Genomic DNA, 288,358 nt, shown 5'->3' on the forward strand with positions numbered 1-288,358 from the left:
AAAAAAAAAAAGAAAGAGAAAAAAACACTCTCCATATGTGTTTTTAAAACATCTCAACCTTGTATTGATAACTTGTATTTATCACCTTACTTAAAATACCCAGATGCCTTAATCAGTCAGGTCTATATTGTACAAGCTACTGTAAAAACATAGAGACTACAAATGCCTTTATTGCAGAGACCAGACAATTTAGAAAATCAGAGTATTGATCAGCCTAGAGGTTGATTCTTCACATTATAAAATATTACAGGATTTACATAAATTAACAGAGTACTTAGCTTAAAACCAAGTGGTAATAAGGAATGCATCAATGTAACTTTTCCCCATCATTAATTTACTTGACAATTTTCTTTTTTCCTTTAGAAATAAGTATCATTTTTCTTTCTGAGACTTCATGTGTTTTTTCTTTATGCATCTATCATTTCCACAAACCACTTGAGACTTTGGGGTTTTTTTCATAAAATATCAAATCTTGCTTGGTCTTGTTCATTGACCTTTAGTTCTAATTTATATTCCTTACCATAGTAAAGTTCATGTGAAAATTGGTTTTTGACTCTGTGATAGATAAACTTTGCTTCATATCTTTTCAAAATGGTAATGACTCCATGGAGTTTTAGTGTTAAAAGAAAATAAAATTGTGGAAAAGAAGCAGAGAAAAAAGTTGTTTGTCTTTTGGAGATTTATTCCAAATTAAACTTTCTTAGAAGGATTTTTAGCTTCTCATATGTTGTATGACTTTTGGATACTGGCACCTAGTGAAGTATTTGGAGGTGAGAAGAAAATAACCTTGTCTGCCTAGAATTTCAAAATTATCAAATTTGGGCTGATTGGCAGCTTCCTTGCATTTCTCTCTTTCACAAGAAAGGTTATATGGTGAGAAAAATAATTTTAACAAAAATCTATCCAAAGGAAATGTGAGGATTCTCACCAAACATGATTCATCTTACCACATCAATATTTTGGTTTAGAGATAATAATTTTGCCAATGATTTTTTTAAATACTAAAGCTAGAATTTGAGTACAAATTTTCCTGGGAAAATGCATTTTGTCATCATTTCCAGCTCACATTTTGTGCTGTTACTAATAACAATCCACAAATTTGCATTTCCATTGGAAATGAGTAACTCATGCACAGCAGCAAGAACTTCCAGGCTGAATAGATTATCTGTGAAATTTTAGTTTTACCTTGGCCTCAGTTGTGTATGGTATCCTGCCAATCCTGCAGAGAATATTTGAGATTTAAATGAGTCATGTGGTTGATCTACAAGGCAAGGCAAAGCCAAGTATGTCTCCAGAAGCATGTTATTTCCTTTTGTTCTGGTATGGTACCTACACATTTGTCAAATCCAAGAGCAAGCTCTTTTGCTGTTCATAGACTTGGAAATGTCTCTTCTAAGCTCCATAAATAGCAACACTGGATCTATTTAGCACAGGAGAAAGTGGGAGTGTAATTAAGAGTATATGATAGCATTAAAGAAAGAAAAATATAGGCTAAGCATTAGGAAACTATTTCTCATGTCATATTCAGTAGACAGGTAGCAATCTAGGATAAAGAGGTAGAAATGCCTTTATCTTTTCTTTTCTTTCTGAGAAAAGATGAGATACATGGTAAGGAGGAACCTGAATCAGAACAGAAATGCTGAGCGTAGGACACAGCCAACAGAATGTTTAAAAATGTCAGGTGCCTTGTCTGAGAACATCACTAGTCTTGCTTTGTGATCAAGGAATGGTCACAGTTTGGAAAGCAATTCCATGTCTCAGCTAACTGTCTTAGAAAGGAGTAAACACTCCTTGGAGGAGCTGCACCCTGTCAGTAGGCTCTTACAGACCTGTCTTTTTTTTTTTCCCTGCATTTGCAAAGCAGAAAATTAACAGAAATACCTGCATTACCTGCAAAAGTAAATATGCAACAATGTCACTGAAAAAGGATTGGTTAGCACTTGCATGATTTCCCAGTGTCAGCATCTTAGATTAATTTTGTGGTTGGGCTGGGACAGTTTTTTGAGATGTTTGATTAAGCAACTCTCCAGAGCAGTCATGCTGTATAAACTACTGAGCTCTTTGTTAAGCATCTCCTGCTGCTTGTTTTACAGCCCAGAATCAATTTTTGTTTGCCTGAAAGCAGCCTGAGGCTGTTAACTGTGATGGTTTCAGGATATGCTTCATGTGTGGTTTGCCCATCCATGCAGTGGGAATGGCAATGAGGAGAAGTAGAGCAAACAGCTGAGGATGGTAACTGTTCTCTGCCACCCAAGTTTAATTCACCTGCACTACTGAGACAATACTAAAGGCTTTTAAATTAATTGCATCCTTTTCCAACATCTAGCATAGTAAAGCACCCTCACTGAAGAGATGCAAAGCTGAAGACTGAGGTGATTTTGTGAACTTTGGTTTAGGTTTTATACAAGCAGATGGAAAATCTTTAGGACCGATCTGGTTCTGGGAACCCAGTGCACGTGCTGGTCCTGCTACAAACACTTTAATCCTCTCATAGGCTTTTAATTTCAGTTTGAGGCTGTCAGCAAAAAGCAGGGATGTCTTATTCCAGACAAGTAACACAGTAAGTTTAATGTTGGAGAGTGAGAAAAGGAGAGAATGAGAAAGGCAAGTTATGCTTGATTTTCCTGCCCCCTAATCTGGGAATACAAATGAATTTCAATTCACTGCTACAGAATCCGTGTTTTCCCACATCTTGACTGATTTTGCATTTGCTTTGGGCTGTATGTCTTCCTGACAAAAGTAAAGCACAGAAGTTTGAAGTGAGTCAGTTTGAGTGTTCTAAACAAGGAGGGAAAAGCTAACTGTCCCTAAACCCTGAGGAGAGAAGCATTTCAGACCAAGTTCTGCATTTTTAGGTTATGTAAGATGAAAGAGACATACAATTACTTTGTAGAAATAATGAAGCTATCCATCTAAAGTCAATTTTCTACTTCTTGTCTCGTTATTTAGTCTTCTGTGAAAGAAACAGTTGATTTAAATTAATTGACTGTCTATGCTGAAAACTTTTGATTACAGTTTGCAAATTTCTATTGTTACTGTTGAATTTTTGAATACTTTCTTTTTTAATGTTTTGCAGATTTTTAGCTTTAGCATGTCTCTTTGGGCATGGATATGTCTCCTCTGTGCACAGACAACAAAGTTTAAGCTAAAAATGCATTTGGCTGTGCCCGGACTCCTGACCCACAGTTGAATTGGGTTTCATAAACATGAATATTTATAATGCCCTCTGTAGATTTTCAAAATGTATGGTCCTTTTCCCTTTCCTGAAAAGTTTCTTATTTCCTTATGCTGTCTTCTGTTACAATTCTCTTTGCAGTTGGGTCTAACCCCATCACAAGAAGACATACCTCAAATAGGTGATCTTTACATACTCAAATCCTGCCCCAGCTGTACTTGTGCCTCTTACATCCCTTAAAGAATTTGCCTGTTTGGCAAGTGGTGTTGTCATTAGAGCAAGAAGGAGATTGCTGGTCAGGTGAAAGCTTGATCCAGAAAGATATGGTTTAGGAGAATTTGATCACTTCTTGTTACAGGGGGCCTTCTTGAGGGCTCTTGGGAAGAAGAGGCAATTCCTGTGCTTAAAAACTAAGTGTTCATTCTCCATGTGCAATATGAATAATTTTTGCAAAAATATGTGACTTCTGTTTGAATCATGAGTATTAGCAAGAATGAGGGACATACTAGGTGAATGATGCAGTTTATTTTCCTAATGAACAGATGGCATCTGCATTTTTTAATAACAAATTTTGCCCTCTGCCTCCTTTGTAAAACAGTTGAGGTTTTGTGCAAAGCTTTTCAATTTCTGACTATTCATTGTTTTGAGATAAAATCTTTTTAGCACTGAGGTATATTCACTCTTTTGCAAATACAGAGGAAAGCAGAATGTAAGGAGCATGTTGCAAGGCACCTTCCTTAAAGTGGCAGCACAGATTACAGCAGAAGTTGTTTGTCCATTTGTCATTCCTCTTCATAGGCTTCAAACCTCCAGAAGTCATTTACATCTCACAAAAGTACAGAATAGCAACTATGAACCTAAAATTCTGTGGCCTAAAAAGCCATAGACTACATTTGAAATAGAAATCAGCAGGATCTGTGGACACAGATTTCCAGCCTATGTGTTTGGGGTGGGGATTTTTTATTTTAGTTTTGCCAGGTTTACTGGAGAGATCTCACAGGACTGTGGGACTGAATAAGTGGATGAATCATTGTAAAATTGTTAAAATATTAAGAAATTAGGTATACTTAATTGTTTGTCACTTTAGGCCCCCAATTTTCATGCACTAATAAGAAAATGAAAAAAACCCAGTAACATAAGTTCATTTGGAATAAGACATCAGATTCTGATACACAGAGTACCTCTAGCTCCTGGGGCTTTTTCATTATCAATATGAATGTAGGATTTAAAAAGATTTGGAGGGTTATTGAGTAAATTCTTTTACTTCTGCAAATAATTATATCTCACACAATTCAATTTTAAATGCACACCATTTCAGAAATTATTTTGACATTTTAAGCAAAGTGGAGAATACTGGACTTCTGCAACTGTTCATTGAGTACTCATAGTTTCTATCTTTATTGAATGTTTCTGAAATAAAATAGAATTATGGCAAATATTGTAAAACAAATTAATTTTTAAAGCCCCTCATAGTGGCTATTGTGTCAGTGATTCTTTTTATGGTTATCTTTCACTGGAGGTCACTGTTGTAATGATATTGAGGACCTGACTAATTGTTTAAGCATTCCTTTCAGTTTTAATGAACAGAGAACAAGAAGGAAAGTGTGCCTTTTCTTTCTAGTGAAAACCAAAATGTGTCCAACAAAACAATAGCCCTCTCTCAAAGGTATGTCAGTTTTTTGTGAAAAACAGAGTTTCTCAGGAAGAAATAATTACCTGAGTATTTTTCCTTGTTTGGTATGTTTGTTCGTTTTGTTGATTGTTAGAGTTGGGTGGGGGTTTTTTTGTTGGGTTTTTTTTTGTTTGTTTGTTTGTTTTTTTGCATCAGGTTTCATCTGAATTGAGAATTTAATGATAAACTTCAGTAAGGATTTCAAAAATTGGTTTCTTGGATCCTATGGCTTTGATTTTCTCAGCTCTTGTGTCAACTGACTGCTGAAAGATTCAAATGGATGATGAAATCTCTTTAAATTCTGTCCCAACGTAGCTTTATAAAAGCATGCCCTAAGTTTAGTGGCCTTCAAAGGACCTTTGTTCTGTTAGTTATGATCAGATGCTTTGTTCTCAATATGCACAGGAAGTTGTTTCAGCCACTTGAGTTTAATTTGAGAACTGTGGATTTGTGCTGGTGTTTTATTGTATTTCAGACTAAAAGAATTTCTGTTTCAGAAGGCAGGATATGAGGCTCAAAGGGAAGTCTTGGCTCACACAATTATTTATTTTGCCAACAATTATGCTCATAAGGGAAAAAAAAATCAAAATTGGACAATGGGTGAGAATGGTCAAGACAAAAAGGTGCTTTGGTTTGCTTTGGTTTGGTTTCTTCCAGGACGGCATGCTGCTCCATCTTTTGTCTAGATTTGATTATCTTTTTTATATCACTGTAGAACAGAAGAGTTTTCCATGAACATGAACAGCCACCCCTACTGTTGCCTATCAATCTGGCTCTTCAGATATTATCACTGTTCAGCAGTTCCATGAGAAAAAGCAAAGCTAGCATTATTAAATTGGCAGAAAATAGTGGTGGTCTAAGAGCCGTATCATTTCTTGTATTTAACCAAGGCTCTGTAATGTCTGCCTGGTTTTCTATATTCAGACCTACAATCTACTGCAAATGATCATTATGTCTCTCAGTCCATAGATACAGAATAAGGAAATGACCTCTGTTTGCTGACACGGAAATAACAAATTTCTGCCATTTCATCATTTTAGTAAAGTTCCTGCACTTCATTCTTGTGCCTGTTGCAGTGTGTTCATTTAACTGTATTATTTAAAATGGAGAGCATTTGGCTAATTAGCAGGCAGCTGTTCACTTAAGTAAATGACTCATAGAGTGATATTTATGGTGCATAACTATTTTTCAAGCCTGGAGAAACTTGGAGAAAAAAAGACACAAAAGCAGATGTTTATGCTTCTACATCCATGAAAAATGCAGTGAAAACCAACTGCTGCTTTCATTTAATGGCATTTTTCTCAATATTTAGTGATAAACTGATAACCCCAGATTTTAACTACCATCTTTCAAAATTAGTAACACTGTAAAGCAAAGATTCAAAATACTTAATTTCCAGTATTCGTGTGACTCAAAATGAATGATCAGACATCATATGTAGAGGCCTCAAAGGTTATGGTATGTATTAGCTCAGTCAACACTTATATTACAGGAACTTGCAATTTGACTGAAGCCTTTTTTGCTTTCCAAAATTATTACGTAGAACAGAATTCAACTACATATTGGAAAATTTCAGTCCCCATAAAAATTACACAGATTCCATTTTAAAACAGCAAAATTATTTATTATTTATTATATATATAAAACAGCAAAATTATTTATTTTAGATTATCTTTATTCCAGCAAAATTCCTACAGTGTTCCCTTTGCTCTGCTTTGGGAGTTTATAACATCACAGACTTCAGCATTTGGAATTGGGACATTCCAACATTCCCCATTAAGACTACCTTGTGTCCACGCTTCTTCCCATGACCTGGTTGTCTCGGAACCAAAGACTACCTTGGTATTTTGGGAATGGCTTGTGAGTTTCTTCCCTTTTTCCCCTGCTGTAATTTGCCTGGCATCTGTCCAGTGTGCCTCTCCTGCTGTTGAGTTTTCTTCCACAGCTCCTCTCATCTTTCTTCTGCCTGTTTTAATGTGTGCGCTTCTGGGTGCTCAGGTCACTCAGCTGTAGCACAGGTACAGTATAAAGTCTGTTTTGAATAAAAAAGAGAAATATAAAAGAAAACATTTTCTGTGTACTTCCCCACTCTTTTTTCTTTTTTCTGAGACTGTACCAAGTTCTGAGTATGACGTTCTGCATCATTGCTGGGTTGTTTAGGGAAGTGGAAAGTTTTTTTCTCTCTTACTTTGTTGTATTTCTCCACCCTGCTTTCTTCTCCACCCTCAAATTCTTCTGAGACTCTGTTATAAAAGTTGCTCATCAAAATACAAACGTTTGATTTCTTTTTAGAGGACTTGATCTTCTTTCTCATATAGACGCAAGGAAACTTTAAAAATGGCATATGTACCTTCCATCACAAAATCTGTTTTAGAATTGAGTGATTTTTGCTTGTTTTTCACCAGGACAAAGAGAAAAGACACTTCCTTCATGTAACTGATAAAATTTTATAAATATTCTTTTAGAAGAAGAATAGAATCATTGTGGGATATGCACCTATTAAATAATTGTTACATCTTTAAAGAGGAACCTGAGGTGCATCAGTATTTTGTGACTATGACTAATGGACTCAGCAGGGTCCATCTGTAGTTTGTTGTGTTCAACAAAATTTTTTTAAGCTAGACTTGCTGCTGATACTCAGTAGCAACCATCAAGGAATTGTAACCAGACAGTCCTCTGTAAATTGGAACTGCTTTACCATGCTTTGTCATTGTATTCTCTGTGTCTAGTTTGGAAAAATATCTTTCAGTTCAATTTGGAAATGAGGTGTACCAGAATGGAATGTAAAAGCATGTGAAGCCTAGATTTATGCAACAGAATTGGAGGTGTGTTACTCTTTTATCACCTGATTTATTACCTATTTTATAAATTCACAATCATAGCCCACAGTTACATTTAATTACTTTGGCATATAAAATTGCTGTCCTAATTTTCTAAATATAAAGGGAAAAGACAGCAAAAGACTGTTATTTTAAAGATAAAACTCTGAGCTAAACTACCAGCCTTCAGCAGCAGAATGACCTCCCCAGCTTGAGAGTATTTTAAGATTTCTCTTTTCATCTCTCAACAGCTTTGGAACAATTCCCTAAGTGAGACTTTACAGATGTTGTAATGGCTATTCTGTGATTTATTTGAAATAAAAAAATGTGTTCTATACTGCTGAAAGATTTCAGCAACCTTAAAAAGATAATAAAAATTATCAGTTTAACACCATAGAAACCTCTTGTAAAGTGCAAGACTGAGCTTATGTAGTACATAGTAGCTTTCTCATCCCTCTGAATGTTATTTGACTTGGAAGCTTATCACAAATCAGGCAACAGTTTAACTGAAAAATACTAAATAAATTTTATTAGAAATATGGTTAGGTGAGTTATCCTTAGAAGGTAGCAGAATTACCTGCTGGGTGGCTTGTCTATACTGCTGTCCAGAATGAGAGAGTATTCAAAAATTGTGTGAAAAATGTATCCATGTAGTATGGATTTAAATGGAGAACAGAAAAGGCTTCATGATAGCACTGGAACCATGGTGTAAATAACAAGGCACCTCCACTGTGCAATAGTACCACATGATCATATAAACTTCTCTATTTATACCCATTAGATGAATATTTAATAGCTCACGATGATTTCTATTATTTTTGTCATATTTAATGTTGTAAAGGTCGTGACTCAGTCCATCAGTGTTGCTGTAGTAGTGAAGAGTTTGTAACAGGGGCTACAGAAAATTCCTGTTGTATTTCTACCTGAGGGAGCTGGCAGAAGAGCCTTCCTTCATCTATCATAAGTTGTGCTTCATGTGGGAGATCCCCAACCACTGGAGGTCAGCCACTGCCATGTCTATCCACAGGAAGGGTTTGAGGGAGTACTCAGGGAACTACAGGCCTGTCAGCCTGACCTTGGTGCCAGGGAAGGTTATGGAACAGATCATCCTGAGTGCCATCATGCAGAATGCACAAGACAACCAGGGGATCAAGCCCAGTCATCATGGCTTTAGGAAAGGCAGGTCCTTCTTGGTCAATCTGCTCTCCTTTTATGACCAGGTGACCCACCTAGTGGATAAGGGAAAGGCTGCAGTGTCGATGATCTCCACCTGGACTTCAGCAAAGCCTTGGACATTGTTTCCCACAGCATACTGCTGGAAAGGTTGGACAGCTGCACTCTTCACTGGGTTAAGAACTTGCTGGACAGCCAGCCCAGAGGGTAGTGTTGAATAGAGTTACAGCCACCTATCTCCAGTCACTAGTGGTCTTCCCCAGGGCTCAGTATTGGGACCAGTCCTGTTTAATATCTCCACTAATGACCTGGATGAGGGAATTGAGGGCACCCTCAGTAAGTTTGTACATGACACTAAGATGGGTGGGAATGTCAATCTGTGAAGGGGCAGGAGGGCTCTACATAAGGATCAGGACAGGCTGGATCAATGGGCCAAGGCCAGTTGTGTGAGATTCAATAAGGCCAAGGGCTAAATCCTTCTCATACACCACAACAACCCTATGCACCATTACAGGCTTGGGGCAGAGTAGGTGGAAATCTGCTTGGCAAAAAAGGACTTGGATGCTGTGCTTGGCAGCTGACTGAAGATGAGGCATCTGTGCCCAGCTAGCCAAAAAGGCCAATGGCATCCTGGCCTGTATCAGAAATAGTGCGACCAGCAGGACCAGGGAAGTGATTGTGTTTCAGTATTCAGCACTGCTCAGGTCGCAGCACTCCTCTAGTGCTGTGTTCAGTGTTGCTCCCTCACTACAAGAGTTGCCCTGCTCTTCTAAGTTCTTCTAAGCCTTCTGATGTTTACATTTTTGTAATGGAGTTTCTCACGCACATTTATGTAAATAATGATTATTTTTGCATTCTTTTCTGGAGGAGGAGAAAATTGATGGACTGTTGGTTTGACCAGTGTCATTGGAGAGATGACAATTTCATCCTCCAATCCAGGGTCACTTTTTGAATTCTATGTATATCAAGGTTGAGAATTAACTGCCCTTCTTTTTTCCTTGGAGGTTCCAGTATGCGTGTCATTTTATTTCGTGTCCTATTGCAACAAGTAAGACTTACAAGTAAGACACTGAGGTGCTGGAGAATATCCAGAGAAGGGCAATAGAGCTGGTGAAGGGTATAGAGAGGTGAGTCATATGAGGAAGCAGCTCTGTGAGCTGAGGTTGTTTAGCCTGGAGAAGAGGAAGCTCTTTACATACCACTCTCTACTACCACCTGAAAGGAACGTGTAGCCAGGTGAGAATCGGCCTCTTCTCCCAGGCAGCAAGTGACAGGATTAGAGAACATAGTTTCAGGTGGCACAAAGGGAGGTTCAGATTAGACATCAGGAAGAATTTCTAACCTGAAGATTGTTAAGCATTGGAACAGGCTGCCCAGGGAGGTGGTGGAGTCACCATCCCTCAAGATATTCAAGAAATGACTGCATGTAGCACTTAGTACTGAGGTTTAATTGCCATGGTGGTGGACTCGATGATCTTGGATGTCTTTTTCAACCTTAATGATTCTGTGATTCACCAGTTATGTCTTCTGACTTCACTTCTATATTTTCAATAGCAAAACATTACATCACTAAGAAATACCACATCTCCATTGGAATACAAAGGTATAATCTTTGCTGAACAATTGCTAGTAAATCTTATGTGTTCATTTTTTGTTAGAGGGATAAATTCTAAAGTTTCCAAAAAAAGAAGCAATATTTTTTCCATCTAATTTGAAATTTACTGCTTTATTCAGCCCAGATATGCATTCAGTGAGCTGGAAGCATGTAGAGTATTTGGGAACAGCTTCCTCAGATAAACTTGCATGATTAATGACACTACATTGAGTTTTGGTAGGAGTTCACTTTCAGCTGCTGACACCTGTTGCTCCTTTAGTACATATCTAAGTAATTCAAGATTGGAGTTTGTTTAGCGTGAAAAAAAAAAAAAAAGGATTTATAAAGGAGGAAAACTAATCTGATATTTGTCCTTTTGTCACAAATATAATGATCAGTTCTGCAGCACACTTCATTGCAGGATTTTTTTAGTAGAAAACATATTACTTCTTATCCAAGAAAAATAAAAAGCTCAGTAAGGTACATTTGAGATGGTGAATTTAAGCTCACAAATCCTTTAAAATAAAACACTGCATTTGTCAAAGTGGATTTGAATTCCAGTAGACCATGTACAAAACATGACATACAAGAGTAGAAAACTACAAATACAGTAAGTTGGAAAAGGAAAAAAATGAGAATTAAACTGTTCATGTACTGAAGAGACCAAATTAAAGCATCTACTCAACAAGTATATTGACTCTGATGTTTTATGCATACAGAGATGATGTGAATGAGATGGAGAAGAAGGCAGTCCTGGTATTCAGTATTGGAATACTATCTGAGGTAAATAAATAGCACCAAAAATCTGAAGAGGATCCAAGGTAAAAAGGGGACAGTTTCCACACTGAGTGTACGGAGACCACATGAGAAGCCTACAAACTTGCTCACATCTTTCTCAGTCTTCAGTATTTCTTATAAAATCTTAAAAATAAGCTGAATACTACATTTGTTTTTTAATCTGCAGTTTCATAATTCTTACTCTTTGTAGAAATGTTCTGTGAATTTACCAATTTCCAGTGAAGTTGCTCCAGTGAGAACCAGTACAGAGACAACTGAGTGCTTCCCTGTCAGATTAAGCATAACATCCTTGCTTTCAAAAAGTAGTCTTCCATCTCTAGATTAGGCCAGTAGCTCTTCTAGGTACAGTGACACTGAGGGCTTTGTTTATTTATTTATTTATAGACTAAGATTAATTAAATATTAATCACTTGAGCAGCAATTTAGGAAATACTAGGTTTGCTAAATACACCATTGCTGTATAAGAGAGGCAGAAGGCCACCACTTCCAAAGTAATAAAGGATAAACAACAATACACAAACCACAGGGTTTTTCAGTGCACAGATATCCTTGGCCCTGACTGCCAATAGAATGGATTGAAAGCCTTTCTTCATATATATGCATTTAGTCTAGACCAGACACTTCAAAATAGTGAGATGGTGCTGGCAGGCAGAGCTGTAGCACCTCAGGGAGTCTCTGGACGGGCATTTCAAGTTTCTGCTCATGGGCAGGAGGATTTCTCCTAGGAAAACAAAGCTTTCTAAAAACAAACTTGAACAGAACTAATTACCCACAGGAATTGCTCATGTTACATAGACCATTTGGTGCCACACTGATCTAGAGAACAAAAGCACAGGTTTAAGAGTTTGGCAACAGGGAGGCTTTGCTCTTGTGGTTATTTGCAATGGAAAGCAGGTGCAGTTCCACTTGGCTGAGAAAGGCTTTGGAGAGCCACCAGCTAAAAGCTGCAGAGTGAATTCTGTGTTGCCAGAAACCAGTGGGGCTTGGGCTGCTTCTCTGTGTTTCCTTTCAGTACCTCTGCCATAGCCTAAAATGTCTCTTCCCCAAAGAAGTCTTCCCCCAAGGAAAGCTTTAGGACAAATGGCAATGTTGCCTCTTACTGTCTGCTTGGAGAAATTGAGGGAAATGCATGATAAGTAGAGTTTCATTTGCTTTTCCCTGGTGGACCCATGAAGTAATTCTAGGGAATAAGTAATTTAATACAATTTCAAGCTATTGCTAGAAGTTCCAGCAAAATTGCATGATTACTTTAGCCTAAGTACATGATTGATAGCTTTATTTGGTAAATCTCCATGAACATATTTTTGGGGAGTTATTAAAGTGGTGCAGGGATGCACGTGTCTCGTCCCTCTAGCTCAAATGGTGAGTTATTTTTATCTCTTTGATTCTGCTCCATGTTCTTCAAATGGAAAATTGGCTCCCATCCTTCTTTACATTTGTGATAGGAGAAGCATGTAAGTTCTGTGAAAATAAGCTGTAGGTGGTCACTGTGTGCCTCTGCACGTCTTTTTCAGCCCAAATGGTTCTATGATGCTATGAATAGACCTATTTTCCTGCTTTTAAAATAGCCACGGTTTTGTAATCCCTTGCCAAATAAACCTCAGTTTTATCTAGTTTTAAGTAATTTATCTTATTCTTCCCTTTGTACATTGTCAGCCTCAGAAAAAGAATTATTTTGCAGGCTGTCAGCAGTAGGCAATACCTCTCCCAGGTATGTACACAGGACTGTAGAGCAGAATTGTTGCAACAGCCAGTAGACCTTATGAAGTAATTCCTTTTTGCTCAAGAGCAAGCAGTGAGCAGTGAGGACTTAAAGAGTTTTGAACCCAGGGTTTGGTGAGCATGAGAAATGAGTTGCTGACCTTTCTGCTGAATATGTTGGACTCAATAGTTTGATCCAGGATCTGCTAGCCTAAAGAATCACTAGTACTTCAGCTCAACATGGACTTTAGGACATAATTACACTTGAATTTTGTGTTTGTCACATTCTGGAATTGTAAGTTACTAAATGTTTAATCATTACCAGAACTGCTTTGCAAAAGCAAAAATATACTTTATGTGGGAGAGTGTATAAGCTGGTGAGTATCATGAAAGGACTGTGTACAGGAAGGTGTTTCTTTTGGTGGCTGAACCGTCAGTTAACTGTAATAACAACAAATGGATGCATTGAAGATGTCATGCTGCAGGCCAAGAGGCTGTTTTGTTTTGTGAATTCAGGATCTCCAGAATTTTGCAAATGTAGTCTGTTTTAATCATTCCAAATCTATAGCTCTAGGCTTTAGATGAGACCCTCAAAAGTTTTTATATCTGTAAAGTCTCTATTTTAGAAATTAAATTCCCTTAGGAAAAAAAAATCTAAACCCCATATTTTTTCAGTGCAAGGTAAGTGCCTCATTATGTTTGTAATTTTGAAGCTTCATTTTAAGACAGAGGAGAAATGACAAGAGGTGCACTAGTCCCTGCACCTTCACCAAAAATTAATGTCATTCCCAAGTTTCTCTTCCACAGGCAGAAGATTAGGTTTCAGGCATGTATCACATACTGACTGTGAGTCTATATGGATAACATCTGTTTGTGTTTTGTGGTTTTGTGTATCTACAGTGTGTGTGTGTGTGTATATATATATATATATATATATATATATATATATATATATATATATATATATATAATGTGTGTGTGTGTACATAACCCTTTTGTCCATTTGGCAACAGTCAGATGGATTTCTGAAGGTACCAGGTCCCCTGCATGTGAACAGAACACATTGCTTTTTCACCTTCTTAAGCAGTATCTGCTTGTGTAGCACATCACATGACTTTATTCTTGTGTAGCATATTGACTGACAGAAATGAGAACCAATGAGAACCAATGAGAACCCATTCAAATTTACTTTTGGGCAAGTTGAGCCTGTTGGTGATTTTCATCCAGAATTTTGAAATTATGTCTTTTCACCTCAGTAAGTGGGATATTCAAGCAGCTAATACAATGGTATTTCAAAATAAGTCAGAAATCTTATCACTAAATTCAATGGTTTTTAAGCCAGGCCTTTCAAAATAGAGATGTTGTCATAAATATTATTTTTTCATATAGTAAATAGAGCAAACTTACAAATTAAGTTAGGACACATCTACCTCTGCATATCATGCTGAGAACCCTTGATTTCTTGAGAATTTAGATAGGAAATTTATATAGTAAGTATTATATTTCTAGAATATAGATAGGAAATTTATAGTTATATAAAAATTTATTTATATATTTACAATGTTTATATCTAGGAATTTATATAGGAAAACAATTTGTGCACTTATTCAACCATCATATTTCATTTTAACTATGCTATTAGTTTTTAGTTTTATCACTGTACTGACCATTTGTGAAATGCTAGAGATACATCTTGCAAACATTCAAATTACCCCACATTCTTCTCAGAAAATCTGAATTAATAAACAAGCTAAGAATCTAAAACTGTCGTCCATCAGAAATTTAGTCTTATCAAATTAACAACTATTACCTCTGGGAGATATTTTGCCCAGTGAGTCTCACCAGAAGCCTTGGTTAAAGTCACAAGCTTCCTTAAAAAATCATAAAAGTAACCTTATTTATCACTGAAATAAATGCAGTAGTATACCCTGTTTATTTTTATCCATGCTGGCAGACAGCAAGTGGCATAATGTCAGGTGACATCACTGTAGGAAAAACTCCAAGAATGCATCCTTAATGTCTATTTTAAATATGACTTCTTTCAGCTCCTTGGCCATGACTCTGTTGTTGAATTATTCAGGTACTGCTCTTGCTGTCAATACTTTTGTCACCATATGTCAACATTTAATATATGTCAGAAAAGTTAGAACTTATTTCCAAAGGAAGAATGTCAGCTTTGCATATGGCTTGGATGCTGAGTGGTCTAGAGCATGGTGGCTGCAAATATTTTTTAACATCCTTGGGTTTTCCATAGTAACATTAATATTACCTGAGCATTTCTGTTTTCTTTTTAGGAAAAAGTTTGGGTGGGGATTTTTTCTGTGTGAAAGTAGCAGAAATCACTTTTTGTGAGAGCTCCCATAGGAGTGAACACTGGAAATAGCCCAAGTGCTACTGAGGATAAAATTTAGCTTAAACAACTGGAGCAAAACACAATTTGTATGAATCTGTAATGCAAGCAGAGTTTAAGAGGTCCTGCAAGGTGACTCCCCATACTCTAAACTCAGAAGAGCAGGTTCACTGCAAATCCTAGTCAAGAACAGTATAATCACTTTACAGCTGCCATTCATGGCAGGACAAAGGGAAATGGCTTCAAACTGAAAAGGGTAAATTAGACTGGGTATAAGGAAGACATTTTTCACAGTGAGGGTGAGGAGGCACTGGAACAGGTTGTCCTGGGAAGGTGTGGGTGCCTCACCCAACCTGGAAGTGTTCAAGGGCAGTTGGATGGGGCTTTGGGCAACCTTGGCTAGTGGAACATGTCCCTGTCTATGGCAGGGGTGTTGGGACTGGATGAGCTTTCAAAGGTCCTTCTGAAGAAAATCATTCTCTGATTCTACTATTCTGTGATCTTACAGAATTTTGAAAGGGTATTAATAATAGTTTTGCCAGTGAACCTGACAAATTCAGATGCTCAAATAACAGATACCTAGTTTTAGAATTGTTATCTTTTACTGGGTGTAAAAACAGGGAAGAAAGCCAAGTATTTTGATTTTTAAAGTTTATCTCTTTTAATTTTTGTGATTTTTTAAAATATATTTCTCATTCTTCCCTACCAGCTCATCTTTCTCTTGTAAAGTTTATACATTTTTAACTTAGTCTCACTGTTATTGAGCCTTATCTTTGTGCATGTATCTACCATATAGGTCGCAGAGAGCAAATACATAGTTTCAAGCTACAGCTGGTTGCAAAATTAGCTTGTAAATACATTATCTATGAATTTCATGGCCCAGGATGCCAATGGAAATATTACAAGAGTGTAATGAGACCCAGTCTCCAGTCATTCTTAGACAACATGCATTTTGTGCAAAAGCATAGGAAAGACCCTGATATCCAGTTTTGCTATTCATAACAGAACAACTGGGCACAGCCTGATATTGAAAAGGATTTAACTTTATTCCCTGTCTCTATCCTGAAAAATAATTTGGGGGAAAAAATCGTCCTTCTGCTCTGAAATATACTGTTACTATGTTTCTGAATGTGAGTCAAATCAACCAATCCCTCATCTTAGGGAAAACAGCTAGGTCTTATATCTCCTTTTGGCTGTGCACAAAATTCCAGATTATATACTCAGATGTTCATGCCGTGGGAGAAAACAATTTTTATCCAAATAAAATGCATCTTTGGTAAAAATCTATCCCTTACAATGCAGAGAAGATTGAATGCTTTAGCCCAAGCATCTTGATTTTTCCCCAGATCTTTAACAACAATTACAAATATGTAAAGGATACTTTTTTCCTTTTTTCCCAGTGCACTGACAGTTTCAAAAGCATCACTCAAATTCATATGTGGCATTTTTCTAAGTGGTCAGTTGTTATGCAAAGAACTATGAATTTAGATTATGAAATACTTATCTTCTTGCACATATTTTTGCTTACATTATTTATGAAATCTCTTCTGCCAAGACAGGAAAGAAAATTGCAGTTTTGGAATCAATGTGGTGTTATTTTGTTATTCCTTAAGGTGTTTTGAATACTGTAACTATTAATGATGTGTCTTTCCTACTCCACGCAAAAGTTTTTCAAAGTCCGTTTTAACCATGAAATATATTATCACACAAAATATTTGATAGAATGTCTGGCCCCACTGAGGTTTATGGCAAAGTAACCTTTGACTTCAAGAGGCAAAAGAGTTAAATGAATTTTGTGGGTTTTCAAGGATAACTTGAGTTACATCCACAAAACTTTGCAGATCCAAGCTGTCACATTTCTCCTGTTATGATGACTGCTTCAGCTGTCAATTCCTCAGCTTTATATGGAGCTGACCAAAAGGCCAGGTTTTGATTCCATACACCATCAGGAAAGGCTACTTTCAAATGCAAAGTTAATGACATTTCCACCTAGATTCAATATAGACTGGTTTTAACCTTTTCTTCGTGCAGTAGATATAGAGGTAAAATAGAATATGGGATTTCTCAAAGCCTTAATATAAGATACTTGTCAATTTAAGTTTTACATTCTATAAATAAATAATTTCTTTTGCCTCATGGAACGCAGAAAACTAACATCTGTTGGGTTCATAACAGCGACTGACTTCTCAGGATGCTTCTCCATTAGCATTTTTCACCCTTCTTATCAAAACTGCATGTCCTGCAGGAGTACCACGAATAGCTGCAAAAAGCAGCAGTACAGAGGAATAATGAGGGTTCATACCAGCCATGAAATTATTTTTTCCTTGGGTGTATTTTATTCCACATTCAATTGAAGAGCCCCTTTCTTGCAAAACTTTAATATTCATCATTTGGAAACAACAGTCTTCCCTTGAGCAAATCTGTAAGTAGGAACAGGAGAGGAGGAAGCAGAGAAATCTGTACAGCAGGTAGGTGGCCTTACTGAGATTGCAAAAGAAGCAGAGTGAATCAGGCCACTTTTACAATTATGTTCTTAACTGAAATAGTGAAGCAGCTCAATTTGGAGCTGTTTGCTTCCTTGAAGCACGAAGACAGTGTAGCTGAAGGCTCACCCCACTGGCTGCAGGCAGTCTCAATGGAGACCCAAGACCTTAAGTCATTGTTGACATCACTATGACATACATAATGTCATTCAAGGTTCTTCAATATACCAGTGCCTTAAATTCTAGACCTTAACTGATTACAATATTTTATTTTGAATATCTTACTAGAGTACAGTGAAAGCTCATTTGTGGACTAATTCAGCAGCAAGCATTGAGCCAAAAATACTAATTGTATTCTCTGCACAGTTAATATGTAATTATTTGCCATTTCCTTTCAAACAAATGGCTTGGTCTGTAACATCTCTAATTTAAAGAGATTAAGACACTTTAACATGTGATAGGAAACTACAAATTGATGGCAAGATTTCCCTCTGCACAAAGTATTTCAGCATTGAAGTAGGCTGAAGCAGTAACTTACCTGGCCCAGGAGGTGCATGCATACTAAAACTTGCAGTATTTTGGTGTGGTTGTTCTGGTACTTCAAAGATCTGTTCTCTCTGTCCTGTGCATTTTTGTACATTCAAAACAATACTGTTTACTGTTTCTCCTGTTATGATGACTGGGTGAGGATTAGATCAGCCTTTAGAAAAAAGTAAAACCTTCTAAATTCGCAAAAAAAAAAAAAAAGAAACAAAAAAAAAAAAACCAACACAACAAAAAAACCCCACAATATCCATGCCATCTGAACTTTAAAATCACACTTCTTGTCAGTTTAGTGGACAACATAATCTGGTCTTTAAGTAGGCAGTTAAGCAACCTATGATTTTTCAAGTGCCACTGGACATTAGACAGGTGGCAAGATAGGAATTTCACTATGAAATAGCAATTTTTAATCTTTCCAAGTCAAATTATTTCCCTGATTACACTTTACAGTCTATGATTCACTTGCGCATAGATTATATTTTTTAATTCTTCTTCTTTTTAATTCATATTATTTTTAATTCTTTGATGAGGATAGAAAGTTGTCATACTTTGTTAGGAACAGTTTTTGTAATGCAGAATCCTGTTGCAGCAGTATATCAGCATGAAATTATTTGAGGATTGGCCAAGATACTTTTTCCCTAAAAAGTCTGTGGTTTTTAGAAATTGTTGCAGCAGGGTGGGGGGAGACTCATTTCTTAGTAGCAAGTTTGCACTTCTTAGTTCAGTATTCAGGCACAAGGTGTTATTTTGCAGTTTGGTAGAATACTGTAGGTACCTGATGTAAAATAAGATGCATGAAATCTAAGGTTTATAGGTGTACCATGTACTGTGTACTATGCCTTGTTACTGCAACTTTCTTATTAATTACATTTCGATATGTAGGTAAACTTATCATTTTTCCCAGTTTCTGATTAATTCATATACTGGATTAATGTTACCCATTTCCAATGATGCATGCACTCAGCTCCATGTGAAAATAGGAACAAATATCTAGAACTCGCTTAAAGTGAGATGAATGTGAGATACAAAGTTATTATGTGACAACTGCTGTTTATTGAGATGAAAATAAGTAATGTTCATGAATTTTAGTACTTGTTTCATGGTAGGACAGTTTCTTGGTATTCTATAACCCATTATATTTGTTGAGAACAGGGAATGCAGATCTGTGGTGTGTGTCCCAATTTTTTTTTTTTGGTGACTACAATGAAAGAATTCTCTTTAAATAGTTGGAAATACAGTTTAGGTTTGATTAGATTGGACAGTTACCTTAATACCTCTAGATGCCAAAATAGTCTCTGAGGAGTATCATAATTAATTGTTAAAGGTGACATGAGCAAGCATATGCTAAGGACAAAAATACTGGCCCAGGTGAGAACTGTCAGCAGTGAAATTATTATGTTGAGCTGCACAAATTCAATGCTGTTGCTACGTGGAGAATTGTGCCTGTAGTTTATTGTGCCAACAGTGCAAGTGGACTGATATGCTTGAACTTTTAAGCTTATTCAAATACACCAAATTATGTACCTTCTGGTAAAGACAACAAAAGGCTTTGTAGTAGAAACTGGAACAAGATTTATAAATGCCTAGATTAAGGCTCAGGACATTGCTTCTAATTCCTATTGTTTTCTTATGCACACACATCTTCATTCACATGGTGGGTGAGGAGGAGAGAAAGAAAGAGGCTGTGTGTATTCTCTTAAGTCTCCATTACATATGTCTCAATTTTCCTAGAAGATTTTCCTAGAAAACTTCTCGATAGCTGTCAGATACAGATCCAGCCTTTGGAAGCATACAGCAGACTGTCTGTTCAGGAACTGTCTGAAGAGGAATTGGAAAAGATCTGCCCTCAGAGAGATCTCCTTTGCTGTGAGAGTAGAGCATTTCTTACAAAATGTTCCTCTCCCACTTACAAGGTTTTTCAGCCAGTTTCTGACTTGGGCTTTTCACAACAGTGTTGTGACAGAAACCAAAGCAATTTCCTGGCTTTTGCTCCAGGAGGTGCTAAGTAACTGGAATCCTTTGTTTGTCATTCCTTGCTTGACTAATGCCTGTGTTTCTTAGCTTTTCACTCTTGAATGCAAAAATATGTTTAATTACTCTTATTCATGAAATTCCTAAGTTTCAGTACCTCATTCATAGCTAGAGTGAATACAATAGAGATTTCTTTCTCTCATGCTTGGAAAGGAAATCTTTGGTCTCAGGAGAGTGGATTGCATTTTGTGACTTTATTTAAAAATTATCCACGAAATAAAATGTTTTCACCTGTAATGGAGTAAAGTCTAACCTGTTCATATTAAGTTACCATGTCTTTTACAACTTCATATGTGCAGAGATATTTGCTTAATGTAGCATTAGAGAAAAGGATTAGTTTGTGCTCTTCTTTTTCATTGAAAGCTCTCTTTCATTTTCCTGTATTGTCTTTGAAGTAGTGTGAATAACACTTTAAAAATGTGTCAAAAGTTACTCTGAATCTGGAATGGACACTGACCCAGATATGTAGTGATAATTTATAAATTTAAACACAATAGCACTTTCCTTCATGTGAAATCCTAGCTCTTTACAACTTCTTAGCACAGATTTTCTTTATTTTGATGTATTTCTACAGCACTTATTGTTTTTCCATTGGGAAGGGCATAATCTATTATTTATTTGTAGCTTCAAGAAACTTCTTTGCATGTTTCCTTCAAATATGAAGCAGCCAGCAGTATTTCAGCAGGAGAGTAAGTTTTATAGAACATAAGACTTCATTAAAAAGTTTCAAAGTTAAATGTATGTATTTTTACTGACTTATTTGTAATGCTGGATTTTCATTTTGTTTTGCATAAGCAAAGCCTCTGTGCAGTATTTTAAGAAGGTACACATGCAAATCCTTTTTGTGTTTGGATGAAATTACCTGTTCCCTTCCCTGTAGTAGTGGAAAGATGTGTGTGCTGTCTTGTGACTTGAAACATAAGGAATTCCTTCTTTCTCATAGGTCATTAAAAATTGAAAACAAAGGGGAATGCTGTAGTGTATCTGTAACAGTGTGGCAGAATCTCATTTAACATTTCAGCCTGTTATCAGTTCTTGATTGTCAGAGGATAATCTAGACTGATGCCATTGAAATGATAGGGCAGGGATTTCTTATGTCACCCAGGCAGAAAGGAGGTGTGGTTGGCCACCAGGAAAGAATGCAGGCAATGACTGAAGTGATGCATTTTTAGGTCTGATTGGGAAAAAAAAATGGAAAAGGACAAACTGAAGTGCTGAGTACCTCAGTCAGCTTGACTCATCTACATTACTCAAGTGAAAGGCCTATCCTTCATAAAACCCATTACACCCATTGCAACAATATGCAAAGAAATGAAAGTGTTTCCCTGTGCTGTGGCTTTACTCCAGCTGTTTACATGTTTTCAAGTTTCTGAGCATGGTCAGGTAGGAGCTGTCTGTATTTTCAGTGCCAAGAGTCCTGACTTTGCTTGATTTTGCTCCCTGTATTTGCTATAACTCAAGACCTAAAATGGTCAATATTGAGTCTCATTCCAGTGGATAATATCTTGCAGTTTATGAGTCTTATTTATTACTGGAAGGTTGATAAATACAGTCTCGGAAGCATTTCCATAGCCACACAGAAGTGCCTGAGATATCACTTCAGATTATGATGGGTTTAGGCTGTTCCGTAAATTATGTATTCATAGTTCTTTCGCTGCCTCAATCCTCCAGTATTAAGTTTACAACAAGATAGAGAGCCTAAAATGTGCATAGAGGAATAGCACAGTGAGGATTTTTCACAGTTAGAAAATGCCATTAATGTTTCAAAATTTTTCTCCTTTCACAATAAATATGACACCAAACTTGTGCATTTAAGATATGATTTAGAGACCTTGTCTACATTTGTTTGGAATACAGCATATCTCAGACGTGGCTTGGTTGCCCATGAATAAATTCAAATAAACTTTTCATACATATTGAAAAATCCATCATAACCGTTGTACATTGGAAATCCTTGTGGCACTCTATGGAATCATTCACTCACATATGTAATCACAGAAAGGTCAAGGTTAGGAGCAGCTTCTGATGACCATCTGGATCAACCTGCCAGGTTTTGCCCAGAGCAAGGCTTGGCTTAGGCTACCCAAGGACCTGTGAAACTGTTTTGAGTGTCCCCAGTGGAGGAGATTCCACTGCTTCTCTGGGCAAAAAGTTCCAGTGTTTGTTTTCCCAGTGTAGAAATTCTTTTCTTATGAAATTTACACTGAAGCAACTACACCACTTGTACCTTCACCTCTTCTCTTATCAGTGGACATCCTTGTGAAGAGAATGACTTAGTCTGCTCTATAACTATCTTTTAGATATTGCAAGGCTGTGGTTATATCCTCCTGAGCCTTCTCTTTTCCAGGCTGAATACAACCAATCCCAGCAACCTTTCTTCCTATGTCAACTTCTCCAACCCTCTGATCATCTTGGCAACTCTCCACTGAATTCCCTCAAATTTTCCATGCCGTTCATGACCTCAGGAGACCAGGACTTGGTACAGCAGAGCAGGATAAACAGTGTTTCAACTTTGACCTAACAAGTGCAGGGCAGATCGGACATTCCCATATCTCCTCCCCTTGATGCAGCATAGGACGTATTTGCCTGCAGGTTCATATTCAGCTTGAATGCAAACAAGTCCATGTGCACCAGGACCTGCAGGGCTTTTTCCACAGAGCTGTTCACCGCATAGCTGGACCCCAGCCCATACTGCTAGGTGAGTTACTCTGGACACAGGAGTTCACATTTATCTTTGTTAAACCTTACACAAATCTGCTTGTCCCCATCTGCCATCTGGTTGATGTGTTTGAGTGGTGGCTATTCTTTCTGGCTGAACTCCTTCCATTTTGGTACCACCTACAAGCTTGGTGAGGGTGCAGTCACTCCAGTCATCCAGATCATTCCTAAGACATTGAATTGTACTGGACCCATATCCACCCTGACAAACCATCCAGTGGTAACTTGAACTTGAACTTCAAGCCCCTGCTCACCACCCTTTGGGTCAAGTGGGTTAGCTCATTTTCCATCCATCTTCTGATCTTTCTAGTTCATTTCTTAGCTGCTTGCCCACAACAACTTGTGCATGAGACATCATGTTGGAGACGCTCCATATATACAGGTGCATACATACATATGTATATAAAAAAGAAGAATATATATCCCAGTTTTTATATATATATATATAAGAATATATATATGCAGATTTATCAGGTCTGTGTTACCATTGTGGGTCTTTGGCAGAGGTGATAAGCTCATGAATAATCTTTGTCAGCGAAAATTGTCATGCTAGCCAGAAAATTCTGAAGATGCTTCAATCTTGTTACCTTAAAACTCCCGTAAAGACTCTTAATAGAAGTAATATATTAGTAATTTTACTCCCTTGGTAGTTTGAGAATTGTGCCTCCTTCATTTTAGGAGTCTAGTGTTACAATTTTCTTTTTAAAACAGTCGAATTGCAATAAGTTTAAGCAGCTAAATCTTCTTTCTGAAATGCTTCTATCTGTTGTACTGATGCCTTAATTAGCATCCACGCTACTGAAATACTAAATCTAGAAATGTCTTTGTGGCAGAGCCTTGTGGATTCATTGGACAAAGGATCAATTGTTACAGCAGAGTAATGCCAAAACAAGTTTTTTTCTGTGCAATGTCATTCTACCTCAATGACAACCTACCTACCAAAAACTTTCCTTTTATGAAATGGCATTCAGGCCATTACATTACTTTGTTTGAAGTGCAAGCAGACTGCTTCTTAAAGACATAGAGTAAAATAAATCAGTAATTTTTCTGATTGTGAACTTCAGGCTATGCCCAGTCAAATGGTATTTTTCTTTGCCAAGACAACAATTAAGTACAACACAAGGGACCAGCATGCTGTGTTATCAGAGATGCTCAGCAATAAAAATCTCTCACCAAAGATGTTGTCAAACAAAAAAATACCTGCTGCTATTACTTCAAAGGAGGTAATATTTTCTCACACAGATGCTGCTAATGATGGCATTGCTGTGTTCAGATTTTCTTCAATCTTTGGAGTGCTAGCAGGAAAGGAAGCTGTAACTTCAGAACCCTGAAGCTGGAGAGAATTGGACCTGTGGGTTCTTGCAGGTAAGACAGGTCTGGTATGAACATAACACCCACCACTCCTGATTTAGTAGACTCAGTTGTACTCAGTCTTAACAACACAAGGCAATGTAGCAACTCAAAAGGATTTTTAACAGGGTATATTATGGAGAAATTTCCTCAAACAGGGAAGTTACTTTCAACTCTGTTTTTTGATTGACTCGGAGATTTAAAGTGCCTAATATTAAGGTAGTCATTGTAGACATTGGCAGTTCACATGCTCTAGAAGCTGCAAGTGAATTCCTCAAAAGAAACTTTGATATTAATTGTCTCCTAGCTATAACAAAAACTCACAGCTCAAATAATTAGTCAAAGTCCACTCCTGCTTTTCAGTAAATTATTTTGAAGGAGTATAAATCCATCATTTAATACCTTGCTGAGCTTTCATCAAGATTTCATTGGAGGTTGTTTTCAAATTTGGGCTTGATTGTTGAGATTCGGCATTAATGAAAGTAAGGCAAAATGCATTTTGTCATGTGTCTGCTAGAATTTCAGTATAGATAAGATATCCCAGTGAATTACTAACTTCTAGAACCTGTTTTCCTTCTCTGAGAACAAACTGGTGAGGCCCTCAGTGCATGCAATAGATCTGGTCTGAGCATACTTTGGCAATGGTATCTGGCAATCCTGTCCTCCCTGAGGCTACATTCTCATGTTTCCACAGTGGGTCTGGGGCCAGAGCAGTAAAAGCTTTCAAACAGATGAGAATTGAGCTTTGTATGATGCATGTCCATTTATTTTAAATTAAAAGTTGCTTACTAACTGCCCTGATTTACTCCTATTAAGCAGTGGCTTACAATCCAATTATTCTGATTTATGAGAAAAATTACGTTGATTTGTATAATTTCAGTGGGGAAATTCCATCATGTTCCCTGTGTATTTTCCACCTTTTTTTTTTAATTCCAAGTGATGTTTTATTGTTGTGACCAGCCTTTAGAATAATTATTGCCAATTGCCTTCGAACAAGTTAACTAAGCACTTAGCATATTTGCAACTTATATGACATTTTCATTTTGCTAATTTGGTAAGAAACTCTTGGGATTTTTTACTGGGAAAGGTCTTTTAAGAGGATTTTTTTAACTTATATATGTAATAAGTGAGCAAATAGACAATTTTCTAATTTCCAAGAGCAGGTTGAATGGGGCTTTAAACAGCTGGGTCCAGTGGAAGGTGTCCCTGCCCATGGCAGGGGTTTAAACTAAATTATCTTTACAATCTCTTCTAACCAAACCATTCTATCATTCTGTGATCACTAACTGAATTCTCTGATAAGGAACTGAATTTTATGATAATCCAATCCTATGTTAATCATCTGATTCTGTGATGATCTCTCTGGATCTTTCAGACCAACCATTTTCATAATCTGTATTGGCACTGCCCTTTCTGATGCTCAACCAGAATCCATCTGCCAGACACTGCTCTTCTCCCAAGACTGGCTCCAGAAAAGTGAATCTTTTTGGAGACTGTTTTACTGTTATTCTATTGCTGAAGAACTTCACTGTGAGAGACAGATGTCTGCACTAGTTTTTGTGCTGTTTGCTCCCTCTGGATGGGAATCTGTTTTCTAGGGGAATAGCAGTGCTGAAAGCATCTGCCCTCCTCACTGAGGACAGGTAAGATTCCCATGGAACAGTTTCCCTTTCCAAGGGAAAATGATCAAGTAGGCTCCCAATGTTACTAAAGTTTTCATTCCTTGAAATATAGTCATGTTTGGAAAATATTATTTTTCCATCTAAACCATAAAATTCATTGTCTGTTCACAGTCCTTGTTTTATCCCCCCCAATTAAGTTGCCTCTTAAACTTTGTTTGAAGGACTTAGGCCAGATTTAAATAATCCTGAGGTGCCTCCTGTGCTTCTGACCTGTCATCTAGAAATGTCCTCAATCAAGCCTCTGTCTTCTTAAACTCGCTAGTAATACCAGACTGAATAAATAACAAGTCTGTTTTTCTTGCTCTGTGGACTTTGCCAAGAGAGACCTAAAATATGTAAAATTATATCATTTTAGTCATTCACTGAGTAACTCTTGCTCTTACTATTATTTGTAGATAGCTCACGATATGTTTTCAGCCAAACAGGATATCAACATTTGATGTGAATCTGTGAATTTAATCTGACATACCGACTTAATCTAATAAAGGACAATACTGTCTTTTTAAAAAAAAAACAAACCAAACAAACCAAAACCAAAAAAACCCCACCACGTTATCTTTCTTAAATTTAGGTGATTTTGCATTGAAATATGCATTTGAATCTGTAAGAGGAATGGAGACCTAAAAATTTTCTCCTAATACATTTTAAACAAACCTGAACAAGTACTATGTAGAGTCAAGCATTATTTTTCAAATATTTTTCAATAAAATAATGAAGATGCATGAAAAGAAATATCTAAGGAGTAGCTCAGAGTGAAGTGAAAGAAAGCCATGTTTCTAACAGTCTGGATTAGAATTTCTGCCCTAACTAAATCCCAGACTGCACGAGAGAGAGCTCTTGGAAAAGAGCACCGTTGATGGCAGAGACGGAAGTTTTCATTCCTCCATTCAGAGCTCAGATCACTTCTATATCCTTTGCAACAAAATCTTGTATGGGTTTTTCCTAGCAGCTGCCATCTGTGTTTTGGATTTTATTAAGTGAATTTGTTTCCCTGAACAAAACAAAACATCATTCAGGCTACAAAAATAAGTAGACAGGTGGTCTACATAAAAGATATTTTTCCCATTGTGTTGTATGCCACGATTTAGTCTAATTATCCCTATCATCTCACCCCTTATAGTGTGATTTTCTTTCCCCCAGAGGAAAGAAATAATGGCACTACTTTTTGGGAACAAAGAATTAACTTGGAAATCATGCAAAAAAGGAACACTGCCCATTGGTAGCCTTGCAGAAGTGCTTTGGCAACAAAATAAAGAACATAAAAGGATATCTAAAATCTAGTAATCTGGGGGGGAAAAAGTAAATTATTTTCAGGTTCTATGCCTGTCCTTGAGTTTCTCTACTAGTTCATATTAGCTTTTTATGACCATTTGTGTTGAAGTCTGAATAGAAGATAAAGGCTCATTCAGTTATGGGGAATACTGCTCTTTGTGAGGCTGTGGTACAGTGCTATAAGTTAGGAAACAAGAAACAAAAAGTGGATTTCCAACTTCTTTGAAAGGAGAGAGATTACTCTGTTGTTATATCTTTGCTTAGCTTTTAATACTTCTTTAATTTTCACTACTTTCCTCCCCACCCCAAGACTACCACAATAATGCATTTAGTACTATCAATGCCTGGCCAAACTAGAAGTAATCAGCTCCAGAAGCGTAATTCTATTAAACATATCCATTACCATGCATCCCCAAAGAAAATTTTACAGCTCATTACAGCCCACTCCCTTGTATGAAATGGTGAGAATCCCAAGAGCAACCACTGAGATGAATTCTTGTCAAGTGTTTAATTTGGCTTTTAAAGTAGAAGTTAAAGAAAGCTTGGGCCAATTTCTTAGACATCTGATAGCTTTCATGCATTTAGGTAAAAAATAAGGGTGAGGAGTCAGGTGTTCTGTCCTCAAATACTAAACAAAATACAACACTCAATGCATGTTCCCACATTCTAAAAATCTACATTTTTCAAGTATTGATGTTTATATTGGTTTTGTGACTGTTAACAAAAGAAATAAAATTCTGTCAATTAAATATGCACAAAAACTCCAATCTTAGAGCACCTAAGCATTGTTAGAATGAACCAGAATAAATAAATGTGTAAATGTATTGCCTGTATCCAAGTCCTCTTGGACGTTTTCACCACTAGTAATTAGAACAATCTCTCAACTCAGTGTCTCAGTGGAGTGGCTAAGAAATGAGAACGACATTTCTAACAGAGCTTGGGGTGTTATTATGTGGGAGACGCTGAGAAACAAGCCGGGATTAAAACCAGAACAATTGCAGTGGGAGCTCAATTCCCTCTTTAGTGAATTGATCAGCTTTGCAATCTGCTTAGGTATACCAGTGAAGGAGGAGAGCACTGCACAGCCCTTTTGGTCACAGGACAGCATCCTTGCTCTATTAGAAGACTGGCAATTATCAGTGCCTTTGGTAAAAAATGTGATCCTATTGCAAAGAAGGGGAGGGGCAGACTGAAATCCTGCTATGAAGTAATTTCAGGGAGTTGGGATAAATAACTAGAAAACCTACAGGTAACGTATTGACACCTTAAAGATGTAGAAATAACACACTTTGAGACAACATTAGTATAGGAGGTAATAAAAAGGGTGGTCTTTATTGGAGGGCTTCAAGGGGCAGATGTGGAAAAATGCCCACCCCATGTGGGGTGAATATAGTTTTATAAATTTAGAAAATTAGCATAATTGATAAAAATCCCCAATTAGAAGCACAGGTGATGAAGTAATTCCCCCTTTTAGGTCCCACCTCTTCTGTATCCCCCCTTTAGATAGAACTAAACTTTGTTTATGAAAATGTGTCTCAGAGTGCTGCTTCCAACTTCTGCTCCCAGAAACAACAAGATAGGAGAGGGGCCTTGGACCCCCTTGGGCTTGAAGCCTCTGGAATGTATTTTGGCTTTCTACCTATCATGGCAAGGAAAAGGTAGAGAAAAGTACTGGAGCTAGCTAGGAACTATATAACTGTACAACTGTAGTCTACAGAGCTATGAATATATATGAAGGAAATGTAAAAGCAGAAATCATTCTGGCATTATATAAACCTTTCCTCTTCAAAGGGCGTTACAGAGGTGGATACAATAAAGTTCTGCTTCCAGCATAGCCTGAACTCCACAGTTCAGGTACAGTTGCCAGTACAACTGAATTTGATCTCAAATTCAATTGAATCTACACAATGGATCAGAGAAACTGGCTGCAAGTGTTGATGTGTTAGACCCTGATAAAATGGGGCAGGGGGTTCTCAATACACATCATGAAAAATTTATTAGGTCACAGCGGGGTTTTGCCTAATTATTTCATTTAGTCCTTGTTTCTCAAAAAATGGCAAATATGGGAGTATCTAGATATTCATGGTATTGAAAGCTGTTTTCTGAGAAACATGTAGGGGTAAATTAATGAAAGAAGAGAGGCAAAGCTAAAGAGAAGCCAGAGCCAGATCTTGCTTGTGGCCTTCCTGTCAGTGACTGAGAGAATGTACTGCATTGCCCTCTAGAAAGATCTCCCAAGTACATCATAGCTGAGACCATATTGACTAAGATGAAGATCATGCAAAAGCAGAAGTTATTTTCTGTTCCTATTTCCACCAAAATTTAGAATTTTGATTGTAACAAGTGAGAAAAACGTGAGAGAAACAGCCCTACAGACACCAATGTCAGCAAGGGAGGAGAGGAGGAGCTGCTCCAGGCACTGTAGCTAGTGGTGCAGACCATGGTGAGGCAGCTGCGCCCCTACAGCCCATGGAGATCCACAGGGATGCAAAGGATCCATCTGCAGCCCATGGCACACTGCAGGAGACAGATATGCCCAGGGAAAGCTGCAGCCCACAGAGAGAAGCCCATGCAGGATCATGTTTCCTGGAGCAGTCTGTGCCTGAAGGACTGTACCCTATGGAAAGGACACAGTTGGAGCTTCAGTTCTTGTACAATTGCAGCCTTTGAGAAGGACCCAGAGAGGAAGAGTGTGAGGAGGCAGAGGAAACCAATACAAACTGACCACAGGCCCCACTCCCCTTCCCCCTGAGCAAGTGGGGAGCAAGTAGGAGAGTTGGGACTGAAGGACTGAAGCTAAGACCACATTTTTTCTCCTTTTTTAAACAAGCAAAGAAGAATATTTTTACTTGTTTTATTTATAGTGGGATTCTTTTGGCTGAAATTTTTTAATAATATTTCAAAGGAAAGCTCCCAGTAACAGAAAATGTCAGCCCATATGCACAGAGGTGTGTTAAGGTTGTAAGGAAGATTTATAATGTATTTGGCAGTCTTCAGAGTAAGTGGTGCTATATGCCCATGTATAAAACATGCCACAGTGATGCATAGAGCTTTAGTACCACCATTTGGTATGATAGCAAACTTAATGGAGTCAGCTGTAGCTCATACTGCCTTCTTGCCACTATTTCTGAGCAAGTTCTTGAGCTGTGTGAAAGCCAGGGCAAGTTGTGCCCATGTCTAATTCCCTCAAGTTCAACAGGAGTCACTGTGGAAATGTGGCACAGCTGAGAGCACACTGCTGCAACCTCTTCCCACAAGCAGTCTGAAAGTAACTGAAAAATTCAGCAACCTGCTGTTATCATCTGTCACAGTTCACTTCTCCTTCCTTTCCATTTATTCCTCAGTTGCAGCTGATAACATATCAAGATCTTTTATTTTTTTTCTCTCAAAACACCAGCCTGGTTTTAGGCAGTATAAATATGCTCATGGAAGTCTGGCATTTTTTCTGTAGGGTGAAAACGCAAGTCATTGTGGGTGTTGCAGTAATTTACATGCAAACATAGTTTTCCACAGCATTAAAATATGATTAATAGATTCGCTTTTAGCCTAATCTCATAACATTGATACAAATATTTTAGTGATATAAAGGTACTGCGGTTTTTGGGGTTTTTTTGTCTCACTTGATAAGGATGTTCTTTTTTCTTTTTCTTTTTCTTTTACACAAAGAAGTTTTTCAAATATTTTTCCCAAAAGCACCTTAAATGTAGTCTCCAGAAGTTTTAAAATAAAACTTTTCTCTTTTTTTCCTTCAGTTTTACTTGAGAGTTACAATATTGCAGATTCATTGTATTGTACATTCCAACTGTTGAAACACAACAGTAGGTTACAGGCAATGGCACATTTCACTGCACAAGCAGTCGTAATCCAACAATATATAACTCTTAAGCAGTGAGATTTTCTTCCTTGCAGTGCAAGAATGGGAATTTTGAAGCAGCCTTCCAAAATATTAGCTGCCAGTTCTTATCAGACTTCTTCTTTGGGGGACGTTCCCTTGTGTCACGATGTGCCCCACAGGAGGCCATAGGGAGTCCCTCACGATGGCATTGCACCACTGCTGTTTGAAAGGTGCCTTGTCAAGGTTATCAGGAGAACAGATGGGCAGCACAGAGTGCAATGAACAGTGTGTAAGAAACTGTGAATCCCGTTCTTGGTCTGTGTCCCATCTTGTCAATAACGAGGAGCCCCTTTGATATATGTTAAGCTGGTGGAGGGATGTGGTATTCTATCAACAATTTTGGATTCAGGACAGAAATTAGTTGAACAATAAGTCCTTACTTAGGAAAATCTTCCATAAACGTAGAATAACATACTTTATTGAATAATGAATAGCTGTAAGAGAATGCTGAGCTCACATTTCATTTCATCCAGAGATTATGGTGGTCTTGAATGAAGGATGAAGTTGATCACTGATCACTGACTACTGTCTAAGGAAAAAGACTATTTCCATTTCAGAATGCAAAATTGTCTAAAGGATTATCTAATGCTTAGAAAAACAGTACTGTGGGATCTCAGCACCTCAGGATGGAGGTGCAGAGTGGCCGAGAACACCCTTGGGGGGGCTCGGGAGTCCTGGAATGTTGCCAGAAGTGTCTGGTGGCTGGACTTTGATCCTACACAGGAGACGACACCTGTATGAGGACTGGGAAGGTTTCACTGGGTGAATGGTGAAGGGATAAGTTAATTAGAGTGTAAGACACAGGGTTTAGGATTTCTGTACAGGGGGGTCTAAAGAAGTAAGATGGAGGAATTGGGGCGTGTCCTATTCTTCTTCTTCTTCTTCTTGGCCTCCATCTTCTGTGGTGATGGTGGCACTTTGGGATTGGTTATTACTAAAAGTGCACCGGTTAATAAGGGTAGAAGGTATTGGGGAAAAATTATAAATATCGTATACGTAACTTCAGGTATAAAGATAAGTGACCGCCCCGGGGGCTCGCAGTGTGCTCATGGCTGGCTGCTGTGCAGACCTCTGTCGGGCCGAAAGAAAATCTTTTAGATAAACAATTAATAAACACCGAGACCGAGAAAAGATCAGAAGTCTCTTCTCGTCCTTTGAAGCGTCGGCTCTCCAAGGCCATCCCTGGGCCTTTCCAGGCCACCTAAACAGCCGAGAAACCGTCACAGTACTTCCACAACAGTTGGGTAAATTAATATTTATGAAAGGGATGAGTAAGAACACATGTGAATGTGTTTGCATTGTCATGAATACGGCAAGCAGAGTTTTTCAAAATAATGTAATGCATAAACCACAATTATCTCTGCCTCATGTGAATCCAGTATATGTGTACATTCTTAGGTTAATAATTGGTAATGAGTTAAATCCATGTCCAGAGGGTTGGAAAAAGATAATTTTAGGCCCCTTCCAACCCAAACCATTGTATGAATTTTGTAGTTCGTAGAAATTGCTGTATCTGTAATTCTTCCAGTGTCTTGCAATTTATCATGCCTGGTCATAACACCTTCAACCCTCAAGAAATTCCCAGTGGCGTCAATGACATGTTCTTTTATAGCTTACAACTTCATCCAGCACATCAAAAGATTAGTGTAAATGAACCATAAAGAAGCTGGCAGTATAATTAATTTCATTCCACCGTCTGGTTTCAGCAGTGGACCTGCATGGAAGTACCTTTATTGTAAATTATAAAATTATGCTTGAGAACACAATATCCAGCATGGCAAGGAGCTGCTAGGAAAATTTGTGTGTACAAAGTCAGAGTTTATAAAAGTGGTTACTCAGTCCCTACCAACAACATCCTGCTATGACCTATTTAAACATACCTATTTTTGTGCACCCAATCTGGAGTGATCTTCATTCCAATATTTCCTTGTGCAAGCAGTGACTAAGTTTTATGTGTAGGAACAAACAAGAGGGATGTGAAGGAGTGCCAGAACAGTTAGATTCCTGTAATTAATATGTTAAATCATGTATTTTCATATTTGTAGATTATAAAGAGAATGCTTCCAGAGGATATTTTAAAGGTATTTTACTTGGAATAATTTTTGTTATGTAAAATTGCTAGTAGTTGACAACATTGAATAATAACTTTAGAGAGGAATGTGATCAGTTTTGTAGGATGCTGTACATGGCATTTTTTTGCTTAAGAGCAAGCCTACATAGAGATGTGTAGTTTCTTTTTTTAACTCTGGCCTGAGAGTTTATAAGGGAGATAATTAGAAATACTCTTTTACTGAAATTCTACATAGGTAATTGTTATTTTCGGTTTTACAATATATTCAAGTATTAAGAAAAACATACATTGGTACCTGACATGAAGATTACCTAGCCTTAAAAAGACATTTTTTGTATTAATTGAAAAGACATCTAATTATACTCTTTTGGGTAATAATGGTTTTGGTCTACAGGAGAGGGGCCACAATAGTATTATGCCAGAAATAAACATTGCATGTGTTTGCATTTACATTACAACTAACAAGATTCCTTCCTCTGAGGATGCTCTGGCTCATTGCTAATATTTAAAGAGTTCTTGATCAAATCATTCCTGTATGGTGCCAGTACAAAAGAAAATTTAATTAATATGCCAAAAAATGGAAGGCAAACACGAAAAGAATGTTTTAAGCCCTATATTCAACTGCGTGTTTGGCATGAATGTCCTCTATTTCACAAATATTTAGTATTATGAATTTCTATTTGCAAATAGATTAATGTGCATAGGATTATTCAAGCTAGTATAATTGATGTGTGTTTGCAGAATGACAGATGTGTATATTAACCAATATTGAACTTACTATTTAACTGGTTTCCAGTTTTTTATTTTGCTTTTTGTCTGAAATGAAATGAATGTACAGGTATATTGTGTTATCTCCGTAGCATATTAGTTGGAACCTTCCTAGATCTCAGATTTGTAGTATGAGTTATGAACAGGGATATAAATAACATGTCAGCTTCAAAAGGAAGAATATTTTATCTAACCCTATTTCTAGCTCATTCAGGACTGGTGAAAGTTAGCTGCTTAGCCAACTTCAACACAGGATAGTATATTCTGATTTTCTTTATTTTGTCAGTATACTGCAAATTTGAGCACTAAATTTTTGCTGGAATAATCTTCCATAAGGAAATGTAGTGATGTTCTATGTCCCATACATGAAAATGTAGTAAACGACTCGGTCATTTGCAAATAGAGACTACAGCCCTGCCAACTGTACCAGAATCTGCTACTGAAGAGACCAAAATTTGGTAATCCACGCTGTTATTCACACAGTGTATTTTCTGTGGCTTGAGTTTAATGTTTTTCTAAAGAAAATGCCTGAAATATCCAATTCCATCAGACTTGAAGTTTTCTCTTTCAAATTATACAGGACATTTTTTCACTGAAGGTTCTGGGGGTATCTTTCACTGAGCGTGTCTTTCACTAAAGCCCTCTTGCCTGGAGAGGCTGTTGAGAGCAGGCTTTGCACAAATTGCTGCCGTGCAGCCTGCGTGAGTTGTAACAGAATGAAAATCCCTGGTAGTGTCATCTGCTGGAGGGATTTTGCAGAGCTGTCAGTCATGCTTGCTCTACAGAAAGGAAGGGTATTCTTGTTTCACACCTCAGTTCATGGTCTCAGGGGTGTAATCGCACAAAGGGTTTCTCCAGGGAGGTACCACAGAACCTGAGGAATGCTGCAGGCTTTTTCCATGGAAGTTTCCCAAGAACTAGCCCTTGTTCTTAGGTCCGGTGGGCTGTGTGTAGTGCAAATCTTTTTTTCCACTGACACAAAGCTAGACTAGATATGCATGAAGCATGTGCTTCACTAATCCAGTCTAATGGCAGGAAGCCTAAATTATCCATATGCTCGCTGTGGTCTGGCATTGCAGAGGCACGCTGACAATTTGGCGATGGTGACTGTTCCTGTGGGCGTCACTGAGACATTCCTGTTTCACTTCTTCTCTTCAGTATCATATGATGTTCTGGGAAGCTGTGTACATTCTGTTTCTTCATGCTTCAAGGAGAATGATATTACATACCCCAAAGTCCAAGACGTTACCACAAGCTGTAACAGACCAGGAGGTGAAACAGGAAAGGTCTTCAGGCAGTGGTTTAATACCACCAGCCAGTTTCTTTGCTTATGATTGTCTTCTTTGTCTCTAAAACAGCCAAGCTCTGTTAGCCATAGAGCATTTCATATTCCTCTCACTCCTCTTCATGTTTCTTATCATATTTGGTTATATCTTCTCTTTCAACCAGAACATTACTCTTTAGAAACACAGTGCTGCTTACGTGTCCCTGAGGGTGTACTTCTGAGGCCAAATCATCTTAAAGCCAGGGAAGATTATCTGTGAAGTTATCCTTTGAAGAAAATGGAAGAATAATATCCATTGTGTCATTCAAACAAACAAACAAGCAAGCAAATAATTTTAAAAATACATGTGGAGTTCATTTAGGAATGTAACTAGCTTGAAAAAAAGTCCTATCATTAAATATTCAAAAAATATTTAGTTACTGACAATTTGCCAATTATTCTAGCTTTGCAAAGGGCATCTAGTTGGTCATTAGAAAAGATTTGAAACATTTGTGTTAAGTTCATTGTTGAATAATCTTCCAAAGTGATTGTATTCCAGGTAAATTTCATCCATGACTTCTTGCTTTCAGCCATACTGTTGATGACCAATGGCATGAAAATTGCCATCTTAGGAGAATAAATGTAACTTTGTTTCTCAATGCATTTTTAAGAAAACTTCTTTCTTTGCATTCTTGCTCTCAACCTGTTTTGTAATCACAACTAGTGCTAAGGAAAACTGACATGAACAATTGCTGGAACTTCAGGCCATGGGAGAGTGGCAACCACAAAGTCTGGTAACAATAGTTTTATGTGCCATGTGAGAAGGAGTAGGCAGGAGCCTGTGACTATCTTGTCTAAGATTCCACAGTTTGCCTATTAAAAGAGAGTACAACCCCACCAATTAACCAGAGCAGGATGCTACAGCAAACCTGTCACTTTGAGAAAGGGGGTGTCATAACCTCCAGGAGGAGGTCAGAGGTTTTGCTGAGGAACACAGGCATCACCCAGAAAAGAATCACTCCAGTCTGAACAAGACAATACTACAGCCTTCAGAATTTCTCCCTTTGGATGAGATTCAGAATGTATGAAACAAGGACTGATAAATTTTGACAGCTTGCATTTCCAGATGTCAGGTATTGGTTTTGCTACTTATAAGAATATGGGTGAACTGGAATTGAAAGTACAAAAGATTTTTTTTTTATTACCTGCATGACTGTGAGATATTCAGACTCGCTATAATAACATGCTCTTTAAGTAGAAGATTAACAGATATGTTAACAGAAGTGTTTCTATTAGTAGAATTTTGAATTAAGAATATTCATTTAAAAATTTACTGTAGAATTCTAATCCAAAAAACTTTCTACTACAACACATTCCAATTTCTTGAGCTTCTGTCTATGAAAAGAAACAGGAGTATTAATGAAAAGGAGATAGACATAATGTTTTTTACAATTGTCATAATTCATAGAATCATAGAATGATTTCAGTTAGGAGGAACCTTAAAAATCACTTACTTCCAACCCTTTGCCTCAGTCAGGGACATCTTCCATTAGACAAGGTTGCTCAGGGGCCCATCCAGGCTGGCCTCCAATACCTCCAAGGATGGGATATCCACAACCTCTCTGGACAACCTGTTCCAGTGCCTCCCCATCCTCACAGTAAAGAATGTCTTCCTAATCTAAACCTACCCTCTTTGAATTTTCACCTTTGTTCTGTCACTCCATGCCCTTGTAAAAGGTCACACTTCAGCTTCCTTGTTGATCTTTTTTACGTACTGTGATTTTCTCCAGGCTGAACAACCCCAACTCTCAGCATGTCTTCATAGGAGAGGTGTTTCAGCCCTCTGTCAATCTACATTGCCCACCTTTGGACTCGCTCCAACAGGTCTATGTCCTTCTTACTTTGGGGTACCCAGAGCTGGCTGCAGCACTGCAGGTGGGGTCTCACCAGAGCAGAGCAGAAGGGGAGAATCATCTCCCTCACCCTGCTGCTCCTGATGCTTTGGATGCAGCCCAGGATGTGGGTTGGCCTCCTGGTCTGCAAATGCACACCGTTGAGTCATGTTGAGCTTCTCATCAACCAACACTTTATGATCCCCTCAGGGCTGCTCACAATCAATTCTTCACCCAGCCTGTATTTGTTCTTGGAATTGCCCTGACACATATGCAGGATCTTGCCCTGAGCAAGACAGGACGCAGGAATAAAAAGGACACAGGAATAAAGTTATGAGAAGTGAACTTCTGTTCACTTGTTCAGCTCTGGTGTGACTTCCTTTTTTTTTTTATGAGACCTGTAAGAATGTAATAATCTTTACAGATACTATGGTTGTCTCAATCATATTTGAGTTCAAAGTTTTATGAGAAAATGGCAGAAAATATAGCTGTGTGCTCAGTCCAAATAATCACACACTCTTCAAAACTAAAGAGAAAAAATATTCTTTTTCACACTTCCTAGTAAGGTGAGAATTAACTGAGGTCACATCAACCTGAGCACATGGAGGAACTTTCCCAGGTCTGCTGCAAGAGTAAAGGTGCTCAGGCAGCTGAAAGGATTCAAACTGCAGGATCAATGGGAGAAAATCAGGTCTCCACATCTGAGCCTGACAGCAGTTCCTGCACCAGGCAGACTTTGAGGGCTGATTGCAGGAAAACCGAGATGGGATCAATCCACTGAGCTCCTTGGCTTTCCCAGGTTCCCAAGCAGTGTACTTGGGAGGCCAGTGGATACTGAAAGAGAAATGGAGAGCTTGGAGGATGCATGGTGCTCTCTGTGTCTTTCGCTCTTACTCTTTATCTTCACATGCCGCTATTTCCAACACTGTGTGGCTTGACAAGGTCCTGTCAATGGATTGTGTCCATGGTACCTTGTGCCATTGGAGTCAGAAAAGGTCCAGGTATAATTCATTTCTGGAGAAAATTCAGCTTCTTTTATGGTTTTTCCCACTGTCAGGAAACGGGATTTGCTTCCCTTCCCAAAACTTCCAGGGGTCATACAAATCTTGTATTTCAACCCCTGCCAGTTTAAATTGGAGGCAGGGCAGGAGGTGGGGTGGTGGGTGGAAAATGGGCATGCACAGATGGGGGATTGTATAAACCTTATTACTGAGGAAGCCTGGCAAATAATGCTTAGCAGATCATTATTGTTGCTGTGCGCCATCTCTTCTGTAGCCTTCAAAGTTGCACTTTGTAACTGTCTGCGATCATATTCTTAACTGCTCTATAAAAACCATAAAAACTTCCTTTTAAATCACAGTCTTATGGAACTAAAGCAATGTTAACAGACTTAAGCTTGGCAGATTTCTTCCTATTCACTTAGGGTAGAAGAGATCACAGGCCTCTTCATCCTGCTTCCAGAGTTTTATTCTGAACTTTCTCTACGTATGAACTTGACCTGCAAGTCTCTTTTCACTTAGGAAAAGAGAGAAATGACTTTTTCAAAGTATGCAAGGCTCTTCTAAACACAGCTTTTTCGTCAGCCAATAAAGTACTTATCCTAATAATGAAAAAAAAAAATAGTAGGATCATTCCTTTTGAACTTTCAGCATATTCACTGTATTTGGTCTGACTGAAATGGAGTTAATTCTTCCATAGCAGATCTAAAAGTCCTGTGCTTTGCATTGCTAATTAGAAAGGTGTTGGTAACACCATTACATTTTCTCTCCCCTGTCCAGCTGCAAAGGGGAGCAATAGAGAGGCTTTGGAGGTGTCTGGCATCAAGACAGGGTCAACCCACTCTACAGGGGTTTTGGTGCCAAATCATGGGGTTATGAGGATTTTGAGATAAAGATAGTAATTGGGAGAAGTAATGGGCAAAACAAATCATGAACAACATCAAAGAGTGAATTGATCACGAGGAATTTTTGTCATAATTGTGATGCATGGACAAGGGTTGAATTTTACGTAAATTGTCCTTTTTTTTCCCCCTGTGTTGTGATGATGTTATTCTGGGGCTTGTGTGGGGAATTTTGTTTTGTTGATTTGGTTGTGTTTGTTGATGCAAGGGCAGGTTGTGTGGTGAATATGAATTTTAGCGATAATTCTGAAATACATGATTTTCGGAGATGAGGGGTGGAATGTATTGGGTTTGCATGGCCAGGTAAGCGGGGTGAGGGGCTACAGAGGTGGCTTCTGTGAAAAGCTGCTGGAACTTTCCTCCATGTCCAGCAGAGTCAGTCCCTGGCATCTCCAAAACTAGGCATGCTACTGGTCAAGGCTAAGCCAATCAGAAATGGTGATAACACCTCTGTGATATCATATTTAAGAAGGAGAAGTTATTGCACAGCTTTAATTGCAACCAGAGAAGATCAAGGTGAGAATTTGTGAGAGGAACAACGCTGTAGACACCAAGGGCAGTGGAGAAGGAGGGGAAGGATGAGCCAGAGCAGAGATTCCCCTGCAGCGTGGTGCAGACCATGGAGAGGCAGCTGTGTCCCCACAGCCCGTGGAGGAGCTCTGGGATGCTGAGATCCACCTGCAGCCCATGGAGAAGCTCAATGCTGGAACAGGTGGATGCCCGAGAGGAGGCTGAGAACCCATGGGAGGCCTGTGCTGGAGCAGAGTCCTGGCCAGGGCCTGCAGAGCCATGGAGAGAGGAGCTCATGCTAAAACAGGTCTCTTGGCAGGATTTCTGACCCAGTACCCACACTGGAACAGTCTGTGCCTGAGGAATAGCAGAACTGCACCCTGTGGAAAAGTGACTCATGTGGCAGCAGTTTGTGAAGAACTGTTTCCCGTGGGACAGGCTCATGTTGGAGAGGATCATGGAGAACTTTGTCCCATGAGAGGGATTCCACACTGGAGCAGGGGAAGGACTCCTCTCCCTAAGCAGCATCAGGAACAATGTGTGAAGAACTGACCATAAGCCCCATTCCCCATCTCCCTGCAACACTGAGGGGATGAGGTAGAGCTGGGAAGGAAAGAGGAGTAGAGGGAAGGTGTTTTTAAGATCTTATTTTACTTCTTATTTTCCTGCTCTGATTTCATTAGTGATAAATTCAGTTATCCCCAATTCAAGTCTGTTTTGTCCATGACAGTATTTGATGAGTGATCTCTCTTGGTCCTTACCTCGACCCATGAAATCTTCATTCTATTTTCTCCCCCCTGTCCAGTTCTAGAGGGGAATGTTAATGAGGCTTTGGGCATTCAGACAGGGTCAAGCTATTACATTCACTCATGTAAATTAACTGTGTTTGTTGGATCTAAACATGTTCTTATCTGGTGTAATTTCAGTGAGTTTGTAGAGTATACAAGTTTTGTTCCATCTTCTGTTTACTAATTAGTTTACTAATATCCTTCAAGCAGTTGTCGTCTACAAGCTAAAAGAAGTTTTTTAAAATAAGCTAAAATATTTTAATTTTATTTTTTAAATAAAATTCATGCTCAAATAGTTTCAAAATGGATATTACTGAAACCAGTGTTCTTTATTCATGCTGGAAAGTAGCACTACCAAAATCATACATTTCTGAAAGCAGCCATCCATGTTATCTTACAATACTCCTTCTTTGGTGCCTTAAAGTGTACATTCTGAAAGTACACTGAATATTTCAGTTGCAGCATTACAGTTTTTCTGAGCAATGTGTCCTGTTTCTTTGCCAGTGCTCACATGCATTGCTGTTTCGGCAGCGGTCAGCCTGACTGTCAGAGCAGATAACCATCAACGAGTCTGGCTTTACGGTGAACTTCCCCAGAGAGAGGGTAGACATGCAATTTCAGATTCAGCTACTGTTTTATGGGGATAGTGTAATTTTGTTTCTGCAGTACAGATTTAACATTGCTAAAAAGTAGTGGCTGAAAATATGAAAGGAAAATAAAATTAGTTTACTCGAAACATTGGGCGTGATTCTGAGTTACATTTGTGAAAACACAGGTTAATGTGTCTAATCTCAGTTAAACTCTTTGTAAACTGAGGAATTCACCAGAACAAATCTGCAGTTACTGATACAGCCTAACAATTTAATTGCATACCTGATAAGAACTGTATCTGATACGAAATGTATAAAGCAGCCAAAGGCTAGATGGGAGAAAGCTTCTGGAGTTACTAAAGGCCAGAAAATCTACCTTCAGATGTGATTGAGAAACACAGTCACTTTAGGTTAAGACATATAAGGGTGTAAAATAGTTCTGTCTCACAGCAGCAGGAGGGATGTGGCTCATGGTAAGGGCTTCTGAGAAGTTTTCTTGAAAAATCTCCAGAGCTATTAGCTGGATGCAGGACACATTTAGCTGCAGCTATGTATCAGTGGCTAATTACCAGAACAATTTTCTTGGAAATGAGGCAGATTCTGTTATTTCATAGCTATAAAATCAGACTTGCCATCTTTCTACAAGGTGTACTCTATGTCAGCAATAAATTGTAGCTCCACAGTAGCAGTTCTGGATGGTTTTTATAAGCCTCATGAGGAAAAACATGAGAACATGTATGAGGATAAACAGCATAGCCCACTGTGGCTCCTCCTAAACTTACACAATAATGCTGACTTTTAACATATGATGAACCTCATGTTTTGAGGGGAAAGATGAGATTTCAGTTGAATGGCTGAAAGACGTAATAAAGTGAAAAGGCTGTGTGCTTTTTATTCAGGTTTAAGGGAGTATGTCTTTTTAGTACACAAATTAAAGTAGATTTTAGAAAGCACTTACCCTTCACCTTGAAATTAAATTAGAATGAATTAGGAGGAGTAAGCAACAAGTAACTACCAAGATGTTCTGTATATATTACCAGTTTGATATATATGGTAGCCTGCTTATGGTAGCTTATGGTGTTACTCTTCTAAAGAAACATTTTTCTAAGTATTTCCAATGCTATAGAAATATTTATTGCACATTTGGATATTACTCTGCAGGTACTTTTAACAGAATATTAGAACTTCTTTTAATTAAAAATAACTTCAAATGCACCACTTCTGTGGTTTTTTTTTAAATACTCAGGGAAAATGCTTTACAGTAGAACCTAGAGATAAAGCTCTTCACTTTAAAGGGTTTGGTATTCCAGTATATGAACACTCTATCATTTGCAATTGCATGTAAAATAGATTTCAGGAGTTCCTTAAAGTGTATTTCATTTATGGTAGTTTTGTGTGATAAAGCAATGAGTTACCAATAACATTCTCTTTTAAAGTGCATTATTAATAGTTTTAAAATTCCACCTACTTAATATTATGGAGAATACTTACTCTGTCCTATTACTTTAAACCATCAAATATTAAAAGCAGAAATTAAGTTAATTTCATTATATTCGTGTTGGTCTCAGGAGCAATTCCATTGAGATCTTTGAAGTTACATCAATTGGGGCATTGCTGGAAATAGTAACATGCAAAAAAAAGGAATTAAGCTTATACTTCCTACTTTTCCTTTTGTGCTTTTTCTTTCATTCCCTCCTTCACTTCAGTTTTTCTGTATCAATGAAGGCATCTAAATACAGCAAAGTTCAAGTGAAATGAAAATATTCTTGAGTATATTTTCCTTGATTTTGACTTCTTTATTCTCTATATATAAAGTTTTAATTCCATTCTTTATTACTGTGTTTCATGTCAGCAATGTGTGCAGTTGAGACAAGGCTAGTATAAAATAACAGAGTCCAGTGCTTTGGTATTCCCCAAGAGTGAAATATGCACTGTATAAATGCCTAATGTCCTGATGAAGTCCAACATCCTTCAGGAGTAAGATGTTCATTCACCATTTTGTGTATGTCAGCACAGTGATTTGTGGTGAGCTTCTGTATGGCATGCACATAGTGAAGAGAAATTGTCCTCAGATCTGCTTTTCTTACACACATGGATGTGAAGTTCATGCGCAGGCATTTTAGGTGGCACCTACTATGGGGGTACCACCCCCATAGTCCTCACTGTGGAAGTAAAGAGGTCACAGTTCAATTCTGTGGCATTGCAAAGCTGACCTGTGCAATTCAAAATTATAAGCATGGTTTATTCATTTTTCTGTTTGTTCATTCAACATCAGATTATTATTCATCATAATTCATTTCATAAAATAATTTTTTTCAGTTATTTTTGCCTCTTCCTGATTTAAAAGCTCTTCTGAAAGACTTTTCTGAAATGTTTAAGCCATGTTCACTGTTTAGAAAATATTATTTCTCTGAATAGTTTTTAGCCTGCTTGCAGGGGTTCATTAGCTTGTATGCAGTAATTAGGTTTTGTTTTGATTTTACTTGTATATTAATAGAATCCTTTTCTGATGCTTTATTGGATAAACATAGTTCCTACAATCAAATTCTTATCATGTGCCATTTGTATGCATAACAAAACATAAACAAAAGAAGTTCAAGATAAACTTCTCCAAAGTATTCTCTAATCTTTAAATCTACTTGTTTCTAGGTATGTGCAGACCATTGGTTCTATTTATTGGAAAATGCACCAAAAAAAAAAGAGACATGAATACAATAGTAGCAAATTCCATGAGCATAAATAATAGCAGAAAAGTCTGAGATGTTATTTTTTACTTTTTTATGTTTACAATCAGAATCATATCCAAAAATAAAATTTACTGTTACAGGAGTTTTGTAAAACTTCTAAATTATTGCTGTTGTAAATAAATAGATTAAATGTAGCTGGTGGTTTGGTGTTTTAGGTGGAACTGAATGGAGGCTTAAAGCAGAAGAGGAGAAGTTGTATCCTCTGTTCAAGGGCAGAATTGTCTCTCAGAGGGGATGCAGATGCAGCCACTATCTTGGGCCATGCCTGCAGAAGAACATTTTGCCCACAGACTTTCTCTTCCTTTTGCTGTCACATGTTACTCTATGACATACTTGATAAGCAGCTTTTTGAAAGTACCAGTAATTGTTTTCAGTTTTCATACATTATTTCCCAGTTTCTCATAGCTCAGAATCATTTTGTGGAATTCTGTGAAAAAAAGTTCTCCTTAAAAATATTTGCTATTTCAATTTCTTCATAACTAAAATTGCTTGAGAAAATATTTGTGGTAAATATTTCCCTCTGAAAAGAAGATTTTAAGGTTTCTTACTATTTTTTATGCCACTAGAGGTGAAGTGAGACAAGTTGATTTGAGCAAGCAGCTTAAGAGTTCTGCCAAATCTAACTATATTTCATAGCATTGCTATAAAACTATAAAACTATTTCCATTTCATTTACTGTGTAATAAGAAATATTGATCAGTTACTGTAGCCATCAAAGACAAGGCAGTTAACACAGTTACATTTCTATACCACAGCTAATGTGAGGATTTGGTTCAGTTTTTCATTGTTTGTGGGCCTTTTTAAACCTTAAATTCATGAAGTTCAGTACTATAGCCATGTTTTAGGGAATAAAGAATCCTGTTACTGTCTGCCTTTTAATCAGGTGTTTCATATTCAGTGCCTAACTGAGCTCACAATTACTGGTTTTTACTTTTAGATTGAGCTGAGAGGAACAGGTTGAAATGAAAAAGATTAAGTTTTGATCTAAGAATGACTGTTATCTACAACCCAGTGAGTTTTCTGCCCTGCTGGCTGAGCTCTTTTATCTCACACCTTCAGAGAGGGCTTTTTCTTGTTCCTCCCAGGAGTCAGTTTTCTTCCATGTAAGGTCTTGCATATGAGCAGAACGTTCTTGGCATTGTGTGCCTCTCCTCTTTTCCTACTGCCTCACTGGAGAAACCTGGCTTGGGCACACAGAGCTTGGAACATATCCATGACCAAGCAGGGTGATCATAGTGGTGACATTTGTTGTTACAGTCAAAGCTCCATAATACCAAAATGACCATGAAGTGAACTTTCCAGGGTGTTCTTACTCATAGTTAGGATGTGGGACAGTTTCTCTGAGGCTTTGCAGGTTCTTTCTGGTGGGCAGGTGGGGGTCACCAGTGGGCTGGTGTGGTGATTAATATGGCTTGTATTGTCATTCTGTGAAAAGCAGTGTCTTCACAACTCTTACCCCTGGTCTTCACAGAGCTTCTGTAGCAAATCCATGGAGTTTCTCCACTAAGATGTTTTTTCATTAGTTTCTGGACTGGCAGATGTTCAGGGAAGGCACTGTTCAAACAGAGCTATAGATTGAAAGCCAAGATAGGAGACCATCTGCAAGCATAGGGATTCTGGTGCTTGTATGTTTTTGTAGCCTCCACTTTTGCTTGGACTTAAAATATTATAGTGTACTTGGAAGAATATTTTCTCAAAGAAATCATCACTATTTCTGCTAAATGAGGTCTGGGTGTGTAAGTCCAAAGCTGTAGACAGAGTCTTGTGAAACTATGTTTCATTAAATTGAGTTGAGTGATTTTTCATGGAGCAAAAAATACTCTAAATAGCAATAAAGGAATAAAAAGGAATAAAAGCTTAGAGACAGTTTGAATCATGAGATTTGCTGGTCAAGACCAGCAAAGTCATGTAATTATGCAATCACACTGTCACTGCCATCATAGAAGTCAAAGTATGGATTCTCAGGTGTCTTGAATGGAGTCTAGTGCATAGGAGTAATGTCAGTTCCCTGGCTTTACAGTGAATATTGTTCTTTCAATGTATGTGTAGAAAAGCTCTGGAGAGTATGAAAACCTGTAGCTCAGGCAGTAATTTAACTGTGATTCCTATTGCATTGCCATGCTACAGAATTGCAAAACACTTAAAAACTGGTAGAAGATGAGTTAATGACCTGTGCAGATGGGATTTGTGTAATGTTGTTGCAAGCTTGTGTAATGTTGATTAGCAGCTTCCAGTAGATCCCTGTCAGTCACTAGTAGCTGTAGTGGCTCCTAGACTTAGACATGCTGGTTTCCTTGCAATGAGGATCAAGAGCTTGTTTTAGTACAAAAATGTCCATTTTCACTATGTGAAAGACGCATTGAAGGCCATGAATTTATCTGCCTTTGACAGGAAAAGTACACATTTAATTTTTAGGTTTTATCTGCTGATCACCTCATTCCTACTAGAAAAATAAACCTTTGACATTCATAACTTACTGGCTTGCAGGAATCTAGATACATACCTGATATCTCTATATCTGTATTAGTCATTTAATGGTGTCTGCTTTATGCCACTGTGATACCCACTCTATCAGATGCCAGTGGTGGAGGAATGTCTGACCTGTCCCTCATTCCTGCTTCCTTTTGTTATCCAGAGGCAGTAGAAGACACCCATATCATATTGATTATTTGCAATTGATAGAAAGTAGTGGCTGTAATCCTTTCATTTTAAGAATTCTTCTGAAGAAAGTAAGCAAAATAGTGTTGCAAACTTAAGTGCAATAATAGGGTACCTAAAAGAGAGCAGCCCAGGTAAGTACATGTTAACCTGATTCCCAATTTTGGTGTATCTTCCTTTTAATTCCCTTTTGCTCTTTCCCCAGACAAAGCATTCTGGAAATGCATTGCAAATTCTCCTTTTAAAAAAAATATTAAGGTCATAAAGCTCATAATCCCCAGACTGAGGAGGTTAAAATGCAACATCTAAATTTGGGTATGAGGTATATGCTTCAACACTGCCTATATGACATTTATTAAATGATTCAATTTAATGTATTTTACTTGCACATTATACAGACGTAATATCCTGTTTGTTTTCTTTCTGGGAGAAGAAAATGTCCATTGGCAGTTCTGAATTCACAACAGGCTCTCCAGCTGATGTGCTGTACCTTATCGAGTCAGACTCTGTCCTACACCACAGGAAAGTAATGAGTAGTCTAATTGCACTATATATTATTACTCACTGAAGCAGATCAGAATTTTTTAGAAGTTGACTCTTAATTTGTGTGCAAATCAGGAGAGTGGAAGAGCAGACAATCACAGTTTAGTACTTATTTTTGTAGAGTCAAGATCTTTCCGTGCAATCCTGCGTATTGCCAGCCACGCTCCTGAGAGGATTGAAAAAGTCAGTCTCTTTGTGTCAAAATTTTGCTGACAGATACTGTTAGAATCTTGCAGACTTTGTAGTGTATTTAGATATGACTCAGAGGTTAATTATGTGTTAGGTTACCTTAGTGACTACAGACTTTATGACACTCCAAGTGGCGAATGAGCTTGCTTTTAGCCACAGAGATGAAGAAAGTAAAGACAAGCCCAAAATTTTTAGGCACATACTGTCCTGGTACTGACCAGCACAGTTTTTCACCAAAAGCACATGGATGGAAACAGTAGTCAAATTTAAATATGATACCACAAATATATGCAAGCTAAAAATTGTTGGATGCAGACAGAAAAAAAAAACCACCAATTTTTATGATGCCATTGGTGGGATGCCTCTCTTCTTGTTTTTTTTCTGATATGCATACCATTCACAAGGGCCTCCTCAAGATCTGCTAATCTGCTGAAGCTTAATTACGCTTTTCTTTCCTCAGTTACTCCCACTTATTGATCTCCCCGTGCACTTGGAATGGGTTGACTGGCCAATATATTTCTCTTTATGACTCCCTGTCCACTGTTCAAGATTAAATTATATTGTAAATATCACTTGCCTGGTGTGATTGCTGACACAGACAAAAAAATTAGATGTTCTCTTGAGAGTTTTACCCAAGGCATTGAATTGTTCATATTACATGCCAAAATGTATTAGGGAGATAATTTGAGACCTCATTTTCTTTTGAACACCTTTAATAAAATACGTGGATAGATGAATTTTAGAATATGTATCCTTTTATTGATGTCTAGATTTTCATTAAGGTGATGCAATGTGACAAAAAGGCCCCACATAATGGCTGCAAAATATCAAGACCTTTGCAAAAAAGCAATGTTCTGCATGAAGAGCATGTGGAAGTTTCTTACCGTAATCATATTTTCTATTTGTTCATAAATTTTGAGAACTGAGGAAAGGAATTTCACTGACAACATTCCATAGTGTGGGATTAAATAAATAAGCAAATTCTGAGAACCTTGGGAGTTTCGTATGGAAATCAGAAGCTATCTTTGTTTACCACAGAGCATAAAATGAGAGCACAACTATAAACAGTACTGCTAAGAAGCATCATTGCTTCAATTTGTGCACATGATTAAATGCCCTCCTCACTCAGAGCTGAACATGCACATAAACACATTAAGTGTTTACATTGCCTTCCATCTCTGTCCCAGCGCTTCAATTTCTGGACCTGGCAGACACCTGAATATTCAGAAGTGTCATCTGACTTTTGGAATGGTGTCTTAGAAGAACCACACTCACCAAACAATAAAATAAATCAACGTACCTCACTCCTTGGTCTCTGAACAGACAAAGATATTAGACCCAAGGTGCTGTGGCCCTGATTATGCCTAATTAGGGTGTCTCTGTTGGTGATTTCTCTGTTGGAGAAAAGAAGATTTCCCCGTGGTTGAGGAGGATTGGGTTTGAGACCATGGAGTCAAACTTGACATCCAGAAGCCCATGGGCCCTGATGGGGAGCGATGCACCCACGAGCATTGAAGGAACCAGTGGACATCATTGTTAGACCACTCTCAATCATCTTACAAAGGTCATGGCAGTCAGGAGAGGTACCTAAGGACTGGAGAAAAGCAAATGTTATCCCTGCCTTCAAAAAGGGGCAAGAAGGAGGACCCAGGCAAGCACAGATCCATCAGCCTGTGGGATGTTGACCCTGGCAGGATGTCAGGCACCCACCAGAGTTGTTCTATCACTCCCCTGCATGCCTGGACTGGGGAGAGAAAAACAAAAGCCCCAGGAGCTGAGATAAGGACAGAGTGAGCTCACAAACCAATTACCATCATGGATAACAGTGAAAACAGATTCAACTCCGGGAACCTAATTGAATTTGTTACCAGTCAAATTCAGAACAGGATAATGAGAAATAAAACACCATCCTCCCACCCCTTCCTCCTTCCTGAGCTCTACCTCTTCCCCCACTTAAGTGGCACAGGGGGACAGGGAATGCTGCTGCTCAAGAAGAGGAGTCCTTCTCTGCCCCAGCATATTCTGCATTCTGCAGTCATGTTGGATGAAGCCAGAGGGGCTCAGGGGCATTTCAGTAAATCTTTTCTAAGACAGAACATTGAACATATATCTAAAGGAAAGAATATGTTTCTCAAAGATGTGTTTTATGAGTAAATTTGGAACACATGAGTAGACAATATAGTTAAATGAAATTTGTAAAAAACTAAGGTGATTTCTGTTCAGATTTTGTTATTTTGCATTCATTTTCATTTTAATTACATAGATTGAAATAGGCATTTTTCTAGCTACTAGATTATTCCAGGAATTGTTATGCATTAGGGACATCACATTGGGGACAAGGATGAATATATTTGTATTGTTCTTACCAAGGGCATCCTCAAGAAAACAAAAGCAAATGTAACATGAATGTTGAAAGTAGTAAGCATTCTTCATCCTTACAATGCTGTACCTCTTTAACATCTCCTTTATTCCTATGCCATCAAGTAGTTTTGGTCTGCTGTCTATAGAATTGCTATTTGCACTGTTTATTAATGTGTTCATCAATTGTCTTGCCCTATTTCATGAATAATTAAGTGTTCCTGTTTTGGCCAAAAAATACCAATAAAATGAAAGACTTAATTGGTTTCCTATCAGCTACTCATGGCATGAACAGATAGCCCTGTCTCCAGCTGCTAATTGCACTAAACATTGATGTATAGGTTCAGACAACACAATTATGGAATATGATGCATATTCTTTGAAAAATACTGATGAAATCAGAGACTGTAGGATAGAAATTTTTTCTAGACATATATTAACATATTAAAATGGGATTGAGGTGTGAGAGGGATTTTGTGTTTGGAGTGATTTTGTGCAGAAGAATTGTCCACTGAATATTTAAGAAAAGCAACACTTCTTTCTTCAGTGTTGGGCATAGTATACTTATTCTTCCCTTCCTGGAAGGTGCAGTATGGTACATAATTGGGTTTTTTCCTAATTCATTGCCCTTTCAATGCTGTGGCAGCAATAATAGAGTTAAGGTAAAATGAAGCTATATTCTAGTAAATGCTTATGTGGGACTTTTTAATCACAATTTTCATGATAAAATAAATATTTCAGTGCTGATTCACCAGAAAATAAAAACCTTTCTTAATGCATTCAGTAGTCTAGGAGTTGGGAATAAATTACTACCACTTCTTTTTGTTGCACTCCTTCTGTTAGGTTGGTTTTTCTCTTTTGGTTTTGGCTTGATTTTTCTGTCACTCTCTGGTTTTTGCTTCTTTGTTTGTTTCTTCTTTTTTTCCTCCTCTTTTAAATCTGATTTTTCATAACTCTATGATCTTCTGCTTTCACAAGCATTTTCTCTGTTATTCTCCTTATCTGTTCATCTGATTCCTTCTGGGCAGATCATCCTATCTATCTTCTGCTCTTTTCTCCAGTACTTCCTCATAAAAGATCCATTGACAGCTCAGACTCAAAATACATGCATTTTTTCCTCCTAAACATTTCCATCCTACTTGCCATCCAAGCTCATATAGCAGTGCTTAGCCAATCTTCCTCCACAATTTTTTTTGAAAGCCTGTCGTTTTCTCTTTATACAGACAAATGTCACTTTTCAGAAGCTTTTTCACTTTTTACCACTTTTTGCACATCCTCCTTAGCATCCATATTGCCAGTCCATCCAAAACACAGCTGGTAACATGGCTGTTCTCATTGGTCAAACCATGGCTTAATCTTTTAAGCTTGTTTTTAGTTTCAAGGTTCTCCACAATATTCTGTCCCAGTCTGTAAGCCTGATCAAGGGTTTCCTGACCCCAACCATTTTCTGTATCAGTATATTAAGGCTACATTTTCTTGATAATTTCATTACATGTCCTGTGCCTGTCATGACTTCACTATGCTGTAAATTATTGGTCCTTTTGGTTCTTTGCCTACATATACTCTTTTTTCTACAGTATATGAAAATTTCATAGCCATTCAGATAGAGAAAAAATGAAAATAAATTGCTGGTTTACAGCATGTCCCAGTTAGTTGTACTCTTTCATATCTTTCTCCTATCTTTGAGGCAAGGTGTAATTTTTTTTATCTTATATAGCACACTAGTCTTTTTTTAGCCTTAAGAGAATTTATCCATCATTGTAAGGACTGTTGCATGATTGGAAATGGATTTATGGAATTAAGTAAAAAAAAAAAAAAAACTGGCTGAAATTTTGTTTTCATAAGCCTTGATGTGTAAAAGATATTCATAGATAGCAAAGATTGAACTATTTTTTATTTTGTCTCTGTGTCCTTTAGAAGTACTCTGCTTGATGGGGTATCTTTGTTCAAGTCACATGTTCAGTTACCTAACTAATTAATCTACTACTACATCCCTTTGGATGTTTCTCAATTACACAGACTAGTAGATCATATTTTTAAAACTATGGGAGGAATGTAAAATTCTCCTTAGAAGTGCTTAGGATTGTCACTACAGTATAATTGACAAGTAATTGACAAGTACAGCTCCCTAAATATATTATTTTCATGCTTTTAAAGGTGCCTTTAGCCATTCTCCCCTTTAGGTAAATCAGTCAGCTTACCCATTTGGAATATTTCAAGAGCCTTTTGTGGTGTTTTGAAAACTTTTTTTTTAATTCAAGGTCTCCTGAGAAGGACCATTTTCTGCATTGCAGGGATCCAGTGAGGGGGAATAAAATGCAGGACATCCAGATTAGCTTTGAAGCATACTGGAAAAAAAAAAAAAAAAAAACTCTTCTTTGGCTTGCTGCAGGTTCAGAAGAAAATGTAAAATAAGTTCTGATGAAGTGTGGAGCATGCTTTTCTAGACTGACATTAACTTAATGCTATTTTAGAAAACTTCATTGTCACCAATTTGCCAGTGGGCACAATGTCTACAACCTGTTAAAACATGAACTTTAGCTGAGAGAGTGCTGGAGGAGCAGACTGGAAACCTGTTTGCTATACGTGTTTGTCCTTACTCCAAGAAAGATCTCAAGAGCTACATTTACAGAAGTATTTATGTGATTAGCCATGCCAGAAATTAGTAAAGTAGCTGAGTGACTCCTATTTCAGTGCAGTATAAGAAAGCATCCTCTAGGGAGTCCTCTGCCCTTCAGCTTCTCAGATGGCACCATGAGACTGCTTTGCCACACCTGAAACCTCATAATTTACACACTGGTAGCTCATAGGTTTCATCCAGACTTTTGCTAGAGTTGAGGGCTGAAATGAGGGCATCTGACCTCAAACAGAGTGGTCATTACATCACTTGGGATGAAGATTTCCATTTTCAATTTGTTGTAAGCCATATTCTACAGCATTGAGAGTCACTTCAGGGACAAATAACTGCAATCAAGAATTAAGTGTTATTGTTATTAACTGTTATTGTTGTGTGCAAGGTTTGGCTATCCCAGTTGTTTTAGTGGTAGGAATATGTAGGGATATATGAATGCTGTTTAGAATAATGAAAAATTATTGAGAAATAAATCAAGCCATGCATCAGCAGAATAAGATGGGGTTTTTTTTAGTGAGTAGGAGCCAGAAAATAGTAAATACAAACCCTACAGATATATAGGATGTTAAATAGTTGGTTTGGCTTTGTTTTGACAGTTAGTGTAATTTATTGTTATTTTGCTCTTAATTTGAAAAGAACTTATGGAAATAATGTCTTGCTGTTGCCATGAGGTGATTACAGTCCACGCAGATGACATGGAGATTGAGTAAAAATAGGAGATTGAGTAAAAGGAGATTGATTAAAAATATTCATTGAAGCGAAAGGTTTCCCATTAATTGTGCCATGATTTGAGTTTGGCCCAAAGAAGCCCAGAAAGTGTGAAATTAAAGAAAATATCTTTTTTAATGTGTCCATTTGGCCTTGAGAACATGCAGATGGGCATTTAAGGAATCCTGGGAGGTCCCTGTCCATTAATATTTTCAGGACTGAGGTTTTAGAGTAGAGGTGGCAATACCTTTCTTGCTTTTCATATTGGAAAGGCATATTGTGTCTGTTTGCAGCTAATGGAACAAGATAACTTTTCTTGTGTACTACTTAGGTATCCTTATCACCATGCTGGATGTGGGAAAGATCAAAGGATAAAAAGAGTCTGAGAATGTTTAGTTTTTTCCAGTTACTTTTGCAATAAGAAACCAAGAATGTTAAGTGTGCACACGCTGTTTATTCTCTCAGCTTGAATATCTTACGTGTTCTGTTGTATTTCTTTCTTTTAGGCCTTTCTCTGAGTTCTGCCTGTCGCACAGCCATATGTATTAGATGACTTTGGGACTCATTTTCCACCAAGGATGAAGGGATTATCCGGCAGCCGCAGTCACCACCACGGGGTTGCCTGTGACCCTGCGTGTGACAGCCTGCCACACCACCAGGACAGGAAGCCATACTTGTTAAACCCGGTGGAGCCCCACCCCGCAGACCACCCTTACTACACTCAAAGGAACTCCTTCCAGGCTGAGTGCATGGTGCCCTACAACGATCAGATTGCCAGCAGCACGTTTCCCCGGAGGCATTACAGCTCCCACCACGAACTCAAGGACGAGTGTGCTCTGGTTCCCCACGGAACTGCCAACAAGACCAACCGCATTCCTGCCAACCTCTTGGACCAGTTTGAGCGGCAGCTGCCCCTGAATCGGGATGGCTACCACACTCTGCAGTACAAGCGAACTGCCATGGAGCACCGCAGCGACAGCCCGGGCAGGATCCGGCACCTGGTTCACTCTGTCCAAAAGCTCTTCACCAAGTCCCACTCGCTGGAAGGACCATCCAAGGGGAGCGTCAATGGGGGGAAAGCGAGCCCGGAGGAGTCACAGACGATGAGGTATGGGAAGCGCAGCAAGAGTAAGGAAAGGCGATCAGAAGGTAAGCCCAGATCCAATGCATCAGGATGGTGGAGTTCAGATGACAACTTGGACAATGATGTTTGCATTTATCATGGTCCCAGTGGGGTCATGACCATGGGAAGATGCCCCGATCGCTCTTCTTCCCAATACTTTATGGAAGCCTATAACACTATTAGCGAGCATACTGTGAAGTCCTCCAGAAGCAATAATGATGTCAAATGCTCTACCTGTGCAAACCTGCCTGTGAATTTGGACTCCCAGTTAATGAAGAAAAGCTCTTGGTCCTCTACATTAACCGTGAGCAGAGCCCGTGAAGTTTACCAGAAAGCATCAGTTAACATGGACCAGACAGTGGTGAAGGCAGAGACGTGCCAGCAGGAACGGTCATGTCAGTACCTCCAGGTACAGTGTGGAGAACTGGTTGCTGTTAACTGTACTCTGCCTTGTCTCAGGTGTTTGTGGGGGATGGAGGTTTGCTCTGATGTCCCAACTTTCCCCAGAGGTCACTGATCACCAAACAAGGGGTTCTACTACTAAAATTAAAAATATATCAGCTTTTGGGTTTTTTTTTTTTTGTTTTCTGGTCCAGAATTCAGTATTTCAAAGTAATGGTTCATGTTAGAACAGGATTAATTTTTTTTTTTCATGTGGGAAAAATAAGACCTTTCTGTGTACCTTTTGAATTTATAAGGCTGTCACAGTAGGGGTATGGGGAATTTGATGTTTTAGTGCTTTCATTTAGCATTGCAATGTCAATTAACTGAATGTTACCAGGATACAAATTCTTTGATTTCTGTAATTTCAATTTTGCTTTCATTTAGTGCTCATTTTTTAAGAAAGCTTTTGAGACCCTTTTGAGAAACTATGGGGTACCTTAATACTTTCTCCAGCAGGAAAACAGCCTACTTTTCTTTTTGCCATAGAATATAAATTCTCTTAAAACAGTTATTGTAACGTGTCCAGATTTGTTTATCAGGCTATTCCTCTTTTTTATGGCTCTGAGTCAAAAATAAAAAAATCAAAAGGTTGAAATTATTGCTTGTTCTGATTATACATTTTAGGAGTACATCACCTACTCCCTCACAAGCTGTTTGCAGTTAATACAGCGTCACTATTTTTCACCAGTATTGTATCTTTAAATGTCAAGAATCAGATGTCTCCTCTTGGAGCTATCATACTGCCGGTGAATGTTTGTGGCAGGAACATGGATCAGAAAATATTAAAACTGTTTCATTCTTAGGAGAGCTGTGGATAGCTTTTATGCACTTTAAAAGAAGCACTTATGGCACATCTAAGTGTGTGTGTAAGATGGAACAACGTTGCACAGAGAAGAGAGAAGACCATGAGGAAAAAAGAGGTTTGCTAAGATGATTCGGTTTCATTTTAATGTAGTGGGCTCTTTTCTATTTGTATAGAACTATAGCAGGTTCTCTCATATGGGTGCTTTAATGAGACAGTCAGCTTCCACATTCTGTTGTTTAAGTCAGTATGCAGATAAAGCGTAGGACTGAGGCATCAGCATTTAAAAATTGATCTTAAAACGTTTTATGGAGTGTTGTGCAAAATAATTTTGATTACCAGACTCTGGAATGCTAAGTCTTAAATGTAAAGGAATGGAAATGTATATTTTCTATCAGTTGTTTAGGAGAGTGGGGTGGGGGAGAGGGGGCAATACAAATGCTCAGTGTGTTTACAGCTCTGCGTATGGGCTGGGGAGGGAGAGAGGTTTTAAAATAGCCTCAGGTTGCAACCTTTTGAGCTTTTGTGGGTTTTTTATTAAGTATATTTTATGTGAATTTTGTGAGTAAGAAGAAATCATAACTTTAGGCTTGAGTGTTGTGGTTACTTTGAACTCTGAGATTTTTCTTGTTGGTATTTTTGTTTATTCCTTCAGCCTTCTCTTGGGTTTAGATTAAATAGCTGACAGTTCAGTATGTGACCAGATGGCTAGAAAAGAGTGAAAAACTGTGCCAGCATCAGCTTTAAACGAACACCTCCATAGGGACCTTTAGATAATGTTTAACTGACAGGAATAGACTCCTCAAGTGGAATTAGAGGACATTATCTGTGTCTGTATGAAAATATGTCCAACAATTGTCAAGGGCAAGAATAACTAAATTCTCACTTAGAATCACTACTTCTCACTGTGTTTCCCATTCTGTATCAGTTTTCACTTAATTTTGTTTTATTCTTTCTAATTGCATGCCATTGTAAAATCAAGGGAAATATCATTAGTTTAAAACTCTTTTTTTTTTTTTTAAATGAGAATCTTAACCAGGCTTCAGTTAACATTGGAAGTAATATTCAAGCAGAGTACAGTAGATTTGAGGAAGCAGGTCAGGATTATTCTTCTCTCTTGGCAGCTTGAAGGGATGACAAATGCATGTAGGTATTTAAAAAGTCAGTCTATTTTGAATGCATCCCCTTGCTTTTCTCTTCACTATATCACTTATCTTTTTACACTGCGAGCCCTTTGGGGCTTGGACTTTGTTCCCTTTTGTGTTTCCACAATGCACAGCACAATGGGACACAGAACCCAATTGAAGCCCTTTGTCTGTCCTGCAATATAAATATATATTAACAGCAGCAGAGTTCCACTCTGTTAGTGAGTTGTAGAGTTACTCTGTGCATCTGCTATCTCCAGGTGCACTTCTCATTATTGCACCAAAAGGCTGGTGTCCTGTGTTAGAACAATTGGAAAGGCACAAAATAAGATGAAAGCTGCAAATTCACAACAACATTGGACAACCCTGATCCTTTAATTTCATTGTCATGATGCTTCTTTCTTGCTTTCTATAACTCACTAAATGTTAAATAGATTTATCAACTTGCTTGTAATTTAATTTGTCTGTGGTCCAGGACATAAACTCTCAGAACATAAACTCTGATCATTCAAAGAGCAGCTACTTGTTCATGCAATCTCTTCCTGTCACAGTATCTGAATTCAATGAAGGAGTGACTTTTTTCCAACTCAGGGTACTCAGGATAATTTTCTTTATCCTGATAGATCTGAGTATATCAGAGATCACATGTGACATTGACTTCACATTTGTTTGTAAGGGCTTTTATCACAAAAGTATCTGCATGAATTCTCAGTGTAAAGACATAGAAATAACAAACAATTATTTCACTTGCTGTGATATTTTCCACTTAACTGTTCTGTGGAAGGTGTTGGCAGTAATTACTATTACAGATGGGCTTATTTCTCATAATTTGGAATTTGGATCAAGTGCAGAGTCCTCTGCATTGTATTGTCTTTCTTTACCCCACCAGGCTCCACTTCCAGCCCTGCTGCTGAGGCACAGTGTCCATCATTGGAGTTCCAGGGGAGGCTGGGGTCTACACTGTGCATCTTCAGAAACAGATATTGTCCTAGAATAGTCTATAGACTGTCAAGCTAATCTTTTCCTCTTACCTACATTTTGGAAATGGAATTGCATTTTTAGCTTCTATTTCTCTTTTCAAGAGTGAGCAGCTGGATAGTAGAAAGATAAGGTTCTTTTTATGAGCTGATTTTTATTTCAGGAAAGTGGTATTTGATCCAACTTTACAGTTGGATTACTGCGAAGGATGGTGAGAAGGAATTGTTCATGTTTTATCAAAATGCTTCTTCAAGATGGTTTCCCTCCCTCGAAAGAAAAAAAAAAATTAAGGCAGTGGACAGCCTCTACTTCTCTGCTAGCTTCTGCTCTGGAAAAAAAATTAAATTAACCAAACTGTCAAAGACAACATGTAAGCAGCAGTCCTTTGCTGCAAACAATAGGGTCTAAATACACAGGGAGATATTTCTGACTCTCTTGTTTTCTATGAATTCATGAATTTTGGAGCTGGTAGTGTATCAAATACACTGTAGAGTTTGTCTCTGATTATAGTTTTGCCATTTAATGTTCCCTGTAATTACCATTCCTGTTGACCTTGGTCCATTTGTTAAGAATGAGGCTTTTCAGATTAATTTTATTTTCTCATATGGGTCAGTCATAAGTTTTCTTTTCGTTGCAGCTGATGAGACTCATATCAGTTGTGTCAGACGCTTGAGGCTAAGGATGGAAATTTTACTTCTGAAAACTGAAGCACAGAAGGTGGAGGCAACAGTGCAGTCATTCAGCCTCCACATTTGCTTTGCTTGTCCTTTGGTGGGATACTGTGAGAAATACTATTAAAAATGCAAACCAAGTTTCTGGGTGCAATAAGAATTTTCTGGTGACCAAGGGTTCTGGTTAGTACTGCACTCAGTTTCCAGGGTGAAGGTTGCCTGTAATGTGCATTGGTACACAGTGTGTAGTGCTGAGAAACTCATTATCCAGATGACTTGTTCTCCAGTCTCAGGACAAGGCGCAGTTTCTTAGGAAAGCTGAGTTCCCGCCACAGCCAGCCTCTTTTTGTTGCCTGTGTCCATGGATGACCAAATAGACCTAAAGGTCAGGGTGCTAATAAGGACCAGTAAGTGCAATGTGATTTGTTAACATGGTGCAATTTATGCTAGATCTGTTATACTAAGTTTATCTATGCACGTTTTCTTCATTTTCAGTTTGTGTTTTCCTCGTTTATGGTGTTTGCATTTCAGATGCAACTACCATATTCAAATTAATCTTCCAGAATATCTTTACATATATATATGGAAGTTGTATTAACATCCATTAATATAGATCTTCTATTTTTCATGTATCTGATTACTTTTTTGGCTCATATTCCATTATAAATTGAAAATTAATGAAGCACATGTTATTTCTCTTTCAATTTTTCAGTCAGAACTACAAAGTATATGAGGTATAAGTTTCAAGGGGTTTTTTAATAGATTAGGCACAAAACAGCTTATTTACAATTTGTATATTACTAACAGAAAACTCCATTAAACTGGCATCTTGGTTGTTTAGCCTACCAAAGGCAAACCCACCCAAGATGTGATTGCTATACTGAGAGAAATATGTTGGAGAGTATTTCAATGTACTCATCTTCCTCATCTTTGCAGTCCTTCAATTTAGCTAAAAAACAAAACAAAAACAACAAAAGAAAACAACCAAAATTGTTAGCTGTGTTGGTGATCATGATCCTGCCACTTATTTCACCTTAACAACCGGTGTTTTCTTATTTGCTTAATTGAAAGCTGTGCTGACCTTTGGTGTCTTGAATCATGGGGGCCTCCTAAGTACAAAGAGAGGTCTTCAACAGCAATTTCAGCTGCAACTTTATCTGCCAATGTTCTGTAATTTTCTGTCCTTTTGTTTTATTGCCATCCTGTAACTTTTAAGTATTGAATGTACTGGCATTGACCTTACTTTTTCCAGATTAACTTGAATTACTGTCAGTTCATTCTGTTAGCATCCTTCCTTTCTAACAGTACATCCATTAATGAACACAATTCTGGCAACTGGAACCTGTTGCTGGCATACCATTTATAGGATTTAGCAACCTACTTAGGTGACACTACATTGCATATACTGTTAGGTCAGAAATGTTCACTAAAATTATGGCTGCACATAACAGCTGGCATTTGGTATCTATTTCAGTTCCTTCATGGAAAAGGTTTGCTTCAATCATGAATCTGATTCCTTCCTGTAGCCTTAAATATTTGGAGTATTCCAATCTTAGTCTTTTCAGTAATTTCACTGTAAAAAAAAACCCCAAGAATAAAACAAGAAATCTTCAAGACAAGTCAAGTCCAGCAAAGAGGATCATTTCAATCTGCCTCTGAGTTTGAAACCTTAACTTTTATTGAGGAAACATATGAAAAATGTGGGGAAGAAAACACTGGGCAATGATACATTTTCCTCAGTCAGTGCAAAGTAATAAAGAGTATTTCCCTTCATCCAGTTATTGGGTTGGGGTTTTGTGCTTGTTTCAAGAATGGAATTCACAGGATAGATCTTGAGTGAGGAAATACTACAGTGCCAGAATAGTGGTTTGAGCTGGGTTATCTGGCCAAGTTTTTGTTCTGCTTTACAAATGCTCTGCACAGGTGAGCTTCTGTCACTAGTGAATTAAGCAATGAGAACATCAATATTTTGTGTGTGTTTGTCCTTTTATCCTCTTACCCTGAAACTGTGCAATGAGCTGTCTTCTTTGGGCTTCTGATACATATGTATTTCTCTCACCAAAGACTAAACAATGTGTCAAACAGTTGGATAAGGCATTGTGACAGTTCTGAAGGGCCAGGGCTTCCAAATAGTCTCTGAATTGTGTCCAGGAGTCTTTTATGCAAATAAGTTTGTGTCTAATTTTGCTTTGCTGACATAACCCCAGCCTGCTAACTAGTTTGTCAAGAAATCTTTGAGGTTTCCTGGTCTCTAGCAATTCAGTTTCCAGCAGATGAGAGTCAGGACTATGACCTTGATTTCATACCCTATGGGACACTACTGTAGAGCACAGGTCACCATTTGGTGACCATTTGGAGTTGCTTAGAAGACACACTATGATGTTCTGGTACCAGGACAGTTTCCTTACAGCCAAATCAAAGCTTATTTCACAGGTATATAGCATTGCTGTAATCTTGAAGAAATCATTGTAAAAGTGTCAGTGAAGTGTCCGCTGGCCACTAAAATGTGACAGAAGCCAAGAGCCAGCAGGAGATGGCAGTTTAAGGGCATCACTTAGAGCTGCTGCCTGTGAGAGCACATTAGCAAAGCACCAGAGATTACTGAGTTACAGTCAGCCAAAAGAAACAGCATAAGGGCTGCTTCTCAAAATGCTCTCCCCAACACATCTGTTTTCTTCCAAGGATACGGATTCAGCTACATGTTCTCCACCCACTAGCCAGTTTCCTGCTGTCTGCTTGATGGCAGGCTTGTGCCTGTGTGCAGTGAAAGAAGGGTAAAATGGCATCTCATCTAACAGTATTGCTTTGGATGCCGACCAGTCACTGTGTGCAGCTGCTGAAGTGACTCACCACAAAAGGAGATACAAAGAAGAAATGAACATTTCTCTGCTGCTGGTCATTGAAAGTGTCCTTTCAAGGATTAATATTTGTGTTAGCAGTCGTCCTGTCTCCTTAATTGGCCAAAAAAGCATATATCATCATAACCAATGGCACTGAATGCTTCAAGGGTACCGCGAAAGATGAGAACGAATGTCTGCCCTCTGCCACTGGAGGATATCATCCATGAGTATCACTGAAGCAGCTCTAGTTTGAGGTCCTGGCCAAGGTCCTGCTCTGTGACCTTCAGTGATGTTCACCTCGGCTAATGGACGTGCTGGTTGCTGTTTGACTTCGTTTCTGCAGAAGGTGTTTATGGGTGGCAAACATGCGAGGCAGTGGATGGAATCATTGTATCTTCATGGTTGGTTGGACTTTTACACATAAAGCAGAAGGAGAAATATTTGTCTGGAATCAAGACATGGTAATTTCATTTAGAAGACACTCATTCCTCATCATGGAAGAGAATGTGAATCAGATTGACGAGCCAACGGTCCAGACCCCTTTTGGTGAATGGGCATCGTAAACTTGAAGAATTTTGTCTATTGGCTGACTCTCTCAGGATTCATACTGGTTTAGAAGACTTTCCAAACTACTGTTTTGTCAAAGAAGATTTCAGTTCTTCACCCTGTTTGTTCAGGTTTGATGCAAGGGGTGGGCACAGGATAGAGGAAGTAATGCTCTGTCTTGGACAGGTCTTTGTTCTGGTGTTAATTCCTTTCTTGTAAAAAAATGGAGATAAGTCAGCTAAATTAAACTAATTTATTAGTAGAACATGATTGCTCCAACAGTACAAGCTAAAGCAAATGTTGCTGCAGATACTGAGCATATTAAATTTATCCTAAATAAAGGAAACCCTCCTAACTGCCTTTTTGAAAATACTTAAGGCTCATTAAACATATATTTTTCTTTCTGCTTTCTAAGGCTTCCTTTTTTTTTTCCATACTTCAGTGATTCTTAACATATGCACACTGACAGAAAGAAATGTTACTCATCCTTATTGGTCTGATTAATTCAATATTCATGACTGCTGGGAATAGGCTCAGTAAGTGGAAGATGGCAATTGAAACTTCCTTTACAGCATGCAGAAGAGGCATAATAATGGCTAAGGAGACCAAATTGCATGGATTTGAAAAATCTGCACTGAGCAGTCATTAGGCATTGTTCTTCAGTTGTGTGATTTCATTTCATTAAGTATTTGCATACTAATAGAAAGCTAAAGTTACAAGTCTACTGCTGTGAGTGATGGTTAGCCACTCCTTCCAGTCCTTTTGTTTACTTCTATAGTCATCCACATTGCTTTGGCAAAGCACAGGGAGAAGCTTTAATGATTTCAGCTGCAATAAACCAAAGCAAACTAGAGATCAATAATGAACTTAATTTGCTATAGAGACAGTCTGTTTGCTATTTCATCCAGCAAGGTAAGTTAATAACTATTGGTGGGGGGGAGGAGATTTAAAAATTTTAAAAATAAAGGAAATTAGATATTCTAATTTAATTGGTTAGAAACTGGATTTTTAAAAAATGTTTTCTTACCCTTGCAATGACAATATGGGCTTATTTCACATATTATTACATGTGAGCTTATCAAGTGAATATTTGAAAACTGTGAGGCCAGTATACCTGTTTGTTTTGTTTCTTTATTAGGGGTCCTAGGCTATTTATTAAAAAATCCAGTTCCTTTATATCAAAAAATGCATTAAAGGAAGTGACAAGTCAGTACAACCTGGCTAATGACAAAGTGTGAACACCTGCACAGCAGCATAAATTTAGTTAAAGATTGGAACAGGTAATCAATACACTAAATAATGCTAAATCCAGGTAAGATGTTGGCCAGTAGCAGTACTTCATCGTTACAGTCTGCTCTGTTTACAAAAGAATATATCAGCCATTGAATCAAAGGAAAGAAATTGCTGTCAGGCTTAGTGTTCATACATGTAGCAATTTATTGCCAGGGGTTTGCTGAAGTTTTAAGTTTCAGTAAGCTGCATGGGCTCAGAGGCCTTTGCTGAATATTTTCTATCTCTATACAATTAGTAATGCTGTTCTGTTTCACTATGCCTTTTTTATAAGTGATGTACATTCTTGATTTCTAGGCTTGTACATGAGCTAAGATTTGTACATTTGATTTGATTGATTTCATGAGATAAGCTTGTATATTTCTAAGATTTGTACATGAGCTTAAAAATTTAGAGAATGAAATGTTTCCAGGATCATTATTACTTTGATAGTGTGAATAATAATAGTTCAATTTTAATAAAAACAATGTTCATTGTTAGATCTGAATTTAGCTCTTTCCCCTTTTTCATAAGAGTTAAAACAACCATGCAAGTGATTATCTCTCTTGATATTCTGATACTGGAAAAATTGTATTGCCAAGGTAATTGGATAATATGATTTTCTTAAAAGCATGAAACAGCTTTATCTCAAGTATGTCAATCTTAATCCCATTAATCCTCTAAGGCAGAAGATACAGTGCATTTGCACTTGTGTGACCTTGCAAGGCATAATATTGGTCATTCAAATAAAGTCAGAGCCTGTGGGAACATTTGTGCAGACCCCCTGCCTTGAAAAAAATAAGAGAGCTGGAGATTCACATAGACATTTCTCCCAGCATTTTTTCCAGATCAATAGGAGAAATTACAGTGCAGGATGTGTAGTACCATATGTGTAGAAACAGAATGTATGAAATAATCTGATTGATTTTATTCTTGCAGTTTGCATTTTGGAGAGGGCTTTATGTTGTACTTTTTTTCTCATAATATGAAACACTTTGTTGCGACAGTGAGCTGCACTGTCTGCATGAGCTGTTGCAGCCACATCTGTTGCAGCCAATACTTTTTAGGGACCAAAAAAGCACTCTGAAAATCAGGTCACTTCTTTTAGTAGGTATTGCTTGAGGTATTTGACTACAGGCACAGCAGTACTAAAATGTTGACATTATTTTATCTGCCTGAAATGAAAGAAAATGCTGAGCTTTAAGGGTTGCTTGTCCTACTCAAGTAAGACACAGACAGACACCCTTTCATAAAAAGTATTGCAATTGTTAATAGCTGAGACAGAACTTCTAAAATGTTTCTTTACCCTACAAATGCTCTTTATCAGTTATATGATGCCTAAACCAAATTTCAAAATCAGGGTTTCTTGCTCTTGTGAATGTAATATAAGAAATAAGAAAAAAGAATATAAAGGGGAGCTGGACCCAAATTTTCATCTACAAAATCAATTATATACTGAAATTTTACTCTAAACAAACAAGCAATAAAAAGAGTAAAAATAATATTTAGAAAAAAACAAACTAGACTTAAATACCTGCAAAAAAAACCCCACGGTCAAACTTCAACTAAAATAGCTTTTTAATAAAATTTCCATTACATTCTTGTATTGCAGCTTTGTCTAGGCAGGCAAGATAGTTTGTACAAACACTCTGTATTCCTCAGTGAGTACTGTGAAATTAGAAGCATATCTGGGTTGGTATTTTAGTCCGTTCTCTGAATCTGGACGGCTTTTTAACCACAGCCATCCTTTTCTCTTTGGTACATACAGGGTTTACCCTTGAACCCATAATATGGAAATGGAAGTTGGGTCACTTTTGTGTTATTTCCTTTGGTATTGCAAGTGCAGGTGACTTCCAATACCCAAACCAGCCAGTGGGTTTGTGGGCACTCACTGAGACTGCTTTGTCCTGATCTCTGTGTCATCAGCTCAGCTTTCTTTCTCTGCAGCTAGTGTTTTATAAAAAGTGGAAAAGCTCCTAAAAACATTGCTGTTGTTTTTCAGTGATTGCTCCCCTCACTGACAGGAGCAGAACTCAAACTGAGAACCTCCAATCACATCATACAAATTGAGGGACTAGAGCAATGCACTCGGACCTCATCATGGTACACAGTGTTTGCATGTGTAAATAGAAAGTTTTGGGGTAAATCCATTGCAACCAGCATTCAAAACTTGGCCTATTGCATCTGAATAATTTTGAGAAGCTTTGGGATAAAAGGTCTTGTACTTATACATGGGGTTATTGATAACAGAACTCAATAATTCCAAAGTAAGAGTTTCCACGTACCTGTATCTCCTCACTTGTATTGCACCTATGAACTATGGCATTAAATTTAATAGTGGATCTATTATTTTAGTAAAACTACAAGTGTTCAGCTTACCTGAATTATGGGTGCTGTATGAACATTGCAACTTTATCTCCCCTTAGTTTTTCTCCATTGAAGGCACCAACCTTAACAATACACTAACATAGTTTGTTTAATGCATTAAAGAATAATTTACAGACTTATCTCAATGAGAAAAAGCAAAGATCTTCAATTAAAGCAAAATTAATAAAATAATTAACAAATCAAAGTTCATATCCTCTGAGAATTCACAGATTCTCTACAAACTCTGACTTTGATATCTAGTAGCTACCTAAAAACTGATTGGGAATACACCAATAGGGGTTTTAAACTGCTGACTGAAGTCTGAGCATGGCATCAAAAAATGTCAGCAGAGCTTGATTTTACTAAACTTGTCCTAAATTCTTTTTTGCGTGAGTGATTTGAAAAGTCAAGGTTTTACACTGGCAAGCAGAAGCTGTAGATTCCAAAATGTGGGGGAGAAGTGGTATGAATATAGATTGTATACTCACTGTGCAATGATGGAACTAGGAACTCTTCTAGGCCTGGAACTAATGCAAGAGTAAGACCTGAAAAAAAATGTTATACTCTGTCTGTCATAAGTGGCTAAGGGAGGAATGTAAATACTCTGTACTCTTCTATATCAAAAATCAAAATTGCTACTGAGTGTTACCTTCATTTTGAACGCATCAGCTGTCCAGACATGTTGTCTAGGCATAAACTTAGAAGCTGCAGAATGGAAATATTTCTTCTTCTTTTTATTTTTTTTTAATGTGGGAAAATATTAGAGCTGTTCATTCAATCCTGTTCTTCCAGTAGATTTCATTAGTACTTGGTACTCTTAGTCTTAGTTAAAGCTTTACCCTTTCCCAGAAGAATATTTCAAGTGTTGTTATGAGTATTTTTTCTGTAATATTCTATAGATGCACAACTCTGCATATCATCATTCAGTAAGAAAACTAGACTTAGAACTATATTCCTGCCCAAAGGAACTTAGATTCTTGTAGCCCACAAAAATAAATTTTAAAATAAGCCAAAAACCACACACATAGAGAGCAAAAAATTGCCAAACCCACAATAGCAAACTTTGCATGCTGATGGAAGATAAGAATTGTACAGCCATTTACTGAAGGATATTTAAAGACAACACGGAAATTTACTTTTAAAAGGCACAAGGATAGAATTAGTTAAATAAAACATGGAGCATTTTCGAACAACTAAATCCTGAAAAGGAAGAGTGGGTCTTAAGAAAGAATATTGATAATGGTGCAATCTAGAGTAGATCTGCAGGGTTAAATCTTCAGTCTTTTAAGGAAAATACTGAACATCTAAGTGAATTTCATGGCTGGACTTGACCAAGAGAGAATGGGGATAGGAGAACACAAGAGGAAAGAAGGACTGTTTGAGCCTGGCAGCTTAAGGAAGGCCCTAAATCATTATGTCAGAAGCAGGAAAAGAAAAATCAGTGAAGGAAGAAGGTTGGCGTGGTCTTGGGTTTTGAAATCATCAGGAAACAAATCAAAGACATAGGCTATGAAGAGTTTAATTAATAAAATAATATAATTAATTATAACTAGTAATAAGCCTATATGTGCTTAGGACCATTAAATAACTTTGTTCCTTTATATAGCACAGTGGCTTAAGGGTTGTAGTTTATAGCATTATAGATTGATAAAAGGCCATAAAAAGGCCATAAAAATTTATTTGCATTAACAGTAACATTTGAAAGGCCTTACAGCCTCTGGACTTACACTTATGTTTGTAGTGGGAATCAACAGCAAAGCTGTTAGCAAGTGTTCCAATGTTTTAGTTTTGGTTGTCTAAACAAACTGGCATGTACATGCCCTAGCTGAAATCTGCAGTGGGATTCACAAGATCCTCAGGTGAAGGTAAATGCTGATGAAAAACAAACTTCTCATAGAAAAGATTATTCTGGCAGGTGAGAGTATTTGTAAGTTGCAAGACAAATTTAGTAACCCAGATTCATGCCTCCTTATTTAATGTGGCTTGTAAGGTTTTCTGAGCATTATAGCTATGGCTGTTTTATAGAGTTGATTCACTGAGAAGAATCAGAGAAGCAGAAAACTAAAAATTCACAATAGCTTGTATTTAACACAATATTTGTTTAACTAAAAACCCTTTTGAAGATTCACCTTTAGATAAAAATGATGTTTCTGCAAAGCAGCTTCAAAGACCCTGCTCTGCTGCATGTTGTTTCTGCAGTTACAGGAAAGAGGAGGATGCTGGTTCATGTGGTCAGAAGCCCCAGGAGCAAAGGAAAGGAGACAATGGGAGGGCAAGAGCACTCTGCTCTTGGACTGTCCTTTGTTATGTCTTAAAATCTCATGAATGCACATTCCCACTGCTCCAGATTTCCAATACAAAGAAGGGAAAGCACTGACTTCAGATCAAGAGAAATAATGCACATCATTAAGAAAAAGAAAAAGAAAGGAATAAAGGGTTGCAGGACTCAGACAGAATTCAAAAGGAGGCTCACTGCAAGCTGCGGGTGTGTGGTTGCCCTAATTAAGCTATAAAAGCAATACTAGTAAAATTTCACACTTGCAAACTTACTTTTGTGGTAATTAGTGCATAGCTCCACTAATTTGAAATATATCTTGAGCCAAAATAATCCTGATGAGTCTTCCTGTGTACATTCTGTCAGAAAAGATTGTCATATATGGATTTGTATTTCAGCTTTTGTGCCTCCCCAAAGACATTCAATATGTTGAGCTGAACTAAAAATACTTTGGTCTGGGTTATAAAGACTTTGAATGAAAATAGCTGAAAACACTCAAGATTTTACCAGTCCAGTATTAAACCTAACCAAGCCTTCTATGTCAGCATGTTTGTTTGAAGCTTCCCAGATAAGGAATGGAAAATAGCAGAGAACTCTGGAGGTTCTTGTGCCTCTGCAGGGTGGGAAGTGGGCCTCCATTGCAACAGCAACTCATGGTCAAATGAGATAAGAAAAGGCCTTTGGCCATCAGAGTTTTTGTTATGGCTCTGTTGTGGCTTACCAATGACATCAGGGAGGAGTGTGCTAACAAGAGAACTGTGTTCCTCATTTCAGGTTCCTCAAGATGAATGGAGTGGCTACACTCCACGAGGAAAAGATGACGAGATCCCCTGCCGCCGGATGCGCAGCGGCAGTTACATCAAAGCCATGGGCGACGATGACAGCGGAGACTCGGACACAAGCCCCAAGCCATCTCCAAAGATTGCTGCACGGAGAGAGAGTTATCTCAAGGCCACCCAGCCATCCCTTACCGAGCTCACCACCCTCAAGTAAGTCCAGGTTCTGCTCTATCACCTACAGCTCTCCATTAAGACATACATTTTCTATGTTTGCTTCTTCTCTTTACATTTTCTGTGTTTCCTGTTTGTTTCTTCTCTTATTTCTAACTACCAGTTCAGGAACGTATTTGAACCAGTGCGTTCCATCATGCTTATTTTTGCATGTTTTTTTTCCTAAACAAGAGTAAATCTGAGAGTGTATTTCAATGTTATTCTGAAAAGGAACCAGCGCTATGAATTTGCAAAGTATTTTAAGCTGTTAGTGTTAAGTGAGCATCCAAGTATGTACAGTAGGTGCATTCTTTGAATGCTTTGTTAAAGTACAGCTTGGGTCTGCAAAAGCTTTGTGTAACTGTGTATTTATATATACTCAACATTTGAAATTAGACCTTAGATAGTCTTTGCAACTCCAAAGAGAACCTGACATTTAATTAAAAAGAGCAAGGACTATCTGAAAGTAGACAAACCCATGTTTTCCACTCAGAATTGCACTGTATTTTGTAGAGAACCAAAATCGGATTTTTAAAATTGTTTGTGAAAACTTTAGCCAAAAGGAATAATGAGTTTTTGGAGATTTTTAAATGTCACTATTTATTTTTCCTTTATTTGGGCCTTTTAAAAAAGTCACCCAAATTGTCAGGAAAATTGCACAAAAGGACAATTTTGTATTACCATTTTATTTTAATTGATTCTAAAATAGAAAGGTCCCTTAAAGCAAGAAAATTAATTATATCCATAAAAGAAAACAGTGTGAATTTAAAATCAACAATTGTTTCTGTCTTTTTTAAAATTCTTAGCTATAATAGTGAATCATAGTTCACTGGACCAAAAATAACCCAATCTTAGTATAACTTGCCTAAGGCTGTGGGTTTAAAATGGGGGGGAAAAATAAAAGGATCTCTATCTCTTCTAGTATCCATGATCAGTGACAAAAGACTCCTTCTGCATTTCCCTGATTAATTTCTTCTCCTTCCTTGTCCTCCTTTACCCCATTTTTTTCCAGAGACCTTATCTGAGAAGCAGATTTTAGAGAAAACTGTTTGATCCTTGTTAAGAATGTCATGCTTTGACATCAGTGATGAATAGGCCAGCAGAAAAAAGCAAGCTTACTGCAGCTCCCCATAGCAGCCTGCCTGAATTTGTCTCAAGGGAAGCCTGGGATTGCTTCTTCTCTGTCTTTCTATTAGTGACCAAAGGAGAAAGCAATCTCATTTTCTGCAGGGATTTTCATAATCTGGCTGGTTTTGCTCAAGGGATCCAGTGATTCCTTTCATCATCCAGAGGACTTTACCGCATCCCTTCCTGAGCCAAAACTCCTCCTGTGAAATCAGTTCCTGCAACCTCTGCAAGGTGAACATGAATGTTATTTACCACCACAAACTCCAGCCAGCCAGGCTTCATGCATGGACACACTTTCAGGCACAGAGCTTATTCTTTTTGAGTTTTTAGAAGCATGCTTTCCAGAGTTCCATAGTATATGTGAAGCTCAATGCATCACATTAAGTATATTTGCTCTTGGTCATTTCTGTTCTCTGTAGATACAAGATTTGCAAAAAAAAAGATAGATTTAGGAAAAATCGGAAGTCCTGCATGTCACTGTTCACCCATGGGAGATGTCAGACCAGAGGCGCCAGGCAGCAGAAGCTTTTAGCTTTCAAGTCATTGTAATTCAGCAAAATCGTTGTATAAATACTTAATTTCCCATGTTTTTTAATTGCTTCCTATTTGGGAAAGCTTTTAGGAATGTGCCAAATTTTAAGCTGCTCTCTGTAAAATTCACATAAGTTTAGGAGCTGTGCAGGAATATGACGTAAATCATGGAGTAGAGGAAGGAAGGGAAAATGGTAAATGGCAGTAAAACAAAAAGGAGGAGAAAGTATGAAATAACTTTTCTTTTTCAATGGCTTTTCAGCATAAATTGGGCTGAAATAGAATTCTTTCTTTTAATCTATGCTGATATTTTAAAGAAATATATCTTCCTGAGAAACCTTTCACTTTCAGAGACAATTTGTATAATACATAATTATGCAGAGCTTTCATTGCTTTCTGCTGAACATGATAATTTCTGGGGGTTTTATGAGAAACAGCTGAGTGCTTGCTCTGGGAATTGAAGTCTTCTGTTAAGCTAGGTCTTTGTTTGCAGACGTCTTCATACTTTCTTAATAGTGTGACTTGACCTTCACAATGACATTAGTTTTTCATCCCATGGCTACCCTGATTACCCCGAGAGTTGTGTCAGAATTTGCAGGTGTGTTAGACAGAGACTAAACTAGGGCCCCTAACTCACTGAATATAGGTCATCAAGCAATTGTGTGATGTGTGATAACAAGTTATTTCCTTGGCTTGCTGTTGACTTGAGTTCAATTTGCACCTGAATAAGAGCTTTGTGGAAATGAGCCAAAGCCTGCTCTAGGCAGCAGGCAGCCTTTTACTGTCACTAGTGGACCTTCTAGTTGACCTCAAAGGGTATTATTAACACCCTAAAGCTGAGTGGTATTTCACTCCTTTAATTATGGGTTTTTTCTGTCCATGAAGAACAAAGCACACTGTGAAATCAGTGTCCCTACAGCAGTAATTGTCAGGGATCTCCCTGATGCATTTCTTTCTGCTGCTCCCTTTCTCAGTTTGCTGTATTCAGTCTCTAGTTGGCTGCACTTTCATCTCTGGCAGAGCAAACAACTTAAAAACATGTTCCCTTTTGCTTTCCCTGTTCTTTCTGAAGTGATTTTTTCATCTTTTGGGACTTTTCCTCTCTGACTCCTTTAAGTCTAATATTGGTCTCACAACCCACGCTGTTCCTCCCACCTACCTACCTACCATTGCTCATGCGCCTACTCTTCTAAGAAAGCATTTTCATTATTACCAGTGTTGCTTTTTATATAAGGAATAACCTTTGAACAGCACAACTGTGTCATATCTCCTTTACATAATACAAATTTATTTTCCTGGTTTTGCTGAGGATTTTTCCCTGCCATACTGTACAATCTCCCTCCTACCATTTTCCTCCATTGCCATGGTTTCCGTGTGGTTACAGCACATGTGTCAAATGCTGTGGTACCATTCTGGATAAAGCACAGCTTGCTGTGATTTTGAAATACACACCTCCGCTGCTGCATTCTCATTATCCTATCAGGAAGAAAGCTGATTTTTTTTTCTCTGTCTTTGCTGACAGTATGCTCTTGGTGTTTTAAGATTTCACAGTCTAGATAAACTGATTCAGCTGGAAGAAAAGGTGGTATTTTCTTGCCATTCCTAACAAGTGGCAAAAGTTTATCTTTCACTTGTAGGCAGATTGAAAATGGACTGGTTAGCAAACTTCCAAAGAAGGTGCAGGTGGCAGATAACTGACAATTCTCTTACAGCTGAGCTTGATTCAGGACATAATCCCTCACTACTTATATGTACCTTGCTTATGTTTAGCATGTTTTTTTGTTGGGATAAAAAGTACACAATTACATTGCTGTCTTTATGCCAACCTGTCACCTCCAGCTTCCAGTAACTCTTAAATCCATTGGGCAACTGTAACCAAGTTTGCTAGAGAGACTGAAATCCGAAAGATATGAAGTTCCAGAAAGCTTTATCAAGATCTGTAGCTGGATAAGGCAAAGAAGGACCTGCAGCCATCACTTGTGTTCTTTTGAAGGGCTATGGGCAAGGTAGCTGGTGGATCAGCCCAAGGAATAATATGGCAGCATTTTCCCAGCCTAAAAAAATTAGGAATGTGAAAGGGACTGCAAAACTCTGTTGAGGACAAGAGAGCTGAGAGATGGATCCTGTCACCACAGATTTTCTACTTCATTTTCCCCCCTTCCTCTTCTCCACTGCAGGCATACTCACTGCTTAGAACACAGATTCAAATTATGCTTCTTAACTCATTATTGCTGCTATTGTGGGGACTCCATCCATTTGAATCTTTTATTTGAGGGTTTTGTTTGTTTGTTTGTTTGGAGGGGGGTTTTGTAACATATTTACCAAACTTAACAGTAATTTATTTGTAGACATGGATTTTGGGTTAAATACCGTTGCAGAATTTTTCTTTTGAACTCATATTTGATCACATAAATTTTTTTCTGAGACAAGTTGTACTCTGTGATCACTAGTGAATTGAAAATTTTAATGATCTTGATATTTTGTAGATGCATTTGTAGAACTTATGTAAAAAGGATAGAAGGAAGAACAGAAATGAGGTTTTTTTTCTTAGCAAATCTATATTTTCAAGGCATTTTACTAGGCATGTGATGTTTTTCAAGTCAGCTGTGATTAAGAGAAACTTATGAACACCAAAACCCCTTTTTAATGCACACTAAGTTTCACTACTGATGATGAACAGAGTATGTGAGCATACAATCATCAGACTCTTCTCCTTTTTATCCCATGGTAAAGAATTTTTCTATATAAAATCCATCATAGCTGCATCTGTTCCTAGAATTTACTTCACAGATTACTTAAAATACAATTCTTACCTTTAAAGTTTATCAGAGACATTCCAAAAAAATCTCAAAATAGGGGCATGTTATTTGTTTACACCTACATTTTTATTTTTATGTGTTAATACAGATAGTGTAAGTACTTTCTACTTGTATGTTTATGGGTGGGAATCTGGAGACAAAATTGTTTTGAAAACCAAATCACAATGAATTATCAAACTCAATTAAGTGGTATAATCTGTTAGCAAGCTTAGTAGCAGTGACAAGAGCAAGGAGAGAGATCTGATTTATACATCCTGAACTCAAACTTTCACATCACCTCCTTGAGAATTGATCAAGTGAGTTCCTGCAGGACAAACCACCAAGCTGGAATCCACCTGCATTACTAACCAAATCTTGACAGAGTTGCAGCACTAGCTCTGCTAGGATGACTTAGAAGGAAAATCAAACAACTCCATTGTTACTTAGTATAAGGCATACTTCAAGACAGGAAATCCCCTGGTCCTCCTAAAAGTGATCATTGGGAAGTGTCTGCACTGAGGGAAATTACAAGGGATGCATGGATAATTTTAGCCTGAAACAGTGCCCAGGCTGTTCTGTCATTTGAGCTGATGTCCTTACACTACACTTCACCATACGGCACATCATAAATCCCTTGGTATGAAAACCGTCCCAGCCCTGGGAAGGAGTGCCTATTTACTTTGAGGTGTTTGTATAATACTATAATATACTCCAGAATATCCAGGGGGGGAGAAAGTGTCATAAAATCAAAAGCACACTTACTTTTTCTTTTTCTTTTTTTTTCTTTTTCTTTTTCTTTTTCTTTTTCTTTTTCTTTTTCTTTTTCTTTTTCTTTTTCTTTTTCTTTTTCTTTTTCTTTTTCTTTTTCTTTTTCTTTTTCTCTTTTTCTTTTTCTTTTTCTTTTTCTCTTTTTCTTTTTCTTTTTCTTTTTCTTTTTCTTTTTCTTTTTCTTTTTCTTTTTCTTCTTTTGTTTTTCTTTTTCTTTTTTTTTTTTCTTTTCCTTTTTTTTTAACATAAGGTGATGTCCTCATTCTGCTAAAGTGATCTGATCCAGATCTCAGGCAGGGGGAAGGGAGAGGTGGTGCAATACCACATTTTCATTATGGTGAATATTTTTAGACACATGCAGGGAAGCTTGTTAATTTTCTTTCTTGCTGAGTGACTTCCAATTAGGGAACAATGACTTTGCTAATTAGTACAAAAGGAATAAGTCTGATTAATCTTTTACTAGTGTTTTACAGTATGTTTTCAGTACAGTTGGTGTAATTGTTTCATGTTGCAGTCTCTTTCATTTTTATCAAACCTGTAGCTAGTAAAGGAATTGTTTCCATGTTCCTTGAGGCGTGTTTTGTTTCTTTTTCTTGAATAGGGATTTTCTTTTAATTTTGCATTAAAGAGACAGAAGCATCTCCATGTGCTTTGGACATGCAGCCTAAGGAACATAAGTATTCTGGAAGTATTACTGGCCTAGGTAGTAACTTTCCCAGCACACATTCACTGATGCGTGATTGTGGATTATATTAATTTGATAATATTATTCACTGATGCATGATTATTGATTACTGATGTTATTAACTTTTTATTCATACTATTGCAATCCCTTCTCCCTCCAACTAGGCAGAAGCTGTTGGACATATTGCTCACTTCAAGCTTGTGTGTCAAGTATGATTAAGTTCAGTGAATAATTTATAAATCAGAAAAAAAATTTTAAAGGCAAGACAATGAAAAATATATTTATTTTGAGGCAGTAGGTGGACATACTTCAGGAGCCAATGGTTTTCTTATGGCAGCTGACATCTGTTTTGTGTATAGGATATTTAAGGAGGAGAGGATATTGATTTATTGGAGGAACTTGGAGCTTGGAGCTTTTAATGAACAGTTGGTAGTGATGGATTTATAAAACACATTCAGTCAGTTATGGGCATGAGAGATATCTTGTGCTCCATGGCAGCTTGCCTTCAGGATTTTGTGTCCCCTATACACAGAGGTATGGATGCCTTTACATGGCTACATTTCACTGCCCAGGACATGCGTAGGATGAACACTCTTCCTTCTCTACTTCTGTGGTGATCCCCACCAGTTTATCTTGCAATGAAACAGATTCCCTAGATATCACAGTCTCACTGGGAGCAGTCATTGCTTATCACATCATAAAGCCTAACTTTCTATTAGTCCACACCTAGCTACATACAATCTGTTAGGTCAGTATTACCATAGTTGCATAAATAATGTTTCTTGTTTCTCTGAGATGAGAAGTGAAAATTTTGTTGTAATCTGTGGTGTATTCTATTGTTATTGTCCCACTTGTACTTTTATCTTTACTTGCTGAAATTTGAGGCAATCATACTGGTACAATAAACTTGCAAAAGAGTATCCATAGAATCATAGAATGGTTTGGGTTAGATGGGACTTTAAAGATCATCTATTTCCAACCCCCCCATACCATGTACAGGGACACCTTTCACTAGACCAGGCTGCTCAAGGCCCTGTTCAACCAGGCCTTAAACACTTCCAGGAATGTGGCTTCCACAACCTCTTCCCATGTCTCACCACAGGCACAGTTAAGAATTTCTTCCTAATATCCAGTCTCATCTCTAAACTTGCTTTTCTTTTTTCAATTTGATGCCATTCCCCTTTGTCCTACCACTACATGCTCTGGTAAAAAGTCCCTCTCCAGCTCTCTTGTAGGCCCCTTTAGGTACTGAAAGGCTGCAATAAGGTCGCCCCAGAGCACTCTCTTCTCCAGGCATAAACATTCGCTAAAAAAAGGAAGAGCCTATAATTTTCTAGCCAAAATGTGATTTTTTGGCAATATTATAGAAAAAAATTTGGAAGTCAGTAATCTGTTAAAGAAAAGCAGCAACCTCATTTAGATGATTGTCTTGCAGACATGAAAATCCTTGTCCTGTGTGTAGTCATCTGTTTCAGTTTTACACAGGATTTAGCTTTATATGGAACATAGCCACAGATGAAAGTTAGGAATTCCAACATCCTAGCTTCACAATTAAATCCTAGAAACATTTATGCATTTTACAGCAAATGGTGTTGATGAATGCAAAGTAACACTGTTGTCTCTTAAGAAGCAAAGCCTATCATTGCACTTTATATATCAAATGGGCACTTCTAGGGCTTGTGTTAAGAAAAACAATTATAATTAGTGAACCAAAATGTGTTTTTCAGCCATCTCTTTCGGTGTATAGTCTTTACAGAGCCAACATGCATGTTTGTCTGCAAATGTGTTTGGTCTTCTTTATTTTTAGCCCTACTTCTTCCCACATACTTAAAATTCTACCTCAGAAAGGGAGTTAATAATGTCCAGTGGAGGCAGGGAAAAAAAAAGACTGTGTATGCCAAGGCTTACACAGCCTATATGTTATGAACATTTTCCTAGCAATAATGATAGTTAAGCGTGGGAGTTGATTGCCAAAAGAAATCACTTCACTGGGCATTTTCAAGAAAAGGGTAAAAAATGTCTGTCAGAACAAATTTAGGTATTGCTGATCCTGCTTTAGGGTGGAAGGAGGGACCAAATGACCTCTTGAAGACCCCTCCAGACCTATCTTTTTTGATTCTCTGTCTGTATGTCTCAGGCTGTTGAATATACCCGCTGTCACTGTTCTTACTTCTTTTCCTTAACTTATTTTTTCAATGTAAAAATAAAACTCTCATCAGAACCAAATTATTCCTGAAGGCCTGCTGCTGAAAAGCAAATATAGCTATCCCACCCACAGCAGGGCTGTGCAATTCTTTCATGTTCTTTAAATGTTATTTCATTGCTAGCGTTTTGAAATCATGTTCCCACCGCTGCCAGCCATACCATGCTTGACCCTTGGTATGTGATCTTGTACTCTCTGCTTTAGTTTGCTGAGGGGAGCTTGGCTGATGTATTGAACCTGCCATGCAGAAAATGCACAGGCATAAAAAGAGATGTGCTTTTGCAAACAAAAAAATCAGTCTGGAGTCCTTAATGTTCTACATAGCAAGACAAGCAAACAGGCAACAATAATTAAGTTAATTATTCATAATAATTTTCTATTCTGATCAGCCAGAAGTGCAATCATTTTTCACTGTGAAATGGTGGAGCTCTTTCAGATTAAAAATAGAAAAAGTTAAAATAGTGTTGCTTTAGTTTTAATGTGAAAGTACAAGACAGTGTTTTTGCTGACATGCTTTGGGACCTTCTGCTAATCTGCATCATATTAGGGTGAGAGAAAGAGAGATTAAGATGAAAACTTGTTCTGCTCTTACAAATAAAAGATACTATTGCCATCTAAGTCATGTTGATACCCAGTAATTTGTTTCTTTGATTTTCCTGTGCTTGCATTGCTATTAAGATAGAGCAACTTTTAGCTTAATTTAGTCATTCTCTGCTGGCTTGGGTGCAGGGAAGAGTGGAAGCATGGGGCAGCAAAGAAAGTGTATGGCCCCTGTAATAGGTGCAGCATCAAATACCACTCTTCTCCCTGTGACATATGTGAATGAAAGTTCATCTGAAGAGACCTGACTTTTTAAAATCTCCTCTCCTCCTAAAGAAGGTATAAATCTTTTTAGAAGTGTGGAAATGAGAGAAAATCCTTAAAGGCTTTTTTACATTGTGCTGGCTTTCTTACTCATTGTACACCACAAGGGCAGAGAACCACCATACAATCCCTGTTTAATTTGCTGGTGTGGGAAAAAAAATTGTTGAAAGCACCTTTGAAGGAGCTGCTGAGTCCTTGTGAGAGATTTCTGTGGTTCCATCTGCAGCTGAGCTGCACAGCAATTTCCCATTCCCCTCCAGAAGAGCTGTATACCAAGCAGCCTGCACCCCAGCTGCCCAGCAGCTTCGCCTCCAGCAAGCCCAGAGCCTGCAGAAAGCACTAACTGGTTTTGTCATCCCCAAATGCCAGCAGCCACATCCACAGCACCCAAATCCCCCTCTTTCTTCAAGTGGTTTTGGGCTGGCAGACATATTTGAGCTGTGTCTGTGCAGCTCTGCACTGTGACAGTGATGTATCGTGCTGAAGGCAATCTCAGGAAATTTCAGGACTAGTATGTAAATTTTTCTTGTGTTACATATGACAATTGCAATAGCAAATCTGTGCTAAGCCTTTATTACTCCATGCTTGAAAGGAAACCTTGAGAAGCTACTTTTGGGAGGTAGTCCTCCTTCAGTTAGCCCTAAAAATGCTCACAGTTATTTATTACTTTAAAAGAAATAACTTGGTTTTGAACTTTGCATAAATCTCAAAACTAAGTATAAGTACATAATGCAGAAGACTTGGAAGCACTCTGGGTGAAATGCTGTCTGTCATCAACTGAGTTGTAGCTTCATCACATAATAGTTATGTTTGTAGAAGTGATAAATTTATATTGATAAAAGACAAGATTTTAAGGGAAGACAGTTTCTATTTTGAATAGGTATTTTCTTCTCTATTCTAGTGGGTGTAACCAACATGTCATTAAACCATCTTCATGAAGTTGAAATCAAAAAATGTTAGAAATCTGAGAAATGCTGGCAATGCCTTGTCAATAAGGTCCAATCTAAATCTCTAGCCAAGGATTCCAGCCTTGTGCAGGATCTGTTGGACTCATGACAGCCATGTGGCTGCAGGAGCTGTGAGACAACAGGGCTTTGGCAGAGATGTGTTGCTGAGACTTGTTTGAAATTCTGGTGAGTCAGGCTGTTCCACTGCAGTTGTTCAGTCACTTGCTGTTGGGTAGGATGTCATTTCTGGCAGAGGTAACTCTCTGCCTATTGCTTCCTGTTCTCTACCACTTCCCTGCCCCCTACAAAAAGATCATTTGACTTAGGGCACAAATTAATTGTTGTTTACTGGTGATGAACAAGTTTTAATTGAGAGGGAGTGGATGATGCCTTATTCATAAATAAGATGTTAGACTGGCTGGAATGAATGTCAGCACTCTGTCACTATTTCTATTGTCCCTTTTCTTTTCTCTCTCTATTTTTTTTTTTTTTTTAGTAAGTGATTCCTTAATATTCTTATAAACCTCAGTACTCAGCTAAGTGTCCTTTCTCCATTAAAAGAGACAACATTTGCATGAAGAATAGCACAATAACAGTCACTGTCCCTTCACTCAGTGAACTAATGTACTATCAACTATTTCTATATTTCCACCTCCCCACTGCTTATTTTATTTCCTTTTATTATGAGTTTCACACTTTGAAAATAAACAGTACATAGCAGCTTCTTCTGCTTTCATTTATTATAACCCTGATCCTTACACATCTTTCTGCTAGAATTTCATCAGTGGTCATTTCATTATTTTTTTTTTCATTAGTGCAATTAACATAATTCTTATCAGTCTTTCACAGTTCTTATCCAGTCCTTTCTAGTCTTGACTAGAGCCAGTCTGTTGTTAGCACTCCTGGATCCCTCTCTTTGCATCCCTTCTCCCTGGGGAGGTGTGCAGCTTGGGTTGAAAACAGCTCTGTCTTCCTTCAGTTTTGGTGCTCCATTGCTGCCACCATACACATGATGGGCAGCTGCACTCAGTCACGCTTCAAGCTGTCTGTCCAGGTTTAGAGCAAATTTGGGGAAGAATCCCCCAAAGGATCTCCGGTGGGAAAAGCAGATCCAATCGGCCCCTCCCCACAACTGGTACGGGAGGAAAAAATACCTCCTTGGAGAAAGGTGGAAAAAACTGTTTATTAAACAATAAAACCAAAACAATATCAAACAATGAGACCCCTTGCCGCTCTAAAAGAGATGACAAACTGAGAAAACCCCGGGTTGCAGTTCAGCTCACTCAGTCTCTGATCAGTCCCAGTGCTGGAATTGTCGCAGGCCAGGCCCGGCCTGGTAGGCCACAGCTGCAGCTGCCGGTGCTCTCCTGGGTGTTCAGTCCAGAGCAGGTTTCAAGGGGTCCAAAGAAAAAGGAAAAAACACAGTCCAGGGAACTTCTTTGCCTCAGCTAGCTAAACTAACTAAAAAGCAAAGAAGAGCTCTGTCCCGCTGTCTGTCCGCAGACAACAACAGTCCAGGAGCAGGAATGTGGAGGAGGAGTGCAGTGTCTGAAAACAAACTGCGCGCTTCTTCTCTCCCCCCCTTCACTCTCTGGAACACTCTTAAAGGTACAAAACTTATTATTCAACATAAACAAAATGAGACGATTGGGGATAAAAGCATCATATAGTCAGCCCAGAACACTGTCTTTGGAGTGATTTCCTCAGCAACTGGGTTTGCTCCCTGCTCCATTTCTCCAGCCGGAAGTGGCTGCAGTGGCTCAGGATCCCAGCAGCTGAGGTGCCCTTGTCGCTGGCCAGCAGTCAGGTGGTGCTTGCACACTGATCCCTGTGCAAACACACGTGAGCACCGAGGAGCCTTTATCCTATCATCTCTAATTGTTCCTTCTCCAGAGAAGCTAATCAGATTCCTTATATCTCTGTGATGATGTGGTATCTGTCTGAGTGCTTTGCCTCTGGCACAATATGGACAAACCCTCATTTGCTACTGAAATTGCCTGTTATGACTATATTTCTTCCCCTATTCTCGGAATTAGTATGTCCATATAATGGTAGTTTGTTATTTAATGTAACTAGTTTCCCCAAGGGCAACAGCCCAAAGAATAATAAAATAATCCATTTGAAGTTCATGCAAACAATGAATCACCTGAACAGCTGTCTCTTTAAAAACAGGGCTGTAGTTTGATGCTGATGTTGTAGAGATTCTTCTTCTTTTGAATATGTTCCCAGATTATGTATTTTATTTTATGTAAGTAAACCAGGTACAAAATAGAGAATAGTAAATAATACATAGAGGAAGATTCTTTACTTTTAAGGAGTATGTTTAAAGAAGAGGATGAAATAAAATTGACTTGTAAAGTAAAACTTAGAACTCTGAATTAAATTTTTTGAGATTTATTTGCAAGCCCTTTTGCAACATTTTCAACCATCAATTTTTTTAAAAATCTAAAGCCTTGTCATAATATTTCTATTTCCAGACATGAAAAGTAAAATTAATCTTGTTTAGTAGCCAGACAGAGGTAAAAGTTTACTTCTGGCTTGAATCCTACAGTTTCTATTGTGCTGTCCTATATATCATAGTTACTCCCTTGATGCTTCTATGATGGGCAGCACTGCAGCCAGCCAGTGTGGGAAGGTTAGATGTGATCCAGGTTAGATCTGAGATGAATGTAAATCTCTTGCCCTTCTCCTGGGGCTACCCACTGCCCCCAGTAAAGGCCTGAGATATCCATTGGGATGGCTTCGTGCTCCATGGGGAGCTATGCACCATTCATGAAATAAACACTAGTTTTTCTCCCCAAGGCATGAGACTTTATAGGAATAAGTCACATTAAAATGCTTGTTGACTCTCTCTGACAGCCCATGGGAATTCTATGCAATTGGGATCTGGGTCCTCAATGCTGGATTCTGCAGTGGGTTGTTTACAAGTCTCAAGTGTAGCATTTAAAATCTGATCTATGGAGGATTTTTTCTCCCCTGGACAAAGTTGATAAGAGGCTTTAAATGTCTCCCTCCTACCCAACACAATGGGATGGTAACTTCTGCCATGAATTAATCAAGCTGCTTGTTAAAAAAACATTATCTTGCCACTCTTCTTCCAAGTCCTTTTGAATTCAGACAAATTTAACTGCTTTCTCTTCCACAAAAATGATACACTAAGGTTAATTACAGTTCAGGAGCACTCTAAGGTATGATTTTGCTGCATGGTGTTTCTCAGGTCAAAAAGGAGCCGGAGGGGTGCACCTGGAACGAGAGCTTGAATTGTTCCCCTCGGGAAGGGGCGGATCAGCTGAGCAATTAAAATGAAGGACAGAAATTGCAAGGCTCTCAGGTGTCGTGCCCCTTTCTGTGCCAGAGGGAGCAGAGAGGTGGGAGCGTGTGGTCCCCACACGGCATGCTGTGCCTCCATGGCGGGAGGCTGTGCCCTCGGGAGCAGGGCCAAGGACATCCCACTGCTGCTGCTGTTCCCTGCCTGGCCCCTTTCCAGGCACAGCCATCCGTGTGCCTCCAGCTCTGGGCAAAAGGGGGTGATGGCACTCCCCTCCTGTATGTGGGGTTGTCACGAGGATTGATTCAGCACAGTGAGTGCAACAATTGCAGAACCTGCTAATGAGGCTGGAGAGATGGTAGGCAGTCAATGTTGGTCATTGTCCCCTTGCTCTTGGCTCCTGTTTGTTTTGTGCTCCTGTAGAGAGGCTTGTGGCAGCATTTCCTAGGGCTCACTGAGATGTCTGGGAAGAGCCCCACCATACTGTGTGAAGCCTGAGGCACAGCGTGGGGAGAAGGACTGAAATCATCCTCATGCTTCCCTGCCAGAGGGAAAACTGCTGGCAAGACCCCACCAAGGAGTAAAAGGGTCAGTTCTTGTAGTTCCTCCTCAGCTGTGCTTCCCTTCTCTCCTTCCACCTGCTGCACATCTTGAGGAATTATTCCCTTAGTTTAGCTGCTGTGAACTTATGTTTTCAGGCTAGCATCCTCCAGCTCCCCGCCTGCTGGGTAATCCATGGTGCCTCTGTGTACACACCCTTTGCCATGAGAAAGCCCAGAGGGGAGCAAGCTACTCCCAGCAGTGACAATAAGTAATGTTGCTTTTTGCTGTGTCTGTTGAACTTCATAGGTCTGATCTTTTCCTGACTTGACAGACCTCCCATCTCTTACCACCATGCAGCCCACAGCCACTGCTGACATGTCCTAGAGGTGGCTTGGGTACTCTCACAGGGGGCATGCTGCCCTTCAGCTGCCTGTACATCTCCTTTTCCCTCCATGACCTGCCCACACACACTAACACACAGCTTCCCACTCACTTCTCTATAAATTTTCTTTGTATTTGTTACACTTCACACTATAGCAGAAGGGAATCTTAAAATGCCTTTTTTCTTTTTCTTTTCTTTTTTTTTTTCCATAGGGAAGGCCTTTAAAGCTAGGAAAAGATATTTTAGTACTTTTCAGAGCCTGAGCTGCCATGGTGTGTGCTGCAAGAAAAGCAAGCACATCACACACTGAAAATCACAGTCTGGTTGAGTGGAGAGGGTTCCCACTGTATGTTCTGTGCACGACTATTCCTGGAAAACCTGTGAATTTTCTGAGGAAAAACCATTTGGAAGGCTGTGGGAAAGATTTGTCTCTGACATATTGTCTCCTGACTTCCCTTCTTTGAAGAGGGTAGACAGAAGCACCAATGGTTCTACACTGATGACAGCCTAATTATCTAACAAGAGGCAGGCACAGTAAAACCCAAAGGGCTAGGGTAGGAGTGGTTTTCTACTTACATCCCAAACTCTTAGTGTACTCAAAACTAGATTGTCCATTAGCTTTCCGCACTCTTTTCATGAAAAAGCTTTTTCTGCTTAGTTTAAGCTTGGCTTTTTCCTCTTCGGAAAGACAGAACTGGGCCTGCTAACTTAGCAGAATTTGTCTAAATTGAGGAAAAAATGTGACTCAGACTTTTCCATTGACAGCCCTCTAGCAAAACTCTTAAGATTTGACCTGCTAAACATCTAGCAATTGCCTATCTCATTAACTACTTTCTTTTCAGATAAAAGCAACTTTTTAATTTTACTTAGCATTTTCCTGTTGCTGAATATCTTCTTATCAGTGAATAGTGAATAGCTCTACACACAAAACCCTGCTTCACACATCCAAATTGCTTCCTTCCTGCTATAAATGGATGTTTAGCATAGTAATCTGGAGTGAAAGGCACAAGATTAGCAATGCAGCCACTGAGAGTGCGTTATTGTGTTGGGCTTTTCTTTGGTTTCTACTTTCAAATAGCTTTATTCCTAAAGAATATGGAAGTTACATTTTTAGCAAGTTGCTGGTTTCTGTACAGAAGGAAAATACCTTTTTCACCCCAGTACTGACCTGCCCTTTCCAGTCACCAAGAAAAATACTTTGAATCACAAAAGGCACATAAAAAATCTTTCAATCCTACAATTTTTGTCAATGATATGCTGAATGCTATGAAATTAAGTTGCCCTATGAATCCTAATTAATTGAAAATCAGGTCGACAATTCATTCAAGCTATGAAAATCAGACTATATTCCTAAGGAGACATGCAGATTCTTTTTCTGTTTCTTGAGCCCTTGAACTGTGTGTTTTTGTGCTTTCTTTTCAACTGTGAAAGCTCGATATTTTTCTTCTTTAACTGGAAAGGTTTTGCAAGCCTCATGAGATGAGCTTTAAGAAAAACATAACGAATTGCAGAAGCATAATAAATAGCAGTCATTGGCAGCTCTAGATCATTCCTCCCTCTAGTGGCTGGCTGGCTCCAGTGACAGTAAATGGAGCTCTATTAACATCTCAGGGAATTATTCCCTTAGTTTAGCTGCTGTGAACTTATTTTTTCAGGCTAGCATCCTCCAGCTCCCCTCCTGCTGGGTAATCCATGGTGCCTCTGTGTACACATCCATGACTGTGTTATTTGACCAGACTTTCAGTTTTTCAAGGTCACCTCTACAGTGTTTTCAAGCTTTTCCAATCCCTTCTGTACATTTTATTATATTATTCCCAGTAGCAGTCAGGTAAAAAAGGTTGACCCAGTTCTGTTGCATTTCTGTGGTCCAACACGATGATTTATCACAGCCAATCTCTGATGTATACTAAATTGAAAAAGTGATGAATTTGAAGCAGCTTAGCTTGATGCAACACTGTGTTTAGACAGTAAGCGGGAGACCAGCACTTCTTCCATCTCCTTGGATGTGTCAGTGCATGCCCAGAACAACAGCAGGCAGCTCAGGTGTGCTCATGTCATTAACAACCGACCCATCTCTTCCTGGATAATTCCACAAAATATAAAGCTGCTGCAGAGTTGAAATGCTCAACCTAATTTTGCTTAGCTTCAAGCCCCAGATATATGTTTAGTTGGAGGGACAGAATTCAATGTGTTGACAAATTGGCCCTTACCTGACACATCACAAGAGAAACCAGAGTCCCGGGACACTGAGCAGCCTTTCGAAGGTCCCATCCCACCTGCACACGAAGACATGCATCAAAAGTATGATTTTGAATATCATATTTTGATGACGTTCAAACATCATCACACAGATCTCTGCCCTAGTGATCCTGACAATATGAAATGGATTCATGTTATCATAATGTTGTTGTTTTCCAAATCAAGGTGACAGAGCAGTAAAAATACCTGCTGGATATACAACAGCCATTTGAGGAATAGGTCATCTGAGGGAGAGGGTACTTACTCATGTAACAAAATTAAATTATGTAAGTTCAGTGCAAAATTCTGTCTCTCCTCATAAGAGTTGTGAGGCTTTAGGAAGTAATACAGGTTTCATTACAATTTACTTTAAATTGACATTTTAGGTATTAAACTTTTAGGTTACTGAATAGGTTACTGAAGCTTTATTAGGCTGGAGAGCTTTTCAAGCAGTTGTGTCGTACCTCAGAAAAACCATTGACTTGAAATGATATCATATCCATATCAATCACCATCCATAGTCTATAATGGTTTAAAATAAAAATAAAAAAGAAAATAAACTAATTCTCAAGCATCTTTTGACCATCACTCCAAACATTCTTCAGTGTTGATTAACCAGGTATTCTGCTTTATATACAATATCAGTCTCTGACGCTGAAGTTGTTCAATATATCAGTCTCTGGGGCTATTTCAGTTGTTCTGTGACCTTAGCTTCCAGTAATACAATAAAAATTTGGTGCTGCAATTCATTTCCATCAAAGAAGCTCAGTTATGTTTGCTGACTTTAGTTCATCATCACAAAGCCACCTACAGCCACAGAGGTGCTGTAGGGAAGTACTAACACATGCAGTATATTTTCTGAGACTAAGGGGTTTATATGACTTCTCCTCCAGGTCACACAGCAAATTTCAGTCCACACTGAAATCTGAACCCATGAACAACCATCAATTGCCTGTAGTTTTAAATGTCAGCAGATGATATTTATCCAGAAAAATTTAGAGGAGTTTTTGGAGGCTGTTTTTTTTTTTTTTTGTTGTTGTGTTGGGGGCTTTTTCTATAATGGTGTTTTAATCAAAAGCATAGATATCCAAGTATTTTCATCTTCTGAGCAGGACCAAAGGCCATCTGCAGCTTCACCATGTATATTATGTTCTATTATGTTATATTATGAAAAGAAGAGGGGTTGTTCTCTTAACTCCTTCACCAAGTGTTTGTTTGTTTTGTGGTTTAGATGGGATACAGAGAACACTAGAAATCAGTAAGGAACTGGCTTTATCCCCTTTGATGCAAGCACAGACATTTGCGCTTTTTTTTTTTTCCATTGGAAAAGAGTAGTGTACCCAATTCAGCAAACCAAATATTTTCATTCCAAGTATGGAAATAAAATTAAAAAAAATATTTGTAAATACTTAAGAATGCCTACTGTTACAGGTCAAGAAGCTATCTGAATCCCTCAGGAGTTGAGGCTTCCTTCCTTTAAAATGAGCTGCACAACCCTTCTGGAGTTCCACAGCCCTGAAGGGCATCCACTCTTTGGAATTACTTTTTACATTCTCATTGCCTCCATCTGAATCATTGTGCTTGACACTGACAGTGTGATGAATGACATGACAACTGGTTGTCTGTTTCTTTACTAACAGACCCAAATAAAGATTTCAGAGTATTTCTGGTTCAGGGGAATAAAAAAATACCTATTTTAAAGAACTGCAACAAAAAAAAAAAAAAAGATCCCCTTCAGTGCCAAGCAGGATTTTGCATTATTATGAAGATTTCTTAAGTAATTTTTTTCTTTGGTTCTCTCATGCTCAAAAATTAAATTAGTTCTATTTATCGGGGTTTATTCTGTACAAGTTTGGCTCAACAACAGCCTATAACACAGAAAGTATATGTTGGGTTTTTTTATAAGGAGGCAAAAAAGTCTAAAATGTGAAATGTGTGTTAAGCATTATTTCACATTTTTTCAATAAACTTCCATTCATCAGAAGATTTTTATAATGGATATTGACTTCAGACTTTGACCTTGAGATATTGAGTGCTTTGGCCATGTTTATAAGAGCACTGGCACAATTTGCCCAGACCACTGTATATATATATATATATAAAATAACAGGTTGTCACCTCATGTTGTATCTCAGTACAGCAAACAGGTCATTTTTTAATTACTACAGAACAAAACTGGAAAGACTTTGTAATAGAAAGAGATAAGATTAAAATATATGTGGATAACTGGGGGTTTGGAATTAGCTGGGCTTGTTTTGAGGAATTTCTTTTGATGTAAAAGCATCTGAAGGGAAAGTGATTGCTTCTTCTTCTCCTCTGAGGAATAGCTCTCATAAAGTTACATGGAGAGAAATTGTCCCTCCTCCTGGGGTATTGCTTTTGCTTTGTAAGCTCAGTGAGAAAAGCGAAAATCCCCCAGAGCAGCAAACTGCTGCCCAAATTATCAGTGAAGAATTTTCCAGAAACCCTACTGCATACCATCATTTTCTTCTCTTACTTGCAATCCAGACATTACTTTAAATAAAAACATGGGTTAAAAGTTACTATTCCTAGCTTCTTTTGTATGACAGGAGAAATTGCAGGGTTTTATCTTAGTCAGTTTCCCCAAAAATCTTTGCTTTTTTTTTTATCAGGAAGAGACAGCTGCAAGTCACATCTGAGCTCCAACCTGTACTTATCCAGACAAACCTCGAGAAAATGCTGTAGGGTTTTCCAGGAGCTCATTGCTCTGTCTCATCACACCCCCAACCCCTGTGCCTCAGGAGTAGCTGGATCCTATTTCAAGTCACCATCTTCCAGGTGTCTGCAGGGAAACAAAATGTACCAAGCAAGAAGCATTTGCTTATAAAAGAAGAAAATGCAAGCTTCTCTTCAGGTATTTTAAACTGCTTGGTGTTCTTCAAACACTAAACAGCTGAAATGGAGAATACTGAAGTAGCCACTTAGTAAGAGGGCACACATGATCTTTCAAAATGACTCGATCAGGAGGGAATAGGAGAGAAAATCCACGGTCACCACCAGTACATATTAAACTCACAGCATTTGGTGGGTAGCATGCTTTGCCTTGTGTTGAATCTTGCTGCCTCAACTTTTCATGTGGACAAAGGGCTGTTACTCAGAGAAGTAAGAAGGTGAGCTCACCCCCTTAGCTGAGTTGGAATTAGGATTATTCCCTTCTCCCTGGCAGAGCTACTAGCCTGCTCTCCTCATTGCTTTAAAATGTGCTTGCTTTTCAGTTTCTCTAGTAGCTTGGCTTGTGTTGCACATCTGTACAGATGATATTGAATCTGCTGCTTTTGCTTTTTTTTGTTTCTCTTTACTAGGTGGCCAAAAGTTTTGAAATGGCAGAATACTGAATAGGAAGTGAAAAATTGCTGCATATGTAAAGCACATTTTTTTGGAAAATGCAGGTGGCTGTTTATGTATGTGAAGGTTTTGGAGTAATGTTGTTGACTTGCAAAACTAAGATATTTCCCTAATCTCACTGGGAGCTGTTTATGCAGATCTAATCTGGATGTTTGAGAATATCTTTCTGAAGGAGGTGACTCAAATACAGATACATGACAGGGCTTGCAGGCACATGGCCATGCAGTGTGTGGGTGATCACTGCCTGGTTTCAAGGCCAGGAGGACCTGTGGAATTGAAGACACTGAAAGCTCAAAATGCATTGCAAGTTTTCAGAAAAAATTAGCTCTTTAAATAAATACTGCAGTGACATTCAACAGAGTAAATACTTTCTTACTATTTACCTAGAAAAAAAATTATTTGTAGATAAATACTGCCCAATATTGTAACATGGAGTAGCACAGGAGGGCCTCTCAGTTACAGGAAGTCTGCCCAGAAGATGCTTTTTAGTGAGCTGGAGCTTCATCCTCCCACTCCCAGGAGCAAGCCAGAGCTCCTGCATGAATCCTGGTGCTAAGCAGGCAGAGCTGGTTGTGCTGCCAGCTCAGCACACAGCCAGGTGACATTCCTGAAAAGTAGCTGCTTTCCCCTTGTGGTTTGGCAGAGAGCTGTAACTCTTTGGTGTTTCCACTGGCAGAATTAATCAAACTCTTAACATGTGAATGGGGGAGACCTGAACATTTAGCTAAGCAGGTGAGGTCTGAGCTTGTGGAGACAGTGGTTTTATGAGGACTGCAACAGGGAATATCTTCTTTATATTCTGTAGGCCTTCAGTACCTAAAGGGAGGCTACAAGAGAGATGGAGAGGAACTTTGTACCAGGGCACATAGTGATAGGACAAGGGGGAATGCTCAAATTCCTAAAAGAAGAATTTATCTGAGCAGACTGAAGATGACTTTTAAATTTCATTAGTGAGGAGAGGTGGCACTGAAGTAACCAAGAATGGAAAGTGATGTGGAATCAGATAGATAAGCCCGGCCTTGATGAGGAGAACTGAAGGAGTGGCTTCTGCAGTAAGGAGGGTATAACTTTAGTGCTGGCAAAGAGTTTATCAAAGCAGTGTTGGAGCTTCATTCTCACCCCAGCAAGGTCCAAAGGGCTCCAGGCAAGGCTGTGAGTATGGCTGACCTGCTCAGGCCCTCAGGCAGTCTATGTTCAGTCCTTTATATCTGAAGCAAGGCAAGATCTTTTTCAGCTTGGGTAAATATATTTCTCACTAGTGCCCATTCTAAAGAGAGTTGAGCTGAAAAAGGCAAGAGCTTTTGTCATGCATTTGGTCTAGACTCAGACCTAGATCAAATTGCCTCCTGCAAGGACCTCCAAAAACCCCTTTGGACATATACCCAGTAAGATTGGCAGTGGGGGACATTAAGGCCTACAGCTTTCCTCAAAGGGTCTTCTGAGAGAAGTATTCTTAAACTGTCTGCTCTTGACAGTGTTACATCTTACCCTACTTCTGGTGACAAGATATGGTGGATTTGTTTTCTAGTGTAAATAAAAAATAGTTTTGCACAGAAGCAGCTTACCCTGGCATCACTGGATTGAGCTGGTTCATCTGGGTGGAACTATTTCTACCTTTCAGAATCTTTTTTCACTCTCTGGGATGGAAAAGTGCTCACAACATTCCCACGCACACACACGCACATGGCAATCAGAACCAGCATGCAGACCAGATTTCTGATTAAAGAGAATTGTATAATGTCTGTCTTCATCATCTTCCATCTGCTTTTCTTGCCAATTCAGTTGCATATGTGCCACTTTCGTGCTGTGCTCTATTCTTTCACTATGTCTAGAAAGCAAGGAGAAAATACAGTATGTCAAAGACAAGGGAAATGTTCCTTATATACATTAGCCTGTGGTATTTTTTGATTGTACAAAATACCTGAAAAGATCTTTGAGATAAAATGGAAGATTTGTTTTAATGTATACATGAATTTTTATTCAATAGTCATCTTTGTTTGCTAATATTTTAATAACTAAAGATTGCTCATTAAATAAATTCATACAAACTCAATACCTCCACATCCCAAAAAGAGAAAAAGAACACCAAAGCTTCTGTGTCCTTTGAGAGGAAAGCAGGATTGTAACAAAATCACAGAGTGGTCCCATGATTGATTCTGAAGCTGGCAGTAGTCAGACATGGAGGGTTTTAAAAGGGACTGGGCTTTTTAGAAACATTTTCTACCATAAAACGTTGATCCAGTTCCTGCTGCCCTCAAACAAACAAACAGACAGGACACCATGTGCTCGCTCAAAAACTGCACAGCAGCTGGAGATGGAGATGCATAACACCAAACTCTGGGGGCTTTTGGATTGGTTTGTTGTTTTTTTTTTTTTTTTTCCTTTTTAAGTGCTTTCTTCTATTTCCCAAGAGAATCTGAAAAATCAGACAGAGACAAATACACCATACTGTAATTTCTGCCTCTACTCAGCCTGGGTAAAACTCTATGTCTCAGGCATGTCCATGCAGTTTTGTGGTATGTGTTGCCTGGTCCAAGCAGCAAGGACAATTTCTGGTCTGGTAGTAGAAGCAAAGGAAGAAATGCCATTTTTCTGTTGATGGCATTGTTTTGCTCTTCAGAAGATAAGCTTTTTCTGAATATCTCCAAGATTTAGAATTTTCTTTCTCACACTTGACCCTTTAGCAGGGTCTGAACTTAAAGAGAGGTTTTATTGGGATTTTTGTTTTTAGCTTCAAGGCAAGAACTCCCCATGAAGGGGTTCATTTGTTTATAAACAAGAAAGCAAAAGGAGAGCTTCAAACCCAGAAAAATCTGGAGTGGGGAGGGCAAATGCTAAGAACTGTTTATGTGCTGCCCTTGTCTCCATCGGTGACATGACAGTCCCCTGTTCACCGCACCAAAAAGCAGCAGAACATGGATACCAACACAGAAAAATTACCCCAGCCTAGTTGACCCGTGTCATGACCAGGATCAGACAGATGCACATCAGTAAATTGTTCTCTAAATCTTCCTCTCTGTCCTTCAGTGTTCACCTTGTGTCAGGCTGCACTGAATTATTCTATCTTCTAGCAACACTGAAATGCAAATAAAAATAAGCAGAGAAATGTATGTTGGATGTGCCCACCAGCCACACCAGGGATGGGGCATTCAGGAGAGGATAATTTATCCCCATGGAACCAAGCTGTCAGCTGTATGCAGCAAAATGGAGAGCTGGGACACTTAACAGTAGTGGTGGCTTTGAGATTTATTTTTTTCTTGGTTTCATGTTGCATGTGGTGTATTTTTTGAGGTCTTCTTCTTTGTTTGAAGGCAAATTTTAGCACTGCTGGCTTACAGAAGCATTTGGGACACATTCCTGGACTTTTACTTTACTCTGCTTTGTCATTTTCTGTTGGCAGAACACGATACCCATCTGGTACAACACTGTACTTTGTGCTATGATTCTGACTGCTGAACTTGGAGAAGACAATACAGTCTCAGGACTACATTTTATTATATTGTGTCTGGCCTAAGGGGAAAAAATAGAAGTCATCACCAGGCTTGGTTTTCCCTTTCTTCATTCAGAAATGAAATGTGATAAGTGAAAGTGCTTTTCATAACGAGCACGTATATGACAGAGTGCATTGTGCATTCCTAAATTAAAAGGAAATATTTGAAACTAAAATTGTCTGCTTATGTAAATCCCTGTTGTCTGTCTTCTCTCTGTCATTTGAAAAACATTTTCAAGGCATAGGAACTCTTCCAAGAATATATTCAAAGTTATTTCATGGTTAATTGCTAACACTGCATTTTGAACCATTTGATATAGAATCACAGAATCATAGAGTGTCAAGGGCTTGGAATGGACCTTAAAGATCATCTAGCCCCCTCCCCCACTGGGACACCTCTAGTGGCACGGACACCTCCCACTACACCAGGTTGTTCAAGGCCTTACCCAAATTGGTTTTGAAGACTGCCAGGGTTGGGGCATTCACAACCTCCCTGGGCAACCTGTTCCGATGTCTAACCATCCTCGCAATAAATAATTTCTTCCCAATATCTAATTTTTCCTTTGTTCAGTTTGTAGCTTTTACTCCTTGTCCTTTCACTACAATTCCTGATGAAGGGTCCCTCTCCAGCTTCCCTGTGGCCTCCAGAGCAAAGCAACTGAGTCTAGCTGCTCTCACAAATGCCTACACCAACCAACTCCTTACTCTGTAAATAATCAATGAGGGACCAGAATGTGTTTTCATCTGGATTAAGTCATGCAAATCATGCTAATATTGTGTAAATACAAACACATCTGTAACAGTGAGTTAAAAGTGTTTCTTACCATGCATGTTGCAACACTGGTAGGGTGATTAGATGTGTGTGTTTTAAATACTTTCTTTTCTCTATTTGAATGAAAACAGGAGAATAGGCTTCAGTGTGTTTGAAATGTACAGAGCAGAAATCTCAGTGCAGTATGCAAAGGTTTCCTTTATACACCTACATGATCTTCTGGTTCAGATGCTTCACTAGAACATGAAATGAGCATTCTCCTCCTCCCAGAGCTTCTCATGGAATTTCTGTATCATTTTGGCCTCATTGCTGGGGTACCTTGATCTTCTGTGATGCACAGTGTGGATCAGAGGCACTTGCCTTCCTCTACCCAGGGGAGTATTTATTTATCTGCTGGGACTCGGCAGGCTCCATTTCCACCCACTTCAGCTCCAGGGCTGGTTCCTTCTCTTGCAAATCCCCTCAGGAAACCCAAAATGGCAATCTGCAGAGCAGCGGCAACTCAGAGCCCTCATATCTCCTCCTGGTGCCTCTTGCTGTGGTTTTTGGGAAGCAGATCCAGTAGTACTGTGCCTCCCATCCTGTGTGATATCAGTGTGATGCTGTTGTGGCTGTGCTCCCATCCTCTGGGGTGAGGCCTGGGGCAAGGGCAGCAGTGTGGGGAAAAAACATGGTGCAGCCAGTGTGAGGAACTGGCCACTTGTGGGTGCAGCACAGAAATGATGGAACATGCTTGAGGAGCTTGTTTAAGAACCTAAATAATTCACAACCCACTTCTGCCAATTAATACATCCAGTGCAGTGAGTGGAGCCAAAAGACCATTTTGTACTGGCCAAAGAGCTGCCCCAAAGTCTCAGTCCTTGGCATGTTGTACTTATTGTAGAAATTACAATGGCAAAAAGAGAAATGTAGGTAATGCAGGATAAATAAGAGATGGACTTGAACCCTCAAGGAAGAAAAAGGTATTTTCATTTACACATTACTGGTAATAGTAACTCCAAGAAAATTAATTATACATTCAGATCTTGCACATCATACATAGTCAGATTTATTCCTAAGTGGCATATTATCAAAATTTCCAGTGGCATTTCAGCTGTTCATTAAACTTTACTGTAGGACATAGTGACGATTTATTACACAGCTATAAAAGCAGCAGTAATCATTATAAATGCAAGCTTTCAATATTTCTTTCTCTAGGTTTAAATCCCTTTTATACTCTTTTTTTCCCCCACCACTACATCTAATGAAACAGAGATTGTAGCAATCAGTAAGCAAGGAGCCACCTCCTTCAACAGTAGCCAATTACCTCCTCTGGTCTATACAGGAGAGGGAAGTGTTCACGGATTGAGATAAGTAGCCCCCTGTAAAATACAGTTCTGGATTTGTGTCAAACTAGCCAGTTGCATGGTGAGAAACAAAAACAGAAATAAAAAAAAGGCAGCTGTGCTGAGGACCCACATCTGAAAAAAAAAGGGGAACATCTACTTTTAGGAGGAATTCCTTTGTTTTAAACAGAGTTGCGAAAATACTATGCAACACTAATGCACACAGAAAATTCATTTCTATACTCTTTGTGGTGGCTTTCCATGCCACTTCCATAAGTATCTTACATGATCTTTACTCGGGCTGCCACAGCAAAATCTTTGTGCTATGGATACTTGCTTTATTGGTTCCACTCTTTAAAGGGCATGTGCCTCAGCAACTGCAGATTTCTGTCTGGCAATATCTGTGCACTGAATCTTGTGATGTGCTGCAGTCTTCTTGCAAACTCAGCTAATCAGTGGGCAGCAACAAGCCCCAGGTGACGTATTTGACTAACTGGCAGCTAATCAACCTGATTTGAATTTTGCATGTCACATATTGGCAGCAAACTGTTCACATCATAATCATAAAATACGTTTTGAACCAATCTAGGAAATGCATTTCAGGCAACGCTGATCAGTTTGCAAATCTGCAGCATGGTGAAGTAGCTCACATGCATCAGAAAAATTATGTCTCCTGAATTATTAATTCATTTTTTTTTAATTCAATAACAGGCAATAATTTTTATTCCAAGAGTTACATGGTTAGTGTTAGTTACCAAAATGCAGTAAACAAACGTAACCATTAGTAACAGTTGACTTTTCACCACTTTTTCTGCCTTTTTTTGAGTTGTTTGGAGCACCACTTACTCTGATGTCTAAAGAGGTTTTGTCATGTGGAATCAAGTGGTATAAGGAGTCAAAGAGCATGGAAATGGCTGTTGTATTATACTGTATGCACAGTGAAAATGGCAAGCAAAGGCTTTCTCTTCATCCTGTGACAGGAATATCGGGTAATTAGCAGAAGTTTATGTATTTTTATTAGGAAGTAATTAGCAGCCAGAGAATATGGTATTGTAGAGATGGCTTAGGTTTTATTACAGTATTGGATGATTCAGAATTAGACCCAGTTTCTGAACTACTTAGGTGAGTGATTACACAATGGAATTGTCCTCCCAAAATGCATTGACAATTACCAGAATTGTGCATGCCACTGGGAAATTGCTGATACTAATTACCATCATTAGATACTTGAATACAAAATATCTGCAAATGCTTCAGGAATTAGACATAAAATGGATTCTCTTCTTTCAGGTCAGCTGTGCATGTATTTCTAAAGACTAGGAGACAAAGATTAAGCCTGTAATTAGGTTACAGATTTTTCTTTTATATACCTGTGAACATCTCTATGAGATTTACATTCTAAAATGGAAAATTTAGTTAATATTTTACTTAGTTTGCTTTGTGATACATGAAGAATATTTAAAACTCAAAAAATACATTGACGCCTCACCCTTTTGATACTTTATTAATTGATGAGTTCTTTCAAAAGACATATCCCCCAAATTAATTGTATTTCATACAAGTGTATTCCACTCACTTTTTGGGACTCACATCTTTGTAGAATGCCTCAGGTTGGGAAGACATCACTTAGCCAGTACATTCAGAGGATAAAGCATCTCACAGGTGGAGGATTGTTCTAGCTGACTCTTAGCACATAGGACAAGAAAATAGCAGAAGCACAAATTCCCTGGGGAACTCAGGGGGAGGGTTTTTTGTTTGGTTTTGATTTCTTGTACATCTCACCTGTCACTTGTATTGAAAAACTAGGCAAAGGTATCACTTCAGAAATACAACTGTGACCTTTAAACTTCTAATTTGACATAGTTATGTAAAGCTACTTCCTTAGCATGCATTTTGTGTTGTGGCATGTTGTGTCTTAAGCCAAGTCTAAAATAAAATTTAAAGCATATCAAACCTTATCAGGTGGCCTATGCTGTTGGAGTGATTTCCCAAGTTAAGACATAATATGAGTGTGTTTTGCATGGTTTATATGATCTGTCTGCCCTGTTGGCCCATACACCCTTGAAAGCCCCATGAGAAACAGTCCTGTTTCATGAGTGCATACTTGAGAACATGTCAGATCACATCACCAGCAACATTTTGAGATGTGGATGTTAATTTAATAAATTTAGAATCATCCAGCTGATCGAAGTATCAGGCCTGTTCTTTCTTTACACGCCTCCCCAGCAGGTTTTGATGGTTGTTGCATTCATCTCTGGTAAGGCCACAGGGCTTTCTCTGCTGCTCATCTCTGTGGCTTCTCTTACTCTTTTAAAATCAGTTTGTGAAGTCACTTCAGTGTTGTCACTTCAAAAGTCCCACTTGGGGGGGGGGGGTGCTGGAGCTGTATTTTTACACTGTACATTGTCAGTACAGTGTAAAATTTTTCTGTTCTGCTGTCAGTAAAGAAAATGAATGTGATTTTGCCATTATGCTTAGATGTGGTTTACGGAAAATGAAAAGGAAATCCTTTCCATCCTTTTCTCTTCCTACCACCAAATAGAAGGGTGGCAAAATCCAAATAAAAGTACTGACATTGCCTTTATTTTATAAATATACAAGAACTGTGTCATGACTTGTTCAAGTCATGCTGTTCCAGTGAAAAACATCTGGTTATTGTCACTCCTGGTGAGGTCACTTGGATTTGATGGAATCTCTTTTTTCTTCCCTTCTTTTTCTTTTTTCCCCACCCAAAACTCCCAGGATATCCAGTGAACACTCTCCAAAGCTCCAGATTCGGAGCCACAGTTACCTGAGGGCAGTGAGCGAAGTCTCCATCAACAGGAGCCTGGACAGCCTGGACCCCGCAGGGCTGCTGACCTCCCCCAAGTTCCGCTCCCGCAACGAGAGCTACATGAGAGCCATGAGCACCATCAGCCAGGTGGGTGACCTGCACCTGGAGAGCCACTGTCACACTGGACACTCCTTCCAATAAGAGAAACTGGATTTGGCTCACCAGCACTATCATTGAACAGGGTTCTTAAGGATCTTGTGCTTAGTACTGCCAATCAAAAATTTTTTAATACCTCAAAAAAAAGTTTGTATGCTGACTGAGGTGCTAATTTAAAATTAGGCTGTTAATAGTTGTATTCCACAATTTTAATAGAGATTTTATTTTATGCATTCTTTACTTTGTGTACCTCCAAATTTTTCACCTAAATAGTAGGAATATTACAGGATATGTATTAAGTGAAAAGATCTGTCTGTATTTTTGCCCTGAAATCCTGTAAGAGATCTTCATGCTCCTAAACAAGAAGAAAAATTAAGTTCACTGTGACAGATTCAGTTTTTGTGTTTTAATGTTATAAAATAGTCTGTCCTTGCATTCAACACGCTTGTACAGCTGAGTTCATAGGGGGCAGATCTGAAAGAAGTGCAAAAGGGCCAGCACACCACAGGGCAGAGGGCCAGTAGTTCATCTGCTACATCCTCTAGTTCCTTGGTATGATTTTTGGCTTGCTAGCTTAAGTGGATCATTTGGGTAAATCACTTGGATGAAAGAACTTCCTTACACTAGTCCAGAAGTGCAGCAGGCAGGATTTGTGGTGCCAGATACTGATCCTGGAGGATGACTGGCATACCAAGTCATCGCCATGTCAAAAAAAGTGTGCAACATCAGTGACACCAGGACTTCAGCTATGGCCATAACAAACACATCTGCTATTCAATATGGAGCTGTAGTTCCCTTTCTGCAGTCTACTATATTTAGACACTTCCGAGTATTTACCTGTGTATTTGCATAGTGCATGGGCTGATGCTCTAAAAGGAGAGTCAAGATGTATCTGGGAAGAAACAGCACAGAAATTCATGTCTCAGAGGCAACTACATGAACATTAGGTCAGGTTACTTGTTTAGCTGCACACTTAACACACAAAGCTGTCGGCCAAGGAGTGGTTATCATTTGCCAAGGTGAACAAGTATTTTAGTTTAAAATGCATTAATTCAGAGATATTTGCTTGAGGATTGGGTATGCTCTGCTAGAGTAAGATTATTCTTTTTGTTGTACTACCTACTACTCTTCCGTGCTTTTTAAAATATTTTTCTTTGAAAAAAATATTTTTTGCTCTCTGAGATTTTTCAGTTATATATACAAAGACTCCACAAAAAATTTTTCTTGGTAACATTAATGTGGAAGAGAATTTCTATCGGGGGTTTTTTCACCTTCCTAACATAGTCATATCTTCTCCTGCTAACTTGTTCTTGTACATGCTTGAAAACTAACAAAATCCTCAAGTGATGGTTTCCATCTGCATGTTTCATACAGTGATAATTATTGGGCTTTAATGCCAAGCTCAGGGCTCAATGCTCAGTTTAGAAACATGAGCATCCATTAATAATTAAGCCAAGGTAAATGGTTTCCAGATTCTTAAGACCTGTAGGAAGTTTTTGAATGCTCTTTAACCACCATGAGCACAAGTCTTTGTCACCACCTAGTGTCTGCTGCACAAAGGGTCTAAGGATTCCTTTGCATCTGCTCTCAGCCAGAAATTTAGTTCTACAGACATTTTTTCCCAGCAGCAAAGCTGGTTCCCTTACCAACCTCCCCTTCCTGTGTTTGTTACCCTGCAGCTTTCCGGGCACTCAGGTTTTGTCAGTGTGATTGCCTGTGGGTTGCATTGATAATGTACAGGGGTTAAGCTGACCCTTCTTGTTTTTTCCTCACCACACAATGAAAGTGTGAATTTTGTTTTACATGTAATGATCACAATGGCCAAACATTCAACCTCTGCCGTGGGCTCTTGGTCACATAAAACAGACACTGCTATGAGGCCTCCAGGCTTCCCACCAGTTTCAGAAGAGCCAAGAGCCCAAACTCTGCTGAATCTTTGCCAACACCTCTGTCTCCCTTTTTTATACATTATTTTTCCCCCTCACCATTGCTGCTATGGGATGTCCCATTTATCTTTCTTCACGTGCAAAGGGATCCTCTAACAGGTGCTGGCCATTGTGTCACCATAGCTTGAGAGTGTTCTAATGACTCCACATGACATTTGCTGCTAATTTTTCTTTATCAGAAAGAATTCCTGGGTTAGGCTGCCCTGCTCTCTGTCTGTGCCACCTTATCTCTGTCCTTTGGCTGAAACAGTTTCTCCAAGCACAGGCTTTTTACGAGAACAGGCAGTCAGAGTAAATAGCTATGTTTGCAAGCTACAGACAACTATGTGCATTTCACCTAAATCAAAATGGATTTCTGCTCTGGAAAATTTCCACTCTGTCTCATTTCTCCCCCCTTTCCTAAAAATAAGTAAATTCGTTTACTTAATGCAAATCCCTACGACAATAGGTGTCTCTTAATGCTCTACCATGTACGTTTGATAAGGAGGTTAACACAGCTACTCGCTGTAGTATTCTCCAATTCCAAATTAGCAATACAAAGGATAACCCTAAACTTACTCCAACTAATATTAATAAAATTACAATGGGATGACACAACTTATTAAAGATCCCATTTGCATTTGGTGACCACCCAAAGATCACATCCCACCAGTGATGATCCACATTTTGTTTTATTCTTTGCAGAACTCTGGTTATTTCTCTTGTATCCTGTTGCACAGTAATTAGGGTTTGTGTGGAACATCCACGCACGGGCTGCACTGACGCTGCCGGGTGTCTGTCTGCAGGTGAGTGAGATGGAGGTGAACGGGCAGTTCGAGTCGGTCTGTGAGTCGGTGTTCAGCGAGCTGGAGTCCCAGGCCGTGGAGGCGCTGGACCTGCCCATGCCGGGCTGCTTCCGCATGCGGAGCCACAGCTACGTGCGGGCCATCGAGAAGGGCTGCTCGCAGGACGACGAGTGCATATCGCTGCGCTCCTCGTCTCCCCCGCGCACCACCACCACCGTGAGGACCATCCAGAGCAGTACTGGTGAGTAACACAGGGAAATCCAGAGGGGGTGGCAAGGGAAGATACTTCCAGTGCATTTCCATCAGATCAAGCTTTTCTCTGCCAGATGCCAAGCCCTTAACAGAGCCTTGTGTTTCACCAGGGAGCTGGACAGACTAATCAGCCTCAAACCACACACAGACCAAGGCTGATGCCTTTGATATGGTTCCTTCTGTGTCCAAGCAAATTTATTCTGAGCTAAAAGCAGAGAGAAGGGAATTCCAAGGTCATTTCTCATCTTACTGTCCTCCCCAAAAGAGCAATCACAATTTGGCAAGGCTGAGCAAAGAATGCTCTGGGTTGGCAGTTCTGCTGGCTGTGACCAGCAGAGAAGGGTCCCTCTGATGAGATCTACAAAGCTGAAATGAGTGTATAAATTACTGGATGTGGTTTTTACTGGCTTGAAAAGACTGTTCCAGCTCTCTAGGCTCCATCTAAGATGTGAGAATGAAGAAAAGAAAGAAGAAGCAGTCTGCAGGTCAAAACATGCATGTTCACATTTTGCTGTTACATTCTTTCTGCAGTTCAAACTATTCAAGCCTTGCTAGAGGAAGAGGTTTCAGTGTAAACATGAGACTTCTAACCTTCCTTTTAATGTTTGAGGTTGCTTTTCTTTTGGAAATAACCATGATGAATGTCAGATTTTGTCACCAAAATTGTGCTTAAGGGGAAGAAAAACCAAGTAAAACCAAATTCCAAATCTGCCTCTCTCATTCAGGAAAGCAAGAGGCAGGAGCCATTACATGTGTGTGCTCTTCCCTGTGGCAGGATGAGAGAGAGCCTCTTTCTTTTGACCTCTGTGCAACCATTCCACTGTTTTACACAAGCTTCATTTACTATTCATATACTGTTCATATACTAATCATGTTCTTGACTAATATTGACTATTATACGTATTTCACTGTACCTGCTCTTTTGCTGTATTTTTTCATTTATGTTTTCTGTAAACTTTTGTCCTTCTGTGTGTTATCTCACAGGTGCAGTTGTTTATGCCTTGTAAGTCTTTTTTAAAGCTGCTTGTCAATTGTTCTATGTCATCAAAGAACACTTTAAATCCTTTTACCAAAAATGTTCAGCTAAATTAAAGATTTTTCTAAAAGTAGCCAGTTTAAGTACTGTTGGAAATATATTGGCAGTACATCACAAACATCAAAGCATTTTTAACAAATGCTGCAGAGAAGTTCTCATCTAAATCACTAAAGAAATAGTATTCACATGACAGCATTTCTGCTATAGAAATAGCCCTTGTGAGCACACGGGGTTTGCATCAAACCACAAAGACAGGATTTGCATAAGGTGTGTGCTACTTCATTGTGTGGTATTAGTTTGTGTCAAACATATTCTGAGGCAAAAGCTGAAGGATGGGAGTTTTCAGGGATTTTTCAGTGTGCACTCATCTTTGTTAAATCGTCTTGGGTTGATCCCAAAGAGGGTTTTCTATTCTGTGAGAATGGCTTTGGTAACACTTTTGCTTTATAAAAATATTAATACAGAAGAGAATAACTATTTTTCATTATCTCTATGTAAGAGGTTGTTTCTGTTGCTTAGGAAAATGATGCCCGTGTTTGGGGATGGTGGTGGATAAATGGAAAAGGTTGGCTGTGTGTGCCAGCCAAAAATGCTGGAAAACATGAAAGAGGAAAATCTGTACTGTAAACTATGTCTTGTTTATGGTCCCTTTTTTGTAGTGAAACCATAGAGGCCTGATCTTTTCTCTGGGTAGCTGGCTTTATTTAAAAAATCATATGAACAAAACTGTGATATTGAAAAACATAATCCAGTGAGTATGTCTTGAGTTATTGCTTCTGTAGTCAGGGTGTTAAAAGCAGAGAGGAATAATTTGCAGTGCTCTCTTTGGACGTACATACAAGCATTTAAAGATTGCTGTGGATGCCTGTTTTCTGCTGTGGGAATTTTACTGAGTTATCTTTTTCATTTTCTAATTCTTGGGCTCCAAGGGCCCATCCCTTCAACTGGTAGCCTTTCAGATAACTTGTCTCTTTTAGTACCTGACTTACATACCACTATCTGCTTGATTGGTATTAGAATTGAATTAATTATATTCAAAATCATCTATATTGACTACCTTGGTGTTGCCTGTGCCTGGCTCACAGAAGAGAAACGTGAAAGGCAATGTTGATGGTTTCTATTTATGTCTACTTCAATAAAATGGGAAATGGAACAACAACTAGGCAGACATGAAGAAAGGAGTACAGTATCTCAGGTTTATCTCTACTGAGGTGATGTTGCATATGTTTTTGTGGAGACATGGGAGCAGTTACGATCTAAAAATGGTTTTAACATCCCCAAATAACAGTCCTACTGCCCCTAAAGCATCCCTGCCTGTTCAACCAAGAAAGATTCCTTTCATCAACATTAGTGATACCCTCAAGAACATGGCTTTTAATTCACTAATACCAAAGCTGTGATCATACACTGATATCGAGAATCTCTTTGCCAGCTGAAAGTCCAGGGAAATGCCAGCTTGATGGTGGAAAAGACAGGAGAGCTGTCGGTTTACTGGATTCAAAATTGTTCCTCTAGAGCAATGATCCACAGCTTTCCAGGGCATCTGGATAAAGCAAGAACTATGGACAAAAATCACACTTTGCCTGTTAGCCTTTGCTGTTGGGGTGGCAGCCTCAGGTTTTCATTTCCTTTCACCACACAGCGTTGGCAGTTTAGTTCTGCAATCAGGAACTGCAGTTGTAACTCAGTTCCTGAGGATGTGCCCAGTCTGACTACAAATCTGTGCACTGACTGTGGCACAGAGCTCAGCTGAGGGTGGCTGCCCACCTGGTGGCCTCTGCAGCCTGCACTGACCTTATGCTGCTGTGGGGACACTGAGGGGTGGCTGCAGCTCGATGAAACTAAGCCCAAGTGTAAAAATGGAGGTGGAGGCACAGACCTGATGTCACCAAAGGGGTGAAATGTTACACTATGAGTGGGGAGGAAAATCTTAACCTCACCAAAGTCTGCTACCAAATTTCCTCCTAATGTCCAACCTAAACCTTCTTGGGCACAGTTTAGGACTTAGTCCTCTCATGCTGTCACAGTTTGCCTGGGAGAAGGAGTCAATCCCCACGTGTGAGTCAGCACATACAGGTAATGATGGCAACCACCCAACCACAGCTGAAATGCAAAGAGTAGGGTTATTTCATTACCTCACCCACATGGCTGGGCAGCAGAGACACACTGGGACACACTCTCTTGGGCTTAGTTCATCCTAGTGAAAAGGCACAAGGCTCCATTAGGTTCAGTTCATCCTAGCACACAGTGGGGGGGAACCGCTGCCTGCCCCAGGCATCAAGGGCCTTGCACATGTGCAATTTATCACAAGGCTGTGCTTTTGTGATATTTCACTTCCAGCAGAAGGCTCAAGCATATCTGTGTGTGTTGTCTCTACATGGGAATTCTACTTCTCAAAACCAGCAGAGGATGAACAACACTGGGCATAATAAATGGACACTCATTCCCACTCTGACATTCTTAGCATTCCCAGCTGCAAGGTCACTTTGAGAAAAACTATTCCCTCCTTGCCAAATCTTCCAGTTTTAACCCTTTCCTCCTGTCCTGGTTTAGGACAAATTAGGGGAAATCTCCAAAAGGGAGCCCCCCAAAAACAAAACAAACCTCCAACCACCCCTCCCCCAACACCGGGTTCGGGAAGGAATTTCTCGGAGGAGCAAAGTGGAAAACAAAACCTATTTATTTACAAGTAACAAAAGAACACTCCCCAACACAAGAAAAGAAAAGAAAACAGAAAAAACAGACTGTGTGTTGAGAGGGCGCGGCGCTTCTCTGCAAGCTTCGGATGTCCTGGACGTCTTCAGGTCACGTCCGGAGCCGGTCCAGTATCTTCAGGAGAGGGTAAGAAAGAGGGAGCAAGAGAAAAGGAAAAAAACAGCACAAAAAAGCAGAAAGCAAGCAAGCAAAGCGGCTAGCCAAGCCAAGCAGCAAAAGCCAAAAGCAAAAAGGCCTGGTCAAACACTCCCCCCTCTCTTCCCCGCCCCGCCGCAGCAAGACGGCCGGGGGGGGGGGGAAGAGAGAAAAGGCACAGCTGCCAGACACAACACACGATATTGGGATAAAGGCTGTCAACCCACGACACTCCACCCCTTATCCCATATCGTGAATATACAATAAAAACTTTCATTTCACTTACTCACACCTTTGACACTTACGCATTCCTCTCATCTTACTTGCTCAGACCTTTGACACTTACAGTTTCCTTCTGTCTCACATTCAACAAACAATGACATTCATATATGAATCTCATCCCACAATCAGGTCTCCCTGAGGTACACACCGTGTTGTTCCATCTTTCTGCATTATCCACCATGTATAACCTGGTCCTTGAGCAAAGACAATCCCATGGATGGGTTTGTCTGTACTCGAGGCAGGGTTGATCCATACTGTCTTTCCCAACAAACCTCTGACATGGGCCACTGGGGCTTTATCCCCATCTACTATATTAAGGAGCTCAGACTGAGCAGGACCCGCTCGGTTGGTGGAACCTCGAGTGTTAACTAACCAGGTAGCCTTTGCCAAATGCTGCTCCCAGTTTTTAAAAGACCCCCCACCCAATGCTTTTAAGGTGGTTTTTAACAATCCATTATACCTTTCCACTTTCCCTGCAGCTGGTGCATGATAGGGGATATGGTATATCCACTCGATGCCATGTTCCCTAGCCCAAGTATTAATAAGATTGTTTTTAAAATGAGTTCCATTATCCGACTCAATTCTCTCGGGAGTACCGTGCCTCCAAAGGACCTGCTTTTCAAGGCCCAAGATAGTGTTACGGGCTGTGGCATGAGACACAGGGTAGGTTTCCAACCATCCCGTGGTGGCTTCTACCATGGTTAGTACATAGCGCTTGCCCTGGCGGGTTTGAGGCAGTGTGATGTAATCAATCTGCCAGGCCTCCCCGTATTTGTACTTAGACCACCGCCCCCCATACCAGAGGGGCTTCACCCGCTTGGCCTGCTTGATGGCAGCGCACGTCTCACAGTCACGAATAACCTGAGAGATACTGTCCATGGTTAGATCCACCCCTCGGTCTCGTGCCCACTTATAGGTGGCATCTCTACCCTGGTGGCCTGAGGCATCATGGGCCCATCGTGCTAAGAATAACTCTCCCTTATGCTCCCAGTCGAGATCTATCTTCAACTCCCCTATCTTTGCAGCCTGATGTACTTGCTGGTTGTTTTGCTGCTCTTCATTAGCTCTACTTCTGGGGACATGGGCATCTACATGGCGAATCTTCACAGGTAACTTCTCTACCCGAGTAGCGATATCTTTCCACTCTTCCGCAGCCCAAATTGGTTTTCCTCTTCGCTGCCAGTTCGCCTCTTTCCATCTCTTCAGCCATCCCCATAGAGCATTGGCTGCCATCCAGGAATCGGTATACAAATAGAGCCTTGGCCACCTCTCTCTCTCTGCAATACCTAGGGCCAGTTGAATAGCTTTGATTTCAGCAAATTGACTGGATTCACCCTCTCCTTCAGTAGCCTCTGCAACCCGTCGAGTGGGACTCCACACAGCTGCTTTCCACCTCCGTTTCATCCCTATGACACGACAAGAACCATCGGTGAATAGAGCATAGCGTGTTTCTTCTACTGGTAACTGATTGTATGGCGGAGCTTCCTCAACCCGGGTCACTGGCTCTTGTTCCTCATCTGCGACACTAAAGCTTTCACCTTCAGGCCAATTTGTAATTATCTCCAGGATCCCAGGGCGATTTAACTTCCCAATTCGAGCGCGCTGCGTAATGAGGGCAATCCACTTACTCCAAGTAGCACTGGTGGCATGGTGGGTAGAGGGAACCTTTCCTCTGAACATCCATCCCAACACCGGTAGTCGGGGTGCCAAAAAGAGTTGTGCCTCTGTACCAATCACCTCCGAGGCGGCTTGGACTCCTTCATAGGCGGCCAAGATTTTCTTTTCTGTTGGAGTATAGTTATCTTCAGACCCCCTGTAGCTCCGACTCCAAAATCCCAATGGTCGGCCTCGGGTCTCGCCAGGTACCTTCTGCCAAAGGCTCCAGGACAGACCATGGCTCCCGGCTGCAGAGTAGAGCACGTTCTTCACATCTGGTCCCGTCCTGACTGGACCAAGGGCTACAGCATGAGCGATCTCCTGCTTGATTTGGACAAAAGCTTGCTGCTGCTCAGGGCCCCAATGGAAGTCGTTCTTCTTGCGGGTAACCAGATAAAGGGGTCTCACAATCTGACTATACTCAGGGATGTGCATCCTCCAGAAACCTATAGCGCCTAAGAAAGCTTGTGTTTCCTTTTTATCAGTTGGTGGGGACATGGCAGTGATTTTATTAATAACATCCACAGGAATCTGACGCCGTCCATCTTGCCACTTCACCCCCAAGAACTGAATTTCTCGGGCAGGTCCCTTGACTTTGCTCTTCTTAATGGCAAATCCAGCTTCCAAGAGAATATGAATTATCTTCTCTCCTTTCTCGAACACTTCTATTGCCGTGCTCCCCCAAACAATGATATCATCAATATATTGCAGATGTTCTGGAGCCTCACCCTCTTCTAGTGCAGCCTGGATCAGTCCATGACAGATGGTAGGACTGTGTTTCCACCCTTGGGGCAGTCGGTTCCAGGTATACTGCACTCCCCTCCATGTAAAAGCAAACTGAGGCCTGCATTCTGCTGCCAGAGGGATGGAGAAAAACGCGTTAGCAATATCGATGGTCGCATACCACTTTGCTGCCTTAGACTCCAGCTCGTACTGCAGTTCCAGTATGTCCGGTACAGCCGCACTCAGTGGTGGAGTCACTTCATTCAAGGCACAATAGTCCACAGTCAGTCTCCATTCTCCGTCAGATTTTCGCACAGGCCAGATAGGGCTGTTAAAGGGTGAGTGGGTTTTACTGACCACCCCTTGGCTCTCCAGCTCTCGGATCATTTTGTGGATGGGGATCACGGCATCTCGATTCGTCCGGTACTGCCTGCGGTGCACTGTTGAGGTGGCAATTGGCACTCGCTGCTCCTCTACCTTCAAGAGTCCTACTGCAGATGGGTTCTCTGATAGTCCAGACAAGGTGTTCAATTGTTTAATACCCTCTATCTCCACTGCAGCTATTCCAAAAGCCCACCTGAATCCCTTAGGATCTTTGTAATAGCCATTCCGGAGGAAGTCTATGCCCAAAATACACGGAGCCTCTGGACCAGTCACAATCGGGTGTTCCTGCCATTCCTTCCCAGTCAAGCTCACCTCAGCTTCCAACAAAGTCAACTGTTGTGATCCTCCCGTCACTCCAGCAATGGAAACAGGTTCTGTCCCCACGTGTTCCGATGGCATTAAGGTACACTGTGATCCAGTGTCAACCAACGCTTCATAGTCTTGTGGCTCTGATGTGCCAGGCCATCTGATCCACACCTTCCAAAAAACCCGGTTCTCCCGTGCCTCTTCCTGGCTGGAGGCAGGGCCCCTCTAAGCCAGATTGTCCTTCTTTCCTTGGGCATATGCCTTAGAAGTTCCTTCAAGGGGATCGGACATGTCATCGTCATCATTATACTTAACATCTCGGCTACGAGCGACCGGAGCTGCTATCCTTTTGGTGATACTTTCTCTTTTCTTCAAATCACGCACCCGTTGTGCCAAAGCAGCGGTGGGTTTTCCATCCCATCTCCTCATGTCTTCTCCAGACTCACGCAGAAAAGCCCATAACTCAGTCCGTGGGGTGTACCTTCTCTCCCCATCAAAGGAGCGCCAGCGTTGGACACCAGGACCTCTAATTTGTACAGCTGAGATTTGAATAAGGTCCTCCTTAATCTCTTCCCGGAGTTTCTTATGATTCTCCTCAATTTTATCCTCTAGTTTCTGCAGTCGGGTTTCCACTGCTGCAATTCTGGCATGAGTTGGGCCATGCACAGCATCTGCATACGCTCGAAGCTTCTTTGCCATATCGAGCACAGTCTCATATGTATCATCCCGCTTCATTATTGCTAGGGCAGAAGCGTATTCAGGTGGCCCAAGTCGCACGAGTTTCCTCCACATTACAGGTGTGCATGGTACCAGGTCCAGATTTCTAGTTGTTGTGTCATCTGAGAAAATGAGCTCTGCCACCGCCATCTCTCTCAGGCGTTGGATCCCCTGTTCTATGGTCTTCCACCGTGTCTGCTGCATATAGAGATCATCCGTACACAGGTATCGTTCTGCTACGCTTCTTAGGACCCGTTCCCAGAGGCTGTGAGGGTTAGCCCCCCTCATCATACCTTGATCGATGACAGGATCATGTGACAGGGATCCCAAATGCCTCGCTTCAGTACCATCCAAAATTGTAACCTCCCCTGCAGCATCCCAAAGGCGGACTAACCAACTAATTATAGATTCGTCAGGTTGTCGTCTGTAATCCTTTCTTAGGCCTCTGAGGTCCTTCAGAGAAAAGGAGTCAATATTAGCTCCAGATTCTGTGCCCCTTGATGTGGCCTCTGATTTTGGTGAGGGTCCTTCTCCTGCATCATCATCCTCATCATCCTCCACCTTTCGATCGGTCTTGCCTTTACACTTTCCACCTCTTGTATTAGCTGCAACAGCCATGGCTTGGGGCCTACTGTCTGATGCAGCTGCTAGCCTGGAGCCTGGGAGGTTAGCTGCAGCCTGGGTCACTGGGGTAGTAACTAACTTATCACCCTGTTCCCTTTCTGCTATCTGCTGCTCCACAGTATCTAGCAGAGTACGGTAAACAAATGCCAAGGCCCAGCTCACTGCAGTAATCCTTTCTTCCTTAGTGTTACCATGGCACTTCTCCCTCAAATACTTTGCCACCTCGACTGGATTCTGAATTTGATCAGATGGAAAGTCCCAGTCCATAGGATCAGAAAATTCCTTTAAAGTCTGGCCCATGTCCTCCCATTTCCCACTCCAGTCAAGATTTTTCCTGCTTTGTTTTACTCCTAAGTCAGGAGTGTCTCTAACCCCTCTAGAAATCTCAGTCTTCATTTTATACACACTCCAGACAGTATAGAAAAGGCTTAATAAATTAAATGCCAGAAAGATGGTTTCTTTCAAACTCAGGGGAAATTCAGTATTTTCTAATAGAGATGTCAACAATTTGGAGGACAAGAAGGAAGACAAAGGCTGAAAAGCCCCTTCCCCTTCTTCTCCCCAAACAAACTGAGTAAACAACCATAATAACAGTCCATACATTCCTGAAATAAAGTCCAGCATTTTTATCCGACACATCATCATACATAAGACCAGCACAATGACTATTCTGGTTAGTGCCCCCCGCTTACAAAAGCTACTTATTAGGGCCAACATCAGAGCTATTTTTGGGTAAGGAAATAACCCCAGGGACCACAAAAGTATTAAAACTTCAAAAACCCCTAGGGACCAGAACGACCGGCAAGCTTCCACTCCAAATGACATTATGAATCACCGATATGCCCACAAAATAGCCAAAACCAAAATATTATTGTTATAGGTTTTTTTCCCACTGTTTTTTGGCCTCCTTTTTCCCGGCCAATGCACCAAAAAGTATATTGTCCTGGTTTAGGACAAATTAGGGGAAATCTCCAAAAGGGAGCCCCCCAAAAACAAAACAAACCTCCAACCACCCCTCCCCCAACACCGGGTTCGGGAAGGAATTTCTCGGAGGAGCAAAGTGGAAAACAAAACCTATTTATTTACAAGTAACAAAAGAACACTCCCCAACACAAGAAAAGAAAAGAAAACAGAAAAAACAGACTGTGTGTTGAGAGGGCGCGGCGCTTCTCTGCAAGCTTCGGATGTCCTGGACGTCTTCAGGTCACGTCCGGAGCCGGTCCAGTATCTTCAGGGGAGGGTAAGAAAGAGGGAGCAAGAGAAAAGGAAAAAAACAGCACAAAAAAGCAGAAAGCAAGCAAGCAAAGCGGCTAGCCAAGCCAAGCAGCAAAAGCCAAAAGCAAAAAGGCCTGGTCAAACACTCCCCCCTCTCTTCCCCGCCCCGCCGCAGCAAGACGGCCGGGGGGGGGGGAAAGAGAGAAAAGGCACAGCTGCCAGACACAACACACGATATTGGGATAAAGGCTGTCAACCCACGACACCTCCCAACACCTCACCTGGCTACAAACTCCCCTTATCCTTGGTTTTAAATGAAGGGTTTTGGAATGAGGAAGAGAAAATGCAATCTTGACATTTTATATGGAGTTATAAATCACACACAGAATCACTGGGTTGGAAGAGATCTTTAGGATCATCAAGTCCAACCCAGCCCTAAAACCTCAATTAGACCATGGCACAGAGTGCCACATCCAGTCATAAACATATCCAGGGATGGTGACTCCACCACCTCCCTAGGCAGACCATTCCAGCATTTTTTTTTATCGCCTTTTCTGTAAAATATTTTTTCCTAATATCCAACCTATAATTCCTTTGGCACAGCCTTGAGACTGCATCCTCTGGTTCTGTCAGTTGCTGCCTGGAGAAAGAGACCAACCCCACCTGGCTACAGCCACCTTTCAGGGAGTTGTGTAGAGAGCAATAAGGTCATCCCTGAGTCTCCTTTTCTCCAGGCTGAACACCCCCAGCTCCCTCAGTCGTTCCTCATAGGGCTTGTGTCCCAAGCCCCTCACCAGCCTCATTGCCCTCCTCTGGACACACTCAGGAGTTCTGTGTAGTAAGCTCTATATCTCAACTGTGTCGTGCCTTGAAAGCTAATCAGCTGAAAAGCTCTGTTCACCCTCATATTTGCTCTCTCAGCATCAGTGGTACCCATGGAAGCATCCTGACTGGGGCCATCCTTGGGAGCAGGGCTGTGCAGGCTGGGAGGCAGAGCAGCCCTGAAGTGCTGACATATGTTATACACCATAGGCTGCACTAAAAATTAACACCCAGGTCATTTGAGCTCTTCAAAGGAGTTTAATGAGCTGTGAGTTATTACATAATTTGATCCCAGGTTATTTGCAGATGCAACTATTGTAGCTGAAGCACTTCAGCCAACAAATCCAGTCACTAAATAAGTAGCCTTTTAACACTTTTAAGTCTGTGAATCATTTCAATGAGCTGAGCTTGAAGAATGCAGTAATTAAGAAACAATTAAATGTTAAAGTAGTCTAAAGAACATCTTTCTCCCACATTTATTGTGTCTATGTTTCTAAACTTTCCCAACGTAGCCGTGCATGATGCTTTGCTGTAAACAAACCTTATGACATTGCGAGGGCTCAGGCATGGGCACACATGCATACAAATATATAATATAGTATAATGTGCAAATATGTAATGACATCTCTCTAGCAGAGCCCAAGTTGTAACATCAGGAAAAACTCTGCCCTAGATTGCAATTCAGTTCCTATCCCCCGTAGAGTTAGGGGAAGAGAAATATCAGAGTTATCTGCAGCAATGCCATCTGGTGATTCTCCGTAATATTACACTTCTGCTTAAAAGCAAAATAAATAAAAATCCCAAGGAAATCATGCTGTGTAGCCAGCAGTTAGAGAAGGACAGACAGTTACCACAGGATATGCTAATTGCAGTCTTTCAGCTGAGCAAACCATTTTCCTTCCATTCATTGGAACGTCTGATCAAGACAAGTCAGGTATTTTGTGAAAAATCTCTAAGGGGCTGCCTAGCCAATTAAAAAAAATAAGCATATAAAATGCAAACAAGTCTAAAACCTGGCTTGTGCCAGAATTCAAAAATAAAATCAAATCCTGTGGATAAGGAAGCTGTAACTGAGTGTATGCCAGATGCAAGTACTTTGGATTCTTCAGAGCTGTCCTTTCAGAGACTGCTCTGTTCAAAAGGAAACAAAAAATTAGGATTTCACATGTGATTTCCAGTTGAAGCTAAGGTTGGTTTCTGGATCTGTACCAAAATTAGGATATTTCCCCAGAAGGTCTGAAGAAATGTAACTACATTGAGGCCTTCAAGCAGATGTTGAAACTTAAAATAAATCTGAGGATTATAGAAAACTGTTTGACAAAGAATTTACATGGTTCATTTCCTCTCTTTCCTTGAGTAATCCTAAAATGTGTTCTGCCTTTGGATCTGCGATCAAATTGCTTAAATCAGCACTTTAAAATGTTTTCCTTTGCTAATGAGGATCTGACCTTGGAGGAGAACATTATTTCCAATTTCAGAGATGTCTGACTGTAGCTAGTACGAGTTTCATATCTTCTCTCCTAGTAGTCAACTTGATGAATGTTAAGCTCCACATCACACCAAAACCCACCATTTTTATGAAGGTTTTTAATGAGAAATTCAGAAAGGGTGAGAAATGGACTTTATTTTGTAGGGCATGGCCTAATTATTTTTTTCTGCATTTGAAAACTTAGTTTGGAGGAATTTACAGCAGTCTCCAAAGTTATAAATGTGTTTCAAATACAGGGAATGAAAAACCCATATTACCCTTTGGTATTCCATCTCTTCTTAGTATTCTTATTCTTCATTTGCTTGGTATGCTTCTAAACATTTGGGCTAAGGTTCATAGTGAGGTAAGAATGTGAGAGAGACCTTAATTATTCGAAACCGCGAGCTTAAAATGTCTTGAAGGAATATGTTGTCTTACTTTGTGAACACTTCCAGAAACACGGAACAACTCTGCTATTTTGTTGAGACAGCACTTGTTTGGTTGACTTCTCCAGCTGTCCAAACAACTTGGACATCTCCAAGGTTGAAAATGGGTAAATCATACTCCTGCCCCACCAACTCTGCCAGTGTCTGTATTTCTCTCATGCTGGGGAGTGCCATGCTGGGCACACACGTGAGATGTGGCCTCACCAGGACTACACCTCCCTCAATCCTCCAGCTGTGCTTTGGCAAAGCCTGGCTTACTGACAGCATCCTCAGTGCAGGGATACACTGCTGTGTGCTGCTCAGCCTGCTGCTCTGTAAGACCCTGGTGGCCTTTTGAGATGCTGGGAGTAAGATGGCCATCAGACCTGAGAGCTGATAGTCTCAAATGAAATGGGAAAAGGCATGATTTTAGAGGAGAACTTTAACAGAAATCCCTATTGTTCTATGCAAAGAACTATTAAGTGTATTTCTTATCAAGTGGAGCACAAATAAAGAGGACACAGGGATTAGCTGCTTAAAATGTAATGTTTCATTATGTGTTAATTTTGCATTAATTTTGATTCAGATATAAAAATTTTTGTGGAAGCCCTTTGCATATATTTGTATGGAATATGCTTAAATTCATTTTTCCATTAATCCATTTCTTTTAATACTGCACACACAAGAAGTGATAACCTTTTCAGGTGTTCAGATTTACACAGCTCTCCCTGAAGGTGTACAGAGCATGTTTGGATTTGAACTCTGCTTTAGTTTCAGACTAGGTAGGTGTGTTACCAAATGCACCACTACTGGAGATTTTTGTAGGGATGTTCAGGACCCCAGTTTCATGGAGACCTCCCAGTGTGCTAATGCAGTAAGAGAGTCCTCATCCCATGATTTTGTACCCCACTCCTGATGTGCACGTTCTTGTGGAAGTGCCCTGATGGAGTCTGCAGTCATGCCTGTGTATTACAGCACCTGAATGCCCAGCACCTATCTGGGAAAAAATGCCACTTGATGTACCATAACAAATGCACAGGAAGTCATTACAAGCAAAAGAGTAATTTAAAAGTTGTTCTGCTGACTGAGCACTGCATGTCTCATGTCTCATTAGCTGAGAATTAACATTTTTCTAAGCCCATAAACAAGCGTGAAACCTCAGTAATTTTGCCACAATCCAAGACGTGATGGTTTATGGCACACAGTCTCTCCTGCTCGCTGCTACAAGGCAAGTCTGCCCTTTGCCAGCAGCTTGGGCTGGCTGACAGGTCTGCCTCAGACAGGGGCAGCAGTTTAGCTCAGGGCTGGTGTCCCAAGAGCAAACTCAGGACAAGGCTGGTGTGATTGCAGCAGCTCTGACTCAGCAGCCTTGTGTATCTGTGATTTTGGGGACAGTTACCTGACTTGAACACAAGAATAGGAACCAACCTTCTTTGAAATATGCCTGGAATCACATCACAAGGAAGCAGGTTTCCCATAGCAGCACCAGCTTGTGATTGCAAACTAATGGGTGGAATATGCAGCAGGATAAAAAACCACAGTCATTTTTCATTTGTAAATTGTGAGAGGGCAATATAACTTTTATCCCAAAATGTTGTTCTCAGGAACTGGTCATTGCTCTTATTCTCAGAACTCTGAGGACTAGAGATACATCATTCCTTAGCTCAAGAGTAAATAATTAAATTTTCCCTTTATGGAAAAGTACAACAAAGACTGGAATCTTTCTTTGTTCCAGCTTATTTCCATTGCAATGTTTTTGTGATGGCAGTGACAGAAATGAGCTGAATCGGTAACTGAAGACATGCCCCAATTTATATAATGGGATCACATTTTGAGTAATAATTCCTGCCATTTTCCTAAAATAGATTCATGTGCTTTTAACTACAGTTTTCTTTTGGAAAGAGGACTTAGGCCTCTTTCCTGAAGAGGCTGTGCTTAATTAATATAGGCAGTGTGTAAAAATAACTCAGGTTTTTCTTTTTAGTTTGTGCTACTGTCCAATCTCCTGCCATTTGCTGCCACTCACCTTCACTAAGTTCCACATCATTCCTTTCAGACAAACCTCAGTATTTTGGTTTTCCCCAGATATAATACTTGCAAAGCTCTCTTGAGCCATAGGATTTTGCAAAAAGTTACAGATGAAATACTTGGTGATGATGAGCTTTTTAAAGTGACTGAGTGATTTTTGATTTCAAAAAACTAAGAATTTTTAATAAGTGTGTTTAATGAGTACAGCTCTACAGGGCTCCTCTTGTAGTACAGCAATTTGTTTGGAGCCATTATATTTCATCATGTCAGTAATTCCCATTTTGGAGCTCAAATATGATGTATTAGGTACTGAATAGTGTAAATAATTGCACATTTTCATGCTTCCTAAATATGTGTTTATGCAACAGTCTAACAGTAATTGGCTCTTTGAAGCTATGGAAGACTATGGGGTGCGTACATTATTAACCACTTTTTGAAACAAACACTGCTTTGTTTCCTTAACAATATGACAGACAAACCCAAAAGAAATGTGGCAGCAAAGAAAACTGCACATTAAAAAAATTGCAGAACCTCTGAAGTATACACAGAGATATGATTTACTCTCTTTATTTCTTGCTATTACACCGGTCTCACTGCACTGCTTCTTACAATGCTCAATAAAAAGCACAATGCAACCAAAATACTGGGATCTGGAAAACACCTAATGCTATTTTGCAAAGAGGAACTGTCTCACTGCCATCAGAGTCTAACAGTTCCCTTTATCAAAACCACACTGTAGGCAGATGTTGGTAATCTGTTCTAATGCCACAACCTTTGTCTGGCCTCTCGAGGGACAAATGGATGTGTTGGTCTTTGGAAATTGTTTTCCCTTGCTGAATTTAGCTTTGGTCAGATGGGAGAGGGCTGAATTGCATCCCACTTAAAATGCAGTAAGCCATCTGAGCTGAACAATTCCTAGTTGCTTTGATCAAGGATTTGAGCTAAGCTATCAGAGAAGGGAAAAAAATCCTAAAACACAATAAATAACACCACAAAACCCTCTACTGTGACAGATGTCTTGCCTGTTCTGTTGAGGAAAATGCCTACCTTTTGTCTCTGTATAGTCAGGATGATGGTGTCTTGATAACCATTCTCTTTCTTGCAACAATTTTCAAATTAATTCTGTCTTTAGCTAAAGTAAAATGTAGATATGTATCCCACTGGGAAGGTTTAGATGAAAGTCAGAATATTGTAATAGAATAGCAAAACAAATGCTGGCAGTCTATTTCTGTTTTGAAATTTTTTTCTCTCAATTTCTTTTAACTTCCTTGTGAACTTCACGAAGAATCAAATAAAATTATGAATATTTGTGGCAGAAAAAATCAGGGTCTACTAGACCAAAATAACCAAGCTATGAATAAAACCCAACTCCTCCATAAGCCTCAATCTGACTGCCTGACACAAGTCCTAAGAAAACCTGCTGCTTTCCATTTTTCATGATGGGTAATTTGCACCCAGGTGACAGAACGAGTTGTTACCTGGTGCCATGTCCTTACACTGTCTTACCTCACACAGCCCCCTGAACGCTCATGTGACATTTTACCATTTGCCTCCTTTATTTAAAAAGGGGGAAGCAAAGGTAGCAGGGTTCCAGAGATATGGAGAAGGGGTGAAGGGAGGTATTGCATCCGTGTTGGAAGCTCTGACAGTGGGGTTGGTAGGGCTGCATGCTCTGTTGTAGGTGAAGTCAGTTCCCATTTTGTTACATACTTCCAAGGAAGCTTGTCTTGCCCTATTTGGGACATGGCTGTGAGGGAGTTGGATCATGTTAGAAGTTAGATTAATGCACAGCTAAGACCAAAATACTTATTCTCCTTTCAGGAAGAAGAAAAAAGGAAATATGTAAGGACAAGGACATCTTTAGTTAAGATTTCCAATACCAACACCATCATTCAGTCTTCCTAGATCTTCCTCTAGGATTTTGCCCACAGCCAAAAAGCTGCATCACGTTCACCAAGATGCATACAGTGTCATTTTTCATAATTAGGCAGCTGTGTTTAACCTCACATGAGCTACCTGCAGGGTTAATCCTTAAACAGGCACTTCTGGTCCACACAGACTCTGCAGCCTGCAGCACACCAACATCTGTTCCGGTGTCTACTTCCACAGATTGCACATGGCATTAGGAGTAAGAGCTCCCTCCCATAATCCAATCTATATTGCCAGTTGTCCCCTTTTCTGGGCTTCAGATATGTGCTGCAGTCCTGAGAGCCTTTCTCTATTTCTGTCAGTGCTTCCTGAGAGCAGAGGAGTGTATCTCCCTTCTGGAGGGTGCTCACTGCTACTTTAGCCAAGGAGACTCTCACTGAGTGCAAAGGTTGCTCTCATGTCCTGTGAGTTTGGGTGGCATAGTCAAGGAATACCTGTAGGGTGAACTGAACCTGAAAACATGTGGGTGGTCTTTTTTTTTTTATTTAATAGAGTACAATAGCCCACCCTATAGGTGACAAGCACCACTGGAGAAAATGTGTACCTCTAAATAAGTAGCAATTAAAGCAGTTTTTACTCTTAACAATTTTTTTTCCTGATTGAACATATCTGCTTTCATTGAAGGGCAAAGAGTTTGATGGTTAAGTAAAAAAAGATGAGAAGAATTGACAAAAGGGGAAGGAGAAGGACAAAGGAAAAATACAGATTTTGAGTAGCAAAGTTGAGTTTCATAAAACAAAATTGTGGCCTGCACTTCAAAAATCATTTGGTATGTAGACTTTCTCTGTGTGAATAGTTGATGGTGAGAAACAGATGCATGGAGCTTTGAACTTGAATTTTTCCAAAATACTTTTTCTTGTTCCTTCATCATGTATGAATTGGTGTGTAGACTAGGTGGAGATGATGTGCTATCTAGCATATTTTATTGACGCTGTTTGAGCTCCCAGTATAGACGGTTTTTGACATTTATTTTGGAACATATTTTCTGGTTGTGATGAGATTCCAGTTTTCCTGCAGGCAGGAGATATAGAGGGATATGAAATGGTCGTCAAGTTAATGGTGTCCAGAATCCCTTTATTGCCTTCAAAGGGCTGGCAAAACTAGTGAATGGAAAATAATGAACATGACAGATAAGTAGGCACTGGATAGAAAGCTTGAATAGCTGTGGGAATTTTCAGGACCACAGCAGCAGTGTTGGAATTTCATCAAATGAAGGGGAAAGCTTTCCCCCATTTGTTCTGCAGATACATGTCCTAAAATATTAAGTACAATATTGCAGACCAGGGCAGTCTGTTAAGTTACAAAGCTGAGACATGTCTTTCTTTTCTTGCAAAATTTGCCCACTGAGGGTCCAGTTGTGTAAGGTGCTGAGTGTCCTCAGCTGCCACCATCATAGCATCAATTCGTGATTTCTGTATGCCTGGTGTCACAGAAACATCTGGCTCCTCTATTTCATTGCCAGTACCTTTACAACCAGAGGAGTCTGGGCAAGAGCATGATCCTGTTGGAATCCAGTTTAGGATATTTATTTTAGAAGAAACAAATGTAAGCTTTTCCAGTCCTTTTGCTGTTGAAATCTTAAATTGGGCAATGAGATTCTAGGGCATAATACAGACATGGCTTGCAAAACAATTTCCAGGGAATCTTTTCACATTTTGGGGTTGGGGTGTTTTTTCATTTTGCTACTAAAAAAAACTAGATCCTGAGAAGTGACAATGGGATAAATTTACACTTCCCCTATCCTGCAGTAGCAGGCAAATTTGAGGCAGAATAAAAACTGCTTTTATTACCCAATGTCAGGATGATTTCTGTCACATCCATAAATGGAAGAGATTGAATGGGCAACTGTATCTTTCCTTCTTCATGGTTAACAAGGAAATCATGCTCAGCAGAATAAGATGGAGGGATACTGGCTGCCCTGTTGTCCATTATACCATGTTGAGAATTGACCACTACCACAATATTTCATATATGTGTGCTAAACAATGATAAAAAAGACCACCCATTGCAAACTAGCATGACTCCATTAAAGGGGTTGTTTCTATTTGCACTGCAATCATGTGCACTTCTCCCAGACCCTTTGTTATTTCCTCCTCTGCACATTAAGTTTGGTGCATACTTGTCTTTTGAAGAACTGGCAAACAATGAACTTTGCCAGCTATTGCTGATGTGGAGAGGAATCTTCACTCCATCTCCACACAACTGCCTCTCCAGCAGGCATGGAAAAGTGTCAGGAACTCTCTTAGGGTGGCATTCTGGCCAATGCCTATGCAGATGTACAAGAACAAAATAGTTTTTACCAAAGCCAAAATGTATGTAATTGAAATTGTCAATTACCACCACTAATTTCCAAAAAACCCCCAGTGTGTTTATTGAACAACATAAGTGTGGTAATTGGGAACATGTGACATTAATTATGGGTGCAGGATTAGGCATACCCACCTGGTCTAGGCTTCCTTTTTCTCACTTTCAGCATGACATTAACTTAATTAATGTGGGGCCTGAGGCACAGTCAGCTTCTGACACTGAAGTGTACTGGCTGTATCAGCATAATCTGGCATCATCTTTTACATCTAATTTTATTCTCCTGAAAAGTCTATTATTATTATTATTGGAGCATGACAATATGCTTCTTAGGAGAGAGAAAAAAGCCCAGGGAAATTATTAATTCAAACTGTCAGCAATATCTAGCTCATTCATATTGTTATGAAAAACATTTCACTTGTGAAATAAAACTGGTGCATGTTTGCTTTTTGATAAAGTATCAGGAAGAAGTGGGTATCTTTCTGCTGGGGCAGTTTGTAGAAATTTTGCAAAATCCAAATTAGTATACATCTTCCTAAAATTGCAGTAAGTTATAAAATTATGGCTTTTCATCAAAAAAAGGAAAGTGTTGTATTTCTGAAATTGGATTAAGTTCATGTTGCAAAAGTGGTAATGTCATTAAATATTTTATAGGACAAGGCCTGTTAATGCCTTTTGTGCTGCTGATGCACGTCCTCTGCCAGTCAGCTTTCCACTTATCCTTTAGCTGCTTTGCTGATTCCTATCAGTTTGTCTGCTTAAAATGTGTTTTATCAAAGACTTTTTATTTCATACACTTTGAGTCATCTCTACTCTCAATGAAGATTTCCTATTTAACTCCATTGAATTAATATTTTAATACTTGTTGAAGTTGAAGGCGACTGGCATGTCTTCTCCTGGAGCTGTATTTCTCTGGTGCAGTCCCTGATGACTTCCCACAATAATCGACTGAGCTGTTTGCCATGCTTCACAGAAGTGGTTAGTTAATGAAGATTTGTTTGGGGACAGGCAGAAGCTAATGGCATGTCTCATTTCCTCAATAAAAACTGCTGTTTAGTAAACTGTATCTGATGACCTCATCACACTAAAGTCAGTCACCATTTTTCCTAGGTCACTTATTCTGATTTTTACAGATAATGGTTCTCCAACCATTCTTTAATACTGTTTTAGAGAAAACTAATGATGTGTCCATAATTAATCTAGTCTCATAGATTTTTATCTTTCATATTTTGCTGCCTATGAAAAATGCAGATATCTTTTAGTTTGTCAGCCAGCAACACCCCTCCAGAAGTCAGACTACACACCCTTCAGACAGTATTCAGATGCCCATCATTTATATAGTCATATTTTATATCTGCTAAAAGCATTATGGCATAATCTTACTGCTGTGCAACATTCCCCAGTGTGCATATGCATATTAATCACCCATGGCTGTAACAGTCATTTCCTCTAAATTTTGCCCATATTTTAATTTTTTTGTTTCCCCCAGTTGGACCCTTCTGGTTAGCTTGAAAAAGAATTCTCTTTCAATTCCCAGTCCAATCTGTTGTTGGACAAACAGGGCAGCTCCAGCAGACAAGTGTCATTCCTGTCTGAAGAAAGGGAATGGGTTACAAGCAGGAAGTGAAGAGGAGATGACAGTGTTCAGCTCTGGCAATCTGAGAGATTTCTCTGGGTCCCTACTAGGAAATCAAATTTCTTTTTCCTTTTTTTTCCTTTTGGTGTTTTAATTAGTAGAATTATAGTGAGGCCATCTCAGCTGACCAGATATGGTAGCTTGTAGAAATACAGCCAGTTAGTCTATATATACAGCCATATATAGAAATAGAGCCAGTTACCCACCCAGTCATGAACTATGAAACCATCATGTTTGTAGCTTCTGAAGTGGAAGAAATGGGGATAACTAGCTGTCAAGGTTTGACACTGGCACAAGGCCAAATGCCCCCATGAAAATACACCTTCTCTGGTGTCTGCTGTGAGATTTTGACCAGGAATAAACAAAGCAGGCTCTCACTTGAAAAAAAGAAAAGTTTATTAACTAAACTACAAAAACAATTACTAAACTACACACAAAAGAAAAAAAGAAAACACAAGGAAAATGAAAACCTCACAAAAACACTCTCCTCCTCCTCCCCCCCGCTAAATTCCCAATACAATACATCTTCCAAAATCACCAGTTCTGGGTCCAGCACCACCCTTTAGAATGCTCAACTTTCAGTTTCTCAAGAGGAGAGGGAGTCCTTCCATGTGTCGTGGTGGCCTTTTCCATCCTTGTTCTGGTGCTCTCACCACCAAACCACAATCAGGGCTGCTTCCAGGGTTGTCTTTTTAAGGATGCTTTGTCCAGTTCCAGAAAAGCACAGTATCTCACCTTTGGGACATCTGTCCCCCCCATATTTTATATACACCCTGGGGCTGAGGGGTACCCACACTGAATCTTCTTTGACTCTGGGACATTTCTCCCCCTGGACTCAGTCCCTGTATCACACGGAAACATGGCTCTGTCCATGGCTACACAAAAGAGTCCAGCATAAAATGCCACTCCATCTTCTCCATTCTTCCAACATCTCTCACTCTCTCTCTCTCTGGTCCAGACCTTCATCACTCGTCTAGGAAGGGTTAATGTTCTGTAAGGTTTTCATTGTCCAAGAAGGGTTAAAAACTCCTCCAAGCGGCTGGACTCCTGGCTGCACCCCCCCCCCCCCCATCTCCTCAGCCGGGCTGCCTGCTGCCAGCACATGTTTACTAAATTTCAAGGTAACGGCCACAAACACAGGCTGCACTCTCTCTCTCTGTCTGTCTCCAAGGGAGGGGAACAGGCTGCCCATTGCTTCCCGGCATTTCTTTACTTCTTCCTTCCACCCTTGGGGGGCCAGGCCTACCTCTCCCGGGCCGGGCCGCATGGCTTTTCCCTCCCCCCGCCCAGCCAGCAACTGGGCCGGGGGAGAGACCCAACTCCTTCCCGCCGGAAACCCAAAGAGAAACTGCCAGGGGGAGAGCCCTGCTCTTACCCTGTGTTCTCAGAGGTGGATCCAGTGCCCAGTGGTTGGGCCAGATGGAAATATTCAAATCTGAGCACTCATTGGCCCCATCCACAGCATCCCAGAAATCCTGTTTCCGTGTCAAACCGTGACACTAGCACAGACTGCATTTAAAGAAAGAACATTGCTAATCTGTAAGCATACAATACCAGTGCTTTTTTCCTAGTTCTTTTAAACTGCATATAATTATCCTTCAGACAAGCTGTCCTTTTTCACAGCTTCTTTCTTTTGTTCCTTTTTCCTCTGATTCTGTTCCATGTTGCTAGTTTGAATAATTATGTAACTGTTTCTGATTTTTGGAAAGGATGAACACTGAGGTGGATTCCAGTTGTGTAGCTGGGCTCACAATCCCTTGGGCACCAAACTCAGCTGTTGGCCCATGGGCCAGCAGTGCCCACCTCTCACCATTCTGTTGGTGCTGTTTCACTGCACTCAAGGGCACTCAAGTAGCATCAAGGGCAATCCCCTCCTCCTTGCTAAGCTGTATATCCTATTCCCTGTTGTGTTAATGACTCTTACGTATCTATTCTGAATTCTTATTTCTTCCTATTAGCACCATTTCCACTTGCATAAGGCAGCAATGAGAAAGCTCCAAGCCATGTGTTCCTTGCAAAAACAGAAATTTGCAATCACAGAAGTCCTGTTGTGTTAGTAAAAACGTGAGAATTTGAGTCACAACAATGTCAGGAAGCAGAGTTCAGGTCAGGCTGGCAATGAACCATCACAAAGATGTGTCCTTTCCAGAACAGCATTTGAGGTGACGCTATCCTGCATTGCATGTGTGAAATGCATGATTTTACTTCTTAAAGTGAAAATTTCTGTTAAACAGAAGTTAGCTGGCTATTGGAGAAGTGCTGGTAAGGCAATCCCAATACCCCTTTCCACTGTCTAACCTTTAGGGGAAAAAATTACCAGTTTTATAGAACTTTGTCAGCCGCATCTCCATTTTTCTTAACTTGATCTTCATTTAACATGGACTAGATGGAAAAAGCAGATTATGCAAGAATGTTTCTTCTGGCCACTTGAGGGTTTTAACAGCAGAATAATAACTAATTCCCCATCCTGCATGTAATTATGGCAAATTCTGCTGAGAGGATCAATTTTCTCCAGTCTCCATTCTCCCTTTATCTAATCATATTCAGTAGGAAGCTTTGCCAGTAATCTGGCTGGCTCAGTTCCACTTCAGGATAGTTCTTTTACAAAAATCTCTTCTTGAACAAGTTGTTACAAATACACTACCATTACAGTATATTGTGTTCTTCCAACTTACAGATTTTAAAATGTAACATTTACGGTGAGAGCAAGGCCTATGGTTCATTCAGATGCATGAACTGTGTGGCATCAAGATTTTTATTAACTGCATTTGCACATGGTGATTTATCTCATTTGATGCTTTCAGGGAACCCTCTTCTTGCTAATGGGTCAGAATTGGTCATAAGGATCTGCTCCAGCCCAAGATACAAAACTCTTAATTAGATGTGACACAAATACAGTTCCTTTTACAAGAATTAGGTTGATAATAACAGCAGTAGTTTGAATTAAGTGTAGTTCTGATATCCAGAAAGTTATGGGCTAATTCCTTTTCCTTTCAGTGTGCCCTAACTGAAATGTTAGAAACTCTAACTGCACACTGAAGGCAAAACTATTTCCATGGCCAAAATGAGTTTTGCCATAAAAAAAATACATTCTACATAATTCTCTTTGTATATTGGAAGTAAGCCCATTAATCTCATGTCTTTTGAAGCTGAGCAGCTGAGGGTACCTGTGAAATCACGAGACAATGGTGCAGGTGTGCTTAGTGCTTAGTGCTTAGCGCTAGTTCCTCCATGGCCTGAGTGCCTGGCAGGCTGCCATGTGTGACCCTGCCCTGCTGGAGCTCGCAGCAGCCAAGGCACAGCTCTGGGTTCCACAGCTGCAGACAGAGCTGAGGACAGACAGACAGTTCTGAGCAGTGCAGCTCAGCTGAGTGTGAGCTGCAGCACAGCCTGAACTGCACCAGGGTCCCCTTTGTCTTTCACTTTTCTGGAAGTCGTGCAGCTGCCTTGATACCATCACCCCCCTCATGTGTGAAAATGGAAACTGTTCTCCCAATGTTTAGAAAAACAGGAATGCTTGGAAAGTCACAATGAGCCAGAGCTGTTGAAAGTGAAACAGTGGATGATATCAGCTGCACCTCCTGCTTCCAAGGAGACTGACATCTGATCCTGGAAACAAGGAATGTGGAATGATGTTTTTGATTTGGAAGGCTATTAAAATACTTCAACAGGTGCTCTACCTGATATGTGCCTGTTCTAGTGCAGAGCTTTGCAAATTTGGTATTAACAATGCTTATTTTCTTGAAAGCTGTTGTGCCTCAGTTTTGTGAATTTTTAATTTGTCATCTTTATTCAGTCTTGAAAGATTTCTAAATGGATTTTCCTTTCTATGTTCCTTGCATCAACAACTTGCATTACTTTCACCCCCAATTTAGTGAACAAATTGGTCCCAGGCAGAAAGCTGCAGTATGAATCCACATTTCCCTGAAGGATACCTGCTTATGCTTTTGACAAAGGATCATCTCAAACTGGAAATGGATAAAATGAGAACTTTCTTGGAAGTAGCTTCAAATGTGGGTCACAGCTTTCCAGCAGACCAGTGATGAAAATAAGATGTGGCTGCTTCCTCCTCTGACCCAATTGTTCTTCATTAGCATCAGCAATAAGCCCTTCTAAGCAGTACTGCAGTTCTCTGGCCTTTTAAATTCACACAGAGAAAGATCATTTTTGTGAGGCCTGAGAACAGCTGGTTTTACTTATGCATATATGATCATGTGGGAACAAAGGGAATCACTTAAAGCAAAGAGCCAATAATTTCTTCCAGAGATATTCACTTAATGTATGGATGCCTGATTTCCTTAAAGTCCTGCTTGTAGCAAGCATTGCTTCCTAATAAAGACTAGAACAGAATGTAAGCACTTGCTGTCTTTCATGGTCATCTTTAAAAGAGAAAGATAATGCATAACATGTTCAACAAGATATTTTTCTTCCCAAAACGAAAGCTTTCTCACTTGCTGAGGGGCAAAAACCCTCTCAAGTACCAGGCCACGGTGATGTACTTTGTTTTTTAAAAAAAAAAATTTGGGAAACAGATGTTTAACACCAGGGCCAAGTGTTTGCCTAAGCCAACTCTCTTGGGGAGCTGCAAGAGCAAATATCAGGAAGACAAAGTGGTCGCTCCATAGGATACCTATAAACTGCATGTTAACTCTTGAGATAGACAAGGAGACAGAATGTCATTTTTGTAAGCCTGGGACTAAAAATTGGGATGGTAGTGACAGACAAGGCAAGAAGACAGATGGCAAGCCACAGCAGGAAGAGTGTTAAACTGTGTTCTCTAAGAGGGCCCACCATGATCACAGGGAGATTCAGATGGGACCAGCTGGGAGAGAACCTCAAGTCTGTTACGTTTTGAGGTAGATAATTTTCATCCTATTCTTTATAGTGAGTTTCCCAAAAAGACCCAGAAGAGCTTTTAAACTTGAAAAGATAAATTTTACTAGACTTTGACCTGGAGTGGTTGGCTTTTGAAATAAAATACAAAAGAAATTCAAAGTGACTCAACAAGATGGGATAGAAATTAATAAGACTGGAGAACATTTTGATGGAGAAGCTGTGAGTGAAAATTGCTCAGGAAGGCAGGCAAAAGCTGCCCTGTGGAGCTGGATTGTTCCCTGCGTTTGACATAAAGCTCCTGTGTGGTGTTAAACAGGCAATTTCCTGCAAGTATCAGAGAGACACAGAATCACAGATTGGGCTGGAGGGGAGGTTTAAAGATCAGTTAGTTCCAACTCCCTGCCATGGGCAGGAGCATGTCTGCCTGCTTTGAACTTGTTTCATAGGTCTCTGGCTGGAGATGCCTACTTGCTTGGTTAATTGCTGGGATAGAAGTGAAGTCACAGGGAGCTCTCCTTGGCATGTAGGAGATGATCACCTCCTCCTGCACCCAATCTCTATGAAATTAGTAGCCATTTTGTGAAGAAGTAGCCAAATGAGCTGAGTTAAGGCTTATAAAGGCTGTGGGGTTTTTTTACAGGTTGAGTACAGGGCATATTTAGAGAGCATCCTCAAGGAAAACTTATGTATGATGTGCACATAGATGGCTATATGGATTATACAGAAAAAATATATACTATAGACTTCATAACTAGACTTCTGTCCTCTGATTTCTCCCCAGCTTCAATTTAGTTTAAATTGTAGCTTATGCCTCTGTGTGTGTGGTTTTCTTTGGGATCTTCAGTGTTTGGATTTTGTAACAATTTGTGTTAATAATGAGACACTAAGTCATTTCCACTGTCATATGGAGTTTGTTTATAGGCAGAAAATGCAAATGCAGCCATGCGCTGTTGGGAATCCTATAGTACCTGACTAGCTCCAAGAGAGGTCCCCCAGTTTTTCCAGTATCCAATGTTGGTACAGGTAGAGCACTTTTTATGCTCTTTGTGCAGTATTTAATGGTCTGCAGATTTAACCAATCATCCTAATAAAATCTCAAATATAGAAAATCTATTCTTTAAAAGAAATGCAGAGGCTGAAAAAGGCTGGAATAAAGTTAATCCCATAAGCTGTTACCATTTTTGCATTGAGTTGCAAGCCTTATCACACACAAATTCACTAGAACACAGTGTAAAAAGGTTAAAAATCAAGTATTTTTGGAAAGGTAGTAGTGATAAGTAATGTTTAAAAGAAAGGCTTAAACTTTGCTGTTTCAAACATGTTTGCCGGTTCAAAGAGCTTCCAGCTTTAGCTTTAATACCCTCCCAAAATGTTTCCTCTTTAAATTTGGCTCTACCCCCAGAAATAATTTCCTTCTTGAAACTGAAAACAGCAGTGACAGCTCTTCTGCATGTTAAGACGTCACTGCTTAAAATCTGATATCGCATATCCCTGCAGGCTCAGAAACTGGAGCTTTATATTGCTGCAGAAGGTTGATCTCCAGCTGCCTAATTATTCTGTGCAGCTGCTTCTTTCAAATCCTGTAAGAGCCTGGTGTATCAAAGTTGAAATTATCAATTTCTGCCATGAAAAGCTTTCATAAGTCTTATTATATATATATTTGGTTTTATGATTTCAAATGGATCCATAGAGAGTTGAGTATGTAGCAACTGTATAAGAAATTCTTTGAAAACTGAAATTCAGGTTTTTTTGTTTCATTTTTCATGTAATATGTCTTCATTCAGGAAAGATGCATTTTCAGAAGACTTGAGCCAGTGAAAACTTACACACCCTGACATTCGCTGAGTGCCTTTTGATAGTATAGTGTAATACAATACAGTGTTGGCTACAAAATATGTTTCTTGCACAGCTGTCCTTTGCATTCAGTTACTTGATTTCAGTAATAATGAAAAATAGCCTGTCCAAAGTAGTGTTTCATAACACACTGTAAACAATATAATTTGATCTCAACAGCATTAGGATGGTCAATTAAACAGAAAGTCGAGCCACCAGCCACCTGTTAAATCCCTTCACTGGTGCTCCATCACCAAGAAAGCTTGCCCTGTGCTCAAGCTCTCCCAGGGTGTTTTAGAGAAGATGGAAAGCCCAGAAGGTCACCCCAAGGGATTTCTGGGGGCAGAAGGAGACAGGGAGGCTCAGTCCTGTGACAAGTCCTGCTAGAGCCACCCAGCTGTGACAACAGAGTCAGTGCTACTGCATTTAATATCTGCTGAAGTTGAATTTTGACAGATCTGACAACACTAATCATGTGTTTGGTCTTAGAAGCTTAGGATTTGACATAGTGGTAGACCTGCATATCTTAACTGAAGGTTTTAACACTGCTTTGAAATGGAAAGGAAAACCTCCTCATGGATGAGGAAAAGGCCAAGCTACCTAATACCTTCTTTGCCTGTAAGATCAGGTGTTCTCCAGGTATCCAGCCCCTGAGCTGGAAGATAGGAATAGAGAGCAGAGTGAACTCCCCTAATCCAAGGGGAAATGGTCAGTGACCTCCTGCATCACTTACACACACACAGGTCCACGGGGCTGGCTGGGATCACCCAGGTGTACTGAGGGAGCTGGTGGAGCCATTTTCCATCTTTTATCAGCAATCATGGCTGGTACACAAGCATTTGTGGGATTATGGACTTCATACTTTTCATGTCCAGTTGGTTCACTTTAACATTCTTCCATATTTTAATCAGGACAAAAAGGTGTAGCAACATGCAGGTAAGCATGTCAGCATGCAAAAGCTAATCATTTTAGAGTCACTTTTAAAATTCTGTCATTTTGTTTTTATTCTCTTACATAATATACAGAGGGATCCTCAGCTCACAACAAACATTGACACATCCATTGCAAATAGTGTATGCAGTTCATACACTTTGCTGCAGGTTACCCTGCTACCAGATTCACTTAATTGCTTCTAAAGTTGGGGTGCTTTTTTTAAGCACACAGTTTAGGATGATGGTGAGTTTATTTTTGAAAGAATAACTACATCAGTGCCTGTTTCTGCAACCTAAACATAAAAATCACATGGGAGTTTAAGCCTTCATATTGATTTAGAAATACCTACAACATGAGTTGAGTTGGAATTTCTGTTTTTCAGCCATAAATGGAAATGTAAGATTAATTTTGACTGAAAGGAAACTTGCCAAAGGCCACTAAGTAACATTGTTTTGAATAAGCAAGTGCTTGCTGCTGTGAAGTTTTGCTGAGATTAGGAGTGAAAAAGTTAAAGGGACAGAGTTTCCAAAGCATTTCACTCCCATGTTTGTCAGTGGAGTGAATCCTAAAAATCCACTCAGAGCTAAACAGCTGATGTCTATGATTCAAAAAACAGTGTCACACCTTTTCTGATATATAAACATACACTTTTATAGGGCAATATGGCTAAACTATTTTATAAGCAACTGATAAATTGCTGTAACTTGTAGGGTTTGTCATCCATCTTGTTCTACTGACTGCCTGGACAAATAATAAACCAACTATGCTTGTCATATGTTATCTTAAACTGATGACTTTTGCTTACATTGATTTTAATATTTTAAGGAGATTTTTTTCTTCTTCTGTGGTTAGTTCTACTATTACACTGTGTCCTCTGTGAATTCCCCAGTTGAGAACAGTTAATTTTTTTTAATACAGAGAGATAATTAAAACTCTACCCATACACCCATACATGCATCAAAAGATACTTGCACTTATGATAGTATTAATTTTCAAAAATTGTTCCATAAGCATTTTCAGAATTGACCTCTTTAGTAGGAAATATGTGGGAAAAAAAAACATATGGTCATTTGTGAAATTTTGCTTCATTACCAGGAAAAAAAAAAGATTCGTTTCTATACCTCACAAGACTATTTCCTGATGTGTTCAACGTTGTGCATTTATGGTTTCAAATACCCCATTTCTTTACTTTTATGATACATTTTCATGATTCCATTCCCACTTATAAAACTAATTATGATAGTACTCAACATTGGCATTGTATTTTTCATCCTTGCAACAATTCACAAATGAGAAAAGTAAGGATTATTGGCCCTGTATCACTGATGAAAAAAACTGAAATAAGAAGGGAATTGGAGCTTGAATTTTACTGTAGACCTTCTGATTCTAGTCTTTTGAGTACTGATAACACTAAGCTTCCCATCTGAATAATAAAGTTTTCTTCTTCTCATAGTATTAGCATATATGCCATGCTTTTAAATTTGCTTCTATTTTAATTTCTTTTCCTTTAAACTCATTTCAATTAAGATTTTTATTTTTTTTTAATACATAGTTACCTCAATAAATTGTTTTTCAATCAACATTAATAGTGCTTTAGGAGTGAACTCAGGGATTTTAAAAGTTCAGAAACTGAACAAAGCAACATATTTCAAAATTTAATAGTTATGCTTGTCTAATCAATACACTGCTAACTAAGATTGAGAAAGTGATTTCTTAATTAAGGTTTGGCAGACTAGAGTTGTTTGTTGTCACCTCGATGAGGACTAAAGAACGCAAAGATGCTCCCTGATAGCTGAACTTTTGATCCTCCTTAGAGAGAGAAATGGAAGAGATGAGGTTCCTTTTTTTATATGCATTGGTATATCTGCATGAAAAATGTTGTTCAGCATCTTCCTGTGGATCTTGTTTGTAACCTTGGTGTTATACCTCACTTTTTTTCCTGCTCACCAAATTAAAACTGGTTCCTTTTGACAAGTGTTTGCCATCAGTGTTTAGAATCTAAATCTTTGTGCAAACATTGAAGTTACCCAAGTGTTTTATATCTATCTGAAGTTTCTGGATTTCATGTGAGATGGGAAGATAAGCACTTATAGTTGATAAGTTAACTTTATTTCCTAAAAATGGATTAAATTCTCAAATTTCTTATTTTTTGCAACAGAAATGTTTGCACTCATGAGAAAATTCAGCTGACATAGTTTTGGGAAATCAAGGAAATAAATGGCAAAAACAGCTGTAAGGAAATTAATATTTGGCTACTTTGCTTGGAGTACAGTGAATTTCTCAGTCAGAGCAGAGTTTCTATCTGCTACAACCATTAATTTTGCTGATTTACTGTAAACATTTGAAATGGCATAAGAGAGCCTAATTTCCTGCCTTTCTTTTAGAAATAGTACTGCCTGATTCCCACATGCAGCCCACTTCAGCTTGGAGTGCTTCTTGGTACTATTTATTGTTCTTGTTAAGCCTGGTAGCGTTCTTTGAGCTCCCACAGTTCACTGCAGAGAGGGACCTGCAGGTCTGTGAGGCATCCCTGAACATTGAAAGTTCAAAGCTGCTTGGGTTGAGAAACCATCAAGATCCCATTCCGCAGAATCTCGAAATTGCGAAGTTTGTGTGTTCTGGTTTGTGACTCGTGAGGTGTAGGTTATAATCTATAGGAAGGAAGCGCAAAATTGCCTTGATTTTGTCCAAGAATGAGAGTTTCACAGAACTTCAGGAGCCACTTTAAACCTCTTGTAGTGACAAGATCAGATAAGAAGCACAGTGAAACACTAACTGCAGTCAGTGACGCCAGAGAGCTGTGCTGTTCAGCTGCAGTCTGTGTATCCATCATCCCGGGGGCAGCTGCTGTGAGTCAGCAGCTGACCCAGAGCCCGGGACTGATCCTCCCTCTGATGGCTCAGGAGAGGGGGGGTAACATGTCTGTGTAGGACAGATCAACACGGAGGGGTTATGGATGAGTAATTCCCATGCCCAGGGATGGGGGGAAGCACCTTCCAACAAGGGCAAAAAAGTAAAACGCTCCTAGACATCAGGAGTAGAGCCAGATCTGTCCTGCTGACAGAACAGCAGACCCTGCTCTCCGTAAAAAGCAAACCTGGAGACATTTCTGTACTTGGTCTTTTGGGGAGTGAGTGAGGCAAACTGGCTGGGCTTGGACAGACAAGATGAGGTGGTCTGATCAGCAGGTTGTGCTGTTGTATCTTTGGAAGCTGTGCCTCAGAACTCCTCCTAACTTGTCACAAATTCCTCATGGCAATGTACACATTTGTCAACAAATTAATAAGATCTTCTAAGACCTTTTAAAAGATCTCTCTTTTTGAACTCTCAGGCTCATTTTCATCATGTCCTGCAATTAATGCAGTTTATGTAATTTAGAATATTACATCTGATCTGATGAGACTTCCATTCTAATCATCACCTTTTGTCATTATTAGATCATTTAAATCTACATGCTGATCTGATTAAGTAATTCTAGTCTCAACCTCTACCTCTGATTTAAGGTGGCAATATCTAAAAATATTTAGCCTTACATGAATGAAACCTTGAGTAGCCAGCAGCATGTTTGTAAGTGTCCAGGAGCCAGTGCTAGGGGGCTTGATTATTACTGCTGAGGAGGTGAGAATTTTTCTTTTACTAGCTTATTTGAACAGTTCAGGAGAACATGTTCTTCAATCATTCTAGACAACTAAACTTCATTTTCTGTTTTATAACCCAAATAAAAATGTCATTTTACTTGTTTCCTGTTAACTCTCTGAAACATCTTGTGCCTCTGCCTTGGCCAAACAAACAGTCCGCACACTGTGGTTCTGTTGGACAGCTAGAAACTGTTTGCTCATTTTGTTGACCCAGTTCCAGCCAAGCAGTAAATGTGGAATACAAAAAATTCCAATTGTCTTGGTCAAAGTCAGAAGAATCAGGTTGTCTGTAATATTTAGTTGCCAGTGCCCAGAAAAATGGGTGTGAATACTTTCCAAAAGAAAAGCTTTAAAGAGCATATGTGATTTTAAGGATTACCATGAGCAAGAGGATTATTATTTGAGAGACAAAGGGAATAAGAGAGTACAGCACATTAAAAGAGAGTTGTTTTACATCAAAGGTGTAGGATGGTTACACACTTTGTATAATACCAGGCATTGGCCAGAGAGCCAGACAGTTGGGATTTAGATTGAGCTCTCAAGCTCTTTCAGCTTTTCTGATTTCAGCTCTATATAGCAGTGTCTGAAATATGCAAAGATGTTTGCATTCAGAAGAGAATTAAGCAACAATAATCAGCTTACAGATTTCTGTTCTGTGATATGCTGAAGAAAAGAGAAAAAATCCAGACATTTAGGTCAAATATAAAAAGCCTCTGGGCTGTTTGGAGTGAGCAGCCAGTTGAATGATTCCAGGAAGAAATTTCTATTAAACATCCCATCAAAATAGCCTCTTCTCTTTGGCAAAATGCATAACTCAAACATTTAGTGTCCTTCATCTTGTCTTGAGATTTGTTTCCATCATCTGATCGCAGCTGAAATCTGAAAAAAAAAAAAAAAAAGAGTGTGTACTTTAAAATTATTGTGCAATGTATATTTAAGACTAAAAGTTTTGATTCTATCATAAATTTCAGATTAAGAAAATTTACAATCAGCATTATTATGGCAATACATCGATATTGTCTAGCCCAAAGGGCAGGAGCTTAATTCTCTTGCATCTCATTTTTCTTCCTCTGCCTGCAGATGTAGCTTGTAACTTACTTGTAGGTCAGATTTGAGCCTCAAAGCTGTGACAGCATTCCTGTAAATATGTTTGCAGCTGAATGACAGTTCCACATTGTCTGTCCCAAGAGCTGAGCACAGCAATTCATTAACTCTGAACTATCATCCAGCCATTTGACATATCCCTATGTGTATCCCAACCCTCTCGGGACTGGATTGGTAAGTTCCAGCATTCATCAAATAAAGCATCCAGACTCGTTGCAATAAGCCTACTGTTCATGTAATGAAATAAATGCAGGGAGCATGTAAATGAGTCTTTGGCAGCATGAGCCCTCGGCAGCAGCGGAGTTCGGCATTCCACTTTCCCGATGTTCCCGGACCTGAGTGCCCCTGGGGCCGGCCCGCTGGAAGCAATGGCCTTTCTGCCCAAAGTGTAAAATGCCATCGGTTAAGGAAAGAATGTTCATAGCTCATACATCATCTGGCAGGCTTTCCTTCCTCTGGCAGGGCTTCCCAGGGCTGCGGCGGAGGCAGTAACAACAGCAGGCAAACACCAGAGGGAGTTATTGTTCTACTGGAGAAAGGAGTGCCTCAGGACACAGGGTTTTAAATAGCGTGAGGCTTCTACCCAACGAAAAATGTTCAGGTGACACGACTCCACAAAATGTAAATGGTGAAACCATTAATTCTAATCATGTTTGAAAGAGTTGGTGTTCTTCACCAGTTTTCAGTGCTGATTCCAATGTACTGCTTCTTTGTACCAAGCAGTTGCTGCATAATGCCCACTCACCCTCCAGAAAATTTTTTACATCTCTTCTCAATACTAGAGCCTTACAGTTCAGTGTTAAGAGCCAGATGAGCAGGCAATGAGAAGTAACTTTTTTCACTTGTTTATTACAGGAGTCTTTTCTCCTGGTCCATCCACACAGGCTGATACTCAGTCAGAGTCCCTGTGTCTTGACTGGTAAAGTCCATGTACCCTCAGAGTCCTGGTTCCTCAGAGTCCTGCTTGTGGAAAATGGCCAGGCTGCAACCATCTCCCCAGCTGACCTAGACTTCCCTGGAAGCAAATCTGGATACACAGATAGGAAAGAAGCGAGTGGGTTATCTACATACTGGAAATGGGCTGCCCTTTCAGCATCTATACCTGCATTTTATGCCTGCTGAAAGTCTGGCTGCCCTATGCTCATGAAGTTTCAGCTGGCCACGACCAGGAAAAGTGCATCCCCTGGGCTCTCCATAGAGAGGCTCTTGCAACTGCTGAATTTGCACTAACTGATTGAAAGAAAACACAATCAGCCCCAAGGTGAATCTGTGCCAGTATCTTTTAGAGGAGCATTTCAGTGAGCAAACTGACCCAATTCTATTACACTTCACACAATGCTGGGGCAGGTGGAAAGCTTCTCCAATTCACTGCTGAACTTCCAAGACAAAGGACTAAAGTGGAGAGTCACTGTCTGCTTTTTCCGTGCATGTAATGAATGCTTCTGCTCTGACTGCTTTTAGTTTCTGTTGTTGAAATGGTGCTTAACTTTCCACAGCCATCACACTGACTGTCACCTGTGGAATAAAGCAAAGATCAGCTCACCTGTCTTTTCAGCAGAAGACTTCAAAGCTCTATTTTCTATTCTCAAAAGGGTATTCTGTAAAAATCACCCTTTCATTGATGAATACCAAAGTAAATCCCAGCTGAGCCCAATGTTAAATTGTATAACCCTGGCTTTCACAATGCTGCCAAGGTGAAGGATTCTGCAACAAAACTATTTTTCCTAACAGTTCTATTGCAGGTGTGTAAGATCTAATGGAGATGAGCCTATTCTCTTCTTAGGTGTGTCAGCTTTACAGAGTTCACCAGCACAAAAAGAGGATCTTGGCATTCTTACACTGGCGAACCTAGAAGACGCTTCATACATCCGGGTGGATGACTTGCATTGTCAAGATCTTTTAAAAGATCTGGGCGTTATTAGAGGTGGGTGCTTAACTGTTGATTCATTAAAACAGAACCATACATGAATTATCCAGGCAGTCAACTTTTTTCTTCTGGTGGGTAAAAACGAACTCTAACCGAACTGGGATCACACTCTTGCCTCAACTACACCAGTGTGAATGCAGAGGAGGAGAACTGTATTTAGGTATTTGATGATGCAGATAGGCAAAATTCTCAGAAACTTCTATGCAGACCAGATGTTCAAGTAGTTTTGATTTTACAAAGCTGTTTAAATATCAGTATCTCTGTGAAGTCAGGTATGATTCCTTGATTGCAAAGTAATTAATTGCTCCTCATTATGAAAGTAAAAATCAATATAAATCAGTATAAATTTGATACTTCTTACAATATTAAATAAAAGTTCTTATAAAACTTTTTAATAAGACTTCAGATTAGGAAAATAAAACTCCCTGGTCAAAACTCTCATAGTCAGTGTAAAGTCAGAGGTTCTCTGCACACCTTAATTTAGACTTTAGTGGTAGTGTGCTGTCTTCAGAAATGATATTGTCATACAGTATCCCTGGTCCTGTTTCAGTTTCTTTCTCCCTCCAACTCTGCTAATACAGCTGTTTTCAAGACCCATGCTGTGAATATGGACTTAAATTAAAAAAAAAAAAAAAAAAAAAAAAGAAAGAGAAAGGGTGGGGAACAGGGGAAACTGCTACCAGTAAAGACAACTGTCATCAGATCTTGTCCTTAATACATGCTCTGGAAGGAGCTGAAGTGATCCTTTGTGAACAGCCCATTGACTGGGGACATTTCCATTACAGACTTTCAAACACGTCCGTGTGTCATTTCTCTGTGACTTGCTCACAGCTCCTGAGCAGTTCAAGTGTTTCTTCTGCAGTAGCACACAGCACTGAAGTGATGGGAAATAACCTTTTTTCTACAGCAGCTTTTATGATGAACACTGATGTTTGGCCCGGAGAACACTGGCTTGTTGGGGAATGGATAGAAGCTGCACAGGAGCTTGTGGCTGTAGCAATTGTCCTGTATTAAGTACAGATAGCCAAAACAAAGTGTTTTATAGACCTGAAACAGCATGTTGTCACCACCCAAAACATAAAATCATGGTGAATAGCTCTTAAGACAAAAATGCCCCAGCAAACATTGGAACTGTCATATTTCTGTAAACCCAAGAGAACTATAAACAGTTAAAATCTGAAATGCCAAGCGTGACTTACATTCAAAACTATTCACTGTGATATTACCTTAAAGCTCAAAAGGCTCTGCCAGGCAGGTTGCAGGGACAGCAGAGGAGGCATTTTTAACATGACAAGTCATTTCTCACTAAGATCTTTCAGGATCTGGGTCTGTGAAAAGAAATCTTCAATTGTGAGAACAAGGGAAAAAAAGATCAAGTTGGCCTTGGGAAAATATGGCTTGTAAAGCTCATAGAGCTCTCCTTTAATAACACATTTTTAGATACCTGTGCTTTTGAATGCCTACTGTAAAGAACACCCACCCTTTGGAGACCTTTCATGAAGACATATATCTATGATAAAAATTTATTTTAGTCACGTCAGTGTGTGTGTCCATATGTCAGACTTCTCTTCCTTAACAGGGAAGAGAAGCACTGGACAGTAGTGCCAGTGGCAGCACAGAGACTGATTCCCAAGAGTAAAACTCTGAATGACTCTTACAGCCATCTTTTATGTTTTCTTCATTTCTATCAGAAGTTGTTACATCAAGGTATTAAGTCACTTTATTTGATGTTTGTGGTCTTCTGAAACTGAAGCCCTTCCACCTCATCTGAAATACAATGTCTACATTTCTTCCTTATCTCAGCTGTGTCAAAACCCATTTACCAAGATGATTTACGTATTAAAAACTCATCACTCCTTTGAATCCCCTGAACAGTTTATTCCTCTCATTTCAGTAAAGAATATTTCTTTAGCAAGTTTACTGGATGCCTTCAGAACTTGATGGAAATTTATCACTCTTAGCCTGTCATCAGTCATCGAAGTGTTTAATCAGTGTCTGCCAATGCTGAGCTGTTAGCATCCACTTGTCCCCTTTACTACAACACCTTAGTTTGATTTATGCAGCTGAATTTGCCTCAGGAAAGTTTCATAGGCCTCAGCCTGGGATTTGCATGAGGTTACAAACTCAAACCATGTTCAGGTTCGTCAGGAGCAGTCCCAGAGCCAGTTCTGTTTTTCCTATGCTGTGTCCAGTCTAATCAGTGTTTCTCACTGGAGCCTGGATCCATGAGGAGTCCTTTGGGAACCCAAGCTCTGTCTAGCTTCTTTTGCTAAATTGGAGAAGCAAAGGTTGAAGTGGTCCATCCTGAATCCTGTCTTACTTCCACTTTCCGGGATCCTTTGGGAGTAGATTTCTCACCCTAGTTCTGGTTTGGCAGAAAAGACAAAATGTAAGCAGGACACATTTTTGTATATAAGTTTAAGGACCTCTTTATAATAATGTGATGGCACTGTGATGGCAGTTACAATGTCCATTTCCATCATTCTGTTTTCCTTCATCTCTAAAATGGCACACAAAACACACCCAGTCCAGAATGTCCTGTGATTCATGTGAAAGCCTTGGCCAAGCCTGTACTTGACAGCTCTTGTGCTTTGCTGAGGATTATTTCAGGGGGCAGTCAAGGAGAGAACAACTGAAGACCGAAGCTGTTTGTATACACACAGATGTGTACTCCTGGGCTAACATTTCCCTGCCTGACCTCAGGAAGACTAGATGAAACACAGCACTAACTGCTGAGTCAGTGAGGCTCTTTGAACTGATAACTGTGGCATGTTCTGTGATGTGGTTTGCCTGGAAACATATTTGTTTCTTTTGAAAATAGAAAATGACATCAGTTGTAGTGTGCATTGAAAAACCTAGGCTGAGATGGCAAGCTGTTTCAGTCCATAAATGATTGCAGATGTTTGGGTGAGGCTGCAAAACACAAGGCTTTTCAAGCGTGTACATTTGGGGAAGGAAGCTAGGGACACATATAAACATGAACATAATTGTTATATATTGCAGCCTGTCAGCTGCTCCCTTTTTGGAATGGCTATTATTAAAGATGTGCAAAAGTAAGTGGAAACTATGATAGCTGCAATGCATCTGATTTTGTGAGTGTTTTCTATTTCTGACCCTATAGGCTTTCTTCCCTTTGTCTGATGCCAGTTACATACTAAACACATAGAACTATCAACAGGCTGAAAAAGAGGCCTAGGAGGTATACTGCTGGTTCTTATTATCACCAGATTGCAAAAGCATATAGCCTGAGCTGGCTTTCAAGCAAGCTAAGTTGCAGCTCTATGTCCCAGGAGCCTGCCTTGCAGAGCAGGATCTGGATGGTACCAATTTAGAAAGCTCTCTAAGTTTGTGATGCCCTTTAAGAGAATGAGTCATTTGCCAGAGTCACAGGCCTGGGATCAGGATAGAAAGAAGAGCTACTAGATAAAGAACTATTGGCATTAGGTCTTCCTCCTGATCTTTGAATTTGGGCTATTTGGCCCTGAGTCCCAGAAGGAAGGTCCAAGTGGTTCTTGCTGACACAGACAGCATCAAGAAGGTGAGTGACAAGGGCTGTTGGAGGACACGGACATCTTCTTCCCAGCCACAAGAAAATACAAGTCATTGTGTGCCTTCACCTTCAAAAAGCCAATGGCCGGCAAAATCTGTCATCACAATAATTTTTTTTTTTTTTTGTGTCACCTCTTTGGGCCAAATTGCAGCCTTTTAATAGCTTGCCATGTGATAATTCTAACAAATCCTTTATCTGACTTGTTCAGCCTTACCCTCTATGCAGCGGTGGGCAGAGTGAGGAGGGCCTTGCTGCAGTGTGTTTGCAGTTGTTCTGCAGCATTATCTCTAGCTATGTGTTGAGTTCCTGTAAACCCAGCTACTGACATCTTTGCACTCCTGTGTTTATTACTGATGAGAAATTAAAAATAAAGCTTCAAGTATGAACATAGCAGAAAATCTCATCCTTCAGTTCTCTTAAAAATTAAACTGCCAACTACTTTTTCAAAGTTGTCCTTTTAGGAAACTGCAACTTTTGCCATGTGCAGTTGGAAGATGGATAACATAATTTCTTTCCTGATCGGTGTTGTTCTTTTCTATTTGACAGACATTTTATTTTAAAGTGTGGGTATGATATAAGTGTGCCAAAAATGCTAAAATTGAAGTGCAGAAGGCTAGGAAAGAAAAACTGGTTTTTTTATGAAATGTCAAAAACTATTTAGATGTTTTGTTTTTACTCCATGGATTCAAGAAGCAGTGATGCAAATAAATCAGAATCTTTTTTTTTCATTAAAATAAATTAAAATCTCCTAAGGAATATCACATCAGACTAGTAAGTAATTGCACATAATTGAGACTCACAAGTGAAAAAAATGGGTTTCAGGTACATATATTCCAAAAAAGTCTGTAAATATTGATTGAGTGTGCTAGAAGGCAAAATTTAGCCAGTGATTTCAAAATTCATCGGTGATATTCTGTTGTTTGTTCTTTTCTTGGTACCCCCAACTTCATAAATATGTTTCTGTTTAAAATGTCTTCTCAACGTCTGAAAGTAAAACTTAGCAGCTGGGAGGAGAAAAATGCACAAAGTCTTTGTAGGTTCTGTCCACACAAACAGCAGCAGACAGCAACTTAGATTGAAACTGGTGTCCCAAGTGGCACCAGGGACTAAGGGTTTCATCAAGAGCAGAGTTATTCATAGGAACAACTGAAAAATGTTGGGACAGCCCACATGACTGGAGGACTGTGATGGATGGCTACAGGCTGTTTCAAAAAGACAGGCAGGACAAAACTGGAGGAGTCTCGCTCTTTATCAAGGGGAATTTCTGATGCATAGAAGTCAACCACAGCAACTGTGCAGCCCTACAGAATGCCCTTAAGATCAGAGAAGGCATCTTCAAGGGGAATGTTTCAGTAGGCAACTTCTACTGACCTCCAAACCAAGACAATAAGACCAACAAAGCCATATTTGGGGCACTTAAGCAAGCTGTGGCAAGTTCACAGAACCTGCCTCATGTGGGTGACTTCAGCTGTCCAGACATTTGTTGGAAGAACAGTACAGCAACTCATGTTATCCATCAAGTTCCAGGAGTGCCTAGGAGGACTGCTTCCTCATACAAATATTAGAGATGTGCCAAGCAGGAATGAGGCACTGCTGGACTCCCAAACCGAGGAAATCTGCTTAGAAATACCTTGGTCAGTGATAGCCTTGGCTGTAGTGATCACAGTATTGTGGAGTGTGGGATCAGCTGGGCATACTGAAGGTTAGTACTAAACCAAAAGTTTTAGACTTTAGAAGAGCAAACTTCAGCTCAGTCACAGCTCAGGTGGCAGGAGGAGCAGGTGGAAAGGGAGGGTGGTAGTGTCCTCTGGAACCTTCCATGGAGTATAAACATGGAAACAGGCTGGAAAGCTTCCACAGAAGGGAAACAAGGACAATCAAAGGACTTGAAAGTCTGCCATATGGAAAGGACTGGGTTTGTTTGCCCTTGAGAAAAGAAGGCTTAGGGGAGACCTAATCTTGCAGGGGACCCTGTCTGAGAGAAGCTGCCACTGCCATGCTAATAACACTAACACAAAGCAACAAGTACCTGATAGCAAGATGGAAGCATTACTGAGACAACAGAAGTGCTTGGTTGCATTAATTTTATGGCACCATCCAAACTCCTGAGTCAGAACTTCAGTGTGTAGCAAGGCTGTACTCTCAGCAGTGATGGTGAGCATCAAAAGAAAGGGGAGACAACACTGCAAAAACTGTTGTGCTGCAAAGAATGTGAAGTGAATTTTTGGTTACATCATGCAAAAGCATACCATTCTGCTTCATAGAACGTAGAATATTTCTGTGCCTCAAGTGATGAGAGTTTCTCTTGGCTGGTTCTGGGGTACGATGTAAGCCTAGGTCATGTCCAAGCAGAATTTACCTGCAGTGATGGCAATAGCATGTTACACCAGCAAGGACTAAAGACACTGTGGTGCTGGAGAAAATTCTCTATACTCTGGATGTTTTAGTCTGAGGGCTGAGGAGCACAGCTGCCTTCATATTCTCCTTTATTGGGCAGCAGCACATACCAAGCAGGCTGATCTCCACATCACTCTAAACTCAACATTGCTGGCAATTACAGCTCATTCTTTAGGAAATGCCATCTTGAGAACATGATTTGAGGTATTGGTCTAAAAGCTGTGTTCCTATTTAAATCTCCCAGCCACAAGAGTTAATGGCACATAGACAGTTGGAGAAGGGTTTGCTTGGCCAAGGTGCTATGCAGCAGAGGTAGTTCCTCTGTAAAACCAGTGGCTTTGCTTAGTCCCCCGGTATGCCAGAAGGGGTTTTATTAGGCTTTGCAAGATGTAATCCAGAGGACCTCACGGGTTTTTTCTCCTTTTTGTTCTGCCTTGGACAAGAAGATAATTTCAGATTGAGGCATCTGTAGCATATGTTTTCTGCAGAGCTGGTAATAATAGAAACATTGCAGTGAGGTCCCTGCATGAGTTACGTCACTTGTTTTTTGACTGGGCAATCAGAGAGGAGCTAGCAAGGAAGCCTGCTGTCAGTGCTGGAGAAAGGATGTAGGTCCTGGCAGCAAGCCCAGGCCTGCTCAGCAGATCAAAGGCTCTTCCCTTGGCTCCCATAGCAGCCGGAAAAGCAGCTGCCCAGTACACTTTCAGCATCCTTCGTTCCTTTCTCCTCTGCCAGCAAATAACTTCTTTTTGCTCCCCACCTCAGCAATAGTCCCTTTTTTTCCCCCTCGGTATCTGCCAAGCAAGGTCCTTTTATGGAAAGTGCTTGTGTTTACTACCTGCAGATCTCAGGGCTAGCCAGTGGGAATGCACTGGGAATACTCTGGTTCTCACATGCTCCTCCCTTCCCCCAGATATGCTCCCAGCTGAGACTTTAACCTGAAGATGAGGCAAAGCTGAAAGGAGCAAGCCATGGTTCTAAACCACATGCCGTTTTCCAAGCCAGCCTGATGGAAGATTTGAATTTGGAAAAGTACTTTTTGTGCCAAAATAGCATAACAGCCATGCTTTGAAACCCTTCCCACTCACCTCCCAGAAAAATAAATAATGTGGGCTTTTTGTGGGCTTCTTCGTGGTGGTTTTTCCTTTTTAAATACACGACTGCCTTCCTCCAAAGCTGCTGCTTGTCAGTGCTGCTCCTGGCTGTCCCTGTTAACTGGTTCCTGACGGGAAGTTTGTCTGCCATGAAAGGAGAGTCAAGCAGACGTGTCAGAGAACTGCAGACTCTGCAAGAAGAACACTGTGTCTGCTATTGCACTGCTGTTTCTGCTTCAGTTACACTATGGGCTGGCTGATGGGAGCCTTTAAAAACAGCAGCGCTGAGCTTCAAAGGCTCATGCAGCCTTACATACCAAATTACTGCTAAATAGGGGATGAAAGCCTGACCCTTGAGTGCCCCGCTGGCAGGGTCTGCATCACCAGCACCTTTTCTCCTCCCCGGTTTGGAGAGTTGATCAGCCCAGTAGTGTTAGGTGAATAAGCTGTCCTGCACGAGTCTGCTAAAGGTCTTGAAAATATTTTTGTAGTTGCTTTTGTAAGCACTGTGAGGCACTCCAGCCTGCAGTCACAGCTGCACTGTGGATATGAGGTTTGCCTTGCTCAGTTAGCAGTCCCCGAGCTTGGGTTTGCTGATTAATTATCTGCCGTCATCACGATTAGTATGGGAGCAATGTCTTAAAAGATTTTTGTTCCAAATGTGAGCTTCTAATGGCTATTAAAACTGTGAGTGTTTGGAAGCTCCTCTGGGGAGCTCTTCTCCCTGTGTTCACACACTGCTAATAGCACCTTCATAAGGGTTTGCCTGCTACAAATTGCCAGTAATTAATAATATTCTATATAGAAGCATCAGACACAGTTAATGCGTGTGAATACAGGCTGGCCCAGTGCCTAGCCCAGATGCTTTGTAGACAAGTTTTTCTCTGCCTCAGTTTCTCTTTCAGTGAAATCAAGAGAAAATGAGACAGTAATGTTTGTGGGTGGGTGGGGGAAACCATTGGAAGGGACAGGTGCAGAAGCGTAACAGGTTATTTTCCATAGCTTTCCTTATTATACCTGATGCTTTTTTAATGGAATCTAATTTTCTAACTCATCTTTTGCATAAATATGCCATATTAGACATCAGTGGCACGGTGGGGAGAGTTGGAATAAATAGAGAGTGAACTTCAGGATCATTATCACCAGAAATACAGATAATTGTTTATTATCATAACTCTAATGAGGCACAATTATTCCTGCAAATTTTTTTCTCATTGTTGTCCTTAATTGTTCTTCTCCATGTGTCTCCTACCACCATTTCTTTATTATGTATATTGCAAAAATGCCTCATGGGTCCAGTGAGGCACCAGTATCACAGGAAAGCAGTGGAGCTCCTTGAGTATGTGCAGACTTTTCTTTCTATCTCCATTTTCTGTCTTCTCTGCCTTTATTGGCATCTTCTTGCTTGCCTCTTCTTTCCTCCCTGTGAGTCTGGTTTCCTCTTTACTACAACTGAAACAAATAATTTTGATGAAACAAATATAAAAAAGGAGGGCAAAACACTCTCTTGTGTTTTGTTTAGTAGTGAGACACGCAGCATTATAAAATACCAAAACCCCAATGACTCTGTAGGGAAATTCAGATAACAAGTAAAACATATGGACACCCAGAGTAAATACGTGGATGCACGAGGCAGGATTCAATTCAAGATCATGATGTGTCTGTATCCCAGGAGGGATATGAGATAGTCATAGGCCCTGGACTTCAACACTTTTCAGAATTCTGGAAAATTAATCATTACAGTAAGTTTTTAAAGGTTTTCAAGGAGTGGGTGAAGAAAGCAATTTGTCTTGAAAGGACAGCTCAGCGCTTTCTTGATCTCTTACTGTCCCGGTAAATCATTTATCAGAGAAAACTTTCAGAGAACTCCCACACAAACTATGCTAGACAGAGCCTCCCAAAAGTAATATTACTCCTCCTTTATGCTTTCCAGGCCTAAAAAAAGAGAGGCTGTAATACCAGGGTGGTACAGGCTCCTGCTTGATATTGCGAGAGTTTCAAAGCTTCCCTTTTCTGAAATATTAAGTGAATTGTTCGGGACTATTTCAGGATGTGCATTTCTCATTTAACCTTGCTTTTATGTATTTTGTTTCTCTGATACCTGACACAAAATTCAAAATAGTACCAGAGTGTGAGATCTTTTCTCTTTTGAATTATTATAATGGAATATGAGCTTTGTGGTTTTTTTCCCCCCCATTAATTGTTCTGGTTGATTTCCCTAGCTTAGAGCAGAGGTGTGGTTTGGAAGGCTCAGATTTTAAAATATTAAGAGAAAGGGGGAAAAAAAGCAAAAAGGAGGAATTTCTTGCTTCACATTAGAGGCTCCCAAAAAATCTAGGATCACATACATGACTTCTGGAGCAATACATTTTAACTTGTGTTCATCAGTTATGAGGTTTTGTCTGGTCTAAAATATCCCAAACTGTACAAATTCACTGTAATTTGTATGCAGCATCAGTTCCAATCTGCAGTAACAATAAGGAGGTATTAAAAAGGAATTTCTCTCTATACTTTGAGTTTCAAATTATTCAGTTGCAATTGGTTTATTACAGGAATATTAATTTAATTCAAGGACCAGAGCTTTGAGAGCATTCTAACAAATTGTTAAGACTGGCAATAACAAATGGGACTATGAGGAATAATGGATAATTTCTATTATTGTTTTCTCCATGGCTGTAACCTTTTCCTTATTATAGATATTAGCACATTGTGAAAGGGAAGAGTGTAGGAGGCACAAGGAATAACTTTGTGTTAATTTTCAGCAAGAAAAACAAAAGCAGGAGTTGAAAAAGTTTTGTGTCAAAACAAAGTGTATGCGCAGAGAAAGTAGCTATACATGCAAGAGAAATGTATTTTTATCATTATTGTTCTTATCATTATTATTTGCACCTAGCATGAACTGATAGATTTTAATAAAGCTCCTTCATCCTAATTATGTAATTAGCCACATTTCCCGTGGGCTGTGAGAAACCTGGAGAAACTGAAAAGGGGTGAAACAAGTGGGTAGGTGGAGATTATAGAGAGAGAAGGGGCTGAAGTGAGAAAGAAGTAGTCCAGGGGAAAACAGGCTTCATCTGCTATGTTTCTCATGGAAAAATTGTCCTCACCCTTGCCAGCCTTGAAACTTGGAGGCTTTAATTGTGGACTCAAAATAAGAAACCTGTGGTTTTCTCATTCACATGGGCTCCGTCTGCCGAACCGCAACATCTGTGAAGCAACTATGGTGTTCTAAGCTCTCCCAAACCTAGAATTTTGCAATTAATTTTCTGGAAAAGCTACTTGAAACAAAGTGACAAGAGCCTGTATTAAATGTATTTGGTAACATGTAATTCATAAGTGTCAAATGCAATGTTAAAAATCCCCCTCTCCCCTGCCCTCATACCTATCCATACTTTGGTTCACCAGGAAAATTTGATTCCCCTCACCCCAGAGAGCATTTACCTGGCACACAGACCTGTTCCTTGTGCCCTGACTCATCTCTGCTCTGGGACTGTGTCTGCCTCCATCTCTCCTCTGCCTCCGTGTCTCAGGAAGACAGCGTTAGCTGTTTGCCAACATTAAAGCAAACATGGCTGCAAAATCCCTTCCACACAGCAGCTATTTCCAACAAGCTGCTGTGAAGGAATTTCTGCTAAAAACAGAAGAGAAAAAAAGAGCTGGTATCTCAAAATACTTTCCTCATTGCAGCAGTCAGCTGAGGAGGCATGTCAGGAGAGAACAACATGATGCTGTTCTCAGGTGATGTGGGGTAAGGGGAAGAGGGTAGGAGACACTGAAATGTGTTCATAAAGGAGAGAAGGAAACCTCCAGACACACAAAGAGGAGAAGCTAATGTGCCTTCAAAGTACATTTAACGTGGGATTGCTGACATGTCATCACAAGCACCAGCACAGAGCTATTACATGGGTCACTGCAGGGACAGGGTTACTGTGCCCTTCTGTAATCCTGTTGGATTTATTTTATATTTAACTTTGCTGTTGAATTCCACCTCGTATAATGTTTGGTTTAGGAAAAAGTGCTACAGCATACCATTTTTTAATTCTCATCTAGCAATAACACTTGTAACCCCAACACCCCCCATATAATTTTTGTCTGAAAAGTAATGTAAAGTCTCTTTGAATAGTATCCTTCACTCTTCACAGGTATTTTTCATGGGAACTTCAAAGACAACTTTTCATTTTTTAGATACTCATGTTGTTTTTGCAGGTGCTTTACAAAAGTTTCCATTAACAAATAAACAGTAAGAGTCAGGTGTGATTAAAATTGTTCAGCCACAAACCATCAACACTGGATAAGCTAAAATACAGTTGAAGTGAGTTGCTTAACACATGCTAAAATCTGACCTAGCTCCATAAGAGGTGTTATAGAACGATGCTGCACATAACAAAAAAATACCAAAAATCTTTCCAAGTTTTGTGAATAGTAAAAGAGATGACTATGTTCATTATTGGTTATAAACACTTTTAACCCAAGCTTCTTCTTAATGCAGTTTCACTGACACACTCTCAGCCTTCTATCATCCAAAATACAGAATCATCATCCTTCTTAAAAAAAAAAAAAAAAAAAAAAAAAGTGGTTCTAGAAGCAAGCAAAAAGCAGCAGCACACCAAACATGTTTGTTACTGATGTCAGAAAACTTGTAGCAAAAAAAAGAAAGAAAAGAAAAAAAGAAAACAGCTTCAAGCTTACAGTTCTCATAGGTGGATTTTGATATGGATATGGTGGGAGGGTGTTGAGACAAGGCCAGGGTCTAAACTGTATGGGCTCCAAGCATTTGCAAGGAAACTGGTGAGCCCTGGCTGGCCTGGGATGCTAGGAAACAGGACTTTCTAGGGATGTTTCCTTTGAAGGAAGAGGCAGCACCAGCAGGTCAGCAGCTGCCTTTGTTGAGGACACCTGACCAGCAGCAGTCATTGAGTCCATCCATAGTTTCCCCTTTGGTGGCAGTATGAAGAATATCCCAAAAACACCTGTGCCTGAGCTCTGCCTCCCCTGTCTGGGTCACTTGTGCATGAGGTGACAACCCTGAGCTGTGCAGGTGGTTCTTAGGAAACTCACCCTGAGCAAGACTCACTGACAACAATTCACTAACCACAGAAGCAATCCCAGTAGCTTTGTGTATTTGACAATGGTGGCCTTGTATCAATTCAGAGTTTATATATTTCCTCAGAAATCCTGTTACTAGTTTTGAAAGTAGTAGAAGTAATGGATATTTCTTTCTGCTTCTTGATAAATACATTGAAGACTGTGAACAAAATCCAGACAAAATGTTGCTTGGGGCAGAAGCCATTATATTTGAAGAAGTCCTTGACATCTTCTGGAACAGAAGATATCTTGCTATTTTTCTTTTTCTTTTTTTTTTTTTTATTTTTAATGTATCAGACTCACAAAAAAAAGGATCTATTTAGAAACCTATCTGAACAAAGAGCTCCGAAGACAAAAGATAATTGCCTAATGATCGCCACTGTGGTAGCAACAAAAATTTAATTATTAATGGTAAGACTTCATCTCCACCATTTTTGCAGACTAATATGCCTTGTGGGATAGGGAATGTGCTTCATTAGGGGCTTCTCTTAAAAAACAAATGCAAACCATATGCACGTTGAGTTCAAGGTCTTTACCTCAGAAATAATTATGTCCATAGCTACACACTGCCTGTTAGCTAAATGTCATTCAAGGTCTTCCTTGTAATATTAGAAGCATGAGTAATACCAGATTAACCAAGTTCCTGAAAAGTATTTTGAGGGCTATTCTTTAAAGCAAATTAGATTGTGGGACATTGCTTAAGGCAGAGAGAGGACAGGAAACCTTAAGGAACGAAGCAGTCCTCTTGATATTTACTGCAGGGTTGTCTGTGTATTGTTAGGCACAGGACTTTTGCATGTGAATAAGAGCCACATGTACATGAAGAGAGAATAAAAAATTAAATTTGGGGGAAATTAGTTCAAATGGTGCCTCTACATTTGTGATCTCCAAGGTCGAGGATAGCAAGTGCACAGGTCCAAAATTCCAATAAGACGCAGAGAAGGATCATAATATTCAGCATTTTATTTGGCAGTAAACAAAATACAGAAGCAAAAGTGTCTAGGCATATATATTGTGTTAAGCATATGTATTGTCCTTAAATATAGTTGCTGGTAAAAGGGGATTCTGCTGTAAAGAAAGAACCATATCTCTACTCAGTTCTTCAGCAATTTAGCTACTCTGTTTTATCACGTAGGAGAGATTTCTGCCCTGAAAAGAGGCTCCCTCAGACCTGGGAACCTTAACCAATTGCAGTTTAAAGAAACTTAGAGTGAGCATGAATGATTAAAGACAGAAGGAAAAGAGTGTGAGGGACCAGCATGTGTGTGTGAGAGAGAGAGAGAGCTGCTCTTTTTTGTAGGAGTTAAGCTGGGAAATGATACCTGTCCTTAGGTATTCCGGTCAGTGAAGCCCAGTGTTGGGTCTGGACCTGCTAGTTTAACCCTTGCAGTATCAAGTGTGACCTTCTGATGGCGGCCACATGGCCCTGAGTCTGTGAAGTGGCACAAAGCTGGCAGCTCTGCCTTGCAGTGTCACAGTCCCATATGAGATCACTCTACATACAGGGCAACATTGAGTGGTCCTCAGAGGGACAACAATGTGTTATACATAACAAGCTGCTTCATGTCCTGCCACAGTGACCCCCCCATTCCCAGAAAAGCACCTGCTCATGGCTGGGGCTAGGGATGTGCTGGAAAAATCACGATGCGTTCTTACTACATGATATACGTGTAGTACACAGTCACATATCTGGATCTATTTCTTTTCAGTTTATACCTGTCTAGTTCTGTTGACCTTGGTGGATTTATCCAGGTGTATGTCAGGCCAGAATCAAAGCCTCTGCTCTGTCAGTGAAAAGGGAGTCAGAAGCTGGGCTGGTGTGCTAAACACAACACATGATTACTAGGAGAAATGACTTGGCAGGAGTTGAAGCACCAGACATACAGAAAATGTTTGCTTTGAAATTCCAGAGACTTGACTGTCCCTTTGGTTTTTTGGAATGCTTTGATTTAGTCATGTGGGGTGGGAGCTGGCTGTAACCTTGCAAGGGCACTGGGAACAGTACCTCTTGTGCAGCTACAGGAGATGTGAAGGGAATTAACTGTCAGCAAGCTTCAGGGAGACAGCAGATGTATACGTGGTTAAGAGAAGTTTGGCTGGCTTGTAAAATTTATTTCCACCACAACATCAAAAGTGTATAAAATATGTAATCCTTGGATATGTAATGTATAACAGGACATAGCAGTGTAAGTGAGGGAAGAGAGAATTCATTGCATGCGAATGGCTGAACAGTTACACTCTTAATTACTTGGGAGCAGGAAAAAAGAAGGCTCCTGCAGTTTCCGCAATTACAAATTACACATGCCCACAAGGAACTCAGGATTTGGTGCATTTTAATAATCCATTTCATTATATATTTTCAGAAGTAAACATTCCAAGCCAACTCTGCTTGCTTTTGGGTGCAATTTACAGGAGAACCCTTGCATCAGCAGAAAGAACCACTGACGCAAAGCTCCTTGCTGTACTTGAGCGCTCGCCTGATTTACTCACGCGCTCCTCAGTTAAAGGTAGCCTGCGTACATTTTCTGCTTCTGTCACTAGGTCAACTGTGAGTGTAGATGGTGCTCCCCCAAAAACATTTCAGTGTCAGAAAAGCTGCAGTGGGACAGGATGCTGTTCCCATGTTGCCAGGGTCTCCTCCTAGACTCCTGACTCATTATGTACCCAGGACCAAAGCCTGCATTCCTGGTGTACACACTGGACATTGTTAATGAGGTTTGCATGAGAGGAGAGAAAAAAAAAAACACCTGGCTGAAATTTCCTCACAATAGCTTCAGTAATTCAGCCCTCTTTGTAGCTTTTGTGTATTGTTAATAAGCGGTTCCATTTGTTTTACATTATTACAATGGCATTTTTTGCCTAGGATGATAATAAAAGTAGGATGATGGGGAAGAAACACTGATTGCACACTTTAAAAGTGGATGTTACAAAAGGAAGGAAAAGTTATTACTACTGTAAAAATGTGCTTCTAGTCCACTTTCTTAATAACCCAACTATGGAGAAATATTCTGATTAGATTTTTTAAAAATATGTGTTCCCACTGAGAAAGCAGCTGATTCTTTCTGATTTGCCTTAGTCTCTGAGAACAGCCACATGCATAAACCTCACAGACGATCTCTGATGAGCAAATTGGGGGGCACAAGAAACATGCTGAAGAACAGAGAACCAGTACAAGCCAGACTACACATGAAAGTTAGATTCTGTCTGTATGGGACCTCTTATCTGATGTAACTCATTTGATATAATCTAGGAGACTTTTACTGAAGTGAGCTTTGATGGAAAAAAGAATAGGTAGATTATAATCATTGTTGACTTCTTGACTCTAGGCTTGCTAGTGAGGCATCTGCCTATGCTTTTGAATCTCCTTTCACTGAGGTTTGTTTTTTTTACCAGGCATCCTAGGAAGGTGGTTGATGTCCCATCCCTGTCAGCATTTAAGAGGCATTTGGGCAATGCCCTTAATAATTTGCTTTAACTTCTCAGCCCTGAAGTGGTAAGGCAGTTGGACTAGATGATTGTTTTAGCACCTTTCCAACAAAAATATTCTATTCTATTCTATTCTATTCTATTCTATTCTATTCTATTCTATTCTATTCTATTCTGTTCTGTTCTGTTCTGTTCTACTCTTTGGCATTCTGTTTACTTAACATTGCACTTCACTGTGAGGTTATGTTGAACACTTGGGTGAATGAAACCTACTTTTAGAGCACGATTCTTGTGAAGAGCAGCTGAGGGAGCCTGGGGTTGCTTAGCCTGGGGAAAGGGAGGCTCAGGGAAGACCTTATTGCTCTCTGCAAGTGCCTGAAATGAGGTTATAATGAGGCTCATCTCCCAAGTAATAAGGACAAGAGGAGGTGGCCACAAATTGTGCCAGGGGAGGTTTATACTAGACATTACAAAAAATTTCTCCCCTTAAAGAGTAGTCAGGCATTGGAATAAGCTGCCCAAGGAAGTGGTGGAATCACCATCCCTGAAGTGTTCAGAAGACATCTGGATGTGGCATTTGGGTATATGATTTAGTGATGGACTTGGTAGTGTTAGCTTAATTGTTAGAAGTGATGATCTCAGAAGTCTTTTCTAACCTTAATAATTATAATTCTAAGGAAAGGTTTTAAACTGTGTTAGAAAGTGGGATAGGAGTTATAAGAAGCTGATTGCTTTCAAGAATTTGGATTTTAAGGAATGAGATAGAATTTTATTTTAATTTAATATTGACAGTTTCTTTATGGTGAGTTCAGTTGCCCTAGCTGTGTCACTGAGAACACTGCAAGCCCTCTGACAATGATGCTGCAAACAGCACAGTCAAACATGTCCACAGCAGACAGGGAAATAGCATTTCATACATAATTCACAATGTGCTACAGCAATTCCATAAGGTCAATATCTATTGTTAACTTGGAAGACATCATAGAGAAAAGAAACAAGCATTTGTCCTCCTGATCTTAGAAAGAGCTGTCTACAAACTGCTGATTTCCACTGCACAGCATTACACAAACAGCAAAGAGCTCTTCTAGGTATAGACAAGCAGTGCATCTGAGACAGATAAACTCTGAGGGTAGAATAGTATCTTTTTGTCTCCAGATTTTCATCTCAGAGCTCCACAAAAATGGAGAAAAGAGGCTAAATATAAACAGGAGAAACTTTGTGCAGCAACATGCTGAAGTTGTTTAGCATTGGGATTCCTCTTGCCTAATTGGCCATCCAAAATTAGTCATCTGGGCTTGATGTTCAGTAAAGGGAGGGAGGCTGACATTGCCAAAGGGTAGTTCATCCCCTTCAAATATACCTCTTAAAAGGAGGGTGGGATAAGTTACTTGACAGAGTGCCTGTGGTTTCCAGGTATTTATAGGCATTTATACAGGCTCTCCCAGATTTTTCCTCTTTTTGTTTTCTGGATATATTTGCTAAGTGGAGGGTGCTTTGTATTTGTTTCAGATTTCCTTTTGCAGCAAGGAACTGAAATTATCCAGGCTGAACTGCTCAGCACAGAGAAGCTAAGTCATAACTGGGATTTTCAGACAGACAGTACTGCAACAGGACGTAAACAGCATGTTGGAAAACTTCAGGCATTTTGTTCATACTCTGTGCATTGAATAGGGACTTGGACAGGGACTTTATCCTTCTGGACAAAGAGGGTGACATTTACTGTGTTGTTATAGAAGGCAAAACAGCAGAGGCCAAGAGACCAGTGATCAAGCGACACATTGAACTCCAAAGCAAAAATATGGTGTCCTGAGATTCTGTAGGAAAGAAAGAATTCAGCTGTAACCACATCAGTTTTGGGAGGGCAGTGAGGCTCAGAAAGAGCATCTGCAAGGCTGCAATGTGAGCCTGGGATGAGGAAGGGGTGGAAAGCTTGGAGAGAGGGCACAGTAGAAAACACAGTGAATGTTTGTCCTACAGACAAATGTGGACACCCAAGGTAAAGGGCTTCTTTTTCCTACAGGAAGCATGTTTTTGTTTGCCTAGATGCTTGTTACAATGGAAAACTGTCCAGGAACAGTCAGGACAAAGTTAGGAGAGCAATGTGTATGTCTGTGTGTGAGCAAGGGAGAAGGGAGTAGTATTTCTGTGAGCAGTGCTCACAGGGCCACACCTAGGCTAACAAAAACTGAAAAAACAGCTATTCTCTCCCTGGATGTAATCTGAAAACCATCATTAATTAAATAATGCTGTCCTTTTATTTCCAGACTAGCTTAAGCTGTAACAGAGTGTAATCTGTTGAATAATAAATATCCTTGTGTTTCATGGAATGTTGTTTAACTACATAATGATGCATGTCAAAAAGAAATCTGTGGTTCTCCTTGAGCATCTCCAAAGTTGTTTAGATTTACTTTTTTAACAAGGTTTTAATGTAGTCACTGCAGAGAAATATCACAAGGCAATGGTGGTCTGAATATGGTCTGGAGACCATAGTAAAATAATAAAATTATGAACCAGAGAGTTAAAACACAAGCAAGAAAAGTGCCAAGCAGGCCACAAATGTGTGGCAGGAATTTCATTTGCAAACACAAGGGATGGCCCACAAAGGTTGCTCACTGATAGAAGTTCCTATGAGTTTTCACTGATTTCTCTGGCATTTTGCATCCACCAAAAACCTTTTGTAAGATGTGAACAGCTGGGAAGGGAGTGTGCGTGTCTGTGTGCTTTATCCCATGGGGCAGGGCAAGGATGTGAATGCATTTTAGCAAAACCAGGATCCCATCAGCAGTGGGAGAATGGAGCTGGAGAGTCACTGAAGCTGCCACTTGTGGTGTGTCAGCTTCCCCAAAAAACAAGCATGCTGCATGTGATCTGTTACCTATTTATTTGAATGGACACTAGAGTGGACTCACCTGCCTGTTTCACCTGCAGTTCTGGCATCACGAGAGGGCTGTGGTGGATGCTGTCCCTTAGGCTGGGTTACAGCTGCTTGGTGGCACTGGAACAGGAGTTCCTGGCATGCTGGTGATTGAGTGTTTCTGAACATACAGTTATATTTTTACTTAACAAATAGTCTACAAATACAAATATCCTCAAATGTTGGTCCTTATTTCAAGTTCAAAGCTGTTATGTTTTCATTAATTCCAATGGGAAATATCTACTTAGTACAAAATACCTTTTTAACCCATAACCGACTAATAAAATATTTATAGTCTTTATATTCTATACAATAGTGCATCAAAAATTTCATGGATTTCTGTGTTCCTCCCCTCCAAGGCTGTGCACTAAAATGAACACAAAATGGCTACTTTCCATTATGCTGTAGCCTCCTTAGTGACTCATGGATTCCATCTACAACAGAAAACAGGTCTGTATCTGCATTCTGCAAGCAGCTTTCCTCTGAGCAGCCAGACAAAATCCCCAACTCTGCATGCCTTCAAACACTGGGATGTAAAAACTAGGGAGGTCACTTTATTTTCTAAGAGAAACTAGCCTGAAAATAGTTTGTGTTCTTTTTACCTTGTGTTAGACACAGATTATTAGTCTGAAAGGTAAAGAAAATTCTCTTCAAGTAAATGAATCTATTCATACTTAGATGAGCTATTCTTCTTCTTTGGCAGCCTGTGGAAATGGTAATCTAATCATGCCACTGTATTAGTATCCAATGTGCTGAAAACTTGTAATTCATAGCTCAAGGGGAATGTGGAAGATAGTTGAGAATCCAGTAATTATAGGGCTGGTGTTAGACTGAGCAGTGAAATTATGTGCATTATTTTGCTTATAAGCAGAATATTTTTTTAGCCCATAGTGAACAACTGAGCTGCAGGGTTTTTGTTTTTAACAAAAAGCTGTAGGACATCTGGTGCTATTAACTATAATTCCCTCCTCATCCCAGTAACACCTTTATAAAAATAGATGCACATGTACACTTACCTTAAAGCTGAAGCAAACTTTTTCAAGAAAAAACTTTCCTGAGTAGATCTCTATATGCAGTTCTCTGAAGAACTGGCAGGGAATTAAGTTGCATTTGGATCCAAACTGGTTCATACTGGGGATAGTCACCTCTTTAACCTGTGGTGTTTACCTAGTTTACCTGTCAGAAAGGATCACCTGGGCACATCCATCCTCATCTAGAAAGGCCTGGGTAACTGGCCAAGCCTTTGAAGCTCTTCTGCTCCCTTCCCATAGCATTTTAGTTTTGAGGTTTTAGCCCTTTTATTACTGCAAGTTCTGTGTGTTTTTAATTGTGTTGGGATTTGAGTCTGCATAATCAGTGTTACAAGATACTTTGGGACTTAACATAAAAGCTGTGGATAGACCAAATAATCCCTTCCAGTGTCATATGCTGAGGAAGCTATGAATGCTACCCAAAGGAGCATCCCATAAAAAAACCCCAAGTTTGGGAGAAGAGTATGCCTTGAAATTTGTTGCATCATGCAAGATGAGCAGAAAAGCAAAACTCAAAGGCAGAGTTGAAGATGAACTTTGTGGCTTTGTATGTGTACGCATGGGTGGCTGTATTTCTGTGTTCAGGCAGGTACAAGCACACAGGTATTTATTGCCCTCGTGGGCTCCTCTTCCTCGCCCCACACGCGGTGCCTCGCCCACCTGTCACCCTGACACACGTTACACAACGTGGAGTAAGATTTTCCAAACACGCTTCCAAGAAAAATAATGCCATATTGCTTTTATTAGAAAACTGCATATGCACAATTCACCCAGCCTCTGCCTCATCTGGCAAAGTGCAGAAAAGCACTGTGCAGTCAGGAACATATGTTACTGATGCAACTGATGTTAAAATTGTCACGTAGGATGTATTTCACACATGGAAGGCTGTGAAGGTCATGGGAAGCTCAGTTCTTGACCAAGTGGCACACAGCAGTCTCAGAAATGTGAAATAGAGCCTTTTTAATCCAATTTTTCTTTTGACAATATGTCTTTTATAAGAGAGAAGGAAGTAATGTCTGCTCAGGTCTCCCTAGTGAGGCTAATACCATAATCTAGGAGGTCTTACTTTTAACTTGTAAAAGGGGAAGTGAGGAATAGAAGGCTCTGGAACATTTCAGAGCAGCTTAGGATACAAACTGTAATGCTAATTTAAATTAGAGTGCTTTCCATCCTGAAGGACTCTTAACATGCTAAGCAATGGAACAGGATCCCTAGGGAAGTGATGGAGTCACCATCCCTAGAAGTGTTCAAAAACCAAGCAGACGTGGCACTTCATGATAGGGTTTTAATGGGTTGTGTTCTGTTGAAGGTTGGACTTGATGATCTTGAAGATCTTCTCCAACCTTCATGATTCTATGATTCTGTGCTTTACAGACCACCTGCATTCTGTTGTGCAAACGTGGCAAGATTTGAAATTGTTTCTCTTTTTCCTTTATCATTATAAAGTTGTTCATAAATAGGTATTTGTTTTGCCTTATAAGAGTCTAAATTCCACTTGATGTGCTTAAAAATAGACACGAAGTGATTCCGCCAGGCATGTATAAAGAGCATCAAGGGTATGCTTTTCCAACTTCACATTTTAAACTTTTATGTAAAGAAAAGTATTTCTATATTTTTTTAATTATGTAAAAGTATTAGGAAATTTTTTTAAAAAGGAAAAAAATTCCTAGACTGATGACTTTTTACTTGGCTCTACAGGACTAAAAAATTGCTCACCAGAAGAAAATAGGGAGAAATAAGAAACAATCTTGTGCTGTTGAGATGACATTTTTCTCTTGATAAGCATGTCAAATCAGCAGGTTCCCAGTCTCAAAGAAAACTGCTGTGGTGGCCTTCTTGGCTGTTAATACATAGCACATTCAGCACATGTATGGAAAAGTCAACTGAATGGGATAACAAGAAAAAGATGACTCACCCACAGGACTAAGCACTAAATTCAGGAAAACTGCTAAGTTCCTCTTCATTTTTTGAGTATATTACACTCCTGGTGTATGAGAATTAAACAGCAGTCTTAGACACAAAAAAATGGCATTGTATGTGTAATAAGCTGCTTTGAAATTATTAAAATGTATTTGTTCATGCTTTTTCTAATCATTGTGTTGTGCCCTGAGTCACAGAAACTAGTTCATGCACACACTTTGTTGCTGTTTTCTTCACCAAGTGACTCAGCCAAAGTATCTTGAATATTGCCCTTTTTAGTCTTTAAAAGCTGAAGGGAGTCAGACCTGCCCGACCTTTGACAGACTCCGACGAAAACAAAGGCTGTGGGAGAAGACTGCTGGCTCAATGTGCTGTACTGCTCTGTAGCAGTCTTTCTAACTCTGGAAATTCTCCAAAAGTACTGAGGTTATTCCACAATAGTTCTTCATCTGGAAGCCCTTAATCTCAAATAAAAAATGGGGGTGTAGTGATTCAGTTTAAACCGCTTCCAAAATGCACAATTACTCCAGAGTAATAGCTCTTCTGGAAAGTGTCCAGCTAGCCTCAGCCCATCCTCTCAGCTGGGTGCAGTGCAGCCCTGGATGATGCTGCTGTGACCTAGAGCTAGGCACACTCTGTGTATCCTCTTACATCTCCTGTGATAAAAAGTAAATTATATTAATATTGTTAGTAACAAGAGCTGACTGATTTACTCACTGGAACTGATTTTAATCTTGAATTTTATTTTTTTTTTCCAGTTCACAAATTGTTTGTAAACAGTCATCAGTATAACACATGTATTTGTTTTTCATTTGTTAACAGGCAGTTTAGAAAAAGCAGACCCTGGCCTGTGGATTATTCATCATCTGTCCATTTTAATTATTTGCTTTTTGTGCTCAGTGATTGGCATTTGACAGTGATGCTGCTCAGGCTCTGTAATTTGATGAGAATAACAAATAATGAGTAACCACATGCTAACCAGACAGATAAAGGTGCTGGTGTTAAGACACACATTCTTCAAACATCCGTGCAAACAGAAATTGAGGTCATAGAAAGGTTTTCAAGCAAAGCAGAGATGAACGAAGCAGCCTGAGTTGAACCAGGCTGAGTTGCTCTGTTTAGCATCCTTGGTTTTGACCAACATTTGCAGCTATTTGTATAAGTCTGTTTATTTATTAATTTACTTATTTGTTTATTTTTAATGGAACAATTTGTACAAGAGGATCCAGATTTGATTTCTTCCCCTTTCTTTCACATCCTGTAAGCCTGTGGTAACATCCGCAGTCAGAGATTTGGGTTTACGCAGTAAAGTCTCAGAAATGGATTTCCAATCCTAAATAAACACCAAGTCTATATGGGTAATATGAGGGTGTGATAAAAGGGTCTTATTAGAGGGATGACTAAGAAGAGTAAGTTTCAGGCTGTGGCAGGAAACTGCAAGGAGAAAACTCAAAAATTGGAGCCTTAGTTATAAATTTGATCTTTCTTGCATTTCATGCACACACAGGTCTGGAGTGTTAGCCATGTGCATGTGAAATTGTATGGATTTGTAGGATTCACTTTGTTGGCATGGCAAAGATTTTCCTATTGGCCTTGTGATCTACAGAAGGCATTTATGTAGTCTAAAGATTAAAAAGGTCTAAATAATTTGAAGCGTCAAAATTTGTTTGGGCTTGTTTGCTTTCTCTTCTTGTGTCTCAAATAGGTGTCCTGGGTTTATCTTTTGACTTAGCCAGCCCAGAATGTCTGGGTTTAACTTTTAGCTAAGTCACTACAAAATGCATTATTAACTTTTCTAAGTAAAGGTGAGAAACACCAAAATTATTTTGCTGTCTAGGGGTTAGAGAAAAGAGAGGTGCCAATGATGAGCACAAATTCCAAAATCTCTTGCCAAAGTAAACTGTAAGTGGAAAATAAAATGAGGGGTTTGAGAAAGAGTTTATTCTTGTGGTTCTATACTGTGACAGTGCTTCTTGTCCTTGTAGAAACTATGTAAAATAAACCCATTATTTTTGCCACTGGGGTGATATGGCACAAATTGAAGGTTTCAGGATCATGATGACAAGTTTTAAATTTTCTGCTCCTACTGAGTGATTTTTTTAAAATAATAAACAAATAAACAAAAAATAAGGAATATGAGCTGTTAGACCATTATCAGGCATGCAGCTAGTGTCTCCAAGGAAGATATGGGGGTTTGTGTCTAACATCTCCTTCAAACTGTAGATCTGTATTACAGGCATTTTTTTTTAATAAATGGAGAAATACATGGAAAGAAATTGCAATGCTTTTCACTCAAACCTTGCTTAAATGTCACACAAGACTGGTCTGTCCTCTTTCATGCATGCCAGAGTTGCATGAATCTTTCTGTATCTAAATCTCTTCTGGGTGCTAATTCAGGACTCCAAACAATAAGTGATTTTTGTGCTCAGATTTACTGAAATGGTCTTATCTCTACACTATAATGACCGTAAATGAGATGTCAGTATTTTTTGTGCTCAGGGCACTTGGACTGATCATTAGGAATTTTTCACATTAAGAGTATTTTCAGCTGACTTGTTGCATTATTAAGTAGGACCCTTGTCATAAAAACAAGCAAATAGCTGAAAGGATGAGGTCATTCATGGTGACCTCAGGCCTGTCACTAAGCAAGGATGTAACTTGTTCATTAGAATGCAAAATGAGAGGACAGAAATCAGGGTTTAGATCTCAACACCAACTGTGTATATCAAATGTATTTTCCATATACGTTGTTTACCAAACAATTAATTTTTTTCAAGTCAAGTGCTGACATTCTCAAGTCTGTTTTACTATTTTACCTGAAATTAGGCCAAAGATAAGCATAACTTCTTGTGTAAACACTCTGTCTACATTTCCTCCTTATTTGAGATGGGATTGGATTTTCCCTCACAGTGCTAGAGGATCTGCCCTGACAGGTGACTTTCCACAGGTCATCTGATAACCCTGTCAGCAGAACTTTTGAGCTGGGGCATAATTCTCTCTCTCAGGTGACAAGTCACTGTTCAGCCTAGAGCACAGATTTAGCTGTAATTTTCCTTTTTTCCTCCCTTCTTCCTGCAGTGAGCACCTCTTGCTTTTGGTTTTGGTTTGGATTTTTTAGGAAATACATGAGCATAATTTGCTTGTTTTAGACATTCCTGCTTGGATTGGATCACCCTAAAAGTGATAAGCGTGCTGAAAAATGCAGTACTGGCTGCTTAAAAACAAGTCAGTACTTCCCTGTCTGAACAGATGTTCTTGCTCAATAGGCACGTGATACTTTTCTTCCTGAAACCTGGTTTTCTACAGTTATGTTTATAAGGATTTTATCTATGAGAATAGCATGGTGTGCTGTTATACTTGCATAGGTTTTTCAACCCTGTAGTGTTGCACGGAAATTCACAGTAAAATAGTTGAAATCAGTTTTTGTGGTGCTTCACAGCACTTCATAGTAGTTAAAAAGTTGTTCCTATTGTTTTTATCAATCACATTCTTCTTTTAGTTGACATTGGCTTCTATTTTCTTATCTTTGGCACTCATGGAGTTTCTTCCCAACATCCATCTGATTAAAATACAGCAGCTCTTCATCATCACTGTCATTTGAATAACTTTTAACTCTTAGACAAACTATTTAATAAAAACTTATGCATCAAGTAGCATAAAACAAGGTCTTCAAAACTCAAATGTTGACTTTTGAGACAATGTCAAGGAAGTAACTCCTTGGTGGCACCAAGTACTGAGAAAAAAACAACATATAGTTTGTTTTTAAGAGTTTAAAGATATTTGAGTTAATTGCTGGATCAGGGGACAAAGTACTTTCTGCTCTGAGGAATCACAACCTATACTCGGCAGCATCATAAAGTAGTTTGATTAATAAAGTAGGTGTGTTGTACCAAAAATAGTAAATCCCACCTCATATAGTCTGTATTAAATGCATTTAATTAGTCTATATCAGAGCAATGACTTTCTTATTTCTTAAAATATTCTGAACAGCCTTAGGGTTGAAGAGCATGTAAAACTGGTGTACCTACATTTCTGTATTTGCTGTGTATACCAGTCCCCTAATCACTGGATGAATATAGCTGTCCTATACGTGTATGTATGTGCATTATTTTTATACATGTATACATAAATATATATATACACACACACAGAGACAGAGCTGTCTCATAGCACAGAACTTTCCCATTTTGGGTCAGCCTTGAAAATTTCATTAATAACAATACATTAGAACAATGCATGTTCATTGTGTTCTCTGGTTTAGTGCAGTTTTAAAATATCCCAGATATAAAAGTAAGCAAACCATGCAGGCACAAATGAACTCAAATACAGCAACCCTGAAAACTGATTATGGTGCAGAAAATTAAATTTCACAAATTCTTACTGGGTTAAATGATACTTATACAGTTTTTACTGGATTCAAATGGATATAACTGATAATAATGTACAGCTTGTTTGCATGCCATGGCATAAAAGAAAATAACTTTAAAATCATTGAACTGACGCAGTTACTTGCAATAAATTATTTGAAAGAATCACTCTTATTCCCTTCATTTTCATTTAAGTTTTAAAAAAGACATTAACAGTTATATTCACTTCTAAGTATGTCCACATCTGGGGTGGATTTGCAGCAATTCAAACTAATTAATTTCTAAGCCAATTTAGATGCATCACTAATCAAATTCTGTGAGACCAGCTTGATACCGATGTGTGCAATAATACAGAATTCTGCTTACCCTACCTTAAGTTTATTAAGTATTCAGAAAACCACTGGGAATAAAAACCAGTAGAAACTTGTTTTCTTGCTAACATCAGCAGCAAACAAAGAAAGTACATTTCCAGACTGAAGAAGAGGGAACAACTTTCGCAAACATTTTTTCTTATACAGAAATCACACTTTGAAATGTCAATACCCCAGCCAAGTGTTGCCTTTTGAAAGTTAGCTGCAGTGAAGAGCTTAAAAGAAAATCCTTGCCATAATGTTGAAAAGAGTGATGCAACATTAATACCTATCTAACTTAAATGCTACATGATCAGATTACTCAGAGATAACTGGCTTGCTTAAGTCCCCTCTAGGCTCACAGGTTGGTTTCTGGGATTCAGGGATTCAGAAGGGGAGGATCCTACTTATTCTTTAGTCCGACCTCCTGTGACAAGAGCTATACAATTTCAACTTGCAGTTTCTTAATCAAATTTGTGACAAGCTCCTCCTAAAATGACTGACTGGAAAACTTGCTTTACCATCAGTCTGCCACCATGAAAGGAGGAGACATTGGCAGCAGAGACTCAGGAAGGACAAAATGCAGTTCTTCTTAACAAACTGTGAAGGAAGGCACATCACACAGTACTTGCTTCAGTAAAGATCAGGAGATTGTTACCTATATGGGGGCTTGTTTCTGCCCACAAATCTGCCTTGTTGTATCTCCAGGTTTGATAGGGTTTAAGCCTCCTGGATGCTCAGATATTAACTATTCCTTCTGTAACTGAAGGGATAGCATATAAATAAGAGTGTATTAATATGGCCAGCAGCAGTGGTTACTACTGTTACATGGTCATTTCAAGAAATAATACCTACAGTGCCATGCCCAAACACAGTGGGACATGTAGGCTCCACTATGGCACACTGACTTCTGGCATGTTGAAAGAGCTACTGATACAGTCTGGAAATTAGGTTTTGTATTCATAGTTCGGGTGAGAATCCAAAGCCAATTTAGAAATGCAATCAAGTCACAGGTTTTTGAGTTATGAGCACCAGGAACTTGCAAGGTACACTTGTAGACAAAGTCTTTACATTCTACCATTACTCAGTAGGCAAAAGAATAAGTGGTGAATTCTTCAGAGCATGCTCAATTTGAAAACTTCTAAATATATCTTCTAACTACAGTGACTAGATACTTACAGACTGTTCAAACCCCTGTGTTTCTGAAAATCTTGGGTTTGGTTCCTGTACTGTGTTTTTACATAAAGATCTGTTTACACAGATGTGTCTGTATTTGGTTAGCACCACACATTTTTTTTTAAAATGCACATTTTGTTTTATTAACATTATTGCCAAGGGGGAAATATGCAAATTCTGGAACTCGAGAGTGTTGCAGTAACACATAACAAAGTATTATATCAAAGTGCCAGTGAAAGTGCTTACTGGAAAATATATAGGAAAAGAATCTGATTTCATTAAGCTGAATATTATTACATTTATTTATTGTCATACATTCTTGATCTAAGTGGGATAGACTACCATATTTCACAAGGTTTTCCTTGTTTTCCATAAATTCCTTTTACAAAATTAAAGTACTGATATTCAGAAAGCTTATTAATTTCTTACCATCATGATTTTATGACATATAACTTCTGAAACATAAAATACTTTTAAATTTTTATCTAAAATTATAAGGTTTTGTGTTTTCCATTACTGCTTCAATATGGGGGAAATGAAGTTTTGGCCAAGTGCAGAAAGCATTTGAATGATTTGCTAGTCTTAGTTTAAGCAACAGATCAAGCAGTGTTTCCCCAATTTTATCAGAAAAAGGTGCTGTACCTGTGAAAGGTAAATAATCCACACGCTGACTAAAAAAGACCACTCTGCTGTACTGTTTTTCTTTTTTCTTTTCCTTCATCATGTTTCCATTGCATGTAGAGGTTGATATTCTGTATCAGAGACCTTCTACCATGACTGTACTACTGAAGCATTTGAATCTTCAAATCTACAGGAGAGAGAGTCTCCTGAACAGACTCCCATCCTTATCCTTGAAGTTCTTGGTGGTGTTTTTCCAGACACTTTGTTTCTAGCCAAAGGTTATGGACAAGGACAAAACTGTTTCTCTTCTGATTTCTCTCAGCCTGACTGAATTCAGCAGGTATATATGATACCTGTGTGCATATATCTATAAATAGAGCCAAGTGCTAATTGCTTGATACCAGTAAAGTTCACAAGTTTTGGGGGTTAAATATTATAAGCCATCAGCGATCCACTCTGGGTAATAACTTTCAGTTAATGTGAAATCTTTTTTCCAGAGACTCAGTTGTTTATAGACTCCTGACTCTTGGGCCACAAGAGTTGAATTGCTTAAGTTTTGTGCTTTTAATGTACTGGTCATTCTTATAGAGAGAGAAGTTCAGCAGCAGCTGTGTAGTACAAGTAGTAAAGTAGGTCTCCTAGGAAGCCTACGTGCCCTGGATTTTGTCTGTGCATCCATAATTTGTGATAATATCCTAGTGACAAACTGCATTTAGCAGACACCTTTGGCTGCCTCACCTGTTCTCTGCACAATAATTCAGCTTCCCTGGGATAGCAATTAAGCTTCTGACTGGCATCAGCAGCTTCCAGCAGAAGAAATTAAAAGGAGAAAAAAATCTGCTGGAGAAATATTCACCTGTTATCCACTGGGTATGCACATGCAGATTTTCCAACTCAATTCATTTGAAATGCAGGATGAGCCATATTTAGTCTCACCTTCAGGAGATCCTTCACTGTATCCAACTGGGAAGCTGGAGGCACACTACTTGCAAACAAAAATGTCCAAACTTATGAAAAGGTCACCAGCAACGGCTTTAAACCTCCGAGTACATGGGATATTAAGTCTGGGGTGCTATTGTGTGCCATAAAAATACTTAAAATATTTTGTATAAATTTCTGCGGGATTTTAGTTTTTTTTAGTTTTGCCTGTTTCCTAAGCCAGCAAAGCTTAGGCTTTCATCAAATACGATATCAGCTTGGCAGTGAGGGAGGTCTGGAAAAAGCATGGCCTTGGCAGAATTCCTGATGGTGTGGTATCTAGACTTCAGTAGTTCTCATTTGGGATAATGACATCCATAACTCACTGTGGTATTATTCCCTGGGGCGGTTTAAAACTTCTTATAAAAATCTTTGCTTCAGTTTGTAATAGTAAATCTCTACATCCTGAGAAACCATCTGCTTCGTTTTTTATTAAGATAATGCATGCTCCCTTTTCATACCGATTTTTTGCATGTAAAAATAACAATACAGGATCTGAAACCCCACTTTCAAGCATTCCCCCCAAATCTCAAAAATATAAGGAAATGTGTGTATGGTTTGAGTCCAACAAGCCAAATCAAGCACTGCCCCTCTAAACCCAGAAGCTGCAGTACTGAAGCTTGGGTCTGCTGAGATCTGCCTATACCTGTGTTTTGTGTGGGGCAGTTGTGTGGGGTGCACGGGCACCACTGTTAACACACCCATTCAACAGACAGTAAATCAGAAGACTGAGGTCCATCTGTGCAGCATGGAAGAACTCCTGCTTTTTACCCTCATACTTAGTTGTGTGCAAGTTAGAATCATTGACTCAGAATGGTTTGGTTTGAAACTGACCTTAAAGATCATCTTGTTCCAATCCCTGTGCCATGGGCACGTACCCCACCCACTAGGCCAGGTTACTCAGGGTCCCATCCAGCCCAGCCTTGAGCACTTCCAGGGGTGGCTTATCCGTACGTTCTCTGGGCAACCTCCAGTGCCTCAGCACCCTTGGAGTCAATTCTGCTTAGCATCTGATTTAACCCTGCCCTCTTTCAATTTAAAACCACTGCCCTTTTCCTGTCACTATCTGCTCATACAAAAAATCCCTCTCCCTCCTTCTTAAGATACTGGAAGGCCTCTCCAGGCTAAACATCCCCAGCTCTCTGAGCCTGCCTTCACAGGAGAGGTGTTTCAACCAATTATCATCTCCATGGCCCTCCCCTGGACCCGCTCCAACAGGTCCACATCTTTCTTGTGCTGAGAAAGTTGTGTCCTTTGTTGTTCCTTTCAAACTGTGGGGTTCGTGCTTTTTCTCAGAAGAAACACTATTATTTTACTTGAATTTGTGCATTCATTTATTCTTGTGAATCAAGTTTACGTAGGACTACCAAGTTAGAAAGATATTACTGATGTGTCTCATCACCTGAACTGTTCAAAGCACTGCATGAATTTGATCCCTTCACAAATACTAATCTGTGTTGGAGTTCTCCTGAGCACCCATTCACTCAGCTAAAAATTTGTGTTTGCATGCTGATGTTTATTCCTGAGGGCTCATCTCCCCTAGTGAGCATGTTTAAACAACTGAAGTACAATGAAACATTCAAATTCAAGCCCTTATTATTATGCAATCTGGGATTATTTTTTTATCATTAGACTTCCTTCTGAACTGGGTGGTTGACACTCCCTGTTCCAAATTCCTGTCTCATGAGCTAGTTGTTTGGAAATACTGGCTAGGAAGACAAAAACCGTGGCTTCTTCTTTTTTCTTTTTTTTTTTAATCTGGAGAAAGTGGTTTTTTTCACCAGGTATTTGGGATTAAACTGTAACCTGAAGGCAATACACAGAAATAGGGTAAAGATCAAAAGGAAAAGGAGAGCATAACTTGGAGGACTGATGCACTGGAAACAGTGAGCCTGATTCAAAGTGGTCTGGCTGTCTGAAGATTCTTGTGCATGACTTAACTAGTTTCTGGATTAAACCTTGCATATGCCCTAGGAGAGGAATGTGTGCCTGCTTCAGCTGCTCTCTGGAAAAAACCGTGGAAACTAGTCTATGTTGTGTCAAACTGAGGTTCTTTTACTATTCAGAACAAGAGATTTCTGATTAACTCCATATCTAAACAATTTTAATGATTCACAAGACTACTTTGACTTGACTCTCCAGTCAGATCACTTTCCTTACAGAACTTCACTCCTTGAGCTGTGTCCAAGAACATATTTATCAGGGAATTTATACGGCTCTTTAAATTTACTTCCTTGTGTGAATTAAACAAGCTTTCATACTTAGCAAGTTCCCTGTGTGTGAAGTGAGGATTTCTCCAAATTTTTCACGTGTCCTGTGGTCCTGTCGTGCTCTCCCCCGGGATCCTCCTGCCACAGGAGAGCTGGAGAGATGAGTGCAGGGGAACAGGCCTGCTCTCCCTGCACCGACTGAATGCTCAGGCTCTCCTGGCTGCACAAGGCCAGCGCCAGCCTTCTGAGTTTTTTGGGGGAGGACTCGTTTTGTTTTTTGGGCAGCTTAGCATTCAAAATACCGTGGCCACTTGAAGAGCTGCAGGTGCTTCAGGTTGCCCTGACACAGGTTGCCTGGTACTTGAGCGAGCACGAAGAAGAGCTGCTGCCTCGAAAGGCTTTCACTGCTGTACCTCAGCAGCTCGGAGGGCCCGGCGATCCCCAAGGCTTCCATTGCCGTGCCTCAGCGGCTCAGAGGACTCGGTGAGCTCCAAGGCTTTCATTGCAGTGCCCCAGCAGTTCAGATGGCCCAGCCATCCCCAAGGCTTCCATTGCAGTGCCTCAGCAGCTTGGAGGGCCCGGCCATCCCCAAGGCTCTCCTTGCTGTGCCTCAGCGGCTCAGATGGCCCGGCCATCCCCAAGGCTGTCATTGCTGTGCCTCAGCAGTACGGAGGGCCTGGCCATCCCCGAGGCTTTCATTGCCGTGCCTCAGCGGCTCGGAGGGCCCGGCCAGCCCCAAGGCTGTCATTGCTGTGCCTCAGCAGCTTGGCCAGCTCCGGCATTGGGGGCAGCTGCCTCCAAGAGTGGCAGCGGCGGCCCCGGCATTGTTTTTGTGTCGTTTCTGCAGAGGAGAGGCAGGAGCTTACATTACTTCCAGTAATGAAGTGCCTGGGGTTCTTTTATGACTTGCACACTCTGCTTCTCTGGAGCTGTACAGTATGTGCTGCATGACTCCAGGAAACCGAGGATTTGTTTTGACTTGCTAAAAGAACGTTTTGCTATTTCTCTTTACAATTTCACCATGTGACTTGTCAGTCCTCTCCCCCTCTTAAGAATAACTTCAGATTTAATTAGCTGAGTGCAAACATCTTTCATGGCGGTGTGGATTATACTCCTCATTGAGTACATTTACCAACAGAATGAAAGACAACTTAATCAGGCAATTCTGTATTTGTACTGCTGTGTCCAGAGAACATGGTAGCTGTCAATAGACAGCTGCTATTGACTTTCTTTCTAGTGCAGGATGCCCAGTGATGGGGGGACCTGTCTTGTTAAGGCTTGCTCTTTGGTTCTGATGCTCTCTCTCCTACCTAAGACGCCTTTTCAAGTGTGCTTCATTATCATTTCCCTCTCTGCTGTGTAAAAAAAATTATACTTATGTGCCATGCTGGGATGTACTGAAGGTGCTGGCATGTCCCCAGAAGTTCCCCAGTACCCTTCCAGCATATTTTAAATGGTACAATTTATACTTTGCTGAATTGCAAAGTGGCGTTGCTCATGAACCTCCATTTGACAAGTTTGGCAGCAACTTCCCAAAGTGTTACCTGGATATATGCATGTGTGTGTGTGTGCTTTGAATTCCTCTGTGCTGAATTTCAGTTTGCATTTCCACAACTCAGAGAACATTCTCCTAACAATGAACCACCGGGAATATTTCTGGGGTATCCCAACTCCACAATTCTCCATGAGTCCTGGATTACATGACTGTGCTGCAGCAACAGCAGCTGGTTTACCTGCATTTGCTGTCACAACAGATGCTTTGTGACAGAACCAAAACCAGTGACAAACAGCAAAACATTTATAATCCCCTTTGTAAAACTGTCATCCTTTCTGTTAGTTCCAGGTATTGACCTTGTCATGAGCACTTTATAACACCTTTAACTCTATTAACTATTCACTTCCCCAGAGTTAAAATTTGACAAGTCCATTTTTAGACATCTCTTCTCTCAGAGATGCCATGGTTTCAGTTTGATTCTTCAGAAGTGAATCATAGTTTCAAAACCCTCACTACCTGAAACACTTTTTTTTCCATTAGTATTCAACATGTTTAACATGGGTTCAGACATGTTATCAGAAACTTTTCTAGAGTCTTTAAAAAAATCCTGTGTGATTTCATGCCCTGGAAACACCTTTCACACTGTAACTATTCCTACAGCTATGGGGAGATATGAGGCATATGGATGTGAGCTAGTCAAATTAATACCATAATGGCTTCTGGCTCAACAAGCAGGTACAGTGCAAACAGAGAGCAGAACAGCTGTAGCAGAGTTACCTTTTATGTGGGTGGCATAGACATCTGCCAGTTAAAATGATCTGATGAATCATTTCTTGCCATATGATTACTGTTAATAAGAATTTATGTTAACAAGTCTGTGTCTGAACTTTGCACAGGTTCATGCCTGCATTTTATTTTGTTAAAAAATAGAGCATATCATGGTTGTTTTTTGTTCTTAATGGGCTTTCTTTCCTCCCTTGAAAGCATTCCAGGACTTCAGTAATGCAGAGCTGCCAACTAACCCTTAAAGCAAGATGTTTTAATATCCATATAGTTCTTTCTGTATGTAGTTCTGTATATATAGAACAGTAGTTTAACCTAGGAACCTCAAGCTAAGCTTATAACTTCACATAGCAGCACTTACAAAGAGAGTGTGGCCTTCAAAATATGAACTTTAATAAAAGTCTTTGTTATTGCATACATTTATACTTACACTTTACTGACAGGTTTTAGCCATTGACTACATTAAACTAACTCCCTGTGTGTAAAATCAAGCAAATTTTTTTCCAGAACTGATGTTATATTTATGGTGAGAAATTAGGCATGGCAAAATGTTCTTTTAAATATGTCCTCAATAACTTACAAAGCATTTCAAAGTATTTGAGAAGTCTGTGCAGCAAGTGAGGCATTTTATAGAAAGAAATACACAAGTCCAAGCACGGTGAGTGTTAACAAACTTTGATAAAGGATGATTTGAGAATCTCTCTCTCATCAGAAAAATTTGCCTTGAAATTCTGCATATAGTAGGACAGGGTAGAGAGGCAGAAAACAATTGCAATAAAACTGCTTGAAGTACAGTTTAGCTGGGATAAGTGGTTGGAGACTTAGCATCCTTGTGAATCTTGTTTGGGAGCCATAAGCAGAGCAAACGTTTTTGTGGAAGGTCTTGTTCCCATGGGACTTAGAACAGTTGGTAGAAAATATATAGAGCAAAGCAGTCCTAAAAAGACTAAGGAGGAACTTGGCAAATAGATACTTTCTCTCCCAGTTTGCCCTGCTAGCCATTCTGCTGTTCATATAGGAGGAATGGAAGACACTGCTAAGCAGGGCATTACTATTGGCACTTAGATGGACTTTTGGGGGCTCTTTGGCTAACAGCCTCCTCCTCACCTCTGCTCTGTCCATGCTTATTGATGCTTTGAGATCACATTTGTGCCCATTTTCCCCATTTTTCCGGCATCAATAAAACAAGAACTCTGCTATGTTTTTCCCAGTGTCATCCTGCATTACCACCTACAAGAAGACGCCGCCTCCAGTCCCACCGAGAACCACCACCAAACCCTTTATTTCCATCACAGCCCAGAGCAGCACGGAGTCTGCCCAAGATGCCTACATGGATGGGCATGGACAGAGGGGAGATATCATCAGCCAGTCTGGACTTAGCAACTCCACGGAGAGCCTGGACAGTATGAAGGCACTGACAGCTGCTATTGAAGCTGCCAATGCGCAGATCCACGGCCCTGCAAGCCAACATGTAGGGAACAATACTGCCACTGTCACCACCACCACAACCATTGCCACTGTTGCAGTAGAAGATAGGAAGAAGGACCTCTTCAAGAAAAACAGATGCTTATCTATTGGAATACAGGTACAGTACATGTCATGCATTATATGCTTGCCATTGTTTTGGATTCCTACATCTGTTTTACTGCTCATTATACAATGTTTTGTATATTTTTCTTCCTGTCCTGACAGGTAACTATGTAGAACTTGCACCAGCATAATGCTGCATGGTACTAATGATGTTTTCCTAATTTATCATAAATACATCAGATGCGAGCATTTGTTTGAGTCTCTGCGCTGCTTGTTATTCAGCTCTGTTAAATTACACACATGAGCACTAATCTATGAATCATAACACAGCGGGGGTCAGAAAGGCATGAATTAAATCATTGAAAGGGAATGTGTAAAACAATGATTTACATTACACTACCACCAAAAAAATATTTTCATCCAGCCTCACTGAATTAATTGTTGCTGCTTATTCATGCATTTCATAATGACTGGTAGCCACTTGAATGAGGCAGCATTGTTCCTATCTCAGCCTCAGGAACAGAAAATAAGTTCCTTCTGATTTGCCCTTGTTAAAGAAAATTACATTTTGTTACCCCTAGTGGAATGAAAGAAGAAAACTAACCCTGCTAAAGTTCATTCATGTTTACAGAAAGGACAAGAGTAAATAAACTAGTCTTGTGTAATCAGCTTTCTTAATTTATCTTTTCCACCCCCTACTCCCCACCCCCCCCCCAAAAAAAAAGATGTGCATAGGACTCCCAACTGTCTGTTTGCAGAATTAGCTTTTGTAACAAAGTGCTTGAACTTAAAATCAACTGAGAATCAACACAAGTTTTGACAGGAGATGAATCTTGAGCAAATAGAATAGCAATCTACAGCTTATCAGCCTTCACAGGAAGACACAAATATTTTTTTTCTTGCAGAAGGTGGTTGTAAGCACAGCACTCTGTGCCTGGACAGGCTTATCTGATTAGTAAAGTCTAAGAATTTACCATGAAATCTCTGCATCACCCCGACGAGATAGATGAGAGATGCTGTGCTGAAGTATGGCCATCCCAGGGATAGCTGCTGGAGAAGCTGTGACTTTTCTCTCAATTCTTCTTGGAAGCGCAGTAATAACTATTGCCTGTGGGTTCAGTTCACTGCCTTTGCTGTAGACTTTTACTGCTTCACAGCTGTTTCTTTTGGGTATATTCTGAAAGAAGGGTTGATGTTCAGTGTCAAACACAGGAGAAAGATCCAGGTAGGACAGGGATAGAGAAAAACTCCTCTGTTATGTATTCTCATTCCCAGCCAAGCCTAAAATACCATTATATTATTGTAATCCCTTATTTCACCAATCCAAGAAACCAAGACTTCTTAGCAAAGACCCCACAAATGGGTACAAGAAAATCATTTCCATGTTTGCAGAAGCCTAATTGATCAATGGTAATGTAAATCATGGTTCTTAAGAGACCATCTCCCTGCTATCTCTTCTTAAAGTAGTGTTGCAAGTAACAAATGCTGCTTTTGAAAGGTATAGAGGCCTCAGTTTCCTGAGATCTGAAGAAAACAGAGCTCCATATGCTCTTCAAGCCTTTGACAATCTCCCTCTTAAACTTTGAAGTTTACAGATGACCAGTGTAACCACATGAAATAATAATGAAATCGGGGGTGGTATATGAGAGTGTGCCGAGGCAGGCTTTGTGTACAAACCCATGAAGATGTGGTACAAACCACCTGAAGCTGGGATGACGTGAAGTGAAACCCTCAGCAGTGATGCAGCCTTACAGGATTCCTGCCTGTGTGTGGTGCCACCCTCACAGCTGTGCACATCAATGAGCTTTTTAAAGTCAGACAGGCTTCACAGATAAAAGAAACTGACTTCACTAGTCTGCTGTCTGATCCATTTTGCAGCATCGTTGCACAAGCAGTCATGCTGGTGCAGCTGAAGGGGTAGTGTGGGAGTAGAAATACCTTGAGGTAGGTGTTGATGCCAGAAATTACTTCTCTTACAAACAACTGCCCTAAAAGAGGTAGGTGCACTGTCAGCCCTCTGACTGGCAGTAGTCAGTCTCTCTTCACTGAGTAAAGGGAGCCTGGTCCAGGCTTAGTCTGAGCTCAGACCAAGTATACACCTTGATGATAGTTCAACCTATCTCTGTAGAGCAGCACAAGCTGCAATAGCCACAGGTATATTCTTGGTTTTCTTCTTCCTCTGCCAAACAAACCCAGTGTGCACTTCTGGTGAACCTCCATGTGTGTCCTCTACACCCGTCAGTCACTCTTAGGACACTGCAAGCCTTTGCTGTAAATCTGCTGAGCAAACAAGCAAAGTCAAGCAAAGAAAAGCCCTTCCATCAAAAGGTTGCTTCACTCTGTCAGTTACAGGATTTAAGGTGTATTTAACTCCCCAGAACCCCAGTATCAAGGAAGCACTTCACCTCACAGAACAGCTTATGAGCACTTTTCCTGCACAGGTTGGTCAAGTGGCTCTCAACAAGAAGTTGCTGGTGGAACAGCCAGTAGAGCTGGATATTTTGCACACCCGTGGTCAGTTTGAGGCTACAGGTCACTTCACAACACTGCTATGGCCCAAAAATTCTGTCTGCTGCAAAATGTTTTTCTTGCATGACTATCCATATTATGTATAGCATTGGGAATTAACAGCTACACTGATTGGACCCAGAATATTGTGATATTGTTAAAAGACACATCTGTGGTTAAATTTTAACTTTATACTGTTGGCACAACTCTCCTCATGGAGCTGGAGCTGGAGATGTGGCATTAAGTTCCAGCCTGTGCTCCTGGGAGCCACCTGTTTGCAAGATGAAGCAGTAAAGAAAATGAATCTAAGACTCATATCTGCTTTCTTAACATCTTTCCTCTGCAGTGCTCTGATTTGAGGCACTCACATTTAAACAAAATAAACACCTGATTTTGATATGAGTTCACATACACATGCACAAACAGATAGAAGGTAAAATCAAATGGTGAGGCACAATACCTGGAGTTACAGCTGCTCAGAGATGTGCTCTACCAAATGTGAACATCCAGCCTCAATAAAATACCAGATAAAATCCATGTGCATGTTGCAGGCTGGATGTTGTCTTACAGAAATGCTTTATAATTTAAGAATAATGAATATTCACTAATAACATCAGAAAAGAGCACACCACAGAGAAACTGACTAGATGAAGGAGCTCATGGTACGAGCTCTGTGTGCAGACACTCAGTAGTTAAGTTGCATAGAAACTGCAAGTAGCCAGCTGATACCTCTGCTAAAATACATTCTAATTGCCTGTCATGTTTTGGGGTTTTTTAAAGGTTGATGGTGCTGAAGAATCCACCATACCAGGTGATAATAAAGCAACCAGTAAGTTCCAGTCCATAGGAGTTCAAGTAGAGGAAGAGAAGTGGTGAGTAAAAGTTAATACTGTTTTTCTAAAGTAAATAATTATGCCACAACTAATTTTTAAGAGCCCTAGTTCCTGCACACATGACCACATAAACCTGCTTCCTGGATGAATTGTTAGATCACCCAGCTGAAAAGCTGAGTCTTATAATTGTTGTAGCTCTTGTTTTTCAGAGAAGATTTTTCAGGACCAGTGAAAAAAATGAAAGTGAAGTGCCACATATTTTGAGGTCTCATATACTTTTAATAATCTCTTTTTCCCCAGAAAATCTACCTAAACAGTGGACAGTGTTGCAGTGTTGCAGTTAGTATTGGGATGGCTGCAGCAGCATAGAACTGATGAGGAAAAGTTTACTTGTTTTTCAGCAGAATAATTTCAGCCATATGTGGCAGTGTAGTGGCAGAGCCAAACTGAATGCTTTTACTCAGGTATCTCACCCAGACATCTCTGCATTACAATTGCTCCCTTGCAAAAAAATTGTTGATATTACAGAGCAAGCCTGTAAAACTCTGTTCTCCCTGCAATCTGCAGTATATCCTGAGTTAGTAAACAAATATCCTCCAAGAAAAAAATTTGAAAAGAGAAAATAAACTAGAGCAGCTGTCTTAAAGGGTCATGTTTCTTTTCTGATGACAAACTTGCAGGTACATTGCAGGGCAGCATAACACTTGGGACACATAAAATTTTTGAGTGCATGGCCACAAGTGCAAGGCTTATTTCCTTCCCAAAACTGGACTCAGTTGCTGAAGAAAAGCCAGACTCTCCCCTTGCCTTTGAGTGTGCAGGCCTGCCCAGTGCTGCTGTGACTCCAAGCGCTCACACAAGTCTTGCTTCTCTTTTCTCAGGCCACTTGGGCACAGTGTGACTTTTGAATGGATAACTCTCAGTACCTCCTGTGTCACAGGCAAAACCTTGGTACAGTATGATTTGTCAGTGAGAGAAGATATCCTTGTAATTTCTCCAGAAAAAAACTGGGTGCAGCAAATCTGAGCAGACAAAATTCAGGCCCTTTCCCCTTCCCTTCTGGCCTGCTGACTGCAGGAGCCAGTGGAGATGTCCATTTTCACACCATTTTTTCCTACATATGCTAAAAATACTCAAAAATAGCAGGTGTCTCCACACCATTTTCAATTCAACCAAATCTCCCTGCAAAGTAGCAAAGCATTTTCCTGTGGTTTTAAAAGACTAAAGTGATTTCAGCAAAAAGAAATGTGATTTTGCAATGACCCTGCTAGGCTGTTACCAAGTTCCTCATTAACCTGCTAAAACATCTCTTGCTGGCAAACATTTCTTTATGTGTTAGACCTTAGTCCCATTTACCCTCAACTCTTCCAGCACTAGATAAATGAGCACATTAGAATGGATGCTGAAGGACCATTTCACTTCAGCCTGGGCACAAAGGAAATAACTACCCCAAAAGCCCAACCCTCCCCCTCCCTGCAAAGAAAGAGAGAAAAAAATGGCTGTTTGTAAATACCTTACATCCAAAGTCCTCTTTCTACAGCAGTTTTTATTGCTCCAGAGAAAAAGGTAAGATTTGCCTGTGAGAGTCTGCCCTGAGAAAGCAATATTTCTGGATTACTTACTGACAGCAGTGTTTGGGGGTTTCCTTGCTGATAAAGTTGAGGTTGCTGCTGTTTGGAGCAGAGGGGAAAGCAGCAATCTATCATGGACTTTCAGAAGTGAACTGCCTGATAAAGGACAGCCCCTAATCCTTAGAAAATGAGTGCACTCAAGACACAAAGGGCTTATCATCACAGCTGGGCACTCATACTCCTTTTTTTTTTTTTTTTTTCCCCATAACACAGCAGAGCACAATGTATTGATTATCTGTTACAGGAATAGAATTGTAAATACAGTACATTCTTCACTGTTCCTGCACCATAACATCTGCAAAGCCTAAGAAAAGCCCCTTTTAGCTGAATCTTTGAGAAATTAATGTCATTAAAAATATTCCAGAAATACTAAATACATGTAAAATGAGAAGAATGACACAGCAGGAAGGATAAATACAGTAAATTGATCATGTTTCCTTGACAGTCTAAGCAATTAATTACACTGTTACAAAACAATAAAGCTCTTTGCCTAATGCACCAAAAGCCTACCACAACTTTCAGTCTTCTTTTTGGCTTCCTGCTCTTTCCTTCCCCTTTCCCTCACCTCATACAATTGTGATTCTCACACTAGGGAGTCTTACCTCCTCATGTCCTTTTAAATATTCCTTCTTCTGTGTTTGGACCAGGTAAGCAAAGTGGTTTGCCTCCATTTCTTGGCCTAAGTAATTCAAAAACAGAGCATCTTCACAGGACAGCTCTCTCTCTTCAGTCTTCCATCTTGCCTCAGACCTTTCATTGGCCCTTCACTTTCTCATAGGCCTCCTGCCAAGACAAATGCCTCAGTCCTCCTCCTCCTCTTGTACTGCTCAAAGGATAAATGTGCTTCCTGCTACCTGACCACATTATGACTGGATCCGTTGCTGCTGTTTATCTTATCCTCAGTTTTTATGCTGCTGGTTCTCAATAATATTTTTCAGACCCATTCCCTAACAGCACCTTTGTGATTTCTAGCATTTATATATTAACTCTGTCTGGTCATTCTCTTGGAGAGAAATTGGTACACATTTTTTTCAGCCTCATGATCTTACTGCTGTTAATCTTTTATCTCTCACCTGACCTTCCCCATGATGCTGACAAAACTCTAACCAAAATGTTGTTCCCTTTTTCCTTCCAGGGCAGTTTTGAAAATTGTACCTAATGAAACTCAAGCATGCAATCTCAGGGTACTTCAATTTCTGTCCATTTCTGCTTTTCTGTCCAATTTCTGTCCTTTATTTCTACATGTAACTTCTTCTTGACCTCAAGGGACCACCCTCCTCACTTAGAGAAGATAATTGAGTTGTTAAAAGTCAACCAGTTCTACTGAAGCAGAAAAAAAAGAAATAATTTATTCTGCCAATAACAATTAGCATGCATTCTTCTTGAACAAGGAGTTTTCAGTCCCATGGCTCTGTAATCAGTTTTAGTCTCTCTTGCAATTTATCTTGCCTGCCCCAAGATCTCCTCCCATTACATTCTCACCTCCAAAATGGTCTCACTCATCCTTCTACATGTACCATCAGCTGTTAATTGTACCTGATTTACCATCACAAGAATCTTTGAATACTGAAACAATGGTAGTTTCTGGAGGAAGAACACTGCCATAGGAGACTGCAGTAGACAGATGGTCGTTCTTCCTCTTCTCTGGTTTCTGGGGCACCAAGGAAGGTGCCCCCATATCTTGATGCACAAAAGTATGTCTTACCACAAGATACACAAAGTACACCTCTTGATAATGGTATAAAGTGGAATAATTTGAAATAGCAATATGGTGACATAAAGCAAATAATCAAAAACCCTGTGCTGTGTCCTTCAGGAAAAAAAAAAACCTCACATCTATGGATTTTGTTACTATATAAACTCATATTTTTCTGGTTTTTTCCTGTAGGTGTTTGAGTTTGGTTACTTACTGTCCAAGAAAAAATACTCAGATTTTGCTGTTCTTCCCTAACTCTAACTCAAACTTCTCAACACTGTACTATTTAGAGTAGACCTTTCAAGTCTATGTTTTGGGTAAGCTAAGCAGAAAGTACATGATATGACATTTGGGGGATGTCCTGTGCAGGGCTAAGAGTTGGACTTGATGATCCTTTGGGGTCTCTTGCAACTAAGAATATTCTGTGATTCTGTGAACTACTTGCATGGCTTTTGTCAGCAGCATTTTCTGGCTATCTCTGTTCTCCATGGTGGAAGCCATTCCAGTGGGCAGTTCTGAAGGTCGTAGGTGTCCCATCCCTGGAAACACTCAAGGTCAGGCCGAACAGGGCTTGGAGCAGCCTGATCTAGTTGAAGATGTCCCTGCCCATTGCAGGGTAGTTGGACTAGATGACCTTTAAATGTCCCTTGCAACCCACACCCATTCCTCTGGCCAGTCCCTGGTGGGACTCATTCCCCACATCACCTCCCAACCTGTGCATGCTTGGCGGAGGAGCTCCTGCTCTGGTCCACAAAAGGCAAATCTTTTTGGGCCAATCTCCTTCTCTGGCCACAGCTGCCCATGAGTGGAGGGAATGCTTACAGCCCTGGTGGCTCCTAACCAGCTGGTGGGCTGCTGCCTTGGCAGAACTGGCCATGAATTTCTGATCACACCCTGCTGGCTGGCAATAGCCCCCCTGCACCAGACCAAGCCCTGGAGGGAGGCTGAGTGCTCCAGCCAGCATCTCTGCTCTGCAATGAAAAGACCAAGAGTTGGGAAAAAACAATTAAACCAACTAGCTTAAAACAATGTGATGAACAAAGATGAGCAGCTGCAAGGAATGGGGTTGGAGCAGGAATATTGTTCCTGCCATTAGAAACATGTACCCTATCTGCTAACTCCTTCTGCAGTTTGTTTTCTTCTGCTGACAGCAGCTGCAACCTTAGCAGAGAAGCCCACCACCAAAGAGGAGGACAGTCAGTGGGTAAAGTAAGGCTGAGTTTAACCTAAATACCTGTGAGATTGACCATGCATCAGTTGGTTTGAAATTCAGATCTTTTCTGGAATTTTGGGTTTGAAGTTTTTTTAAGGAAGGAATTATCTAAGTTGAATTGCAAACATGTTTTGCAAAAGAAAGCCAAAGACTTAGAAACTGAGAGTTGAATGCCAACAAGTGACCATGTTGTTGTTCAAAACACATCATTCTGTTGTTCTCCATACTGGTTTATCCAGTCTGAGGTTTCATGGCTTTCTGCACCCTAGGCCAAATATCTGCTGCAGTTCTCTGAAGATGTAATTATTACACCTTGTGCCTGCAGGGCACAACTGAGTACAAAAGGACCAAGCCTGAAAGCAGAAGAAGCAAACCTCTGTTTTGAACCTTTCCCCTTTTTTTTTTAGGTAAACTTGTGAATGTTTTATATGGTAGAAGTTGCAAAAACTTTATCATTAGCTTCAACAGCTCTCCTCCAGTATGGAGTTTTAACTGAGAGCAAAGCAAAAAAAGGCTCATGTGGAACACAAATGGTACTTTGTAGGAGTAAAACATCCTGGAAGTGAGTGAGGAAGCTGTGTCAAAGACTAAAATTACCATCTATTAGGCATTTTTTACAGATGAGTTGGAGGCAGGCAGATAGTAAGTGCCTTCCTACATTTCCATTTTATTCAAAATACATTTCTTTGGAAGTTTTTTTTTTTAATTTTGAACTGATGCTATATTCTATTGCCAAGTTGTTTTTCTTTTGAAGACAGATAAGTTACATAATCCAGTGCCAAGAAACTGTCATGCAAACCTGTAGCATACTATTATATAGATAAAACAAAGGCAAAAAAAGTAGGTCATTCTATTTCATTTGTTCAGCAGAGTCTGGGTTTGGTGGTACTAGCTCATACTGAACCCAGTAAGAGCACACTCCTGAAAGCTTTGAAATGTAGAGCCTCCAGCAATACATCCTCCTGTCAAGCAGACTTTGATGCTTTCACATTTGGGTTTTGGCCTACACTGAAAAGCCAGGGTGTTAACTGAAAACACAAGTGGTCATCTGAAAGAGAGGAGTGTCAGAGTCTAGGGCACCAGAGAAAGCAGAAGGTGGCTGTGACATGGAGGCAGGAACATGGAGAGGATCAAGCCTGGACTAAGGCATTTGCTTTTCTCACCGGTGCTATGGAAGGTGTGGAAAAGTACACTGTGTACTAATGCCTTGGCTGTCAGTGAACCCTGGCTAAATGACTAAAAAGAAATCCTCAGTCAGCATGTGCCTGTGTGGGCACACATGTTTTTGTGTGTGTGTTGTGTGTGTGTTCTGTGTGTTTGTATACCTCAGTGCAGATAAGGGATTTGTGAGGTTGGTGGTCAAATTAAAGCAATTAAAAAAAAAAAAAAAACTAACATGGATTGGGTTCACAATAGATTTTCAATGTAATGTAAGCCTAATGCTAGTGTCTCTCTAATCACTCATACCAGTATGACAGCTTTTCTCTGCCAGGGGCCTATAGCAGATACTTAGGAAAAGTGTAAAGGAGAGTGTATAAAGTCTGTGAACTAAGCACTACTTCTCCCAGTAGACATTCCTAATTTAGTATTCTGTTGTTCAGGAACTTCCTAAGCCAAATATGAGATGTGTAATGGCTCTTCCTGTGAATTTGATCAAGTTCTCTTTGAACCTATTTTTACCTTTGCTTTTTCCAGGATTCCGTGGCAATTTATTCACACATTGTGTGAAGAAGTACTTCCTTTCATTAGATGTAGATCTTTAGACCTCTAAACCTTGCAACTGGCTGCCTTCCTCCCACAGTTATTGCACTCAGAGAAATGGTGACACATCCTCTAGTCAGAATTTCATAGATCTCCCATAGTCTTCTGCTCAGCCATGTTTTCTAAACCTTTTCTCCTGTGGAAGGAATTCCACCTCCCCAGTGACCTTTTTCCTCCCTTTCTAACTTTTTCTGCTGTATCAGTCCATAACAAAATGCTTTTTCTGCTTTCCAAAGGATAAATACTATCAAGCTGGAGATTCTGCACACTCTTTATTTTTCAGTTTGCTCATGCATATCATGCACAACCACAGTGGCACAACCATGACTTTTGTATGATTTAACATCTGTTATGAAAGAATGCAAGCATCAGGCACTTTGTTAAAATGCTTCTGATTATTAAAAAAAATATGTATACAATCTATTATTAAAGTTTTCCTGGGACTGATATGGCTGAAATGTTAATTTGAGCCTTCTTCCTCTGCAGAAGAAGGCTCAAATTAACATCATGGGTTTTGTGGTTTTTTTTTTATTGGAGGACCTTTCTCAACTCCAGTTTTGCTTTCCTCTACTCCACTCAAAGCCCCAGATCAACAGCCATTAATTTCTTCTATGAGCAGGACCAATTACAATCCCCCTTGAAGTCCACTACAGTTCTCCTGAGCTATCTGGATGCACCAGGTATATAGGACATTAAATCCTCCCTCAGCATCCTTCCATCTGCTCCTTCACCAGCAAGTAAGCACACTTGATGACATTTTGCTGTCAGTTGTACTTGTCTATTTGGCTATTGTTCTTCGGTGGAAGGTGGAATATAAAAGAAGGGAAGTGAAATGGTGCCCAGCATCCAGTTCCTCCATCTCTTCAGCATTTTCACTGCTGCTTGAGTGCAAACTGAAAACAGAACTGGCAATGGCAAAACAGCCAAAATATCACAGAGTAATGGGTCCTAACACTAGTTTCAAGTGTAGATGTGAGATTGAGAACAAATTGGAGAATAACTACTGGCTGCATGAGTGCACAGCCATCCTGGATTTGTAAGAAGAAGAGAGAGGAATCTGTCCCTATTCAGTTCAAAACTGTTCATCTTGAACCCTAAACATTACTGATTTGAGGAACATCTGTGCTTTATGGTTCTACCTTCTTTTTCATCATGAGGCAAGACAGCAGTCTGCCTCACTTGTTTTCCACTCATACCTCCACAATTCACTGCTATCAAATGGGCTCTCATTACCACCTCCTGCAACAACATTCCTCATTCCTTGTCTTTCACTCCTTATACTTCTCTGTGCTCCTCCTCTGTCAGCCTTTTCAGTCAGATGCCTCAGACTGCAGAATCCGAAGTGCTGTTTACGTAAAGAAAACCCATCCAACTCAACCCCCCAAACCTCCTCTCTCCCCTGCTCATGCCTTTGCCCTCAGATGCCCCAACACAGGGGAGCTCTGCAAGGTGACATGCAGCTGCCTACAGGAGAGCAGCCATCACAAGGAGAGTAACACAGGCAGGAGAGTGCTAGCTTTGGTGAAAAAGAGATCATTTTGAAACTGAAGCTTGAATGTGAAAAATAGAATGTCTGGACACTGGCAATGGGCACTGAAATTGTTAGAGATGGCAGATATATAGTCATGAAGAAGCAATAAAAATATTTATCTGAGTTAAAAGTAATTTTGTATAAATGGAATGTATAATATTACATATGTAGTAGACTCATTGGTATTAGTATGTTACTGATTTCACATGTATGATTTTTTAATGTGGCTTGTGAGTTTGTATGTGTGAGTGGGTGTGAGTTTAAAAATTTGAAAGATAAACCACTTCTGAAAATTGGGCCCCTTTAACTTTTCATTAATCAGTAACCTAAAATCCTGAGCTGCTGGCACTGGTATCTCTCTCTTGGGCTGGCCTCTGGCTTTGTTAAATCACATAACAATTAGAGGTCCTTGTCTCAATAAACAGTGAGTTTGCATGGAAAAAGAGAGATGCTTGTTTGTTTGCTTGCAATGAGAAAAAAAGCTTATGCTGATCATTTCAAGAAAAAAAAACCACCCAAGTGTAGCACTGAGAGGTGTGACTGCCAGTCTTAGGAAGAGTGGCAGAATCTTAGTAAGTCCTTCCATGCTGAATTGCTTAGAAAAAACTTTCTAAACATTTTCTGTTTGTGCTCTCCAAAGCTTTCGCAGGTTTACACGGTCTAATAGTGTAACAACAGCTGTGCAAGCAGACCTGGATTTCCATGAGAACTTTGAAATAATCGACCCTCAAGAGGACAATACATGTTCTGGACAAATATCAAGACAGTTTTCCCGAGATGCAAGCACCTCTACCGTTAGCATACAAGGGTCAGGAAACCATTACCATGCATGTGCAGTGGATGATGACTTTGAGACAGATTTTGATCCATCCATTTTACCTCCTCCTGACCCATGGATTGACTCTATTACTGAAGATCCTCTGGAAGCTGTTCAAAGGTCAGTGTGCCCACGAGATGGCCACTGGTTTCTGAAGCTACTTCAGGCAGAGAGAGATCGTATGGAGGGGTGGTGCCAACAAATGGAGAGAGAAGAACGGGAAAACAACTTACCTGAGGACAGTAAGTAACCACACACAATAATATTGCAACTGCAAAGAAGTATTTAATATAGGTCAAATTCACTCCAGTGAATTCTGTATTGTACCCTTTCTTACTTAGCTAATGAAGCTATGGTTGTGATTCTCAGAAGGACTGTATGTATGTATATCATAATCGTTATTAAAGCTGACAGGGAATGCAAATGCTCGGTGCTTCTGAAACTCCAGTGGTATTCGTTTTTGGGTTTGCATAGTTCAGCAGATAATTAGGAGAGTGTGGTTAGGGATCTTGTAGTATTACTATTTCTTAACTCTTCTGTTTGAAATCACTTCTCATAACTTTAGAATACAGTTTAACAGACTGTAGTTCCTTTTAATTAAATTCATATTTCAGTTGACTTCTCAGATGGTGACTGGCATAAGAGTATTTAGATGTTTCTCCCTACTGAAAGAGATTGCAGTTATGCTTCCAAATTGTCCTCTCTCTCTCTCTTTCCCTCTCCAGCCTCCCTACATCTCCTTTGCAGTTCTCATTTGCTTTGATCATCCCAATAAAAGAAGTTCTTCACACAGATAAAAAACCACACACATGCAAACTACATCTCAGTTGTCACCACTGTCAGCTACATTAACCTACCTGTAAAGTAACAGGACTGTCCAGTAAACCTTCATTACCCAGAAGGGTCGAGGGCTGAGTAGTTCACATCTTATTTGTTTACTCTAATTAGGGCAGAAGGGCTGAGCATGTGTTTCCCAGTCCAGAATTTTTTCTCCCAGTAAAAATAGAAGGGTTTTTTCCATTTATTTCTCTTACAAGGAACAGTACTATTGTTAGCTGTGAACTTTAGACAGAGGTAAATCTGTGAAAATGCTCCTTGCAAATAAGGCTGTTTCAAGTTTTAGAAGTGAGCTTCTGGGAAACACTAAGAGGCAGCTGCTTATAGAGAATTCAGGTTTTTATAATTTAGACATGCCTAAGCATATTTTCCTGGATATAAAAGTAATATTTTTCCAACTCCCAAATTAGCTACTACCAAAGCAAGGACTATTACTTCAGCTACAGAATTGCTTCTTAAAAATTTTTAACCTTTCCTCTCAAGAAGAGAGATGTTTGAATTCTTTGAAAAGGTAAAGGTTTTGATTTTTGAAAGAAATTAATACTGGAAAAAAATTCTTAGAAATGCACAAGCTGTTTCTGCTGGAACTTTCCATTCAACCCAGTGAATGAAAAGGTAGGATCTAGATAGTCAAAGTTTGACAAAATTGTAAGCAACTAGAAATTTATTTTAATGGCACGTATAAGATAACCTGAATTTTAAGATATGTAAAGGTTTTATATTTATATAAAATTTATGTTATACAATAGGCTAACAGTTTCTTCTGAAGAAAACATATGGAATGTTTGACCTTAAAAGCAGATCCAGATTTCCCAAGTTCTAGAATTTTTGAATCTCATTTTCAACTCACATCATCAATGCATTCAAAAATCTCTTTGAACATAGATCAGAATAAAAGAGTTTCTGTTGTTTCTGTAGTATGAAGAAATAAACCTTGTGAACAATAAGATTTTAGATTGAAAAAGAAGTGTGAACACTTAACAAACAGGAAACACACAACTTTTATAAGTCATAACAACTGAGGACATAAGGAAAACATATTCTATGATGAGGGTGGTGAGGCACTGGAACAGTGTTGCCCAGGGAAGTTGAGGATGCCCCATCACTGGAAAGGTTCAAGGACATGAAGGACAAGGAAGGGTTCAAAGACAAGGGTTCAAGATGGATGAGCTTTGGGCAATGTTGTCTGGGGGAAGGTGTCCTTGCCCAAGGCAATGGAGCTGAAACTAGATGATTTTAAAGGTCCTCTCTAACCCAAACTATTCTGTCATTCTATGAACTGATAATACTGGAAAAACCTATAAATATTATATTTGTGCACCAAGGTAGTTGGTGCACCAATAAAGTTGTAGGAAAAGAACATGAAGTGAATTTTATGAGCCTGATAGATGCAAAAAATGCCTATCTGTACAGAATTTTCTCTCAATGTCTTGGTGTCTTTGATATATGCCAGTTTTAAAGGGCTCTTTGGGCAATCAGTGGGAGGGGTCAGTTATGAGGAAGATAAAGGAATAGTTAGGCTAGCTAATCCCAATGCCCCCTCACAACACACCCGGCATGTGTCCTGGTGCTTCTCGTGATGACTGGAAGTGGCAGGAGGAGAAGGGTCACCTGGGTTTGGTGGCCTCTGTGGCAGTCCTTATTTCGGTGTGACGTTGTCAGCTGCCGTGGCACGTGGCAGCTGCCTCCCACGGAGGCTGTGCAGGGCTTTCTGCTGTGCCCCAGCACGTCCCGCTCTACCTGGTGCCAAGGAAAAGCATATGGCCGGGGCCACTCTGCCCGCTCAGCAGTGCCAGGAACAAAAGCCTGGTTGTTACAAACCCTGCCACGAAAAAACATCTTTTTCATACATCTCTACACTTTACAGAGAGAGAGGAAAGGAGCAGAAGAGGTGCGTTTGCTTTGCTTTCCCTAATGAAACATAACCAAAGCGGGGAATGCATCCTTTGTTTCCAACCTGACATGCCCAGCATGTGTTTGGCCAGATAACAAAATAAGGAGAACGTGTGATGAGCGAGGTTTTCTCGATGCCATGGCAGCTGACAGAGGGCTCATCCCCCCGGCGCTCCCCGTAAAACGATCCGCGCTTCCTCCAGACAATGCGGCCCTTGTGCGGAACAGCTGTCTCGGGGAGACGGCTCGCTGCTGTTTGACAGTAGCTTGTATGTTACATAGATACGTAGGGTATTATCTAGCTGGGAATGGATCTACCAGATGGGATTGAATGTTTCTAGCTGGGAAATGGAGTCTGCTGCTCTGTATAAAAACAAGCTGTGGTTCAGCGGCTGCACAATGAAATGCCAATATAGAGAGAAATGTGGCTTCCATTCTGCCATGAATTATTTATTGGATAGTATATTCTGGTTCTATCTGAAATAATTTTCTGATAAAGCTGCAGCTTGTGTGACAGGCAGATGAACACCAATCACACTTCAAGCTAACATACTTGATGTGATTTCAGTGTATTTTGCAGTTACAGGGAAGTTGGCTACAAACTCTAGGGCTCTCATAAAAAAAAGAAAAGATGTTACACATCTGAGGCTAAACACCTTGTGAGACTTGATTGACGCTTTGGATCAGGCCTCAAGTGAAATCAACTGTTGACTTTTTTTTTGTTTTTTTCCTCAACCATCTGCTTGCTCCTCCTACCTCTCCCCTGTAAAATTTCAAATAGGCAGAGCCTCACCACAGCTGTTGGTGACTTTTGGCTCAGACCTCTATTGTCACCGTTTACATACAAAATTAGCACCATCAGACCTGGCTCCCTGCACAGCTCCGACCATTTTTTTTTCCCAGCAGGGGTGGGCACGGGAGCATATTCCTATGGCCTTGGCCTGTCTTTGGTGGGGCTTTTTGCCGTTGTTCATATTGACATTCTTGGAAGAATCATAAAGCTTCCCCTGCCCCCTCTCCAGAAGTTTCTCTTTCACATGAGGTTGTACTGTGGCTTTGGTGTAAAGATAACCATCAGAAGCAAACAGCAGGCCTGATTCACCACAAGTCAGGTGTAATGTGGGTTTAGTGGTGAGAAAAGCCAGGCCAAATCATGTAAAAAGTAAAACAGAAAACCAAGGCTCTCACAAGACCTGTCATTATAATTCTCCTGTGTGTATACAGTAGCCCTCTGGGCTAGTGTGTGAATAAAGGTCGACCTCAAATCTGCAGGAACCTCACTGCTCAGAACCAGAGCCTCTACAAATTCATTCGGTTCTGACAAATTATGCAATGCTTACACACTGTCTGCTGTTTTGGTTTGTTTCAATTGTTTCAAAAGAAAACACAAAAAGTAAAGGTTAGATGCAAGAGAATAAAGTTTAGGAAAAGGTACATTTTTCATGATAGTTGTGCATGGCAAAATAAGAGAGACCCATGAGCTCACACTCAGCCATAAGCATGGAAAACCATTCCTCTGCAGGGCTTCTCCAAGCAATCCCAGCCTCTGGTGCTCCGAGGAGTGAGACAGCCTCATCCTGCCGTGGGCTGGGACAGCCGTGCAGAGGGATGGTCACCAGCCTGACATGTGGCCGAGTCCTGCTGGAATCCCCCTGGCTACGTGCCTCTGGCCATATGCCCAACTCATCCTTTTCTTGTTCTGGTTTTCTTTTGTCCCCAGTAGGGACTTCTCCCTACACGAGGGTTTCTCAAAGGAAAGCCAGCAAGGAAAGCCCTACCAGTGCCCAGAGGCTAGCAAGGCAAAAAGTGAAATCCACAAGCAAGGAAACGATCTAGTTAGGGAAAAAAAAAAACATTAAATGTGCTAATAAAAGCCAAGTAAGTCAGAGAACACATGGAAACTGCTTTAATCCAAATGAGAAGCATTTGCTCATGCAGACAGCCTTATTACTTTCAATGAGATCACTCCTGTAAGTATATATGACTCAAAGAAAGGACTGCTCCTTCCCTAGTTTGTTCCATTTGGCTGTTTTCTCCTTAACAGCTGAGCTTAAGACCTGAGCAGTAGCTTTAAGTTTGAATTTCCTGGCTTTTGTCATACTTGGCGTTATTTAAATGTAGCTCTGTCAACATGAATAGGCTAAAATGCTGGTCCATCCTGGCTTGGAAATGGATTGTGACAGCTCTGTGGCAGGATTGCTTCATATGCATAGTGCCCAGCCAACATCTGCAACGCAAATGTCAGGCTGTGTCCCTGTAATTTCAGCTATTGTTCCTGCCACTTGCTCCTGGGGCAATGAGCAAGTCCCGGTATTCCCTTCCCTAGCCTGGGCCCTGCCTATCAACCAGGTGTTTTCACGTTAAGGGCATTTGATAGTCAGGAGTCGTAAAGTGCCTCCTTTGTCACTTGTTAGACCCTGAGGCCTGTCAAAGTTCAAATGCAAATACATCAGTTGGGGTTTTAAGGCCAAATAGTGCTGTCCCTTCTCAAAACTCCCCTGGTTTCTCTATGTGATTACTTTTCACATCACTTCATGTGGGTTTTGTTATTTTCTTATATTTTGTTATCCTTATTATACACAGAGTCATCTTCCTAGTTAGAGCAGATGACAATAACTATTTTTTCTGCTTGTGTTCACAATTCTTTTTTTTTTTGTTGTTTTCCTATTTCTTTTCCAATGAAGACATGGAAGAGGGAAACAAATAGAGCTCCACAATTTCAAAACAGGTCCTGTGCAATTCTTAGAACCAAGAGAAGCAAGAACTTACTGCTTGAACAGCAAACAGTCCAAGTCTATTTTCAAGAATGTTTTAAAATAAGAACATGTTGGGGAATTAATGACACAAGGATATTCACTGTCATGTATCTGTCCTAGAATAATATTCTGTGATTCCTAGATAAGATTAGTAATAGTGAGGAGGCATTCCACAGTAGCTGAATTCCATCAAAATAGCTGTAAGTTCTTCAAGAATAGACATAATTGTCCATGTCTTAAGAAATGTCACAGGAGAGAACCGGATTTACAAGGAAGATAGGTCAAAGCAAGAAGGGAGAAAAAAAAAAAAAAGGGAAAAATTCAAACTATTAAAACAAAACACTGCAGTACACACACTTCTCCCTCTGGGGAAGAGGTGACAGCAAAGCATATGATGGATGTTAATAATGTTGCTTAATGCATTACTGGAAGGCATTCAGATCCAACAGTGCTGAGTGTGCTGTATAGTCCTGTATGGAACAGAAAGCAGATATGAATAACATTATATAGGTGTTTAAATCCATTATGATTGCATCTTGATGGGTTGGGATTTTTTGTTGCTTGGTTTTATATGTTTTCTTTGTATCCTATTAGCTGAACACAGCAATTTGAATGTTTATGTGTTTTTCCTCCTGCACCCCATCTCCCTTGCTGTTAAAGATTACTCTGATTCTTTTCTGATTTGTTTTGAGTATTATCTTTGTAATTCCATTTATTTTCTTGGTATTTGGCTTCAAACCTTGCAGGCTTTTCTTCTAAGAAAATCTATTGGTCTATTTTTGCTTTTGATTTTTCAGTACACCTTGGCCTTTCTGTGGGGCACCAAAGATTTTGTCTGAGTAAGCAAAATGAGCACTGTGCCTTGAAACACTAAAAGCAGCATGGGTTTGGAAACAAAACTTAGGCTATTGATAAGGCTTTGTGTCTTCTAGAGACATTCCTTTCAGCTTTTTGTATGCTTTGTGTTTTGTCTTTTTTTCTCCCCTAACTTCCGTGACAGAGTTGGTTGTTGACCAGTTGCACATTAACAGACCCCTTGCTTTTGAGGGGTGAGGAATCAGTGACACTTGACTAGATACAGCCACAGCCACAGCAGAAGTGGCAACAATAGAGAACAGCATCAGCATGCATCCCGCAGTCAGCTGGGATGATGGTTTTTAGGCAAATAGCCAGTCACTAGGCAGCCAAGGACAAGGACTTCCTTTTCCCTCTGCTGAGATCTCTGAATATTAAGCTCTTCTTCCCCAAAAGAAAGAGGCACATTACCATCCATCATCAACAAGTTGTATATACATTTCTTCATGCTTGGGATGTGATTTCCAAATCATTTGGTGCAGGTTTCCAGGAAAAGATCACCTTTTTTTATCCTTTTTTTTTTCTTTTTTTTTAATCCCAAGAAGTTGAGAGACTTTTTTCTCCCCTTCTCAAGTCTTGGGAAGCGTCAGAGTGGCCGAACTCCAGATGAGGCAGCTGTTCCCAAATATACTCAGTGGGAAGAGTTTTCATAACAATGGGAACCACATGAAAGCTCTCGGAGTAGCTCCTCCTACTATTGAAAAGTCCTTTCAGTTGAGTGGTTTGCATATTGGGTTGCATAAATGACTAGACACACCAAGGGGTCCATTTTCAGCGCTGTGCGCATAGAATTAGACACGCAAGCCTTGCTAACAATAATTAGAGTTGTGTGCAAAACTCCCTGCGCAATATGCTGAAAATATTCTGCTTAGTGAATCTTCCAGCTCACGGCTATTTCCTGGCAGTGCTGAGCTGAGTTCTGGGAACAAAATGAAAGTCTGGGCTCTGTGTGTGTTCACAGAGCTCTCTCCTATAGGTTCAGAAAAAAATGTGAAAAGACTCTCTTCCCTCCCACTTTTTCTCCACTTTGTATGTCTGAAGTATAAATGAACTCCACATCCCACTTTTCCTTCAATAGCCTTGAGAAGTGAGCTTTGAGGCTGGTGAAGGAAAATCCATTTGCCTTGAAGGAGGAGAACACAGATTTCATATAAGTGTGTATCGAGTTTCAGTTTATCACAAGTATTGGTGCCAGTCTGCTTAGCATGTGGCTACTCAAACCCTTGGAGAGGCCTTTCTCTTACCAAGCACTGCATGGTGGCATTCTGGTAGCCAGCACTGCAGCCAGTCACAGGACCAATGAAATGCTAAAAATCTTGTTAAGGGGTTATCGCAAAGTTGCATGTATGTATTTATGTATGTATGTGTTTGTTTGTTTATTTTTCATTGTGGTACATCAAAATACTTCACAATATTTTCCCAGGGGAGCTCTGTTAATGCTGTCTTAACTTTCATGCGAAAAGTGACTGTGCCCAAGGGATGGTGCAGAAGATGGCAGCTTAGGACTAGTATTTCCTCTAGGCTCCACCAGCAATTCACTCACCTGGAGCTGGCCACTTCATCTGTTTGTTTTCCCCATTCCTCCTTCACCTGTCTCTTATATCCAGGCTGTAAACTTGTCACAGAAAAGTTGCTGTGTCTGTTTGAGGACTGGGACAATACGTGTATCTCTGAGTAGAAATGATAGCGAGAACTGTGACACAGTGGCTGCCATTCATGTTTTTCATTAAGGAAGTGGTAATATTTTAAAAATTCATTTAAATTAGTTGTTTAATCACTTGTTAACCAGAGAATTGGGCATAATAAGTTGTTTCAGCTGAGAGAGAAAATTCATGAAGGAGTCAGACAAATCTGTAATGCCAACCTGTTTTTTTTAAAGACATTTTTGGTGTTTTTTCTGAGCATTGGAAATCTCAAACAAATCGGTGGCTGCTATCTTCCTCAGAGCATCAATTCTTTCCCTCAGCAGTCCCTAAATTCACACTCTTGTTTTCTGGATTCACTGTCTTACTGCCAGCTGTGGCCATGTCAGCCTTTTCGCTGTTTCTGCATTCTTACTTCTTTATTCACACACACAAAGGTACACACATACACATGTGTTCACACACGTGTACAGGTACACACACACAGAGTCTCCCCCGGACCAGAACTCCCCAGGGAGCCCCTGAATGCACCAGTCTGTGGCTCGGTTTTGGGCAGTGTATTCCCAACTACTGCTGTAAAATCCCAGTGTCTGAATGCAACCAAAACAGTGTGAGCTCCTGCTTTATTCAGAGGCATTTACTATGGGCTGTCTTCTGGTTCACTGCAGCCCTTCACAGCACTCGGTCAGCGCAAAGGGGCCATAAGTACCCAGCTGTCTGTACAAAGGAGTCCTCAGCCAGCTGCACATGGACTCTGACACCTCCCTCCAAATCAGCAGCAAGGAGGAGAGGCCAGGGTGCCATTGCTCCCTGAAGGACTCCTGGGCATTTGAATTCAAAGGCAGAAGCAGCCTTGGGTTGTGCTCATGGAAAGTACTCAGAAGGTCCAGATGAGATTCATTGGCGTGCAGTAAAACAATCATCCCCTTTCTGGGGCTCTGGTCGAGCAACACTCAGCTACACCTGACAATGAGGCCTGAGTTGCTAAGTGAGGTGGAGAAGCAAACAGAGTTTGAGAGCTGCATGTCCTTGTGCAGGGAGCTGGGTTTGTATTCAAAGCCTGAGCCTGGGTCATAGTGATACGAGTGGTGACATTTCTGGTGAGCTTTCTATACAGCCTGCAGAAGCTTTGGATTAGCCACGTTTACACTGTCATTACAACTGGTTACAACTGGTCCCACTGAGAGTAAGGTGCAGCAACCTTTTACATATTTTTTGCCTCATGGAGATCTGACCTTAGACTTATCAACTTTTCTCTTTTTGTGGCTGAAAGATAACATACCTTTTGAAAGCCAGAGCTGACTGCTGCACAGCTTTCTCCTCTCTTTTTATAGGCTTTTACTTGCCTGCAGCAAAGAAAGCATTGTGACTTACTCTTCTTTTTCTCTCAGTTCTAGGGAAAATTCGAACTGCAGTGGGCAGTGCCCAGCTTCTCATGGCTCAGAAATTTTACCAGTTCAGAGAACTTTGTGAAGAAAACCTGGTATGTAATTTTTCTGCTAGATACTAATGTGTGCCTTTTACTAACCCTGTGAATAATCCTACATAAACTAAACTGATTTTCTAACATGGCAATTTTTCCAGTAAAGGCCCTGATATGAATTTGGGAGTAACTCAGATTTGTCAGAGTCAGCATGAGTTTCACAATAGCTTGAGACCCTCATAATAAAGGCAAAAAGGTTCAAGTGAATAATCACTGAGGCTCTGCTACTGACTTTAGAGGAGCAAGGATCTGTCCCTTGATCATTGAGTTCATGGGCACACGGATGGGTAAAACACCTTAAAGTCTTTAAGGGTGGATCAGAAATCTCCAAAGCTGAGCTTTCCCAGGTGCTCCTAAGAAACAAGCTCCAAACTAAAATCTGCCTCGGTGGAAAAATGCAACAGAAATTGGCTCTGTCTTACTAAGACTTCCAATTCTTAATATAAAAACTGAAAAAGCCTTCTGCTTGCACATCTTTGTGCAAATAACAGCCTACAACTGTGCAACCTGCTAGAGTCAAGCTCTGAAAAACTAGGAATAAAAGTGTAATCTCTGGTCTCCTTATGACTCTAAAAATATATACTTTATTGTTTTCAATAATTGCACCTTTCATGGTATAATCATCCTACCAAAATCCTTTGTCAGTGTGACTGTGAAAAGCACAAATAGAAATTTTATAGGGCAACCAACTGACTCTTTTGGGTTTATTGCTTCTGAAGAGGAAGAAAACTAAAGGCAGAGTAAAACCTGAGCCATGTAAAACATCATGCAAGGTGCTACTAATAATTTATTTCTTTATTTATTAACAACAAAATTAATAACAATATATCAGTGTAGTCTGACAAGGCCACAGCACCCACAAAGACTTGCTGACTGATGTAGAAACTCCTCAGCATTTATAAAAAAACATGCTTGAAGTGTGTGCATGCAACATCTCATTTTAATTAAACAGTTTCAGCTGGGAACCAGCTTATAGGGACAAATCCTGTGGAAAGCCTTCCCTCATACAAGCCTTGCCAGTGGAGCAGGGATTAGGTTTTGGGTACTCTCACTGCATGCAAAAAGTGTTCAGAGCTGGGGTGCACTTAAGGGACAGGATTTATTGGGTCTGGCCCAAGCCGTGCTGAAGATGCTGACTGTCCAGATACACTTCTGAGCAATGCTTGGGCTGATGAGCTTGTACACACAAAGCAATGCTCCCCACCTGTGTCCCAGTTTCATTCTTCCCAAAAATCTGCCTGTAAAAATGGGTTTACTGTGCTTCTGCATGCAGTCTTCTGAGCTTTTCACCCAGCACAAGTTATTCTTGACAAGCAGAAAAAAAAAGGAAGAAATTGGCCTGAGGTCTCTAAGAGAAAATATCACTTAGTGTATTTTTGTAAACCTTACATTCTCAGAGTGCAGAAAAAGTGTTCAAAAAATGGTATATCAGTATTTGCACATGTATCACTCTTTTTTACAAGTGTGAGCATGGTGGGGAGTCCTTCCTCATGAAAGTGAAGAGGAGGATGGCAATTCATTTCAGTGCAGATAGGATTGCCACCAGCTGTGCCCAGGAACATCCCTAGGCAGATCCTGCCACAGGGGCCCTTTACCCTGAGTCTGTGGGGGAACCTGCTGCCTTTGGTGAGTGGGTGTTTGCAGGGCACACAGCTCAACGCCGAGCCAGATTCCTCAAAATAAAACCCACCAGTAAGTAATGCTTTGCTTTGCTCCTCTCTCTGGGTCTCATCCATCACTTGGATCTGCTCAAACTGCTTTGCTAGCCAGATTTGTAACCATTTGCATGAATTCTTTACATTAAGAAATACTAAAGCAAACATGTTTTTTTCTTGTGTTACACAGAATCCTAATGCACATCCACGGCCGACCTCCCAGGATTTAGCAGGGTTTTGGGATATGCTGCAGTTGTCCATAGAAAATATTAGTATGAAATTTGATGAACTTCATCAGTTAAAGGCCAATAATTGGAAACAGATGGATCCTCATGACAAGAAGGTAGAACACTGTAGATTTTGTATGCTTCATTTAAAACCCTGCACAAATACTGGACAGATTAAATAGGCCTCTGTGTTACAGCGTTGACGTTAAAAATGTGAAATGAAGCTCATATCAAATTAATTTCATTGTAATAACAATGTTTACATAATAATCATCTGGGATCTTATCTGTAATATGTTTCAGGCATATTTTTAAACCAAATCTGTCTTTGTGAATCGGATGATGGGAATGTGGTACTTTGTTAAGCTTTACATTTAATCATATTAGATGATCAATCGTTGGAAGGAACTGCCTTATATATTGATTCTTAAAATTAAATAAATCACATTTACGGTTCATATTATTGCATACAGCAAGAGTTCTAGGTTGTGTTACTGAAAAAACCAGGGAAGCACTGTAACCATCACTGACTTTGGTAGCCAGGTTACAAACAGCAATATCAAAAATATGCCTTCCAAAATGTTACATGAAAAAATTACAATTTTATGTCCATTTGTTTGTTTTTTATTTATTTTGGGCTTTTTTTAAAAGGGTGATTTCACAAACACATTCACTTTCCTGGTATTGTTGTTTACCTGAGGTAGCATAAAGTCATCTGGAGCTTTGGTGGGGATTTTTTCCCTTTTTTCTTTTTTTTTTTTGGTAAATGTAGTCTTCCTCTGTCATCATTAAAAAATATCACATCCAAGTGTAAGTCACATTTCACATTACATTCTCATTTGGCACCATCGCCTTTTTTTTTCTCCTCACTATCCACCTCAAGACAAACAGCACTTGTGTGAGCCAAAATACACAAATGTTTCAGAAAATCCTTAGGGCACAGACCCATTCCTAGAGGAACCAAGAGTCTAATGTCGCGCTGCTGTAGGTATGTAATTTGGTGGCTGAATTTCCGCTGTGACTGGTCTGATAGCAATGAACACAGCCAACAGGTAGGGTCACCAGAAGGAGGGGGAGCACAATTTGCAGGTACAGTGGCTCAGACAGGAGTCCTGGCTACCTCAACTTAAGGTCAGCTGGCTGCCGATGACCAAAGTCGTGTGTTCTTTTGGACAAATAACCATAATAATATCAAACCCCGTTAATCTTGCAGCAGGAAGCTTGTACAGGCAGTGCTGGTAGCACTATTCCTCCTCCTCCTCCAATCAAGACTAAATATTCATTCCTGACTTAGGAGTGCCATGTTCACACCATTTGTGCACACCTAGTGTGTTTTGTAGGGGAATGAATGGGGATGTGTTTTCCTAGCCCAAGGTACTGAAGGCAAGTCATTTTCTTATCTTCTTTTTTTTTTCCAGTATCTATCAGAAAAGGAAGTTAAAACTGCCAAACATGGATGCACAGAAATGCTGGTATATGATCTTTCATTAGCTTTTACAGTAAAGTGGGTAGGCTGAGTGTTTGCAATTGTAGCAGTAAGAAATGAGAGCTTTCAAAAAAAATGTGCCTTTTCTTTGCTTCTGAAAAACATTTCAAAGAGTTTCCAACAAAAAGAAGACTATAGCAGTTTAAAGGAAGTTAAGTAGTGCTGAAGAAAGGGACCTGTAGTAGGAAGATAAAGATTTTAAAGAATTACACTGTGTTCCTGTTTCAACAGCATTTGTCTATGATTTTAGATGAAACAGATTGTCTCCTTTCTTAAAAAGGATTTTTAAAAAAAAAGGAAGAAAAAACTTTCTGTGGAATTGATATTTGCCTTTGGCCTTTGCCACTGGGCCCTTTTTAAGCAGCATAGATTAATCCTTGGATGGAGAGAAAAAGCAAAGTATGAATAAGTGTAACTAAGCACCTTTATATTTTGAGCCATGGAAGCTGTTGTGAGCAGCATGAGAGAAAACGAAAGGGCAGAATGGGACCTTTGTAGTGTGATAAAATCCCTTCGCTCAGAGACCGTGTTCACAGTTGGAAGGGGATGTAACTTAAAAGACAATCTAATTAACTTGACAAAGTCTTTGTGGACGCCTGAAATTCAGTTCTGAATACACTTTTCTTTTATGAGGTCCTTCTCAGAGGGGTTTTTTTGGTTGGGTTTTTTTTGTGGGTTTTTTTTCCTGTTTTTGGTTTTTTATGTGTGTGTGTGTGTACATGCACCAGGATATACATAAAAGCCCTCCTTGTTGGTCACATATCTGGAGCTAGCTGCCACCATGATGATTAATGCATGTTTTCTTAACGGTTTTTAAGTTTTTCCTACCAGATTTTCTATTTCTAGCTGAATGTAGCTTCATGCCTATTTAGCTCAAGGCCAGAGTTTATGAGCTTGCAAAGCAAGACCCTGAGCATGGGATTTTTGAGCAGTCACTAAACTGCTACGAAGTAGATACATAAACATGTGGTGTGTTTTTTTTAAAACTACTTATTCTGATGCACCAGCTGCAGACAGCTAGCTCCCATCTGCACTTGGGAATGCCAAAGCCATGGCACCTCGGTGTTGCAGGAGCACCTAGCGCTATGCACGGATAGAAGAGGGTGGCCCGGGAGCTGGGGCTCTCCAGAGTTCCTCTGCCGAGAGCAGCGTTCCCTCCCGGCTGCCCCGGTGGCGGGAGGTCGGTCTCTTTCCTAGTCCGTGGCACTAAGCAGGTAGCGGTGGGGGCCCCGGCCCCGGCAGCACCGTCCCGAGGAGGAGTAGCACGGCGGCCGGCCCTCCCCTCCCCTTTGCCCTTGCCCCATGGTTATGAACCCTTGAGCACAAAAGGCAGTTGACTGAAGACAGAAAGGCAGATAAGAGCTAACAAACCTTAGGTAAAATGTGTGTTCTAACTACTGATATATCCTAGTTTTTCCCGCCTTTCCCTGAGAAGCTGTATAATGCCATTAACCTTCTGCTTTGATCAGGAGAGAAGGGTCCCTCCTCCAGTGCCAAAGAAGCCATCGAAAGGTCAGGTGCCACTCATACGAGAACGCTCTCTGGAAAGCTCGCAGCGTCAGGAGGCCCGGAAACGGCTGATGGCTGCCAAGCGCGCTGCGTCGGTTCGCCAGAACTCAGCTACCGAGAGCGCCGAAAGCATTGAGATATACATCCCCGAAGCCCAGACCAGGCTATGAAGGGATCCAGCCGGGAGGACTCTATCTGGCAAGACAAGCCTCATGTATAATCTGCCCCTCTAGGCTCCTGCTCAAGGTCACCACGAAGTATTTGTACCTCCTCCTCTCTCTCTCGCTCTCTGTCCCTACTCTCCCCCTCCCCTCTCTCTGTACGCAGCTGCCCCGATGCTCCCAGTGAACTCCACTGCCGTGGCGTAGTTGTCGGTCCTCCGAGAGATGTCCTCTAATCACCCTTGCTTTCTGAAGGTTCACCCATGTCATCACGATGCTTTGTCACATGTACTGATGCTGCCACTTTGCCTCATGTAAACGAGCACGATCCTTTTTTCTTTTCTGTTTGGAACAAATAAACGCAGCACTCAGACTTCCACACACCCACGCACCTGTACAGTAGATGCTCCATTTAACTTACTCATGATCTTTAGTTGATCTAAAGCTAGTCTGTTACCCAGTGTACAGCAATATCAAACTGTAGGGGACTTTGGTATTTTCAGTCATGCAGGGTGATCCTTTCGGACTCTGCCGTCTTCCTCACAAAAGATGAAAGGAGCTATGACTTGGATTCCCTTATTTTTATTACTGTTTTTTCTTTTTAAAGCAGATGGCGCACTTTATTCTAAACCTCCAAATCACATCTTCACCTGAATTAAGGAGTCACACAAGGGGAGGGAGCTGGGGTGGGAGCGGGGAGGGGGGGACCAAAAGAAACCCCACAGCTCTGGCAGGTGAAAAGGTGGAAGTATATCCCTCAGATGAGATGGTGAGGGATATAAAAAGATCCTGTGGAAAGATACCTGCACACTCACAGCTGCACAAACTGCCTCATTTTTATTTCATCAATCACTACTTAAACATTTCAATCAGCAGAAGATTGTAAATTCGATCTTCCAGGGAAATAATCTATTTTGAAAGGCAATAAAAGAGTAAAAAGGAAGGAAATAAGAAGCAATGACAGTTGAAGAGATAATATAAAAGAAGGATTTTCTTGTCCAAGTATTAAGAATTTTTAAAATTGTACTGTATTGTCAATTCCTCTTGTATTGTATTGTATGGATTATATTGGTAAAAAAAAAAAGAAAAAAAAAGAAAAAAAGCTTGGTTTTGTTGATGTCTTAATCTCGGTGGGACCATCCAATCTCATACGTCTACGCAGCCACACACGGACACCTGTAGGTGAATTACTGTACATGGAGCCTCTGATGCTTTTCCAAGCCAGGCTTGCTTTGCTCTTTCCACAGCTGGTTGTATGCTACAGTTCAGACTGCTTATCACGAAACCGTCCATATCTAGGAGTAAATTTCTAATTCAGCCTCCTCTTAATAGTATAATGTACTCACTTGAACAAGAACAATAGACTATTTTTCACAAATTATGGGATCAATATGAACTTAATATTTTTCACGACAAGCCTTCCTACCCTGGCTTCTGCCATTGTTTTGCAATCACGAAAAATATGCATCCTAAGTAGCTCATTAATAGTGGGCGGAAATGGCAGATAATAGGGCTGGAGAGAAGCCTGAGAGGTCAGCTCCTGTGTGTCTGTCCCCTCCAACCACCTCTGGCTGGGACAGGGGCTTGTCCTCCAGCTCCTCTGATGAGGAATGATGCCGACCACGCTGCTACTGGAATCTCTTGTGCCAACATTAGGAAAGCTATGTCAGGCATGTTGCTGAAAGCGAGTTGTGTGCATGCGAGCGAGCGAGTGTGAGTGCGCACAGGTGTGCCTAGCTGGCATGTGCTGCTGCCAGCCGAATTAGCGTGAGCTGCTTTGGGTGACAGGGCTGCTCTGGGGGACAGGGCTGCTCTGGGGGACAGGACTGGTGTGAGCAGAGGAGCGCTGTGCTGCCCTCAGCGCGTGTGCAGTCCTGCAGCGATGTTTTCCAGACTCCTCTGCTGCTCCCTGCGCGTTCTTCACCCTGTCTGCCAGGGCAGGGGTACGCGGGAGAGGAAGGCAGGCTGCTCTCTGCTCCCAGTGGGCACAGGCACAGGGACAGGGACAGCCCCACCATGGAGGGGCACAGGTGGAAGCCCTTGCTGCACGCCAGTGCTGGCTGCCTGTGCCCATGGCAGCTCAATCTGTATGGACAGTCCAACCAGTGAAAAACCCCACTGCACATGTGGCGCAATTCTGCAGCTTGCACTTAAAAAGCATTGAAAACCGTCATCGAAAAGTTAAGCTCTTGCTAAAAGTATTCATCGAGACCATGCCAGACAGCTTCTTTTCCTATGACATCATAGCCAGGTGCTAATTTAATTTTATTCGAGAAAATAGGAGAGGTAATAGGTTCTGGCACCAAGTATTTTCATGAGAGCATACTAAAACCACTAGAGAATTTGCTACCTCTCAAAGCCATCGATATCTGAGCTATGTCTTTATAAACAGGGCACAAATATTTACTGCTGTGGTTTACAAGATAAGGGCTAATAATTTAATATATAAAAGACTTTTAACTAGAGTAATCAGAAATCCAGTGTAACTCTAGAGTGCTTGGTGTTACAGGAGCTTCAAAAGGTTTGACCCTCTAAGCGTTTGAATACCAGTGTATTTGCTAGTTTTGAAACACTGCGTTTAACTTTTAGCAGCAACAAAACATCACCGTGTTTGCAGTATGTAATAGTGCCAACTGCCACTTTTGAGCATATATAGTCATAGGAAGTATTAATTATTTGGAACTCATTTGTACTGAAGTATTCAAAGCAGTACCTAGGTGAGAGTCCACATTCACAACTGTGTCGCAGACTTACTTAGTTTTGTGAACGTTTTACGAAAGATGAGTTAAGACTTTGGTTGACAAGTGGCTACAGAAATTTATATCCAGCAAGTTCTCCCCTAAAAAAGCAGAAAAGTGAAGACTGTCTAGTCTTGTACATTACAAATTATTGTATTTGTATATCATAGAATATTTTTTGTATCTATTTTAAATGAATTTATTCTTAGCTGAATGCTTGTTAGTTCATTTGGCACTGGAGAGGTTATTATGATGTTTGCCTAGTTTTTTAGCAAAATGTTAAAAATACAGCCAATACCAGAAAATACAAAATAAAATAATTCTGCCCAGAGAATGCCACTAGTTAACCACTTGACTCACTTACAAACACTAATGCTAGTATATTTGCTCCATCATCTGTTTTAGTATAATTTGTAACTATTTGTTTTTAGTCTAAACTGCCCAGTGTATTTTAAAAATGCCTATATTCTGTTTCACTTTGGGACTAAACTATTGCTTTTTTTTTTTCTTGGGGGAAATTTTAGAAAAGGTTGGTTTTGTCTCCTGCTTCAAAAGTTTAAAAAGAAAAAAAAGAGGTATTTATTATATTTTTTGCAGATGTTTCCATAAAATTCTCATAATCTTTTTGTAAAGAAAGATGAAGAAATGGATTAAAGATTTTTAATATTTGAAAAGGTAAATAGAAATAATTTATTTGTAATATATTTGATTTTATTTATTGGTGTTCCCTTAATGCTTTGATGTGCACTATCACTTTAATTTAAACTGTATCATTGTGAATTTATTGGGGGTTTTGGTTTTTTGGTTTTTTGTTTTTTTTTTTTTTTTTTTTTTTTTTTAAGGAAAACTGTCAAATGCATATTTTAAGTAGAATGTAAATCACTGGCCTACCTGCATTCCCAAATGTGATTTTAAAAATGTTTTTGATTTGAAACAAAAGACACAAATTTGAAAGCCTTTAGACAGAAAAGAGTGTTTTTATGGCTTAATGATTTGGGTTTCCATAGGATTATCTATCTGGTTTGTGTGTGGACAGGAAAATGTAAATAGATGAATGTTTCCCATAATGTAAAAAGAGCAAATTAATAAAATAATTAATGCACTGCTTGTAAGAGCTGTGGGTTTTCAATGCAAATTCATTCTTCCAGAACTGCCAAGGCATTTCATTTGATGTGGTCAAGGATAAAAGCACGACAACCAGAATATTTCTCTTAAGCTCTCATTGCTTAAGACTAGCCCTGCAAAGTCTCATCCAAAGCATCCTGCTGAGCACCCTGGAAGCGTTCATCTGCACAGAGTTGCTCACAGGCATAAAAGTTGCCATGATCAAGGCCTTGAGCCTTAGCAAAATCTTCAAAGGCGCTTCTGCACAGAGCTCAGCCAAACCCCGCTGAAGATGCCAGGAGTTACACTGGGGACTTCAAAAGAAGTGGCAAGAAGACCCCAGCCTGTTTGGTTTTCCCCTCGCTGGTTCTCTTTCATTTTCTGCTTATGTCCCGTGATGTCTGAATTTTTGGGGGCAAAAGAGATTCCTGGCAGGCATAGCTAACTTTCCCTTCACTGAAATCCTGTTCCATATGGGGTTTTTTCCACTGGGTGAAATAAAGACAGTCCAGAAACATGTCCTGGATGATGTTCATGGTTATACCAGTATTTAAACAGGTCCTGATTCAATTTGTAGTACTTAGCAGTTACATTTATTAGTATGCCAGTGCTGCACTATATAATGTCTGCCCCTGTTTAGACCCTCAGCACAGAAAGACCAGAAACATTTGTGCTGCAGATCCATGGGCAGCGAAAATTCTGCTTAACACCAAGATGAGGGATTTTTCTTCACACGCTGGAATTTATGTGCTCATTAGTCACTGATAAATGGATGCATCGGGGATGGGGGGGGAAACACTTTATTACTTTAAAAACTTCCTGAAGTGTCTGGTACCTTTTTGTAATGAGAACAGCTCAAAGGGAGTAAATAGCAGGTATGTTTCACACTGTTCTCCAGCAGAGTAAGGAAGTCCAAGCCATGGCTCAACCCCGCCTTTCACGCAGGTAAACTTTCTCTGTATTTATACTCAATGTTTCCTTCCAGATCAAATCAGAAGCCTTCCCCAGAAGTATATCTTGCTGTCAGTTTGTTTGCCAATGTCTGTTCTCTCCTGCAAGACATTGTTTTTGCATCACGCAATAGGCAAATAATTCACTTCAGCCATCAGTTTGGAGCATGCTCGCCTATCAAATCTGATGACTTTGAGCTGACATTTTTGATAGCAATTAATGATAAAAATATTGGCTGCTTTGCTGCTACTGGTATTTGTTGTTGAGGTCATAGGTTTATACATGATTTGGAGTGCAGAGAGCAAGTGAATTTCTTTTTGCCCACTACACATCACGTAACAGGGTCGGGTCAGGCCTACAAGGAATGGCCCTGCACTGAGCAAACCTGAGACCAGCACTCACAGCTGAAAGATACTCATCCCCTCTCCCTGTAGTCTGATGCTCTGCCAGTGACCTATAAAACATTTCTGTGCTGTCACAGTAAGCTCATTCACAACACCATCCCTTCCCTGTGCTTTTGCACGCGGGAAGGTTTTTACAGCCCCTCTTCTGCACGGCTGCTCGGCCACAGTTGTGGCAGGAGAAGGTAGCTGCTCTCAGTTGATTCATCAGGATGCATTTGGATGCCAGCTGCAAAACATGACGTGACTGGCCCTTCCAGCTGGCAGTCAGGCTTTCCCACGCCTGGGTCCCATGGGAGGACAGCACCCTTCTCGGCAGTGCGTGAGATTACAGCCGGTCCTCTGCTGCTGCGTGAGTCACATGCCCCACTCACAGTGAGACAAACAGGCGAGCTGAGGAACAGGGCTTCCTGGTAATTGTGTTTTTCATGGTTCTCTTCACTGATCCAGTAACAACATAATCATTGAAATTAGAGACAGAAAAGCTCTGCTGGGGCATTGTGTTAACACTCTGCCAGTTCCAGATTGCGATCTACCAAGCTGTAGCAGGTAAGTCATCACCTTCCCAGCTCTGCTCCACCCAGAGGGAAAAAAACCACACACGAAACAAGGGGCGGAAAAGTGCTATATTTTAAAACAAGCTGAGTTGTGACATTGCCACCACCTATTATGGGCTACTCCTGGTTCAGAGGCCTTCATTGTATTGACTCTTCACTTAACTATCTCCATGACAGGGTGCCGAACTTTTCCTCATTTTCAGCCAAGCAGAATGGAAACAAATTATGGATTTTGCCACCTCTGTTCAAAGGGGGGGAAGTACTGAGGTGTTGCAGAGCCTCCGGAGAAAGCAACCACTGCACAGCCCCTGAGCTACACCAATGGCAACGCTGCATATTTCAAAGCTGTCAAAGGTTTTGGAAGAGGGATGGGCCTTGCCCTGAGTTAAAGGAAAGCAGTAGGACAGAGTGTGACGGATGTTTTATTGGTATCAAATATCTCACCAAGGTAAGATAAGCCACTGTGTAAACAACCATGTGCTGAGGCAAACACCTTAGTTTGGAGCTGGTAACTAGGGAGCTGAGATGTTGAATAGCAAAGGGTAACCCATTCCAATGTAACTAGCCTATTTCTCCGATGGGAATGTCCAACCTATCACTTATCCCCAGCTTCAAACTAGAGAGTTATCAAAGTCGTGTCCTTAAAAGACTATATCTTACTTTTTCCTGTTGAACTGACTATGGGTGCTCACAGTTGCAATCTGGAATGGTTTTGTGAGTGTGTGTTCAGGACTGTGATCATCCCTGGTTTTTTTTGTAGCATTAAGAAGTTACTGCATTGCACAAGTTGGCTGTATTATTTGTTATCTTGCTGCACGTTCTTTTGTCTTTTTTTTTTTTAATAAGTGGTTGTAATAATAACTCACTGTGCTCCAGTCCTTTTGTCAGTCTTCAGAAGAAAGTTCCTATCACCTGAAAAACAAAAAATTACTGAAACTTCTTCATTTGGTGGCCTGTTCTGGTAAATCTTGGCTAAGCTGGGCCTAAGGGGAAGGAAATTGAGATAACTGATGCACTTAAGCACATGTCATTCTTCATCTCTCCAGTCAATAATTGACAACGAAAGGGAAAAAAACCATACGGGCCAGACAGCTCACAGATGATGCACTAAAGCTGAGATGGCATTTTGCTATGCTGTGGGACAATCACACCTGTAGCCACAGCTGAAGGGGAAAATCCCTTCCCACGTCAGTGCAGCGTTTTAGTAAATAGTTTTTAAATATGTGACATCCCTTCCCAGTGCATCAGTGCCACCATGACCACAATTCTACAATTTCCACAAACCATCAGACGCAGGGCAGTATTGTGGTACCAGCTGAGGGCAGGGAGATACAAGCCCCTGGGCAACAGCAGGCCTTGCACAGGGCAGGGCATTGCTATGGGAGCAGTGGCAACTCTAGGGGAATGTGGTGTGCATTAAACACAAACCAAAATTAATCCGGGTCAGATGGCTGCTGCTTCCATGAAGTAAGCTGTCATAGTGGGAAAGAAGAGTTTGAAGGGGTGATTTATCTTTTCATCTCACTATCTACTGTTTTAATCCAGCATAAGAACCAGACTTGGAATTTTAGTGAAGTTACACAATTGCATTTGCAGTGTTGGGAGAGAAACCAGACTTCATCCTAGACTAATTGCCAGCTATAAAATTTAGTGGAGGCATACAAAAAGACAAACCTGTAGCAGCTTCAGTGGAAACATGTCCATGTGTCAGTCTTCAAGTGAATCCAGAAATGCTTTGCCTAAAACACACAAGTTTTAAGTCATGATCCTCTGCAAGAAGATCCTCTGATCTTGCTCATTATCCTGATTCACCACATAGTAAACACTGCTGTTATTTAAAAAATGTAAAAGAACAGTGATTTACGTCAAAGAGGCTGTATGACTATGACTACACATGAGAGGAAAAAGCCCTGACAAATAGATGGCATGCATCGATCTGAAAGACTCCATGAAGTACTTTTGTATTACTAACCAAATGCTTCAACTGACAAGAGGTTTCCTTTTGTTTACATCTTTCCTGGCAATAGCATCATGACAACTGCAGCCTGTCTGCAAGAACGTACACGGACCTGGGAACCCAGCCATACATTGGCAAACTGCAGTGTACTCCACGTGTTTCTCATCCTTTGCTTAACAACCTTGTGCCTGTAAAAAAAGCTACTTGTATGCAGTGTTGCATTCATTGTGATCATTCACATCTATCAGCTTCTGCCAGGCAATGCTGGGATTTCAGGTAGGATGCAGCCCACCTCCTGTATTTTCTCTGAGATAAAATAGTGGAAGGTGGGAAATAAAACCAAGAAACCAAGCCAAAAGAAAGAAAACCTGCTGAAGCATGCAGAGTTTGTCATTAAAGTATAATCCGAGCAGGTTTTGTTTGTCAATAGCTGCATAAGTCAAAATAACAATTCTGAAATGACTTCTAACTGGAACTGTTTCCATATCAAGTGGCACGTGTGAGCTTAACGCTAATGGTTCAAGGCCTTCCCAAGTGTTGTCAAGTGGTGTGATTGCAGGTGCTGTCACAGCATCCCTGCCACATGCATCAGCACTAGTTGTCACTGTCAGCTGCAGCGCTGGTGCCCAGGAGTCCTCCCCTGTGGCACATCCCTCGCTCACATGTATGAGGGCACTGTGCTCTAGGAGCCACGTCTTTTCTGCTTTACCTCACACTGACACCACGGCAGAAATCCCACCAGAGCAGGTTGAATGGATCTCCTTAAACACCAAAATTACACTCAAACACCAATAATTACAATTGCTTGGGATGGAGGTTTATCTTTGAACTCACACAGCTTTTGTTAAATTGTCTTTACATCTAAGATCTCTCCCTGCTTTTCAATAGACAACATGAAACTCTGCTCTCACACCACCAGCATATTACATTTTCTCTGGACTTTCAACATTGTAACTGGGAGCAGAAGTTGGATCTTTTTTTTCTTCCCCTCTTAAAAGGTCAGGGAAACATGAAACCGCAAAAGGCTAATTCTTCTGTGTCACATTTCTGTGAGCCCACAAGGCAACATAGCAGTGGTATTTTTAATGCCTTTTTTTCCCTCCTGACTTTTCAATCCACAGTCCTTGGAACAACTGGTGACAGCGCATACAGTAACACACTTACTCTTGCATCATTCCTTCTAAGTTGCTTCTGATGAATATTGGGAGCACCAGGAAGGGTCCTGACCACCACAGCACACGTGTGATGAGCAGGGGAAAGATATCACAAAACCTACTTACAGGTTTTCAGGTTCTGGTACCGCCTGCTCACAATCCACAGTATTTGGGACACACAGCTTGGTTATCATTAAACTGTAAATATTGCAAGAAGGTATTCAGCATGATATAATATTCCTATTAGTGCCTCCAAAGGCCCAGCCAAAGAAGCTGCAGTGTGCTGGGCTGAACACTGTGTAAATATTGATGGTTTCTGTCTTGCAGTGTTTACAATCCAAGAAGGAGTTCTGCACCAGAGCTCTCTGCTATGGTTTTGTTATTTGTCTTCAGAAATTATTTGTCTGATTTAAAGCTTCATAAATGAGCATGTCCTTTCTTCTGCCACTACTACTAGAGCAATTACTTTACAAAGAGATGTGAAGGCAAAGTTCTAGACCTAAATATTTTATTATCCTGATCAAGTATTAGTCTTTTGATATAAACCCAGAATCCAATACCTTTTCTGCAGCTATAATATGCTACAATAAAATATGATCTCACAGTTCCCAAACCCTTGCCAGGTAACAGTGATTCAGCACAAGCACAGCAAAGCATCACTTTGCTCCCCTCAACAGGGACACACTCTCAGTAAACTCACTTTAAGGCTTGATAATGGAAGAGGTTGCACCCAAAGCCACCACACTGACAAGATTCAGATACGTGGCCATGGTTGTGGAGAAACCCACATTAGGAATTAGGTAAGTTAACACTACACAAGTATATTGCAGGAACAGACACTACAGGAATGGCTTTTGGCCCAAGGCCAACTGCCTTGCTGAGGGTGCTGGTGTTTGGAAAGGAAATTACAAGTTTCTACAGCTGCAAGAGTCGGCACTGACGCACAGCTTGCTAAACCCTCCCTCCAGCTGAGCATAAACCTCTGCAAGGGAGTTGGGAGCTGTGCTATGCCTTGGAATACGGCTGGGCGCCACTGCCATCCATCAGGCAAGCGTAAGTCCTTCAGCGTTTGAAGGCAAAGTTGCAAAAGACTTGTTATTCCTCAGGGTGTTCTGAAGATTTATATACTGTCACCTACCTGGGCAGTGGGAGATGTTTACCTGTCTCCTGAGTCAGCTGAGTTCAGGGAGCAGTAACATGATTACAACACCTGAATGCTCAGAAATGCTTTCTGGCTCCTCGTATCTCCTCATCTGATCTCCAGGACACCTCACCACTGTTAAAAAGAAAACACCACCAAAGCACCACCCAGCTCCAAACCATCTGAGGTGTGGGCCCAGAAGCAGCTTTAGCATTCTCCTTTTCCCCTGCTATTGCTGCCTGCAATTTCATAAATGATATTTGTTCTTCCCACAAACCTTACCTCATTTGGGTTCAGGGGGAGGCTTAGAGTCAGGGGATTCACCTGAGGCAGGTTATACCTGCAAACAAAAGAGTGAATGTGCAAGGACAGCCTCACACCACTGCCACCTCAGTGTTCATCAGAGCCCTTCAACAAGAGCTGAAGGCTGAATTTAAGCGCTTGGCTCTCCCTGTCCCCGCACGGGGAAGCTCGTACCTTGTCATTGCTGCACACCCTGTGCTTCAGGCTGCCACCAGCGCTTCCGTCCGCGCTGTGCAAACACCGCTGCGCCCTTTCTCTGCACAGATAATAACAGTGCCACCCGCTCTTCCCGCTCCCGGCAGCCACGGTGTGGGTGCCCAGCGGCAACTACAGACGGTGACCCAAGGTCTGGTTAATGTTTCAGAGCTTTGAACCCACCACAGGTTGCACTTTGAGCCGTACACAGCACGTTATTGGCGGTCCTGGTGTTTAAAGGTTTTTTTCCCATCAACTGGTTGGGCGCCTGCTCCTTTTTCAAGGAGTCTGACACCACAAATCTCATGTCCTTGTCAAAGTACCTGATGTCCACCCACACTGGTGAAAAAACAATAAGCGTTCTGTCATCAGCATAACCCTGATTTCCACAGACTTTGGGGGTTTTTGCACGTGAGAAGAGGCTGCGGCATCGCTGAGTGCTGTTAACAGCCAACGGGGCAAAGTTCTTGTTTCCTTTGTAGTGAAAAAGTTCAGGGCCGGATTTTGATTATCACAAGGAGTAGTAAAGTACATAGAGCAGAGATCACACATTGGGTAAGAATTATCACCGAGGTGAAAAAACCAAACAGAAACAGCAAAACAAACTCCTGCCCAGCTGATGCAGCACTGCCCCACATTCTGGTGTGTGCTGCTCCTGTACCTGTGCGGTATATGCAGCTTATGGAAAAGGCTGGGCAGTGCTCTGGATGCAGCACAGCCTTTCCTGGCACAGCACACAACCACAGCATGGTGCCAGGGGAGCCCTACCAGGGCAGCTGGGCAGTGGTGGGCTCAGCCTGCCTTTGGATATCTTTCTTCAACATGCAAATTAAAGTAAATTGGGTGAAGTACCAAAGTCCAGTGTCATGCCTCTTAGCTTACATACCAAAAGGAAAAAAAAAGAGAAAAAACAATAAGTACAAACAGAGAAGGTATCAAAGGACCTCTACTTTTATTTTTTATCAGGATCTGTTACCCTGAGCTGTGGTTACAATGTCAAGCACTCTTGTTTTGAATGTGGTGTTGCTGATGGATGTACTCCCACACTACAACCAACCTGCGTCTTTACAAGGCTTTTGACTATTATTTTGCAAGTCTGGGAAAGAGGAAAATTCACATTTTACACAGAATAAACGTCCTGCCTGGCCAGCAGATGGAAGCTGTCATGTCCCTGTTGTGTTGTTGCTGTTATCCTGCCTTGGTTTGGCTCTGGTGCAGGCTTATCTCCCCTCAAAGTTCCCAGATAAATTGTTTTGTGTCTTACCATCAGATTGACCCACCCCATGCAAACATCCCCAGCCGGCAAAAGTCGTGGGGATTTAGAGGCGAAACATGAACACAGCACTCACAGTGGTGGCTCGGAGAAGAATGCAGACGAAGGACCGAGCTTGCAGACTCTGCCTGTAAATGCCACCAGCACACGCAGGGGGAGATCTGAAAAAAGCTCGCCGCCGCAGACTTGCACAACTGGAGGACGGTGAGCAGAGAGGGGCAGGAGCCGTGGGAACTGGCGGCGGGGTGACACAGGAGAGCACGGGCACTGCCAAACTATTCAGCTGCCATCCAGAGACTGACAGCTGCGGCCAGAGCCATCTTCCCCCCTCCCTGCAAAACATTCCCTCTCCTAGGAATTTGCATAACCCCGCGTACATTTCCTGCAGTCCTTGGGCAACGAATAGAGTTGTGGTTCAACAATTTACAGGATCAAAGGCAGAGTATGATCCTATCGCTGGAACAGTTAAGTTTTTACATGTGGGCTTTTTAGATATCATTTCTCAAAGATCAAACTCCAGCGTATTCCAGGGAAGTACGTTTAGGCAAACCACAGAGCTGGGGAGCAAGCAGGATAGCCTTTTTCTTTTTCTTCCTTATGTATAATCAAAGGTTTTATTAGAGTTTTCTAAAAACCCATAGCTTTCATTCTGTACCCAGCCAGTGCTGACTGGCCACAGTTCGAGATCCCCAAGGTGGATCTGCTGGGCTGCCTTACAGCAGGGGATTTCCTAGGGCAGGAAGCCCGTCCTGCAGGGAGGGAGGCTCAGCCGGCTCTTACTCCAATGGCAGACAGAGCTGAGGGTTTTACAAGCGCCTTGCGTGCGATTTCCCTGCTCTCTGTCCAGGCCCCTGGCAGCTGGAGAGGAAGCAGCGTGTAATGAGCCCCAGGTGGAGGCAGCAGCTTCAGCTCTGCAATGGCAGCACCCCGCTCCCCAAAACAAGGGAGCCACTGGCAGCGGGAAGGCATCTGGGGCAGACCACTTCAGCCCAGGCTGGAAAGCAAATGCAGATGAGGGCTGGGGTAAGGCAAGGACTAAAGACAAATCTTCAAGGAAATAGAGGATGTGAAGTCAAACTCCCCCTGAGCTCAACAAGCCTCACAGCGCCTGGGTCATGCCACCGATGAGTCACTTCTGCCAGATGGGGAGAGTCTGGCCAGCACAGGCATCAGCTGCTCCGTGCAGCCCTCCTTGCTCTTCTGACCCCGTGGAAGGAAACCTGGGCTTCTGCATCACTGCATTTCAAAAAGAAAGGAAATTAAATTTTTTCACAGCGGAAATACCTGTTGCTTATCAGTGTAAATACGAGAGAAATGAGACAGTCCCCCACACCTCCTTTCATGCCTCCTGCTTATTTAAACTCACACTGCCACATCAGAAGAAGCTCAGAGAGTGGTGCTGGCTGTGGGCTCAATAGCCAGCTGGGCTCACACGCTGCCCTCCCCAAGACCACCAGCACCCCAGGATCACATGCAGGTGAAGGAATCAGGCATTGCAGGAGCGAGTGCGAACTCTTCCATGGGGAGACCTGTATGTCTGCATTCCCACCACCTCTTCCTAGGGTTCAAAGAGATGGTAAGGGATGTCACTCTCCCTTCAGAGGCTGACTGGGACATTCCTCTCTGCCCCAGGTGTCACAGACACAGTAGCAGGGGTCAAGGTAGGTTTGGTAGGGGAAGGGAGGTGGAGGGACTGACTGTTTTACAACAGACAGTATGTGCTTTGCAGATGCAAATCTATACACTAAACCGAGACAGTTACAGAAGGTTTTTTCCACATATCACCAGCTAAGGAAGAAAAACTTTTGAGGAGGCCTTTGGAGAAAGCTGGCAGCACATCACTGGAAATACCTTGGCTGAATGCAAGCCAGCTGAATTTAACATGAAGAATGAGTTACAGAAGCAACTGCCTAAGCGGTGTTTAATACAATAACCTGAACTAACCTTTTCCTTCAGGTTGGCAGAGGAATGTCTGCTTCACACCTCACCAGGAGAAGGTTCATGGCAGCAGAGCCAGGACTCTGAAAGCACACTGAAATCAGCAACACCACTGACTTAAAACTAAAAATAATCCCTCCATTTTTGAAAATGCCCAATGGATTTTATAATTAATTGCTTCTTTCCTTGCCATACCCCTGTCACAACACAGAAAGCAGAAGTTAGAAAAAAGCTGAGCTATCTACACAGGGAAAATGTGCTTTCCTTCATGAACAGAAGTTGATCTGTTTGCATCAGAGGAAGATTTGCTGCTGTGGTTAGTGTAGTGGAGTAACAGAAATCAGATGCCTTTCAAAATAGTACAAAACTAGTCAAAATATCTCTAACCTAGTTAAATGGACTATGCATGATATGTAAGCACTCTCAAGTAAAACAGAGAAAGAAATGATAGAGGGAGAGTTCAAACAAGGAATGAGACTAGAAGTGCAAAAGAAAACAAAATAAAACACTGGACACAAGGTCAAGCAATCAGAACTTTGCAGGCTAGAAAAGGAAGTGAAATTACAGGCTCTGGCAAAACAGCTGAATGCTTACTCAGGACAATTACAAAACTGTTGAGATCCTTACCATTATGTGTCTTCTATCCAGAACAATTTCCAAGACAAGCTATATGAATTCATAAAAGCAAGCTTGGGAACATCACATTCTTCTCACATCCATCAAATTACTTAATTTTTAATATAAGTTCCAGGGCCAATACATATATGGTATCCTTACTAGAATATATATGGGATATACATATATATATATACACACACCCAAAATTGCATCTTTGTAAAATCTATAAGCTGATGGCAAATTATGATCAAGACTATCTTCTCCATCAACAGCTTCTACAGGAGAGGCTTCTAAAGGCCAAAGGCCCCCAGCTAAGCACTAAAATTTATATGCCAACCAACAAAAAAAAAAAAAAAAAAAAAAAAAAATTTTGCTCCTGCAGAAGAGCCAGACCAGAGAGAGAAAAAGTTGAGCTAGGAAAGAACACTTGGTTTATGCTGAAACTAGATAGGACACATCAGTTAAAAACCCAAATGGTTTATCCCTTATGGAAGCCACTCGGGCCCTAACTGGTTTTGGAGAGGAAGCAGAAACAAGTATGGAGTGTGTGACACATGATTTCCCACAGAGCTATCAGGCTGTAGGGCCTGATTGCCAACTTGTGAAATGTCACTGATGGAGGAGCTCCAGGTCACTATTTCCCCAGCAGTGTGGCAACTCCACAGAGATGGAAAGACTCAGAGAAGCCAGGCAAACATAGCTATATCTATTGCAAAACCCACAGCTCTGGGACTGACCCACTCTCACCGTGCTCAGGTCAATCCTCTTCATTGTCAGCTAAAGGATGTGATGAAAGGCACATAACAAAAACCATGTGCAGGGTTTGTATATGCCTAGACAAGGGCTCTTCACTCCAAGAGGGTCATGTTGTTACACACCTAGAGATAGGGCTGGTGCCCAGGGCAGGCGCTGCCTAGGCTGCAATTAGGGAAAGCAGCCACAGCCCTGGTCTGTGGTCTCAGGGAAGCTATCCAAGAATAAACAGGGTTAGATGGTTGTCAGCTGCACTCATTCAACTCACAATCCGCCACCTGTGCTCCCCCTCCTCCCCCCAGTTAAGTCACTAATTCAAAGTACTCCTACCTCTGTGCCTTTTTACAGGTTTATTACACATTGTGTAAGCAGCTGAAAGATCAACACCTTGTTTGTCAGTAGAAACACATGGAATTTGGCAGAAACCCTGCTATCCAGTGGAACACAGATTAGCTGGGAGGCAGATGTGATTTATTCATGGCTGCATCAGCTTCAGGGACTGTGATTCGTGTTGCACAATGAAGCAGCTCTGCAGAGCTACAAAGGGCTGTGAAGTCAACCTGTTGGTGAAAGCTACCCTGTTCTGCAAATGTGTGTAGCAGGACTTGAGATTCCTGCCAGCTGCAGTCCCAGACCTGACACCTCAGCTTCAGAAAGAAAAAAGAGTTTGTGAAGGCAAATAAAGCCAGTTTCAAAGGGAAAGGTGAGCAAAATGGCTTTGAGCTGTCAGCAGGAGTGTGTGCAAAATATAGATGGAGAAAGCAGCCTGAGTTTTTACTTTGCAGCATAGCTAGCACCAGTTTACATGATTTTCTGTGCGTGCAGAACTCCAGGCACTCATTGTCGTGACAGGGACTGGAACAGACACTGAACTGCATACAGCACACATGGGTACAATTATCATGTCTGGAACAGCAACAGCTCTAAGTGACATTTTGCTAGAGCGAGTGGCTAATCTAATCTCTTCTCCTTCAGTCTGAAAGCTGGAACTCATAGGAGAAGAGCCTGCTGAACCAGCGAAACAGGATAGGGATGTAACAACTCTGGCAGTTGGTGAACAGGAGACTTTAAACAAGTAATGTCCTGAAAAGTGAACATGAGCTGTATTTGTGCCAGTAATCCCTACTGGGAAAAAGCCAGGCAGGAAGTTGACAATTGCAAGATGCCAAATAGAGAAAGAAAAAAAAAAACTAAACTAAATAAATATAAAGTACTCCAAGGGTTACCAAAAACCCCTGAATAAGTGATTGAAGAAAAATGGCAAATGAAAACAGACTTTGACAGGCAGGACACAGTTAACTGCAAGTGGCCTAAATACCATAGGTGTAAAAGTGACACTGAGCAGGGTCACGGTGCACCTGGCCTCCCAGCTGCACTGCACCTTCTGTGGGCTGGGCTTCCCACTGCAGCCTTACCTCATCTCCAAGGGGAAAACTGATTCCCCAGCACACACCTTCTCTCCCTACTTGCTGCTTACTTTCTCCTGCTTCCCCTTTTCCAGTGAAGCTATCGCACACCCCCTGCTCTACACGGGGTGCAGGATCCTGCTGCTATCCAAGGCAGCATGGCCCGAGCAAGTTAGCCCAGCTTCCAGCCCTGCTCGCCCCATTCCCGCGCTGCCCAGGCCGCAGGATCCTGCTATTATCCAAGCCAGCATGGCCCAAGCAAGTTGGCCCAGCTTCCAGCTCTGCTCGCCCCATTCCCGCTCTGCCCAGGCCTCAGGATCCTGTTATCCAAGCCAGTATGGCCCAGGAGGGCACAGCCATGCAACTTAGCCCAGCTTCCAGGCCTGCTCACCCCATTCCCGCTCTGCCCAGGCCGCAGGATCCTGTTATCTGAGCTAGCAGGGCCTGGCAGGGCACAGCCATGCAAGTTCTGCTCAGCTCCCAGCCGTGCTCGCCCCATTCCCGCTCTGCCCGGGCAAGGCAGCAGGATGCTGCTGCTATCCGAGCCAGCATGGCCCAGGAGGGCACAGCCGTGCAGGTTAGCCCAGCTTCCAGCCCTGCTCGCCCCACTGCACTCCATTCCCTCCCCCACAGCATGAGGCCAGCTGCTGCAGCTCCAACGGTTTTACGGCCCTGCAGGCTGACCTCATGGCACAGGCTGGGAGGGAGACATGTGGGACACCACAAACCACCCCCCCCGCGACAGGCAGCGAGACACCACCCCTCCCTCCCTCCCTGCGCGCAGGCAGCAGCGACGCCAGGGTCAAGATTCCCTCCCTATTGTAATTATTTTTGCTTTGCGCAGAGATTTATCACATGCAGCTGCCACAACTTGTTTACAAGACACAAAAGCCATGAAAACAAGGTTGACGAAGTCTGCGGGTGAGCTGTTTTCCCTGGCAGGAATTTGTCATACCTCTTAGCTTGCTGACGCCCTGGCTGGAGCCTCCAGTAACACACGGCAATGCCTTCCCTTCAGCTTCAGAGTAGCCTAAGTGTGTGTTTTCAGCCAGAGGCTGGGTTTGGACAAAACTGCTTTGCATTTAGGTTTATCACTGCTGCAAGAACAGCAAAACCACCCATGTTGTCTCATTGCTTCTTTACATTTTTCTTTTCCGTGGTAAAGTAAGTTTCACACATAACTTTTTGTTTGCTCTACCAGGGATCTGTGGCCAGCACTTGAAGCCTTTGGTTTGTTACTTGGACTCCTGCTCAGTTCAGGATCCTAGCTCCACCCAATGCCCTACATATACCTACCTACCTGTGATAACTTTAGATAGCTACTCCAAGTTTATGCTCAGAAAGAATAGGTTTAGGTAAACTTCAATAGCCAGCACCAAAACTATCAGTACTAGATTACAGGAGAGCAGAAACTCCCTTTTGATACATTTTAGTGGGCACTCAATATGAGTCATTTTCTTGTCCTAAGTTAAATAACACCTCAGGCTAGGGAAAAGCTTTTACATGCTGTGGTGTCAGGTGCTACTCAGCCACAGCCATCTGACTTACGACTACAGCCAAACTTCTAGGTGTAACCGTAACACAAGCCATAATTTAAGAAGTATATAACTAGCCTCAATCAAAACTGGTCACCAGTGAAGTTTGCAGGGTAAGTCACTCAGCAAAATGGAAATGCAGTGCTCATCACATGAGCAGGACTTTGGTGGTCATTTACACTAATACCACTTGGTATAATAGTAAATGAAAATAGCAGAGACCACAGGCTTTTACTTTCAATGAAAACTGTTAACCTGAATGGCAACAGCTTTCTTCCTCATTCTATTTTCATTTTCAGTACTGCAGCTGCTATAGTGAAATTACAGAACTGGTCAGCTCAACCAGCAAAGTTTTCTTCTTTTTAAACTTGCTGGCATTTTTTATTTTAAAGGGCAAAGTAATGAAGAGTAAAGATCTCTGAAGATGCCCTTTAATGATCTGAGTGCCCCACAGCACACCAACATACTGCTTTTAAAAAAAAAAAAGGAAAATGTCAAGCAATTCAAATAAACAATGCAAACATATTTGTGAGGCTGTTTTTTTTTTTTTTTTTTCATTTGTGAAGCATGGGTGTAAGGAGTGAATAAAGTTCCTTCCTACAAGAACAGGAAAGGACAAGGCATCTTCCAAACCTTTATCAAAGATGACACTCCACTTTGGGTGTAGCACCCCCTAAGATAAATCACCTATTCCACAAAACCATGTCTATTAATCAACTTCTCCCTCAACATGAACCTCACAGTGACAAAAGTACACTTCCATTTTACAATTAGTCATTAAAAAACCCAACCAAACAATACATACATAGGTATCCCAGGAAAAACAGCTCAGAAGTATCAAGTACAGGGTGTCCAGAGAGACACTACACCAGGCTCTTCTGTACCCACCTGCAATGCCTTGAAGACAGAGTATACAGCCATCTCTATTTTCAAAATTATTTTCCAGCTTTATTTCCAATTTTTTTAAAAAATAATTCTATATTCATACAGTATATTAGGATGACTGTGATACCAAAGCACTCCTAAGTAAACTAGTGTTTACTGTTTGCCATTTTGATTTTAAACATTAAGGTTCAAGAAAGGCACACGTTCAGAAGAATTTCAAAGAGCACTCCAGAGAACAAACAGAATATATCTGACACTAGAAAATTATAAAGGCCACAGCAAAACAGTATAGCAGTCAGAATATTGTAGCCTTCTTTCTACTCATAATGATATCCTTAAATTCACCAACTCTCCTACTCCTCAAAGCCCTCCCCCAACTTCCCAAACAGACAACTGGTTTGTTTTTAAAGATTAGCCAGAACCAATTTTTTTACCATGGAGGTCTCTCATTTCATTGTTGTTGGAAGGATAAGGGTGGGAGCAACTGACATTCAAGTAAGTTGAAATGTGAGCTTCAAGTCTTCACTATTTTCAGTATTAAGTCATTTTGAGAGCAAAATCCTTTTCTGAAAGGTAACTTAGATTCTGTGGACAAAAATACACCCCAGTACAACAGGGATCTCTTCTAAATCTTAGCCAACCACCTGGTTAAAGTACCTCACAAAGACCTGGCTCCCAGAACTCAAATTTCAATGCAATACAGCCTACTTTATTTCAGCCTACTAGAATTACTGAGTAAAAACCTTCTCATTGCTAGTCCAAGTAAGGTTAGAAGCCCTTGCCCTCCCCTATCAAAATTTGTCACCAGTCATGTCTAGGAGCTGCATCACAAAGATCTGCAAAGAACACTTGTCCCAGCCCCTCTTCTGGCCTCTTCCTTTTATCTTCAGATCTTCCCCATGGGCCATCACATTTCCCAGCCCTAAAAGATTTCAAGGAGCCAAGAGCTGGAACTCCTAGAGGGGCTCAAGATTTCCCTCTGAAATTTAGTCAGAATTGCCTACATAGCTCCCTTTGGCCCCTTAAAAAATTTCAACATAGCAGAACACAATCAGGTACTTCTGGCCCACTTTTCAGCATTCTTTTAAACAACAACTGCTAGTTTGGTTTATGGCTCTCTGAACCAAACAAAGTCAGTATGAGCTCAAAAACATTTCTCACTTCCATTTGTTTCAAGGGTAATTCATGTTTTCTGCAAAGCTTGTATTCAACAAAATACTCTGTATGCATCACTTTTAAAGAAAATACTTTATTATATTATGGGAAAAAAAGCATGATCATCCAAAATTTGTATTGTTAAAAAAATTGAAAATTTAGACAGCATGTCGGTATATTCTGTTCCACATGGGAATGATAAGAAGACTCTATAGCATTACTAGATATTGCACAGTCTGAAAGAAACAAAACAAATCACATGATCTTGGGAAACATCTCACATTATGAAAAATCTACAAAGAAAACATTAAAAAAAAAATCCCAACGAAACACACAATCCTTTCTTTCTACAGTAGCTTTAAGTTCGTAATTCTTGGAATGACCGTATTCCACTGAAGACCATCTCAGTGACAGGAAGCTTCATTTCAGCAATCCCCTTGTGCAAATAAGATTAATAAAAAAAAATAATAATAACGCAGTGAAGTCTTTTGATATCGTGTGGGTGGCAATAACCACACAGCTGTTAGATCCCTGCCTGGTAAAACAAAACGGGGAAAGAGAAGGAAGGGGATTTAGGCCATAAGTTTTGCCTGCAACTCCATCTCTGCCGCCCTTTTGAGTGCAACATCCACCAGAAGCTGAAATCCACTAAAATCCTGGTTAAGGTCTGGTGGTGTTGGAGGAGGAGTGTTGAAGAGCCCACTCTGTGTGTTTGCACCAGGTCCCAGTTTGGATGCGTCCTCGTGGCACGAGAGGGGGCTATCTGTGAAGCCGCCAGCCAGGGGCTGCTGCAGGTCCGTGGTCTGGCCTACATCAGCCGGCTGGCAAAAGTGGAAAGGGGCATCTTTCAACGCAGTCACAGTCGTGTGGCAAATCACCGACGGCCGAGCCAGGACCGATCCCGGGGAAGCTGGCTTGGAAGAGGACACAGTTTTGCTGAGCGGCGCAGCGGCGGGAAGGAAGGCAGTCTCATCCAGCAGGGGAATGTAGTTCTTTGTGCTGATGGCAGACTCCACCAGGCCGCCCTCGGGGAGCTTGGTCCCTCGCCGCGAGATAGTGAACTGATTTGGGTCTTTGCCATCCTTCCTCAGCATGTCAGGTAACAGCCTGCGGCGTGCATTGATAAACCAGTTGCAGACCTGGGAATATAATGACATCTTAATTTCTACCTTCATTCATTCCCAACTATGTGCCACAAGAGCGGACAGTTAGATTAATGAATCCCTCCAAGCAGTTTCCTTCCCTGCACAACAAAATAGAGACCTACTGACAAGTTCTGGCATGCCTGGCAAAGGCCCTTCCCTTGTCCCGCTGCTACCGACTCCCTGCTCCTGTTACAGAAAGCCCCGGGACATCTGAAGTCCAAACTAGGGGTTTAGCTTTTAACTCTGTGCACACACATTAACCTATTGGCTATTGTTCCCTAGCTTAGGTTAATTAACAACAGGAAAACCTTTTCTCTCTGAAGAGAGCCACTCCTCCCACAAATAGTTACTGATTTTCCTTGTTCAACTGACTGTGTCGACAGACATAACATGAATTACCTCACTTAAGTTTGTCCTTGTTTAAATATCAACCAGTTTCCTGGGCAATACAGGATAGTTTATAGTTTAACGTCTTTTTTCTCTTTACTACATAAAGGAAGTCTTCTTTATAATGTTGCATTAAGAAAATTTTACTCTATGGCCAATTATGAACTTGGCACTAATGAATTAATATGGAAAATTTAAATCCAGGACTCAATAGGAGTGCTCTCTATTTAGCAGCTCCCAAAACCAAACCCTGGTTTACCCAAGTTCTTATACAGCCACTTTCCCACAACATAGGATGCAGCAATGGGCAAAAGCTATTCGACCCAAGACAATCACAGAAGATAAGAATGATGCATCCAAGGGACCTCACAGATGCCAGTGGCATCCCAGGATGAGAATCCAAAATAAACATACAAACACCTCGTCCACACCTGCACTAACACCCCTGAGTAGCTCGATCCCATATAGGTTGTTCCACTGATTTTAACGGCAGTGATCATACACATAATTATATATGTCCATGTTCTACTGGAATGAGCCTCAAGTTACTATTTTAGAAGTGAAGAGTTATATGCTAAGCTGCACATCTATCACCATAAAACCTCTGTTGACAAATAAATACCTTCTTCTCACAATAAATTACCTTGTACAGACACTTTAGTCTTTTGGGGCACAATTCTGCAAAAACTTAGCATGCATGCTCCTATTCATGACTGTCTGTTCTCCCACAAAAATAATTTTATTCCAAATAAACAAAGATCATCGTAACACATAATCAGTCTCTATCTCTCCTTATGAGTGCCATCAGCAGGAGAGTAGCAATAAAAAAGGAAATCTCAAATGCACTGTAAACATTTGTATCCGTGACTAGAACACAGGTGAATTAAAACAGAAAACAGCTCCTTTAGAAGGGAGAACTATTTTTTTTAATACCTGTAGTGTGGAAAGGTGTGTTTGTCGGGATAACAGCGCTTTTTCTTGCTCTGAAGGATAAGCATTGTATCGGTGCTCATAGAGCCAGTCCCGAAGAATCTGCACAGACTCCTTGGGCAGGTTGCCACGTCTCCGCCGCTTTCCTGAGCCAGCAGATGAGGAAAGATCCAGTGGGACATCCATAGTGTCATCATCCTCCGTTTCACTGCCTGATATTGCAACTACACCTGCAATTTTAAGACAAGAACAATCAGCCTCCTAAATCCGTTAACTGCTTGGCTCCAGCACTGTATGGCACAGACATTTTATATCACATGAACTGTATTTACTGTTACAGCCCCTTGTCCTGCAGCGTTAACTTGTCATGCTGGAGCTCTTCTGTCAGCTGAACAAAAAAAGTAGTACAAATGATCCCTTCCTAAAGGAATTCTTCTCTGCAAACCTGCATTTTCTTGTTCCCCTGGCAACCTTTTATCTGCTGAACGTTATCAGATAGCTTCTATCTAATGAGAGTATTGTCCGAGTTTGCTGGCTGTGGTATGCATCCAGCACTTTTTTTCAAGGATAACTAACCAGTGGCTGAGCAAAAGGTCAACAAGGAAGAACTTAAAACACCCCAACTCAAGCAACAGGTTATTTAATTATTTCTTAACATCCTGATGCTTGTCTCTTGGGAGGGATAGATTGTAGATTTTAGAAATGAATAATTACATCTATTTAGAAAAATTAATGGAAGAAGAAAAAAAGAAAGGGGAAAATTGTGTTTCTCACCACCTGTAAGATTTTCACTAAGGAAGGAAAAAAGTGCAGAAGAAGGGAAGAGCCTGGTGCCTAAGAGTTCACCAGGAAATGCACTCTCATTTAATTGTATTCTCTATCAAAGAACCATGATCATTTAGATGTACCAGTTTTTATCCTGACTATTTTTTCAACTTTGTGGCTTTCATCTCACATTTTTATCCCTGGAAACGTGTGTTCTCTGCTATGCTTACTATAAGGGCTCCAAACTTGCCAGTTAACTGCATACCTTCCCCCTCCAACACAAAGGAAGGAACAGATTTCACAATCTGACTATCCCTTTATATATGAACACCACACTACTAGTAATGAAGCTATGGAATGTAAATCAGACAAACGAGCAAGTATTCAACAGTTAGGAAGGCTACAGTTCTACTCCTCTGGTAGGATGCAAGAGTCACTAGTTCCATAAAACACAAAGAAAACCACGCTTTAAACTCACCAGAAATTTTAGGAATCTTACAAACTATATACAAGTCCAAATAAGATACTACCCACATTCAACTAGTACAAATAAATACTCATTTCAAGTGAACTCACACTGGCTTTCAGAAGCAGTTTCAGAAACTCTAGAAGGAAAACAAGCCCTTAATCTTTTTGTCTTTTGAACTTAGACTGGGGGGCTGATGGGTGGAAAGGAAGAAATTTGCTCACTTGTAACGTCAAAACTAAAAATCTTAATAGTAAAGCCAACTAGATGTCAAAAGTAAAATTTTCTGTGGGAAATCACCCATAATTAAAAAATTCTATTCAAGGAAATAAAGTAAGACCTAAACAACAATAAGTGAACCTGTGAAAATATTAAACTATATAAAATTATGTTATATCCATAAGTAAAGGCACTTACAGAAGTGAGAAGCAAGAAGGAAGTAATGCCCTTTAAAAAAACCAACCAGCCAGCCACCAAACCCCCACTACCACACGAAGAAAGAAGGTATGTATGAGCAAGTTTTCCTTAATACTTGGCAGGAGAGTAGGGAGAGAAACAGAGAAGGACCTTTCCTCACACTTCCAAATTTCAGCCAAAGCTGACACAGTAAATTATCTTTCCTTCCCCTATTTATGAATAGCTCCAACATCCTTAAATTTAGTTTAAGTTGTCCAATTTGAAATGCACAGTTTTGATACGCAAGCATTCCCAACAGGATGATCGATCCACAATCTGTCTGGCAGAGTTACTTCAGTAACTTACTTGGTATTGTTTTCATTCTCCCAACTGTTGATTTATGTAACTGACAAACACCAAACTGACACACCAAATTTTTCATCTGATGATTAGCTACATAAATTATCCAGTCATGGAATAGGAACAATAGGACAATATTTAAATAACCAACACAAGATAAAACTCCAGATTATGTAAACAGTTTCTTAATTTGTGCAGAAAGTATGTCAAAAGTTTGCTTTACAATGATTCCAAGCAAACCGCTTTGTCATAGCTTCATGGAAAGTGCTGTCATGCTTGCAACCTGACCTGAGAACATGCCTTGCACCATGGGCTCCTGGAGCCATGAGGAACACTTCTGGGAACAAAGATCCTGCAGAGAAAACAGGAAAGCTCTGCAAAGCAGCTCAGCCCTTTTAAATTGAATTTTAAAACTAGCTAAAACTAGCCCATGCTATTCAGACAATGTTTTGAAGTGTGCTGTTCTTGTTTGTCAGGAACCAGAACTGTTGCAGCACTTCACAGGGCTGGGTTTTTTGTTTGTTTTTAAATATAATGGGCAGTAAGGCAAGACCTTGGAAAAGAGGGAGAGGCAAACAGCAAGGGCTGGAAAAAAGAGGCAAGGAGAAACTACTATGAAAAAGTTAGATGTCTAATGGTCTGCAAGCAGTATGTACATGGCATAACAAAAAGTATTCCAGGTACACACCACTCAATCTGAAGTGATCTTTCTTGGCTCTACCCGACAACTAAAGACTCCATGGACATCTCTCTGAACTTCAGAAAACTGATTTAACAGCAAAACCTCTCCTAGAACTGCTGTTTCTCCTTCAGCTGAAAAAAAAAGACGTGATAAGATACTGTGTGCAAGCCAGCAGCATAAAAACGTTTCTCCCTTGCCAAATAAGATCTTTTGCTAAAGTAAAAGTTGTCATTTGACTAACCGTAACCTACCTAGCAAGAAATGAGTCACCAGCGGAGCCAGCCCTTTGACCTGCTGGCTGAGTGTGTCACATTAAGTGACACAGTAAGTTAGTGACACAAAGCAGGTTTTGGTTAAGCAGGAAACCCAGTGTAGTACAGACTTCTGCTCATTTAAATGAGCTCATTTAAATAGCTGATCAGCCCTCTGAACTCGTGGCAGATCTCTCAGGCGCAGGACAGAGCTAGCAGCAACAGGAAGTCATGGCTAGAAATCTCGCACTACCCCAGCTGATATTTTTTACTAGAGCAGGAGCCACATTGTGGCTGTCAAGGCTCTGTTTTCATTAAAGCATTCCTGCTGATTACAACCCAGCTTTGTTTTTCCGTCTTGTTAGTAATCAGCCTATTCGCTGCTGGTTTCCTGTTTTAACAGGGCCCAGCTGAAAAGGGTCCTGGCCACGCTCCATGACTGGACCATTGGCTTACTGTTATTTACACCCAGAATAAAGGCCTGTGGACACGATGAGTAGCCCCAGCTGACCTACTAATTTATTTTGTATTAAAAGCAGGCTAGGGCCAGGCTATTTTATGTCTCCTCCTAAATACATTTAATCCAAACAAAAAAACCTGTTTTTATAGAACTAAAATTAACGCAGCACAAGTTCATTTGTAGAGAGGTCTGAGAAACAACACAAAATCCTATTCCTTCACTTCCTCACCGCCACTTAAAAGAGTAGTCTATGCTTTAATGATCTAAGGACTACATGATCAGCATCCCTTTTTATAAATTACTTTATCCTCCTGGCTTCCCAGCTGAAGTCATATGCATGATTGAATGCACTGTTGCATTGTATCACAGCCCAAAGACTTCACAGGTCCTCCCCGTTAATCAGCTCAGGGAAGATTACACCCAGGATCTGGAGCCTGGGCTCAACACCCAAACGTTAGTTAACAGCTCGAAACAACTTGAGTAAAAGTACAGTGATGACTAAAGCTGATTTCAAAACAAACCACTGCCACTTAAAAAGGTATGCTGAAATATTTTGAGGGGGAGGACAAAGTATTTAGAGAGGCTGAGACAAATGAAATGGAAGTTAAGCAAACGAAAAATTTAGGCTATGAGGGAAAAAAAAAAGGCACCACAAAAAAACAACTATCCCATTGTGTCGAGGAAGAGCTTCACAGAGGAAGTGGCAGAAGCCAATTGTTATTCAAAAGAGGACAAAGTATACCACAAGGAACAATCTCTGCCCTCCAGAGAGGGGATGGACAAAAATCACCTTAAAGAAAACCTCCCACCCCTCAGGGCTGTCTGAATTTCTTCAGCAGTGAGATTTCTTTTTATGAGCGCTGATAAACAGAACCAGTTCCCATCCAAGCCCCCGATCCTGTTGTAACCAAGTTCAGTAAGATTCTTCACATGTATAAACTTGAGCACATGCCTGTGCCTTTCCGAGACTGTGTTCTAAATCAGCTCATTAACAAGGCAAATAGGTTCCGTGTGACTGCCACCACGTTATTATTTGTAAATTAAATTATATTAAATTAAATTAAAATAAAAAAGCCCTGAGGTTTAAATCCACAATCTTCTAGTTTTAAAAAAAACCAGAAAAACAACAAAAAAACACCCCTCAACAAAACTAGCCATCAAGAAAAACACAGCATGACACACTTAAAATTTTTAAACTCAACACACATACCAAAAAACCCAACTTTTGCAATGCAAATTTAAAAATCAACAACAAAACCACATTGCTTTAAAATTATTCATAAGTAGCAAAAAAAACCTACAAGGATACAGAAGGGAATTTCCACAGTAAAAGAAAAAAAAACACCACCTCTTTCCTCTGAATGAGTTTCATAATTGAGGAACCAGCCTATTTGTTTTCCTCTGTACTTTACAGCTTGCACTCTATTACTTGTAAAGCAACTAGACTTGGCTGTACTATACTTTTTTTCTTCTAACGGGATTTTTCTAGGAGTGCAAGCAAGAAATCTGTAACAAAGTCACTCTTTGAGACTTCTTCAATGAGCTTCCAATGCCAGGAGGTCACAAATAAGTACAAGCCCAACCTTTATTAAAACAAAGTCACCCTAGCCCTAACATCTTTTTAAAAGTTTACGCCTTTGTCTCCTCACCTTTTAATTTGTGCCACGCAAACCCCAGGCCCATGGCCCCTCTCAAAAGTTCTCCCTCCCGCCTGTCACCTTTCATTGTTTCCATTGTTTCAGCCCAGGATTTGCAATCCTCAAAGCAGAGCTTACACACACACACTTACACACAAAGCCCTACACATGCATACCTAGAAACTACGTCAGCGTTTTCCACACGCATTTATTTCGGGGGTGGCAAGAACAACAGTTGAAAGTGCAGGGAGTTTGGTATTTCACCAACCAGCAGCTGCCCTCGGGGAGAGAAGTCTGAACAATGGAAGCAACAGCAGACAGGAAACCAGCTCACCACTGCTGTGCAAATAGGCAGCATAGGAATGTCCTAAAAATAACTGGGCTAAATTAATTCAGCGAAACTTTAAAAGGGGGAGGGGGAAATAAACCACAAACTACTTCCAACAGGGTGAAGAATCGCGACCTACCTAAGAAACACTTAAAAGCCAGCGCTGCCGCTGTCTCTGGGCGCAGGGGACTGAGCTGGGATCAAGCCCCACTCCGCTCCCGCGGGACGCTGCACTCCTCAGCACCACCCTGAGCCTGCTGCTCTTTAAAACTTCGCCTTTGTGGCTCAGCTCCCTTTGTGTGCGCTCCTCGTAGCCGAGCGGCACGTCCAAAAAAAAACTTCTGACGAGGGCTACAAACCATATTAGTACACACCATGTCTGCAGCAGCCCAATGATTTCACGAACTACATATGCATTAATTGCTCCAAGGGTACTAACAATGAGAGGCTGCTTTACTACGGAGCCGCAGGAATGCATAGTAGGGGGAAAAACAGCACAACTCTGGAGTACTGAACATGCGCACTGCTCCCCTCCTAACCCTCCGCTTCGGAGCATTTAATGGTCTTTGAATGCAAAACACCCTTCAGCCACACCGCCGATTTGCAAATCGCAACTGAACAGACACTGCTTTGCTAGGAACTTCTCCCCAGCCAGCGCAACAGCGCTGGATCCGAAAGCACGTTCCGCGTCTTTGTGGCCAGGCGCTAATTTAAGGGCACTTAAAGCACCACGAGTGCGATGAGTAACGATCCTCTAACTGTAAAGTTTGTCGCTTTGGAAGCGGGCACAAAGAAAACTCAAACAGCCTTATGGTTATGTGGAGGGAGGGAAGGGGGGAAGTCTTCCTCCTTTTAACCCTGCGTCAAAACTTTTGTACTTTGTGTTTCGTCCCCCTGTTTTAAGGGATAAAAGGGATAGAAAAGGCTTCAACTTTCAGCAAAACAAGGCGGTCGAGGGCGCGGAGGGGTCTGAAGCCCTGCCGCCGATGCCCCCCCCCCCCCCCCCCCAAGCCCCACGCTGCCGTCCCCGCGAACAAAGAGTTGCCGGACGGCCCCGCTTCCCTCGCCCCAAGTTGGGAAAACCACCCGCACCCTCGTCCCTCTCGCGGGGACGGTGGGGCTCGGTGCGGAAAAGCGTTCAAAAGTGTTTTACGGGAGGGCAGGGGGAAGAAACTCCACGGAGGGGGCGAGAACAAAAGTTGGCGGAGGGCAGGAGGCGAACGGCTGGACATGTTTTTGACAGGGAGCCAGCGGCGCAGAGAGGCGGCCGCCTCCAAACAACAGCCCCGCATGTTTTGTCTGGGAGCGGAGCATCCACTGCAATCTTCCACGGGATACAGGCCAGGGGGCGTGGGGGGGACACGGGGGACAAAAGGCCGAGAAGGCAAAGGGACTCCGGCTGGCTTAGCGACAGCCCCCCCTTCCCCTTTCCACCCCGGCTAGGGGCGCGGGGCACCCCGCTTTGTCCCGGCACCCCGTCACAACTACCTTTTTTACTTTTCATCTTGATCGCGAGGACCGAGCCGACCGCCGGACACCTCACGCACCGACCCAAGTTTCTCTCCCTTCGCCGGACGCTGCTTTCCCCCTTTAAGCTCAGCGAGGAGGAGAAGGTCGATGAAGAAAGCAGAAACACCGCCGCGGAGCCAGGCGCCCGGTCACCGGCCGCGCTGCTGTCAGCGGGAGCCGCAGGGCTCTGCTTCCCCCGGGGGCTTTCTAGTGCGGCCGGGGTGGGCTTCCCTCCCCCCTTCCCTTTGTTCCCTTCTGCTGGCGATTGGCCCCGGCCTGTTAAAGTGAGGAAAGGCACGGGAGAGAAAGGTACACAGCGCCCGCCCTCCCCCACCTCCCCGCAGTGAGTACGGGAGAGTAACCGTGCGCTGCACTGGCACTCGCGGCGGCTGCCTCCTCCTCCTCTCTCCTCCCTCCCCTCCTGTCTGACAGAGCCTCAACACCCGGGAGGGGAGGGACCGGCCGGAACGGGGGGTGTCCGCCTGTACCCGCTCGCTCATGCACACACAACAGCAGCAGCGGGGGGAGCTCTCCGTGCCTCCCGCTCCCTCGCCTTTCTTCCAAGCAGACGTTTGATCATTAAACTGGAAGGAGAAGGAAGAGGCGGGGGTAGGGGGGGGGGGGGAGATTTTGACAGCTGCCCTTGACTAGCGTCCTCCTGTTGCTGCCGGACGAACCACCCACTCCTTCGCGTGAATAGAGGAGAAGAAAGGAGAGTGCGTACGGCAGGGGAAGGAAAGGAGCCCTCCAAAGACCCGCGCCCCCCTCCCGACCGCCGAACGGCCCGGTCGGCGGGGGCTGCTCCCTCCGATCCCCTGCGGTGCCGAAGGAGCCCCGCCTGGCCGGCGCTGGCCACACACACCCCCACCCACCCCCGCGGGGAAGGCGAGCCCCGTTTCTGCGGTTATTTTTACATCAGTTCGTAAAAGGTTGTTTTTCTCCCCCTCGACTCCCCCCCTCCCCAGCCCGGTAGGTTTTGCTGCGGCACATGATCGCAGCTGTAAAACAGGGAAGTCTCACAGCTTGACTCATCGCTGTCGGGCGAGCACGCTCTGCAGCAGCAACAGTTTCTTTTCCTCCGGGATGGGAAACGTGACACCCGCCAGCAGCTCCTCGCTCCGGCTTCCCTGGCGAAGGGGAGAGCTCTCCCCGGGCACAGGCGGCCTTGGCGGCGGATCCTGGCTCTCCCCTCGCCGCCCCCCTGACAAAACCAGGTGCAAAAAAATAAATAGAAATCAAAACTGCTCAACGCCCAGCCGCGGTCTGAAGTGTCACCACGGGCGAAGGTTGTGGCATGGAAAGGGAAAGAAGCCGCCTGGCCGCGGAGCGGGCGTGCACTTATTCCACGGGAGCGTGTCCGTGTCACTCCCGCACCGGCACGTGTGGGGCTGTTCCCGGCCGGGCGGGCGCGGGGGGTGAGCGGCAGGCGCCTAGAACGGCTGATGAAATAATGGATTCCTACGGCAGAGCGGGGATCATTCCCTCCCCACCACCCTGCACCCCCCGGCGGCGCGGCAGTCCGCGCGAATCCGCATTCAGTGCACAAGGGAAGCAACAGCGTTTTAGCAGCGAGCCCCTCCCCAAGTACCTTGTAACTATTTTTATGTGGAGTAATTACAGCGGGAGATAAAACAGCTGTTGTATGGCGAACGGGGGCTGTGTGAGGGGGGAGGGCAGCTGGTGAGTCACGTCACTTAGCCAAGGACTCGGTGTCGGCGGCTCTGCGGGGCCAGAGGTTCGCTCCGGCATGGGGTGACCCTTGTGCCGGCGGCTGCTGGGCGGCGTGTCCGGCTGTAGGTCAGCGAGGCACGGCGCACTGACTGACTGACTGACTGACTGACGGCGCCGCGCCAGGCGGGAGCTTGTACGGCGCGGTCCGAGGTCCCGCCGGCGGCAGCGCGATCCGGGCCATTGCCCGCCGACCGAGCGCCCTCCGCCCGCCCTTCCCGCCGTCCTCCCGCCGTGTCGCCCCCGGCGCTGCCCAGGGGATGCCGGTGTCACTCGGTGCCAGCCCGGCAGGACGAGGCTCGCTCGGGGCCGGTGTTGTCACCCGAGCCGTGCCCCCGAGGGACTGACTGGTGGCTCAGGGGCGGGGGCTGTGCGCGCACGCCGCCGTATGGCTTTATTTTGGCTTTTGCTGTTTTGTTTTTGTTGTGGAAAAGCCCTGCTTCCCAGCTGTGAGGGCTGGCTCTTCGCACTGCTTGTTCCGAGCGTCCGGGCAATGGTCGTGCCAAAAAAGCAATTATGGGAAGTTAACAAAAGACACGTCCAGGAGTCGAAGAGATTTCCCTTTCTCCGTGCCGCCAGAGCCGCCTCAAGCCTGTTCATTGTCCTTGGGACCGCAGACAAATCTGTGGAATCTGTGAAACTAGCTCTTTCCTTATTTTTCCTTATTTTCTTTTTTTTTCTTTTTCTTAGAGGTCTGTTTAAATTGGTTAGTTTTGTTTTTTCTTCTTTGCCAAGGTCATTTCTATAAGGAGAGAAAATAAAAAGTTTTACTTTCATGCTGAACTCAAGTTACTTTCCTTTTCCTTTTCAAAAACTTTAGAAGCAGCCTTTCTAGGAAAAGATAAATTTCGATTTTGTGTGGCAGCTTTTTAGCTAGTAGGAGAAGGCCATGGACCAGTGGGTATTCATTCCTAGCTCCTGTGGTATAAAATGCGTGGAAAGGCATTGTTTTAAAACAAGTTCCTCCAGGGATGCGAGTATGGAGGGCTATACCCATAGCTGGGACCCATGGGAAAGTCTGAAATGGGTTTGTGGAGTTCACGTTGCATTTGTTGCCCGGTGCAGTATCTCAGGTTTGTCCACAAATTTTGGCTGCCTTTCCCACTTAAAGACTCCTGATGCGGTGGTAGTGGGTTAAAGTTTGCAAAAAAGTAATGCAGTGGAAGAAAACCCCCACAGCTCTCTCTGCCGGTAAAACTTCAACTCACCTGAAACGAGGTTGTATCTAAAAGGAGGACAGGTGATTTGCCTGAGCTCAAATCTGTTGGATTAATCAATTCAGTTCTGTAGCAAATAACCTAGTGGCCTATAAGATGATATTAGTATTGACTACTGCTTGCAAGCAGAAGTAGAAAGTATGCAAGGCAATATGTAACTTTCTGCAGTTTTTATTTTTCCTTCAGGTGTTCGTGGGGCTGTGTTTTTAGTTTTTAATCTGCTAGAGGTGCATCAGCGCTGTGAGTTGTATCTCACAAGCAGCTCAAACTGCTTCACGCTGAGCAGCCTTGGCATCTGTGCAGCTCCTTGGGTAGGTAGTGCTGTACACGTGCATCAAGATACGTCTGTGCCAACAGGTTGGAACAGCTTGGTTCAGTCAGAGCAAGTTCAGCTCTGTCTGGACCCATCTCCAGAGACATGCTGTGTTTGTAAAACTGGATTCTAAAAAGGGATAGAAATTAAACTGGAGGGGCTGGATTTTTAATTACTCCATGATTGTCCAGCGTCATAGATTTATCAGTTTTCAGTGGTGGTGTGCACATGTTTCTGTCCTGTCACAGTGCTGCGTGCAAAGTACCTCGCACAACTCCTTGTTTCTTGCTTTGTGAGTGCTTTGCTTTGAGGTGCTGGGACTGTGTTTGCCTAACTGCTGAAGTCTCCAAGGCGATGTTTTGGGCATAGAAACTATTAAAGGAAGTACTCTGGGAAATCAGGACCTAGGCAAATCAGGCTTGTGGACATTTGTTATCTTGGTCGTTTTATTCCAGTTTCCCATTTATTAACCAGGTGGCATTTTACCCCCTCCCCCCCACAAGGTTGTTATGAAAATAAATCCATTGACACTTAGATGCCATTGAAGTATTTGTGATAAAATTTATGAAATTTTAGTCAGAACAGAAGTAAATAGCACAAATTTAAGCTGGTCATGTCTGTGGAAGTAAGAGTAAAGCAATGCAACAAGTGAACAAATCTGTCCATAGAAAAACAGGAATCACTACTGTAGGTCACAGCTAACCTTCACCTTTTCTAGCCCATGACATTGAGTAGTTTCAGTGTGTCAGAGGAAAGCAGAGGCTGCACCAGGCAGATGTGAGATAATATCTCCCCAAAAATGTCCTATCCAAATATTTAATAGTTCAGTACAAGCGCTGGAGGAATAGTTTAATAGAACTTCAGGGTTTATTACTGACCTAGCTGTATAGTCTTTACACTGGTATAAAAGTTTAATATCTTCATAGAGCACTAAAATTCTGTAATGGCATTTGAGTGGCAGAGCATGTTGAGTTGTGAATTACATAAAAATGCATTGCTTTTTTTTCCCCTTACTTATTTCATTTAATATCCTCTTGTGCTTTGAGGAAAAAAAACACACAAAAATTCCTGTTTTGGTACCATTCATTATTTTATATCTTTCCACATAACTGTTTTTTGACAGAAAATTTCTCACTCTTCATATGAGAATCACTCCCAACTTTTGCTTATTGCCTGTTTTTCTCCCAAGTGTATTTAATCCTACAGTGTTTGGTTTTTTTCAGTAAAGGCTACTTATGCTGCTTGCAGTATTTCAAACAAGGTTATGCCTCCAATTAGAATATATATGTATTTGATATTACTTACTTTCTGATTTATTCTTGTGTGTAATCCAGCATGTTAGGCTTTATCTTTGGCTGCTGCTACATACTGAGCATGGGGCTTTGGAGGTTGTATTGCTTGTATGAAGTTTCTCTTCTGCATGATTTAATATTCGAATCAACGCTGAATCTTTTGTCATTGCATTGTTCACTCATGTGACAGAAGTCACACTGAACATATTCACAAATCTCCCTTTCCCCAAATACATTTTTGATATCTGCAGACTCCATCACTGTTCTTTACCTGTCCCTGTGTCTCCCTTTCTCACTGGTCAGAGTTATTATATTAAAAAACACTGAGCTGAGTAGAGGATGCAGAAGTACCTTGCTGTCAACCTTTTGTCACAATAAAAAACAAAATTTAGAATATAATCTTAGTTTTGATTCACTTACTCCAACCAGATATTCATCCATGGTACTTGTTTGCCTTTTTTCCCCAGCAGTATCTTAGTTTCTCCAGTAGCATGCAACCCTGTCAAAAACCTTTCTGAAATCTGAATAAATTATGTCAACCAGCTGTGCTCTCACAATTGGAGCTCACTTTTCTACCTTTGTGCAAGGGCAGAAAGGGTAAATCTAAGTCATGAAGACAATTCTAAGATTTCAGAACTTCTGCATAATAGACTCAGCAACCTGAACACACTTTTCTCTTGTTTTCTGTGTGCATTCTTGTGGTTATCAAAGATCAAACAAGTGCAAAAACCTCAGGAATTCTTTACATAAAATCATACTGATTCCTGACTGCTGCAGCATCATGTTTGCAAGCTTCTGATTCTCAGCAAGGACTCCAGGCTGGACTCAAGGTAAGGGGTGGTACTTGGGATTCCTGACGAGGATCAGCTGCTGGAGTGGTCGGTGCTTGCCGCTGGGGTTTTCAGACATTTTCTGGCCAAGAGGAGCAATGGCTGCTCTGGCAGGATGTAGTGCTGTCTCTCTCTGGGGCCTCCTTCAGCTATTCCCTGTGCCAGCCCTTTGCTCCCTCAGCTGCACATCGTCCTCCCTGATGTCTGTGTTTGGTGCCTAAGCATATGGAAATATAATATTATTCTTACTGTAGAGACAACTTAAGTACATTCAGTGGTGTTAGTTATGATTATAAGACAGTGCAGAAACTTCTTAAATGGTGTAATCATTTCCATTCTGAGACTAAAATCTGTGTAGCTTCCTCTGGGGAGTGGTTTGTGAAACTTGCATTAATGTAAATGCAGTTTTGTTTCCACAGTTTGAAGACAAACCCCTGTGTAAAATTAAAGATTTAAAAAAAAAATAGTGAATTGTAGGTTTAATCTTGCTTGGGGTTAGAGTCTTCCCTTTCAGATTTTAACTTAATAGCACAGGAACAAACCTCATGTATTCCTTTCAGTGATGCAGGAATTACAATTTCTGTGTACCACAGGCATCTCATAACTGTGTTGTCCTCTTCTCTAAGAGGGGGTGCTCTGGCTCTGTTTTCTTTTGTAGTACATGAGTGAGTATAACGAGATCAGCATGACAAATGGCATGATTGTTGACAGTCTCAGCTTAGCTCAAGAACTTGGGGCATGAGAGGAAACAGATCTCTCCTGAAATTCGACACTCTGGATGCAATTTATGCAATCGGGTTTTGCTTATCTGTAAGAAGTCAAGCAGGTAAATCAGGTATGGCTGACTAAAAAAAAAAAAAGTGTTTTTAAGGTTTTTTGTTTTGTTTCAATTGTGGGATTCCTAGCTTGCTTTTACCACAGACTGGTGGTGCATACTGAAGGAGGACAAGGCAGGAGGTTTACTGCACGACACCCAAAACAAGAGTGACCTTGCTTAGCTGACTTAGTCTAGTATTTAGTTGGACAATCTACACTTAGGGCTGTGCATCAGCAAGCTATGTCTAACTGTACAAAAATCACTGTATAAAGCAACAAAAACAAAGCTTAAAAGTTATCTGCACTTGGCCGCTGTTTTTATTTTTCAGGGTAGAATATTAATTTTGAATGGAATAATTATTTTAAAAGAATAATAGCTATATCTGAGCACTTATGTTTAGTGTAGTCTACTCTAAAGGAAATAACATTGTGGCTAGCCAAATATTTGCATGGTTGAGTCTACATTTGAAGTTTGTTTTGTTTTTTAAGAAGTGTATTTCAGGAACATTGTCTCTGAAGTTATTCCTGTCCTTACAAGACAAGGTTAAATTTGACTTCCAGAAGGACAAAAAAATGTAATGGTAGTGAATGAAATATGCACAAAATATTACCTGGTAGAAGAATAAATTACATCACTACTTTAGAGGAAAAACCTAGCTTGGAATATTTGTTATGCCTGTGAACCAAGGAAGAAATGGTATCACATCTTAATACTTACGGAAATAGCAAGTTTTTGCTGAAGACACACAGTCACCTTTTCCTGTCACTAGGGTGAAAGGTTTATGTAGGAAATAAGAGTGCCTTCTGGCACTGCAGAATTTCTGTACCTTTTTAGCAGAATATAAATGTGTTATTTATGAGGTATAATGGTACAGAAAAAACTGTTTAGATATATAACTTCATGTTCAACAAAGATTGAAAAGGATACAGACTAATTAGAAACCAGTAGAATTTTATGACAGGCCACTGCTAAACACTGTGTACTGAATTTAGAGAAGCTGCCACTGCTGTCTGTGCTGTACCTGCTCTGAATATATTCTGAGAGCTTTGTTTTCAAAGCTGTCTGATTTGTACGTCTGTAGGTTTTGCATCCGCTTGATTGGTTTTGCTGCTGTTACTGTTCTATTAATCTTCAGGGTCACACAATTTAAAATTAACGTGACTGCAGAGTTGGAGATTGACTTTTTACAGGGGCTTGTAGTGATAGGACAAGGGGGAGTGGCTTTCAATTGAAAAAAAGAGACACTTTAGGTATTAGGAAGAAGTCCTTCAGTGTGCCTGTGGTTAGACATGGAACAGGTTGCCCAGAGAAGCTGTGGATGCCCTGGAAGGGTTCAAAGCCGGGCTAAATGGGGCATTGAGCAATCTGGCTTAGTGAAAGTTGTGCCTGTGCTTGGCAGGGGGTTGAAACTAGATGATATCCGAAGTTCCTTTCAACCCAAACCATTCTGTGATTTTATGTGCAAACAGAATATTCTTGCAGTATTATGGATGTGTTAAAGAAGTTCTGAGTGACCAGTCAAATTTACAGCCTTATGGAACAGCTTTTTCAATTGAACATATAAGTAAACTGTTAACGTTAATTATAATATAAATAAATTACATATAATTTACTGAGCACTTCTATGCATTGAAAAGATGTAGTGCCTGCTTGAGAGGCTCAGCCTAAAGGAGCAAATGTGTAGGATAAGGGGTATGTCTGTCTTGCAAATGATAGTAGTGAGCTGATCTTTTCAGCTGGGTGAAAAGTCATCAAATGGTGACTAAAGACAACATTTCACTGCCGAAGTTGTGTAAGGTTTTTCAAGTGGCAGGTACTGGGTGTTGGTTACGTTTCTATAAAATCCTAGCCATAGCCTGAGGCTTTAGTCTCCTTCAGGCAAATGCATGTTGAGATGATTTAGGACTGAGTACCTGCAGTTATGATTTAGGGCACCAAGGAAGATCACTAAACCTGCATGTGGCCCATCCAAGAGTGAATATCATGAGGCAATGAGAGACAGACGAACAAGTAATTTCATCAAGGTTTCGTTGTTTTTTTGGAGTGGATCACATCAATTGGATGGTGGCTTCTGCTCTTTCACCCTCAGAACTTTTTGTACTATGGAAAATAAGTGAGGTGTCAGTGCTTGATTTTAAAACCCCAGTCCTGAAGGTTTGCAGACAAAGGAGGTTTGGGCAGTGCTGTTTTTTGGTGGTGCTGACATTTTGAGTCTACATGGAGCTTTGTTCTCTGTGTATGGTAACTATTAAGACACTACAATGTATGTTTTTCCTCCTTCCATTGCAGTAAAGAGGTGTAGTAAGAGCTACCATCCTACTACAGCAAATATTAGAATCTCTTATACCTACTCCACGTCTGTGCTCCTCATGAAGTGTAACAAAAATGTGATCAGTCCAAGTAGGTTTCTTTGCCCCCTGAGGAGCTGGAATTGAATCACCTGAATGCTTACAGTCTTACGATTTACCTGACTTGAGCTGTTCAGAGATAAACCTCAAGTGAGGAACTGTTTGATTAACTGGTTAATCCCGAGAAATGTAACAAAAGGCCACAACCGGTTCGAATGCCTTTCAATCTTTCTGTTGTTTGCAACTTTGCAAGGTGCTAATTGTCTTACCTGTGGCATCTATTCCAGTCTTTTGTAAGTGTGCCTGCAGCCACAAAATCTAGGAAAGCTGCGTGCAGCTAGGTTCTGGCTAGCACTTGTATTCTTAAATCATGCTAGTTTAAGACTGACTAATTTCCCCTTCGAAGACAGAACTTTTTGGCCTTAAATGTGAAACGAAAATGTTTAAAGTTTCAAAACCACCCTACGTATTTTTGACTTGTTGGCTGAAAGCTAGGTGGTATTACAGCTGTGGGTGTGTTCACTCCCATTTCACTAGAAAAAACCTGCTGCCTGGTTGAGATAAATCATGTATGCCTACAGTAAACTACAGTGGGCACAAAGCACTACACAGCTGTGTACTGTCAAATTGTTAACCTGTACCTACCTAGTCAGTGCAGTCATAACGTGCCTAAGTCATGCTAAAATGGAGAAATGCCCATCAGTGAGTGATTGTCCTGTGGGTAACAGGAGCCTTGTGCCATGAGCAGAGCATTTTTTTTTAGTTTCCCTGCTTTAAACTGTTTTTTTTATCTGATCTTAAACACAAACCACATATTTGAAAGAGGCAGAGATAAGGATTATCGCTGTCACATTATGAAAGTGATAGTACTCTTTGCTTGGTAATTAATCTGGTGGTAGTGTCATCTGCCAAAATGCGATTTCTCAAATTGTTTGGTGTTTACAAGTGGAATAGCTTACCTTTAATAAAGATTAAAACTCTAACAGCTATTATGCATTCTGAATAAGAGTGTTCAATGATTTTCTTACTCTGTTTTTTTAAATGCCAAACTTTAAGGCTTGTTGTGTGCCATAGAGATTAAATATTGAGAGAAAACTGCTGTTAAGCTGAAAACTTTCTTATACTGCTGTACTGTTTCATGCTTTATTTCATAGTAACACCGTTAATTTATATATAGTCTTGGTATGAAAAAATTATAACTGATCCTACCAAACTAAAAGAATAATAACATGGAATGTATTTATCTAATATTCTTTGCTGCCTTTATATACACAGCACTTCAGACTGATACTCTGTTCTGTATATATGGGCATGTTCTGAGCTAACAAATATGTATGTGCCTCTGAATATATATAAGCACAATATAGTAACCTCTAGCAGGCTTCACTCTTGGTGTAAATCTTTGAAGAAAATACAAAGCAGAGGACATTAAGCACTGTTTGCATACACCTGTGAATGTGTAAATATGCACATAATGCTGTTAGTTATTTTGTGTTCTTTGTTGTCTTACTATGCTAATAATGATAATAATGCATGTCCAGGTGGAAGATACTGGTCTGCAGATTTGGTGACAATAGTATTATTTTTGGAAGGCTTAATGAATGGAATGCCTAGCAGAAATGATCACTCTGGTGTGCCATGTCTGCTGGGAAATGATAAGCCTCTGTAAAAGTTCTCTGTAGACTGGCCAAAATTTAAGTCCTGTCCAAGTGACACATGCCATGCTAAATTAACTCTGAGCACTGGTAACAGTATGATCTTGTCATTGTGGCATTCCTGCTTCACTAACTGGCAAGATGTAAGGCTTAGTGTTGGTTAAACACCACACTAATATAGCCAGACTACTTTTCACTCTCAAACCAAATTTAGACTTTCCTTGTCCATGTACCACCTTGTTACACATGACCACTGCTAAGAAAGTCACGATGATGATTATTTTCAGCAATAACACCTTCTGTTAAGTGGCTAAACATTTTATTAAGCGCTAGTTCAGAAATACAATGTCCCTGTCAGAAATGCCCATTATCCTTCAAAAGTGTAAAATTCAGTACAAGTAAGGTTAGACTTGTTGGTGGCCCAATGTCAGGAGTGGTGTAAGGCAGCAGCAGTGAGGCAAGCAGGTATTGGTGAAGATAGATAAACAAAAGACCACCTGGGACTGTGAACAAGTGGAGCACTCAGTACTATTCAAGTAGCCACAGTCAGGGTTTAGATGGTCTTTGGTGTTTTGAAGCCTAACTCAGATTTATGGAAAAACTTCTGTGGGCTTCTGTGAGGCAAGGTGCTATAGCTTGTAGTTCTGCTAGCATTCCAAGATGCTACACTTTTCATTAATTTCTGCAATGTGAAAGGACCTGACCAGCAAATTAATAAAGTGTAACTTGCTTTGACAGAGCCAGAGGGAGATATAAAAGAGATATACTGGAGACAGGAGGATGAGATGTGCAGCAGAAGAAGCAGTGAGGCTGCCCATGAATGCCTGGTGATGGCATATTGTGCTTTGCTGTCAGTCTGTTGACTCATGCACACTTCAAAAGAGCTCTCAGGGGAGCCAGTTATATGAGTCGCTGCCTGATGCATTGTAAATCACGGCAGTACTTTTTTTTTTTTTTTTTTTTTTTTTTTTTTTTTTTTTTTTTTTTGTTTGGATGGGCTTGTGTGTGCCTAATGCTGTTTTGAAACAGCACATAATGGCACTGGAACTTGGGAATTTCACTAAAAAGGGGGTGGAGGGATAAGGAAAACCTGCCCCTACAGATGGTACCAGTCAGAGCTGCTTCATTGTTGGCTGGACATGTGTTCTTTAACAGTGTTCTTTACAGGTTGCTCTCGTTCAGAGCTGAGGAAGCAGCAGCAGTCCTGAGCTTCGTGGAAGTCAAATAGAAATGAAACCAAAAAGCTCAGTGTGGTCTATCTCCATGGCCTGTCTCAGGGGTGTTGTACCCCTAAGACTTGGTCAGAAAACAGGGCAAATGCTTCAGCAGGTCAGGTGTGTATGGTGCTGCTTTAGCAGGGAGTTTCTTCCTAGGAACAAAGAAGTGTTTCTCCTCTGAAGAGCAGGCAGCAAGGGGTAGCCACTGGCACTGAGTGAACCTTGAAATGTTGCAGCCATAACATGACAGGAGAACAAGGTCTGGAATTTTAGGATTCCAGGGGAAAGGAGGTTTACGTAAGTGTGTTGCCCTTGTCTGTTGGTCTGCCTTTAGAAGTTGTAGGACAGTTCCAGATAAATTTTACAGAATTCAGAAGAATCTCTCCATGGAAGGAAAGCCAGCGACAGGAGTTCAGCTATGTTTTTAGTGACAAACCAACAAGGGGAAATTTTGAGTGCCCCAAGCACAAGACAAAAAGTGGTGACAGTTTGTCTCTTAGTTGAAAGGGGGTAATAAAAAAACATGAGACACAAAGCTGCAGGTAAACATGAAGAACATTTCACTCCCTGTGGAACTATTCAGGGCTTTTAAATGATGCTTGATGAATCATTTTTGTTTTTAAAGCCAGAGAAGGGATGCTTGCAGTTAAAAATCCACGTACATAACTACAGTGATTGCACAGATGATGAGTGACTTAGTGACACCAAATCTGATGTCTCCTTGATTTCTCTCTGAAAACAATCAATCAAACAACCTCAACCAACTAGCCAACAACAAAAAAAAATCCACCGCACCAAAACAAATATTTGTCTTGGTGAAGTTAGTTTTGAGCAAAAATGCTAAACCAGTAGCTTTGTTTGTCTGTCCCTAATTAGAGTCCAATTTCTAGTGTCCAGCACAAACTGAGTTGTTGTTGAGAGAGTTCAGTTGTCTTCCTCTTCTTTTTACAAGAGATCACCAGTGGAATTTAAACAACCAGTAAATGATGACAAAATTTTATTTCAATGACTGATAATATAACAATGCCTTCAACTATGTTGCTGAAAGTACTTATTTTTTTATTTTGAATAAGTAAGGGAAATCAATTCTCTCTTAAATTAGTGGAAGCAGTGGGTGTTCCTATACTCAAGCACAGAACTGCCTCTGGAAGACTTGCAGATCAAAGAGGATATGGTTATGAAACATTAAAACTAACCATAATATCCAAGTCAAAGATTATCAGTGAACCTCTGGTGCTGGTAATTCATGAGCTCCCAGGGCTATGTGGGCTTTTTACCTCTTGCTTTGGCACAGAGCAGAGAGGGAAATCCCTCTTCTCTTTGCAGTACCAAAGAGATAATTTTGATGGATTTTAAAATTAACAGGAGGGAGTGTTTGCAAGGAAGTGTGTTCAGTTTCTCATGTTGCTTTACAAAACACAAGAATTTTTTTTATATATCCTTTCTTAGTTCAGTGACATCATGATTTGCTCATACTCAGAGTACAGTACAGGACTCCTAATTTACAAACTTGTTCTTTCATGGTTATCAAATCTTGTGGAATTGATGAGTCTGTTTTGTTGATAGCAGTGATCACATCAGTTACAGCTTTAAAAAAAGTTGCATCCAGCTATGCAGACAAAACATAACCACCAGTTTCCAAACACCAGATTTTAACCTGGTTTTAGATGTTGTCTGGTTTTTGCAGTGTCAGATTGTAGTACTTGCAGTTAATAACTTACAGAACACTTGAAATATATCTAAAGTATGAGAATAGCTGTCATTACAATATGAAGATTAAAAGTCAAGGGACTTGATTTCCATGTCTCTTACTGAAGGACTCTGCACAGGGAACTAGCAGTGGTCTTTCCATATCCATAAAACCAGAATGTCTCTTACTGCTGGGCAAACACTGGGGAAAAGGTTCTCTCCTGTTAACATAATGCCATTTGTATTGCCACAAATACAACCAAGCTCACAAGTTTGCTTTGTGCTGTTTTGGTTTGCGTACTTTGACTTCATGTGAAGTTGCTGTGTGTGCTTCGTGTTTTCTGGCTATTGCTGTCTGGCAGGGTGGCAGCCATCCAGGCAGCTCTCAAGTCAGACTGCAGCAATGAAATGGTGCCCAGTGTGTCACCTGCAGACATACAAGTAGTTATGGAGGGTCATATAAGAAATGCTTCCTTCATTGGATAGGCAGAGATTAATGGTGACACCCGTGCTTGGGCCTTAGAGAGGCTGAGAAATTATAAAGCACAACCTGGCCTCTGAGGAAGAAAGGGAGGAGATGGTGAGCAGGGCTTTGAGACAAGAGCAGGGTGTGATGAGGGTCCCTGATTTTGAACTGTGTTGTTGCAGATTGACTACCAAGAAAATTGGTATCAGAATCCAAAATGTATTTGGATGCCTCAGAGAGTTTGTGGGTACAGTTTTTACTTCTAGGCAATGAGCCTGGGGGTTTAGTTTAGATGGTCAGATAATGTGAGTGTGCATGTGACTCTGAGTTCACTGCTTCTGTCCAGTTGTGGGTCAGTGACCTCGCTGCTGGTGTGCCTGCTCTAATATGACTGGGTTATGGTTTAGTGAAATGGTTCTGCAAGTGGTAGTGAATGGAGAACCTGCTGTGGAGACAAGACTCGAACTTCTTTTTGTGATTGTGCTACCTGGTCCTCCTCTGAGGAGTCAGATATGGATGCTCTAGACAAAAAAGTAAAAGCTAATTCTTAGTTAAGATGTGGCTTCCCTGACTGGTGTATCAGGAGAGCTGAACTAGTAATGACTCACATATCTGAATTCTAGTGAGGCAGGTGCTGTCTGCCTAACGTGTACCCAAAGCCCCTCAACACTGAGGGGGAATGGCAATGATATGATGCCACCTTACAGCCACAACCATCATGTCCAATGAGCAGTTTGAAATAGTTCTTTGCCATTACTATTCCACCACCAGATTTGTTAATTAACTAATTAACTAATCCCTTGAGCCAGGTAAAGCGATTAGAACAGCTCTGGCTGGTAGAGCCTTTGTTGGGCCAAAAACATCAGATCAGATGTTTTGATCATGCTGCTGGTGGTATCTAATCTCAAAGTAATTTTTAATCATCTGTGGAATGATCATCTGTAAACCCAGTGCAGATGTAAAGATTGCAGCAGGAGAAAGGAGTGGGAGGCAGTAAGCTGATAGGAAGGGAATTTTGGCAAGGATTCCCATGTGCTACTTAAATCATTAGTTGTACTTTCCAAGTTCTTCTGGCTGTTACTGTGAGGCTTGTGAGGCCTCAGAATTCTCTGGCCTTTCATGAGTAGCTTGAGTAATTCTCCTTTTAGGAAATACTATGCTATTTTGAAGTAGTAGAAGACTGCAGAGATGGATGTGAGTCCATGCAGATTATTGTGGTGAATTTAATGGATTTAGAAAATAAATTGCCTCCTTTCATTTCCCCACCCCTTGTTTATATTGCTCTGTAGGTCTCTAGGTTAGTGGTAGGATGGAAAAATATTTTTTCTTCTTTTTTCCCCCTTTCCTGCCCTTCTTACTTTTTCTTCCCTTGCTATGATTTCCCTCTTGCTAGTATTTATTTGAAGAACATCTATGTTATAAAAACACAGTTGTTACTGCTATTTATCCTGTAACATCAAAAGAATGAACTAGAGTATAAAGTAATATTGTATTTCATAATTTGGGGACTTAATTTGGGGATTTTTAAAGTTTCAGGTTATTTAATCAGGGATATGGAGGCTTCTTCTAAGCTAAGTACACATTCTTTCTCTACTATTCAAATATCAGTGCTAAGTAATTACTGAAGCCTTTTTATTTTTCTTTTTATCTTCCCTTGGCTTTCAGTGACTTTGAAGTTTGGTTCAGGTCAAGTTGTACATTCATCTTTTAAAGCATCTGAAGTGATAACCTCAGCTTGTCCTTTAGATCCTGAAAGCTTACATTTCTGTTCAGCTTTAATTTAGCTCTTCATGTTCTGCACCAAAATTATTAGAGGGTATCGAGTGATTTGGTTTTAATGAAAAATAGGAGACCTGCATCTGGCACTGCACAGACTTTGGAAGAATATATTTTGGGGAAAAAACCCTATTGTTGGATTTTGCTGCAACTGTCACCTGTCAGTTTGCTCTCTAACAAAATCTGATTTATGGGTATGAAAATAGGACCCTTGAAAGCTGCCTGTTCAGGGAGAACATTTCCTTAATTAGCACTTCTTCGCTCATGATTGGAAGTGATGTAACCTTTTATCTTGGAATTTCTTTTTTGCCCTCAGAGAGTCTAGTATTTATAGCATGTCTGTGTCTTTAAATATGGTTGTATGCACTGGAGTAAAAAAAAAAAAAAGTGGTATGGATACAAAATTATCTTTATATATTTTGTAAAGATTTTTGTTTTCTGCATCAACATCTATTTGGCAGATTTCAATCATAATTTTTCTGGAGTATTTTGCACTCTCCAAAATGGAGCATGCATTAGAACATTCATTTTGAATTATGAGCTGCTGTCTTCCCAGAAAATATGTTTGGACACCTTAGAGAACAGCCATGCTGGGACACTTCTTGGTCAGTCTCAGAGCTGCTGAACTATACCCTTGAAGTGCAGGGCTGTTATCCCAGGCCTGGGAGCTCAGCCTTCAATATTGCTGAAGAGTCGTAGCAATCTTTGATTCTGCAGCTCATAATGGCACCAATGGTCTTGATTTTTAGACAAGCAAAAGTCATGTTGTCTTTCACATCAACTTTTGGGCACTTCTAGTCTGGCTGCATTTGTGGAATGTGAATTGTGGTTGAATGGTGAATGTGGAAACGTGATGCAGTGGTTCATTGTGAGTTCTCATTTGCCATGTAACCATGGGCAAGTCATGATCCTCCTTTAAGAAAGGAAGATGGAGATGCTGAAGGGGAAGTTGAATCCAAAACTCAATATTATGAAGCCTATATTTGGGTACTGCATGTTCTGGGTACTGCATGTTCTTTCTCAGTGCCTTACTAAGAAGTGACATATATGTCCTGTCTAATGAGTTCTGAGGAACACTTTGGACCTGTTCCCAATCTAATGGTATTTTATCATGAGGTCATCTTTGATATCAGTGAAATGATTGCTTAAAATTTTTATGCTTTGAAGCAGAAGAATTAGGTTCTTGCATGTGGGATCACCATGATATTGGTTGAAGTCTTCCCTTGTTCTGTGACTTCACTTCTCAGTGATAGTACTGAGATACTGCTGGTGCTAAATTATAAAAGTCCTTTCAATATATGCTACTAAAATAGTGAATTTGCTGTCAAAGTTCAGGTCTGTTGAGAATCACTCCCTTTTTCCATAATTAACAAAATGCCTTCGCAGGCACAGATGTATGAGCTCAATGCTAAAGCATTATGATAAGGCTGTAATGATCATGCACCAATTTGCAATGGATGAGTACTTCCTTTATGAAGTTTTGTTTCACCATTTCAGGAAAAAAGAAGGAGGGAAGAGGAGAGGATAAAAAAAAGGAATATTTTTGAAAAATTGCATTAGCGCTTCTGAGAAGTGCTCTTTGTAAGAGACCGGAGTTCAGAGATCTGGGCAAAGGCAACACATCTGAATTTCTTTGCTCAGAGAGTTCCTGTGTGTCAGCTGTGTGGTGATAACTGCCACTGCATATGTGCTATAGGAAGTGTAAGGTAAAATGTGTTAGCATGAACCTCCAGGAAAAAGGTTTAAGCTAAATCATTCTGTCTCCTTTTGATAAGCTAAAAGCAACCACATACTGTGTTACTGCAGCACCCTGGTGTCATAATTCAGCCAGGATCCTGAGGTGGAACTGCCCTCCTAAAGGAATTAAACTCTAGATCAGTAATATTTCTTCTTTGGTGCCAGTATTGTTTGCTTTCAAAACAGTGGATTAAATGAGGAAAGTTTCAGTTAGGTCTGGCTATCCTGTTAGAAAGAGTGATTATGCAATTTTAGAAGTATTTTGGGACCTGAGTTCTTAGTTCTGGTCATCTCTGCACTCACTGAAGTGCAAAGTCTAGCTTTGTAAATGGTATTTGTTTGGCTGGGCAGTCAGCCCTGGCATAATCCCTAACCCTGACTCTGTCCAAGGAAGGCTTGGGCTGAGTTTACTTTAAGGAATGAGTACACACGATAATATGCTTGCACTCTATGTCTGTCCTGTTTCTTCATTCATGCCCAGTGGGAAATTGAACAGTGTGTACAGCAGCTCCTGCCTGGCTGTCCCACATGGAAGGGACAGCCCAGGGAGTGCTGAGTCATGTCAGATCTCACCCTGCTGGGACAGAGCTTTTGTGTAATGTTGCTGGAATGGATGGGCCCTTTACAACCAAATTAAAAATACCTCTAACCTGCTCGTATTCCCCCTACCCCTATGTTTGTTTGTATCTGCATGTGTTTGTTTACAGAAAGTTGTTTACATTGTGCTTTGTGCCATTTTGGATGCCTTGTGATCAAATTCACCCACAGGTCATTTGATAAAAATCAGTGATCCAGAGGTGAGGTCTGGGGCAAACATGCCTTTGTGTGGCACATTGTTTTCTCCTTGATCTGTGACCTAGAGATCATACTGAAAACACCATGATTTAGAAGAGCTAAACTTGGGTGAAACTGATTTTGATATTTTCCAGAGGAAGAATTAATTGTTTCAAGAGTTTATGTCCAACATGGCAGGAGAAAGGAAAATTAAGGTGGTTGTTAGAAACTTTTGTGTTTTCAGACCATCTTTGCTAGTTTCCTCTGCTCAAATTCAAACACTGTAGGATTTTAGTGAGTTTTATTTTTGAAGATTTCACCTTCACCCCCTCTCTGTCAAGGATTCAGTTTCACATTTGTATGTTGGTGACTATTAAGAAACATGTTCCTTTTATTCAGTCACTACATTTTTTTTTTTCAGTTTCAATTTGGACCATTGAGTCCCTCCACCAGTAAGTAGGTATTTAGTCTTGCCCTTGCATTTAAAAACCCTTTTGGAAAGATTGCTGATTTTCCAAGTCACTATATTTGAGCTGGCTGTGCAATCAGGAGGGAACAGGAACAGCTGTGATTTCCAGTATGATCAGGACTGTTCAAGTCCTGTGTAACACTTAAGGTTGCAATCCTTCTCTCTCTGTCATCATTCTCTTCTGGACTTCTTTCCCTACCACACTGTGGAAACTTTTCTTTATTTAAAAGATGTGATCTTTAAATGGGGAGAGTCATTGAAGAGGTAATGCCAGTCATCAGCTAGAACAAGCATATGCTGCTTAGTCATGAAATGACACACATCCCAGGGGAGTGTTCCTGTTATTGGATTCCTGCATGCACTGTGAGAGACCTCTTCCAGTCTCTTGTAACCAAATATTTATCGAGTCACAGAGAGAGAATGACTTCCTCTCTCACTCAGCTGCATTGTCACTCAGTGTGGTTCATTTCTTTGCTTTAACGGTTGTGTAGCTATTTATACAAAAGTATATAAAGTTATTTAAACAGTTTACCTAACAGAGGCTTACCCAACAGCCTGTGTTATACAGAATTACAGACCCCTGGGTTAAATTCCATTTTAAGGGCCTGAAACATGATCTTCCATGGTAGCTGTAAGTACTCTAACCACTAAACTAATACGAGAAGCTAAGTGCTAAACATACAGGGAGAAAAATCTTGGTTTGGCTTTTGTGAGCACTGTGTATATCTTAGGAGTGGCTCAGAGCTGACCTGCAGGGTCCAGTTATCCTGGGAATGTGCTAGAGGAAGAGCCTGGTTGAAGGTTTCTGCTTTGGGGCTTCAGGAGTTTGCTTCAGTCAGTGGCATACCCATGGAGTGATCCTAGGATAGGTTTGAGGACATCAAATCATGAAAGTGCACCTACATGCCATGTTAGACAGCAGCTTTTGCACAAATCCACTGTGCTTAGTCATCTAGTATCACTTGATGTTGTGTCTTTTCTTCTGTGTTTGTATGTCACCCTGGAGTTCTTGATACAGGGATGGATTGATTGTATGTGTCCCAGTTTTGTCATTTTAGAATGAAAACAACAAAAAAAAAGTCAAATGGTCCTTGAAACAGTCATGAAAGTATCTTAGTTTCTCAGGGAATAAACAGATCTAAATAACTATTTGTAGATTTTTAGGTTCTTGTTCTCACAGTAAGCTTGGTGGACACCATCATACTCCTTCCTCTCCAAAAGGAAGACTTTAACAGTTGGAGAGTTTTGCTTCCAGTAGGATTTTTTTATAGACTCTGGAAGTCAGGATGATGTAGAGGCTTTGCAGTATGGACAGAAGCTCAGTAAAATAAGTGCTTTATTGAAGTCTTGGCAGGCAGTGGGAAGATGAGCAACCTTTTGGAGAAAACCACGGGGCAGTACTTGCTCACTACCCAGAGCAATCTCACCTGATGGATCTGAGGGCTGCACAGAGCTCTCCAGAGAAAAACCAGCTGCTACAAGTCAGACTGCTACTGAAGTAAGTAAGTAACCCCTGAAGAATCAAAGCACAAATTGATGCCTCTCAAATCTATGTTTCTGTAACTAAGGAACTGCCCAGCTCTGCAATAGTTTCATTGTCTGAGTATGTTTAAAATGCAGCATGGCATGAAGCAAGAGGAAGAAGTTTTCAGGATTGTACCTTCATCTATGCTACTAAGCCTAAAAAGTAGTTTAAAATCTAGTTCAATTTCATTCCAGGTTTTCATTTGCTCCGTTTTTTGAGGCAAATGCCAAGTGGATTTATTGGCATTGTTTTAGATGTGTTGAATTAAAACAGGATGTGGCCTAAACCACAGCAAGTACAACGTATTTTTCCACAATTCTCTTTTCAGTGCTTATTTCAGTTTATGCTGACAAATATTGCATGCTTCTTCTACTTGTCTTTTTTCTAGAAATGTTTTGAAATAAGTATGGTTGAAGTTTAGGCCTGATTTAATGTTTTGGATTTAAGATCTTTTTACCTCGTCTTGGCAACAGCAGAGCAAAGTTAGGACAGTCTTTGGGAGGGGTCTCAGTGTCACTGCCTCTGAGCAGGGACAGCTTTACAGAGGGTGGGCAGGAAGGTATTGGATATTGCTCAGGAAAATGTTTGGGGAAGGGGGCTGAAACTGTCTGCAAACTAACAGCAAACCTTTTACATGCAAGGTAGAACCTTACAAGCAGTGTTCCCCCTGAGCCAGGGCATCCCCTCCACTGGGCACACTGGGATCACTGGGCACACGGGGATCTCCTCCACAGAAGGAACGATCTTGTCAGTGGTTTCTCCCCTGTGAGAAGGGCAAAGCAACAGTGGCATCTCAATGGGGGATTTTTTTCACTTGCCAGAGGGGAGAGAGGATAATAGGGCCTGAACTGTTGACTCTGTGTCAGTGTGAGAGGTCTCACAGGCATATGGCTCTTCTCTACAGCCCCACACTGCATGTTGGGCCTGGAGGGTGTGGCAGTTTTTACATTCCCTGGTGGGATGCTTTGCATGCAGTGGTGATGTAGGAGGTTCTGCTGGAGCAGCCAAAGCTACAAATTCAGCAGCACTCCATCTGAGATGTGTGTCCACTTTTCCCAGCACAGCTAGCTCCACCTGCAACCTCATCAGTAGTTTGTGAGATGAGTCCAGTCCCGTGGCACTGCAACAGATTCAGGACATCAGTTTTCTGGAGTTCCCTGCTCTATACTCAGGTCTTCCCCAATATTGACTGACCTTCAGGGTCCAGGCTGAAGCTTGTGACCACTGTGCCTCACCTGGCTGTGGAAGGGAGGGCAGCTGAGGCGATGTGAGGACTATGCCAGCAGAACCATGAGGCCAAAGGGGAGCCCGAGCTCCACACAGAAGATGATTTCTGATTGAGTGTGTCCTGATATCCTGGCTGCAGGGCTTTCTCAGATCAGAAAGTTGGAGATGTCCCACTGAAGATGTTGGACTAGATGATTTAGAGAGGCTTAGATTAGGGATTAGAAAAACATATATCATGGAGAAGGTTGTAAAGCACTGGAACAGCCTGCCCAGGGAAGTGATAGAGTCACCATCCCTGATGTATGTAAAAATGTGTGGTTGTGACATTTGAGGACTTTATTTAATGATGAACATTATGATGGTACTAGGTTGATGGTTGGACTTGATGGTCTTAAAGGTCTTTTCCAAACTTGACAATTCTATGGTTCTACCTTCAAAAGTCCCAATCCTCCCAAAACATTCCATGGTCCCATGATTCCATTAAAGTGGCACTCACAAAAGATTCCTGTTTAATCAAGTATGTTGCCAAGTACCAGGTTTGATATGGCTGTTTCAATTCTATATGAAAAAAAATCTTTGGATTTATTAAAGAACCCGAATCTCCTTAGAAAGATAATCAGCTGCCCACCACCAATAGGATTTTGATGGAAAATAAATCTTTTGAATAAAGGTTGTAGAAGAAGTATTTGCCTAGGTTCAGAATACTAGTTTAGTAGACTGGCAATGTAATATATTAAAGTTTTGCTCAGGAATGGTGGATATATTAAAGATTACCTTGGTACTCCAAGTTTTTAAACTAGATGTCTGTGGAAAGGTAAAGCAAATTCTGTGTTCAGTACTTTGGTCTTTGCTGTACAATGCATCCAGCAACATTAATATTTACCTTGTACATTATTTTCTCTGCTTTGGAGATGCAAATAGCTATAAGATCATGTTAATTTTATCAGGAGATCCAGTCTGCCAAATCATGCATCTGGATTGTTGCCATGGTCGTGACTTGTAATGAAAGAGGAGCTTTTAGCTATGCCATGAAATAGGACTCCAGTGAGATTGGTCAGATGTATAATAGATGAGGCCCTGAACTGGCAGGACTTAGTGAGTCAGAGTGATTTGGTAAGTAACATGTTTTTCATGCTGCATGTATAAAAGAGTGACTAAGAAACCCAACCCCCAGGGTGAGAATGAAAATAAAAAGGGAAAACTGCTCATATCCTGACCAAATGGGAACAGTCCAAGTCCCCATTTGGATCCTCATTTTGCCAGTTCTTTTTCTAAAATGCAGAGACCTTCACAAGAATAAATGGTATTCTAGAGTTCTGTCCAGCTTGTTATCCACAACATCCATAGATTAAAGAACAGCGGGAACTCTGACAGAAACAAAATACTTCCAGTCTTGAGATATAAATAATTTTTAAACAAAAGGCAGAGAAATATTTCTTCTTTAGACTCAGAACACAAATGGGACATCTCCAGTACATGAAATTGGAATTTAAAATGGAAATCTGCAAATAATTTGCGGCACATATAACACTGAGTGCTTGCTGCAGTGCTAGTGCTGTGCAATAATTCCTTGGAAAAATACCTTTTCTGTCTCTGTTCACATTTATCAGTCACCCTTAAAGAGCTCCTGCGTTAAAGTGATTGTTGTAATGAGGAATGGAAAAGATACTGGGCTGACATCTGAATAAACAGGAGGAGAGGATCCATGAGGATCGAGATTATTTTTACCCATCATTGTTTTCATGTGCAAGTCAAAAGTTTTCATAGTAAAGAGAGAGCAACTTTGGAAGTTCATTGAACTTGTAATGAAATGTCATCTTAATATTTAGCTAAAGAGAAAAGCCTTATTTGTAGTTTGTGAGGGGAATAGCTTAAACAGCAAACTATTTTGCTGCTACTGTTCCACTCAGCCAAACTTTCAAAGTGTAATTAAAACCATATCCATCATATAGCATATTTTTTCCCTCTTCTTGCCAAAAATATTTCAATGTATATTAAATGTTTTTCTTCCTAATCAGAATGAGTGATCCAAGCTCCAGAGGGAACGCAGCCAGAAACTCCTGAGTTTTAATTTTAGCTTCTTTGTGGTTTCTTAGCTTGTTTCCCTTCTCTGAAGGGCAGCAATAGCAGCCTACATAACTAATTTTCTCTCAGGATGATTCCTATTCTTATTCGGAATGCAGAAGGGAACAGGGAGTCAGCAGAGCCCATGGTCCAATATTGTCAGCCATTCAGGAAGGAGGAGGGATTCTGTTGAAGCCCCACTGTGCCAGGTCCTCTGGGCACAGATGCTGACAGGCAGCTCCTGATCCAGGTCTGGGTGCCACCTCAGAACTACTGCAGTGGACTTGGTTGTTTATTTTGTGAATTGCTGCTTTAGGACCTCAGTGGTGGCATTGGACTCTCTTCCTCTGAAAGCCCAAGCAGGATAACAAACAGTGCTAGCCAGCACCCAAGGGCCTGGTCTTAGTCCTGTCATGATGTTGCCACACAGCCTTCCTCAATAAAACTTATACACAGGAAACTCTCTGATGTACAAAATATTTATCCCGCCTCTTTCAGGTCACAATTTTACCTTTCAGTGTTCTGTGTGACACATTTGTCCAAACAGTTAACATCTGAACTGAAGTCTGTATAGTCACTTCCAGGGTAAGAATGAATCGGGCCTGAGTAATGATGACATACTGCTTCAAAAAGTTCAAGAGGCAAAGTGAGAAGAAATTAAAAACAGGGGAGTGCCATCCCTGCCAGGGGAGTCTGTCACTTTCTCTCACCAGTTGCAGGAGTTTGTGGCTACTTCCCAACCCAGCTGTCCTGGCCACAGCCCATGTGTGCTTACCTGGTCCCTCCCCTGGACCTGTGCCCTGTGCAGCACTGCCAAACTATGAGCTCCATGAGCTGCTCCTCCCTTCCTCTTCTTATCTGCTGGCACCCTTCAGTCGATAATGCCTTCTTTCCCCACACACCTTTGCCTTTAGCTCTCCTTGCCTTCATCCTGTCTCCCAGAGGCAGCACACAAGTATAGTACTCATTAGAGGGAAAAGAGGGGACTCGATCTGTACACCTGTTTTCTAGGTAGAAAAAGCAGCAGGGCACTGAAGACAACAAAATTTTAACTTGAAGGTGTTATTTTCATTTTCTTTTTTGTGCGTATTTGTTGTATACACATCTGAATGGGTTGTGCCAGCGATATGGATAGCAGAACTTTGGCTTCCAGGAAGTTTCCTATTTTTTCTTTAAAATGGCTGTCAGAGTTCTGGTGTTACATTGTTAAAACCACAGAGGAGTGTAATAAATGTAAACTCTTGATTTCCACATAAAATGCTGAGTAAACTTTTCAATTAAGCAAATCAGAAGAAATTACCTGTGATTTAATCTGAATTTTCCTTTGTGGGTTTTTTTGCCTCAGTTTGATTACACTCCAATACAGTCAGTTCTGTTCTTGCCCTTGCTGGGAATGGTTCTCTGGTTGTCTCCCAAAACCACTCATGGGCTCAGCTCCCTGATGTTCCTGTGTTCTGGATGTTTTTCCATCATCTCACTCTCAGAAGGTGGCCGGTCAATGCCTTTCTGAATATACTGTTCCTATTTCAGCCAGGTTTTACCATCTGCTCAGTCCCTTGCTAGCCATATAGCCATTACGGACCTGAACAGTTATATTTGGCTGATTGGTAGCTCCTTTCAAGACCACAGACTTTCTCCAAGGCTCCAGGTATTGCAGCATTAAGTAATTTGTGATCCTCAAGCAGAAAATATGAAGATAATAGCTTTCCTCATTTGTCACATATACTAATGCCACATTACTCTGCTGCTCTCAGCAGCCCACTAATTTCTGTCATCCACAGCTATCAGAAGACACTAATAATTCCAGCTCTCTTTCCAATACCAGTAACTTCTGTCTTCTACTCAGCTCCTCTTCCCCATTTGGCCTTTTCTCTGATCCACATGCAAAGAATTTTGAGAATTGTATTAAATTCTCTCTTTCCTTCAACCCCTCCTCCTCAACTTCTACTATTTTGCCTCCTTCTGACTCATCCCAGAAGACCCTTATGCCTTCCTGTCACTTCAGAACCCCTCCTATAAAATTTGGTTTGGTCTCTCCATCATCACTGTTATTGCCCATTGCACAGAATTCCTCAGCTTGCTCTGTAGTGGGAACCCCTCTGCACTTTCCTCTGATCAATTGCTCCTTTCATGTTGACAGTCCAACTGCTTCCTGTTGACTCTCAAAAGCTGCCTTTTCAGCAAGCAAATCATGAAAGCACCTTTGTTTCATCTTTCTAGGGTTTTCACAAAATGCAATTGAAACTAATTTTAACTTTTGGTTAGTATTTCACAGTGGGTAATTAATAGCCTATTACTAATGCTTACTTTTGGATAGTTTTTGTGTGTTCTTGAACTTGGTACTACCTTGTGTACTGATTATTGCTTATGTGCTAGTTATGAGGACATCTTCCTTGCTAGTCCACAGTGATTCCCTTTCAGTACCATAACCCTTTTTCCATGGCAGCCCAGAGATGTCATATCAGACTGTGATGTTTGATCCTAATTCTTTCTCCTCTGCAATCATGAAAAAAGGCTCAGGGGTGACTTCATTGCTCTCTACAACTGCCTGAAAGGAAGTTGTAGCCAGGTGGGGGTCAGCCTTTTCTCCAAGCTAATAACCTAGGGCAAGAGGGCATATGTGGTGGTGTTCGCAGGGGTCCCAGGATGAGGGAAGAAACGGGAATCTTGACTCCATGTTTCAGAAGGCTGATTTATTATTTTATTATATATATTATATTAAAATAAAAATTATATATTAAAACTATACTTAAAGAATAGAAGAAAGGATTTCATCAGAAGGCTAGCAAGGAAAGGAAAGGAATGATAATAAAATCTTGTCACTGATCAGAGTCTGAGACATCTGGACTGTGATTGGCCATTAATTAAAAACAACGAACATGGACCAATCAAAGATGCACCTGTTGCATTCCACAGCAGCAGATAATTATTGTTTACATTTTGTTTCTGAGGCCTCTCAGCTTCTCAGGAGAAAAAAATCCTAGCAAAAGGATTTTTCATTAAATATGTCCGTGACAGGCGGACATATTTCTCTCAAGTTGAACCAGGGAAGGCTTAGATTGGATATTAAGGAAAAATTCTTTACTGAAAGGGTAGTTAGGCATTAGAATAGGCTGCTCAAGGAAGTGGTGGAATCACCATCCCTGGAAGTGTTCAAAAACGTGTGAGCACAGTACTTGGGGACATGGTTTATTTCTGACAGTGCCTGGGTTAGCAATTGGATTTGAGGATCTTTGAGGTCTCTTCCAACAGTAACAGTTCAATGATTCTACAACAGCTTGCACCAAAAAGAATTTCAGCTGGGTATATTCTCACTGCTTGGGCTGGATCAGGAGCTGTGAACAGATTGTCTTGTGCAGGTCTGTGGGTTCACAGAGCTTAGATAGAAACTTGGCCTAGAAAGCCACAGGCTGACATTGCTGAAATTGGCTTAGAAAGCTGAGCAGAGGCAGACTTGTGCAGAAATGTGCCAGGGGAAGGGGAATGTGCTGACTTGCACAGCCCCAAAGCTAAATGCAGGATGTATTGGGATGCAGCAGATATGGAATGGGCTGCCTGGTTCAGACAGCTGAGCGTGGATCTATCTGGAGTGCAAAATAGACTCAATTTACTGATTCTAGACAATTCAAAAGAAGGAGAATTGCAGACAAGCAGGCTTGTTGCATAGCTTATACACTGGAGAGTGAACCACTGGATTAATGTCTCGCCACCAATGGAACCACAAATGCAAGCCAGAGCCAATTCACTTTCATGACTTGCCATACCCATGCTATTTCTGCCAGGACCTGGGGTGGGACAGATGAATTCTCCCATAGTACACTGTGAAAACATTGACAGAGGACCTACACAGCCTATTGCAACATTACAAACTCTAAGTATCACAGCTGGAAATTACTGCTGTGCCAGAGACACTCTGGCTGGGGAGTTGAGGGCAGGGAAAAGCCATGCATGGAAATGCTGCATTACTTAAAGGTATGGAGTCCTGTGTGTTGGTATGCTTGGGCTGTGACACAACAGCTCTCCTGAGAGGGACAAGACTGTTAAAAAAGTGACAATAATTGTTTCTGAGGGTGAGGTCAGGTAGGAAGCTGACACAATGTGTAGCACAGATTTGGTATTCTCCTAGGTACTGCCCTCTCTCCCCCAGTTTTTTACAGTCATTTAGGTTTGACAAATGCTAATCCTCTAAACTGGGATTAAAGCATTGCTTCAAGTGTTTTGGCACTGAAGACCATTCTAGGAGTCTGAGGAGCTCATCCACAACTTTCCATGTGTCATAGGCCTAGGCTGTGCCTGCTGTATAGGACTTTGGCCATCTTCCTGTTGAATGTTTAAGGACTGTTTGAAGAGGGAGCAGGTCAAGACAGAGAACTTGTAAGAGCTGTATTTGCTGGAGTTTTACCAGGAATTGCAGGTCCAGATTTGCCTTGTGACCCTGCCCCAGTGGGGGAATTTTTGATGCAAATTTGCTTCCCCAGTTATAAAATCCTAGACTGGTCTAGGTTGGAAGAAACCTTAAAGATCATCTAGTTCCAGCCTCCCTGCCATGAGCAAGGACACCATTCTCTAGATTGCTCAGAGCCTCATCCAACCTGAACACTTCCAGGGATGGGCCTTCTCTGGGCAACATGTCCCAGTGTGTCACCATCCTCACATTAAAGGATTTCTACCTAATATCTAAACCTACTCTCCCTTCAGTTTCAATCTGCTCCCCCTTGTCCTATCACTACATGCCCTTGTAAAAAGACCCTGTTGCAGACCCCCTCTGGATCCTGGAAGGTGCTGTAAGATCTCCCCAGAGCCTTCTCTTCTCCAGGCAGAATAGCACCAGGTCTATCAGCCTGTTCTCACAGGAGGTGTTCCAACCTTCTGATCACCTTCACTGTCTTCCTCTGGACCTGGTCCAACAGGTTTGTCACTATAGGACACGAAATAAAACAACACGCACGCTGGAACATCCAAGGTAAAAAGAAGGGAAGTTTATTTTCTGATTTCAACATTTCACTTTTAAAAGTAACAGTGGATTGGAGGATGAAAGTGCCACCTCTCCAATGACACTGGACAAACTGACAGTCCATCAAATTTCTCTTCTTCTAGAAAAGAATGTAAAACAATAATTATTTACATAAAAGTGCGTGAGAAAGTTCATTACAAGAATGTAAACATCAGAAGGCTTAGAAAACAGGGCCACACAGGTCCAAATGTTTCCTGTGCTGACGACCCAGAGCTGGATGCAGTACTCCAGGTGTAGTCACACAAGAGCAGAATGGAGGGAGAGAATCACCTCCCTCGACCTGATGGCCATGCTGCTTTTGGTGGAGCTCACACAAAGTTGGCTTTCTGGGCTGCAAGGGCATGTCAGCCTACTCCTCCAAGTCTTTCTGCTTAGGACTGCTCTCATTCCACTTGGTTCCCTGTCTGTATTTGTGCCTGGAATTGACCCAAGAGCAGGATCTTGCATTTGGCCTTGTTGAACTTCATGAGGTTCATGTGGACCCACCTTTCAAGCCTGTCAAGGTCCCTTTGGATGGCATCCCATCAAAACATCTATTTGCACACCAGACCTCCACAAATGAGAGTGATGTATTCCCTGAAGCAGGATGTATTTAAAATGCAATAATCCTGAGTAACTCAGACCCTCTGTTAGGAGCTGCCATAATGACTAATGAAGCATGATGAAGTTTCCATCTGAAGTTCACCACCACCATAGGCCTCTCAAAGAGATTTGGTTGTTGTAATTTCGATGTGTGATGGTCTCAGTCTTGGTCAAAGTGATGGCTGCAGAGGATCCATCAGGTGATGGGGGCAGTCCTGGGGAAATCCATAGAACAGAGCCTCTGTTGGGTTTATTTTCCTGTTCAGAAAATGCCCAGGCACTTCTCTCGGGTGGGTAGCTTCACACTGGATGATGTATAAAGGACACTTTGGGAGTCCTTCACACTTTCCAAGACAACACAGTTGCCCATCACACCAAGCAATTGAGTCAATTATGGCCCATTATGGGCCATCACCAGAGATGAACACCCTCAGGCCACACGTGAATGTCCCCGGGGGATGGGGAGCCCCACAACCCAGTGGTTTGTGCAAGGGAGGACAGCTTACCATGACAAGAGGCACCATCATCTCCACAGGATCCCTTTCCTATCACACATCATTCACCCTGTGTCTTATCAGATCAGAGGTTAGCCATTACACACACAAAAGCTCACCTCCTCCATTTCAACAGAGCACTCGGGCATCTCCACAAATGGGAAATGTTTTGAGTAATTATCGCCAGAGAGTTCAGTCTCAGCCTTACAACGAAGGAGCCCAAGTTCCCCAGAAACTTTTGAGTTTCAGAGCCAGTCCCATATGCTGTCTCTTTCTGTCTTTTCCTTGTTCTCAATGAATTTCACCCTCTTAAAAGTCCAGCTTCACAAGGAACAGTAGAAAAAGCTCTCATTGTAAGAGCTCCTGCTATAAGAACCTTGAGCCTTCTCAGGCTCAAAAAGGAAATTGCAGTCAAGTCTCAACTTGCCATATGCAACCTCTAGCTCCTGAGCTGAAATGCAAAAGGTGTGAATTTCATCAGTTGTGATTTTGTGTGAGATGCCACTGTGCTTGTGCTTAACTCCATGCTGTCCACCCTTGCTGAACACATTCAGCACATTGCTGGATGCAGGCTCTGAAGGAGCAGGACACAAGTTAGGCCCAAAGACATTATCACATTGTAGAACTAATGCGGTTTGAGGTTGGAAACAACAATCAAGCTGTTCAGCTAAGCCGAGTGAATTAGATGTGTTGTGAGTTCTCTAGAAAAAAAAATTAAAAGACCACTCCGGACAATCAGACATGTAAGCAGTTAGGACAAGGAAAGTACAGTTCACTCTGTTGAGAGTTGGAAGGCTAAGTTCACTAAAAAACTTCAAAGTTTTAAGTTTCTTTGCAAAACCTATGTATCCATGCTTAAAAGGCATTATTGGTAGATGATGAAGTCATTTGTTACTGTAATTATCTCATGTTCTGAAAAACAGAAGTACCTTTCAAACAGTTTGGGATGGAAACAGATCTTCACTTGTTAAAAAGTGAGTTGCAGACACAGAGCCAAATTTCCCTGTCAAACTTGTACACATACGGGCTTTACTTGTATGGATGTAGGCTAAGGTTTGGCCAACACAGCTTGTCCCAGTCCCAGTGTTTCAAATGGCAGTGGGATGCTCCACTCTGGCTAGCTGTTAGTGCAGGGACTGAGGGTTTCTTGGCAGTAAGGTAAATAAAATAGTGGACTAGTAGTTGAGCTAGTTCCTGGGCTTATAAAATCAGTCTTGCTGAGGCTTCAGCACTACTTTCACCTTTGTGATTCATGTTGAGGCCACCTGCAGGTACAATTAGCTGGGTTAAGTGTGAAGTTCTCTGGGAACCTCTCTAAGGGCTTTTAGTAGCTCACTAATTTGTGCTGCTCTAGGAATTGGTTCAGGCCTCATTTCCTCTTTCCCTCCATGGAGGAGCTCAGCATGCTGACAGATTTAACCCAGTCACCTCCAGCTGCGCACATGTGCCAGTTCTGTCCATTCATGGTGCCACAGCAAAACTCCAATGCAGAGTGTGCTTCTTTTGCAAGATGTAATAAAAGCTGCATGAGATGAGATGAGATGAGATGAGATGAGATGAGATGAGATTATGAGATGAGATGATGATGATTTAAGCCACATTTTCAGTTACCAGAGTAGAAGATGAGTTCTGTGAGAAGGCATCAATGCTGCAGATTCCCCAGGGTGCAGAGCTGTACCCTGGAAGGGAATGTATTCACCCATGCCCAGAAGGGTTGGCAGAAACTTCAGCACTTCTGCAGGGGAACAGAAGCCTTCTGGTACTTTATGAGATGCTTTCTTTAGAGCACACCACTGTGGAAGCCTTACTACTGCTGAAGCAGACAGCTCATGAGGCTGAAGCCAGGTCTCTCACCCACCTGCTTGGAGGGCTGTGGCTCAGCTCCACTCAGAGCACGCACACCATATGGTGCCCAGATGATGTATAATAGCATTTATTTAGTGGCCTGGCGTTCTGATGTTTCACTGGCTGGCAAAAGGGACAACTTCCCTCTAAACAGCAGCTATTGGCAGGTGCCAGTGCTTGTGTTTGCCCTTCTGTGGTACCGTGCCCATGGAATGCAGGCCAGAGTTGTGTTGAGGGGCTGGGAAAGCGTCACAGAATGATGATTAGCAATTTCATGACAACATAAGTCAAAATGCAAGATTAAAGTACAACATCTAGTTAGCAAACAGGGTACAATTGTCTCCTTTTGTCATTAGGCTGTAGGATAAGAGAGGATAAGGCAGCCTTGAAATATTTTGGTTGCCACTTGTTATCTAGAACCTTTCTAGCAGAAAGCTGCTAAATCAGCCTAGCCAAGCTAGAGGTGAAACTGATATTCCAATGAGTTAGAGAAGACCCAGTGCTCTCTAAACATAGCTTTTGTCACATATATTAGACAAGTGCTTATTACTTTTATCATGGAAATGCCATAAGACATTTAATTTTCCCACTTGCATATCAGTCCCTATTGTGCATGACACTGTATAAACACAGAGAACTGCTCACCTCTCTGGAGCCCTGGGAGCATTGGCACAGCAGAGGCTCTTCAAACAGTTTTTTTCAGTGTATTAAGAGGAAATACGCTCAGCCTTATATAAAAATATCTACTAAAGTCAACTCAGGAGACTGTCAGTAAAGATGTAGCTTGTTTCAGGAGTCCAAACTAATTCTGCCAATGGATGACAGAACAGACTGGCATTGCCCAAAGTTTCTCTCTTAACTCTGCTCTTACTTAGTACTTGGCTAGAGTAGTAACTTATTGCATAAGGTTATATAAAACAAGACTGTACTGTGCAAAGTGTCCCAAATTATTTAATCAATATGTTTCATGGTGTCTGGATGATTACACACAAAATGCCAGGGGCAACAAAGCAATAAAAGCAACATGACACTGGAAGTATTGTTCAGATAGCTGTGTAATAATCTTAGGCAATTTAATTTTCTGTGTTGAAAGTTAATTACTTACTTTAGGAAACACCATTTTAATGTTTTCAGTCAACTAAATGGCAAAGTTTCTAAGGAACCCATATTACAAATACCTTCATGCCACATTGCTTGTATTTCCAGGGATAAAACTTCTCTCCTCCTACCCCCCAACCAACTTCTGTTCTAAACAGATTTCATACAGTGCTTTTCTCCATAGCTTTTGGGAACAAAAGCTGGGAATGACCTTTTGTGGACCATGTAAGAACATGACCAGATGTCACAGGTGTCTGACATCAGCAGCATACAGCAGAGAAATGCAGGGAAAGTCTCGAAATGAAAATTTCAACTGCATCAGAGACAAAATGGGGTGAACTGTATAGGCAAGTCATTAATGTAACAGTGATTAGAGACTAAAACTTAAGCAATTGTACCTTAAAAATAAAAAATAAAACAACCACCACCCCCCCCCATCCCCCCCCAACCAGCCCCAAAGCAAAGAACAGCAGAGTTAAGACATGAACCAGAGATATGTATTGTTATGTAAAGGTAAATATTGGAAACTTGAACAATTTTGCTGAAATGGCCTTTCAAGGTGAGCCTCACTGAATTCAGTATACTTTGCCTGTAGAAGCATTGTCTGTTAATAGGCTTAAGGGAGGCATGGAGGAACTGGAAGGAGAAGAAATAACTAAAATAAACACACCCTAACTTCTTCATAATAACAGCATCTCCCAAATGCTTTCCTTGCTTTTATAGTCACTTAACAAACCACCGGTAGGTAACAAAAACATTCCTGCAAAGGGTGTGTGTCAACACAAAATCTGTCCTAGGTAGGAATAATTCAGTCGATCACAGAGGTGTAAATAACACTTTGAGTTGGGAAAGTAGTGTGAAAACAAGCAGCCAGCACCCTTTTGCTTGATACTTGCTCTTACACAGCAATTCTTGAGATCAAGAGTGGAAGAGGCATAATTAGCAGCCCTGAAAACCTGGCATAGAGCAAGATCTTCCAGGCATCACTAGTAAGAGCATCAGCCAAAAGTCTCCTCGTCCCACTCTCCTCTTCCCAGAGGCTCACCTACTGCCCTCAGAGGACAGTTTTGTCACGTGTTGTGCATCCAGAGATGTGCACAAGAGTCTCATCTGTATTTTCACCCCAGAGCCTGAAATGTCTGAGGTGCTGCCATCCCATTTAGATACTTGCCAGCATTTTAAAAGCTGCCACAGAAATACTCTTTAATCCTGGAGGTGAAGTTTTGCTCATCAAAATTTGCAAACCCTGCCTTACAACTTATTAGCTGCTTTGAATCTTATCTCAAAGTGAGGCCCAAGGTGTGGTACCAAAGCAGGGAAGGGAATGCCTTTCTTGCTTGAAGGTCTTAACCTGTCAGCATGTGTAAGGCTTGCAACAGGGAGGGTAGATGCAGGCCCCTGACATGTGGAAGGCATTTAAGTGCTTGCACAAAGGATGGGAGGGGAGGGGAGGAGAGGAGTCAAACATCAAATGGAAAACAGAAGTCTGGAAAAGCTGTCAGCTGCCAAAGCATGGGGCTACATAAATTGTTGGCTGGGCACTGGTGTCCAGCCTCTGGAGAAGTCTGACTACTGGAAGCTCAACTAGAGAATCATATCTCTCTGATCAGCTGCATCAGGAAATGCTTGAGTGCTTTGCCCCCTATCTTCTTTTCTGGTATTTTAATCTTCATTCGTTTAGATGGCTACTCAGATACCCAAAATACGTGTCCAGAGCTTGGGACAGAAAATTTCAGGGACAGCAGGCTGCATTCTTTGCAACAGGAACAGAGTAGAACCAAATATTTTCAACAGTGTCATCACTCTCTTCTGATTACTGTCCCATCCACATTGCAATTTGCTTCCAAATTCAGCTGCAGCTGTTATCAGGTAGGTTTTCTGCTTATCACACTGTTGTAACTAGCACTTCATGGCAACAATTCATCCTCCTCTTTGGGGCTCAGATAGCCCCGTGTCATCTTCAGCAAATGAATCAGAGTTCTGCATTTTTGCCGTGTTTTCCTTACTCATAATTTTGTACAAGTTTGATGACTCCTACCTCCTCTTAGGTCTGCATATAGTAGAGCACCCCCAAATACATTTATAACAATGCTGCTGTTCTGTGCCCCACCTGGGCAAAGTGCCCATGGAATAGATGGATATGCTAAAAAAAACATCAATAACAACAGTTTGCATACCTGGACTTTCTATAGCAGAAAAACTAGTTATTATTGGTCAAGTTATAAGGTTGTGCTCAATTAGGTTACAAAAAATTCAAAGTCTGAAAGAAATGCTGTCTTCTGACAATTGAAAATTGCATTGCTACCTTTTTATTTTTTTTAATTAGCAGATAAGAAGGGTGGACAAAGTGGGAAGATTAAGATTCATGACCAAGTTCCCCTCTTTGCTAACAGGATAGCAGTAATAGTCTTATAACTTGTGTTTTGCACAACATATATCTCAGGTTCTAATAAAGATACAATACCTTATCCCCTGAATTAGTGAAAGAAATAAACAGGCAAGTACTAACTGCAAGTAATTTTGTTCCATTTAATTATCTTCCAAAAATGAATCACAAAGTTCATAAGCTTATCTTACTAACATGAGTCTTGTCAACTCTCCTTTTAACTAACTCCAGCCCTGTAGCTTTGAAGCTTGCTAGGGTTGTGGGGCATGGAGCTGAGCAAATTTCCCAGGAAATCTTGTGCATGTGTGTGGGAGGGGGCAGCGTGCCATGACTGTGGTCTCACTGTAGCTTTTTGCAACCATTTCCAATGTCACAGTGACCTGCAGTTATTTGAAAAGGAAGTTTCCAGCTGCAAGTATCTTTAATTTGCAAGTCTTACCTACTCAGTGAAAGCAGCGTGCTGGGACTGGTATGCATCCCTATTAAAGTCATATGAACACTTTTTAATGTTTTTAATTATGCTGTTTACATGACACCCCTAATCTCACGATGATCACATAGGAACTCTGGTCAGGTTTGCCTTTCACAGCTCAAGAGCGCTACTGAAACAATTTTTATATTTAAGCACTGGGATGTGCCCAGTGGAACCAGAGATGAGTCAGCAGTGAGCTGGGGTTATTTGAATAGCAGAATGAGCCCTGCTCGCCGCTAGGAAACCGTCCACAAAGGTCAGACCGAGTGCTTCGGATTTAGACACCACCACCCTGGTGACAGGAATTCTCTCCAGACCTCGGCGGTTTTTAGAACAAGCACCGTTCTATTTGACATTTGGACGGTGCTGTGTTGAATTCCGCTGCTTGGTATCTAAATGAAGAATTCTGACACCACTGCTGCTCCCCACAGTGCGCCGTGCCTGCCGCACTGACAGATGCTGCTGTCTGCCCAGACACGGGAGCGAGGTGCTAAAATTAGGAACTGTTAAAACAAGGGTATTGAGTAAGGATCTGCCGAGTCTCACCAGAATGAAATACTGAAGAGGAGCTAAGGAGTCACCGCTGCCCTTTCTACAGGAGCTGGGGCTGTAATTCACATGTAGGGACAGCACAGCTGACGAATTGACTGCCCCAATATGGAGAGAGCAGAGTTGCTCAAGGATAATCAGGGGCTGAGCCACAGCAGCTTACAAAGCACGGCATTCAAACAGAGCACAGACAGTGAGAACCTTTACCAGTTATTACCTACACTGGCAGGAGTTGGTGGGGGGTGTTAAGCCAGATACAGAATGTGTGAGACAGTTCCCTGGCGAGGCTCTGCTTCTCACAAACAGTCCTGGAGAGGAAACGGTTTATAAGCTAAAACTCATTTAGGGTTCAGCTCAGTTGCCTCTGCAACCACAGGAAACAAGCATCCCAGCCCCACTTGTGAGTCATGGCTTTTGGGAACTTCACCTTGAAGAGCAGGAAAGAGTCCTCTCGAGGTAGAATGGATCTCTTTTATTCCTTCTCCTGAGATCACTGCCTAAGCTCCTTCATTTGCCAAAAAAAAAAAAAAAAAAAAAAAAGAAAAAAAGAAAAAAGAAGGCACAATAAGAAACACAGCTGCTTGTGATGGTTCCACCCTCCCTTATTCAATTGTTCAGTGGTTTAACATTCAGCCTGAATGTTGCAGACCTACTTTTGATTCTCTCTTCTAGCTGAGAGGATTCAAGGCCACATTGTTCCCGCCCTCCACTCAAGTGACCTATCTACAAAACAGCTGAATTAATAACAAAAATAAAAGGAGAAAGACATCCCACGACAAATGCCTTCATGTTCTGCTGACCCACTTCAGTGAGAACACTTGAAAATTCTGTGGCTCTTACTGAGAATGATTTTGCCAGGACTAAGGACTGCAATTAGTCTGTAAAACCAGTGTTACTTGTTCCAGACACACACAGACTTTAAGGCACCCTCTGCATCCGAGCAGGGGTTTAAAATTTCTTTGCAAGACAAATCCCAGGCCTCTGAGTTACACACCAAAAATCCATTTTTATCATTCTCTCTGACATGTTTTTATGAGAACATTAAACGCCATTAAAGTCAAGAGAGTAGAACCAGGATTCTGCCGAAGGCAAGGCTTAGAACAGTAGTATTAATGAACTACAATTCGTCATCACAAGGCCAAATGGCATATAGGTGTTGCTATACAGCAACACAGCCCTGGCCCGTAAGCAAGCACTGGGGTTTAACAATTGGCATTTATTGCTGTGGGTAAATACCAGCTGCCTCACTCTGAGCCCCAGCAGTTTAGTTTATATCACAGGTTTAAGTCTTTTGTATGTAAACAAAGTTATGCAAACATACACTTTTGAATTTGGGGTAGTTTTTTTCAAAGCTAATCTGAACCAAAGAGGAAGAGCCCTCACTGAGATACTGAGAAGTGAAATGCAAGAGCAGTGTCTCTGGTTTGAGTTACAAGGAAGGCCATGAGTCCTTTTGAAACCCAATCTTTGCCAAACATACACCACGTGTGTTTGTAGCCTTGTACCAACGGCTTGCAGAGGCCTCGTTTTACTCTCTTCTGTAATGAACTAATTTGATTAAAGGACCAAAAATTCAACTTGTGCAAGAGCTGCAATGTGAAAAATCCTGGCACCATTAACCTTTGCTGTGGCAGGAACAGGACTTCTGTGGGAATGGAGCATATCTTCCCCCTATGCACGATGCACCAAACGAGCTTTTCGGGACTAAAAATCTCCCCCAAAACAACAAACAAACCCAAAACCCCAAACGCATGCAGCAAACATTTGGGCTGGGAGGCGCTCGCCCGTCCCAGCGGCGCCCGTGCCGAGAGCTGTGCTGCCACCTGCTGGTGGCTCCTGGCATGGCCCCAGCCCGTGCCCGCAGGACCTGGCCTCCTGCAGAAGCACCAAAATCCTTACCGATTTCACCGATAGTTTACAAAAGTTCCTGTTCCAGTTTTTTCCTCTGCCCCCTCCGAAGGGAAGTGTTTCTCTGGGAAAACATTTGTGAAGTGTCTGGGTTTCTGCTGATTCTGTTAAGCTCCTTTTTTCCCTCTCTGCTTTTCCATGTGGTCGCACAGGCCCACAGTCAGAGGGATCAGGCCATCCCTGCATGCACACCTCCCACACCTCCCTGGGGCTGAGGTAGAGCAGGAGCTTCAGAGCTTTCTTCACCGTCTTCTGGTGGCATTTCTTGAAAGTTCACTTTGCAACAGCAGCACACCAAGAAACAGCAAAATGCTCTCAGCCAAATGACTTTTCTTAATTTTGTAACTAAATTCTGAAGGGATCAACAATGTAATTCCTGGAAGTGTCAGAAGCAGCTCTGATCATCCTTTCTCTCAAGACACAAAACCCTCAGGACCACAAGCATTCCAATGATGGCAAAATTGCTTCAGAACACTGTAGCAAATCTGCCATGCCTTCCATACCACAAAAACTATAGAGGATACAACTATGAGATATGGAACAAATGGAATGCCTCAAGTCTCACACGTCCAAAACACCACTCACAGCAGGAAGTCTTAAAATATAGTGTATATTGTTTCATTTAAAAACCAAGAATAATATTTTCAGACAGAAAATGAAAAGGACAGAGACAGCACACTTCCTTCTTCATCCAGCCCTGTTCCTACTTTGAAAAAAACAGAAAGATAAAAGAAAGAAATAAATATTTGCAATGAAATGTCATTAATTCAGTATCAGCAGCCCACGGATCTGGTAAGAAGTATCACTCAAGCAACTCTACCCATATATGATATCTTGTTTTAAAAAAGACACTAGGATTTACATTATAAGTTTTTTAAAAGTGGTATTAATGTAGTACTCAGTGTCGAGAAATGGAGGGACTGAGGTGGTAAAATACATGCTCAACTACATAAGATTTAAAATGTTTAATGTGCAAGTCTCTGACAGAAATGATTAATTTACAATACGCTACAATTTGAAGGATAGGAATTTCTTCTTCATGTGTACGCTCACAGTAGCAGGTGAAATACTCAGTTGCTGAAGTACAAACATCAGTATGCTTAAGTGAATTATGCATCATTTTTAAGGCAAAAATAGGTAACAACATGACTGCATACAGCTGCAAAAATATTTACAGTATCATTACAGAAACATTATACTTCTAGCATGAAAATTTTAATTTTGCACTTAGTAGACAGTGATTTATTTGAAAAAATTATCATTAAAAAGGTAAAATTAATCTAGCTAGGATGAGTAGCACTGACATTTTTATCCGGGCCTCCACATTCTCTGATTTTTGTTCTTCAACATCTATCACTGTAAGCTGTTCTCTCTCTCCCTGCCACTTTCCAGTCTTATTACAAAGGTGCAGGTGTGCCTGAGCAGCCTTAAGATCCACAGAGGAAGAAGCTGCAGTGCTAAAAATGTATGCAATGGTCCCAGAAAACCAGAAAAAAAAGGAAAAAACAGATCCTGAGAAATAAAATTAAGTGACGAGAAAAAAAAAAATTAAAAATTAAAGGTGCTATCTGCATGTATCCAGGGAATTGCTCAGTCGTCCTTGTCCTTGGCTCCATGTTTGAGGATGCGCGTGAACTCGATGTAGTTGAAGTTGCCCTTTTTGTCAATGGGGGCCTCTCTGTACAGCTCATCCACCTCCTCATCCGTGAACCTGTCTCCCATGGTGGTCAGCAGCTCCCGCAGGTAGTCCTCCTGGATGAACCCTGGAGTGAGACACGCAGAGAGAAACACAAAAGGGAGGCTGGGCCTCTCAGCTGGGTCTCCAAAAGCAGCAGCACAGATGTGCACACGGGCAGGCAATTAACCAGTGCAGCACTCGCATATTACATCTGCATTTGCACAGAGCCCCAGCAAATTTCCTTAACTGAATTCTAAAGAAATTCCTTGAGTGCAAAGGGAAAGGAAGTTTAACACATTTCATACAGATTTTTGAAGACAGGGCCTGACCTGCTGTGGTACAATAACACTTATTTCCATCTACTGATCTTCAACAGCTCAAAGTGGAAAAACAAGTTCCTGTGACTGCTAGTTTTCATTATACAAGCAATTCTCTTAAATGAACTATATTTTTCTTGCCTTAATTAGATATATTTGAACATCCTCTATAAACTGGTTTCCCTTGGGGACTAAATAACCACTCTGGCTCTTCAGTGCTGCACAACGCTGTTGCTGGAGGCAGTTTATGTGGATACAGTGAACTCCTGGCAAGTGTCCAGGGAAGTAGTTTCTAACAGAAGAGACTTTCAGACAGGACTGAGCAAGTTAGCTCAGGAGGCAGGAAGAATGTTTATGGTGGAGAGCTAAAGGTAGAGAACCCAGTAAAAAAAAAAGAGTAGGATGTATTATTTATTATATGCTAAAAGAGCAGAAGATTTTTGAGGAAGTTAACAAAGATATAAAAAGGAGCAGTTTCTAGGTATCTTCTGCTAATTCTATTTCAAGAGATGGGCGGAACCACCAGTTGCCAAGTAATTCCAGGAAAATTTAAAGATGAAAAAAGAACTATGCATAACAAAGGGTAGACAGTAGAATGCAGAAACTGCTAAATGCTGCTATACAAGCAGCCATACCTTTAGCAGCACAACAGTCGCTTCATTTGAGAAAGAAATTGGTTATTGAACTTTAGTTGGAGAAATGTCAGTAACAGAACAGACGAGGTAGAAGTAGGCTCTGTGCAACAGCTGGAAATCATATGTAGACACCCACATCAACTAATGTAGATTCAATTAGAATGTGATAAGAAAAGTGCTGCTTTGGAAAGAGAGTTGCATAAGTTAAGCAAACAGAGTTCATTAAAGAGACAAAACCAAACAGGGAATCAGGGGACCAAAAAGCAGTCAATGAGCATGACAAATTAGCATGGGGGTGGTATATGCTGGGGGAAGGGGAAAAAAATGTGTTTCAACATGTGCTAATGAAAACAGCACCATACCCCAGTCCAGACCAGCCCTTGGGTACTGACTGCAAATAAAGAAGGCTAGCAGCAATCTCCTACTTCAGAAATAGGGAGACTGTTCAGTTAGCCAGGCCCATCCTAAACGGGTCAAACCTTGGAGTTCTGTCTTTGAAGATGGGCATAAAGAGGAGGGAAAAGGCAGCCAAACAGATGAGACTCTTTCTCTGTCCTACAGAGACCAAGCAGTGATGAGAGATGACATAAGGATTAGTATTCAAAGAATGCAAGGCCTTTGGTGCCGCACGTTTAGCCTCAAGGACTTAATTGCTCCTGTCTGAATAGGTAGTTGTTTAAACACTGAACTGGGCTGCCAGACCAGGAATAAGCCACAAGTTTTATCAGCAACAAATTGTAAAGCAAACAGGGCTCCTGTCCCTCCCACACAGCTTCAGCATAGATGGGGAGTAACAAATAAATGAAACAAAACTTAATATTCAGCCTGTTGCAAGCAGCGCACAGCAGATGACAATGCAGGATCAAAGACCAGATAAAAAATACTCCAAATGCAGACAGATACAACTTTTATATCAATTCCACAGCAATACACACGATAGTAAAACTGAAGTGACATATCCAACTGGGCTGGGAATATAGGAAATGTAAGTAAAACATAACAAGTATGACTACCTTATCCTCATCTATAGGATCTGATTTGTATTACTCCCTTTCAAAAGACCTACACTGATGTAGAGCTAGAAAATCAGGCCCATAACAAACACACAAGTGGAGACCATGAAATGAGAAAAAGAGTAAAAGAATAAAAGAGTTAGATATAGCTGGAAATACTCTTGTACATTTTTGAAAGGAACAAACTGATCAGAAGCCAAATAAGAGGATAAAATTAATAAAGGATTAACATGACATGGGTTCTACAAACACATCACATGCTGTTTACTGTAGAACAAACGAGTATCCTCAAATCATTGTAGGACTAGACTAAAACATTTACCACAGAGAGGTGAGAGATATTAAAATCGATCTTATCAGTATATGGGTGCCCAAACTAGTAACTTATTGGTTACATAGACACAGAAGTTTATGTTCCAAAGAACTGGTAGCACAACCATTTTCTTTATATTGTAATTCACAGGCTCATGTTTTGGTGCACACAAAAAAACCCCTAGCACAGTGAGTGAGACTACCTGTGGAGAGAAAATAATTAACCTACTAACAAACTTCCTTCTCTAGGAAATGGCAAAGAGATTTCCTTTGAGAGGGAGGAAGTCGATTAGCATTTGAAAAGGCCTTACCAACTGAAAGCCTGTTTACCTACACCTCAGCAGGAAGGTGATGCACTTTGAAAAAGCAAAAGGTGCTAAAAATACACAGACTGAAAATAGCTGTTCAAACGGAAGGATATCCTTCAAAAGGTGCAGAGCACAGATCAGCTGGTTAGATTACAATATTGCGGTGGGCAGTTGTGAGGAAAGGTGTAGGTGCAGTGTCATTTCTAGTACAGAGCTTACATAACTTCAGTGTGAGCTAGTAAGACAAGTTCACAACGTATCAAACCACTGATAATCCCACTGAATTGCCTTATGGGTTCATCCCCAGTTACTACACACTTCTCAGGAATGTCAGCCTAGGTGAATAAATACATAAAAGCATAAACTCTAACCTCAAGATTACAGGCACAACCTTGGAAGTCCAATGTAGTAAAACTGAGTTCTGTGTTTTACTCTTTCCCTTTATCTTGCTTTCCAAGTCAGTCCAAGCTGTCATTTCTGCCTTCTACACCCCACCCAGTTTTTATCTTCAGACCACTAAGACTGCAGACCTTCCTGCAATCTGAAAGCAATCTGAGCTGCATGGTGAGGGCATGACATTTGTCCTCAGAGCCATAAAGAATGCTCAGTCAGAGAGGGTTTGTAAGACTTTATGAAGTCGGGACAGTGTGTCTTGAAACATTAAACACCGGAAGAATTTAGACACATTTCAGACCTACTGCAGAGGGGGACAAACTCAGTTGTATGACAGATTTCCTATTACTACCTTTTAACACCATAAAAAATCACACATTAGTGATTTGAGTTCCTCATCTTAGAGCAAATACATCTTGTTTTACACTTTGAGGAACATACAGACTGCCCAATTAAAGCACTCTTGTTCAAAGCCTTACAGAAGAACAGTCCTCCTAGTCCTCAGTACTGACACAGAAAAGCCAGACAGATTTTACTCTCATTCATTCATTTAACAGAATATGCCATCTAGGATTACCATATCATATTTAATTTATAAGGGTGCAAAATCAGCATACTGTTCAGAAACCTAAATAAAACACATAAAAACCCAGCCATACCCCTGCCAAGCACCCGAGCTGCACCCACATACCTGTTGCTTCTTCATCAAAGCAAGCAAAAGCATTCCTGATTACATCCTCCGGGTCGGTGCCATTTAACTTTTCACCAAACATGGTGAGGAACATGGTGAAGTTGATGGGGCCCGGAGCCTCATTCATCATGGCATCCAGGTATTCATCCGTTGGATTCTTTCCTACAAATAAAGGGATTCATACTCGGTTTAGCTTTCAAACTGAACAAGTAATCTCAATACAAACCGAGTGTTAACACAAACTGAGACACCTCTCATATCCCAAACTCAGTATTTTGATCTTTGCAGCACAAATTTGCCTGGCAAGCATGAACAGAGGAAAGGGCCATTACCAAGGGAGGCGAGCATGTCGTGCAGGTCCTCTTTGTCAATGAAGCCATCCCTGTTCTGGTCGATCATGTTGAAGGCCTCCTTGAATTCCTGGATCTGCGACTGATCGAACATGGCAAACACGTTGGAAGTGGCGCGCTGAGGGCGCTTCTTGGTGGTCTTCGTCTTTGCCTTTTTGCTAGACATGTCGACTTTTGGACACTAGGGAGAGAGAGAAATACAGTAAATGCAGTAAGATCAGAGTTAGGATTTTAAAAAGGAAAAAGCTTTACGGTTTAATGTTACAGCGCGCCTCTAACGCACTCTTATTTCCTCTCATCAGAACGTATTTCCCTAGTATTTTCAAGAAGGGAAACAGAGAAGCAAAAAATATGGATAAAGGAAAGACAGACTAATAAACCAGGAAAAGAATCATTTTTAGAAGACGTAAAGAAACTTGAATTTTAGTCTTGAAAAGACCCTCACCTCAGCGGCGGCTGCGGGGACCGGGTACGGAGCAGACACGGAAGGGAGGAAGCGGCGCCGGCGGACGCTCCAGCGCTTCCTGGAGAAACCATCGCCCTGCCGGGCCGCGGGTGGGGACGAGCTCCGGGAGAGGCGGCGGGAGGGCTGCGATACAGCAGCCAGGGGTTTTCCTTACGGATCGCAGCCCATCCCGGCTTCCCTGGGCGGCGGCCGGCTCGGCACGGCCCCGCGGCCGCTTCCCTGCGCCCCCCGCCTCGGCCGCGTTGGAGCATTCCGGGGGAAGCGGCGCCGCCGGCGCTGGGCCCCGGGCGCCGCCTGCAGGGGAGGATGGAGGCAGCCTGTGGGGACGGAGGCAGCCTGTGGGGACGGAGCTCCGGAGGGCTTCTGCGGGCAGCGGGAGCTTCCCGGGGGGATTTTCCTTTGTGTACACAAAAGCTCCGCACGCTGAGGGTGGAGCGTCGCTCCGTGCTGCTGGGGCCGCGGCGTGCCCAGGTTCACAGTGCCACAGCCGGGAGGTGAGCGAAGCCTCCTCATCCCCCGGGAACGTCCTGCCCGGATCGGATCAGCAGGTGTGAGGTGTTACCCTTACCTTCAGTGTTCCTCGTGTTTCGCTCGAGGAATCAGAAAAAATTCCAGATTGCATCTTAAAGTCTTCTAAGTGGGTGCTCCCGCAGGAGCGAGCTTAATGCCTCCCGCAGCCATACATTGTAAGGCCACTTGGAGGGTTTATTTTTGCATATATTGTCTTAACGAAAAAGGATGACACATATTTTTCCATTCATCATTTGATGTAGGATCTCAAATAAATTGAGGTACAAGCTGCTTTTAGCGTAGGGGGATGGTGTCTGATATCGCTTCAGAAGCAGCTCGCTTTCAGCCCACTTGTACATTTTTTAAATTTTCCAGAGGGAATGCTTGTTCCCATGTTGCTTGCTGGAGTCCCACATAAATAGCTTGGGACTTCAAGAAAACTGTTTAGTGCACAGAAAGGTGCTGAAGTAATCAGATGGGAAAGCTGCACTGCCAGAGCATCATTCTGTGCATCCCCCTTCTCCCTGCTGCCGGCTTTGTGGTACAGTCTGTGTCTTGGAAAACAAGAATTCCTTAGGGGGAAAGGCACTGGCCAGGCATTGGAGGAAGTTGCCCGAGGAGGGTGGTGGAGTCGCCATCTCTGGAAGTGTTCAAGAAGTGTCTGGATGTGGCACTTGGGGACTATGGTGCTGCTGGGTTGATAGTTAGACTAGATTATCTTAAAGGTCTCTTCCAACCTTGATCATTCTGTGAAAGGAAAAAAAAGACATAAAAGCTTTTTCTGAAATTATCAACTGTATTTATAAATTTAAATGAACTACATTTAGCCACTGGAGCTACTGAAATAAACATGTAATCTACTATGTAATCTAGAAGTTGCAATCTCAAATTTGAAAGGAGACATTTTAATTGCCAAGAGGCCCAACTTTCTTTCCCTGCTCTCTGCTCAAATCAGAAGTTATTTCATGAGGGCCGAGAATTTGGCCTAATTAGCTTGTAATACTTCCCCAATTAATTTTAATATCACTCTTCTAAAGTTTGCCTCAAAGTGCAATAGAACTAAGACTTAACTTTGCTAAATGTAAAGTCTATTAATGGAAAAAGTTTTGGGTAAAAAATTCTCTGCTTACTAGACGTGGCACAAAGTTTCAAGATAATTACATGCAAAGTAAGAGTGGGTAGAAAGGCAGTAGAAATATTAAGAGGTTAAGAGAGTTAATAAAATACTTCATGATAATGTTGAACAACTGAACAGTGTGTTGAAATTTAATTATGAAAAGTTATCTGATCTCTTAATTTAAACATCTTTCATCAGTTACTTTAAATTAAACCACCACTGCAAACATGCTACTCTATCTTGTATTGTTTTTCATGCTATTAAAAGGGTGTTACATGATACCTGTCACCATGTATAACTTCTGCAGATGTGGGGATAGGTACACTGATATTTTTTGCCTAGTGTGAGATCAGTTCTTAATGACAAAATTGCATGTCAGTGTGTGTCTCTTAAAGCTTTTGTCTCCAATTTGTTGCATCATGGTGGAATGAGAAGCAGTTCCTACAGGCAGACCATTTTCTGTTTGATATAAATCTTAGTAATGCTTTTAGAAATGGTTCAATTTGACTTGATTACAGCATTCAACATAGCAATAAAGAAATTTAAAGGGAAAAGAAAGATTTGTTTTGCCTTTTATAATATTTGGAGGATATTTTTTTTAACTTGTTGACATAAATGTTGAAAAGGAGAAAAAGTAAGGATGCTCTTTTTTGTGAGTGTGGTGCTTCTCAAGAGCTGTGTGCATCAAACATTCAGAACAGAAATTATCCTTTCTGAAAAGATGGTTTAAAAAATGCTGAGCTCTTAACTCTTTTATTTCTCTTCTTTCTACTTCTTTCCTTCATTACTCCCTTCTTCTTTCTCATTTATGTCAGTCTTGTTTAAGAAAAAAACATTTTAAGCAAAATTAGTTAATTGTTCCTATCCTTTCTGTCTAAAATAATGATTTTGTGCCATTGAAATGCTTATTTTCTTTGAATTGTCAAAAAACCTTCAAAATTATGTTTCATACTTCAGTTTTAAGGATGCTACAGACAGTGAGCAATTTACAGTAAACCTTTTCCCTCCTTTCATTGAATTCTTTCGGTTAACAGTTGAACTTATAATTTCCAACTTTTAACAATTCTATTATTCAATTTCCCCACTTTTGCTGAGTTACAGTGACAGTGCAAATATTTGTCATTAACTTTGTTGCTTGGTGAAGCACAATCAGTTTGTGTCATATGGTGTTTCTTCAGGAATCTAATGAATGTGACAGGAATGGCGGCACTGGCTCGCTGTCAAAGCCTGCCTAGACCAGTGCACCCCAGCTGCAAAGAGATGTGGATTCTGGATGTGGAAGGCAGGGAGCAAAAACAGTCTTGAGACTGGGGATGGGGAAGCCCAGCAGTTGCTTTTTCCATTTCCAGGTTGGAGCACCACAGGGATGGATCTACTGATATCTTGGATGCCCTCAAGAAATGATAGCTGCTATGAGGTCTTCCCTACCAGGTCACTGGAGAGTTTTATTGTTTTGGTGTTTTTTACCCAAAACTTGGAAAAAAAAATCTCTTTCTCTATACTTGTGGGGTTTTTTGAGGAGAGAGAGAGAGCATACAGGGTGTTTTTAGCCAGTTCTTTAGGGGAGGGCAGCAACAGTGGCCATGTGCAGGTACTTAGGGAAGTAAAAGAATCAAGGTAGCCTATGATACCTTCTCAGAGTGCTCTCCCAATATCTGCTATTTTTAGTTTCATGAAGGGATAAGCTACCCTGAGCCAGATGTGATATTGAGTAACCCACAATTAGCTTCTTTCATGAACTTGCCTTGTTGTAGTGTGTTCGTTAAGTTCATTTAATTCCTCCCCCATTTTATGTAAAATGGTTTTATGTTTTATGTATCTGCTCCCCCCCATTTTGTGTAAAATGGTTCTGCCGTCCTCAGTTTTCCCGCCACAGCCCTGTCAGTTCTATTGTCAATCTGTTAGGTTATATAATTCCTCCTCCCCTTTTTCCCTTATATGTATGCTTTTTCTCTTCCCTGGGCCAAGTCAATCACGCCCCCACTCCACCTAGTATTCCAGAAGCTTCTCCTCTTTGGGGGTTGTGGTTGGCTGTGGTCCCGGGGCCCCTCCCATACCTGGTACCTATTGGGCTCTGCACTATGTCATTTGTGTTAAGCTCATCCCCTCTGCTCCCCCCATTGGTCTTCTGTAAACCCCTCCCGGGTCCACTCCTTCCCTTTAAAATGCTTAAGCACCCTTTTTTCTTGGTCATTCGCTGGGACATCGTGGGCTTTCCAGTAAACCTGTTTAGCCCCCCCCCCGGCGAGTGTCCAGCTCCTTCCTTCTCGTCGTTTAGCAGCGATCCAGTCTGCAACCAGCACAGCCCGAGGCCTTACGACGCCGAGGGGCGCTGGCAGGATGCAGCTGGGTGTCGGCCTTAACCTCAGCTAGCCGGACTCTGACCTTCTCTGCTCTGGAAGGCTAATATACACGTCGCTGCATTGCCTAATATGTGATCCTTGACTTGATGTAAGTCTAGCATCCACAATATGCTTTGCTGGTGGTTTTGGAACCCCTTGCAAAGCTGCTTTTTACATGAAAAACTGCACCTTACTAACCTTGAATGTACCTATTGCAGTGTTTACTCTGTGCTCTAGACTTTGTATTGGAAGAAATATTAAGGCTGAATTGTGTGTCCACTTCTTTTGTGTTACTTTTGCTTCTAGAAAGTTCTTGTATCAGCTGTAGCAGGGAGTCCCACTTGGGTAGTTTTTCTTGCACAGAAGCCATTCCACACTGTTGGTCATCTCAGAAGTAAGACTGAGGATGTGCATAAGAAACACAAGGGTCTGAAAAGAGAGACTAGATGGAAAAGCAGATGTGTGATTTCCACATTAAGAATTAAAATTGTTTGAAAGTGGAGTGGAAGGTTTTGCAGTTATGAGATTTTTTTCTGCACATATTACACATGTTAATTACGGAGATTAAGTATTGACAGCAGAGTCAAACAAATCCATCTAAGTTCTAGGTCTAAACTATCACTTAACCAAAGCATTTTGTCTGTCAGTTTCTTCTCCTGGTATTTTGGCTTATCTCTCTGCCTTTCCATCCCTTCATCCCTGATTGCAGCTGGCATCTGTTGCCTCTGTGTAGCTATACCAAGTGCGGTGCAGTGACAGTCAGAGTCACAGTCACTCCTTTTGAGATGCTGAAAGAGTCACAAAGTTTTCTGGAATTTCTCCAAAAATAACTCCAGTGCTGTCATCCAAGGGAAAAAACATTTGAGGAGTCATGAGTTAAAGAAGAGATTCTGAAATGTGTCTTCACTTGAGTCTCTTGGGGGGCCTCAGACTGCAGGTTATTTTCTGTTTTCATTCAATGACCTCATGAATAAAAATGGTTACTGCTTTCCCAGGTGGTAAATGCTGAAGCATGAAAAATAAAGGCTCTCAGAGAATGTAGTGGCACCTGTAGAAGAAACACATATTCTTTCTCCATACTTAAAATTAAAAATAGCACAGTTTTGACTTTGTAGTGACTTCCAGTGTTACATGGCTGAGGAAGAGGCAAGAACATGAGTTCCCTAGAGCATGGTATGACAATGATAGGGCAGGTCAAAGGATAAAGCAGAGATACTTAATAGAACATAATTAAAATGCAGTCAGTCTATGAAATGTTGTAAATAGATAAGAAAGGAGAAAACAAACTTCAATATATTTTTTTAAAACTGCATCTCAGTGACTATATGAATGGGCACTTACACGTGTTTGACAAAATATTGAGGGACTTTACTCAGCAGACACAGTACTCCTTGCATTCCCAGATCCCAAGTCCTTTATACCTAAAGAACACAAGTTAAAAACCCCAACTAAACGTTGAAAAGTACATCTTTGGGTGTTTGGCTGGGTTTTTGTTCCCTGTTCTCTATGATCAAAGTCACTGTTCTGCCTCTAGTGCTGTATGTCCATCCCTTGTTTTTTATTTTGTTGCAACAATTGGTAAGTTGCAACAATTCTAGCCAAGTCTTTGTGGGGTTTTCAGCTCTTCTTGCATGAGTTTTAATGAGGAGTGTTGCCAGAAACTCTGATTCCATAAAGTGGAGAACTGAAATGCAAAAATAAGCATTAGGTATTCTTCGTAAGGAGAGCTGAAGGCCCCCCATCTTTAAAACAACTGTAATTAACTCTGCTAAACCTAAGGATGTACATATGTGCTCTCTCCTTGTGTGTTAGAGTTTGTACCTGTCTGCCAATGTGCATGTACAAATATGGAAGAAAATGACATGTGCTCGACACTTGGCCATAGGTCTAAAATAGTCTTTTAGAACATACACAGAAAACAAGAAGCAGCATATTTAGTCAGGTGTTTCACATGAGAAGTAAGCTGTTATCAGTTTTCTTATCAGGTGATGCCTGTGCAAGTCTAGTTGGCTGGTGGAGCAATTTCAAAATCAACATACTTCTTATGGGGTGGGAATATCTTGCCACTGCCTTTTGCATTAAAGATGGTTAGCTCACAATTGAGGAAGAACTCAGGGAAAATCCCCAGTGTCTGTTAGATACAAAGCTAAGTCAAGGTTCAAGCAACTCATGTCTGATGCCAGCTCTATTTTAGTACATACTAAGACAAGTCTTACAGACCTTAATTTACACCCACTCACTTGAATATGCTTGGCACAGGCTGGAAATTATTGTGAAACGCTGTCTTTTAACTCCCAAGGACTATTCATAGTTAAAAAACAAACCAAAGCCTATTTCAATATTTAGTGAGGTTGTATTCAATGATACCCTAAAATAGTCAAAGTGAGGATTAAAAATTAAGTAAACCTTGTAAAATGAAGCAATTTACAAGAACAGTAAAATGATTTATATCTAAACCTAAACAAGCAGACAGTGAGAGCAGCAAAGTCAGTCTCAACCCGCCTAATGCTGTAGTATCTGTAGCTGACTTTGAAGATTTTTCAAAGTGCAGCACTGCTTCACTGAGGGACTGAATCACAGTTGCATGGCAGAAGAGTCTGCATGCAGCAAACAGTTGGGATTTTCGTGGAGGCCAGTTTGATTTCCCACTCTCCTGATAAGTGGAGGCATGTAAACATCGGCCCTTGGATTTATTACATTGATATGAACTGCCTGACCCCTTAAGTCCTGTGATGCAGGGCCTATTATGTATGGCCTCTAGGGAATATCACACTGCTGGTCTGAAAACATTCCTTGGCAGTATTTTTACCCATGAGCTCCAGAGAAAAGTAGGAAAAGGAGCCACGTGCTGCCACCTTTTAGTTTATTTTTTTTGAGATGGAAAGTTTTCTATCTAGTATATCAAAAGTTTGAGAAAACAGTGATCTCTGTGGAGTTGCTGCTCAGAGCACAAAAAAAACCCCAAAAAAACCCCAGAGCTGTGTGGAGGGTTTTCCCCCCATGAATTACTTTTCAGTATTTCATGGCAATTTAATTTTAAGCTGCATTTTAAGAGGCATTTACTGAGTTCTTTTTCCATTTGTATTGTTCCTAGTTTCTGCAGTACTGTTTCTGAGGTACTGTAATCCTAAATAATTTTCCAAAGGAGAAAGTTATCTAAAAATGACACTAGGGTTTTGCAAAATTAAGTAAGAAGCCAAAATAGGAGCATGGATGCATAAGCAATACCAAGGGAGGATTAACTGCTGATACCCAAAATGTTCCTGACTATACTTTGTTACTCACCTGTTATTTGGATTTACATTGCTGGAATATCTCTGCATTTGTTGTTGTTTGAAATTCCCCAGGAACATCCCAAACAGTAGGTTAGTAACACTCCAGACTAGAAAAGGCCACGAGAAATATGTGATGACAAGATTTCAGGTATTTTCCAGCTTTTGGATCGAATGCAGGTGTCAGGACACAAAGGCATGCTGTCACTGGTGCCCTGTGCCAGGATGGGGCCGCTGTGCTGCATTCACTCCTCCAGATACCACAGGGATCCTAGAAACAAGCGATCCAAAGATAGTCCTTAGGTCAGCAGTGAAACAGATCCGTGCTCTGGAGTGCAGGGACAGCACCCCTGTGACATCCCCGAGCTGCTGAGCTAGGGTAACAAGCTGCCTTCATGTTGTGAAATGCTTCAGTCAGCTGATCACCGTGCCACAAGGATGGGTTTATTTGCTTAAATGAAGAACAGTAACCAGTGTAAAATACCGCACATTACCTTTATCTCCAACAACAGAGTAGGGACAAAAAGGTAGCAGGCAAACATTCCCCGGCATCACTCAACACGAACATGGTCCTCTCTGCAGGTTTCTCATGCTGCCTCAGTAGCTCTTTGGCTTCATTTTGACCTCTGTGTTTGTAGCCTTAGAACAGGGTAAGTGGGTCATGTAAGATAAATCACTGCCTTTCAGTAGTGCTTCTCAGGGCATTATAGATCACCGTAGATGTAAGACTATTAAATGTGAGCACGAGCCTATGAAAATAGTTTTTCATCATAAGCTTGATCTGGTGTGGAGTTTGGAGACTGTTATATATGAGCCCCAAGGGAGAAAAGATTAGGTTCCAAGATTTTGGCTGTAAAATGCTAAGGCTAAGTCATCAGAATTTTAAGCTGTTTCAGTGACCAAAGTTATTTTTATTTTTGGAAGCGAATTATTGATGACACATCCCCACGGCCCTCGGCACGCAACCTCAGCTGTCACATTCCTCCCTGCCTAGCTACAAAATGCATCTGATGCTCTTATATGGTCTCTTGGCTGGGGCTGTTGGCCTTGTAGCCTCTCAGCAGTTAAGGGATTTGCATCCACTTGCAGGTTAACTGGTCTCCTACAATATAAAAAACCAGGGAAACTGGGACTTGGGAGGTTGTCATTATACTCACATACCCTTGGATATTCTTTCTCAGTAACACATCTTCCTGAGCAGGTATCTTCACCTCTGCACAGTTCTGTCTCACCCTCTACTCAGAGGCAGCAGGCAAGGGACAAAACGGCTACAGCCCACATTTCAGAAAACAAAAGCAGCTGTACCCAATATTTTTGAAGTGGACAATTTCCTCTCAAGGAGGATACCAGGTTTTCTTTTATGTAGTTCATACTTATGATTTTAAAATTGCTACTTCGAGCAAGAAAAAGCCAGCTGGTACACCTGCTGCTTTCTCAGTGTAACATACCAGCACCTAACATTTACAGAGAAAACAGGATCAGGAAAAGAAGGTTTTAGGGACTCAGGGTTCCTAACAAAAGTAAACTGCTCTCTGAATCTAAATACCATTTATACACTCAAAGGGAAAAAATATCTGACATCTGTCCTTCGAGCAGGCATGTATGCACACAGTACTGAATTGCAGCAGTGACAAGATCAGTCTAAAAAAGTGACAGCCTAACTTGTTCTCCAGCCTAACGTTACATGGCAATGTTTCAACAAGACAGCTTCCTAAATCCCCACTCTCTCATCTTTGTCACAAGGGCACTGCTGGTGAAAACTTCCATGCATACATGTAAACTACTTCCTAGAACCTTGCAGGTGGCACATGGAGAAATAACTCAGCAGCCATTACTGAAGAGCACCGAGACAGTTAAAAAGCAAACTTTCAATAAATGAAGCCACCGTGACAACCTAAAGCAGTGTAGAATATAATGTAGGTAGGAGAAAAAAGTGAGGCTAAGTTTGTTAGTAGATAAAACACAAAACTGGGAAAAGAATAGTTGAAAACTCAATTTTAATTAAGCCCGTAAGTGGAAAAAATGACCCTGGAATAAAAAAATAAAATATAGTCCAAGTATGCCAACTGAGTATACTTTGTCAAGTTATTTACAAACCTGAAGCCAGAATATCTTCCAGAGTTGCCATATGGGAACACAAGCAAGATTAAGTAACACAACACAAGATTAAGGAACCAAGCCTTCATGCTATCACACATGAAATGAGACAAACTCACCTTACAGGATAAGCTGTCAGAGCCTTTACAATCCCTTGTGCTGAATTCCTACTCCCTGGGGTCCTAAGTCATGTGATATAGCTGAGGGCAAGCTTTCTGGATAAGAGGTCATTGTTTTAATTGATAAATACACAGGCAAAATAAATTCTCCTGCTTTCTAACTTGCAGTAGCCAAGAGAATGAGGCACACAGAAAAGCAAGCTCATGCTAAGAACTAACAGAACAATCCTCCTCTTCTCTTTGTGTTTGAGACAACGTCAGCACACCCAGTTCTGAGTGAGTGACTGTGCTTGGTTAAAAGCCATCTTGCTAATACACCTGAGGAGTATGTATGATATTTTAAAAAGTGAGAGCAACCTCAGCACCTATAGGTTTTACCAAGTTAATTCTCAGAATGACTTGGTCACATTCTCACAAGCAAATGAATTAGCTGTAGAAAAATAAAGCTTTGTGTAGTTTTCTGGCCATGTATTGCTGTTAATTAGTGCCAGCACAGACTCTTTTGCTCAAGCTTCCTTCAGCAGAAAGGAAAAAATATGCCTAATTCCCCCTTACTTAGCAAAGAATGCACACACAGACATGAAAGTACTGCTAGAAAACCCATCAATATTAAAAGGAAGCAAAAGCTGGGCATGGTATCTGCTCAAGAATCAAATGTTCTCTACTGGCCATGAGGCAACTGTAACAGTCTTCCCTAACCATTTATTTGGTTAACTACTTACACAGTAGTCAGATCCCGCTTCAAAAACCTGAGATGAAAGACTTCTGCAGATGCATTTTTAAAGATGCCAGCAGATGCTGCTAGGAGCATTTCAGAACTCTGTGACACTGAACAAAACACCATGAAAATGAGTTTTCCAGCTTGACTTGCAACTGCAAGAAAAATACAATGAATGCACTTGCATTTGTAAATGTGTAATAGAAATTTCATTTTTCACAAAAGATTTTGAGGTATTTTATCTATATAGCAATCTTTATTTCAAAATGGCATTTATTACAAAAATGTAAAAATCCAGCAAAACCAGAAATGTTGAGATTATTTTCCAGGGAATGTTTTTCCTGTAGCCTTTCCCTCAAAATATTTTCCCTGCTTCCAGTCTGATTACAGGTGCAAATGTGCCTAAATGGCCTGGAATAGATAAATATATTGAAAAAGAAAAAAGCTTTGGAGCTAAATGCATGCAACAAGTTCTATCAGGAAGAAACCATTAAAAATAAACATAAATGTAGAGATAATGTGCAGATATCCAGGGACTTGCTCAGTCGTCCTTGTCCTTGGCTCCATGTTTGAGGATGCGCGTGAACTCGATGTAGTTGAAGTTGCCCTTTTTGTCAATGGGGGCCTCTCTGTACAGCTCATCCACCTCCTCATCCGTGAACCTGTCTCCCATGGTGGTCAGCAGCTCCCGCAGGTAGTCCTCCTGGATGAACCCTGGAGCACAGTGTAGGAGGACAGAAGAGGAGTTTTTACATTTATCTACTAATACATGCGTGATAATTTCTTTCTTTGAGTTCTTTCCCTCAATTAAAGATACCTACAGTCTTCGTCTGCCATATTGAAACAATACCATTAAACCCTATCACTAAAATTGCCAAATAACTACAAGGATTCAATCAAATCAGGCATCTTAGTTTGAAAGGTCTCTCTACTTCAAATAAAGACCATTCTATGCTTTACCTGTGGTGTTCTATAGAATACAAAAATTTATCAGCATTCATATTGGACATTCTTCCCAACAGCAGGGCTACACTCCCAATAGTACCAAGAACCTTCTAACTCGGTATTTTAAAAATCACAAAGGGGATCAGTTTACCTTGAGACTTCTTATTGAAATACCACAAAAAAAGAAAATCAAGGAACTTGACTATTAACATTCAATAAGTGCATGAAACATGGGAAAGTTTACAACATTTCAAATTGATCTTAAATCACTGGTAAAACTAAGATTTACCAGATTGGTATATCTTGTAAAGAATAAATTCTCGACGTGGTTTATTAAACAAGTAGGCTTGTCTAACTTGTGATTGCTTTTATCGTCACTCCTGTGAGTGACACAAGAATTTTCTTGCATTCATTTTCTTCTCCTTTTAGTGCACCTTAACAAGAGGGAAGGTGGATACAAGCTGCTGACAGAAAAGTTCTCCATAAAAGAACAACAGCTTTGAAAACAGTGTTTCCCCTTATAAAAGCGGCCCCAAAGGTGAATTTTAAGTTAGGAATAAATTAAGACCCTGGTTCCCGATCAACATCTTTTATACTTTCTTCTGTCTTGACCAGAATGAACTGCCAGAAATTTGAAATTTCTACAGAGACTGAAAAGGCAAAATTTAGCACATGAGGATACAGTCATGATTTTCAGTTTGCAGAAATTAAAATTTTCAGAGTTAAAAAACTGATCACCACTTCTATGAACACAAGTATTTGTTGTTACAGAAGTAAGCAGAAGTAATACACGTACACTGTTGTTTCACCCACATACCTGTTGCTTCTTCATCAAAGCAAGCAAAAGCATTCCTGATTACATCCTCCGGGTCGGTGCCATTCAACTTTTCACCAAACATGGTGAGGAACATGGTGAAGTTGATGGGGCCCGGAGCCTCATTCATCATGGCATCCAGGTATTCATCCGTTGGATTCTTTCCTACAAATAAAGGGATTCATACTCGGTTTAGCTTTCAAACTGAACAAGTGATGTCAGTAGTGTTAATACAAACCGAGACACCACACCTCTCATATCCCAAACTCAGTATTTTGATCTTTGCAGCACAAATTTGCCTGGCAAGCATGAACAGAGGAAAGGGCCATTACCAAGGGAGGCAAGCATGTCGTGCAGGTCCTCTTTGTCAATGAAGCCATCCCTGTTCTGGTCGATCATGTTGAAGGCCTCCTTGAATTCCTGGATCTGCGACTGATCGAACATGGCAAACACGTTGGAAGTGGCGCGCTGAGGGCGCTTCTTGGTGGTCTTCGTCTTTGCTCTTTTGCTAGACATGGTGGCTGTTGGTTCTAAGGAGACAGAAATATATCCAAGATTTAGCCTTATTAAATCACACTGCAAGTCCCTGGGGTAGAGGAACATCAGGCTTCATATGCTGCTATGGGCATATACCCTGAAGTACACATTTATTTCAATATCTCCTGCTCCAATTTCCTTCATACTTCACTTGCTGTGAAAGCATAAAGCCTTTGAGGATTGAGGGACCAGCACAGTAGGCCAATAGGAGGCTATATAAAAAAAGCCCAAATAAAATCAAAGCTCTTGAAACTCACACAGTGCTTGTGTTGCTGATTCAATACTCCACCTGCATCTTCCACAAATTAATACAACTACATATGCAGGAATTTGGGAGGCACTGTTGACATAGAAGGATATGTGCTGCTAAACTAGCACAGTGGTTAAATAGATCAGACAGTATGCTAAACTAACATTTTGGAGGAAAAAAAAATGTATTTTAGGCTCTAAATAGCATTTTGTTAGACTAGCTACCATTGAGAGAGAGAGAGAGCACCAACTTAGTTCAAAAGTTCTACAGTGCTATTCCCTTACACAGTGGAACTACTACACAACACATGCAAATGACAACACACTCTTTTTAGAATGCATTAAAAGGTATGATAGCTACAAAAATGTGAAGACTGTTACTTTTAAGCTACCAACTCGTAGAAACTTATATGTTTTTATAAATTTTCACATATCACAGATATACTAATGTTATTGTTACCCTTGAAGCTGTCATATGAAGAAATAAACATGGTAGATTATTATATATTATAACACTAGTACATTCAGGCTACAAGTGAGACTTTTAAATTAACTGCATCTCTTTATCTGGAAAGATACATGTAGTGTTCCAACTAAATGTATGACAGCACAAACTGGAAAAGCTGAGTCATTCACCGAAAGGCAAACATAAAGTCCTCAAGGCTGCTTTTGGATCAGAAGTTAGACCCTTTTTAATGTTGTTTCCAAAAGTCTCATAACCTCTGCTTGCATTAGCTAAAACTAAAGTGTAATCTGTACTGCTAAAATCCCTCATAATGCTCAAAGTGTTATGCAAACCATCCTTGACTCTGAATTTTACAGAAAGCACCTGTAGCAAGTGTCTCCTGAAAGAAGAAAATTTAAGCTTCACTTGTAATTGCAAAAATATCAATATTCTGAAATCTACACTAAGTATTAATTTTATAACTTAGAAACAAATCATCTGGTCAGAACAGCAATGCTAATTGGAGACATAGCACAGTTCTAACTGTTTCTCAAATAGTTTTCTCAAAGATAGAATATTTCTGTTAGAGTCCTGAAAAGCAAGACTGAAGTCACTAACTGGGATTCATCCTTAAACAAAAAGGGAGTAAAATTAAGCAAAGTAACTCCCTTATACAATCAATCCAATATGCAGACACAAAGCAATTATTTTTGGGATTCTTTTTAAACTAAAAGGAAAGACATTTTACCTTGCTTTGTATTAGATACCTGACAGGGTGTACCAAGCATCTGGATCATAAAAGGAAATTCCATGGTTATGTCCTTCTCAGACTGTCCACACAGACAGCTACTGATGTCCCCTGCTAATTCCACACTTTTAAATCCTACGTGCATCCACAACGTTCTTCTGACGTACAAAACAAACCATTATGTCCTGAACTAAAAATAGCCCCTGAAATGCAACTGCGCATCGCTCAGCAACGCAGACGTTCTCTCTCTCCACTGCCCTCACTAAGCACCAGCTACCCGAGATGTCTGGCCTCCACAACACTGCAACAAATAAACCTCAACTCTTGACTTCCAGATACTTATGCTGACAGCTGACAACAAACGTAGTTTGCTTTCAAGCTGCAGCCAAGCGTTGTGCATAACTTTGGTGGTTTTCTTACCGCTGTAAAAAAAAAACCCCAGGCAAGCTGGCATTTAACTCTGGGTTATTGATTAGAAGTTCCACTACTCAAAATGGAGCCAAACAGCATCTTTTAATTCCTCTTCTCTGAAATAACACAGTTTTCAGGATATGGCTCATTCAAAGTAAACAAAAAAGTTTACTCTGCACATGCTGATGCCAACCAAATTAATTTTTGCCTTTTTACTTTTATATATCTCCATATTCTTTACATCTATATTTGCAGATCTGTAGCCTATTATTGTATTGATAGCTAGCATTTACCTACTCTATTAGAAAGACAAAATACATGCCCCAGCAGCTCTAAGGCCTTGAGGTTACATTCTTTTGGATCCCAGGTCAAAACAGCTTCCTAACATTTCATAAAGTTTAGTTCATGTCTAAAGGGGGGTTAGGGGTGTTCAGAAAAGGGGAGAACCAGGGGCAAATTATCTCATCACCTCTGTCTCCAACTGGGGATTCTTGTCAGTGATGCTAATTTGCTGAACCTATAAAATTGTATCCACTTCTTACAGTATGCATCTTCAGCGCTTTTTCATCCTGCATGTTGCGCACCATAAGGATCCTTATAATGGTAATCCCTTTTTATCACCTAATTGTGTCTGGCTTGTAATTTTAGGATCAGTAAAAAGGCATAAGTGCTGCAAAGGCAGTGCTCCCAGCAAGCCACTACATGTAATTCTCTCACTACAATTCAATCCTAAGCAAGAGGAGGCAAAAAAGCAGGCTGTCAGCACATTGTTTTTAATTTTGTTGAGAAGATTGACCTGTCAGAGTATATTTTACTAGAAAAACCGAAGAAAGTGCCAATGCTTGCATTACTATTGTCTAAGTTTCTCAGAACCAGACTTGGGAACTCCTCCAGTCCAAAAGAGCTGTCAGCCCAGCTATCAGATCTCACAGGACTGCAGTGCCCTTCAGCACAGGTTTGCTGCAGCTATGCCTGCAACACTGGACTCAGCTCCAGGAATGTCTGTTAGAAAAGAGGGTGGTACTTTTTGGAACATGTTCAGAAAACCAAAGGCATCAATCCAGTTAGCCAAAGAGAACGATTTATGATTTAAAAGTTCCAGAAGCGTTTGCACTTTGTGTTACCCAACAAAAAGACCCACGCCTAAGCCAACGCAACGTAATTGAAATAGGGTCAGTATAAGCTGGAAATAGAATTTCAGTAGATAAAAAGTGGGAATACTTTGCATTAGATAGTGCAACTCATGACATGCAGGTTTAGTCCCTGTTTAAAACTGTGCTGCACTGAATGGTCTGGGCCCTGTTTTGGAAGCTGTCCAAGAAACTTCAAATGTAAGACATTACCTGTGAGACACATCATAAGGTATTTTTTAAAATGCAACCTTTCTTTAGGAAGATTTTCACATATTAAAAAAAAAAAAATAGGTAGTAGCAGCACTGTGCTGCTTTGTGCTGCCTATATTGCCATTTGTTCAGCCACAGTGGATATCAAACCACAGAAGCACAGAGAATCATCTTGTGGTCCCTTCCTCTGGGAAAGTGATAAACCCTTGAGGAAAAAAGAACCCAAGCAACTAAAAATTTTGAGCCACTCAGTACAAGCTGTGAAAATTTACAGCCACTAACAATGGTGCAAGCTGGACCTGCTCAGAGGCAGTGACCAAAAGCTATGCTTTAGAAAACACTCTCATGTTTCAAAATTTTGACTATTGTAATAACTGCAAAATCTATTACTGAAAAAAAAACAAACTACAACACAATAAAGCCCCAAACCCATAGCCAAGAGAGTCTCTACATGAACTAAGACAGAACATCAAACTCAAAAGTCAGCCTCAAAGCTAAATCCCAAATTCTGTCCACATACTCAATTGCAGCATCACATACAGTCACACATCCATCACAATCTGGGTGGCAACAGGAAGAGATAAGAGCAAAGTGCTCTCCAGCAGATCTGTGTCACGGCTCAATAAAGAGCAGATTATACTTTACGAAAGCAAACTAGCAAAAACCAAACCCTGCACTGTCCCACCCAGTCTTAAAAGCCACTTTAACACACTTCTCACTAATAAGCTTCCCAAAACCCTTGTACAGGAGTCACACTTGCCTCAAAATCCAGCGCCAGCGAGTCAACACAGCCTGTCTGCAAAAGAGAAAACAAGGCTCAGAGGCGACCTTACCACTCTCTACATAAACACCTGAAAGTAGGGTGTAGCCAAATGGGGATCGGCCTATTCTCCCATTCACTAAGCGACAGGATGAGAGGACAGTCTGAACCTGTGCCAGGTTTAGGCTGGACATTAAGAAGAACTCCTTCACAGAAAGGGTGATTAGACATTGGAATGGGGTGCCCAGGGAGGTGGTGGAATCACCATCCCTGGAGGTGTTCAATGAAGACCGGACGTGGCACTCAGCGCCATGCTCCAGTTCCATTGTGGTCGGTCACAGCTGGACTCGATGATTTCAGAGATCTTTTCTAACCTAATTGATTCTGAGAGCCGAGGAACCATCGCACGCAATCCCCTGGGCGACTCTGGTTATTCCAAAACACGAACAGGAAGGGACAGACCCAGGCCCACAATCTCACACTCCCAACCGCAGCAGCTCCCAGCCCTGCCCCACCCATGCTCCGACAAAGCCGAGGAAACACCCGCAGAGGGCTCGATGTGGCCGGGAGGCAGCCGAGCCCTTCCGACAGGGAGACAGACACCTTTTAACACCAGTTCCCTGAAACAATGCACAGAGAGCTCCGGGCCCCGCGACCCCCGGAGCCGGGGTCTCTCCCAGCTCCAGCCCGCAGGGCGGATCCCCGTCAAGAGCAGCATCACCGAGCCGAGGCCCGAGGAGAGCTGCGGGGGGCGACGCCGCAAGCGACCCCCGGCCGGCACCGCCCACCTCTCACCGGCAGCCGGCGCAGACCCGCGGGCAGCGGGCGGAGCCCCCCGACTCACCTGGCGGCGGGACACGGCACCGGCGGGGAGCGGCTGGAGCGACACTTCCGGAGAGCGGAGCGGCCGCCGCCCTGCCGGGCAGGAAGGAAGCTGTGGGCGAGACCATCCGCGCACGAGGGGGAGATACTGGCTTGGCTCATCTCTTCGGCAGCCGGGCGCCACGAGTCGTGTCGGGAAGAGGACCCGCGTGTTTCGTGTTTTTAGCCTGGATGCTCTGCCTTCCTTGAAGGAGACAGCCAGAGCCACGAGCTCAGCCCCTCTACCCTGTGTGTGCGTTCTCCCCCCTCCTCCGGGACGCATTGGTGCAGCGCGGTGTGGTCACCACATTCCACGGGCGAGGGGCGGAGGCAGTCGCGCGCCTGCCCTTGTAAGGCAACGGCGGGAGTTTCCTGGTCGCCCCGGTGGGCGGGGCCTTGCCCGCTCGCCCCGCCCCGCCCCGCTCCGTCTCGGGACCGGCCGGGGAGTCTATGGGGGGTGTGTGAGGAGGAACCAGGAACACAGAGCCACGGAGCCACGGGATGGGCAGGCCAGGTGGGACTCAGGGTTCGCCATCTGGTGCAGCCTCTCCTCAAGCACGTGGCACAGGATTGTATCCATACGGTTCTTGAACATCCCCAGTGAGGGAGATGCCGCTCCCTGTCTGGGCTGCCTGTTTCAGTGTGTGGTCACCCACGCACTAGAGAAGTTCCTCCTCAGGTGGCACTTCCTGGGCATCTGACTCCTTGGCACCACCGAGAAGAGCCTGGCTCCATCCTTTTGACCGTCCCTTCAAATTCTTATGAGATAAATAGAGCCAGGAGACCTGCTCTTTTAAAAAGGCCTTTATTAAAAACAGCTCTGGGTGGGGAACCCGAGGGGTCGCGCACACCGCCGCTGCTCCCACAGGAGGACGCTGAGGAGAAGGGGGTGCAGCTTTGTCTCTCAGGAGACTGAGAGCTGATGCTGGCTCGTAGTTTAGGGATGTCATCCAAGCTGAGTATTATTAAAGTTATGGTGACAGGACAGAATCCAGCTCTGGTCAATGGTGGGTGATTTTGTGTGGTTCTGCTGGGTTAAAATCATAGTTTATGTGCTAGTTTGTTGTTTTTCAGAGGGTTCATATAGTACCAACAGCCTGTCATTTAAATTCAGTCAGGGTGCAAGTCCTTCTAGGAGCTGGGGAAGTGGTTCCTGATGGAAAGGGATACAAATACAGGGTAAAATAGTAACACTTAGCAGCAACTAAAGGCAAGTCCCAGAACTCTTAACATTCAATATTCAACAACAGACCAACATTTCAAATTAAGACCCTATCAACTTCATCAACTAGCAATTTACCACTCTGAAAAAGAGCTCTCATCTCCAGGGTTTCATTTCTCACACTTACATTTAAAAGGTCCCCTCTCAGTCATCTTGAGGCTGAACAGGCCCAACTCCCTCAGCCTTTCCTCTTAGGAGAGGTGCTCTAGTCCCTTGATTAACTTTGCAGCTCTGGACAGCCCAACACATGATATGGCACTGCCCTGCATGCTCAGCAGCTGCTGCTGCTGTGTCTAGAAGATTCACAGAAGATCACAGATTATCCTGACTTGGAAGGGACCTACAGGGGTCATAAAAGTCCAGCTCCTGGCCCTGCACAGGACACCCCACCCCAAGGACCACACCTTGTGCCTGGGAGCATTATCCAAACTTGATGCTCTTGAACGCTGTCAGGCTTGGTGCTGTGACCCTGGGGAGACTGTTCCAGTGCCCAACTATCCTCTGGAAGAAGAACTTTTTTTTTTTTTTTTCACTTTTCCTAGTAAATAATACTGTTTCTAAGCCAAGGTGTAGAGTAAGTAATATGGGACGAACAGAAACATCACCCAAAAAATGGTGACCACAGGTCAAAGATACAAACAGCATTATATAACAAATAGATATCACAACCACTGCCTACGTGGCCTAATTTATAATATCTTGCATCTGGTTCTACTTAATTTTTACAGGCTTTGCAACCATATATGAAGTCATATAATCTGTGAAAGCAGTAAGAGATTACCCATATTTCTGACTCTTTTTTTGTGGGAAATGAAGTTAACTGAGTGTCCAGGAGGTGTGGCCTCACCATGGGCTCCCCTGGCAGAGAGCACAACTCTCAGGAAACACCTTTGTGCCCAGCACCTGGCAGAGTCAAAACAAGCCTCTTGCAGTTTTCCCTGTCCCTGCTGCTGCTGGCAGTATTTTTTTACCTATAGGGAATTGTGATGGTTGCTGTCACATCTCCCACCTTTCCCTGGGCACTGGCAGGATGCTGCAGGCTGGGATGAGCCTGTTGTGTCATAACAGGCAGCTCCTGACCCTGGAGATGTGAGTTCCTGCTGTAGAGTAGCTCCAGCATGGAAGCTGAGACAGGCTTTCCTCTCTTCATCCAGAAGTGGGTCATTCCTCATG

The 288,358-nt window shown here is 40.9% G+C and overlaps 4 protein-coding genes across 6 annotated transcripts; 1 reads left to right on the forward strand and 3 right to left on the reverse strand.

The window, feature by feature from the left end:
* Positions 1 to 53,452: 53,452 nt before the first annotated feature.
* DLGAP1 (DLG associated protein 1) lies at positions 53,453 to 196,297 on the forward strand. Of its 2 annotated transcripts, XM_059476252.1 has the most exons (11): positions 53,453 to 54,406; positions 68,109 to 68,323; positions 96,374 to 96,551; positions 99,292 to 99,532; positions 134,076 to 134,216; positions 168,828 to 169,201; positions 172,435 to 172,526; positions 180,960 to 181,378; positions 190,512 to 190,603; positions 192,449 to 192,601; positions 195,440 to 196,297. In XM_059476252.1, the coding sequence occupies exons 1-11, from the start codon at positions 53,453 to 53,455 to the stop codon at positions 195,647 to 195,649; spliced, it is 3,069 nt and encodes a 1,022-aa protein (XP_059332235.1). In that variant the 3' UTR covers positions 195,650 to 196,297. The 2 variants fall into 2 exon arrangements, with proteins under 2 accessions (XP_059332235.1, XP_059332242.1); XM_059476259.1 differs by lacking the exon at positions 134,076 to 134,216.
* Positions 196,298 to 215,782: 19,485 nt separating this feature from the next.
* TGIF1 (TGFB induced factor homeobox 1) lies at positions 215,783 to 225,302 on the reverse strand. 2 transcript variants are annotated; one of them, XM_059489346.1, is made up of 3 exons: positions 225,000 to 225,302; positions 218,170 to 218,396; positions 215,783 to 216,843 (listed from the first exon to the last, which is right to left on the reverse strand). In XM_059489346.1, exons 1-3 carry the CDS (start codon positions 225,013 to 225,015, stop codon positions 216,277 to 216,279), a joined length of 810 nt encoding a protein of 269 aa, XP_059345329.1. In that variant the 5' UTR covers positions 225,016 to 225,302; the 3' UTR covers positions 215,783 to 216,276. The 2 variants fall into 2 exon arrangements, with proteins under 2 accessions (XP_059345329.1, XP_059345337.1); XM_059489354.1 differs by lacking the exon at positions 225,000 to 225,302 and adding an exon at positions 223,651 to 223,865.
* Positions 225,303 to 263,462: 38,160 nt separating this feature from the next.
* Positions 263,463 to 268,882, reverse strand: LOC132074332 (myosin regulatory light chain 2, smooth muscle minor isoform). Its single transcript, XM_059474086.1, has 4 exons — positions 268,655 to 268,882; positions 268,192 to 268,390; positions 267,860 to 268,021; positions 263,463 to 264,275 (listed from the first exon to the last, which is right to left on the reverse strand). Exons 2-4 carry the CDS (start codon positions 268,373 to 268,375, stop codon positions 264,103 to 264,105), a joined length of 519 nt encoding a protein of 172 aa, XP_059330069.1. The 5' UTR covers positions 268,376 to 268,390; positions 268,655 to 268,882; the 3' UTR covers positions 263,463 to 264,102.
* A 10,194-nt stretch (positions 268,883 to 279,076) lies between these two features.
* Positions 279,077 to 282,810, reverse strand: LOC132071081 (myosin regulatory light chain 2, smooth muscle minor isoform-like). Its single transcript, XM_059468383.1, is given in 6 exon segments — positions 279,077 to 279,564; positions 280,613 to 280,774; positions 280,942 to 281,139; positions 282,589 to 282,721; positions 282,723 to 282,791; positions 282,793 to 282,810. Coding segments are annotated over 6 exon segments (753 nt in total). The 3' UTR covers positions 279,077 to 279,391.
* Positions 282,811 to 288,358: the final 5,548 nt, after the last annotated feature.

Source organism: Ammospiza nelsoni, chromosome 1, assembly GCF_027579445.1.
Source record: "Ammospiza nelsoni isolate bAmmNel1 chromosome 1, bAmmNel1.pri, whole genome shotgun sequence".
NCBI classification, from domain to species: domain Eukaryota; kingdom Metazoa; phylum Chordata; class Aves; order Passeriformes; family Passerellidae; genus Ammospiza; species Ammospiza nelsoni.

What these genes read in the sequence shown, in the direction of transcription:
- TGIF1 (XM_059489346.1), bottom strand. An exon ending in CACACCTTTCCACACTACAG is followed by an intron (nt 216,844 to 218,169) that starts GTATTAAAAAAA and finishes TTATATTCCCAG; the next exon opens with GTCTGCAACTGGTTTATCAA.
- DLGAP1 (XM_059476252.1), top strand. Translation starts at nt 53,453, where the DNA reads ATGAAGGGATTATCCGGCAGCCGCAGTCACCACCACGGGGTTGCCTGT. An exon ending in AAACAACTTACCTGAGGACA is followed by an intron (nt 181,379 to 190,511) that starts GTAAGTAACCAC and finishes TTTTTCTCTCAG; the next exon opens with TTCTAGGGAAAATTCGAACT. An exon ending in AACTTTGTGAAGAAAACCTG is followed by an intron (nt 190,604 to 192,448) that starts GTATGTAATTTT and finishes TGTGTTACACAG; the next exon opens with AATCCTAATGCACATCCACG.
- LOC132074332 (XM_059474086.1), bottom strand. Translation starts at nt 268,375, where the DNA reads ATGTCTAGCAAAAAGGCAAAGACGAAGACCACCAAGAAGCGCCCTCAG. An exon ending in CGACATGCTCGCCTCCCTTG is followed by an intron (nt 268,022 to 268,191) that starts GTAATGGCCCTT and finishes CTTTATTTGTAG; the next exon opens with GAAAGAATCCAACGGATGAA. An exon ending in CTTTGATGAAGAAGCAACAG is followed by an intron (nt 264,276 to 267,859) that starts GTATGTGGGTGC and finishes GTCTCACTCCAG; the next exon opens with GGTTCATCCAGGAGGACTAC.